At 54.1% G+C, this 274,501-nt stretch overlaps 2 protein-coding genes across 3 annotated transcripts; one reads left to right on the top strand and one right to left on the bottom strand.

The window, feature by feature from the left end:
• The first annotated feature begins 3,375 nt into the window (after positions 1–3,375).
• RASAL1 (RAS protein activator like 1) lies at positions 3,376–118,949 on the top strand. 2 transcript variants are annotated; one of them, XM_044990534.1, is made up of 21 exons: positions 3,376–3,884; positions 22,215–22,271; positions 27,178–27,291; positions 27,952–28,013; positions 31,517–31,646; positions 55,711–55,792; positions 57,219–57,368; positions 61,444–61,532; positions 62,714–62,831; positions 66,519–66,672; positions 70,563–70,627; positions 72,611–72,723; positions 79,652–79,844; positions 89,678–89,815; positions 102,172–102,316; positions 107,351–107,523; positions 108,728–108,865; positions 109,429–109,564; positions 110,202–110,322; positions 113,475–113,551; positions 115,880–118,949. In XM_044990534.1, exons 1-21 carry the CDS (start codon positions 3,820–3,822, stop codon positions 116,017–116,019), a joined length of 2,460 nt encoding a protein of 819 aa, XP_044846469.1. In that variant the 5' UTR covers positions 3,376–3,819; the 3' UTR covers positions 116,020–118,949. The 2 variants fall into 2 exon arrangements, with proteins under 2 accessions (XP_044846469.1, XP_044846471.1); XM_044990536.1 differs by lacking the exon at positions 3,376–3,884 and adding an exon at positions 11,380–11,480.
• A 10,293-nt stretch (positions 118,950–129,242) lies between these two features.
• Positions 129,243–229,715, bottom strand: DTX1 (deltex E3 ubiquitin ligase 1). Its single transcript, XM_044990106.1, has 10 exons — positions 229,534–229,715; positions 226,766–228,155; positions 178,553–179,234; positions 138,944–139,005; positions 138,197–138,358; positions 135,698–135,759; positions 133,580–133,738; positions 133,118–133,279; positions 132,554–132,643; positions 129,243–131,386 (listed from the first exon to the last, which is right to left on the bottom strand). The coding sequence occupies exons 2-10, from the start codon at positions 227,022–227,024 to the stop codon at positions 131,162–131,164; spliced, it is 1,863 nt and encodes a 620-aa protein (XP_044846041.1). The 5' UTR covers positions 227,025–228,155; positions 229,534–229,715; the 3' UTR covers positions 129,243–131,161.
• Positions 229,716–274,501: the final 44,786 nt, after the last annotated feature.

A 274,501-nucleotide genomic window follows, 5' to 3' on the forward strand; every position in this document is an offset into this window, starting at 1 on the left:
CTGACAGAGGCTGAAGGAGGTGTAAGGTCCAAAATTTCAAAGGTAGTTAAGTGCCTAACGCCTATTGATTTCACCTAAATACCTTTGAGAATCAGAGCCTAAATGACTCCAGGTTAGAATCATCTCTGACTTTGGCTCTCTGACTTTAGGAAAGGAATATACAGCAGGAGGGAAGGAAGAAACAAACATCCTGTTTCATGCTTGGGTCCTTAGTCATAATTAATTACAATGTTAATTGCAATGAGCATAAAATGCACTCTGGAAGAGTTGCTTTTGAAAGAAAGATTTGTCAGTTTCTCACATGGCACCTGCTGCCCATTCATAGACTTTGCTCCGTTTTGTTCTGCATCATTGCTGATGCAGGATATCCTTGTGTAAATAGCTGTAATCTCTTCATATCCGGATTGCTGTAGTCACATAGTGGCATACCAATCTAAGGTGCTGTATTACCATGGTAGTGAGCTGAAATGTGCCAAATGCTCCTGGGAAATCACTGGGCTGGGCTACTGACTGACAATGAAAATACATCCACGGCTGACTTCCAGGAATTCAGTAGGGAGACTAAGTTATGTGCGTTTAGTCCAGGCACACACAAAGAACAGCCATATGTTTTTTAGTCTAAAGAACTTCTTTAGGTAGAGAGAGCGCAGTGGGTGCATCTCTCACAGGAACACGACTGCTGTCTCCAAAGACAGAGTTCTTAGCAATTTAAAAGTGCAGGACACAGAAATCCAGGGTGTTGCCAGTTCATAGCTCTACACACTGTAGTACAAGGGGCCAATCCTTATTCAATAGTCAGAGGAGTACTGCTGAGTCAAAAATATACATGGGCCTGATCCCTGCCATCAGACTGCAGCTGAGGTTGTAGGGAGGGACTCTCAGTGGAGCCATGCTGTCAGGGTGGCAAGCCTTTCAGCAGGACCTATCCCCATGGGTTCTGGTGATGTGTGGGGATGGGGGAGTTCCATCCCAAATGCCCCTTGGGATAAGGAAGACACAAGATGGACTCAGTTGTTACAAATACGAAGGGGAGGGAAGATGCTTGTTGAGGCTGCTAGAGACACACAGACCCTCTGATTCTCTCTGGCTCCCAGAATGACCAACACGGATGGTGCTGCTTGGTGGCTCCAGGCATGGTCTCTTGAAGTCTGTTCTGGGTCACAGGAGCAGAGAAGGGGCTTGGGGTAGCCTGCTACACCCCTTGCAATCTCCACAGGCTTCTCTGTCCTCCTTCCTTGAGGAGAAACTCTGCCAGCTTAGCTCCTCAAGGTTTCCTGCCCCCACAGGAAGGGACAATCTGTCCCAGTAGCAATCAGCAATGACAGTGAAATCTATGGGGCAGAGGAGTAGGAGCTTGTTCAGCTCTTCTAGTATTTATTAAGGTCTCCCCAAGACTTGGCAGGGGTTTCCTTAATCAGGGGTTTGCATGGGGGAGGTTTAGGTTGCACAGGGAGGTTTAGATTGAATATTAGGAAAAACGTTTTCACTAGGAGGGTGGTGAAGCACTGGAATGGGTTACCTAGGGAGGTGGTGGAATCTCCTTCCTTAGAGGTTTTTAAGGTCAGGCTTGACAAAGCCCTGGCTGGGATGATTTAGTTGGAGATTGGTCCTGCTCTGAGCAGAGGGTTGGACTAGATACCTCCTGAGGTCCTTTCCAACCCTGATAGTCTATGATTCTATGACAGACAAGATTGATATGAACTTTTGTTGGGCTGGCGTTGGGTTTCTGACCACTGGTGTAATTTGCCACCGTGACCCTTGGCCCTGTATTAATTTGGGCCCACTGGAGCCAGTGGGAGCCTTTCTATTGACTTCAATGGACTTTGGATCGGGCCGTTGAGAGGGTACTTGTAGAAGCTGCCTATTTATCCAGCTTCCATTCCCAGCACACACTCTATATAACATCCCCCGCGTTTTGCAGACCTGATGTGGGGGCAGGAAGAATTCAGGAGATAAAAATCACATTGAGACACAGGGCTGATTCTCTCCCCTGGCCTGCTGCACCTCAGCATGGCTCCACTGACTCCAGTGGAGTTACTCCCCACTTACAGCGGGGTAAGCTGGCGCTGAATCAGGCCGGTAGAGTCCACCTGTCATCACTCGGCTCCAGCACGTGGCAGATGGCAGAGCGGGCTGTGGAGGTGGGCAGAGGAGCTATTCTTCTTGTAGATTTATGAGTATCAGGTGCAGAGGCAAAGCGCAGGGCAGTGAGAGAGCTGCAGCAGAAACACTGGGACGGTGCACACTAAGGGTACTAACCCTCCCACTCCCTCATACACACACCCCTGGACTTCCTCCATCATCATCATGCCCAATCTTGGCTGATCGAGAGCCATCCGGATTGATGTCTAGCTGGGTCCTTAAGGCTGCACATTCCATCTGTATCCATCACTGGCGAGCTTATCTCCCCACCAAAGCTTTTGGTGCCCACACGATCGCTGACTGAGTAGCAGCATTCTTCAGTAAATGTGCCGGGGCTTCCTCCCTCCTAGACCAAATTCCATCCTCAGCAACTCCTGGTTAATGCAGCAAGAGCTTTGCTGGGATGACTCCAGTGTAACCAAGGGCAGAAACTGGACCCTTTTTTTCTTGCAGAGAGGATAGTTTGTGAATAAGGTCTGAGCTGGGGACCTGGGTTCTGTTCCCAGCTCTCCCACTGCTCTGGTGGGTGACCTTGGGCAAGTCATGGCCTCGTCCTGTGCCTCAGTTTCCCCATCTATAAAATCGGGGTATTGATGCTGCACAGAGGGGCTGTGGGGCTTTTTTAGTGTTTATAAAGCAGCCCGAGATCCCTGGGGGGAAGGTGAGATGAAGTGGCATGGAGTTAGGCAGTGCCCAGTGTAATGATGCCCAGGGAGACCCAAGAGGGGATGGGAAGAGCTAACGAGTGTTCGGCTTTGCCAGGCTGGGGTGGCATTTGGGACTTTGTTAATCCCTTTCAAGGGTAATTCGTACAGTGCCAGCTTGTCTCAAACTCTCTGCTGGCTGCCAGCACCCAGGCAAAATGCTGGTGTGATGGCAAGCGCAGTCCCAATGCAAACGGCAGGCCTGGGAGTGGGGCGGGTGAGATGGAGGCGTGCAGCCCAGCGGGCTACCAGCCTGGCTCTGTTCCCCCGCAGCCTTTGGGATACACCAGCCCTGGTTCTATTCATGCCCAGCCTGTGAGCCTCAGACACTTGCCAGGGAAGAGGCTCATTTGCAGGCATGTCAATTCACTGAAGCTGACGTAGGAGGGTGCAGAGGGGGCCAGCTGCCCCGCTCCCTGCTCCCGCCTTTGGCTGGGAAGGGACAGGGAGCAGTTCCCCTTGCTGCCGCTAGGGGGCAGGGGAGCTCCACTCGGCTGGCTTCCGCCTGCTTAGCGGGTGTCGCTCTCCCCGGGCAACCTGTGGCTGCAGACACGAGTCTGGCGCTGTCGGAGCTGGTCCCTCGCCCCGTCTGCCGCGGCTCGTGCGTGGGGCAGCGGAGGGGGCAGCCGGCTTGAGCTGCGCACAGGAGCCGCGTGGGAGCTTTGAACTGAAACTGACACAGCGACGGGCGGCGGCGGCGCTGGCTGGTCGGTTTCACCTGCCTGCCCGGCGTTGCAGGGGCAAGACACGTTTCTACGCGAGACTTGATTTTTGTCTAGAGCCGCTGCTGTGCTGACCAGAGGCCAGCAGGGAGGCAGGAGCAGGGCGCCCCACGGCACCGAGCCCCACCAGCCTCCCCCGGCGGGGGAGAGAGAGACAGAGGAGGCGAGCGAGCGAGCGCCCCGGCTCCGAGCCGATGGTTCCGAGGGACGGCCAGCCCCGCCGCTGAGCACTGGCCCGAGTCGGGCTGGGGATGGCCCGGAACACGTCCCTGCATTTCAGGGTGGTGGAAGGACGGAGCCTGCCTGCCAAGGATGTGTGAGTGGGGTTCCCGGGCTCGTCGGTGGGATGTCCCGTCTGCAGGGCGCTCCGCTGGGTCCCGGCGGTCCGGGCTGAGGCGGGGGCCACGGCCGGTGCTGCTCCGCCTCAGGTGCGGCTCCCGTTGACCGCACCTGGGCTGCTGGGTGAGGCCTCTGGCCCCAGAGAGGCTTGGCTTGGGGTGTAACATAGCTCTCGCCCCTCCCTGAGAGCATCTGGCTGGGGCCCGGACTCCATTTCCATGGGGTGAACTGACCCACTCTCTGGCTGCTGCCCAGTGCTGCCTGGGGGGCGGTGGGGGGCTCCTGGCTAGCAGGAGCAGATGTTAGCTTGGGCAGAGCCAGCCTGTTGGCTCAGGACTCCCCCTTCATGCACTTTGGCCCGGGGGACCCCCGGTACTCCCCAGGCTGCCTCCCAGGGAGGAGAGGAGGAAATGGGCTGGAGGGGACCGGGTGCATGTCCAAATTCGAATTCTGGGCTTGCTCGTTAGTAAGCTCCTGTTCCTTGGTTAATTTTGGCCCGGGTCAGAACCACCCCCCCAGATCCGAAGGTTGACATTTGAACCCCTATTTGAAATTTAAAAATGGCCCGAGTTACTAACGGGGTGACCCTAACCTGCAAGGCCCCGGGTACTAAAACCAGATCTGCATCTGGCAGCTGGTCCCATCTCTAGGCGCGTGTCACTTCCACTGATGTGAGGCTACCACCTCCTGCTGCTAGATTGGAGCTTTGGAGCAGGGCTGGGTGTGGGGAAGGGAAAGTATGACCTGGTCCAGCAGTCTCCCTCCTGAGCTCGAGTTACTGTTATCACTTATCCAGTTACTATTCTGATTGATATCAATCAATAAATAATGGGATTGCAGCTGGCAGGCATCAGCATGGTGATACGTCACAGAGTGGCACTCCCCGGTGCCCCTCGGATCCCAGCCCAGAGGCAGAGCAGGAGGTGGGCTGCGTCCCCAGGCGTCTGCCCAGTGCTTAGCTCCCAGGCTGCATCTTTGGTGTGCAGATGATGCTGACTAGAGGCAGTGATGTCTGGGCTGGCTGGGATTTGGGTTCTGTTCCCAGCACCGCTACTGGGTCATTCTGCTCATGTCACAGCCCTGCTCTGTGCCTCAGTTTCCCCATATGTAAAAGAGAGGTAATGAGACTGCCCTACATCACAGGGAGGCTGCAAGTATGAGGTAAAGTAGGTCTTCAGTGCATGAGCACTTTTCACCAAGCAGTTTCTGCACTGATTAAAGCCCAGCTAGGTCTGTGTGCTAACTCCCCAAATGGTCTCGCCTGGTTCTGAAGCAGCAGTTTAGGACTGGGGGTGTCTCAGGTAGGAGAATGGGCAAGCTCCCTAGTCTGTATCTCACTATCAATTGCACTGACTATTCTTTGTATTCCAAAATCTGCAGGTCTGATAGTCCCCTGCCTGTCCTTTGCATGGCCATTTATTCCCATGTAAATCTAGGTAAACATGCTCCCAGATCATAACTCTCCAGCTATACACTTGAAAGGCTACAGTGACACAACTGCACTGCTGCAGTGCTTCCGTGTAGACACTACCGACACCAACAGGGGGGTTCTCCTGTCACGATAGTAAAGCCACCTTCCCAAGAGGAGGTAGCTAGAGCAATGGAAGAATTCTTCTGTCAACCTAGCGCTATCTGCACAGGGACTTAGGTCAGCTTAACTCTGTCACTCGAGGGTGTGGAATTTTCACTAATTGTCTAGTGTAGCCCAGTCTTAGGCTGCTAACCAGCAGTGGACTTATTCCCCTGGGGGAGGGATAGCTCAGTGGTTTGAGCATTGGCCTGCTAAACCCAGGGTTGTGAGTTCAATCCTTGAGGAGGCCACTTAGGGATCTGGGGCAAAAATTGGTCCTGCTAGTGAAGGCAGGGGGCTGGACTCGATGACCTTTCAAGGTCCCTTCCAGTTCTAGGAGATTGGTATATCTCCAATTATTACCTTATTACCGTTAAATTACCCTCTTGTTTACACTCACGTAAATCTGGAGCTACATCCCTGCTCGATTCTCCATTTCCTAGTGGGTGTTAACACCAGTGGGAAATCAGCAGAGTGGGTACAGAAAGCCATCACATGGGAGCAATTTTGATTTTGTCAATGCTCACAATACTTGATGTTTTTTGATTTTTTGGGGGTGGGGGTCTTCAAGCCCCAGCTTCTGGAGTCATGTGAGAAGACACTTTCATTTAAAAAGAAAAATCAGTTTATATCCTTTATGGTAGTGGAAAAAAAGCTTGTCAACATAGCGACAGTGCAACCTAGCAGCTCAGAAGCAAAAAGCAACTTAGAACCACCCCAAAAAATGTAAGAGGGGTTGTTTGCTTGTTCTCATGATTCTTGGATGCTTGGAGCTGACCATATTGTGCTTCACACCCACAGTTTGCATGGTTCCAGATACCTGGCTAAGGGGCATGGCAATGGGGAGCCAGGGGCTATGCAGCAAAACTGGTGTGAGAAGAGAATTAGCACAGTGACATTTACAAAACCTACCTGTCTATCTGAGGCCTGGTCTACACTTAAGATTGACATAGGGCTGGTCGGCACTAGAAAATGAGGTCCGCTCAGCTCTGTTGCTCAGAGGTGTGAAAAATCCACGGGAGCGTTGTAGTTAAGCTGCACACAGGGAGTCCCCATGCACACAGTGCTAGGACAGGTGAATTCCGTCGATCTCGGTACCGCCTCTCGGGAAGGTGGATTCCCTGTGCCAAAGGGAGAATCTCTTCTGTTGGCATAGGTAGTGTCTAGACTGAGGTGCTGCAGCACTGTCACTGTAGCATTTCAAGTATAGAAAAGCCCCTAGCTATGTTGCTCGGAGGTGTGAAATCCCAAGTGATGCAGCTGTGCCAACTCAGTGTAGCCACAGCCCGGTCGACAGAAGAATGCTACCGCCACTCGGGCAGGCAGTATTCCTACAGCCAAGGAAAACCCCTTCTCTCACTGTAGGCTGCGTCTACACTAGGGGCTTAGTGTGGTGTAGTTATACTGCTGCAGTCCCCACAGTGCAGACAAACCTTTAGGGTTTTATCCTGCGGCCCATCACCGTAGTATCTGAACATTTTCCTCAAAAACTCCATAGCAATAGCCTAGTGATCAATGGTTCCATGTCTATTTGGCAGCCGGTATCAAGTGGAGTGCCCCAAGGGTCGGTGCTGGGGCCGGTTTTGTTCAATATCTTCATTAACGATCTGGAGGATGGTGTGGACTGCACCCTTAGCAAGTTTGCAGATGACACTAAACTGGGAGGAGTGGTTGATACGCTGGAGGGTAGGGCTAGGATACAGAGGGACCTAGACAAATTAGAGGATTGGGCCAAAAGAAATATGATGAGGTTCAACAAGGACAAGTGCAGAGTACTGCACTTAGGACGGAAGAATCCCATGCACTGCTACAGACTAGGGACCGAATGGCTGGGCAGCAGTTCTGCAGAAAAGGACCTAGGGGTTACGGTGGACGAAAAGTTGAATATGAGTCAACAGTGTGCCCTTGTTGCCAAGAAGGCTAATGGCATTTTGGGTTGTATAAGTAGGGGCATTTCCAGCAGATCGAGGGACGTGATCATTCCCCTCTATTCAGCACTGGTGAGGCCTCATCTGGAGTACTGTGTCCAGTTTTGGGCCCCACCCTACAAGAAGGATGTGGATAAATTGGAGAGAGTCCAGCGGAGGGCAACAAAAATGATTAGGGGGCTGGAGCACATGACTTATGAGGAGAGGCTGAGGGAACTGAGATTGTTTAGCTTGCAGAAGAGAAGAATGAGGGGGGATTTGATAGCTGCTTTCAACTACCTGAAAGGGGGTTCCAAAGAGGATGGATCTAGACTGTTCTCAGTGGTAGAAGATGACAAAACAAGGAGTAATGGTCTCAAGTTGCAGAGGGGGAGGTTTAGGTTGGACATTAGGAAAAACTTTTTCACTAGTAGGGTGGTGAAGAACTGGAATGGGTTACCTAGGGAGGTGGTGGAATCTCCTTCCTTAGAGGTTTTTTAAGGTCAGGCTTGACAAAGCCCTGGCTGGGATGATTTAGTTGGGTTTGGTCCTGCTTTGAGCAGGGGGTTGGACTAGATGACCTCCTGAGGTCCCTTCCAACCCTGAGATTCTATGATTCTAAGTTCCTAGTGGACTTTGTGTTCTCTCTGGCCCTTCTCCCTTTATGGGATCACAGCTCTGCTTGCGGTAGGGTTTGGGTGTGTTAGGTTGACTTGTTTCACAAAGTTTTTGTTGGTTCATTGGTAGGGGCTTGTTAGGAAGGAATATCGGTATTGGGGTTTGAAGGCAGAAAGGGGGTCAGTGTTGGGGATTTATTGGGTAAAAGGGGGGTGATAAAGTAGGAATCTTCTGTAATATTTTTGTGACCCCAATGTGTGCCTCGATTTCCCCTATATTTTCCATGGCTACCTGGCAGGTGTTGGGGAGGACTGTTTGTTCTCACATCATGCTAAAGCCTGGTCTACACTAGAAACTATGTCGCTATGGAGTGAGAAAAATCCACACCCCTGTGCGGCATAGTTAAGCCAACCTAAGTTCCTGTGAAGACAGTGACAAAGCCCTGGCTGGGATGATTTAGTTGGGGATTGGTCCTGCTTTGAGCAGGGGTTGGACTAGATACCTCCTGAGGTCCCTTCCAACCCTGATATTCTATGATGGAAGAATTCTTCCTTTGACTTAACTACCAACTCTTGGAAGGTAGATTACCTACGCCAATGGGAGAATCCATCCTGTCTCCATAGGGAGTGTCTACAGTGAAGCGCTACAGCAGTGCAGCTGTGCTGCTGTAGCATTTTAAGTGTAAACAAGCCCTAAGAGACTACGGCCATGCCTACACTACAGAGTTAAGCCGACTTAAGTTATATCGCCGATCATAAACCGCTGTAATTACATTGCTTGTGCATGTTCACACAACGCTCCTTGTGTTGGCAGAGCATGTCCACAGTTGGTGCTCTAGCACCAACAGGGAGAGCAGTGCACCATGGGTAGCTCTCCCTCTGTGCAAATCACCACCTTCTCCTGCTAGGCATTCTGGAAATGGATCACAGTGCATCCCCATGGTGCATTTTTTCCCATACCATAATTCCAAGGACTTCTGACAGTTTTGTGCTGTTTTTCAACTGCCCCCGTGAACTTTGTGCACGCCATCTCTTCCTAAACGCATGATCCTGCACTGCTCTCCAGTTTTGTCATGAGTGTTGTGAACACAACACGGCTGATCCTGCAGTATTTCATGAGCTGTGACTCTGAACAGGAATCCATGGTGCTGCTGTGTGCCATGGAAAGAAACAATTCAAGATCGATGTTGGCATTCACAGAGCAGCTGCACACAGCAAACCATTGCTACTGGGCTCGGGAAACAAGCACCGAGTGGTGGGATCAGATTGTGATGCAGGTCTGGGATGATGAGCAGTAGCTGCAGAACTTTCATATGTGCAAAGCCACTTCCTTGAACTGTGTGCGGAGCTCGCACCCTCCTCCTGCATCCCTGGCACAAGGAAACCAAAATGAGAGCTGCCCCAACAGTGGAAAAATGAGTGGGGATCACCATGTGGAAGCTGGCAACTCCAGACTGCTACTGGTCAGTTGCGAATCGGTTTGGAGTTGGGAAGTCCACCGTGGGGGTTGCGTTCTCGCAAGTGTGCAGGGACATTAATTGCCTCCTGCTATGAAGAACCGTGACTCTTGGAAATATGTGTGAAAGAGGGGATGGCTTTGCAGCAATGGAATTCCCTCACTGCAGCAGGGCAATATCCCAACTTTGACCCCAGACCGTCTTGTGACAGTACATCAACAGAAAGGGGTATTTCTTAATGGCATTGCAGGTGCTTGTGGATCACCCGGATCGTTTCACAGACATCAGTGCGGGATAGTCAGGGAAGGTGCATGATGCACACTTCTTCAGGAATACTGGCCTGTAGAGAAAGCTACATGCAGGGACTTTCTTTCCAGAGCAAAGGATTCCAATGGGGGATGTTGAAATGCCTATAGTGATCCTGGGAGTCTCAGCCTACCCTTACTCCCATGGCTCATGATACCTTACAAGAAGCACTTCAACGATAGTCTGAGCAGGTGCAGAATGCCCACAGAATGTGTGTTCGGCAGATTAAAGGGTCACTGCCTTTTTGGCAGGTTAGACCTCTCATGGTCATAGCTGCCTGCTGTGCTCTGCATAACATTTGTGAAGCCAAGGGCAAAGAGTTTCCCCAGGGGTGGAGCGTGAAGGCAGATTGCGTGGTGGCTGATTTTGAGCAGCCAGACACTAGGGCTATCAGAGGGGCTATGTGGGGTGGAGAGTGGGAGGGACTATTTGAAGCAGCATTTTGACAATGAGCCCCAGCAATGTGTCTTTCTGTAATGAATTAAGCCAGGTAGTCTGCCGCTGTGTTTGACTTTCTGTTCCAGCTACCCTGTGTAGGTCACCAATAAAGAATCACTGTCTTTGTAAAACTCAATTTTTATTAAACAATAAATGTCCCTGGGGTGGAGTGCAAGGGTACTGGAGGAGGCTGGGGATGAGAGGAATGTGTATGGGGAGTTTGGGGAGGGCAAGGAATGCAGTTCTGTATGGGCTGTAGGGAGGGTGGGGGGTCGAACACACATATGTTCCGCCTGCAGCACAGTCAGGGACCTCGGCATCTCTGTTTGGTCCTCCATGAGCTTTATTATCTGCTCCTGACCCTGTCTCCTGTCCTGGCCCTGTCTCCTCTCCTGGCTATCCACTTGGAGTTTATTGTCTCTCTCCATGCCCTGTGATCACTATCAGCCTGATCTGACGATTGCAGAAATTCCTGAAAAATGTCATCCTCACTGCTCCTTGTTCACCTCCTTATCTAACGGAGGCGCTCCGTCAGTGCGTAGGAGCTGGCCCTCAAGGGCACATCTGCAGAAGCAAAAGAAACAACGCACAGAGTCAGTATTGTGTGTGCACTCAGTATTGAATCATAAACATTACGTACACCTCTTTCTCGCTTTCCTTTGGTCAGCACGCAGCACAGCCAGAGCACTAAACATGGTGAGTGCAGCCTGGGCCGGGGGGTGCAAGATGAGACAGGGTCTGGATGGTTTCAGAAGGGGATCAGTACACGCACCTGGGGACACTATTCTGAATACTGGCACCATTTTCCATAGGCAGGGGCGATCAAAGTTGAGATCACACTACTGAGGATAACGAAAGATGCAGGAGATGCTCCCTTGCATATGTGCGGCTTCAGACCAGGTCTGTATGCTGCTCGCCTGTGTGCTGCTTTGGTTCCTGCACAAGTGTGACGGGGTGGACTGGCACCGCACTGGGACTGAGAGAGTTAACCCTTCCCTGCTGGCAGAGGAAGCCCCGCCCCTGAGGCTCTGCTGGGCATGCTCCAACCGGGAGTCAAGCATAAAAGCCTGCGGAACCGCTCAGTCAGGGCTGGCGGCTGGGGAAGGAGGACGCCCAGCAGAAGCTCCAGCCCAGGAGCAGTTGCAACCCTTACAGGAGGGAGCTGAGGAGCCAGGAAGCAGGCCCAGAGACTGGCAGCTGTGGGAACCCCAGGGAGCATCGGGTACTGAGGAACCTGGAGACCCTGATGCCACAAGGACTGCTACGTTTAGAGGACTGGTAGGAAGTGACCCAGGGAAGGGAAGGGAGTGGTATCTCCCGCCCCTCTGAGGGCAGCGTGTTGCGGTAGGATTCCCTGCTGACCCGTGGTGGATCACGCCGTCACTGACAGGGCCCTGGCTCAGAGCCTGGTGAAGGCGGGTGGGCCCGGGCTCCCCTACCAGGGGTCTCTAATCCCCCCACCTTTTGGGGGATGACATAGTTCACCGGCCCCTCTCTCTTGCCTCAAAGGTGGTAGACGAACTCCGGCCGCTGGGCCACGCTATCCCGCAAGGGGAGAAGAATTTAGAGACACTGGCCATTAGGCCACGCTGCCTTAGGAGCGCACTATACAGACTCCAGCCGCTAGGCCGTGCTATCCCACAGGGCGAAGAGAGTGTAGCGGGACTCTGGCCATTGGGCCCCGCTGCTTTAGGAGCACACTATAGGGACTCCGGCCAGTGAGCAGCGCTACCCCATCCGGGGAGGCAGATTTGAGGGACTCTGGCCATTGGGCCATACAGCCCTGACTACCAGGGAGGTAGTAAGACCGATGTAGACGCAGGGAGGCGGGGTTAACCTCGCCCCCCCCCCCACCCGAATCAAAGGGATGATGAGGTAAAGGTTAAGGCCGCCATCCTAGAGCAGACAGGCATCAGTCTGGAGACATACCGGCAGAGGTTGCGTTGAGAGAAATATCCACCAGGAGCCAGGCTGTGGGCAGTAGCCCAGAAGGTCCGCGACCTCTGTTGGAGGTGGCTGGAGCCTGACTGCCGTACTAGTTGCCAGGTGGCCGAGGCTGTGGCGCTGGAGGAGTTCCTCCAGATCCTGCCCACCGGGGGGAAGGTGTGGGTGAAGAGACAGAGGCTACGTCCCTCACCGAAGACTACATGGTGGTAGAGATGGAAGAGTGAGCGGTTCTGGAGACAAGGACTTCGGGAGGGGTGACCGGCACCCAGAAGGAGTGGTGCCTAAGGCCGGCGGGGGAGGTCCCCGTTTGCCCTCTCGGCAGTCGGGGTCTCCAAGAAACCCAAAGACCCAGGGCCCTTCGGGGGCATGCTTGTCCCGGGACCAAGAAGAGCCGTCTGGGGATTCAAGCCTACTGCAAGGCACCCTGTTGGAGGAGGGGAATTGCGATAGATGCTACCAGTGCGGACAGAGGGGGCACTTCAGGAGAGAGTGCCCCTACATGGACTGTAATTATGGACAGATCCTGACGGCGGACCAACGAGCCTGGAAGGAAGGGCCAGCGAAGCTGGTGATCCCAGTGCGAGTGGAGGGAACCCCAACCTTAGCACTGGTAGACTCGGGGTGCAGCCAGACCATCATTCGCACGGGACTGGTAGGGGACTCCCTTCCCACCGGAGCCCCAATACAGTCGCAGTGTATACACGGTGACGTGAAGTCGTACCCCACCGTCTGGGTGCAACTAGAGGTTGCCCAGCAGGAGGCACATTGCTTGGTGGGGGTGGCCCCTAGATTAGCGTACCCCATGGTGTTGGGCCGCGACTGGACGGGTTTCGCCAGTCTTATACCGGGGTGGAGCGGGAAGCCTGAGAAGAGGAAGAGAACCCGCTATGGGAGGCAGGGTTTGTTGGGTCAACCCGGGCCACAAGACCCCTTGGAAGGGACATCGAGGGGGCCCGAAGTAACCAAAGGGAGCCAAGCCCCGACTGATGGTCCAGCAGGGGAAGAGACGAGGTGGCTGAATGTTGAGGGAGATTTCCTAGAGGAACAGAGTGGGGATCCCAGCCTTAGTCGAGCCTGGGAGCAAGCGGTCCGCCAGGATGGAGAGGTCCATCCTCGGCAATATCGGCCCCAAGGCCCCCATTTTGAGATCCACAAAAACTTATTTTATCGAGTGGCACAGGAGCCAGAAACACGAGCCGAGGTGCGCCAATTGTTGGTTCCCCGAAGGTTCCGAAGAGGACTGCTCCACCTGGCCCACGCGGTCCCCTGGGCAGGGCATTTGGGATGAGAAAAGACCTTCCTAAAAGTAGTCCAATGGTTTTTCTGGCCAGGGATACACCGGGAGGTCTGGGATTACTGTGCCTCTTGCCCGGAGTGCCAGAAGGCCGTCCCGAAGGGGGTACCCAGGGCCCTCCTGGTGCCTTTGCCAATGATTGGCACTCCTTTTGAATGGATTGGCCTCGACCTGGTGGGGCCCCTGGAGAAAAGTAGCTCAGGACATAGGTACATCCTGGTCGTAGTAGACTATGCGACTCGGTATCCTGAAGCAGTACCCTTACGAACAACTACGGCCCTCGTTATCACCAATGAGCTATTACAGATATTTTCCCGGGTGGGATTGCCACGAGAGAGATTGACAGACCAGGGACTAAATGTGACCTCCAAGCTGATGGCAGAGCACTGCAGACTGCTGAACATCCGGGCCCTTAAGACCTCCGTCTACTATCCCCAGACGGACAGATTGGTAGAACGCTTTAATGGGTCCTTGAAGGTGATGCTGCGGAAGTTCATGGGGGAGGACCCCCGCCAGTGGGACAAGTACCTGCCAGCACTCCTCTGTGCCATACGTGAAGTACCACAAGCTTCCACTGGGTTCTCCCCATTCAAGCTCCTCTACGGGAGACACCCCTGGGGGATTTTGGACCTCTTGAAAGAAACCTGGGAGGAGCAGGAGACCCAGGTCAAAGGTTAGGTTCAGTATATCCTCCATCTGAGGGAACGGCTTCAGGAACTGGGCACCCGAGCCAGAGAGAACCTATTACAAGCACAACGCAACCAGGAGATCCAGTATAATCGAGGGACGAATAATAATCTGCTGTTACTGCCTCCTCTGAGTCTAAATTATTAGCCAAGTGGCAGGGGCCGTTCGAGGTGGTTTGGCGGGTAGGGCCCGTTGATTATGAAATCCAGCTATCCGAACGACGAAGGGACACCGAAGTATACCATGTGAACCTGCTGAAGGTGTGGAAGGACCGCGAGGGTTTTATGATCGCCCCATGCCCCCCAGAGCCCAAACTAGGGCCCTTAGCCGGCGAGCATGAGGAACCAGGCATGGTAGACATTGGCCAGGAGCTCAACCCTACACAGGAAGAACAGATACGGCAGGTGGTAGCCGCATTCCCCACGGTACCGTCCGCTCAACCAGGGAAGACGACAGTGACCAGCCACCACATCGCCACTATCCCCAGCCAAAAGGTGAGAGAGAACCGCTGCCTGCTCCCTAAGAAAACGTGGGAGACTGTGCAGAAGGAGTTGGAATTGATGTTAACCCCTGGGGGTGGTAGCAGAATCGAAAAGTGAGTGAAGAAGTCCCATAGTGCTGGTCCCCAAGCCAGATGGTTCGGTGAGGTTTTGCATTGACTTTCGCAAAGTGAACGCCATCTCTCGCTTTGATGCCTATCCCAGGCCGTGGGTGGATGAGTTACTGGAGAGTCTAGGAGAGGCAGAATTTATCTGGGGGGAGGGATAACTCAGTGATTTGAGCATTGGCCTGCTAAACTCAGGGTTGTGAGTTCAGTCCTTGAGGGGGCCATTTAGGGAACTGGGGTAAAAATCTGTCTAGGGATTAGTCCTGCCTCAAGCAGGGGGTTGGACTAGATACCTCCTGAGGTCCCTTCCAACCTTGATATTCTATTCTATTCTATTCTATTCTATTCTATTCTATTCTATTCTATCACTACACTGGATTTAACCAAAGGGTACTGGCAGATCCCCCCCGACACCTACCTCCTGAGCGAAGACAGCCTTCCCCATGCCGTTCGGCCTTTTCCAATTTACAGTGATGCCCTTTGGGTTACATGGTGCTGCGGCTACATTCCAGCGGTTACATAAACCAGGTCCTGAGTCCCCACAGTTTGTATGCTGTGGCATACATTGACGACATTGTCGTTTAGAGCTCCAGCTGGGGAGACCATATTCAGGACCCAACCAAGGTACTACAAGCCCTGGGCACCACAGGCCTCACGGCAAATCCGGCCAAGTGCCATTTAGGACAGCAGGAAGTGACTTATTTAGGCTTTGAGGGACTACCCCACCCCTAAATCCAAAAAACAGGTGCGACAGTTCTTAGGGTTGGCGGGGTATTATCGGTGGTTTGTCCCTAATTTCTCAATGCTGGCTGCCCCCTTGATGGACCTAACAAAGAAAACACAGCCCCAGACGGTCCGATGGACAGCGGAATTAGAATACGCTTTTCACGCACTCCGAGAACAACTGACCCAGGAGCCTGTGTAAACTCAACCCGACTTTATGAAGCCCTTCATTCTCCAGACGGGCACGTCTGGAGTGGGTATAGGAGCAGTGCTGTCGCAAGAGATCGAGGGGGGAGACCACCACATTTTGTACCTCAGCTGGAAACTCTTTCCACGTGAGACGCACTACTCTACCATAGGCCCTCGCGGTTAAGTGGACAGTCGACACACTGCGGGACTACTTGCTGGGGAACCACTTCTTCTTAGTGACTGATCACACACCCCTCCGCTGGATCAACAGCATGAGAGAAACGAATGACTGAATTATTTGTGCCTCCTGCCCTATTCCTTTCAATTGCTGCACAAGCCAGGTAAAGCCCACGGAAATGCGGACTTTTTCTCCCGGATGGGAAGAGAAGAGGACGAGGCAGTGGAAACCCCTACCACTGTTCTAAGGGGGAGGGTGTGTGACGGGGTGGACTGGCCCCGCACTGGGACTGAGAGACTCTGCCACTATGGAGCCTCCAGCCGCTAGGCCGCGCTATCCCACCGGGGGAAGAGGGTGTAGAGGGACTCTGGCCATTGGGTCCCGCTGCCTTAGGAGTGCACTATAGGGACTCCGGCCACTGGGCCGTGCTACCCCATGCAGGGAGGTGGATTTGAGGGACTCTGGCCATTGGGCCATACAGCCCTAACTACCGGAGAAGTAGTAAGATCGATGTAGATGCAGGGAGGCGGGGTTAACCTCCCCGCGCCCCCCCCCCTTCTTGAATCAAAGAGGTGACAAGGTACAAAACCCACCACAACAAGTAATTGCCGATTGGCCCGGCAAAGTTTCCTACAACGGGGGAAGAAACAAAGCAGCTTTGCCAAGGAACCTTTGGCAGAGGATTGGTGGGTACCTTCAGGAACGTTTCCTAGAGATCCCTCTGGAGGATTCTCAGGAGATCCCGGTGTGCATTAACAGACTCTTCTGCAGAGCTCCCACTGTGTAACTGCACAGGGGAATGTGAAGGAGATTCAAATAGTAGTACCTAGTGTTAATTTCAATCTCTTCTCCCATGTGTACCACGTAACCAAAAAAACCCACCTCTACCTCATGTAAATCGTGCATTATCAAAGAAAAATGAGTACTTACTGGAGCTCCCGCTCCTGCTTCAGGCACACCAGAGCTGGACTGCTGGGACTGGCTAGACCCCCCGGAGTCACCATGACACCGGATGAGCCTGTTGCACGTCCTCCTCAAAGTGGACCTCCTTGTGGGGCTCTTGGTGGTGCAGGTGTGGTCGCTGCCAAGGATGGTGTACAGCTCCTTGTAGAAGCTGCATGTTTTCGGTGCCAGCCGTGTTAGTCTGTATCAGCAAAAAGAACAGGAGTATTAACAAATTTATTTCGTGCATGGAGTGGAAAATACAGTAGGAAGATAGATATATATATACACAGAGAACATGAAAAAATGGGTGTTGCCATACCAACTGTAATGCGAGTAATCAATTAAGGTGGGCTATTAGCAGCAGGAGGAAAAAAAACTTTTGTAGTGATAATCAGGATGGCCCATTTCAAACAGTTGACAAGAAGGTGTGAGTAACAGTAGGGGAAAAATTAGCATGGGGAAATAGTTTTTACTTTGTGTAATGACCCATCCACTCCCAGTCCTTTTCAAGCCTAATTTAATGGTGTCCAGTCTGCAAATTAATTCCCGTTCTGCAGTTTCTCGTTGGAGTCTGTTTTTTGAAGTTTTTTTGTTGAAGCATTGTGACTTTTAGGTCTGTAATTGAGCAAGGAGATTGAAGTGTTGCCCACCTCTCCACAGGGAAGCTGAGCAAAGAACAAAGGCCTGGGAAGGCATGAGGTAGGGGGATAAGAGAGAGCTGCTGGAGGGAGGTGGGGGCTCTCTTGCCTGGGACCTGACAGAGATCAGACCGAGAGGAACACAGAACCCAATGGGGTTCACTGCAGCTCTGCGCTAATTGGCCTGGGCTGGGCTAATCTAATGACTGCCTAGGTTGGGTTCCAGCTGAGTAATAAACCCGCCTGCTGTGACAGTGCTGTCATTGCAAACGTTTGGGGAGGTGCATTAATCCCTGCAGAGTGGACAAGTCTCTCTCTCAGCTGGACTTGCTGAACAGAGCTCCTGGTGTGCTGAGTCCCAGAGGTTCAGTCAAAGGAGACCGTGAGGATAAGTGAGCCCCTTGGGGTCTGGCACGGTGCGGGGTTCCTCCTAGAGACTGTTCCAAGCCTGGGGATGTAGCACCGATCCTGGGGATGCTTGGGGAGAGGGCCAGTGGTGGCGGGTTATTGGATAGGAAGGGGGTCAGTGTTGTGAGTTTCAGTCTTAAGGTGGAAAGGTCTCTTCAAAAAAAGAAGGATTTGAGGCTTTTTCTAAAAATGGTCAGACTCCGGATTTGCCTGATCTCCAGAAGTTCGTTCCATAGCCGGATCCCCTCAACTGACAGTGCTGTGTCCCCAGCTCTCCTATCATAGAATCATAGAAGATTAGGGTTGGTTGGAAAAGGCCTCAGGAGGTCATCTAGCCCCACCCCCTGCTCCTCTGCTAGAAAAGTACCACTTTAAAAAAGAAAGCTGAGTGTCCCCATCACCTGACTCTGGGAGCAGCAGATTTTCAGAAAAAAACACCCAATATCATGAGACTGGCAATAAAATAATGAGATCTGGCAACCCCATGAGCCTGTGTACAGCCCCACTAAAGCCAAGGGGCTCCCAGAGTTGCAGGGGTTTGCTCACACATGGACTATTGCAGGATCATGCCCTATATTTCACAGACTCAGAGATTCCAAAGCCAGAAGGCACCACTGTGCTCATCTAGTTTGACCTTGCGTATGACACAGGCCATAGAACTTCCCCAAAATAATTCCTGTTTGAACCAGAGCAGATCTTTTAGAAAAATCTCAGTCTTGATTTAACAATTCCCAGTGATGGAGACTCCACCACAACCCCTGGTAAATTGTTTCAGTGGTTAAATACCCTCAGTGTTAAAAATTCACACCTTAGTTGCATCATATATTAACATTAAACAGCTTTGAAACAATATTAGGATGAAAACAAGCCCCCTCCAACACACACAAGAAAGAGTCATGGGTCAGAGTTAAGGAGAGTGAGTTATAATGAAATTGACAACTGTCTAAAATTGGTACATATTCTGAGTTTGATTGTGCACCATGGAAAACATGGCAGCTTAGGTTCAGTAAGTGAGCTGGTCCATCAGCAGCCCTACATTGCCTTGTCAGGTGAGTTCCTCACTGACTACAATTCACCTCCTAATTGAGGCCAATTGTCCCAATGCTGCTTATTTTCTCCTTTTGTGGAATTTGGAAACTCACTGAAAAGATGAATCCTGAGAGAGATAAAGTCCCTTCTTATCTCTGATTGCAGAGCAGAGGGATGTTGTGTGAAAGAAACCAACTCTCAAGAATATATGAACAAACCTAACCCCTTGGGTTAGATCTCAGCCAGCGAGTTCCACGGAGGTTAATGGAGCTATGCTGACCTTATAGCAGCTTTCTCTGGCTGCTGCTGTGTGTTCCCTGTCCAGGCCTGTTTAGAGCAGTGGTTCTCAATCAGGGGTCCGGGGCCTCCGAGCAGGTTTCAGGGGGTCCTCCAAGCAGGGCCAGTGTTAGACTTGCTGTGGCTCAGGCAGACAGCCAAAGCCTCACTGCATGGGGCTAAAGCCTGGGGCCCTGAGCCCCACCACCCGGGGCTGAAGCCAAAGCCTGGGCAATGTAGGGCAGTCAGGGCAGGGCAGTAACTCCCCAGTGTGTCCAAGGGCCTTGCCCCACCTAATTCTCCAGGGATTGTCTTAATTAGGAATGATGACAGGTTTCGGTGGTAGCCATGTTAGGCTGTATCAGCCGAGGAGTGGCATCTTAGAGACTAACAAATGTATCTGGGCATAAGCTTTTGTGGGCTAGAACCCACTTCATCAGATGCATGAAGTGTCTCCCTACTGTTACTCACACTGTCTTGTCAACTGTCTGTAATTGGCCTCTCTTACCACTTCAAAAGTTATTTCTCCTCCCTCGCTGTTAATTAATTGATCTCATTAGACTGACCTAACACTTGGTAAAGCACCCCCATCCTTTCATGTATTCATACCTGCCCCTGTATCTTTTACTTCATAGTGTCCACACTGTCAGATTCAGGCACACTGGCATGGCCACATTAGCAGCTCTTGCAATGGCCACAGAGAGTAGTGCATTGTGGTAGCTATCCCAGCATGCAAGTGGCTGCAACATGCTTTTCAAATGGAGGGGGTGGGGTGGGGTGGAGTGTGACAGGGAGTGTGTTGTGTGTATTTGGGGGGAGAGAAAGTGGGTTTTGGGGGGCTGAGAGCATGTCAACATGCTGTCTTGTAAGTTCAGACAGCAGCAGACCCCCACTCCCCCCCACCCCCCTCACACACATCATTCCACAGTAATGGTTTGCTTTGTCCCGGAGCAGATAAGCACCCAGCTGTCAGAAAGAGCTTTGAAAGGGCATATCCGCATTCCTGCAAAGATTCCAAAACAGTGACAGGAGTGGCCACTTGATTTAAGGGGATTATGGGACGTTTCCAGAGGCCGATCAGAGCGCAGTAATGCAACACCTCGTTCACACTGACGCCCAGGCGTTTCAGCCAAGGCACACCAAGCGTTATGCTTCTCGCCGAGGTGGAGCACCAGAAGCGCTCCAGCTGCAGAGTCCAGGCGCTCTAAGTGTCTTGCCAGTGTGGACGGGTCATGTGTTAGGGCGCCTGGGGCTGCTTTAATGCTCTCTAACTTGCAAGTGTAGCCAAGCCCTTAATCTAAATCTGTTCTGCTGTAGTTTGAACCCATTGTCGCTTGTCCTGCCCTTTGTGACAAGAGAGGGCAAGTTTTCTCCCTCTTTCTTATTGCAGCCTTTCAAGTATCTGAAGACCACTGTCATGTCCCCCCTTAATCTCCTCTTTCCACTGGCAGCACATCGGGGCTGAGGCAGCTTCCTGCCCACCCTCGCTCTGTGCCACTCCCAGAAGAGGGTGGCATGTCCCTGTGGCCCTGGGGGGGGGGGGTGTCTCTGCATGCTGCCCCCACCCCGAGCACTGACTCTGTCGCTCCCATTGGCTGGGAACAGCGGCCAATGGGAGTGGTGGGGGCGGTGCCTGTGGGCAGCGGCACGCCCCCCCCCCCCGCCTAGGAGCTGCTGCCAGAGGGGTGTGCAGTTCATTTTCGGGAGCCGCCCAAGGTAAGTGCCACACCCCCCACACCCTGTCCTGCACCCCAGCCTGGAGCCTGCACCCCGCACCCAAACTCCCTCCCAGAGCCCACACCCCTCCCGCACCCAATCTCCCTCCCAGAGCCTTAGGCAGGTGTGGGGGGGAGGGGGGAGTGGGACTTGGAGCCATTCTGGACACCACCAAAAATTATACAAACCTGCCACCCCTGATTCTGTCTATACAGCGGTGACCAAAATTGGACACAGTGCTCCAGCTGAGGCCTAACCAGCGTCGAGTAGAGTGGTACTATCACCTCCCATGACTTGCAGGCTATGCCTCTGTTAATGCAACCTGAACTTGCATTTGCTTTTTTTGCAACAGCACCACATTGCTGACTCATGCTGAGGGTGTGATCCAGCACAACTCCCAGATCCTTCCCAGCAGTGCTGCTGCCAAACCAGCTATCCCCAGTCTGTATTTGTGCATTTGGTTTCTCTTCCCTAAGTGTAGCACCTTCCATTTGGCTTTGTTGAATTTCATTTTATCTGTAGCCTAGTTCTCCAATTTATCAAGATCACTTTGAATTTTAGTTCCTTGTGATCCAGACATCAGTGAGCGAGCCTGCAGAGAGACCTGCCAGTTAGCCTCACCCTCTGGCTCTCCCACGGTTCCCCACGTTGTCTGCCCTGCTGGATTGCAAGCTCCTGGTGGCATGGCCCGTGCTTTCCCCAGGGCTCTGTTGGCAGGAGCAGGAGCAGTGATCCTTAGCAGCACGGCATGGAGCCCAGTGGGAGGCCGTGTTGCTGTCTCTGGCGGGCCTGGCACCAGAGGATGCAAAGAGCCAAAGCAGTGGCAACTAGGCCATGCAGTGTATCAAGGAGTGGAAAGGGATTTGAGGGGTGGGAAGTGGGGGAAAGGGAGCCTGTGCTTTCACCGGGGCAATGCCAGGGCACTGGGAAGCTGTGCTGATGCACTGCATTGCCTCTTATGGAGCCCAGCAGACCTTAAAGGACCAGGGCACAGGTCAGCTGATGTCCCCTTGGGAGTGCTACCCCACGCCCCGGCCAGGCCCCCCGATGAAGGGAAGCAGCGGTGCCCTTCAGGGTGAACCCCAGGGGTTCCTGGGGATCTTGCTGGTGTGATGGAATGCCCTCTCCCCTCCCCCACCAAGGCAGAGCGTCTGGCTGCCGTGCCAGGCTCTGTTATGCCTGCTACAGGTGCTGTGCACCAGGCTCCCAGCTAGAGCCACCCACTGTATCGAGCTGCCTTCTTCAAATGCTCTGCAAACGTGCTCCCCCTGGTGACCCTGGAGGGTGCCGAGTCCTGCGGGAGGCGCTCTGACATCACAGAAACCAATGCCATGCTTAATACTAATCTGCCTGCTTATTTGGTTTCTCTCCCCAGGTCTGGCACCAGCGACCCCTACTGCATTGTGAAAGTCGACAACGAGGTGGTAGCCAGGTGAGTGTGCGGTGCTGGGGGCCCTGGGGATGGGCCAGGCCAGCACGGTCAAGGAAGGGCATTGGCACTGCCGGGGTTCGATGCTGGGTGATGTGGCCCAGTGCGATACAGACTGGTGTGCAGAGCAAAGCGCTGGTCTCCACTCACTCAGCTGTCTCTGCAGGCGTTGATTTCCTGGGGGGTCTGTACCCTGCTGAGAAGGGCCCAGCCCTTGCTCATGGCTTCAGTGTATTTGGGAACAGGGTTAAAGCCCATTGCATCCCATCTCCACCAGGAGATGGAGCCATATTGGAGCCTGGCCGCCTGCCCACGGCATGGTTACCTTTGCAGTGCCGATGGGGTCTCTGGCTGGCTGCATTGGGGCGGATGTGCTGTTTGTAGGGCTCGCACCCCTGGCCCACCTGCTGCAGGAGGCAGTCTTTAAACTGGAGCCTTACCATGCTCTAGCCTCCCTGGAGTCAGCCAGCCAACGCCTGGGATCACGTGACCTAGCAGGTCCTTAACCACTGGGCGGAGGTCTCCAGCCACAGAGACCTGAGAATCTCATCCACGCCAAGGAGCTTATCAAGGGCTGAGCAGTTACCTGGCCCACCCTGCATCAGGGGAGGAAGCTGCAAGCTCAGCTGTTTGTCCTGCTGCTAGCAGCAGCCTCCGGCCCAGCGCTGGGTCTCCCCCGCTGTGCCCTGAGAAGGGGTGAGTGAAATACTGTCCTGCAGCTCTGGGGATCGGTTGTAATCCAGCCCTTGAGGGGGAAGTGACAGGACCCCAGGACCAAGGAGGGAAGGGTGATCTTGTGGATAAGGCCCAGGGCTGGGACTCAGCAGTTTTGGGTTCTAACCCCGGCTCTGTCGCTGACACACTGGGCAAGTCACTTACGGCAGATTTTCAAAAGTGGTCACATATTTCAGTGTTCGATTCTGGGTGCCCAATTTGTAACACCTGGAGCCTGCTTCTCAGAGGTGCTGGGGCCTGCAGTACCTCCAGCAGTCAGGCCCTGAGTGTGTTAGATCGGGCAGCCAAAAACTAGCTGCAACGTCTGAAAATGCAGGTCTGTGTTGCTCTGTGCCTCAGTTTCCCCACCTGTGGAATGGGGATGATGACACGCCTGCCTCCTGTTCGTTAGCCTTTGCAAGGGGCTTTGAGATTCTGGGATGGGAGGCGCTAGAGCGTGAACAGTGGGGGAGCTCTCTAAGCTCAGCAGGTGCCTTTCTCCCCAGCGTGTCTGGTCAGGCCAGAGAGGACCCCATGAGGGATGATGCGCCCAGCGTCACATTGCACAGAGGAATCAACTCCAGGCCCAACTGTCTCTCCGTGTCCCCCGCCCCAACTCTGCCTGTCCTTGGCTGGCTGCCGAGAGCAGGCTCCCACGCTGCCCTGTTCACCATGACGACTCCTACCCCACACTGCGCCGGCCTGTGGGGTGGAGCCCCTGCTGCTCTCCCACTTGCTGGCTCCAGGAGCCCACCGGCTGGGAAGGGCGACGGGGCTGCAGCCACAGGTGCGCGGCCAGGTGGGGGTGGCAATGCTGTGCCATTGCCTGAGGCCATCGGGTGGTCCCAGTGCTGGCACGGGCGTGGTCGCTTGAACCAGCCCTGGTTATAGCTGCATTTGGTGGTTTCCAGCTGCACACAGCCCCCTGCTTGCTCTCTGGACAGAGGAGACTCTCCCCTCTGATTCCCTGGGGGCTAGGCTCGCTCCCTCTGCCCCTCGGTTCTCCACCCTGCCCCCGTGGTTGCTGTGGTGCTCCAAGTCCCGCAGCAAGTCCCACTGCTCTGGAGCTGGCCAGTGATGAAGTGGTTACTATGGAGAAGTCCATAAATTATTGCCCCTTTCTGGAGAGATGGCAGCCAGCTGGCCGGGTGCTCGCTGGAGGGGAGGGAGGGAGTATCTGGCCAGAGGTGTGGAGGTGGGCGCAGGAGAGCAATACAGGGTCGGGGCCTGGGTCCTCCCAGCTTCATCCATGGTCCCTCACACAGGGCCCAGCACATCTCCCTCCCTCTCTTCTCTTCCACTCTGTCTCTCTCCCCTTCTTCTTAATCACTCCCCTGCCCCTCCCCCAGCTTTCATTTCCTGAGCCGTCCCAGACATGGCCCAGGCTCATCGCCAGCCCTGCTGCCACCGCACTGTTCTCCCCGCTGGGAAGCCACCCCGTGTCCTGCTCATAACGCCAGGGGAGAATGAAAACAACCTCCTGCTCCTTGGAACCGCCACATCCCGGCCAGCACTGGGACTGGTGTCTGCGGGGAAAGCTTGGTCCAGGAATGTCTTTCAGGGGGTGGGGCGCTTGCAAAATCTGGATCCAACCTTTCCAGGCCTTTGGAACTGGGAGTTTGTTCTCAGCCCAGCACCAAGGCTGCGTTCCTCATTCGCTCAGGCACCGTGGAGCTCTCCTGGAAGCACTCTCCATCCATGCACAGCCAGGCAGCTAGCTCCTCTCTTTGCCTGGAACGGACAATTTTGCAGCCTTCAGCTCCGCTCCGTGTGATGAGATTGGGGACTGGGATTTCCATGGCTGTGGGGCTCACCCACTGGAGGCCAGCACAGCATCTCCCCTCTGCAGGGTGCCGCAGTCGGTTTCCCCTGAATCCGATCCCAAGGCTGCAGAATCTCCAGCAGGAGGTCACTGAGCAAGGGAAGCCAAGTCCCCTAATCAGCAGTGAGCTAGATGCCTTCATCTCCTCCTGCGCCCAGGGTCTGAGAGCTCCGATCCGGCAGCAGGAAGAAGTGGTAGGGAAATCAGATGTACTGGGGTAGGTAGCAGAGGGGGTCTGTCTCCGAGATGGCCACCGCTGCACCCTGCTCGAAACCCTCCCCATGTGGCAGCTCCTGGAGCTGGTGAGCTGCAAGCTGCGGCCACAGGGAGAGGCAGCAGCAAACATCTGGGAGCTGAGGGTAAGGGGGGTGCCCTGGAGGTGGGGGTGTGACTCAAGCTGTTGGGGGAGGAGTGGACCTTTAAATTGTACCCACCCCACTATCGGCAGGTACCAGTTGTCGCTGCAGGGCCACCCCTCCCAGGTCCTAGCAGCTCCTAGCAGCTTCCTCTCCTCAGCCAGCTGGGCTCTGCCCTTGGAGCAGCAGCCCTGAGCCCCCCTTGCTCCAGGGATTCACCGCAGGTGTTAGCTCCCCTCCTGTGTGGCTGCCCAGGACCCAGCTTATCTTAGCCCTTCCTCCCAGGACTCCGCCCCGTCCTCCCTCTCAGCTGCCTACTAGCCGCCCTGTGTAGACCCAGGGGCAGCCCAGCCCTCTTCAATTAGCTGGACTGGGCTCCCCTGCTGCTCCCAAGCTCCATCTCTCCGCGGGGACCAGCTCTCTGTGGTCTGGGGGGATCCCTCTTGCAGCTCCCACATGCAGTGTAGCTGAAAGGCTTGAGCACAGCGTTTCCTTTTGCTAGCTGAGAGGCTTTGGAGCGGCTCGGTCTGAATGTGAATCCCCAAGCCCTGGGAAATGAGCTGGGGAGCTGGGAAGTCATGAACTCTAGCCCCAGCTCAGTCACCCACTTGCTGGGTCCCCTTGGGCAAGCTGGTTGATCTCTCTGGGCTAAATTAATTCCTGGCTGTGTTTTCATGAACCACAGCGGATGAGTTTGGCCCTCTGTGCCTCAGTTTCCCCATCTGTAAAATGGGGATAATGATGCTTCCCTGCTGCTGGGGGGCTCAGGAGGGCTGACTGGCATGGCACCTTGATGCTGTAAATTGCTGCAGAGGTGCTGAACTCTGTTATTTTACTCTTACTTTCAGTGGGGTGTGAGCCAACTGCAGCCTCCACCTCGCTGGCTCCCCTTCCCTCCACTGGGGACTGACAGTAGTGGTGAAGCCAGCCAGTGCGGAGGTTTCCTTGGGTATCAGGGTCTTGCCATTGCTCCTCAAAGACATTCCGATGGGTTTGAGGAGAGACTGAGCTGACAGGATTTCTCCTGGGCCCAGGAAACTATTAACTGGGGTGGGGAGGGTGCACAGGCCCTGGCGCTGGTGTGGCAAAGGTGATTTTACAGTCTTCCCTAGCTCACGCCCCCCCCCCCCCGCCGCGCTGGACTGAAGCAGCAGTAAACGCCAGCCCCAGGTCTGGACGTCCCAAGGGGTGTGTGCCACACGCAGTGCCTGCCTTGGGCCAGCAGCCTGCTGCAGAGAAGGAGGCTCTGAGTATACCCCACCGGGAGCATTGCTGTGGGACTGCCAGAACTGGGAGCTGGAGTTTGCTTGAGCCGAGCCTTACCAGCTGTGTGGGTTTGATCTCCGGCAAATATGGCAGGCTTGTGATGCCGCATGGGCTGGGCAGCCTTTGGGTGGCTGTGCCAGGACTGGTGTGTGCGCCTGGCGCTGTACATGTTGGCAGTATCTGGGTGCGTGTGCTCGTGAGTTGGCACTTGTGTGGCTGTGTGTGTTGGTGGGGGCTGTTTGCTGCTGGGGATGTGTGTTGGCAGTAGCTGCGTGACTGATTGTTGGTAACATTTACGTCCCTTTGGCTGTGTGTGTGTGTGTGTGTGTGTGTGTTGGCTGTAGTTCTGTGCGTCAGTGGACGCTGCATGCCTCTGGTAGGGGCTGTGTGTACCTCTGTGCGTTTGGTGAGTCCACGTGCGTGGCACATGCTCTTGATTCTTGGAGCTGTGGGGTCCGGATGGCATCTCTGACTGTCTGGGGTGATCTCTCAGTCCCTGAGCAGGGCCAGAACCTCTGCCTCTCCTTCCACAGCCCTTGGGATAAAGCAGCTAGAGTAAATCTGCCCCAGAGGCCACCCCCAGGGGTAGAGACTGAGCCTGTAGTTCCCACAGTGACGGCTGGGTCCACTCGCTGTGATCCCTCTCACAGCCCCTCTCCACTGCTGCCGGCTCGGCTCCTGATTGCCTCGCGCAGGGGAGTGGTCCCGGCCCCTGGCATTGACTTCACCCGCCCCTGTGCTCTGCTTGCAGGACCGCTACCGTGTGGAAGAACCTGAATCCCTTCTGGGGGGAGGAGTACACCCTGCACCTGCCCATGGGCTTCCACAGTCTCGCCTTCTACGTGCTGGATGAGGACACCGTTGGGTAAGGCGGGTGCTGGGGAGGGCATGGGGGGCTGCTTCTGGGCCTGGAGAGGACCCTGGGTCTGCAGTGGGTCTTACTGAGCCAGGCTCTGCTTGGAACAATGGATCTGCCCCGGGCTCTGGTGCCACACGCTGGCCCATCCGTTCCCTGGGGCTGCCCCTCTGCCAGCCGTGCTGACTCAGCAGCAAACAGGCAGCAGGATTATTAGAGTATTTACTTGCCCTAATTCCCTCACAAATACCCCCTCCCATCCCCCACCCAAGGGCTCCTCCACAGTCAGGGCCTCTGAGCTTGGGGCTGCTGGGCTATCGGCTTGCCTCACGGGTGGCTGTGGGAGGAGCCCGTGGAGGAGGAATTCTCTGCTTCCCAGGGCTGGTTTCTCCAGGACCCTGTGGGCAAGGCACAGGACGGGCTTCAGGAGACGTAGGCTCTCTGATGCTCCCGTGAGGGGCTCCCTACGGTAACTACGGCCGTAGATAGACACCGACAGTCGGTTTCCTTGGTGGAGCTGTGCAGAGCAAAGCACGGAGGGCCCTGAACCGCTGGGGTGATGCGAGGAAGCCCGTTGAGGTGGATTGGCCCCTGGATACCCTGCTCCTTGGCCGTGCAGGGCAGTTAATTCCAGGCACTCTCTGCCCAGACCTGGCTCTTTCCTTGCAGGCACGACGATGTCATTGGCAAAATATCGCTCAGCAAAGAATGGATTTCGTCGTACCCGCGAGGTAGGTGCTGGGGCACTGGGGCTGCCGCGTGTCTTATGAAGGCAGCGCAGCAGGCACCAGACTGGCAACTTATGGGTCATTCTGCAAGGCCTGGGTCTGCCAATTTCAGAAAACCAAAGACCCTCGCGCCCCCGCTCCCTGTCCCGCCCCTTCCCAAGGCCCCGTCCCCGCTCCGTCACTCACTCACTCTCCCCCACCATCACTCACTCGCTGATTTTCACCGGGCTGGGGCCGGGGATTTGAGTGCGGGAGGGAGGGAGCGCTCCGGCTGAGGGTGCACCAGGGGTGGGGCTGGGGATGAGGGGTTTGGGGTGCAGGAGGGGGTGCCAGGCTGGGGCCAAGGGGTGCGGGAGGGGGTGTAGAGTCCAGGCTCTGGCAAGGAGTTTGGGTGTGGGAGAGGGCTCCAAGCTGGGCCAGGGGGTTGGGGCATGGGAAGGGGTTTGGGGTGCGGGCTCCAGGTGGCCCCGTAAATAGCAGCCGCACCAGCGCTGCCCTAGCATTTCCTGGGCCTCAGAGGCTGCTCGATCTGCCAGGAATCCTGGACACATGGCTCGGCCAGCGCACCGAGGACAAAAGTTTTTCCTGTTCTCTGGAATGCGGGGGGAGAGAATTCCCCACAAGTGATACATACACCCCACTGCTCCCCCTGGCTCACTGCTCCCCCAGCGGAGCCCAAATCACAGCAGCTGTAGGGAGAGTGCTGCTGCAGGCCCCCTCCTCCTCTCCCCACTGTTTGCAATGCCCCCCAGCCCCTCTCCTTCGTGCCCCCCAGTCTGGCCACTGGCTGGTGCCTCCATGCCCAACTGCTGCCCGACTCTGCTCGGACCCGTTCCCAGGGAGAGCCGGCCAACTGTAGTCCCATGCTCCTGCGCAGCCCATTCATCCCGGGAGGAGACTGACCAGCCCACAGCCCCTTACCTGCTTGCTGCATGGTCCTGAGATGAGCCCGGCGCAGCAGCCCCCGTGAAGTGGGCTACTGGGCCTGGGGCAGGCAGTGGCAGCTCGCCCTGCCCCCTCCCCTACTGGTGGCTGCATGCGGCCCCTGGGGAGCTGGGCTGGCTCCTCTCTCCGCTTCCCCAGCCAGGGAGCAGTGGGCTGGGTAGGGAGGGGGCTGAAGGCACTTCCTAAAGGCCACAAAACCCACTCTGCAGGGAGCCCCCAGCCACCCTGGTGGCTGCTGCCTGGGGTTAACCCTGCCGGCCCCAGCCTGCAGCTGGGTGCCTTTGCCAGCCCCTCCGCAGGGATCCCCCCCTGCCCGCCAGGCTCACACCACAAAGAGAGCTGCTGCTGCAGGCCTCCTTCACCCCCGCCCCGCCACCAACCGAAGTTTTAATGGCCTGGGCAGCGATGCAGACTGGAGCCGCCAGGGTCCCTTTTCGAGTGAGCATTCCAGTCAAAAACCGGACGCCTGGCAACCCTAGTGAGGCCTGGCTCAGATCCTAGCCTCCCCAGCGAGCAGGGCCCTGGCATGTACCCAACTTAGCTAGTTTGTCACTAGATTTAGTGACTTTTTGGTTTCCCTAACGAGAAAGTAAGTGACCAGTGAGAAATCTAGTGACTTTCACTGCCAATGACAGTGACGTTCAGAGAAAGACGTCACCAATATCATTCACAAGCAGCTCAATAGTGTTAATAAAATCCATTTCACGCTCTTCTTCCTACGTTCTGTTGCACACCCAGCTAATGTCATTGTGTCTCAATGGAGCATGTCCGTGGAAGGAATCACATTCCAGGGCTTCTCGGGCTGAGATCACTATAATCTGCAGGCGAGGAAAATAAGTTTGTGGAGGCTAATTAAACAGTTTGCTAAAGCCAGGCACACTTTGGAGAGAGCACCAGGCCCAGGACGTGTTTTTACCCAGACGTGTTCTTTCTCGCTGCTGCGTAGTACGTCGCACAGCCTGTGATGCAGGGAATGCCGGCTAATGAAGCGGGCTGGGCGGGGGAGGCAGGTTAGCCAGCGAGGGGAGCCGCATGGATGGACAGTGGGGTGGGATAAGACAGAGCCATGTGTCCCAATGGGGTGGGGGGGCACTGTGCCCCCCCTTACTGCCTTACTGCACGATCAAAGGTGGAGCTAGCTTGATTTCAGTTCCCCTTTGCCCCTTCCCCTGGCTTGGCTGGGGCTTAGCTGCCCGGCTGTTTTCAGAAATGAAACCCTGGAAGCAGGGGGAAGGGGTCCGGCTGGTGGACTTTTTGTTTTTTAAATCTACTTACTGGCTCCCTGCAGCATGAGCTCAGGTGAGGCAAATGCTCTCCTCCCCCCGGCTCTGGGCTCTCCCTTCCACTAGCCTGTGGGCGCAAATCCAGGCGGCAAGGAAGGGAGGCTCAGCTGAAATTAACCACCCCCAGCCGTGCTGGGCTGCCGTGTACAGAGCACCCTTCCCGCTGAGCAGAGGGCGCCCTCCTGACAACGACTATGTACTGTTGTAGTTGCTTCTGGTGTGCAACCGAATGTAGACGGAGAGCACGGAATGGGTTTTATTAACACTGTTGGGCTGCTTGTGAATGAGTTTGGGACTGTGCTCGCCTGTGGGCTGGTCTACACTGGGGGGGTGGCGGGGGGGAAATTGATCTAAGATACGCAAATCCAGCTACGTGACTAGCGTAGCTGAAGTCAAAGTATCTTAGATCGATTTACCTCGGGTCCTCACGGCGCGGGATCGATGTGCGCGGCTCCCCGTCGACTCTGCTACTGCCGCTCGCTCCGGTGGAGTTTCGGAGTTGACGGGAGCGTGTTCGGGGATCGATATATCGCATCTAGATGAGACACGATATATCGATCCCCGAAAAATCGATTGCTGGACGTACCCGGTGTGTGTGTGTATGTATGTATATAAAATTCTCTGTTGAATTCTCTGGAAAGTTTGTTTGGTGACATTTTTTACTCCTTTTGAGAGCTTCAACAGCTACATCTAGCAACTTTTCAGGGTTTGTCTGGTGACTTCCTGCTTTGTGGAGTTGGCAGCACCCCCCAGCAGCCCAGAGCAGCAGGGTAACAGCAGATGGAGAGGACAGGCCATCTGGCAGCATTGTCCCAGTGTTGCTGACTCTCCGGCTGTTGTGATTCTCTTGTTGTTTGGCACCCAAGTCCCTGCTCTTGGAGTCACAAAAGACTCTCCACTTGCCTTTTCAAAAGAAAAGTGGTTTTCTAGCCTTTGCTGCTTTGGGGAAAAGGCTGCAAGTGCCATCCAAGGGCACCCAAAAGGCGAGGGAAGAGACCCCCGGCTATTGGGATAGTTTTGTAGATCTCCTGATTTTAAGCCAATCTCGTGATTTTGGGGAGCTGGGGGGCTGACTTGTGATTTTTGACAGTTTGGGGCTGGCCATTCTGCGGATAACACCCCTAAGGTCTCTGCCGTGGCATGGGGTGGGGGCTGCGCAGGGATCACACATGGCCAGCATGGCAGCTGGGCAGCAGGCTGGCCTGCTGCGTCAGCCCCCCGAGGTGGGTGGGGCAGGGAGAGCCAGGCTGCTAGTTACAGACTCCTCCGCCATTGCAGGGATTGACAGCTGGATCAACCTGACACACGTGGACCCCAATGAAGAGGTTCAGGGAGAGATCTGCCTGGAGCTGAAGGTGCTGGAGGAGCCCCAGAAGAGGGCCCTGCACTGCCATGTCATTGAAGCCAGGTAGGAGTAGATGGCTCCTGTCTCTCCCACCCTCCTCTCTATCTTCCTCCATAGTGGTCTCCCCTTTCCTCCCTCCTCAGCCCAGGTGCCTCTCCAAGCCCCAGCAAAGAGCTCTCCCTTCCAGGACGGAGCGACAGTGCCTGAGACAGGCCCAGCTAGTCCCGTCCCTCCAGGCAGGAGGCATGGTGCTGCCGGCCAGCTTGTGGGACCAAGGCTGGGGGCAGGGGCTAAGACGACAGGGGGTTGCCAAGCTCTAGGCCTGCTTCAGTTCCTTTGCTCAGTGCCACAGCCCTTCCCCCTGCTCTGGGTTGCACAACGCCACCCGACAGAGACACCCGCTGTCCTCACTTCATCCTGGGGGCTGGCAGCCTGAGACCTGGCCCGGCACAGGAGTCCAGTAAACCCCAGGCCAGTGCGACTCCTCGTGGCTTTAGGCTGAGTCGAGACATTAACGCATCTGTCTGTCTGATGTCTGTCACCCTGGCATTTGGGCAGTTTGGCATGGTGCCTGGATGGCACGGCGATGGGCGCACATGAGTGCATAGCCATGGATGGGGATTCCCGCAGAGTGATGCGCCTGCATTTGGTGGGCAGTGACCCATTCTGAGGTTATCCCGAACCAGCCACAGTCAGGCGGGGCTTGTTACCCAGCTGGAGGTGGGCAGGCACGTGTCTCACCTCCTGCTAGGGGAGGAGGGGATAGCTCAAGAGGGACTGAGACCGGGGGCAAAGGGAGGTGTGCCCGACACCCATCTGCCATGGTGAGATGTGCCCAACACCCATCTGCCACTGAGCTGCCAGGGTGAGCTCTCCCTGATCAGTGGCCATGGGGACTCACGCCCTCCCTCCCACACATGTGCTCCGTGCCCACTTCTCAGATGCGGAATGGTGCCAGTGGAGGCTGCTGCACTGGCACTGATGGGAGAAAATGGACAGCATGATCCAACCCAAACTTAACAGCACCACCTCCTTCCTCATGGTGGGTCAGTTACTGCAGCTGCTGCTCTGCTCTGTTCTATCTGCATTCAATACAGTGGAATAATTGGGGTTGAAATTCTTTTCCTTCCTCATCTATCTGGCACAATTCCTATAGCAAGAGTAAAGAACTCGAGGTCCTTTTTAGACCCTGCATCCCTTCTGCTGGCAAATATTGATATTCCAGTAGCCCTTAAAGACCCCAGCCGAGATCATAAGAACGGCCCTACTGGGTCAGACCAAAGGTCCATCTAGCCCAGTATCCCGTCCTCTGACAGTGGCCAATGGCAGGTGCCCCAAAGGGAATGAACAGACAGGTTATCATCAATTGATCCATGTCCTGTCACCCAATCCCAGCTTCTGGCCAACAGGCTAGGGACACCATTCCTGCCCATCTTGGCTAATAGCCATTGATGGACCTATCCTCCAGGAATCTATCTGGCTCCCTTGTGAACCCTGTTATAGTCTTGGCCTTCACAATACCCTTGGGCAAGGAATTCCAGAGGTTGACAGTGTGTTGCGGGAAAAAATACTTTCTTGTGTTTGTTTTAAACTTGCTACCTAGTAATTTCATTGGGTGGCCCCTTGTTCTTGTCTTATGAGAAGGAGTAAATAACACTTCCTTATTGACTTTCTCTCTTCCACTCATGATTTTATAGACCTCTATCATAGCCCCCCTTAGTCGCCTCTTTTCCAGGCTGAAAATTCCCCGTCTTAATCATCTCTCTTCATACAGAATATTAGGGTTGGAAGGGACCTCAGGAGGTCATCAAGTCCAACCCCCTGCTCAAAGCAGGACCAATCCCCAGACAGATTTTTTAACCTAGTTCCCTGAATGGCCCCCTCAAGGGTTGAACTCACAACCCTGGGTTTAGCAGGCCAAAGCGCAAACTACTGAGCTATCCCTCCCCCCTGTAATCATTTTTGTTGCCCTTTTCTGAACCTTTTCCAATTCCAATATATCTTTTTTGAAATGGGGCGACCACATCTGCACTCTATTCAAGGTGTGGGCGCACCATGGATTTATAGAGACAAACAAGTCAGTTTCATAAATGTGAAAGAGGAATAAGATCCTCCCCCGATCCTGCTCCCAGCACCAGCTGATTTAGAGCTCAGGAGAGGGGGGCAGTGCCGGTGCATAGTGTAGGCAGGAGTTATGCAGCCTTTCCCAGCACAGCTATGCCAGTGCCCTGGTGTCACCTCCAGAGGTACCAGCATTGTGAGGCACCTCGTGACCACCTGCCCTTGGTGTGAGGAAGTCTTGCCTACGCCTGCCAGAGGTCAGGTCCCCGACTCCACCAGCCTCGAGCAACACAAGCCCACCCCTCTCAGCCTTCATGGGTTCTGCTGTCCCTCCACAGGTTAGCAATAGGCACCCGCCAGCCCTCCCCCGAGCCCTCTGAGTGCCCACCCGGAGTGTCCAGCTTCTGTTCTACTGGCCACTCTCTGTATTCACAGACGCTGCTCCCAAAGGAACAGTGCACCCAGCTTGCCAGCTACACCTGAGATCACAGTTCTGCTCAACTCTCAGCACTTAGATATGTTTCTAGTGTAAACAAGCCAAAGTCTAGCAAACAAAGAGTAGAGATTTCAAATAATTGCAAGTAGACGTAACTGGAAACAAATGGTTACATATAAAATCAACTCACAACATGCATTCTAGAAGCTTGACTTAACGAACTAGATATTCTCCCCAAAGTCCTTCCAGTGTTTTTCAGTGACAGTTCGCTGTGATCTTTCTACCATGAGACAAGTCACACTGTCAGCTTGCTTCCTGGGGGAAAGATTCATAGGGTTACCTCTGCCGTCCCCGCTTCTATATCCAATGACCCATTGTCATTACTTGTGAACAGGCTGCCCCCTGCTGATGGGGTTTCCTGTGTGCGTCTTTCTTGTAGATTTCTGCAAGCTCTTGCTTAGGACCTGGCTCCATATGCAAATAGACCTCTAATGTGAAGCGCCCAGTGCCCAGACAGGGAGTCTGCCCAGCCTGTTAGCCCCTGCCTGAAAGGAACCTCTCCTGTTCATTTGCTTTCACTCCCAGGCTTCGAGAACATAATTGCCAGTATGGACACACCCCTCCTTAAATAGTATCCATGTGGCCATTTTGCAATGATTGCGATGATCAGTGGGATGCTGGCTCATAGTGGAGACCTCACAAGCTGCCCTTTGAATTGTTGTGCCTACACCTGGCCTCAGGGGTCCCTGTGAAACCCCAGGCATTACTTGTGCCCGCTGCCTGTTGGCATCAAGAGGTCTCTGGGTCACACCTACCCCCTTCCATTGACGCGGTGGGGTAAGCCACTGGCTAATCCTTATGTGTCATCTCAGAACCCTCCTGCCTCGACAGTGCATCTGTCACTGCATTTTCTTTGCTCTTAATATGTACAATGTCCATATCATGTTCCCAGAGAGCTGTACTCCAGTTGGTAGGTTTGGTTCTGTGTAGGCATGCCAATGGAGGGTAGTGTGTAGGGCTATTAAACAGATTGACTTAACTGCTTGACTGCCCAAACAATTGCATGACATTCTCTTTCTGTGGCCTGGTCTACACTACGTGTTTAAACCGAATTTAGCAGCGTTAAACCGATTTAACCCTGCACCCGTCCACACAATGAGGCCCTTTATATCGATATAAAGGGCTCTTTAAACCGATTTCTGTACTCCTCCCCGACAAGAGGAGTAGTGTTGAAATCGGTATTGCCATGTCGGATTAGGGTTAGTGTGGCCGCAAATCGACGGTATTGGCCTCCGGGCGGTATCCCACAGTGAACCATTGTGACCGCTCTGGAAAGCAATCTGAACTCGGATGCACTGGCCAGGTAGACAGGAAAAGCCCCGCGAACTTTTGAATTTCATTTCCTGTTTGCCCAGTGTGGAGCTCTGATCAGCACAGGTGACCATGCAGTCCCAAATCCAAAAAGAGCTCCAGCATGGACCGTACGGGAGATACTGGATCTGATCGCTGGATGGGGAGGCAAATCTGTTCTATCAGAGCTCCATTACAGAAGACAAAATGACAAAGCATTTGAAAAAATCTCCAGGCTATGATAGACAGAGGCCACAGCAGGGACTCAGCACAGTGCTGCGTGACAAGCGTAGTGGAAAGCCAAAGAATCAAACGGACACTCATGGAGGGAGGGAGGGGGGACTGAGGACTCAAGCTATCCCACAGTTCCCGCAGTCTCCGAAAAGCATTTGCATTCTTGGTTGAGCTCCCAATGCCTGAAGGGTCAAAAACATTTTCCCGGGTGTTTCAGGGTGTATGTCATCAATTTACACCCTTCCCCACCCCCCGAAAGAAAAGGGGAAAAATCGTTTCTCGCCTTTTTTCAATGTCACCCTATGTCTACTGCATGCTGCTGGTAGATGGGTTGCTGCAGCGCTGAACACCAGCATCCCCTTCCCGGTGGCAGACGGTACAATATGACTGCTATCCATCGTCATCATCAGCCTGTGAGTGCTCCTGGCTGGCCTCGGTGAGGTTGGCCGGGGGTGCCTGGGTAAAAATAGGAATGACTCCCGGTCATTCCTGGCAGACGGTACAGAAGGCTTGGTAACCGTCCTCATCATAGCAACTGGGGGCTGAGCTCCATCACACACCCCCCTTTCATGTCTAAAGAAAAGATTCAATCCTGCCTGGACTATCATAGCAGCTGGAGGCTGCCTCCCCCTCATTTTATCTCACTAAAAGTCAGTGTTTCTTATTCCTGCATTCTTTATTACTTCATCACACAAATGGGGGGACACTGCCACGGTAGCCCAGGAGGGGTGGGGGAGGAGGGAAGCAACGGGTGGGGTTGTTGCAGGGGCACCCCCTAGAATGGCATGCAGCTCATCATTTCTGCGGGATCTCTGGGGCTCTGACACGGAGCAGCTGTGCTCTATGGTTCTCTAGTACACTTGCCCCATATTCTAGGCAGGACTGACTCTATTTTTAGACAAAACATAAAGAAGGGAATGACCTGGGGAGTCATTCCCATTTTTGTCCATGCACCCCCAGCCGACCTCAGCGAGGCCAGCCAGGAGCACCCATGACAGCAGCAGACGGTACAAAAGGATTGATAACCATCATCGCCAATTTCCAAATGCAAACGGTGCAAAATGACTGAACCATCATCTCATTGCCAATTTACAATGGCAGACGGTGCAATAGGGATGGTAAACGTCTCTGCTACCTTGCAAAGGCAAATGAATGCTGCTGTGTAGCACTGCAGTACTGCCTCTGTCAGCAGCATCCAGTACACATACGGTGACAGTGACAAAAGACAAAACAGGCTCCATGGTTGCCATGCTATGGCGTCTTCCAGGGCAATCCAGGTGAAAAAGGGCGCGAAATGATTGTCTGCCGTTGCTTTCACGGAGGAAGGATTGAGTGACGACATTTACCCAGAATAACCCGCGACACTGTTTTTGCCCCATCATGCATTGGGATCTCAACCCAGAATTCCAATGGGCGGGGGAGACTGCAGGAACTATGGGATAGCTACGGGATAGCTACCCACAGTGCAACGCTCCAGAAATCGACGCTAGCCTTGGTACATGGACGCACATCGCTGAATTAATGTGCTTAGTGTGGCCGCGTGCACTCGACTTTATACAATCTGTTTTAAAAAACTGGTTTCTGTAAAATCGGAATAATCCCGTAGTGTAGACATACCCTGAGACAGAGTAATTTTGTTGTGGGGAGGGTTATCAGTTTTTTACTTAAGAAAGCAATAGGAGGCTTTTTGTTGCCTTCACCTGCTTGCATTAGTATTGCTCCCAGGCCTGTGTGAGATGTGTCCATGCACAGTTCAAACCCCTTGTCAAAATCAGGACCAGCCAGAAAAGGTTCTCTCACAGAACTTTCTCTTCCTCACCAAAGATTTTCTGACAGGCTGCCATCCACACCACTTTGTTGGACTTTTGCAAAAAGTCAAAAACTGTGATAGCAGACCCAATGCCACTGAACCCCACCAAGCCTGCAGGAATAATTAGCCAAGCCTATAAAAGTTGAACTTGCTTTTGTTTTTGTGCACAGGCTGGTTAACAACTGAGTCCACTTTCAAGGGATCCAAGCAAATCTGGCCCCCTCCTACCCAATGACTTTGGATACCCTTATTTGACACTTTTACTGAAACCTGCACCCTCAGCGCAATTCTCAAGTGTTAGTCTGTATCCACAGAAACAACAAGGAGTCCGGTGGGACCTTAAAGACTAACAGATTTATTTGGGCATAAGCTTTTGTGGGTAAAAAACCTCACTTCTTCAGAAGCATGGAGTGAAAGTTACAGATGCAGGCATTCTATACTGACACATGGAGAGAAGGGAGTTACCTCACAAGTGGAGAACCAGTGTTGACAGGGCCAATTCGATCAGGGTGGATGTGGTCCACTCCCAATAATAGATGAGGAGGTGTCAATTCCAGGCGAGGCAAAGCTGCTTTTGTAATGAGCCAGCCACTCCCAGTCCCTGTTCAAGCCCAAATTAATGGTGTTAAATTTGCAAGCGAATTTTTGTTGTGCTACTTCTCTTTGAAGTCTGTTTCTGAAGGTTTTTTTGTTCAAGAATAGTTACTTTTAAATCTGTTATAGAATGTCCAGGGAGATTGAAGTGCAGGGCTGCCCAGAGGATTCAGGGGGGCCCCGCTTCGGTGGTAATTCGGGGCGGGGGACCTTCCGCTCCGGGACTCACCACCGAAGTGCCCCAAAGACCTGCGGCAGGGGTCCCCCGCCGCTGAATTACCACCAAAGACCCGGCACTTCGGCGGCGGGTCCCGCTTCGGCAGTAATTCGGCGGCAGGGAGTCCTTCCACCCCAGAGCGGAAGGACCCTCCGCCGCCGAAGACCTGGAGCGGAAGAAGTTCTGGGGGCCCCGGCTTCGCAAGAGTTTTCCAGGGGCCCCAGAGTGAGTGAAGGACCCTGCTTCAGGGGCCCCAAAAAACTCTCGTGGGGGCCTGAGGCAAATTGCCCCACTTGCCCACCCCCCCTCTGGGCGGCCCTGTTGAAGTGTTCATCTACTGGCTTTGTATGTTGCCATTCCTGATGTCTGATTTGTGTCCATTTATTCTTTTACATAGGGACTGTCCGGTTTGGCCAATGTACATGGCAGAGGGGCATTGCTGGCACACGATGGCATATATCACATTGGTAGATGTGCTGGTGAATGAGCCCCTGATGGCATGGCTGCTGTGGTTGGGTCCTCTGATGGTGTCACTAGAGTAGATATGGGCACAGAGAAGGCAACGAGGTTTGATACAGGGATAGGTTCCTGGGTTGGTGTTTCTATGGTGCGGTGTGTAGTTGCTAGTGAGTATTTGCTTCAGGTTTGAGGGCTGTCTGTAAGGGAGGACTGGCCTGCCTCCCAAGGCCTGTGAGAGTGAGGGATCGTTTTCCAGGATAGGTTGTAGATCCTTGATGATGTGCTGGGGAGGTTTTAGCTGGCGGCTGTACGTGATGGCCAGTGGTGTTCTGTTGTTTTCCTTTTTGGGTTTGTCCTGTAGTAGGTGATTTCTGGGTACCCGTCTCACTCTGTCAATCTGTTTCCTCACTTCCCCAGGTGGGTATTTAAGAACGCTTGATAGAGATCCTGTAGGTGTTTGTCTCTGTGTGAGGGATTGGAGCAAATGCAGTTGTATCTTAGGGCTTAGCTGTAGACTATGGATCGCGTGTTGTGGTCTGGATGGAAGCTGGAGGCATGTAGGCAAGTATAGGGGTCAGTAGGTTTCCGGTATAGGGTGGTGTTTATGTGACCATCACTTATCTGCACTGTAGTGTCCAGGAAGTGGATCTCTTGTGTGGACTGGTCCAGGCTGAGGTTGATGGTGGGGTGGAAATTGTTGAAATCCAGGTGGAATTCCTCAAGGGCCTCCTTTCCGTGGGTCCAGATGATGAAGATGTCATCAATGTAACGCAAGTAGAGGAGGGGCGCTAGGGGACGAGAGCTGAGGAAGTGTTGTTCTAAGTCAGCCATAAAAATGTTGGCATACTGTGGGGCCATGCGGGTACCCATAGCAGTGCCACTGATTTGAAGGTATAAGTTGTCCCCAAATCTGAAATGGTTATGGGTGAGAACAAAGTCACAAAGCTCAGCATCAGGATATGCATCAGGAACCGTAACCGCACTAAACTTCTTGTAATCAACACAAAACCTTATGGTCCCATCCTTTTTGGGGCCCATAACAACAGAAGAAGCCCAGAGACTGTTGGCTCCTGTAATTATTCCCATGTCAGCATGCTAGATATCTCCTTACTAATGTGCTCCTGCATTTGACCAGTTGTAAGGAGTGCTCTGCCGAGTGCATGTGGTGGTCCCACAGTGTTAATCTTATGGACCATTTTGTGAGTCAAGTCTGGTCTTCTGGACTCATAGAGTCATAGACTTTAAGGTCACAAGGGACCATTATGATCATCTAGTCTGAGCTCCTGCACAACACAGGCCACAGAATCTCACCCACCTACTCCTGTAACAAACCCCTAACCTATGTCTGAGTTACTGCAGTCCTCAAATCATGGTTTAAAGACCTCAAGGTGCAGAGAATCCTCCAGCAAGTGACCCGTGCCCCATGCCGCAGAGGAAGGCGAAAAACCTCCAGGGCCTCTGCCAATCTGCCCTGGAGGAAAATTCCTTCCTGACCCCAAATATGGCGATCAGCTAAATCCTGAGCATGTGGGCAAGACTCACCAGGCAGCACCCAGGAAATAATTTGCTGTAGTAACTCAGATCCCACCCCATCTAACATCCCATCACAGACCACTGGGCATACTTACCTGCTGATAATCAAAGATCAATTAATTGCCAAAATTAGGCTATCCCCTCATACCATCCCCTCCATAAACTTATCAAGCTTAGTCTTGAAGCCAGATATGTCTTTTGCCCCCACTTCTCCCCTTGGAAGGCTGATCCAGAACTTCACTCCTCTGATGGTTAGAAACCTTCGTCTAATTTCAAGTCTAAACTTCCTAATGTTCAGTTTATATCCATTTGTTCTTGTGTCCACATTGGTACTAAGCTTAAATAATTCCTCTCCCTCCCTGATATTTATCCCTCTGATATATTTATAGAGAGCAATCATATCTCCCCTCAGCCTTCTTTTGGTTAGGCTAAACAAGCCAAGCTCTTTGCGTCTCCTTTCATAAGACAGGTTTTCCATTCCTCGGATCATCCTAGTAGCTCTTCTCTATACCTGTTCCAGTTTGAATTCATCTTTCTTAAACATGGGAGACAAGAACTGCACACAATATTCCAGATGAGGTCTCACCAGTGCCTTGTATAACGGTACTAACACCTCCTTATCTTTACTGGAAATACCTCGCCTGATGCATCCCAAGACCGCATTAGCTTTTTTAATGGCCACATCGCATTGGCGGCTCATTGGACAAGACCTGGTGATGCCTTTGCAGCATGGCCAAAATCTCTGCCTTTTCATTCTTTGCGTAGATCAGTGCTCTGTAGTGAGATGTCTCTGTGGCATTCAGTCATCAAGTCAAACAGCAGATCATGTTTCCAGTGGTGTCACAACTGTGATACCTGTTTCTATGCACAGTCTACAGCACAGCCCTGCTGTAGGGCCTTCATATATTGTAGGTGATATTGTTAACCCTTTCTACCACCTCACAAGGCTCTTCCCATGAGTTCTGCATTTTGTACTTTTTTTTACAGGGAGCAACACCCGTTCCAGAACCCCTACATCAAATGATTGGTCAGGGGTTTGTGATCATACCATTCCTCTGAGCTGTGTGGCTTGTTAAGAGGTTTTGCTGCACCATCACTATCATAAACTGTTACAAACAGGCCACTTAAAATCTATAACATTCAGGGGAGAAATGAAACCTAGATCCCAAATCCCACCCCTCTGTCGCCAGGTGTATTTAAAATAACGTACAGCAGATAACATTTATTACTCTAACACCTTAATAACAAAGTTAATAAGTTTGGCGGTTACCAAGTCCTCCATTAACAAATGATAGCAGCAGGGATAAAAGTGGAGAGAAAGAGAGGAAGCGGGTGGAGGGAAGGTTTCACAATCACCAGACTTCCCAGATCCGGACGTCTCGATGTCCAGGTACAGCTGGGCTCTGGTTCCTCTGGTCGATCTCAGGTGGCTTGACTCAAACCCTTCACCAGGTAAATCTGTCTCCTAGTCTTCTGTGCATCTTCCTGAGATTGAGCAAACTCCCCCGCTGGGCAGAGTGAGTGCGGTGTGCTGCTGCTATGACGGGCAGGGCGAGTGAGTACGTGGAGTTCAAGGGGTTAGTCTGCCTGTGAAGTGGTGGGAGAGACACAGCCGCCCGAGCTCTTCCTGAGCGGCGATCTACGAACGGACAGTGACCGGGCAGCCCACGGACATCCAACGACAGTGCCGCCCATGTGTGCTCCCCTTGCACGCTGCTCTTTGCACCTGGCCCACTTCTTGGGCTGCACACGGCACCAAAGGGGTGGGGTCTCTCTCTCTGTTACTAGGCAGAATAGAGATCATAGGGCAACCAAAGGTTACACAGGGCAACTCATGGGAAGCAAGGGGATGAATGTATCGATAAAGTGGGGTGGGGGGCATTATCCCTACAAGACTTTGAATCTTCCCTAAGCCTTTGCACATATTCAGCCACTGGTTCCCCCTCTGCTTCCCCCTCCCAAGAGTCTCTGACCTTTCTCCCATCTAGGAGGTCAAATGGGGTGAACCCTGTGGGCAAACAACAGATAGGATAACGTTACATCCCAGTCACTGGCCCTGCAGCTTACCTAGATATTGGGGTCAGTTGAGCCTCTCAGCTAAACCGTTTGTTTCTGGGTGATGGAGACAAACCCAAACACCCTCCATAAGTCACTAAATAGCTGGGACATGACATTTGGCCCAGAATCTGATAGGATCTGGTTTGGAAAGCTTGCCCTGCTGAGTATAGGGAATAGTTCCTTGGCAACTGTCTCAGCTTGCACATTAGACAGAGATTGCTTCTGGGTACCTGGGCGCAGAATCCACCACCACTAATATAGATCTTTTTCCTCTGTGCATCGGGCTGGCTCATGGCCTTATGATATCCATGGCAACCCTGAAAAATGCTTCTTTGATCACTGGTAATGGGTGCCCAGGAGCCTTGCAGTGTCCTGCAGCCTTTTCCTGCTCTGACACGAGTCACGCAGTGTGTAGTGTTCTGTTACCTCCTGTGGCCGCTAGGCCAGTAGATGTTTTTCTTTAACCTTTCCTATGTCCCGAGTGATCAGCAAAAGGGCAATTCTGGGCCAATAGCACTAACTCTGCCCCATGCTTATGCCCAATGAATTGGCTGTAGGGCTCCCCAGGACTCCTGTCTTCCTCCACCCCTGCTTCCACCTACGGCTGTCCCTCCTCTCTGGAGGAACCCCCCCCCCCCATTCTCTCTTTCTGGGGCATTCCTGAGGACTCCCTTGTGCTCTCCGGGGAGGTGTCTGCACTCTGGCACTTGCTGGCACTGACCATGGCTGAGGTCAGAGGGGTGACTCCTCCTTCCCCTTCCCGGAGGACACATTGCTGCTGCTAAGGGTGCCTGCAAGTCCAGCTCCCCAGCTGTTCCAGTGCTGGGAACTTACACCCAGCTCTGCCGGTGCCCCTCAACCCTGCCCTGCTGCACCTCCGCTAGCCCAAACTGGGGGGATGCCTGTTGAGCAAAACAGTCTTGTGATGCAGCTGGATGTTCACTGCTCCTCAAGCTGAGACGTGCCCCTTGCCCCAGCCACATCACTCTTTGAAACAGGGCAGGATTTGAATGTAAGGCCAGTGTCCTTTACCTTCTGCCTGCAGCACAGGTCATTTCAAACACAGGGATTGCTAAAGTGACTCAGTAGCTTTATACCCCAGTTCCGGGCCCCTCTCCTTTTTGGTAACAGCCTAGTGGTTATAGCTCAGCATCCAGTACTGCTAAGATTCTCATCCGGGGTATTAAACATTATCTAAGAGCTATTATGCTATTATCATAGGGCTCAAAACACCTTACAAAGGAGGTCGGTATCATTATCCTCATTTTAGAGGTGGGGAAACTGGGGCAGAGAGTGGAGCAGTGATGTGGCCAAAGTCACGCAGGAAGTCTGAATGAGCAGGGAATTCAACCCAGGACTCATGAATCCTGCTGTGCAGGGCCCCTTCTTCTCTGCAGCTTTTAGGCCATGTGGAGAGAAGAACCATGTGCCCCACCAAGAATGGGGAGGAAAGAGTTAATGGTTTGTTTGGGGCTTTTTATTTATTTGGTTTAACTCTCTCACTGGAATCCCATTATCACTGGCAAGATGGTGAGAAGTTCTTGCTGGGAAGTGGCGCTGGGAGGTGTGAGGGCCTGATTTGTGCGGGTGAAGAGATGAGGTGTTGGGAAGAGAAACAAGACAGTTTCACAGAGCAGTGGACCCCCGCCCCTCACACACACAGAAGAGTTAGTAGGGGAAACAAAAGTGGATGGGAACCTGGGGGGCAGTGACCATGAGATGGTCGAGTTCAGGATCCTGACACAAGGAAGAAAGGAGAGCAGTAGAACAGAGACCCTGGACTTCAGAAAAGCAGACTTTGACTCCCTCAGGGAACTGATGGGCGGGATCCCCTGGGAAAATAACATGAGGGGAAAAGGAGTCCAGGAGAGCTGGCTGTATTTTAAAGAATCCTTATTGAGGTTGCAGGAAAAAACCATCCCGATGTGTAGAAAGAATAGTAAGTATGGCAGGCGACCAACTTGGCTTAACAGTGAAATCCTTGCTGATCTTAAACGCAAAAAAGAAGCTTACAAGAAGTGGAAGATTGGACAAATGACCAGGGAGGAGTATAAAAGTATTGCTCAGGCATGCAGGAGTGAAATTAGGAAGGCCAAATCACACTTGGAGTTGCAGCTAGCAAGAGATGTTAAGAGTAACAAGAAGGGTTTCTTCAGGTATGTTAGCAACAAGAAGAAAGTCAAGGAAAGGGTGGGCCCCTCACTGAATGAGGGAGGCAACCTAGTGACAGAGGATGTGGAAAAAGCTAATGTACTCAATGCTTTTTTTGCCTCTGTCTTCACCAAGGTCAGCTCCTAGACTGCTGCACTGGGCAGCACAGTATGGGGAGGAAGTGACCAGCCCTCTGTGGAGAAAGAAGTGGTTCGGGACTATTTAGAAAAACTGGACCAGCACAAGTCCATGGGGCTGGATGCGCTGCATCCAAGGGTGCTAAAGGAGTTGGCGGATGTGATTGCAGAGCTATTGGCCATTATCTTTGAAAACTCATGGTGAACGGGGGAGGTCCCAGATGACTGGAAAAAGGCTAATGTAGTGCCCATCTTTAAAAAAGAGAAGAAGGAAGATCCAGGGAACTACAGGCCAGTCAGCCTCACCTCAGTCCCTGGAAAAATCATGGAGCAGATCCTCAAGGAATCAATTCTGAAGCACTTAGAGGAGAGGAAAGTGATCAGGAACAGTCAGCATGGATTCACCAAGGGCAAGTCATGCCTGACTAACCTAATTGCCTTCTACGGCGAGATAACTGGCTCTGTGGATGAGGGGAAAGCAGTGGATGTGCTATTCCTTGACTTTAGCAAAGCTTTTGATACGGTCTCCCACAGTATTCTTGCCGGCAAGTTAAAGAAGTATAAGTTGGATGAGTGGATTATAAGGTGGATAGAAAGCTGGCTAGATCGTCGGGCTCAACGGGTAGTGATCAACAGCTCCATGTCTAGTTGGCAGCCGGTTTCAAGCGGAGTGCCCCACGGGTTGGTCCTGGGGCCAGTTTTGTTCAATATCTTCATTAATGATCTGGAGGATGGTGTGGACTGCACCCTCAGCAAGTTTGCAGATGACACTAAACTTGGAGGAGTGGTAGATGTGCTGGAGGGTAGGGATAGGATACAGAGGGACCTAGACAAATTAGAGGACTGGGCCAAAAAAAACCTGATGAGGTTCAACAAGGACAAGTGCAGAGTTCTGCACTTAGGACGGAAGAATCCCATTCACTGTTACAGACTAGGGACCGAATGGCTAGGAAGCAGTTCTGCAAAAAAGGACCTAGGGGTTACAGTGGACAAGAAGCTGGATATGAGTCAACAGTGTGCCCTTGTTGCCAAGAAGGCTAATGGCATTTTGGGCTGTATAAGTAGGGGCATTGCCAGCAGATCGAGGGATGTGATCATTCCCCTCTATTCGACATTGGTGAGGCCTCATCTGGAGTATTGTGTCCAGTTTTGGGCCCCACACTACAAGAAGGGATGTGGATAAATTGGAGAGAGTCCAGCAGAGGGCAACAAAAATGATTAGGGGGCTGGAGCACATGACTTATGAGGAGAGGCTGAGGGAACTGGGATTGTTTAGTCTGCAGAAGAGAAGAATGAGGGGGGATTTGATAGCTGCTTTCAACTACCTGAAAGGGGGTTCCAAAGAGGATGGATCTAGACTGTTCTCAGTGGTAGCAGATGACAGAACAAGGAGTAATGGTCTCAAGTTGCAGTGGGGGAGGTTTAGGTTGGATATTAGGAAAAACTTTTTCACTCAGAGAGTGGTGAAGCACTGGAATGGGTTACCTAGGGAGGTGGTGGAATCTCCTTCCTTAGAGGTTGTTAAGGTCAGGCTTGACAAAGCCCTGGCTGGGATGATTTAGTTGGGGTTGGCCCTGCTTTGAGCAGGGGATTGGACTAGATACCTCCTGAGGTCCCTTCCAACCCTGAGATTCTATGATTCTATGACCCCTCTCCCAGCGTGCGCCAGCCCAGAAAAGGGAGGGTGTGACAGTGCAGAGTGTGGGCAGGAGTTACACAAGCTTTGCTGGTGTCCCTCAGTCCTGAGCTCCAGACCTGCCCCTGCTAGTCCAGTCCTGGGCTTCCCACGCAGCCAGCTCTGCCATGCCTCTCAGTCCCAACCCCCAGCCACATGCTGTGCTAGTCTTGGGCATCCCACACAGCTCTCCCGGTGCACCTCAGGCCTGTCAGGCAGTCCCCTGCTTTTCCAGTCCTGGGCTCCCCACATGCTGAGCTCTGCTGATGCCCCATAGTTTCAGCCTCCCTCCCTTCCCCACCGCCTGCTATTCCACTTCAGCTCCCCTACTGTTCCAGTGCTGGAGGGGTGCGGGCTCTGAGAGGGAGTTAGGGTGCTGGGTGTGGGCTCTGGGCTGGGATAGAGGGTTGGGGTGCAGGAGGGGGTGTGGGGTGCTGGGTGTGGGCTCTGGGCTGGGTCAGAGGGTTGGGGTGCAGGAGGGGGTGTGGGGTGCTGGGTGTGGGCTCTGGGTGGGACAGAGGGTTGGGGTGCAGTAGGGGGTGTGGGGCATCGGGCTGGGGATGAGGAGTTTGGGGTGCACCAGGCAGGTTGCCCTGGGGTGGGGAGCTACAGAGGACTCCTCCCCCCAGCCCTCTTCCTGCCGGCAGCAGCGAGCTCCATGGGAGGCGGGACCCCAGCCCCCCTGCACAACATTCACCCAAGCCCCCTCCCCCCCTCCAGCTGCTGCTCAGGAGCTCCAGCCAGGATAATTCCCCCCCACGCCCCCCGGAGTTGCCTGCTGGGGGCAGGGGTGGCTCCCATGCACCTCCTTCCTCCGCAGGGGCAGCAGCCGCCTCAACCTGCCCCCAGCTCCGCTCCCTTGCAGCTGGCAGTGCCGCAGCTGGCGAGAGAGCACAGTGTGGAGCTGCAGGGGGCAGTCGCCCGCTGCCCAGGACAGGCAGGGATGCTCAGGGAGGTGCACGGGGCAGTAGGTGGGGACGCTCCGGGGGAGGTGCGCAAGGGCAGCAGGCGAGGCCAGGGGAGAGACCTGGCCCTGAACATTGGTGGAGCCTGGGCCCTGAATTTGCTAGAGCCTGGGCACCATGGGCCCATACCTCACCGCCCCTGGCTGGAACCTCTGCATGGCTCTGCCCACGCCCCTCCAGCCTGTCCTGCAGCCCCCCCTCGTTATCCCAGAACGAGGCTTGGAAGGACAAGATATTTATGGGTAAAGTTGGAAAAACCATCCATTTCCCCTTCCCCCCTCCCCCTGACAAAAAAAAATAGCTCCAGCACCAATAATCAACATTTGCAGCTAGGCAAAGTAAGAAAAATGCTGCCTGCGAATTTATGAGAGTTTTATTTATGGCTGTTTTTTTAATGGTTCTAAAACTTTCACCTTTCAAATCTCAGTGTCTGCTCTCATTAATACTGATAGTCGGACTCTCCCCAATTTCTTGCAACTGTTCACATTTAAATTGATTAAAAATTAAAAAAGCTTAAAAACATATGTCAAAATTATAAAAAAAAATCACATTCTGCCAAGCCCACCCCTCACTGTGGAGTTGCCTGTTGAGCAAAAACTTCTTTTTTGCAGCTGGATGTTCATTGCTCCCCAAGCTGAGACGCAGCCCACCTCCAAGTGATGACAGTCTTTGAAATAGAATTGTAGGACTGGAAGGGACCTCGACAGGTCATCTAGTCCCGTCCCCTGCACTCATGGCAGGACTAAGCATTATCTAGACCATCCCTGACAGGGGTTTGTCTAACCTGCTCTTAAAAATCCCCAATGATGGAGACTCCACAACCTCCCTGGGCAATTGATTCCAGCGCTTAACCATCCTGACAGGGAGTTTTTCCTAATGTCCAATCTAAACCTCCCTTGCTGCAGTTTAAGCCCATTGCTTCTTGCCCTGTTAGAGGTTAACAAGAACAATTTTTCACCCTCCTCGTAACAACCTTTTATGTGCATGAAAAGTGTTATCGTGTCCCTGCTTCAGTCTTCTCTTCTCCAGACTAAACAAACCCAATTTTTTCAATCTTCCCTCATAGGTCATGTTTTCGAGACCTTTCATCATTTTTGTTGCTCTTCTCTGGGCTTTCTCCAATTTGTCCACATCTTTCCTGAAATGTGGCACCCAGAATTGCAAACAATACTCCAGTTGAGGATTTATCAGCGCAAAGTACAGCAGAAGAATTACTTCTGATGTCTTCCTTACAACACTCCTGCTAATACATCCCAGAATGATGTTTGCTTTTGTAGCAACAGCATTACACTGTTGAATCATATTTAGCTTGTGTCAAGTATCAGAGGGGTAGCCGTGTTAGTCTGGTTCTGTAGAAGCAGCAAAGAATCCTGTGGCACCTTATAGACTAACAGAAGTTTTGCAGCATGAGCTTTCGTGGGTGAATACCCACTTCTTCGGATGCAAGCAGTGGAAATTTCCAGGGACAGGTGTGTATATATAAGCAAGCAAGAAGCAAGCTAGAGATAACGAGGTTAGATCAATCAGGGAGGATGGGGCCCTGTTCCAGCAGCTGAGGTGTGAAAACCAAGGGAGGAGAAACTGGTTCTGTAATTGGCAAGCCATTCACAGTCTTTGTTTAGTCCTAAACTGATGGTGTTAAATTTGCAGATGAACTGGAGCTCAGCAGTTTCTCTTTGAAGTCTGGTCCTAAAGTTTTTTTGTTGTAGGATGGCCACCTTAAAATCTGCTATTGTGTGGCCAGGGAGGTTGAAGTGTTCTCCTACAGGTTTTTGTAGGACGCATCATCAGGGATCTACAACCCATCCTGGACAATGATCCCACACTTTCACAGGCCTTGGGTGGCAGGCCAGTCCTCGCCCACAGACAACCTGCCAACCTGAAGCATATTCTCACCAACAACTGCACACCGCACCATAGTAACCCTAGCTCAGGAACCAACCCATGCAACAAACCTCGATGCCAACTCTGCCCACATATCTACACCAGCAACACCATCACAGGACCTAACCAAATCAGCCACACCATCACCGGTTCATTCACCTGCACGTCCACCAATGTAATATATGCCATCATATGCCAGCAATGCCCCTCTGCTATGTACATTGGCCAAACTGGACAGTCTCTAAGGAAAAGGATAAATGGACACAAATCAGACATTAGGAATGGCAATATACAAAAACCTGTAGGAGAACACTTCAACCTCCCTGGCCACACAATAGCAGATTTTAAGGTGGCCATCCTACAACAAAAAAACTTTAGGACCAGACTTCAAAGAGAAACTGCTGAGCTCCAGTTCATCTGCAAATTTAACACCATCAGCTTAGGACTAAACAAAGACTGTGAATGGCTTGCCAATTACAGAACCAGTTTCTCCTCCCTTGGTTTTCACACCTCAGCTGCTGGAACAGGGCCCCATCCTCCCTGATTGATCTAACCTCGTTATCTCTAGCTTGCTTCTTGCTTGCTTATATATACACACCTGTCCCTGGAAATTTCCACTGCTTGCATCCGAAGAAGTGGGTATTCACCCACGAAAGCTCATGCTGCAAAACTTCTGTTAGTCTATAAGGTGCCACAGGATTCTTTGCTGCTTCATTTAGCTTGTGATCCACTATGACCCCCAGACAGAGGTGAAAGTAAGCCAGTCCGGTCCGGCATACCATCAAGAGCCAATACGCCATGCCGGACCGCATTGACTTCCATGGCGGGGATTGAAAGGGCTCTGGCGGCCAGGCTGGGGCTGGGATTTAAAGGGCTCAGAGCTCCCCGCGGCTGTGGGCAGCCCAGAGCCCTTTGAATCCCGGCCACGGCTCTGGTGGCCGGGTTGGGGACAGGATTTAAAGGGCTCCGGGCTCCCCTCAGTGGCAGGAGCTCTGGGCCCTTTAAATCCCTGCCCCAGCCCCGCAAAGCTCGGGGTTCCCCCCCCGCAGCCGGAGCCCCGGGCCCTTTAATTTGCCCCTGAGCCCTGGGGGGCTCCCAGCCACCTCTTCAGCTGGGAGCCCCTGGTTGATTTAAAGGCCCTGTGTCTCCCAGCCACAGCTCGTTCCCCAGGGCCTTTAAATCTTGAGAGGCCACGCCTCTTCTGGGTGAGGCCACGCCCCCCTCAGGACTCCGGCAGTACCGGTAAGTTACTTTCACCCCTGCCCCCAGATCCCTTTCCCCAGTACTCCTTCCTAGGCAGTCAGTTCCCATTTTGTATGTGTGCAACTGATTGTGTCTTCCTAAGTGGAGTACTTTGCATTTGTTCTTATTGAATTTCCTCCTGTTTACTTCAGACCATTTCTCCAATTTGTGCAGCTCATTTTGAATTTTAATTTTATCCTTCAAAGCACTTGCAACCCCTCCCAGCTTGGTATCGTCTGCAGACTTTTTAAGTGTATGGTCTGTGTACTTTCTCTCTAGTATCTAAAGCATTGATGAAGATATTGAACAGAACCAGAACCGATCCCTGCGGGACCCCACTCGTCATGCCCTTCTAGCTTGACTGTGAACCACTGATGATTACTTTCTGGGAACAGTTTTCCAACCAGTTTTGCACTCACCTTTTAGTAGTTCCAGCTAGGTTGTATTTCCCTAGTTTGTTTCTGCAAAGGTTGTGATGGGTTCCCCACCTTGTCAGGGCACCACCTGATGTACTGGGATCCCACTGAGCCACCCATTCCACCAGCCTTGGCTTCCTCACACTGTCCTGCTCCAGCGCGCGCGCACACAGACACACACACACACACACACACACACCCAGCTGCAGAAAGACACAGACACTGAGATCAGCTCTGTGTGGGAAGATTTAGCTGAGGGATCGCCCAGCACTCCAGTGCACCCCCCTTTGGGGTGGAAACCCAAGATCATATTGTCTTGTGTTGCACAGAGATCTACACAGCTTATGAAATCCACCCCTCCCTCAGTGTGGTTTTTGCCCCTCCCCCCTTTATGAATTACACAAACTGGTTATAGAATAAACAAAACCCGAGTTTGTTATCTACAGAAGGTCGATTTTAAGTGATTAGAAGGGATAGCAAACAGATCAAAGCAGAGTACTGAGCAAATACAATAAACACTAAAGAAATTGGCTACAAGTAGTAATTTCTCACCTTAAATTTTGTTTTAGGCAGGTTGCAGAATTTCTTGAGGACAAACTGCTCTTGCCTGCAGCTTAAAACTCCAGATATTTCTTTCACAGGCCATACCCCTTCTAGCCTGGGTCCAGTTCTTCCCCAGTTCAGTTGTAGGTGTTTCCAGCAGTCATCTTGGGTGGGAATTCACTGAAGAACCAACCTTGATTAACTCACTCCCCAGCCTTAAATAGGATTTACATATGGCGGGAATCCTTTGTTTCCCAGTTTGATCCCAACTCTCTCCTAGTGGAAAAATACCAGCAGTCCAAGATGGTGTCCAGTACCAGGTCACATGATCACATAACCCTGCAGTGTCAAAGTAGCATCCCAGGAAGCTTCTCAGGAATGTGGAGAGATTAGCATCTTCAAAGACCTATTGTCCTTCCTAATGGTCTATTCACTAACCAGCCAGACTGATTGCATTTTGTCTGGTGGGTTTTCCCCAGGTGCAAACACTTTTGCAATTGATACAGAGTTAATATTCTTAATTTCAGATACAGAAATGACACATGCATACAAATAGGATAATCACATTCAGTACATCATAATCTTTCCAATGATATCTCACATGACCCATCTTGCATAAAATACATCTTACTGATGCCATATTCGTATCATAAGCAGATCTCTTTGAAGAATATAGGGCATAATGTCTCAAAGGTCATGCAAGACAGTATCAAAAGCCTTACTAGAGTCAGGATAAACCACATCTACCACTTTCCCCCCCCCCCCCACAAGGCGTGTTACCCTGTCACAGAAAGCTATTGGGATGGTTTGACACAATTTGTTCCTGACAAGTCCATGTTAACTGGTACTTATCACCTTATTAAGTGTTTGCAAATTGATTGCTTGATTATTTGCTCCACATTTTTCCGCATGATTTGAACCCAGGAGTCCCAGCAGGAAAGGGCCAGTATCCTTAACGTGCTGCATCACAGACCTTTTCAAACACAGTTACTGCTAAAGTGACTTGGTATCATAGAATCATAGAATCATAGAATCTCAGGGTTGGAAGGGACCTCAGGAGGTATCTAGTCCAACTCCCTGCTCAAAGCAGGACCAAACCCAACTAAATCATCCCAGCCAGGGCTTTGTCAAGCCTGACCTTAAAAACCTCTAAGGAAGGAGATTCCACTACCTCCCTAGGTAACCCATTCCAGTTCTTCACCACCCTCCTAGTGAAAAAGTTTTTCCTAATATCCAACCTAAACCTCCCCCTCTGCAACTTGAGACCATTACTCCTTGTTCTGTCATCTTCTACCACTGAGAACAGTCTAGATCCATTCTCTTTGGAACCCCCTTTCAGGTAGTTGAAAGCAGCTATCAAATCCCCCCTCATTCTTCTCTTCTGCAGATTAAACAATCCCAGTTCCCTCAGCCTCTCCTCATAAGTCATGTGCTCCAGCTCCCTAATCATTTTTGTTGCCCTCCGCTGGACTCTCTCCAATTTATCCACATCCTTCTTGTAGTGTGGGGCCCAAAACTGGACACAGTACTCCAAATGAGGCCTCACCAGTGCTGAGTAGAGGGGAATGATCACATCCCTTGATCTGCTGGAAATGCCCCTACTTATACAACTCAAAATGCCATTAGCCTTCTTGGCAACAAGGGCACACTGTTGACTCGTATTCAGCTTTTCGTCCACCGAAACCCCTAGGTCCTTTTCTGCAGAACTGCTGCTTAGCCATTCGGTCCCTAGTCTGTAGCAGTGCATGGGATTCTTCCATCCTAAGTGCAGGACTCTGCACTTGTCCTTGTTGAACCTCATCATATTTCTTTTGGCCCAATCCTCTAATTTGTCTAGGTCCCTCTGTATCCTAGCCCTACCCTCCAGCGTATCAACCACTCCTCCCAGTTTCGTGTCATCTGCAAACTTGCTAAGGGTGCAGTCCACACCATCCTCCAGATCGTTAATGAAGATATTGAATAAAACCGGCCCCAGCACCGACCCTTGGGGCACTCCACTTGATACCGGCTGCCAACTAGACATGGAACCATTGATCACTACCCGTTGAGCCCGACCATCTAGCCAGTTTTCTATCCACCTTACCGTCCATTCATCCAGCCCAGACTTCTTTAACTTGCTGGCAAGAATACTGTGGGAGACTGTATCAAAAGCTTTGCTAAAGTCCAGAAATAGCACATCCACTGCTTTCCCCTCATCCACAGAGCCGGTTATCTCATCATAGAAGACAATTAGGTTAGTCAGGCATGACTTGCCCTTGGTGAATCCATGCTGACTGTTCCTGATCACTTTCCCCTCCTTTAAGTGGTTCAGGATTGATTCCTTGAGGACCTGCTCCATGATTTTTCCAGGGACTGAGGTGAGACTGACTGGCCTGTAGTTCCCTGGATCTTCCTTCTTCCCTTTTTTTAAAGGTAGCTTTAGTCTTCAATTCCAGGCCCCTCTCTTTTTTGTTGACAGCCTAGTGATTCCTTATAGCTCAGGCCCCAGCCCCACACCCCTTACATGTAGTGCTAAGATTCCCTGCCAGAGTGTTAATAATGCCTAGTTCTCATCTAGAGCATCTAATCTCAGATCTCAAAGCGCTTTACAAAGGAGAGCAGTATCGTTAGCCCTGTTTTACAGGTGGGGAAACTGAGGCATAGACAAGTGAAATCACTTGTCTGAGGTCAGCAGTGGCAGAGCCAGGAATAGACGCCAGGATTCCTGAGTTCTGGGTCTCAGCACATGGAGCTAGGCACAGGATGGGGATTCCCTCCATGGGGACATGAGTGCAGTCCTGTGGCTCTGGCTACAGCCTCCCTGCTTTGGGGCACAGGCCAGCGTGATCGGTAAGGGAGTGTAGAGGCCCAGCCCCATTGCACCGGAGCCAGCCAGCCAGGAGGCTTGGCAGAGAGCAGCACGATGCAGAGAAGGCATCCTAGCAACCAGCGCAGGCTCCTAGGCAACACTGTGGCCATGGAGAGTGCTCAGGGAGTGGAGATGGGGTGAGCCAATGCGGCAGGCTCCATCTTCCCAGCATTCTTCTGCAGAGGGGCAGGCGAGAGGGGGTGGGTCAGTTCCTCCCCCTTCTTGTGGGGCAGGAGAGCTCCACAGCGGTTCTCCAGGGAACTAGGGGAGCATGTGCTACCTCCATGAGGGCAGGCTATCCCTTCCCGGCCTGCAGTGGCCTGGCATTCCTGAGGCCCACGGAGGGCTGGCTCATGATGAAAGCACCAGGCAGGGCTCTCGGCGGGGCAGTGCGCATCTCCAGGGGGGCGAGACTGGGACTTGTGTCCCTTGGCTCACCCCTTCTGCTGCCTGTGACTTGCCCCAGCCATGGGGCAGTGCCCCCCCCCCCCCCAGAGCAGGGGAGGAGGCTATGCTGCTAATACTGGAGAGTAGCCATGGGAACAGAAAGTGTTGGCTAAGGGACCCCTGGTATGTGTGTGGGGGACAGGTGGAGTAGGGGACAGTGCGAGGGGGGGGGAAGACAGGGTGGGAGGGAAGAAGACTTGGGGGGTGCAGTAAGAGAGCTCTGAGGGGTGGGCTGTATTCCCCTTAAAGGGCCATGTTCACTTTTCCTTCCGCTGTCACTCTCAGCCTTCGCCCACGGCTCCCCAGGGCCTAGGCAGGGGAGCTCTGGCTCTCCTGGCCTTTTCTTTCCCTGCAGGAATGCTCTCTGCTCTCACCTCCATCTCCAGCTGGTAGATCACCCACTTGGGATGTCCCCAAATGCTGAGCCCCTGCCAGGCTGTTCTGGGGCTTCTCTGACTCCATAGGCACTTTCAAGAGCTCCTTCGGTTTTCCCCGCTTCTCCCCATCCCACTCCATAGTTCCACCCTGCAGGAGTGAGATGCAGAGTGGGGCAGCCCTGCAGTTTTCGGGTGCATCCCCGTCCACTCCAGCTCCTGCCGCTGTCTGAGAGGTGATGGAGCAGCAGGATCTCCCAGTGCAAAGCCAGCCTGGGCACCAGCTTGCTGGTGTCCTGCGTGGGGAGGAGAGGGCGCTTACTGTGCCATTTTCCATGCTGCAGGAGTAGGGCAGAGCATGTGGCACTGAGGACTGGGAGAAGGGGGGAGGATTTTGTCGTAAAGCTCCCAGTCAGCGCCTCAGGGTTTAACTTCCGGGCCTTTCAGAGGGTTTATTTTCTCCTGTGTCCTGGCTGTTGTTTGTGTTGCGTTAGTGCGTTGAAGCTGTCCCGGGCACTGGCCAGGCCCCATTGTGTCAGGCGCTGTCCAAAAACAGACCAGCAACAGTCCCTGCCCCAAAAGTCTTTCAATGCCCCCTGGCCACCCTGGGGAGGCCAAGTCAGCCCCTACCACCCCATGCCTCTGTCCTCTCCCCTAGCCATCCATCCTCCTCCTCTTGTCCTCTCCCCCCAGAGACCTGGCCCCGCGGGACATCTCCGGCACCTCGGACCCCTTTGCGCGAGTGTCCTGGGATGGCCACGCTTTGGAGACAGCTGTGAGTAGAAGCAAGCTCTCTGGCCTGGCTGCATGGGGGCAAGGGACGGGACAGGGCTCCTTTTAGTTGCAATGCCAGTGGCACAAGGGGAGGGGCTCTGGGAGGGACAGCCAGACCCCCCACTGCTTTCACTGGGACTGCGGGTGGTTTGCACTGTGTGCTAGTGACAGCTGAGAGAGCGGTGGGAAGCCTGCCTGTGTATCTCCAACCCACCAGTGTAGGATCTGAGCCCTGAATCCATCAGCCAGCCATGAAGGGAGCAGGACACATGTGACTTGGGCTGGGCTGGGGCCTTGGAGCAGAGACAACATGCTGCCCTCCCTGCACACAGCGAGCGCAAGGCAAGGGCTTAGGGCCAGCCCCCGCCCCCAGCTGACACCTGGGCGGGGGGGAAGAGCTCTCTTCCCAGACATATCTGTAGGTCAGGAGAGCTGCCAGGCTGCAGGGGAGTGTGGCCTTCCCCAGCCCCCCTTTAGCTGTGTGAGGTGTTCTGGGGATGGGCAGCCCAGGGCATCCTTGTGCTCTTGCTCCGTCCTTTGCCTCTCAGTGCAGTGGCAAGGCAATCGGCGCACTTCCCCGGGGCCTGCCCAGAGCCCTGTCAGGAGCGGTGCGATTACTAAAGAATGCTGCCGTTCTCGTTTCTAAGGGACGCCTTCTCTGGCAGGAACACACCGGCTCGCCTCACTCTTTTGCTGCTGCAGCAGGTTTGCCCACAGCTGAGTTTACGTGCCCATTTCACACCAGCCAAGTGTTTACCAAACAGCCTTTGGTTTTGTTCCCAACATTGTGTAACGCTGACAGGTCCCAGTCGTCACCATCGAACCTGGGACCTCTGGAGCTAAATGCATGAGCCTCTACCACATAAGCTAAAAGCCATATGACTGTTAGTTAAGGCTGTAGCGCAAACTCATTAATCTCTCTCTAAGTGGCCACTAGATGGGACAGAACACCACACCCAGGAGGTGTGTGGGTTACAATTGCTCTTGGCTTTTGCCGGAGCCCTGTGCAGGGCCGCCCAGAGGATTCAGGGGGCCTGGGGTCTTTGGCCGCGGGGGGCCCCCGCTTTGGCGGTAATTTGGCAACGGGGGGTCCTTCTGCTCCGGGATCTGCCGCCGAAGTGCTCCGAAGACCCGCAGCGGGGGCCCCCTGCCACCAAATTACTGCCGAAGACCCGGGCCCCGTGAGAGTTTTCCGGGCCCCCCGGAGCGAGTGAAGGACCCTGCTCCAGGGCCCCCGAAAAACTCTCGTGGGGGCCCCTGCAGGGCCCGGGGCAAATTGCCCCACTTGCCCCCCCCCCCCCCCCCCCCCCCCCCCCCCCGGGTGGCCCTGGCCCTGTGTCACACCCGTGTTGTCATGCTGGAACAGACCTTCCCCACCTGACTCCCCATTCCTCTCTGACATGCCACCTTTCTCTCTCCCCTTGCAGATCATTAAGAAGACTCGCTTCCCGCACTGGGAGGAGGTGCTGGAGTTTGACCTGGAGGAGGGGGTGCCCGGGAAGGAATCCAAGGGGTCCCGTGTGAGCGTGGAGGTGTGGGACTGGGACATGGTGGGGAAGAACGACTTCCTGGGACGGGTGAGCAGCTCCAGCCGTCTCCTCAGTGCCTCCGGTGTGGGGGCTGGTGGCTCTGGTCGGGGTGGGGGATGACGAGGGATTCGAGGGGGGAAGGCCAATGGCACACAGGCCTGCTGCAGTCTCAGAGCTCCTGCTGGCTTGTAAGGAGTGTGGATCCCTTTCTCAGCTGGTCAGTTTGATGTGGGGGGAGGCAAAACGACCTAGCAGGCTGGTTTCTCAGTTCCTCTGTTGCTGTGCTGGTGGCCGGGGACAGGACGGGGTGTATGTGTGAGGCTGGTTCTAAGCCCCCCTTGCACTTGCTGGATTCTGCCCGGCCTCTGGTGTGAATTAACATTGTCCCAGGGCTGCTCTAGTCATGCTTTGCTTTCCATGCGCCCTCCGCCATGGGCTCTGGGAATAGCTGGAGAGCAGCGCTGAGCCCTGATCTGCCCCTGTGCCCGTGGGCTGAGAGCAGGGCTTGTGTAGGTCACTTACACCAGCAAGAGGGCAGCTGTGGTGCCCTCCCCATGCTCTGTGTAGTCTGCCAGAGTGGCACAAGGGACCTTAGGGTGACTGAGAATCAAGTCCAAGGAGAGGAGGTCAGAGAGAGAGAGGAAAATGCTCATGAATCATTGAGGGTGAAGGTACAGCTTGGAGATATGTGCAGGGTGCGTAACGCTGTGTCCTGACACCAGCCAGAACGAGCCGGCAGCTGAGACCTGAACCTGCTGCTCAGTTCACTTGATCCCCATGTCACGGCAGTTCTGTCTGGCAGGGGAAGCAGAACCTGTCTGATTGCTATTCCACCGGGGGGTAGCGGCTCAGCAAGGCTCGGGCCAGCCTCCTGCCAGAAGAGCCGGGCCAAGCAAGTGGGGAGAGAGGGCTTGTAACGATGCTGCCTTTGGTGGGACACTTCTGAGAGTGTCAGTTCAGGACAAATTGCTGAGAGCAGGGCAGTCACAGCCCCAGGCTGGGGGTCCTTTGCACACCAAGGCAAACCAAACCAGACAGAGAGAGAGGACTTCGGTCTCACCCCACTGGTTAACCACAAGTCACACAAGCAATTCCCAAGACACTCCAGTTTCCCAGTATCACCACCAGTGCCACTCGTCCTGGGGATGAATAGTTATGAAAACCAACACCCCAGTAAAAGGAAAGAGGTTCTCCCGATCCCAAAGGACCAAGCCCCAGACCCAGGTCAATATACAAATCAGATCTTACCCACAAATCACGCTGTTGCCAATCCTTTAGAATCTAAAATCTAAAGGTTTATTCATAGAAGGGAAAAAGATAGAGATGAGAGCTAGAATTGGTTAAATGGAATCAATTACATACAGTAATGGCAAAGTTCTTAGTTCAATCTTGTAGCAGTGATGGAATAAACTGCAGGTTCAAAACAAGTCTCTGGAGTCCATCCACAGCTGGGATGGGTCATTCAGTCCTTTGTTCAGAGCTTCAGTTTGTAGCAAAGTCCCTCCCGAGGCAAGAAGCAGGATTGAAGACAAGATGGAGGAGATGCAGCAGCCTTTTATAGGCTTTCTCTTGTGGGTGGAAACCCGTTGGTTTTCATGTGCAAGATCACAGCAAGATGGAGTTTGGCATCACATGGGCAAGTCACATGTCCATGCATGACTCAGTTCTTTACAGGCCGACGCCATTGTTTACATGTTAGTTTGAACGTTCCCAGGACAGCTCAGATGTGGATTGGCATCTGCCAAAGTCCATTGTCAGTTAAATTTCTTGATTGGGCACTTACTGAGAATAGCCCCTTCTCAAGAAGCCGACCAAATGCTTCACTGAGGCTACTAAGAATCAAAACACATTGATATACAAGTACATAGCCAATATTCATAACTTCAGCTACAAAAATGACACACCCATACAGATAGCATGATCATAATCAGCAAATCGTAACCTTTCCATAGACACCTCACACGACAACCTTTGTACAATATTTGCTGCAAATATATAACAGTGGTTGCACCGCTGATCTATACGGTTAGAGTTTATGTCAATAACATCACAGGGCTTAACAGCTTTGTGAAAGGAAAAGTTTTGCAGCTGTTCTTGGTGCATGTGTTTGCGCTTGTGGGTGCCTCTGCCCTCCTGCCCCCTCTAGTGCCTGGGCCCCCGAAGAGGCTAAGGGATCTATCACAGCTGCCAGGTGCGGGGCTCTAACTGCAGTGTAGACAGACTCCAAGGGGCGTGGAGCAGTTTGCTGATGGCAGCCGCGGTTTCTAGGTATCTGACGGGTGTAAAGCCTGGTGCCAGGCGGGGAGCCCTCGGCCTGTGTCTGGGCTCTACTGTGCGTCTTTCTTGGGTTTAGGTCCCTTCAGCCCCAGGGTCCACTGCAGGGAGATCTGCAAGCCTGACCCAGTAAACAAACCCCATTTTAATTTGGGGGTCCCCTGTTTTGGTGCTGTGGGGCAGGGGGAGTTAGGGTGACCAGACATCCCAATAAAATCAGGACCGTCCCGATATTTAGGTGTTTGTCCCGCATCCCGACCAATCTTCGGTCAGGACACAATTTGTCCCGATATTTCGCTCCGCCGGCAGCACTCAGCTCTTTATTTTTCTCTGACAGTGAATACCCCCCCGCCCCAATGTGTCCTGATATTTTCTCCCTCTCATCTGGTCACCCTAGGGGGAGTATAAGTGGAGGGTGGAATCCATTCAGCCTCCTGCTTCCAGGGCTGGAGCACGCCGGCTCGGCAGAGGGATCCGGGGCTGGAGCACGCCGGCTCGGCAGGGGGGCCCGGGGCTGGAGCACGCCGGCTCGGCAGGGGGCCCGGGGCTGGAGCACGCCGGCTCGGCAGAGGGGCCCGGGGCTGGAGCACGCCGGCTCGGCAGAGGGGCCCGGGGCTGGAGCACGCCGGCTCGGCAGGGGGCCCGGGGCTGGAGCACGCCGGCTCGGCAGAGGGGCCCGGGGCTGGAGCACGCCGGCTCCGCAGCGGGGCCCGGGGCTGGAGCACGCCGGCTCGGCAGGGGGGCCCGGGGCTGGAGCACGCCGGCTCGGCAGAGGGGCCCGAGGCTGGAGCACGCCGGCTCCGCAGAGGGGCCCGGGGCTGGAGCATGCCGGCTCCGCAGAGGGGCCCGGGGCTGGAGCACGCCGGCTCCGCAGGGGGCCCGGGGCTGGAGCACGCCGGCTCGGCAGGGGGGCCCGGGGCTGGAGCACGCCGGCTCGGCAGGGGGGCCCGGGGCTGGAGCACGCCGGCTCGGCAGAGGAGCCCGGGGCTGGAGCACGCCGGCTCCGCAGAGGGGCCCGGGGCTGGAGCACGCCGGCTCCGCAGAGGGGCCCGGGGCTGGAGCACGCCGGCTCCGCAGGGGGCCCGGGGCTGGAGCACGCCGGCTCGGCAGAGGGGCCCGGGGCTGGAGCACGCCAGCTCCGCAGAGGGGCCCGGGGCTGGAGCACGCCGGCTCCGCAGGGGGCCCGGGGCTGGAGCACGCCGGCTCGGCAGAGGGGCCCGGGGCTGGAGCACGCCGGGTCGGCAGAGGGGCCCGGGGCTGGAGCACGCCGGCTCCGCAGGGGGCCCGGGGCTGGAGCACGCCGGCTCGGCAGAGGGGCCCGGGGCTGGAGCACGCCGGCTCCGCAGAGGGGCCCGGGGCTGGAGCACGCCGGCTCCGCAGAGGGGCCCGGGGCTGGAGCACGCCGGCTCCGCAGGGGGCCCGGGGCTGGAGCACGTCGGCTCCGCAGGGGGCCCGGGGCTGGAGCACGCCGGCTCCGCAGAGGGGCCCGGGGCTGGAGCACGCCGGCTCCGCAGGGGGCCCGGGGCTGGAGCACGCCGGGTTGGCAGAGGGGCCCGGGGCTGGAGCACGCCGGCTCCGCAGGGGGCCCGGGGCTGGAGCACGCCGGCTCCCCAGAGGGTGCCGGGGCAGAGCCAATGCAGCGTGAGGCTGGAAGTGCTCTAAGAGTCTGGCAGGGAAACAGCCTGGGGATGAACCACGCTGGCAGCTAATGTGAGGGCTGGAGTTTTCCCGCTCTATCGCCAGGGGCTGGGAGTCGGGAGAATGGGAAGAGGCTCCCCCGACACTGCAGTACTGCCCCCGGCTGTCAGCTCCTGTCCCCTTACTGTCCCTCTCTTCGTGTCCCACACAGGTTGAGTTCTCTCTGGACGCCCTTCAGAGATCCCCTGCCAAAGGCTGGTTCAGGCTCCTGCCCTTCCCCACCGCTGAGGAGGATGCTGGGTAAACAGTTGGCCTTGAGCTAGGGGCCATCATTAACCCCTGGGGGGAAGAGAAGGAGTGACCATGGCTCCTAGTCCCAGCTCTGGGAGAGGAGCGTGGAGCAGTGGTTACACCAGGGCGCTAGGAGTCAGGATTCCCGGGTTCCATTTCCAACATGGGGGGTGATGTGTCTAGTGCTTAGGTCAGGGGGCTGGGGTTCAGGACTCCTGGGTTCTAGTCCCAGCTCTGTCATTGACTTGCATGCGCACCGTGGGCAGGTCAGGCCCTGCTCTGTGCCTCAGTTTCCCCAACTGAAAAATGAGGTTTAGTGATGCTGCCCTTCCTCAAAGGCAGTCAGGAGGGGTTTGTTCATCCACCAGGTCACCCCTTGCCACCTTCCCGTGTGTGCACTCAGCATCTGCGGGGTGCTGAAGACGTTAAGGGGCTGTCTTTAAATGGAGTTAATATGGGCATTTCATTCCCTGCCCCAGTCCCTTTAAATCCCTGCCCCAGTGCCCAGGGTGCTGGGGCGCCAAACCCCCCTGAGCTCTCCCTTCCCTCCCAGCACACCAGCGGGGCCCCTCGTGAGCTCTAAGGTGAGCCCGTGGAGACTGGGGGCTTTGAGTCTGGGAGTGCATCAGGCACAGGAGGCACTGGGGCAGCAGAGGGATCCTCTGTAATGTGCTGCAATAGTCCAGCTCTGGGTGACCTCTCGCCGTCTGGCCATTCATCCTGCCTTGGAATAGGAGCTTGAAAGGCTTGGCCGGATGGATGGGAAGGTCGCTGGAGGCGCTGGTGCCAGCATGATTCACCCACAGAGCCCGTGCCGAGGCAGAGCAGTGGTGGGACAGGACTGTTCCTCCACTGGTGGAAGCACACCAGTGCCACGGGGTGGTGCCGGGCAGGGCACTGACCGCAGTAGTCGCAGCCCAGCCAAGGGAAGGCTGAGGTTTTACCCCGGGCCCCTGGGCTGGAAGGAAAGGAGAGCAGCACAGGGGAAGAGGTTAAGGACAGAGGGAATCAGGCTCATCTTGCGGGTTCTTGGCCCTGGGTTATGGTTGGTACTGGCTGTAGATTCTGGTTGCTGTGCTGGAGGACTGAGCTGGCTAGAACCAGGTTGCAGATACCGGCTCCCCCGTGCTGGTTTGCACTCATTCCACGCACGCTTGCCCACGTGGGTGGTGTCTCGGGTGTCGTTGCAGAGGAAAGCTGGGGGCTCTGAGGCTGAAAGTCCGACTGGCCGAGGACAGGATCCTGCCCTCCATGTACTACCAGCCCCTGATTGAGCTCCTGGTGGAATCCATCCTGTGCCCTGCCGAGGTGGGTACCAGCCTGCCTGGCTCCTTGTGCACGGCCTCCTGACCGTGTCTGCGTCCAAGCCATGTGCGGACAGCACACGCGAGGAGGAGGGTTGGGGGCGAACGGCAGGGCCGGGATGGGGGAGATGGAAGGGAGGAGGGGAAGCAGTGGGCAGCCTCAGTTTACTTTCTAGTTCCCAGGCCCCTCACTCATGCCACCAGGGGGATGGGAACAGTTCCTTGCTGCGGCAGTGTCTGTCCCCCAGCTGTAGGGCTGCCAGCTTTCTAATCGCACAAAACCAAACAGCCCAGTCCCACCCCTTCCCCGAGGCCCTGCCCCCCACTCACTACATTCCCCCTCCCTTGGTGGCTCGCTCTCCCCCACCCCCACTCACTTTCACTGGGCTGGGACAGCGGGGTGGGTTGCGGAAGGGGGTGCGGGCTCTGGGATGGGGCCAGAGATGAGGGGTTCAGCATGCAGGAGGGGGGTCTGGGCTGGGGGGTGGGGCAGAGGGATCCAGAGTGTGGGAGCGGGGTGCGGGTTGAGGCAGGGGGTTGGGGTGTGGGAGAGGGTGAGGGTGAGGGCTCTGGGGTGGGGCCGGGTATGAGGGGTTCAGGATGGGGGGTGCAGGCTCTGGGGTGCAGGAGGGGGCTCCAGGTTTGGGGGGCTCAGGGCTGGGGGTTGAGGTGCAGGAGGGGGGATGGGCTCTGGGTTAGGGGTGTGAGCTCTGGGGTGTGCCGAGGTTTTGGGGTCCACGGGGGGTGCTCAGGGCTGGGGCAGGGGGTTGCGGCTCAGGGTTGGGGTGCAGGCTGACCTCGGGCGGATCCCGGTTAGCAGCGCAGAGGGGCTAAAGCAGGCTGCCTGCCTGTCCTGGCTCTGTGCTGCGTCCCGGAAGCAGCCAGCAGGTCCAGGTCCTACGCAAGGGGTGTGGGGGCAGGAGGCTCCGTGGCGTGTGCTGCCCCCCCAGCTCAGGAGCCAGTGCCCAGGCAGCGTGCGGAGCCTAGGAGCCAGACCTGTTGGCCACTTCTTAGGCGTGGGGCGGTGCCCCAGGACAGGTAGGGGCTAGCCTGCCTTACCGCCTCAGCACCGCTGACTGGGCTTTTAGTGGCCTGGCCGGCGGTGCTGACCAGCGCCGCCAGGGTCCCTTTTCAACCGGACACCTGGTCACCCTCCCCAGCAGTTGTGCCTGACCCCTCTATAGCAGCATGTTCTCCTTAGCCTGCGCTTCATCTCCCGGCCTTACGACGTCCGTCTGGGGCCTGCAACGATCTGTCCCTGGTAGCACTGAGCCACCCGCCAGCGCTGCCCAGGGACCTTTGCAACAGCATCGCCCCAGATGGCTCCGCAGGAGTGGGGTAGCACCCGACAGGCATGTTAATCTGAATGAAGATTCAAGCAGAGAGCAGCTGTTCCTCAGCCTGTATGCGTGTGTGCATGTGCACGTGGACGTGTGGATGTGAGCACGTGCGTGTGTGTATGCGTGTGCACGCAAACTTTTGATGTGTCAATGCTTTGAGGCCACAGTGGCAGGCAGCTGAGGCCCTGCCTGGATGGCTGGTCACCTGCTACATGTCACTGCCTCTGGCCAGGGCCTTTTGGGACCTAGGGGCCATCATGGTGAGCGGGGGGCGGGGTCTGGTCCGTGGGTTGCTATTGACGCTGGGTTGTTAGGACAACAGCACAGGGTAGGTGGCAGAGATGGTGCAGGAGGTTCAATAGCCAGTGGCAGTGAGTCTTGGCTCCCTCCTTTTCCTGTCCTGGCCTCGCCCCCAGCCATGATTTCTCCACCGGGCTGTTCTGATTTCGCTGGCCCCACCAGTGCCCTGGAGAGCAGGGCCGCCCAGAGGATTCCGGGGGCCTGGGGTCTTCGGCGGCGGGGGGGCCCTTCCGTTCCGGGACCCGCCGCCAAAGTGCCCCGAAGACCTGCGGCGGGAGCCCCCCGCCGCCGAATTACCACCGAAGCGGGACCCGCCGCCGAAGCGCAGCCCGGTCTTCGGCGGTAATTCGGCGGTGGGGGGGGGTCCCCGCCGCGGGTCTTGGGGCACTTTGGTGGTGGGTCCCGGAACAGAAGGGGCCCCCCACCGCCGAAGACCGGGCTGCGCTTCGGCGGCGGCGGGTCCCACTTCCCCCCCGGCCCCAGCCCCAGCCCCAGCCCCAGCCTCTGCCTCTGCCTCTGCCTCTTACCCGAGCGCGTCTCCGGCGGGGCCTGAGCTCCGTCCCGCTCAGAGCCGCGTGGTGAGGGGGCGGGGCTGTGAGCTCCACGCCGAGCGGAGGCAGCTGCCCCGCCCCCTCCCCACGCCGCTCTGAGCGGGGCGGGGCTTAGGCCCCGTTGGAGCTCCCAGCCCCGCCCCCTCACCACGCGGCTCTGAGCGGGGCGGGGCTCAGGCCCCGTTGGAGCTCCCAGCCCCGCCCCCTCACCACGCGGCTCGGATCGGGGCGGGGCTCAGGGGCTCGGCCGGAGACTCGGCGCTTGATCCGCTGAGGCTCCAGGAGAGGGGCGGAGGCGGGAGCCTCCGCTCTTCTCTTGGGGGCCCCTGCGGAGCCCGGGGCAAATTGCCCCCTTTGCCCCCCCCTCTGGGCGGCCCTGCTGGAGAGTCACGACACCCCCCTGGTGTTGCAGCAGCCAGTCAGTGCCTGGGGGTGGCTGTGAGCTCTCTGAGATGCCAGTCCCCTCTAGTCTGCTGGTAGTGCGGGCCGTGTGCTGGGGCTTGGAGGCCAGAGCCCTAGGTGCTCCCGGGCCTGGGCTCGCTCTGCCTTGGTGGCTGGGCTCCGGGGCACGCCCAGGATCTGAGTACAGCAGCCAGCTCTCCTGGGGCTGCCAGGGGCTGCAAGCCCAGGCTCAGTGACAAGCCCAGCCCAGCCCTAGGGGCCGTGAAGTACAGGGGTAACAGTGGCACAGCCCCTGGGTGGGCTCCTCAAGCCACTCCCCTGTGTCCTGCCAGCAAGAGGCTTCAGCCCTGGCTCTGGGGCTGCCCACTGGCCAGCCAGCTTCCCGGCTGCCGGGTGCCCTCGCACTGGCCTCGCCTGGCCACTACACTGGGGGTGATGGAGCCTCCTGCTGGCTTGATGCTGGGCTGCCCGGAAGCCAGTAGGATGCATCGGGACCATACACCTCTGTAGCACCCTGGCCTCACCCAGGGCTACCTGGCCATGGGGTGAGATGTGCCCTCTGCCCTGCAAGTCGTGGTAGGCAGGGAGAGCGCTGCTGGGGGCAGGAGGCAGTATCAGGAGGGGCAGGCGTTAGCTGGCAGCAGGCGGGCGCTCGTCCCAGGGGAAGGCGGAGGGGGTGCCAGGAGTAGGAGGAGCCCAGGCTGGGGCTGTAGGCAGGGTCCTGTCCAGGGCCTTGGGGGTAAGGAACTGGCTCTGCTGCAAAGGGGCAGGGAACTGGGGAAGGGGTGGGGTGCTCAGCCGAGCCCGTGGTCCTGCAGGTTCAGCCTGGCCACACGATCGGAATGGCCTGTCAGCTTCCCTCCCTCTGCACCCCACACCTCTCTGAAAGCTTCCTCCTGGGATGGGGGCCAGAGACGGACCCTCCTGGTGTGTGGGGGCACAGCGGGTCTGGGGGGAAGAGAGGATCTCCCTGTGTGGGGCAGAGGGGCCCCACTTGGTGTGGAGCAGAGAGGGCTCCGGTGAGGGAACTCTGGGGGTCTCCCTGGGTGGGGCAGATGCGTGCTGGACAGACAGCATCGCTGCCCTGCTGTGCGGCAGGAGGAGGACGTCAGCCCGCTGGCCTTGCTGGAGGAGATCAGCTCGGTGGAGAGCCGGCAGGACGTGGCCACGAAGCTGGTGAAGATCTTCCTGGGACAGGGCCTGGCGGTGCCCTTCCTGGACTACCTCAACCTGCGGGAGGTGACCAAGACCAGTAAGTGCTGCCCCAAGGCCTGGTGGCGAGAGCCTGGCCCAGTGCCTTCCCCAGGAGCCTGCTCGTCACTGGCAAAGCTCATGGCACTGGGCATTGCTGAGGGAGCTCCCAGAGTGATCTGGGGTGCTCCATATGGAGGGCACCCGCTGCTGCTTGCCTGGTGTTGGGGGGGGTTCTCTTGTGCCACACCTAGACCAGGAAATCTGGAGGGGGGGTAATCGAACACCCATTGAGCCCATTTCCACACCTTGCCTAGCACCCAGGTACCAGTTAGTATCGATACTGAGGTACCTGTGACACTAGTCCCAGTCAGCGATGGTACCCGTGGCCCTAGGTACCAGCTGGCAGTGGTACCTGCCTGCCCCTGTGCATTTCCCTGGGTGCTCATCTCTTGGGCCTCCCTTGGAATCACAAGCAAAAGACCTATCTGAAGTGAGCCCATCCTCCAACACCGAGACAAGATTTTAAATTCAGACTGGCCTCGGGAACCCCAAACGAAGGGGGGCAGGAACTCCCACCCCTCTCTATCCAAAGGGCAGGGCCTGCTTCCCCCTCTCCCTCTCCTGATCTCAAGCCTGCAGTCACATGGCGGCTGGGGGAGTGGTGGGGAGCAGCTACCAAGATCTCCCGCCCCCTTCCAACCGTTCCAGGCCACAGATAGACCTTGCTTCAAACTGGGTTTCCTGTCATAACTCCCTGATTGGCTCCTCTCCTCACCGTAGCATCCTTCTTTTGGTCCTAATGCGCCATTGTGTTTCCATGGAAACCCCAGGCTGCCTGGTTTGGAGGCAGGGGGTGGCAGGAGAATGGGATATGGACCAGAAATGCTCTGATCAAACATGGGTTCTGACACTTGGCAACATTTGGGAGCTGGAAATGGGCAGGTTTGAGGCAGCAGCATAGGAGATAGGTCTCCACATTGAACCTCAACGGGGCAAGGAGCGTGAAGGGTCAATATGTGTGGCAACAAACTCCTCCCCACTCATTAGGAACAGTTGGTGTGAGACAAGCATGGTAGACGGCCCCATGGGACAGTGTGACCTAGTGGATAGAGCACTGGATTGGGAGTCAGGAGACCTGGATTCTGTTCCTGGCTCTGCCACGGACCTGCTGGCTGCCCTGTGCTATGCCTCAGTTTCCCCTCTCACCCTTTGTATGTCTTGTCTATTTACAGTGGGACACAGGGACTCGCTCCCATTCTGTGTCTGTACGGAGCCTAGCACAGAATGGTTCCTAGCTCGGCTAGGGTCTTTAGGCCCCACCATAAAACAAATAAGAATTATGGTGACTTCACCCCCAGATATTTGAAATCTGGTTCCGTGTGTGTAATGATTGTCCTTCCTCTGTAATGGGCTGGACCAAACTCTACATCCCAGCCCTACTGAGCTTTGCGGGGTTTGTGATCTAGATCAGAACTGCATGTCTGGAGCCACCATTGGGTGAAAGTTCCCCTGTCACTTTGTGAACATTCATAGGGAAAAATCTGCAACATCCTGTGACCCTAGCACAAGTGAGCATTGGTACCCATGGCAAGAGGTACCAGGGAGCATGGGTACCACTGGGTATTAGTGCCTAGGTACCCCGGGCCCTGGATACCGGTGGGGATCAGGGTCTAAGGTCCCCGGGGCCCTGGATACCGGTGGGGATCAGGGTCTAAGGTCCCCGGGGCCCTGGATACCGGTGGGGATCAGGGTCTAAGGTCCCTGGATACCGGTGGGGATCAGTGTCTAAGGTCCCTGGATACCGGTGGGGATCAGTGTCTAAGGTCCCCAGGGCCCTGGATACCGGTGGGGATCAGTGTCTAAGGTAACCCTGGCCCTGGATACCGGTGGGGATCAGTGTCTAAGGTACCCCTGGCCCTAAATACTGGTGGGGATCAGTGTCTAAGGTACCCCTGGTCCTAGATACCGGTGGGGATCAGTGTCTAAGGTACCCCTGCCCTGGATACCGGTGGGGATCAGTGTCTAAGGTCCCCGGGGCCCTGGATACCGGTGGGGATCAGTGTCTAAGGTCCCCGGGGCCCTGGATACCGGTGGGGATCAGTGTCTAAGGTAACCCTGGCCCTGGATACCGGTGGGGATCAGTGTCTAAGGTCCCCGGGGCCCTGGATACCGGTGGGGATCAGTGTCTAAGGTCCATAGGGCCCTGGATACCGGTGGGGATCAGTGTCTAAGGTCCCCGGTGCCCTGGATACCGGTGGGGATCAGTGTCTAAGGTCCCCGGGGCCCTGGATACTGGTGGGGATCAGTGTCTAAGGTCCCCGGGGCCCTGGATACCGGTGGGGATCAGTGTCTAAGGTCCCCGGGGCCCTGGATACCGGTGGGGATCAGTGTCTAAGGTCCCCGGTGCCCTGGATACCGGTGGGGATCAGTGTCTAAGGTCCCTGGGGCCCTGGATACCGGTGGGGATAAGTGTCTAAGGTCCCCGGGGCCCTGGATACCGGTGGGGATCAGTGTCTAAGGTCCCCGGGGCCCTGGATACCGGTGGGGATCAGTGTCTAAGGTCCCCGGGGCCCTGGATACCGGTGGGGATCAGTGTCTAAGGTCCCTGGGGCCCTGGATACCGGTGGGGATAAGTGTCTAAGGTCCCCAGGGCCCTGGATACCGGTGGAGATCAGTGTCTAAGGTCCCCAGGCTCTAGTACCAGTGGTATTGGTTCCACCAGGTCTAGCGTGGGAGCTACTCCAAGGCAGTGCTTCTTGTCAGAGCAGATGTGGTGACTGGGGCGTGCCTCTGGCTACCTGCCTGTACCTACAGGAGGAAGCAATCGGGTTGGGCTTGGCCCAGCTCCAGCACCAGTGCAGTGAATTGCTTGGCATCTGCCCAGGACTGAGCTCGCAGCCTGGCTACGTGGCGGGGAGAGAGGCTGTTTAGAGAAACCCTCATGGTGGGAATGGACTAGATTAAAGGCCGAATTCCCAGTCACTCCTTTCCTGCCCTCTAGGCAGGGATAGAGAGGTAGGGGAAGGTGACTTCAAGCTATCCTTGGGCTCCCTGTATTCTGGCGCCTGCCCAGCTCCCAGTGCAACCATGGCAGCCAGTGCATCGCTATAGCACTGGCCACCCTGCTCACAACCCCTCGTAGCCCTTACGCCATCCTACATGGCCAGGGAGGCCACATACACAGGGGAGTTCTCAGGCTTCCTCCCCACTTCACACAATCAGAGTCCAAGGGCCTTAGTGTGGCCGGGGTCTCTTCCCTGGGAGCGGCCTTCCAAGGGAAGAACCAGGGCAGGGTTCTTGTCTCCATTTGCTATCCCCTCGCCTCGTGCTGGCTCTCCAGGGCATTGCACGTGGTGACATGGCTCCATCTCTGCTGGGATCCTCACGCATGTCTCCCCCGCTCTCACCTGAGGGGCAGCCCCCAGTCCTATGCTCCGCCCACCCCGGGCTGGCCCCCTTGACTCCAGAATCCTTCCTGCACATGCAGAGAATAGCTGCTCCATTTCCCCACCATTTCCCCAAGCCATTCAGCTGGCTCCCCACTATTTCAGGATCCAGCATTTGTCTCTCCACCTCCTTCTGCTCCTCACAGCCCCAGCCTCTCTGTCTCTGCTGGTGTGAGCGCCTTCTCCCCCGCAACTCCTGCTGCCTGAAGTAGCCTGCCTGTCTCCACCCCCTCTTCTTCCCGATCTCCCTTGGAAACCCATCTGCTCCCTGCTGCTGGCACCTCAGTCTGTCCCTGTACTGCTGGCCAGAGGGCTGAAGGCTCTGACAACATTTTTGCACCTACCCCCGTGCTGTGTCTAGCTGATGCCATGTGCTGCTCACTGTCTGGTGCTGTTTAGCCCTGCAATGCACCGTGGGATGGAGGCTGTGTGAAAGGCACTGTGAAAATGCAATGTGGCACAGGTCCCAGCTGGGTTATAAATCCATTTTCTTTGCTTCCAGCTGATCCGAACACACTCTTCCGCTCCAACTCCCTGGCCTCCAAATCCATGGAGCAGTTTATGAAGGTGAGTGTGGTGGAGAGTGTCCCAGTGAATTCTGGGAATGCAGGTGTTAGCAACTCTGATCTGTGCCAGACCTCAGCATGCTAAGGGCCCCTCTTCCATCCTCTTCCTGTGCGGCCTGTGAAATAACACCATGAGAAAAGTGACATGCTGGTTCGAACACAGAGCTGGGGGCCAGGAACCCCTGGCTAGTTCAGATTCCAGTTGTGGTGGCCTCAGGCAAATCTCTCTGTGTTCTTGTCTGCTAATATTGATCTGCCAGGGGTGTGCACTGGCCATGAGAAGAGCCCCAGAAGTGCTAAATTTGGGGGTTTGTCTTCACTAGACTCTTGTGTCTCCAGGTAATTGATTGCCATTGAGTTTGGAGTAGTTAACACCTTTGTGAAAACACCCCACACATTTCATCCTGGCTACAAATGTTTGTTCTTTACCTCAAGGATCACAGGGCTTAATGGGCAAAATGTCTAGTGAAGATATACCCTGAAGTGTTTATTAAAGGCTTATCTACACATACAGCTGCACCACTGCAGTGCGTCTGGTGACCGTGATCTCTGCTGAAGGGAGGTCAGCATAATAAACCCATCTCTGCAAGGGGTGGGAGAAGCTGTTTTACCCTGTGGCTACCCTCGGAGGGGTGTAGAGTGCTGATCTCCGTTGAGCACTATAGGGGCCAGGATTTCCTGGTGAGGTAACCATCATGCATCAGTTCTCTCCCTGTAAAGTCCCTCTCTCTGGCAGTGAGAACAAAACTGTTCTCTCCCTCCCCACTGCCATTCACAAAGAGAGCTGTGGCACCCCTTTCAGTGCCACTGTCTGTGCCACGGGAATCCCCTGGCAACCAGCTTTCTCCATCAGAGGATGGGAAGCACCATTCCTTACAGCTCCAAGAGGGGGTGCTAGAGAGTGATATGAGGCTTCAACAATCCCCTGGAAGGCAGGCTAGGGTGAAACCTGGGGCTTGTCCCTTGGGTCGCAAAACCTGTAACAAGTGGCAGTCTCCAATCGCTTCTCCTCATCTCTCCTCTCTGTACTGTTCATCCTTTCTAAATTAGCTGTTACCACTCAAGAAAGAGATCTTGGAGTCACAGTGGATAGTTCCCTGAAAACATCCACTCAATGTGCAGCGGCAGTCAAAAAAAATGAACAGAATGTTGGGAATAATTAAGAAAGGGATAAATAATAAGACAGAAAATATCATATTGCCTCTATATAAATCCATGGTATGGCCACACCTTGAATACTGCGTGCAATTCTGGTCGCTCCATCTCAACAAACATATGTGAGAATTGGAAAAGGTTCAGAGAAGAGCAATTAAAATGATTAGGGGTGTGGAACAGCTTCCACACAGTGAAAGAGAAAAAAGTGGGATCGTTCAGCTTAGAAAAGAGACGATGGGGGAGGGGATATGATAGAGGTCTATAAAATCATGCCTGGTGTGGAGAAATTAAATAAGGACGTGTTATTTGCTCCTTTTCATAACATAAGAATTAGGGGTCACCAAATGAAATTAATAGGCAGCAAGTTTAAAACAAACAAAAGGAAGTGCTACTTCCCACAGCGTACAGTCAACTTGTGGAACTCACTGCCAAAAGCAAAGGCCAAAAGTGCAACTGGATTAAAAAAAGAATGACATAAGTTCCTGGACAAATCCATCAATGGCTATTAGCCAAGATGGTCAGGGTGCAACCCCATGCTCCAGGGGTCCCTAAGCCTGACTGTCAGATGCTGGAATTGGACGACAGGGGATGGATCACTTGATAATTGCCCTGTTCTGTTCACTCCCTCTGAAGCATCTGGAATGCCATTGCCAGAGACAGGATACTGAGCTAGAAGGACTATTAGTCTGACCCAGTCTGGCCTTTCTTTCTTTCTTTCTTTCTTTCTTGTCCCGTTCCCGAGCTCTTCCTTCCTTCATGCTTCCCCCATTCTCTCTCATCCCCTTCCCACTCCCCTCCATCATTCCTCCATTTTCTGCTGTCTCTGCAGGTAGTTGGGATGCCCTATCTCCATGAGGTCCTGAAGCCGATCATAAACCGGATCTTTGAGGAAAAGAAGTACATCGAGTTGGATCCATGTAAGATTGAGCGGAACCGGACCAGGTGAGTGTGAGAGCAGCGGGGATCCATGCCAGGGCCTGCTGGGATAAATCTGGAGTGACTCCAGTGTCTGCAGCAGAGTGGGTCCGTATCCGCGTTGCCAGAGCTGAGACCAGGATCTGCCCATAGCACCATCCGTTCAGGAGGAAACGCCTAATATCACAAACCAGATGCTTTTCCATAGCAAGAACTAGCTGCTCAGAGAGAAACCCCAGTGCACCCTTCCCCAAACAGTACTGATCTCCCAGGAGAGGCAAACTGCTAAAGGTAAATCTCACACATTGAATTGGGTCTGGTCAAGATGAGGACATTGAGGTGCCAGCTGGCACCGGAAGCCTTGGGATGCTGGCAGCATCCTGCCTAGTATAGGACATTCTCTCTTGACTGAGCTGAGTGACTAGATCAAGGCGGCGTTCTGAGAAAGCGAGGGGCCAGGGATGCACACGGTACCTGACTGCAGTACTGGCGATCTCTAGTGTGAGTGCCGCACTCTGAGCAGCCTGATGCTTGATAGCTCCTTCTGGGCTGGGATTTGTGTTAGCAGCGAGCCCTCTGCTCCCTTGCTGAGATGGGAACACAGTGGGCTCGGGCTGCGGTGTATGCCCTCCTTTATCATCTCGCTTCTAGCTGATGCTCTTGTCCCACACACATTCCCACAGGAGTCCCCCGGCCTGGGGCTTGCCAAGCAGCAGATCTGCCGTAGGGATCTATTATTTCAGACGGTGGAGAAAGCTACTGGGGAGAGGCTGTTCTACGTTTGATTTTGACAAACAGGGAGGAACTGGTTGAGAATTTGAAAGTGGAAGGCAGCTCGGGTGAAAGTGATCAGGAAATGGTAGAGTTCATGATTCTAAGGAATGGTAGGAGGGAGACCAGCAAAATAAAGATACTGGATTTCAAGAAGGCGACTTTAGCAAACTCAGGGAGTTGGTCAGTAAGATCCCATGGGAAGCAAGTCTAAGGGGAAAAACAATTGAAAACAGTTGGCAGTTTTTCAGAGAGACATTATTAAGGGCACAAGAGGCAGGGCCGGCTCTAGTTTTTTGCTGCCCCTGAAATTGTGCCGCCCCAAGCACATGCTTGGTTTGCTGGTGCCTAGAGTGGGCCCTGACAAGAGCAAACTATCCCACTGCGTAGGAAAGATAGGAAGTCTGGCGAGAGAGCACCCGGGCTTAACCAGCAGATCTTCAATCATCTAAAAATCAAAACAGAGTCCTACAAAAAGTGGAAACAATGTCAAAGTACAAAGGATGAATATAAACAAATAAGACAAGTATGTAGGGACAAAATTAGAAATGTCAAGGTACAAAACGAGATCAAACTAGCTAGAGACATAATGGGAAATGAAAACATTCCACAAATACATTAGCAGCAAGAGGAAGACCAAGGACAGCGTAGACCCGTTACTCAATGGGGGGCGGAACAATAACAGAAAATGTGGAAATGGCAGAGGTGCTTAATGACTTCTTTGTTTCGGTTTTCACCAAGAAGGTTGCTGGTGATTGGACGTCTAACATAGTGAATACCAGTGAAATTGAGGTAGTATCCGAGGCTAAAATAGAAAAAGAACAAGTTAAACATTACTTAGACAAATTATATGTCTTCAAATCACCAGGGCCTGATGAAATGCATCCTAGAATACTCAAGGAGCTGACTGAGGAGGTAGCTGAGCCATTAGTGATTATCTTTGAGAAGTCATGGAAGACGGGAGAGATTCCAGAGGACTGGAAAAGGGCAAATCTAGTGCCAATCTATAAAAAGGGAAATAAGGACAACTCGGGGAATTACAGACCAGTCAGCTTAACTTCTGTGCCCGGAAAGATAATGGAGCAAATAATTAAGCAATCAATTTGCAAACACCTAGAAGATTATAAGGTGATAAGTAACAGTCAGCATGGATTTGTCAAGAATAAATCGAGTCAAACCAACGTGATAACTTTCTTTGACAGGTAACAAGCCTTGTGGCTAGGGGGGAAGAGGTAGACGTGGTATATCTTGAATTTAGTGAGGCTTTTGATACTATCTTCCATGACCTTCTCATAAAGAAACTAGGGAAATGCAACCTAGATGGAGCTACTATAAGGTGGGTGCCAAACTGATTGGAAAACCTTTCCCAGAGAGTAGTTATCAGTGGTTCACAATCATGCTGGAAGGGCATAACGAGTGGGGTCCCACAGGGATCAGTTCTGGGTCTGGGACTGTTCAATATCTTCATCAATGATTCAGATAATGTCATGGAGAGTCCACTTATAAAGTTTGCAGATGATACCAAGCTGGGAGGGGTTGCAAGTGCTTTGGAGGATAGGATTAAAATTCAAAATGATCTGGACAAACTGGAGAAATGGACTGAAGTAAATAGGATGAAATTCAATAAGGACAAATGCAAAGTGCTCCACTTAGGAAGGAACAATCAGTTGCACACATACAAAATGGGAACTGACTGCCTAGGGAGGAGCACTGTGGAAAGGGATCTGGGGCTCATAGTGAACCACAAGCTAAATATGAGTCAACAGTGTAACACTGTTGCAAAAAAAGCAAACATTCTGGGATGTACCAGTGTGAGTGTTGTAAGCAAGACACGAGAAGTAATTCTTCTGCTCTACTCTGTGCTGATTAGGCCTCAACTGGAGTATTGTGTCCAGTTGTAGGTGCCACATTTCAGGAAAGATGTGGGCAAATTGAAAAAGGTCCGGAGAAAGCAACCAAAATGATTAAAGGTCTAGAAAACATGAGCTATGAGGGAAGATTGAAACAACTGAGTTTGTTTAGACTGGAAAAGAGAAGACTGAGAGGGGACATAACACGTTTCAAGTACACCTCTACCTCAATATAACGCTGACCTCAGGAGCCACAGAATCTTTCTGTGTTATAGGTGAAACCGCGTTATATTGAACTTCCTTTGATCCACCGGAGTGCGCAGCCCCCCCACCCCCGGTGCACTGCTTTACTGCATTATATCCAAATTTGTGTTATATCGGGTCACGTTATATCGAGGTAGAGGTGCACATAAAAGGTTGTTACAAGGAGGAGGGAGAAGAATTGTTCTTCTGAACCTCTGAGGATAGAACAAGAAGCAACGGGCTTAAATTGCAGCAAGGGAGGTTTAGGTTGGACATTAGGAAAAACTTCCTAACAGTCAGGGTGGTTAAGCATTGGAATAAATTTCCCAGGGAGGTTGTGGAATCTCCATCATGGGAGATTTTTAAGAGCAGGTTAGACAAACACCTGGCAGGGATGGCCTAGATAATACTTAGTCCTGCCATGAGTGCAGGGGACTGGACTAGAAGACCTTTTGAAGTCCCTTCCAGATCTATCATTCTATGATCTGTCAAGGGGAGCTGTGATTGGTGCTGCTATGGGGCCTGGCATGTGGGATTGGGGGCCACGTTGCATCGGGTTAGGATAAGCACTGTGGGGGCACTGCCATGGTTGCGTGGCTGGTGGAGGCACCATGGTTGCTCTAGGCCAGGGGTTCCTGCCATAGTCTTAGGCCAAGTATGGACCCCAGAGCAGAGCGAAGGGGCTGGGCTGGCATCGGGCAGCTGTGCTGGAACATGTGAGGGTCCAGCAGCGAGTGAGAGGACGGGGGGAACTCGATGCCTTGGTGCGCGCATGGAGGAGCCGGGTGTAGCTGACAGGAGAGCACAGGTGTGAGCGGTGTCGCTGGCTCGGGTGTGGGTGGGGGGTTGGGCACGTTCCAATTAGAAATGGCAAATCAGGAAAACAGTGACACATGGAAGCTGCTGTAATTCGCGGTTCGTTTTTCCCACTTAACAGTGCTAATTAAAGCAGAGAAAAGTGAGTCTGAGAAGTGATTTATGCCTCTAAAAATAACCCAGTAGCATGTGAATGGTCTCTGGGGGCCATACACACAGGCAGGGCAGCATCCCCCCAGCCAGGGAACTGTGATGGACTCTTGGGTTGCAACTTTGAGGTCACCTCACGCCCCCCTCTTCTGCTGCTATGCTGAGACTGGCGGGGGAAGGAGAAGAAATGAACCCTTTGTCTTCCAGTGCCTGTGGCATGAACTCCCCTTCTCCCGGAGGGCCATCCAGGTGACTCGGGAGGGGCCCATCTCCTCAAAGACCACGTGGCCCAGACAGACCAGAGCAGCTCCCGCCCCTGCGCGCTGGCAGTGGGAGTTCAGCCTTTCTGCGGAGGGGAAGGCTGCTCTGAGCAGGCTGCAGCAGTGCTTGCTGGCATGTGTTGCATTGTCGGGATGCTGCTCTGTCCTGAGAGGAGATGGGTGCTGGGTTCTGCCCAGCCTTCCTTTCATCCCGATCCCCGGGCTGCTGGCTCAGCCCTTCCCAGCTCAGCGGCAGCCTAGAGGCCTGTCTGAAAGGAGCAGGCAGGTCTCAGCCCAGCCACTAGGGGGCAGGGCTCAGCCGTTATCAGTAGCGATCAGCCTCCCCGCAGAGCTGGGCTGGGGGAGTGGGGCCCTGCACCTGCATCTGGTCTTGGTAAACTGCAGTTTCTGCTTTCCAGCCCCATCAGGCTAGCACTGAACTGACTCAGCGCCCGTGCGAGGAGCCTGCCAGGGGCAAGCTGCTGGGGCGTGGGAGGAGCTGGGTCTCTGGAGAGCTGAGTGCATCGCTGGCCTAGCCCAGGGACCACTGCTTCTGGGGAGAGGCGAAGGGCGAGGGGTGCCCCCTTCCTGGGGCGGAGCACAGGGCAGCAGTGGGGGGCAAGGATCTCGCTGGCTGAGCACCTGGCTACTGACTGCAGGATGATCGGGGGTTGGCCCCCCAGCCCTATCCCCAGACATGTCTGTCATGGGGGGAGGACTCACCCAGCCCCGTTGCCATGGGGGGGGCTGGCACAGGAGGGGGGTTATTGTGGGTATTTAGGGTGTGCTAAGCACTGATCAGCTATAAGTAAAGTCGTCCCCTGCCCAGGGGAGTGTCTAAGCCACTCACCCCACAGCACGCTGGGTGGCCTCCAGGACCCCAGAGCCTGTGGAGGGAGCGGCTGCATCTCCACCAGCGAGAGGCACAGGCAGGTCTGTAGATTATTGACTCCCACAATCTGCCCAGTGTGGTGACCCCACCTCAGCAGGGGAACGGAGCCTCTGAGTCCAGCAGAGTCTCCCTGCACCTGAGCCAGTGGGATCCTACAGTGTCCTCACCCCTGCTGCCTTCCCGGATCCCAACCCAAAGGCATCATGCTTGGCTCTCCTGGAACCCACAAGCCAGCCCAGTCCTCCTCCCAGGATTTCCCCTGAAGTCAAGACAGTGACATTCCCAGGAGAGAGACAGCTCATGCTGGTTGCTAAGCAACACCGTGTCAGGGATGCTGGAGCAGAGAGGAGGCTGCTAGTCCTTGATGAATGGTGCACAAGGCCTGTGTCATCAGGGAGTTGCCCCTCCATGGTGATTCTCCATCTCTGTGCTGTGCTGGCCACACCCAGCAGGGTGTTTGTGGGGGGCTGGGGGCTTAGGGGGCTCAGGAACAAAGCCCTTAGGGCATCCAGAGTACGTTCTTGGTGACATCGGTAGGAACGGACTTCAGCCACATGTGCAAGGCACATGCAAATGACAGTCTTATGCCAGTGACACGATGGAGTTACTGAGCTGGGTGTGGGCCAGGGGCAGGAAAGCCCAAAGCTGAATGCCGCGCTGGTGGACTAGATGTACAGACACACAGTGAGAGGCAGCAGGCAGTCCCTGCCCCCCAGACAAGACAGGATTGCCCCAGCTTAGCCAAGAAGGTGCACGGATTTGCCCAAAGTCACAGGAGATCTGCAGTCAGCTGCTGGCTCTGACTCCCAGCCCAGTGCCTTGCTCCCTCTCTCAGGGTCAAAATTGCTTCTGATGATCCATGTGCCAGCCAAGTGGGAGGGGCCAGCTGCACAGTCCTCTGGGGAGAGGAGTTGCTGGGGGTTCCTGCTTTGATCTCTCAAAATGGACCGTGCAAATGAGTGAGGCCCAGGCAAGCCCTTTGAGTTTGAAGGCAGGATTTGCAGCACCCAGCCTTGCTCGAAGCAAAGGGTCACTCTGACCAGGACTGCAGAGTGTAGGCTGCAGGGCTGGGATTGGCTTTGGGAGCTCATTGTGCTCCAAGTGTTCTGCACTAGCAAGACAAAGGCCTCGGAGCTGCTGCATGCTTGAACCTGGCTGCCAGGGAACCCAGTTCTTAGATCCAGCCTGGGTGTGTTTTGTGTCCACAGAATTCCCACTTCCCAGGGCAGTGGGCTGCAGAAGCCTATGGGTTTTTTTTTAAAGAAAAGCCTGAATTTCAGAAGTACCGAGCGCATAGATGGACGCTCCCCCTCCTTCCCCTCCCCCCATTCGCTAGAGCGAGCTGCAAGCACTCAGCACCTCTGGAAACACATTTGTGAGTTTCTAGCTCTTACGGTTGCAAGGAAAACCTTCCAACCAAGAGTACCTGGTGCAGTGCTGCCCTCCTCAGTCTGGAATCTGAGACCCAATTTCTCAGACAGCAACACAGTGCCCCATTCATCCCAATCCGGCGTTAACATTGAAACCTCATAATGGTGACCCAAATGTCAGCTTGTTAACCATTTCACAGCTGATCAGCTTTTTAGCAGAAGCATCCAGCTGATGTGCTTATCCCACCATTGTAAATTGCCTTCCCCATGCTCAACTATCCCCTCCCCCACTTCCCCCTACCTGAGAATTGTGCATCGTCAATCCAAAAATCTGCAAGGTGAAAAAAAGCAAGGGGTGACATTTGATGTGGAATAGCACAGGAGCCCTGCCCTGACTTCAGCAGCCACATCAATATTCCAGTCTGCAAAATCCTCCATTTAAAAGCAACGGACCTAAATCTGACACTGCAGCCTTTCAGCCTGGCCAAGATGCGGAATGTTGATTGTATGCCGACAAAAGCAACAGTGCGAGAGAGCTGGACTGCCCGGAAGAGGCGCACGTGGATCGGTAGCTAAGGTGCATGTCTCTGGGTTTCTCTCCAGGAGGATTTCCTTCAAGGGCTCCCTGTCCGAGGCCCAGGTGCGGGAGAGCAGCCAGGAGCTCCTGAAGGGCTACCTGAGTGACATCATGGAGTCCATCATCGGCTCAGTGGAGAAGTGTCCCGCTATCATGAGGGTGGCCTTCAAGCAGCTGCACAAGCGGGTAGAGGAGCAGTTTCCAGAGGCGGAGCATGAGGTCAGGCAGCGGCACGGGGGGGTGAAGGGGAAAGGGGTCGAATTCATCTGTCGGCAAACGAGGGCTGAGCTACAAACCACCATTCACCCTCACAACATACTGGTTACATGTGTCTTTGTCCACAGGCGCTGACTTTCCAATGTACTGGGGGTGCGTGACCCCCGGCTCTGCCCCAGGCCCCACCCCCACTCCACCCCTTCCCCCAAGTCCCCACCCCTGCCCCACCCCATTCCGCCCCTCCCCCTAGCATGCCATGTCCTCACTCCTCCCCCTCCCCGCAGAGCCTCCTGCACACCATGAAACAGCTGGGGGAGGGACGGGGGAGGACGGGGCAAGCACGTGCCTGGGCGGCAAGCCGTGGGGGAGGCCTGCCAGTTGCTGCGAGGGCGGCAGACAGGCAGCCTTTGGCGGCATGCCTGCGGGAGGTCTGCCGGTCCCGCGGCTTCGGCGGCAATTCAGCAGTGGGTTCGCCGAAGGCGCCGGACCAACAGATCACCCACAGAAATGCCGCCAAATCCACATGACCAGCGGACTTCCCGCAGAAACGCCGCCGAAGGCTGCCTGACTGCCGTGCTTGGGGCGGCAAAAAACACAGAGCCACCCCTGCTCTTCTCTGGACGTTTTCCAGTTTGTTCACATCTTTCCTGAAATGTGGCACCTGGAACTGGACACAATACTCCAACTGAAGTCTAACCAGTGCGGAGTAGAGTGGAAGAAATACTCCTGCTAATACATCCCAGAATGAAGTTCGCTTTTTTTGGAACAGCGTTACAGTGTTGACCCTGATCCACTATAACTAGGGCCCTATCAAATTCACAGTCCATTTTGGTCAATTTCACAGTGATAGGATTTTAAAAATAATAAATTTCATGATTTCAGATATTTAATGTGAAATTTCACCATGTTGTAACTGTAGGGGTCCTGACCTGACTCTGAAGGCAGCAGTGCAGACGTAAGGGCGGCATAGTATGGAATTGTCACCCTTACGTCTGCACTGCTGCTGGTAGGGTGCTGCCTGCAGAGCTGGCACCTGGTCCGCAGCCACTGCTCTCCAGCCACCCAGCTCTGAAGGCAGCGCAGAAGTAAGAGTGGCAATACCCCTACAATAACCTTGCAACCTCCGCCCCACCCCGCCCACCCCATGACCCTCTTTTGGATTGGGACCTTCAGTTTGAGAAACGCTGGTCAGTATAGAATAGGATAAAAGTATACAAAGACCAGATCTCACTGTCCATAGCATGTTTTTCATGGCCATGAATTTGGTAGGGCCAAATTGTAACCCCCAGATCCCTTTCCCCAGTACTCCTTCCTCAGCAGTCATTTCCCATTTTGTATGTGTGCAACTGATTGTTCCTTTCGAAGCAGGGGGGCTGGAACAATTTGTACAGTGGATGCTGAGAGCCATTGAACCAAACTTTAAACCCTGGAAACCACCAGGGTTTAAAGTTTGCAGCACCCCCAGCACCTGTAGTTCCAGCACCTATGCTTCTAAGTGGAATACTTTGCATTTGTCCTTTTTGAATTTCATTCTATTTACTTCAGACCATTTCTCCAGTTTGTCCAGATCATTTTGAATTTTAATCCTGCCCTCCAAAGCACTTGCAACCCTCCCAGCTTGGTATCATCTGCAAACTTTATAAGTGGACTCTCTATGCCATTATCTAAATCATTGATGAAGATATTGAACAGAACCGGACCCAGAACTGATCCCTGTGGGACCCCACTCGATAGGCCCTTCCAGCTTGACTGCGAACCATTGATAACTGCTCTCTGGGAACGGTTTTCCAACCAGTTATGCACCTACCTTATCTAGGTTGTATTTCCCTAGTTTGTTTATGAAAAGGTATTGAGAGACAATATCAAAACATAAAAACATAAGAATGGCCAGACTGGGTCAGACCAAAGGTCCATCTAGCCCAGTATCCTGTCTTCTGATAGTGGCCAACACCAGGTGCCTCAGAGGGAATGAACGGAACAGGTAATAATCAAGTGATCCATCCCTGTCCCCATTCCCAGTTCTTGGCAAACACTGAAGTCAAGATATACGACATCTACTGCTTTCTCCCTATCCACAAGGCTTATTACTTTGTTTGTTCTTAACAAATCCATGCTGACTGTTACTTATCACCTCATTATCTTCTAGATGATTGCAAATTGATTGCTTAATTATTTGCTCATTATCTTTCAGGGTACGGAAGTTACACTGACTGGTCTGTAATTCCCTGGATTGTCCTTATTCCCCGTTTTATAGATGGGCACTAGATTTGCCCTTTTCCAGTCTTCTGGAATCTCTCCTGTCTTCCATAACTTCTCAAAGATAATCGTTAATGGCTCATTTCATCAGGCCCTGGTGTCTTGAAGACATCTAACTTGTCTAAGTAATTTTTGACCTATTCTTTCCCTATTTTAGCCTCTGATCCTACCTCACTTTCACCAGCATTCACGACATTAGATGTCCAATTGCTACTAAACTTTTTGGTGAAAATTGAAACAAAAAGGTTATTTAGCACTTCTGCCATTTCCATATTTTCTATTATAGTTCCCCTTCCCCACCCTCATTGAGTAAAGGCTCTACCCTGTCCTTGGTCTTCCTCTTGCTTCTAATGTATTTGTACGATGTTTTCTGGTTTCCTATTATGTCCCTAGCTAGTTTGATCTCGTTTTGTGCCTGGGCCTTTCTAATTTTGTCCCCACATACTTGTGTTATTTGTTTATATTCATCCTTTGTAATTTGACCGAGTTTCCACTTTTTGTAGGACTCTCCTGGTTAAGCCCGGGTGCTCACTTGCCAGACTTCCTATCTTTCCTACGCAGTGGGATAGTTTGTTCTTGTGCCCCAATAATGCCTCTTTGAAAACCTGACAACTCTCTTGAAACGTTTTTCCCCTTAGACTTGCTTCCCATGGGATCTTACCTACCAACTCCCTGAGTTTGCTAAAGTCGCCTTCTTGAAATCCATGATCCTTCTCATGCTGTTTTCCCTCCTACCATTCCTTAGGGCATGTCTACATTGGCAGAGTGACATCACCGGCAGTTCCAGCGCCGCTCAGAGAGCGCTGAAGGGAAACCGTTGTGTGTTCACACTGACAGCTGCCTGCGCAATAGCGTGTTCACACTTGTGGCACTTGCACTGGTATTCCGAGCAGTGCACTCTGGGCAGCTATCCCTCAGAGCATCTTTTCCTCTTCTGCCACTAAGAGTTGTGGGAACATGGAGGGGGGTCGTGGGGAATCCTGGGTCCAGTCCCAATGCCCTGTGATGCATCACTTCACATCCCAGCAATCCCTGTGCTTCCGTCTGCATTTGGCGCCATCTTTCAATGGTTTGTATTCTGCGCGCCACTGCCTCTTCGGGCTGCAGGAATGGATCCCACACTGCTGACCAGTATGCTGCTCGCTCTCACTAACACATCACGAGGGCAGTGGAATTATTCCTTAAACTACAAAGGCAAGAGGAGTGCGACATTGATCTCGCCACACGTAGTAGCTACGACACTTGTGACATTCACGGAGGTGCTGACCACAATGGAACACTGCTTCTGGGCTCGGGAGACAAGCACTGAGTGGTGGGATCACATCATCATGCACGTCTGGGATGACGAGCAGTGGCCGCAGAACTTTCAGATGAGGAAGAATCCACCTCGCATGTCCTCTTGTCTTTCTGTCTACTCTTTTATCTAACCATTTCCCGCCTTTTTTCAGCTACCGTGAACCAAGCAGCGCAGCTTCCGCCGCAAACTCTGCTCTCCTGCTCTTGCATCGCTAGCTAATTTTTCCATGTTGTCTGTCCTGGGCTCACGTGCAAGCTACAGAAGGCAACAATTCCCCGTTGTTTTTTGGCCATCATGACCTGAGCCGCACAGCTTCCGCTGCAAACTCTGCTCACGCTTCCACCGCAAACTCTGCTCTCCCGGTCTTGCAGCTCTAGCAAGCTTCCCTACTCGGTGAAAGCTACAGAAGACAACCATTTACCGCCTTTTATCGGCCATCTTGAACCGAACAGGCTTCCTACGTTTCACGCTCTTTTCCCAGGATTACCCGTGCAGGCGCCATAGCACAGCAATCATGGAACCCGCTCCGATCTCCGCTGCAGTTTTGACCATTGTAAATACCTCGCGCATTATCCAGTAGTATGTGCAGTACCTGCAAAACTGGGCGAGGAAGCGACGACAGTGCGATTACTATACTGATGAGGACATGGACACAAACGTTCCTAGAAGCACAGCATGTGGCGATTGGGAGATCATGGTGGCATTGGGCCAGGTTAATGCCGATTCTGGGCCCAGGAAACAAGTACAGACTGGTGGGACTGCATAGTGTTGCTGGTTTGGGATGATTCCCAATGGCTGTAAAACTTTCATGGAACTTTGTGGCTTGCTGTCCCCTGCCCTGAAGCGCAAAGACACCAAAATGAGAGCAGCCCTCACAGTTGAGAAGTGAGTGGCCATAGCACTGTGGAAGCTTGCAACACCCGACAGCTACCGGTCAGTCAGGAATCAGGTTGGGGTGGGCAAATCTACTGTAGGGGCTGCAATGCTGCCAGTACCCAGCGCAATCATTGAGCAGCTGCTATCAAGGGCAGTGACTCTGGGAAATGCACAGACCATTGTGGATGGCTTTAATGCGCTGGGGTTCCCTAACTGCGGTAGAGCGATAGATGGAACGCATATCCCCATCTTGGCCCCGGCACACCGGGGCGGCCAGTACATAAACCGCAAGGGGTACTTTTCTATGGTGCTGCAAGCACTGTTGGATCACAAGGGATGTTTCACCAACATCAACGTGGGATGGCCGGGAAACATGCATGATACTCGCATCTTCAGGAACTCTGGTCTCTTTGAACAGCTGCAGGAAGGGACTTTCTTCCCAGACCAGAAAATTACTGTTGGGGATGTTGAAATGCCTATAGTTATCCTCGGGGACCCAGCCTTCCCCTAATACCATGGCTCATGAAGCCGTACACAGGCACCCTGGACAGTAGTAAGAAGCAGTTCAACTATAGGCTGAGCAAGTGCAGAATGGTGGTAGAATGTGCTTTTGGACATTTGAAAGTGCGCTGGCGCAGTTTACTGACTCGATTAGATCTCAGCACAACCAATATTCCAATTGTAATTGCTGCTTGTTGTGTGCTCCACAATATCTGTGAGAGTAAGGGGGAGACATTTATGGCGGGGTGGGAGGTTGAGGCAACTCGCCTGACAGCCAATTTCACACAGCCAGACAACAGGGCTATTAGAAGAGTGCAGCAGGGCGCGCTGTGCATCAGAGAAGCTTTGAAAGCCAGTTTTATGACTGGCCAGGGTACGGTGTGACAGTTGTGTTTGTTTCTCTTGAAGTTACCTGCCTCCTATATATATATAGCTGAAAGGAAATAAAGTCAAAATGGTTTCAAAACTGTTCTATATTAATTGTTTCACAACACATTGAGAGAAATCAGAAAGTAGACTGGGAGACAGGTGGGTATTGGGTTAGGAGGGTGAAGGAGGAGAGAAGGACAAATTCAGAAACCAAATCAAAAGTTCTCATATGCCAGCTTTCTGCTACTTGGGTGATCCTCTGAGGTTGAGGTTGTGGGTCCCTGTAGCCTCTCCCCTCGTGTTCTTGGGCGTCTGGTCGAGGAGCTATGGAACTTGGGGAGGAGGGAGGGCGGTTATACAGGGGCTGCAGTGGCAGTCTGTGGTCTTGCTGCCTTTCCCGCATTAGCTCCACCATACAGTGGAGCATGTCAGTTTGCTCCCCCATGAGCTTGACCATAGCATCCAGCCTGCTCTCATCGCGCGCGCCCCTCCTCTCTTCGTGTTCCTGTAATGCTTTACGGGACTCCGCAATTGTTTGCCTCCACGCATTCAGCTGGGCCCCATCAGGGCGGGAGGACTGCATGAGCTCGGCGAACATGTCGTCCCGAGTTCGTTTTTTCCACCTTCTAATCTGGACCAGCCTCTGGGACGGAGTAGATAGGGGCCGCATTGAAACATTTGCACCTGCGGGAGGATAAAAAGGGAGGGTAGTATTTTAAAAGATACATTTCAGAGAACAAAGGGGACACTTTGGTGTGAGTAAGCCATCACACACAGCCGGGAAACAGAATTCAGCTTACAGGCAGCCTAGGGGCATGCGGGGTTCTGTTTCTTCTATATTCATTTCAATGCTTTCAAACTGCTGGGCCCCCTTTCCCATAGCAAGCAGTGCCTGGTGGGTTTGCCATATAAAAGGAGGGGCTGCGGGCTCTCTGGGATGATCACTGCACACAACACCCCCTCCCCCACCCCCGCACCCACCACGTGGCTCCGGACTGGTCCTGCTTTGAGCAGGGGGTGGTACTAGATGATTTCCTGAGGTCCCTTCCAACCCTAATAATGTATGGTTCTATGATTCTATGAGGCTCTTAGCAGGGATGAGCCCTTTAAACTAAACGCGAACAGCCCAGCACGGCTGGGTTTCCCCCCGCCCCCCACCGCGTGGCTCTGATCAGGCTCTCACTCACCAGAATTACCTTCTCCAGGGTCATGGTTCGGGAGCCCGCCTTGGGAGTGGGGGGAGGCTATTGGATCCAGCATTAAGAATAGTTCCTGGCTAGGGGGGAAAACGGATTCCCCACTTGCCACTTGTGCACTGTCCTCCTCCTCCTCTTCATCCTCCAGTGACTCTTCCTCCTCACTCTGTGCAACTCCCCCCTTGCAGGTGTCCACGGATAGTGGTGGGGTAGTGGTAGCATCACCCCCCATAATTGCATGCAGCTCACGGTAGAAGCGGAATGTATGGGGCTGTGACCCAGAGTGCCCATTCGCTTCCCTGGCTTTCTGGTACACTAGCCTGAGCGCCTTGATTTTCGTACGACACTGCTCTGTGTCCCTGGAGTAGCCTCTTTCCATCATGGCCCTGGAGACTTTAGCGTACGTATTTACATTCCTTTTTTTGGAACTTAGTTCTACCATAACAGACTTGTCTCCCCAACATGCAATGAGATCCAGTACCTCCCGTTCGGACCATGCTGGAGCTCGTCTGCGAATCCGGGACTGCGTGATCTCCTGGGATGGTGGACTCTGCATGGTCGCCTGTGTTGATGGTGACCAAACAGGAAATGAAATTCAAAAGTTCCTGGGGCTTTTCCTGCTCTCCTGGCTAGTGTGTTGGAGTCGAGAGTGTTGTCCAGAGCGGTCACAAGGGAGCATTCTGGGATAGCTCCCGGAGGCCAATAACATCGAATTGTGTCCAAAATACCTTTAACCCAGGATTGCGATCTCGATTTAAGCGCTGCTCCACTTGCTGAGATGGAGTACAGAAATCAGATTAAAGAGCCCTTTAAATCGAAAAAGCCAGTTTGGTCATGTGGATGGAATCATTTTTTTTCTTTTCGAATTAACTCAGCTAATTCCGAAATAACAGACTAGTGTAAACAAGGCCTAAGTGGCTTGGCAGTGTGTACACCTCGGGAGTTACAGCGCAGAAAACTGCTTTACTGTGCAGAACCTTGGCAGTGTAGACAAGGCCTCAGAATCATGAACTCTGCCATTTCATTATCACTTTCACCCAGGCTGCCTTCCACTTTCAAATTCCCAACCAGTTCCTCCCTATTTGTCAAAATCAAATCTAGAACAGCTTCTCCCCAATGGCTTTCTTCACCTTCTGAAATAAAAAATGGTCTCCAGTACATTCCAAGAACTTGTTGAATAATCTGTGCCCTGCTGTGTTGTTTCCCAACAGATGTCTGAGTAGCTGAAGTCCCCCATCACCACCAAGTCGTGTACTTTATATGATTTTGTTAGTTGTTTAAAAAAAGCCTCATCCACCTCTTCTTCCTGGTTACGTGGTCAGTAGTAGACCCTACCATGACATCACCTTTATTTTTTATCCCATCCTTACCAGAGATTTTCAACAAGTCTGTCTCCTATTTTATCTTAACCTCAGCCCGAGTGTATAAGTTTTTAATATATAAGGCAACACCTCCTCCCTTTTCTCCCTGTCTGTCCTTCCTGAGCAAGCTGTATCCTTCTATACCAATATTCCAGTCATTCCAGTCCAGTCTCTGATTCCAGCTATGCCATAGCTGTATTTATTAACTAGCATTTCAAGTTCTTCCTGCTTATTCCCCATACTTCTCATATTAATTTACAGACATAAGATATTGATTTGATTTCCTCCCTATGTTCTTTCTGGTCTTTCCCTTATTCCTGCTATAACGGCCCATGCTCCTCACAGACTCCGACCCTTCTTCCAGGTCTCCATGTTTTGGACTTACTGGTGGGCTTCTGTCACCTGCCCTCGTAGAACCTAGTTTAAAGCCCTTCTCACAAGGTTAGCAAGTCTGTATCTAAATATGCTCTTCCCCTTCCTCGATAGGTAGATCCCATCTCTGTTTATCAGTCCTTCTTCCTGGAACAGCATCCTGTGGTCAAGGAAGCCAAAGCCCTCCTGGCAACACCATCCTTGCAGCCAGGCATTCACCTCCAGGATGCATCTGTCTGTGCCTGGGCCCCTACCCTTGACCGGAAGGATCAAAGAGACCATCACCTGCACCCCCAACTCCTTCACCCTCCTCCCAGAGCCCTGTAGTCACTGATGATCTGCTCAGGGTTGTACCTCGCAGTATCATTAGTGCCCACATGGATGAGTAGCAGGGGGTAGTAGTCAGAGGGCCGGATGATCCTTGACAATCCCTCCGTAATGTCTTGGATACAGGCCCTAGCAGGCAGCGTACCTCCCGGGATGCCACGTCAGGGTGACAGATGGGTACTTCCATCCTCCTCAGAAGAGAGTCTCCAACCACCACTACCCTACATTTCATCATGGGAGTGGTGGTTGCGATCCTCCCAGCCTTGGAGGTACATGGCTTCTCCTCCTCCACCTTTGGGGATGATTCCTCATGGCTTGTTACCAGGGCAGCATAACAGTTCTTCATCATTATGATGAATAGGTTGGGAGCAGGGGTGGAGCACTGCCTGCTGCCAGAAGTAACCAGCAGCCAGTGTCCTCCCCGTGACAGAGCCATATGCTCCTCCCCTAGTGGTGTGACAGCAGTCGTCTGTAGCCAGATAGCATCCTCAGCCTTGGAGGTCTCCATATGAATACTCACAATGAATTCCTCATGGGCATGGATGCTCCTCAGCCTAGTCACCTTGTCCTGTAGCTCTCCCACCTGCTTCCTGAGAGATTCCACCAGCAGGCACCTTTCACGCTGGAAGGTCCCCCCAGCCTGGCTCTCAGAGTGGGAAATGCAGGCCACAGTCTCTGCAAATCCGGACCAGGATCTGGGTAGAGGCATCCATGGCTAGGTTCTCTCTCTGGATACAGGTTCAGGTGGAGGAGACAGGAGCAGTGTTGGCACAGGCGAGGTGGCACTTCCTAACCATTATATTACAACTCCCTTTCAAACTCCCCTGTTCTCTAGCTCCCCTTGGTCGCTCAGCCTCTGGCTTTTAAGACTTCTCTCCTAGGTCAGCCCTACCCCCTCGTTAATCTCACAGGGAAGCGTGATCACAAGGCTGATTGAGGCTGATCAAGGATGATCCAGGGAACAAAGGCTCAAACAGTCCCAGACCCACACTCTCTACTGACCCACTACCCATGGTGAAGGCACCCAGATACTCTAGTAATGGGGCCATATTAAACACACTGGATAGATTTTGTTCTTCAAGTTGCTCCCATAGATTTCGGAGGAGATGCACATGACGTGCTCTCTCTCTCTCAAGGATACTTGACTTATGTTCTTTGTTGTTTTCCTAAATCTAAACCAAAGTCCAACTTAGACTCAAGCCAGCGGTAACTCTGCTCATGGAATGGTTTTTAGGAGGGTGGCTGCTGATGCTGGCGGTTGCAATTCTGATCCTCTCTTAGGATGTGAAGTACATTGCCATCAGTGGGTTCTTATTCCTCCGCTTCTTCGCTCCTGCCATCTTGACACCAAAGCTGTTCAACCTCCGTGACCAGCATGCCGACACCCGGACCAGCCGCACACTTTTGCTACTGGCCAAGGTACCCAGCAGGGTGGAAGGGTGGGGGAGAAGGGGGGAACCTCCTGCTTTGTGCTGTTTGACTGCTTGTCTGATCCCTGTGAGGCATTGCTGTAACATGTCGGAGTGCCTCGACTAGCACCCTCTCTTAGTGGGGAAATCCACAGAGGGCAAAATAAGCCCAAGTCTTGTGGGCAGGGTTCTCAGCTGGTGTGAATCAGCCCTGGTTTCAGTGGAGCTATGCCAGTTTGGAAGATCTGGCCAAGATGTCCCTTGTGTCAAGTTGTGACCTGGTTCCAGCCTCTAAGTACCCTCGTGGAGAGAAGATTCCTGGATCCTTCATGGATTCTAAAGGTTTCTTTAATGTATCAGAGAAAGGAGCAAGAACCAATAGCTGGAAGCTGAAGCCAACTTCACATTAGAAATCAGGCATCACTGTTTAACTGTGAGGGCAATTAACCATTGGAACAAACTGCCAAGGGAAGTGGTGGATCCTCCATCTCTGGCTGTCTTCAAATGCAACCTCGTGGCCTCTCTGGCAGTTGCTTTAGCCAAATCCAACTTACTGGGCTCAGGACAGGGTAACTGGGTGAAATGAAAAGGCCTGTGATCTACAAGAGGGTAGACTCAATCTGATAGTCCCTTCTGGCCCTAAATTCCATGACTCCCTTAAAAGAGGAACTCCGTGTGTCATAGCAAGCCATCAAACCTCACACCGCCAGGTATAATCAACCATCCAGCTGCAGATAAAGGCCTAGCCCAGCGCCCGTTCAGAGCAAAGGAATGGCTATTGTGGCCATTGGATTAGGCCACCAGAGCAGTTATCCAAAGGGCGGGGGCAGGAGGGGGGCAGGATGAGCCCTGCCTGGGTGCATGGGCAGAGAGGGTTTGCTGCAGCTGGTGTATTTCTTAGCATTCTGCAGATGGTTGTTCTGCAGGGAGCCCTGGCCTGTGGGTCTGTACTAGGGCCTGTGCTCAGCAGCCTGACAGCTAGTCGCACTCACTGATCAGCGCACCTGTGGGGAAGGGGCAGCGATTAGATGTGGGGGTGATTTCTTGGTGGAAAGTGTTTTACATCTTTTGGGGCAGACCAGCAGCCAGTGTAAATTGGTGTAGCCCCATTGAGCTCAGTGGAGTGGTGCTGCGCTGGGCCAGCCAAGGAGCTGACCCATTGTTTCTAGTCACCCCATTGAGCTGGAAGAAAGACGTGCTGTGTTTGGGAGGCCCAGGCCCCCTTGCAGTCTGGAGCTGCCCCACCCAGTGTTGTAAGGTCCAGTTGAGTTGACCCTGGAGCTGAGCCGCCAACATGGACAGTGGGCCGAGTGAGTTCACGTGCATCTCAGTCACCCTGCCCTCCGTGAGGCCTCCCAGGAAGGATGCCCTGCCCCAGGCCAGCTCCCTCTTACACACAGTCAAAACCACTCTGGGCTCGGCTGTGATTGGCAGTTCGGTTGCGCCACTGCCACTGCATGCGGGTGGCTCTTCCCCCAGAGTGGGGGCTGGCACCCCCCTGTGCTGGATTGTGGCAGGGTGAGAGGTGGGGCAGGGGATGCTATCCAAGGCCAGACAGGCCCTTTGTGACTTTAGTCTCATCCAGGCCATATTACTTCCCCAACATAACCCCAGACAGATCTTTTTAAACAACGTCCAACCCTGATCTAAAAATCGCAAGTGATGGAGAATCCAACCCTCAATAAATTTTTCCCATGGTCAGTTACCCCAAGGAGTGGGAGTGAATGTTCCAGAGAACGAAGGAAGGTGGCAGCAGGGGTGGGGGAGATGTTGGGAGGGATGGGGGGGTGATGTGAGGGGAAGGAGAGAGGAGAAGAAAAGAAGTGGGGGAGTAGGAGAACATAAGAGTGGCCAGACTGGGTCATACCAAAGGTCCATCTAGCCCAGTATCCTGTCTTCCGACAGTAGCCAATGCCAGGTGCCCCACCTTCTGGCAAACAGAGGCTCGGGACTCCGTTCCTGCCCATCCTGGCTAATAGCCATTGATGGATCTGTCCGCCATGAATTTATCTAGTTCTTTTTTTAACCCTGTTATATAGTCTTGTCCTTCATAACATCCTCTGGCAAGGAGTTCCACAGGTTGACTGTGTGTTGTATGAAGAAATACTTCCTTTTGTTTATTTAAACCTGCTGCCTATTCATTTCATTTGGTGACTCCTAGTTCTTGGGTTATGAGAAGGAGTAAATAACACTTCCTTATTTACTTTCTCCACACCAGTCATGATTTTATAGATCTCTATCATATCCCCCCTGGTCGTCTCTTTTCCAAGCTGAAAAGTCCCAGGCTTATTAATCTCCCCTCATATGGAAGCTTTCCATACCCCTAATCATTTTTGTTGCCCTTTTCTGAACCTTTTCCAATTCCAATATATCTTTTTCGAGATGGGACGACCACATCTGCACACAATATTCAAGAAGTACCATGGATTTATATAGATGCAATATGATATTTTCTGTCTTATTATCTATCCTCTTCTTAATGATTCCCAACATTCTTGTTTGCTTGTTTGACTGCTGCTGCACATTGAGTGGATGTTTTCAGAGAACTATCCACAATGACTCCAAGATCTCTTTCTTGAGTGGTAACAGCTAATTTAGACCCCATCATTTTATATGTATAGTTAGGATTATGTTTCCCAATGTGCATTACTTTGCATTTATCAACATTGAATTTCATCTGCGATTTTGTTGCCCAGTCACCCAGTTTTGAGAGATCCTTTTGTAGTTCTTCGCAGTCTGCCTGGGACATAACTATCTTGAGAAGTTTTGTATCATCTGCAAATTTTGCCACCTCACTGTTTACCCCTTTTTCTGGATCATTTATGAATATGTTAAATAGGACTGGTCCCAGTATAGACCCCTGGAAAACACCACTATTTACCTCTCTCCATTGTCAGAGAAAAACAGAGTTCTCACTCTCAGGTTGGGTGCAGCAAGTCAGATACACTTTATTTTCTCTAGCAATTGCATGGAGGGAGAGAGCTAAACAGGTCTCTCTCCAGGTAAACAATTCCAGCAGCATTTATACCTTTTGTTACATACAATAATGAGCAACAGATGCATTTTGTTTATACATAGGTCATCTTGATATCTTATTTTTCTTACTTCTATTTAGACTATAGTCTACATTCCATACTTATCTAACACAGGGTCGCTACACTTCTCACAGTTCTTTCCCACTCGCCTCACACAATCCTCGCTTCTACAAATCTCGCGTTATTAGGGTTACAACTAGCCTGACTCTTGCTCACAGAGGGGACTGTTTGCATTGAAATCCCCTTCAAATCTCTGTCAGTTCTTGCTCTACTTCCACACACCCCTTTTGTGCTTCTAGCACAACAAACATTCCTAAATCTCTATTTGCATCAAGCCTTAGATTTCAGATTCTACATCAAATGCTTCAACCTTAGGGGTCTCGATTGGATGCAGTGACAATGCATGATTAGCATGGACATGAAAGATATTACTATTATCACAACCTTTACAACAACAACAACATAATCCTAAACCAAATAACAAGAAGTAACATTCCCACAGTAATAACGTGATGGGGTGGTTGTACAGTTTTAGTCACAAAGCACAATACATCATACTTAGTATATAAAGTAGACACTATAAGCTGTACGAAAGGCATACTTTTCAACTTGATATATATTTTGAAGCATATGAATTTGCCCTTGTGATTCAGAGATTCTTTGAACCTCTGGTAACAGTGAAAGCAAATTTTGAAACCGATCAAATACTAAACTAGTCCAATTAAAGGGTATCTGAAACCTAAGGACTACTTGTAAAATTCTATCCACAGGCAAGTAAATAATATGATTGCCTGTAGCAGTAGTGAGATTAAAATGTATATCTCGCAAAGTGGTGGCCTCAGCATACACACAGCTATCATTAGCTTGAAAAAGTAGGTGTCCTGTCAGGGAAGTTCCTTGTCCCATACCTTCCCACCAAACTTTGTGAAACACTGTGACAACTTCCACTTGCTTCAATTTCCTTACACACTAAAGCTGCAGGGTTTCCAAGGGCCAAAATGTCCACTGATTCCCTATTCCAATCCAAATACCAGGTGTTATTCCAGGAGCACTAACAACAAATCGGCTAGGCATTACCAGGTGGTCTAATCTCCCAGCTATCACGGTGAATAAGAGTAGGTTAGATAAATGTCTATCAGGGATGGTCTAGACAGTATTTGGTCCTGTCATGAGGGCAGGGAACTGGACTCGATGACCTCTCGAGGTCCCTTCCAGTCCTATGAATCTATGAATAATCCAGTTCCACATGCATGCTCCCCATGGGCACGGCAGGATTTGGTATGTGGGAGCCCACACCCCTCCTACTGTCCCATATGCTTGGAAGGAGCACTGCGAGTACTTGCACATCCATCCTGAAGATCTCCAAGTACGTCTCCATGGCCACACATCAGATGGCATTCCTGAGGTATCTGTAAGGGCAGTGGGCCATGCCTCATGCTCGAGATCACTCTGAATGGCCATTAGCTGGTCATTCAGGAAATTTTGAATCTCCATGCCAAATCCCACTGCAATGCCTTCCCAGCCTCAGTGATATTCAATACCATCTCTGTCAGCAACTTCTGGGTCATTGAACTAAGGGCAGAATAACATGTCACTCACCAACTCCAGCCTGTACTTAGGTTAGTTGTGCTCTAGAAATAAGGCCTGTGGCTTTTTCTAGCTGCCCTAATTTCTCATCATGTTGTTGGCCCTTAAGAATATTCCAAATTGCTGCTGCACTATTTGCACCATCCCATAAGTGTCCAGCTAAGCCTCTTTTCTTCCTAGAGGAGACTTACATCTGTGCCCTTTGCTGTGCTAGCCAATAGCATTTCCCTTGGAGCAATTTGGATACATGGAAGTGATTTGAACATTGGATAGGGGCAGGGTAAATTTTACAGTCCCTAATGGGGCATTAATTATTGTTTTTCGATGTCCTAGTACATCTCTTTTGGGGGTAGCATTATACCACATCTATTATTTTAAATATTCTCAGGTACTTTAGAGAGGCATTAAAATTAATAGCATAGGAAAGGGTATATTGTAATATGGCACAGGTTAAATTATTAGTTACTAGGAGGGCTTAGTTGGGGGAGTCATAGCTCAGTGATTTGAGCCCTGGCCTACTAAACCCAGGATTATGAGTTCAATCCTTGAGGGGGCCATTTAGGGAACTGGGGTGAAAATCTGTTTGGGGATTGGTCCTGCTTTGAGCAGGGGGTTAGACTAGACACCTCCTGAGGTCCCTTCCAACCCTGATATTCTGTGATCATTTCAGTACAGATAAAATTTCCAGTGGCAGAACACACTCTCTGAGTATGAATCTGGTTATTTACTAATTGGGTAACCAAATCAATAAGGATACCTTCCCCCTGATGTACTACAGACCCCCTGAAATGGCCATTATATCAATCCCATCATAAAACCTTCATTTCAAATTCTTGAAGCTCATTTGTGGTGATGTCATATACTTTTATCTCCTCTGACCAGTCTTTTTCCACTCAACTGTTCACTTATATGGGATATCCTGAACCTTAAAAAATATTTTTTTCCAAACAGTATTTAAATAAATCACTAAAGTGTGAAGGCCTTTGCCATTGGCTTTTGTCAGATATATGGCATTGTCTGTATTTGGATGTATTACAGGGGTAATAGTGTAATGGAGGAGATAGTGGCCTTTGGTATTTGTCATTTAAAATCCAGTTAGGGAGGGCAATACATGCTGAAAGCAGTTAATCAAAAACACAGGGTGCAGCCTGTAAAATAACCCCCCAAATCCAATCAATACCACATTCCCAAGCATGGGTCCCACAGGTTTTTCCTGCCTGTGTATAATTCTTTGTTTCTTCACCAGGGTCAGTTCTTAATGTCTTTTGTAGTTAGGAATCCCTGGAGTTTGGCAATTTCAGCAGAGTGAGTGTTCCTTCTTCTTTCCTGAAGCAATCGTGGCTCAGCATCTTACAGGGGAGAGGTTACCAGCACATCACCCTGTAGTGCTTTGGTTTCTGTAGCAAATACTGAATGCAGGTTAGCTCTGTCAGTGGACAAGGGAGAGGTTACTAGCACGTCACCTTGTCCTTTTTCCCTGCTGTCCAGAAGGCACCGCAGAGCTAGAAGGAGAAATAGGCTGATCATCAGTCGAAGAGTCATCTCCAGGTGGAGGGGTCTTTTTGCAGTGAGAAGCATGGGTCCAGGCAGTCAGTCCTTGGCACTTCATAGTGGTGTTGGTGGTCAGCTGGACTTGGTAAGGGCCTTTCCAGCATGGAGCCAAAGCAGTCTTTCATTGGTGGACCTTTACATAGATCCAGTCTCCTGGTTCCAAGGAGTGGCCAGGCTACTGGGGTCTTTGGGTAGTGCTTCTTTACCTGTGAGAAAAGAAACCTAACACATTTCATTAATGCCTGGCAGTGTTTTGCAGATTTTACAGCTGCTTGGGCAGATTCAAGCCCCTTCTTTTCTTGGTTGTCAGCCAAGTCTTAGCTGTGAGCAGTGTCCTTCAAAGGGGCCAGCGTCTTATCTTTGGACTGAGCTTTTTTGCTTTTTTTTTTTTTAGGTTAACTTGTTCTGTTCTTTTTCCTTCTCCTCTTCTTGGCTTCTTTTAACCTACAAAGGATACAAAGGAAACTTCCACTCTTCACTCATACACTTTTTCCCAACAATGAAAACATACACATTGCCATTATACAGTACTTTAGTCTTCTTATTTAACGTATGCCACATACACCCTTCCAGTAAAATAACTTCATTACAGAGCTTTGGAGCAACACGCCAGGACAAGCACACCCACTTTTGAGGAGTCCACTCGGTACAACCTCGGGTGTCCAATGGCTTCCCACCCTCCCCAGCCCTCAGGCTAGAAATCGGAGGTAGCCAGAAGGATCCCATGTGCAATATGAGGAGTGGGTTAACCTTTCATGTCCTTGCTTCCAAAGACTATTGGTGTGCAAATTTTAACAATTTTTTCATTTAAAAAATCTGGCCAATGAAGTTTCTTTTTCTTACTTAAGCAAATGTATTAGACGTCAGTATATCACATTTTCTTGATATTCTCCAAACACTTTATATTCCAAGTTGAATAAAACAAGTATCTGCATTTTGATTTTACCCTTCTATTTGATTTTGAACTAGATTGTCCTATGAAAATATTAAATATAATAATTCTGGCCACAAGACAAACACCACAAGACAGGACATAAACCACAGAACATAACTCCTGTTGTGCCAGTAAATGCATGGTATGTTGATTGCTTTTCAGCTGGCATCAGTTTTCTCTGATTTCCTGAAAGACAAAAAGAACATAGGGAAAGTTGCCCTTCTGGGCAGTCAGTCATTGCTTAAAATATTTCCTTTATATACAAATACCCTTGTTGATTTCAGGCAAAACAGAGGAATTACCCCATATTTTCTTGTATTTGTTTCATAGGCAGCCCAGCTTTCAGTGGCTTCTACCTTATCAATTAAATAATTTCCATTAATAGAGATGCTTTCTGGCTTGCTTCTGGATCCAAAGCTTAAAGACTCTTACTTAAAAGGGACACAATTGTTTTTACCAGAATTTTGATTGCCTTTTACTTTTAACTCCTGCTTTCAAAACACACAGCGACTTGAAAAAGACAACACAACCTATTGTGGCTCCCTTTGGAGTTCTAATATGATTTTAATTAAGTAGCATGGTGGGTTTGCATTTCTTTTACCCCGATACAATATACACTGCACATGTTCAGGGGAAAATGCACATTCCCTCCACTATTCAATTTCCACAACACTAGCCACATCAATTTCTACACAAGGTGTAACTGTTTCTTTTGTGCTCACAAAATCTCCAGCAAAGTGACAGCTCAACCACACAGAGCCTTGTCCTTCTCTCTTTACCAGAGCTCTTTAGGGTGACCAAATGAGAGGAAGAAAATATCGGGACACATTGTGGGGGTGGGGGAGGGCCCTCCAGCAGAGCAACAAAAAAAAAATGCTGAGTGCTGCCGGCGAAGCAAAATATCGGGACAAATTGCGTCCCGACCGATCTTTGACAAATGCCTAAATATTGGGACGATCCTGATTTTATCAGGATGTCTGGTCACCCTAGAGCTCTTATCTGCTATTTTGTTAACAAAAACAGATCTAAAATCTTTTCCCATTCTCCTGGCTTTGACTGCCCTGCTGCAGCCACAACTTTGGTCTTTATTTAAAAACATTTTAAATCTTGTAAAGCATTAAGTTACCTTAAGGGTTAAATGCTAAATACCAAAATTAAAAACACTAATTTCCTGTGTCTGGCAAAAATATTTCTCTGTTTTACAACTTTAAAACAACACCAATTCATCTCAAACCTATATGCAAAGATTGTACACACCGGCAGTGTTCTTTTAGCAAATTCGACAAACTTATTCATAGTCAAATGATTTCACTTAAATAACCTCTTTGCTTGGATTATTTACAGACATTCCTTCGGAAAAAGGCCCATTTCTTCTTCAGAATGGCTGCAAAGAAACCAGGAATTTATTTAGCATTTTACAAAATTCAACTGCTCGATTTCCTCTAGCAACTACAGAGTTAACTTCTGACTCTTTTTCCTTAAATCACTTGCTTATTTCCCAAAACGACACCCAATCAACTCAGATTTTACCATTCCAATTATTGTTCCAGGAATTTAAATTTCCCATTCCTGTAATTACTTATTCCTTTTCTTTCACTATGCCCTCCAGATTTCCATCCTGTTTTCCAATCTCTCTATCTGTTGCCTGCCCACTTGGGCCCGATCCTGTTTTTCTCACTGAACCATCCCTTCCATGGGCACCAGCTTTGTTCCACTACCAATTTAGCAAGGAGGGCGGGCTTCTCAAATAGCCCCCACCCTTCCTGGTCTCTTCCCTTAAACATTCTTACTCACAAGGCTACGCGAGTCCTCCCTCGTGAGGTTTGCCACCTGGCAAGGCACATGGCCAATTGGAGTCTTAACTATTCAATTTATCTATGTTTTCAGTTGCTCAATTTTTCCTAGGTGTCAGGTACACGTCTCTTCCCTTCTCCCTAACTCCTCTATTGCCCAGTCCTGCTACGACCGGGGGTGGAGCCACTTGCAACCCTTCCCCGTCAACCGGAGTGGAGAGAGGAATACTAAACCCCTCTCTGGTTGAGAGACTGCACCTTTAATCATGCAATTCTTAACATATAATACCAACAGTACCAAGCAAAGCAAACATAAAATAACAAGGGCAAGCAAATAGATGGTGTGTGTTCTGCAGGGCTCCCCTCTTACTCAATTTTCCACCAAAACTGTGACAGATATTTGTTGCCAATCTGCTTAGGATCTCAGGTGATCAGTCTGAGACGGCAGGACAGTTTGGGGGTAAGATACAGGAACACACCATGTGACTGAATTTTAAAGCTTTATTAATAAACTAATAATACAGTGGTGAGTGCGGGAACTGCTTTCATGTCACTAAAAGGAAGAAAGAAGTGTTAATGCTCAAACCCTGACCCACTTTCATACTCACAAACATGCTGCCTGGGCTGGCCATGGCATAGAGAGACAGGGGGCTCTGGGGTCTTTTGGGCGTCCCTTTCAGAGACCTTTGCTCGGTATTCCAGTCCAGGCCGGCTGACTGTGGCTTCTTCAGCGTCCCCAAACCACATCGGCTCCAGGGACATGAAGCTCAGTTCCTCCTTTCACTGTTTCGTCTGTGTTTTCCATCTCTGCAGCCTCTAAACTTTGTTGTTTCCTATGCTTGGCATGGTCTGTGTCGATTCTTACCATTGAACGCAAAGCAGCTTTATCTTTATCTCTGGGTCAAGTTGAATTTCAAATTAACCCGTTCCTTTCCTCAATAGACAAATAGCTCCCACTGTGTGTCAGAGGCTTTTTGGTGATTAAAAAGCTCCTCTGAGATGTATGATCTTATCTAGATTGAAGGTACCTTCTAGTGGGAATTGTTTAGATGGATTATCATGCATGTAAAAAATTCCAGTTTTCTAAATACCTGCAGGTTCTAGGACCATAATGCTTTTAACCAGTTTCCGATCCATGAGAGGACCTTCCCTCTTATCCCATGACAGTTTACTTTGCTTAAGAGCCTTTGGCAAGGGACCTTGTCAAAAGCTTTCTAAAAATCTAAGTACATTATATCCACTGGATCCCCCTTGTCCACATGCTTGTTGACCCCCTCAAAGAATTCTAGTAGATTGGTGAGGCATGATTTCCCTCAAAAACCATGTTGACTCTTCCCCCACAACTTATGTTCATCTGTGTATCTGACAATTTTGTTCTTTACTATAGTTTCAACCAGTTTGCCTGGTACTGAAGTCAGGTTTACCGGCCTGGGTAATTGCAGGGATCACCTCTGGAGCCCTTTTTAAAAATTGGTGTCACATTAGCTATCCTCCACTCATCTGGTACAGAAACTGGTTTAAATGATAGGTTAGTAGTTCTACAATTTCACATCTGAGTTCCTTCAGAACTCTTGGGTGAATACCATCTAGTTTTGGTGACTTGTTACTGTTTAGTTTATTAATTTGTTCCAAAACCTCCTCTAATGACACCTCAATCTAGGACAGTGTTTCAGATTTGTCACCTAAAAAGAATAGCTCAGGTTTGGGAATCTCCCTCACATCCTCAGCTGTGAAGACCAATGCAAAGAATTCATTTAGTTTCTCCACAAAGGTCTTATCACTCTTGAGTGCTCCTTTAGCATCTTGGTCATCCAGTGGCCCCACTGGTTGTTTAGCAGAATTCCTGCTTCTGACCTACTTTAAAAAATTTTTGCTATAACTTTTTGAGTCTTTGGCTAGCTGTTCTTCACAGTCTCTTTTGGCCTTCCTAATTATATTTTTACACTTCATTTGCCAGTGTTTATGCTCCTTCTCACTAGGATTTAACTTCCACTGTTTAACGGCGCCTTTTCGCCTCTCACTGCTTCTTTTACTTTGTTGTTTAGCCACGGTGGCACATTTTTGGTTCTCTTACTATGTTTTTTTAATTTGGGGGATACATTTAAATTGAGCCTCTATTATGGTGTCTTTAAAAAGTTTCCATGCAGCTTGCAAGGATTTCACTTTTGGTGCTGCACCTTTTAATTTCTGTTTAACCAACTTCCTCATTTTTGTGTAGTTCCCCTTTCTGAAATTAAATGCTGCAGTGTTGGGCTGCTGTGGTGTTTTCCCCATCACAGGGATGTTACATTTAATTATATTATGGTCACTATTACAAAGCGGTCCAGCTATATTCATCTCTTGGACCAGATCCTGCGCTCCACTTAGGACTAAATCAAGAATTGTCTGTCCTCTTGTGGATTCTAGGACTGGCTGCTCCAAGAAGCAGTCGTTAAGGTGTCAAGAAACTTTATCTGTGCATCCTGTCCTGAGGTGACATGTACCCAGTCAATATGGGGATAGTTGAAATCCTCCATTATTACTGAGATTTTTATTTTAATAGCCTCTCTAATCTCCCTGAGCATTTCACAGTCACTATCACCATCCTGGTCAGGTGGGCAGTAATATATCCCTATTGCTATATTCTTATTATTAGAGCATGGAATTACTATCCATGGAGATTCTGTGGTACAGTTTGGTTCATTTAAGATTTTTACTTCATTTGATTCTACGCTTTCTTTCACACATAATGCCACTCCCCCACCAGCACGACCTGTTCTGTCCTTCTGATATATTTTGTACCCTGGTATTACTGAGTCCCATTGATTATCCTCATTCCACCAAGTTTCTGTGATGCCTGTTATATCAATATCCTCATTTAATACAAGGCACTCTACTTCACCCATCTTATTATTTAGACTTCTAGCATTGGTGTAGAAGCACTTTAAAAACTTGTCACTTTTTAGCTGTCTGCCATTACATGATGTAATTGAATGGGACTTCTTTCATTTGACGGTTTCTCATCAGATCCTACCTCTCTCTCTCTCTTTCCCGCCTCCAAGCTGCCCAGACCCTCCCTGCGTCCCACCCAAAACCTCCCCTCCTCCCCTTTCCTTTTGCTCTGCTGGGGGTCCAAGGGGAGGCAGGGGGAGGGGTGTGAACATCTCCCCAAATTTTCCACCTCTAAGACAATGCATGCAAGTTCTTTCTGCTAGTCTGTACTACTCAGAGCCAGTGCCAGGCAGGCAGGTCCCTGCCCCAAGGGCAATATACAGGCAAAGGGAAGGCAGCGTAGATGGCATCTGATCATCTCCATTCCTGTAGCCACTGGCCTGGTTTTCCCTGGGATGCTTGTGGCCTGGGATGGTACTGACCCTGTCCAGCAAAGGGTCCAAAACCCCTGGTGGGGCTTGAGCCAGGCTGGAGAGACGTCCTGCAGATCCCATGGCTGCACTGTGACCCCCCTCGCTGCTCCTCTCCCTGGCAGGCAGTGCAGAGCATCGGCAACCTCGGCCTGCAGCTGGGGCATGGCAAGGAGCAGTGGATGGCTCCGCTGCACCCCTTCATCCTTCCCAGCATCGCCCGCGTCAAGGATTTCCTGGACAAGCTCATCGACGTGGACAGCGAGAGCGGTGAGTCCCTGATGCACCAGGGGGCGCCCTCAGGGCCACCCCCTTTCCTGCCCTGGGCTTGCTGCAAGTATTGATGCTGCCGGGTGCAGAGAGGGCAGCGCTCAGCACAAGGAGGCTCTGGCCTGGGTGGTGCCTCTGGGTGCCACCAGCGGGCAAAGGGAGAGCGGTGTGGGGCCCATGCCAACCCATCTCAGGCAGCAAGGAAGTCATGCCACAGTGCAGTGGGCTCAGCTCCCCGAAGCCACATTGCGACCACAGCTGGGCAATCGGGTGCCTGCAGCACCTTTGGGAGCAGACAGGAAGTCCCTCCCATCCCCCAGCCAGAGCCACCAAAGTTGTTAGACTCCTTCTTCCATGGACTCTGTAGGACCCTAAATCCCTTGGTGGAGCTGGGCCCTGAATTCCGAATCCTCTGTCCAATCGGTTTGCAAGCTAAGCTGTGCGTCTGTTGCCATTGGTCGGGTCAGGCACATGGTGGAGTTTCTGCTCTCTGACTGGACAACCGTGGAAACGTTTCTTTGCCTCGAAGCTCGGTCAGTCGAGCGTTTGCTGGAAGTGGGTGCAGTGGGGCTTGCGCACAGTCACTGCACTAGCAGGGCAAAGAGGCGACCATTTCTCACGTGTGACTGGCAGGATGTCACGGCAAGATACGTCAAACTGACACCCAGCTGATCGTCTGGCCCCTCCCATCCGTCAGTCCTGCCTGGCTCTGGGCCAAACCTTGGAAGGGTTCAAGGCTTCCTAGGAGGTGTCTCCAGCCCACACTCAGCTCCAGCACCATTGCCCTTTGGTGTCCCATCCCTGCGCTTCAGTGAGGGAGAGACAGCCCCCATCTCCAGCCAGGGGGAAGGGGGGGTGGTCTGGGCCCCTGGGTGAGGTGTGGGAGTGGGCTGTGTCTTGCAATGTGAAGAGCAGCCATGGCTGGGATCATAGAATAGAATCAGAGAATCTCAGGGTTGGAAGGGACCTCAGGAGGTATCTAGTCCAACCCCCTGCTCAAAGCAGGACCAACCCCAACTAAATCATCCCAGCCAGGGCTTTGTCAAGCCTGACCTTAAAAACCTCTAAGGCAGGAGATTCCACCACCTCCCTGGGTAACCCATTCCAGTGCTTCACCACCCTACTAGTGAAATAGTGTTTCCTAATATCCAACCTAGACCTCCCCCAGCTCAGTGCGCTGACTCGATCCCATGTGACAGCTGCATAATGTAGCCGTCAAAGCGGGTGCGTCTGCCGGGCTCGCTCAGGCTTAGGCAGGGAAAGAGCAGAGAGGGGCTCGGCAGGGCGGCTGGAGCAGAGCTGTGGTGACTGTCAGGGTGTGCAGGGCTCCTGTCCCATGGGGCTGCCCCAGAGAAGGTAGGGCAGGGAGCCCTGCTAGCTGCTGTCCAATCTCTGGAGGGGGACGAGCGCATGCAGGGCACTGGATTGGGAGGGTCCCTCTCTCAGATCCCTCAGTTGTGTAGGAGCCCAGGCCTTTGCTGTCTTCTTGCCGTGCAACCACGGCCTGTGACCTGGAGGAGCCGCTGGCCTGTCCTGGAGCGAGAGTGCTGGCACTGTAGCCCGGACTCTCTCCCACCCTCCAGGCACCAGAACAGAGCCCAGACCCTCTCCCACCCTCGGGAAGGGGGGCTCAGTCTTAGGATTCCATCTCCGTGCTGCCCCACGCAGGGCCCTCGGTCCTGATCCTACCAGGTCGCCCTCCCCTGGGGCAGCCACCACTTCCTGCCCCTTGCACCCCCTCCACCTTGCCCCTGAGGAAGGGGGGACCTGAGTTTCCACCCAGACCCTGCCACGCAAACCTGTGCTGTCAGCAGCGAAAGGCTTGGGCCGAGCAGCGCCAAGCACCTGGGGTGGATGTCAGTGGGAGTGGCCGGGTGCTCAGCACTCCTCAGGATGGAGCCTGGAGTGTGCAGCCCTTGATGGTGTTTCTCACCAGTTCCCTGCTCGTTAGGTGTTTGAAGGGGATTCAAATCTGCAGTTGTTGCCAGGCAGTGAGGAAGGTGATGGCTAGAAATCACCAGCTGTCTCCATGTTTCCTGCCCACACAATGCAGGGTCTGGGGTCCCCAGGGCCATGGGGGGGGGTTAGGGAGCATGCTCCAGGATTGGTGGGCACAGCCTGTCTCTCAGACTGAGCATGGCATGGGGGGCAGGGCGGGGGCTAGAAGGAGAACGCTGTGAGGGACTGATCCAGGATTAAATGAGCATGGAGGCTGGGTTCTCTGCCTGTCCCCGGAGTGGGGGACCCTTGGGTGCCAGGAGACCAGCTGCTTCCTCTTGAGATCAGCTGAGTTACCACGGCCTCGCATGCCACCCCAGCCATCTGGGGCCCTGTCTGTGCTACGAACAGCTCCTGTGTCTTGGGCCCTGGACACAGCGCGATAGCGTTGGGCATGGGGAGGGCATGGGCTGGTCTTGCAGTGGGCGCTGGCACCCACCTTTACCTTGTCGTGGGCACAAGGTGTGACTCAGTTAATTTAGGCACCTCCACACTTTCCCAGCTCCTAGGTCTCCAGGCCACCCGTACCCAGTTCCTAGGGCTCAGGGCATAAACTTCTGTGGGTTTGCGGGGCCTTTTACCAGTGAAAGAGCCTTACGCAGTAACATCCTTATCCTCTATTTATTAGCAGTTACCTAAGCAGAACACACGCACTAAGCGTTCAGTGCTCACCACTCCCCATAATCAGACGAACTTTCCCTAGTGGCCAGCCAGGAGCAGGTTATCTGCGGCTCCACCAGCTTCTGCACGATGGAGTTGGCAGGGTGTTGAGGTCTGGCAGCTCTGATCGTGGGCTGTGCCCTGGAGCTGGTTCCCAAGAAATTCCTTTTGGACCCCAGTTATTATAGTTAAACCTGAGTCCTGCTTAGCTCTCCCGTCACCAGCTGTTGTAAACTAAAGTCCTGCAAAGCAGCATTTTTCACCCAGCCCAGCCCATTACCAAACCACCCCCACCACCGGAGCTTATTTAAATCTTGCAAAATTAACGCTGCACCAGGCAGAAACGATCAAAGGACCAGCCAGATAAACAATAGAGAAGCAGGGACCATGGAGGCAAAACAATAGACGTAGAGATTCCACAGTCACAGCTGGTAGGCGACTCCTTGCCAGACAGATGCTGTCAAACAAACTTTCCCTGAACGTCTTACGAGCTGTTTCGTTCTCTGGTGATGCTGGGCACTATCAGGACAGGGTTCTCCTTACCAGCCCACTATGACGCTGGTTTGATGCAATTTAGATGGAATGTGAGGATGTGACTTTCTGCTGCTTAGCTCCTGGCTGCTGCTGGCCTCACGTAGCTGGGCTCAGCCCGGCCAGGCTCCAAAGCACCCCCAGCGGCAGAGTCCCTGTGGCACAGCTAAGCACAGCTCAGTCCCATCTCCGCGCCAAGGCCGGGTGACACTCGAACCATGCAGGGCGCTGGGCTGGCCGTGGCCTGGCTGGTGCAGAACAGGGAGTTGTGCAGGGCCAGGGGTGAGCACAGCGGGCAGGCGTTGTGGGCAGGGAAGGACGTTAAAGGACCAGAGCCAGCTTATTATCCATCCCGGTACAGCACACCTGGGCCCTCATCCCAGACACACTGGAGTCAGGCCATTAGAGGAGCAGCCCAGGTTCCAGCCTCTCTCACAAGAGTCAGCATGCAGCTCTGAGTCCCGGGAGCTCTCGCCAGCTCTGCCGCTGCCCCTCAATCCCCCGCTGTCCTGGCACACCCATCTCACCCGGGTGTAAGTAGGTGCCCCACAGGTCCCACTCAGTGCCAGATCTGCCTTTGCTCCTTTCCCCTTCTGGCTGAGCCAGGCTGGAACCTTTCCCTAGGGCTCCTGCAGGGGCTCCGGTGTGCCCCTTTCAGCCCCGCGGGGGCAGGTTCGGCTGAGACTGGGAGCGCCCCACTCTGATCTGACTCCCGAAGCGCTGCCTAGGCTGGAAAAGCTTGGCCAGCTCACGGGTTTGTGCACCCCAGGCTTTCTGGGCCTCTTTGGAAGCGGAGCCGCTGGAATCCCCTGCGACTGACTCCCAGGAGAGCCAGCGCCGTGCCAAAGGGCCGGGCAAGGGGTGAGATGGGCTCCGCTCTCCCTGTCTCTGGACCCGCCCTGCCCATGATTACTGACTCAAACGCAGAGCTTTGTGGGGAGTCCTGTGTGGCGGGCTGGGATCAGGCGGGAAATGGCGCCCCCTTCTGGGGAACACTGTGTGTGCTTCAGCCATTGGAGAATGGGCCGTTCCTGCCATTGAGCCTGGCTCTGGGGGGCCCGGGGACCAGGGGCAGCTCTAGGAATTGCGCCACCCCAAGCAGGGCGGCACGCCGCGGGGGGCGCTCTGGCGGTCGCCGGTCCCGCGGCTCCGGTGGACCTCCCGCAGGCACGCCTGCAGATGCTCCACCAAAGCTGCGGGACCAGCGGACCGTCCGCAGGCACGTCTGCGGGAGGTCCACCGGAGCTGCCTGCCGCCCTCCCGCGGCACGCCGCCCCAAGCGCACACTTGGCGCGCTGGGGTCTGGAGCCGGCCCTGCCGGGGACAAGGGGGATCCTGGGACGATTGTGGATCTGAGTGACCAAACTGCCCTGAAGGATTCCTGTGTGTGCCAGGGCAGCCAGTACCCCAGCCCCACGGCTACCTGCGCTCCGGGCCCGCTCTGATTGGTGTCAGTGACTGACGGCAGAAATCTCAGCTCTCTTGGCTGGGGGCCGGGGGTGCTGCAGGGGCAGATCACTCGGCCCCCTGGGAGGGGGTGGGCTGGGGGGCAGCCCATCTCCCTGTGCTTGGCCAGGGATCGCTCTCCTCTGGGATGGGCAGAGAATCCAGCCTCCCCCTCATTTAGCCTGGCTCTGCCCAGAGGGAGCCCAGCATTGCCTGTGGGTCATCGCCCTGGCCTGGGGTGGGAAGGTGATGCAGCCCCTGGCTTCACCAGGCTGCAGGCACCAGAGCGCACCTCTCCCGGGTCCAGGGGGTCGTTGTCAGGCACAACCGGGCCTGGTGCAGGCGCTGGCGTTTCCCCAGGCAGACGGACGGGGTAACCCCACTCTCCTCTCCACCCAGCGGGCAAGGCCCAGCCCCGGACGCTCTTCCACCCCTCGGTCACCATCAAGGAGGGCTACCTGCACAAGCGCAAGGCCGAGGCGCTCCACCTGCTGCCGCGCTTCACCTTCAAGAAACGCTACTTCTGGCTGAGCAGCGAGACCCTCTCCTACGCCAGGTCCCCAGAGGGGCAGGTGTGTCCCCCTGTGCCCTCGAGAACGGAGACCCGGGTGCTGCCACTCGCTAGGGCCAAGCTCCGGGACGGGAGGGTCATGCTAGCGGGAGGCAGGCAGAGCATGGACGGGGTCTCTGCTGTGGAGCTCTGCCGGCGCCCCTCAATCCCAGTCTGCAGCCTCCTACCCCCGCTGCTACACCAGCCCTGGGCTCCCCCCAGCTCTGCCACCGCCCATCAATCCCAGTCTGCCCCCCCCGCCCGCTGCTACACCAGCCCTGGGCTCCCCTTCCCCCAGCGCCCCTCAATCCCAGTCTGCCCCCCCCCCCGCTGCTACACCAGCCCTGGGCTCCCCCCAGCTCTGCCACCGCCCATCAATCCCAGTCTGCCCCCCCCGCCCGCTGCTACACCAGCCCTGGGCTCCCCCTTCCCCCAGCTCTGCCGGTGCCCCCCAATCCAAGTCTGCCCCCCACCCCACTGCTACACCAGCCCTGGGCTCCCCTTCCCCCAGCGCCCCTCAATCCCAGTCTGCCCCCCCGCCCGCTGCTACACCAGCTCTGGGCTCCCCTTCCCCCCGCGCCCCTCAATCCCAGTCTGCCCCCCCCCCCGCTGCTACACCAGCTCTGGGCACCCCCCAGCTCCCCTCAATCCCAGTATGCAGCCTCCTACCCTCGCTGCTACACCAGCCCTGGGCTCCCCTTCCCCCAGCTCTGCCGGCGCCCCTCAATCCCAGTCTGCCCCCCCGCCCCCACCCCCCGCTGCTACACCAGCTTCCTTTTCCCCCAGCTCTGCCAGTGCCCCCCAATCCTACTCTGCACTGCCCCCCTCCCCCTCTGCTGCTACACCAGCCCTGGGCTCCCTTTTCCCCCAGCTCTGCCAGTGCCCCTCAATCCCGCCCCCGCTGCTACACCAGCCCTGGGCTCCCCCCAGCTCTGCCACCGCCCATCAATCCCCCCACCCCCCTGCCCTGCTATACCAGCCCTGGGCTCCTCCTTCCCCCAGCTCTGCCGGCGCCCCTCAATCCCAGTGTGCAACCTCCTACCCCCGCTGCTACACCAGCCCTGGGTTCCCCCCAGCTCTGCCAGCGCCCCTCAATCCCACCTACCCCTTTAACTGCTGTACCAGCCCTGGGTTCCCCCTTCCCCGAGCTCTGCCAGCGCCCCTCAATCCCACCGGCCCTCCACCCGCTCTGCCAGCCCTGAGCCCCCCACTCTTTCTTCGTGCAGGTTCGCTCCTCCATCCCCATCCAGCGGATCTGCGCCGTGGAGAGGGTGGACGAAAACGCCTTCCAGCAGCCACACATGATGCAGATCATAACGCAGGACAAGGAAGGGCAGCTGCGCACCATGTACATCCAGTGCAAGGCGAGTTCCCGCCAGGGAGGGGGCCCAGTGCAGCAGGGCCCTGGCAGCGCGGTCACCAGTCTGCTGAGCCAGCACCACCTGCTGCCCAGTGTGCGCTGAGCGTCCCCTCTGGGCCAGCTCTGCGGGGGACAGGGCCTGGCAGGACCCCCACCTGGGGGCCTTCGTGCTTTAGTTCAACCCATGGTGGCCCCTGGTGCGGCCGCGGTGTCCGTGGGCCCCTGGGATTTGGAGCCCTGGGCAGTACCACCCGGCTGCCAGGCTGGGCTTGTCGGACAGGGGCGGCAGAGGCTCTGTTCCGTTGCTTTAACCGAGGCCATTGCCAAGCTGGCCATGACATGAGTAAAGAAGCGGGGGGGTGAAAATCTGGATGAGTCTCATCCAATCCATGGATCACACTGCAGCCTGGAACAGTCTGTGCTGAGGTGTAGATGGGGAAACTGAGGTACCAAAGGGGGAGGGACTTACCCAAGGTCACCCAGCAGGCCGGAGCCAGGACTAGAACTCGGGGGGTCGGGGCGAAGCGGCACCATCCTCCCTGGCTGAGGCTCCCCTGTCTCCAGCAGAATGTGAACGAGTTGAACCAGTGGCTGTCGGCCATCCGCAAGGCCAGCATCTGCAATGAGCGCATGCTGCCCTCTTGCCACCCGGGTGCCTTCCGGGGCAACCGCTGGACCTGCTGCCTGCAGCCTGACCGCACAGGTAACTGGCCCCTGCCAGCTACAGGGCTGCTGCAAATTCAGCCCACTGGGCTTTGGCAAGGGAAGGGGCTTTTTCGACCCAGAGACCGTTCTGTGCTGCTGCTTCTCCGCTTGGGGATAGGTGGGGCCATCTAAGGGCTGGGAGATCCAGGCCCCCTCCCCCTATAACACCCAGCTCTTACCACCTGCACAGCTCGAGGTACTACACACAGGACAGCGCTAGCCTTACCCCCATTGCACAGATGAGAAACCGAGGTACAGGGCAGGGAAGTGACTGCCCGGGAACCGAACCCAGGTCTCCCAAGCTCCACTCAATCCACTGGCGCAGCACCTGGGCCTGGGGGAGGGTAGCAAAGGCCACACATCAGCCCCAAGCAGCTGTTAACCCAGCGGCCTGGTGGCAGAGCGGCCTGGCGGGAGCCCTGACCTGGCTGGAAGGCTGGATCTCCCTGACCCATGGCCTCGGGGGAGATGGGGGAGAGGGCTTCCCTGGAGGCTGATTGGCTAGTCAGGAGCGACCCGCTCTGCTCCTAGACCCTTGCAGGCAGGGCCCCAGGCCCACCCCATACCTTGCATGGCAGCCCCTCCTGCCAGCGCCTCAGGCCTCGTTGGAACAGTCCTTTCTCTCCTGCCCCCAGTGCGCGGCTGCAGCCGGACTCACTCTGCCATGACCCTGGGGGACTGGAGCGACCCCCTCGACCCGGATGCCGAGACCCAGATGGTGTACGGGCAGCTCTTGCTGGCGAGAGACAAGCTCAGGTCAGTGCAGCTGCGGGGCGAGGGCAGGTAACGCCAGCGCAGGCAGGCTGGGGCAGAGCCATGGCCAGGAGTTGTGCATGGTGGGGGCAGTGGTCACCCTGTGGCCGGCATGGTGCGGGGGACTTGCCATGGAGTAGGGAAGCCATGGAGCCTGGGGCAGGGAGGAGAGCTTGGGCCTGGGAGCTTTTCCCCCGTTCGAAACACATTCCTTGGACACCAGAGCAGGGGCTACTCCATGTCTGGGCAGGATCGGGGCCCCAGGGAGAGGCGCTGAGTTCTAATCCTAGGGCTCAGGGCGTGGCGGGGGGGAGTCGGGGTGGTTCTGAGGGGATGGGGCTGGTTTCAGGTGCCCCCCCTTGCAGGTGCTGTTGGCATTAACTCTGGGCTATTAATTGCCATCCCATTCCCCTTCCCCTCGTCTCTCTGGGGGGAGCCCCTGCCCCGTCTCCCAGGGAGGAGGGTTTTGGTTGCAGCTGGCATTGATCATTAGCCCAGTTATCTCAGCCTGCAGCAGGTGCCACTTTCTTCGGGGATCAGCCCCTGCTCAAACACTTGTCCCCTGCATCCTGTTCCACTCCCAGTAGGGGGCAGCGCCAACCTGACGCCCTCAGAGTAGGGCGTGAGCGGGACTGGAGTGCAGCCTCTGGCTTCAGATGGCCCCTGGCACAGGTGAACAGGGGGGAGGGCTAGCTCAGTGGTTTGAGCTAAACCCACGGTTGTGAGTTCAATCCTTGAGGGGGCCATTTAGGGATCTGGGGCAAAATCAGTACTTGGTCCTGCTAGTGAAGGCAGGGGGCTGGACTCAATGACCTTTCGAGGTCCCTTCCACCTCTAGGAGATGGGTATGTCTCCATTTAAAACAAACAAACAAAAAAAGTCACCTTGCCTGGCTTCCCAGTTCCCACCACCAGAGGTCTCCCCTCCCTAAATTGTTACCCTTGAGAGAGCCCTTATACAGTCAGCAGCTGGAGGAGGGTTACGGGTCTTCCTCCCGTGGCCCAAGGGGCTCCTTGGACTGGGGGGATCCCTGCACCCCACACAGCATCTTGGGATTCCTCTCCAACTGCCCTCTCCCTCTGGGGCTGGGGAGGAAGGTTCCCTCCAGTCCTGACCTGCAGGATGTTGCCCTCCACCGGAGCTCCTACCCATAGCATCAGACGGGGGCATCTGTGCCATTGCAGGGGGGCCTTGTGTACACTAGGGAAATTAGGAGCCGTAACTGCCCATTGGTGCTGGCAGCAAGGTGGGAACCGCAGTGTAGCCAGAGCTCAGGAGCAATCAGTGTCGTGTTGTCTAACCCTGCTTGGAGCAAGTCAGGACGCTTTGGTGGTGGGCACACCTGAGTAGACCCAGACAGGTGTGCTAGGCCTTGCACCTGCTCCTCTCCTGTAGGGTTCTGGAGCACAGAGGCTTCTGTCCTTCGGTAGCTTGCAGGGACCGTCCTTCTGTTCTGTGTTTGCACCTAGCACAGTGGGGTCACTACAGATAACAAGTGCTGCTGTCACAGGTCATGGGTGTTGACATCGTTTCTGGGGGCGCATCCGCCCGGTGTCTCCCTTGCCTGCATGCAGGATCTTGGGCGTTCTCCCGTCGGGGCAGCGTGAGCCGTGACGGGCGTGCTAGTGGGAAATGCTGGTTCTGTCACTGAGCCCACGCGATCTCCCCAGCACGGGGTGTGCAGGCCTCGAGCCTGTGCCCCTGAAGGGATTCCTGGGGGCCCAACGAACCGAGATGCGGTCTCTGCCCCGGAGGGACTGTTAGGGAGTGTGGTAGAGGCTACAGGTAGATCAGGGCCCTGTTGCGCTAGGTGCTGTACAGACACGGGGCCATCAGCACCTCCACAGAAGGTGCGATGGCAGCGCAGGTAGGTCCCAACAGCAGTGAAGACGTGATGCACGGGCTTTGGAAGGGCAGCTGCCCAGCGCAGGCCTGCCAGGACCCTGGCTACGTACCCGGGTTGCTTGCCCACCCTGACGTCCGTGCTGCCGCATCGTCACTGCTGGATTACCGGCTGGACCCGGCCGCACTGCAAGCCCCCTTCGTGTGCACACAGCTGAATCCTGAGTGAGAGCCTGTCCCTGCCCCCAGTGCTGGCAGCTGAACCAGGGGAAAGGGGGGACAACCCCTGGGGAGAGCCGCTTCCATCTCAGTCCAGCCCCGTAAATGGCCCCAAGAGGAGACTAAAAGGCAGGAGAACCCGTCAGCGACCTGGACCCCAGCAGGTTATGTGGGTTCCTGCACACCCTGCCCTAGTAATCTGAGCCTGTAACACCCCAGGGGAGAGGAGAGAGGGAGGGGTCCCACGCTCTGTGCTCTGAACACCCCTTCTCACCTTTGGTTATTCGATCATTATATCAGGAGAGCTCACAGAGCTGGGCTGCGGCCCCATTGCCCTCATGGCTGTTCAGACTGGGTGGGACCGTACGGGCAGGGGGCCATAAGGGCCGGGGTGAGGGGGCCCTTGTGCATGGGGCCATCAGGACTGGGAGCCCCCTGCGCATGGGGCTGTACAGACCGGGGCTGGGGTGGGGGGCATACAGTCCAGGACAGTGGGCTCCCTTGCATGTGGTTCTGTACAGACCCGGGGGCGGGTGCTCACATGTGAGGCTGTACAGACCAGAGCCAGGGCAGGGGGGCCGTACGGACCGGGGTGGGGGGTTCGCTTGCGTGTGAGGCTGTACAGACCAGGGCCAGGATGGGGGGGGCTGTATGGACCAGGGTGGGAGCTCCCTTGCATGTGAGGCTGTATAGACCAGGGCCAGGATGGGAGGGGCTGTATAGACCGGGATGGGGGCTCCCTTGTGTGTGGGTCTGTACAGACCGGAGTGGGGGGCTCCCTGGCACGTGGGGCTGTACGGACCAGAGTGGGGGGCTCCCTGGCACGTGGGGATGTACGGACCGGAGTGGGGGGGCTCCCTGGCACGTGGGGCTGTACGGACCGGAGTGGGGGGCTCCCTGGCACGTGGGGCCGTACGGACCGGAGTGGGGGGGCTCCCTGGCACGTGGGGCCGTACGGACCGGAGTGGGGGGGCTCCCTGGCACGTGGGGCTGTATGGACCGGAGTGGGGGGCTCCCTGGCACGTGGGGCTGTATGGACAGACAGTAGCTGGTGCCCCTGCCCCTAAGAACTCCCGTGTCTCCTCTCTCCGCAGGGAGAAGTACATTGAGTGTTCCGATGTGGGGCTGGCGCCGGAGCAGGAGAGGGGGCCTGGTACTCGTGCCCAGGGAGGTACGGGACTCAGGGACGGGCCGTACAAAACCGAACCCCCTTGCCCCGCCCCCTGCCCTGCTCCTCCTTGTGGCCCCGCCCCTGCCCAGGCCCTTCTCCGAGGCCCCACCTCCTGCCCACTCCATCCCTCCCTCCCTCTGTCGCTCGCTCTCCCAACCCTCGCTCACTCGCTCATTTTCACCAGGCTGGCTCAGGGGGTTGGGGTGTGGGAGGGGGTGCGGGCTCTGGCTGGGGGTGCGGGCTCTGGGGTGGGGCCAGAAATGAGGAGGTCAGGGTGTGGGAGGGGGCTCCGGGCTGAGGCAGTGGGTTGGGATGCAGGAGGGGGTGAGGGCTCTGGGGTGGGGCTGGGGGTGAGGGGTTTGGGGTGCAGGAGGGTGCTCCAGGCTGGGACCCCCAGTGCACTGCAGAGCTGCCACCTCCAATGCCCAGTGCACTGCAGAGCTGCCCTGGGAGTTGTGGGCGGCAGGTCTGCATTATACTAAGGGCCGTGGATGGCAGGTCTGCGCTGCCCTGGGGGCCGGGGGTGGCAGGTCTGCATTGCACTGGGGGCTGGGAGTGGCAGGTCTGCGCTGCCCTGGGGATCTGGGGGGTGGCAGGTCTGCGCTGCCCTGGGGGTCTGGGAGGTGAGTGGGGGGTGGTTGCTGCATTGGGCGAAGGCCGGAGTCTTGCTGTGCTGGGGCTGGCGCTCCGTCACTGCTGCTCCGAGCCATTCTCTGATGGGGAGCTCCCCACACACACACCAGGGCCACCCAGAGGATTCAGGGGGCCTGGGGCAAAGCGGGGGAGCAGATATTAAAAAAGGTGCCACCCGCTGCGGCGCTTGTACTCCCCGGGCGGAGCTCCGAGTCTGCGGCGGCGGCAGCGGCGGGTCCTTCACTTGCTCCGAGTCTGCGGCGGCAGCAGCGGCGGGTCCTTCACTTGCTCCGAGTCTGCGGCGGCGGCAGCGCCAGGGCCTTCACTCGCTCCGAGTCTGCGGCAGCGCCAGGGCCGCCCAGAGGGGGGGGCAAAGGGGGCAATTTGCCCCGGGCCCCGGGCTCCGCAGGGGCCCCCAAGAGAAGAGCGGAGGCTCCCGCCTCCGCCCCTCTCCTGGAGCCTCGGCGCATCAAGCGCCGAGACTCCGGCTGAGCCCCAATCCGAGCCGCGTGGTGAGGGGGCGAGGCTGGGAGCTCCAACGGGGCCTGAGCCCCACCCCGCTCAGAGCGCCGTGGGGAGGGGGCGGGGCAGCTGCCTCCGCTCGGCGTGGAGCTCACAGCCCCGCCCCCTCACCACGGGGCTCTGAGCGGGACGGAGCTCAGGCCCCGCCGGCGACGCGCTCGGTAAGAGGCCGGGGCCGGGTAGAAGCGGGGGCCGGGGCCGGGGCCAGGCGGGAGAAGCGGCGGCCGGGGCCGGGCGGGAACCGGGCGGGGGGGAGAAGCGGGACCCGCCGCCGTCGAAGCGCAGCCCGGTCTTCGGCGGCGGGGGGCCCCTTCTGTTCCGGGACCCGCCGCCGAAGTGCCCCGAAGGCCCGCGGCGGGGACCCCCCCCCCCCGCCACCGAATTACCGCCGAAGACCGGGCGGTGGGTCCCGCTTCGGCGGTAATTCGGCGGCGGGGGGCTCCCGCCGCGGGTCTTCGGGGCACTTTGGTGGCGGGTCTGGGAACGGAAGGGCCCTCCGCCGCCGAAGACCCCGGGCCCCCGGAATCCTCTGGGCGGCCCTGAGCAGCGCCGGGGCCTTCACTCGCTCCGAGTCTGCGGCAGCACTGAAGGACCCGCCGCCAAAGTGCCACCGAAGACCCGGAGCGCCGCCAGGTGAATAAAAATTAAAAAGGCAGCTCTAGCCAGGGAAGAGATTCTCAGCCAGGGCTCGTGGGGCCCTTGTGGGGCCCAGGGCCTGGGGCAAATTGCCCCATTTGCCCCCCGCCCCATTTGCCCCCCCGCCACACACACTGTTTCCCAGCCCACCCAGTGACCATGTCGCAGGCCAAGAGCACTGGGCAGGGGCTCCGTGCAAAGCCGCCCCTGCCCCATATGGAGAGTGGCTGAGCATTGCCTTGTGAGCCCCTCCAACCCTGCCACCATCCGCCTGCTGGCTTCCAGCCCAGCCTCGGCTGGCATGGGGCCAGGTGAGGGCCCACGGGCAGGGCAGGGAGCCGGCTGCGCTAGCTGGCCCAGCCTGGCCTGGTGGAAGTGAGCCTAGCGGGGAGCTGGGCATGGGAGTGAGCATGTGGGGCTGAGCTGAGCCCGGCCAGCCCTGCTCTGTAGGGCCCGCTCCCAGGCCTGTGCCTGCCGAGGGCACTGCGGGCTGCCTGCCCCTCTCCTTCACGACACTCCTCTCCCTCTGTCCTGCAGAGCAAGGCTGTTCCTGCCAGGCCCGCCAGATGGCCGCTGCTGCCCGCCTGCTGAACGTCATAGAAGACCTGGAGCGTGCCCACAGCGCCTTCGAGCGCCGGGAGAAGGAGGAGGCAGACAATGACTCTCACCACCCCTGAGAAGCCTCCTCCCCCTTCCCCACCCCATCCCTCCCTGGCGCCTCGGTTGGACCGTGCCCGCCCGACGATGGTGCGCGGGAGTGGGCCCTGGTGCTGGGAGACACCGGCTCTGGGCTGGGAGTGGCGATGGCAGTGGCCACGTGGCCACCCCACAGCTCAGGCCAGAGGTGGCCTAGCACGTCCTGCTCTCCTGCCTCCCGGCGGCCTGCTGTAGCGCCCAAATCAACCATCAGATGGCGCTTGAAACCCTCCATGAACCACACCGTGACCAGCACCAGCCAACCTCCTTGCTGTCCTTTTCCCTGTGGGACAGAGCCGGGATCCGCAGCCTGGGCAGGTTAGCGATGCCCGTGCCCCAGTGCCATGCTCCTGCAGGCTGTACCTGTCCTTGCCACGCAGGGCCTTCCCGCTGAACCTCAGTCCCTGTGCGCCGCCAGCCCGGGCCTGCTGTCCCGGTGTCCCAGAGGCGCGGGCGGGGTGGCAAACAGCCTGCCCCTGGCTCCCACAGACAGCTCACCCCGCCCCCCGTCTGTGCCTTTCCCACCGCACATTCCAGCCTTCGTGGCCACTGGGCAAGGGGAGGCGCGTCTGTGTCTGTAACTGATGAAGGACTCAAGTGAGCCCCTAGCCATGATCCTTTGAACAAGAGCCGGGCTCTTGGGTGGAATCGCGCGTGGGCCGGCCCGCGGCCCTGCAGCACTCCTGGCTGTGCTGCAGAAAGCTGTCCGGCCTGCATGCCAACCTCCGCCAGCCCGTCTCTCTCCCCCAGTTCCACCTGCGCTGGCCCATGGGCCAGCCACCGTGAACTCGGCTCTCCCCAGCACCTCCTGGTGGTGGCAAATCTAAGCTCTGCCACTGGAGGGTTAAACTCCTCCAGCTCCCCAGGGGACGATGGCTTGTGCCTAGAGCGCAGTGGGTGGGGAGCCCACCTGTGCTGTGCTCGGAGGAGGAACCCAGGGCCCTGCATCTACTGGGTGCTCCTTTAAATCACTCCATCCATGTGTGCACTGCGTGGCTCTCCGCACCGCCCCACTGGGCACCCCACGGCCTGCCCTGCGTGCACAGGGCTGAGCGTAAAACCCAGCTGGGCGCCTCTTTGCTTGTGCCAAAGTCCTGCTCAGGAAGCGAAGGGGGCTACGCCAGGGGCGTCTCGCCCGGATCACCTGCGCACGGTGGAGAAGCCTACATCACTCGGAGTAACTCTGGTAAGAGGCCAGAACAGGGCAAAGAAACCAAGTTGAAGTAGGCTGGATAAACGGACAGATCCTGGAGCAAGGTGAGGTGTGATGGGGCCAGAGGGGGGCGAGTGCGGCTGAAATGTGAGCTCCCGAACCAGCCCCAAGCCCCGATGAATGTGAGACTGGCAGTGTGCCAGCAGAGAGCCCCCCCTCCCTTCTCCAGGGCAAAGCTCTGACCAAGGGGGCAGTGGTCCGCTCAGCTCGCTGCACCCCTGTGGCTGCGTGCACCCCCGCCTGCATGTGCCATTGGGAACAGAGCCAGGGGGCCCCGGCTGGTGCCAAATGGCCAGGCCGTGGTTGTCAAGGCCGGAGGCAGACATCTTGCAGACTGGCTCACTGACTATCCCTGGGCAGGGCGGCTTTGGAGTTAACCTAGGCCAGTGGTTCTCCTTTGCGGACCCCTTTGGAAAGCAGTTGTCTGTTTAGAGCTGAATGCGTTCAGTCAGCTTTCAGTCACAGTCTGTCGCGGCCCCTTTGCCATCGCCCACGGACGCCCAGGGTCCACGGCCCACGGCCCTGGATATATTTGCACACTCCGCTCTGTCTCTTGTGCATCTCTCTGTATGTCACACACACAAACTGTGTTAAAAGACCTGTAATAAAGCTGCCAAGTGAAGCCCTCAAACATTAAGAAGCGCCGGCCGTAGGGAGGCCCAGGCACCCTGAATTCAGCCCCCTGGGCCAGTCGTCCGTTCCAGGCGCACATACGGCTGTTTTCCCCAGGGCCCTGTGCAGAGGAGGGGCCATGCGCACTGAAGCAGCAGCTGGCCAGTCTGGTGTGTGCGCCTCAGCGCTGTGTGTGGTCCCAGCCGTTAGTTCCTGCTCTCCATTCAGCCCCTCTCTGGAGCCGGAATAGTTCCGTCCTGGGCGTTTTCCCGGCACTCATGGCTGTAGAATCAGGGCTTCACAAGCTTTCAGTCATTTCTCTTCAGCTCAGTGGGTCCTGTGCTCCCTGCTTTACAGAAGGCAAACTCACGCCCAAAGGCTAAAGTCAAAGGTGTCCACTAATTTTAGGTGCCCAATATAGGTGCCAACCTCCCCTCTGCCTGGTGGGTGCTGGACCCCCTGGCGCACCTCTTCCCGCCCCCATTCCACCCCCTTCCCCCAAGTCCCTGCCCCTGCCCTGCCTCGTCTCCACCTCCTCCCCTGAGTGCGCCGCCTCCCTGCTCCTTCCCTTCCTCCCAGAAAGTCCTACGCGCCGCCAGACAGCTGCTAGGCAGCGGGGTGGGAAGCGCTGGGAGGAGAGGGGCTGCGGTGCGCTCGGGGGGAAAGGAGGTGAAGAGGGGAGAGCTTTGCTGCCGGTGGGTGTGCAGCACCCACTAATCTTTCCCTGTGGGTGCTGCAGCCCTGGAGCACCCCCGGAGTCGGCGCCTATGGTGCCCAATATGCGAGGCCTAGGACCTCATTTTTCAGAGCACTCGCTACTAGCACACCCGATATGTCCAAAGCCCAGCGCCCACTGACTGCAGTTGCAGCTGTGAGTGCTCAGTACTGCTGCAGCTCCAACCCAGGGGCCAGCCTATGCTCTGAATAAGGCAGGCGGCCTGTGGGAAGAATAGTATGTGATCATGGTAAAGACTGTACCTGATGCCTACACACGGGGCCACAGGCATCCTTAATTCTGGCATTTCCTAACTTTTGAGCACTCAACGTTGGAACCTTAATGTTGTAACGTAGTTTTTTGTGTGTAATTTCCTAACTTTTTAATAAAGCAAACTTCAAAACCAGACATTCCATCATGTGCCATCACACTGACATCCCCATGGCCCCGCAAGGTTGGAGCCTTTAGATCCAACCCAGACGCCTCTGCCACTGGAGTGTTAGCAGTAGTAGGTTGTTAGCCTCTGTAGACCAGCACTACAGGGGGGTGGGATACTGTGCTAGTGGCTTTCACAGCTATTTGCTGAGAGAGGAAGGATGCGATGCAGGAACGAGGTCCCATTCCAGGCACTGAGCAGGGTGCTGTGGTGGGCACAGACTTTTCTGCCCCCTTTTCCCAAGTGTGACCATTTCTGTCCTGTCCCCTCCAACCTGTCCCTGTCTTGGCCTGTCTCTTCTCTACCCCTGACTTCTTGTCCCATTCGCCATGCCTAGCCCGTCCTAGCCTCCATTCCTCGGGCTTCTCGTACCAGTCCAGTTTCCTTGCCCAGCAAGTACCAGTCTCACCCCTCTGGACTCGCTGGCCCAGTCACCTCCCACTCCCATTTCCAGGCTCCATGTCCAGCCAGTCCCAGTTCCCCACATCCCAGCTTCTCGTCCAATCTGTGCCCCCCCCCCCCGCCCACATTTCCCATCGCCGCTGTCAGTCCCAATCTCCCTCCCTGGGATACTTGTGTGTCCTCAGAGTCCCCTTGTCCCTGCCCAGCCACTCCCAGTCTCCCGCCCCTGGCTCCTCATCCAATCGCAGTCTCCATCTACTGCCTCCCAGTCCCAGTCTCCTTCCCCAGGCAGTCCCAGTCTTCCCCCGGCCCCAGCTCTCCCTCTCTGCCAGCCTCCAGGCCCAGGTTTTGCCCCATCCCCCAAGCTCCTGTCCCAAATCTACTCCCTGCTACCCGCTCCCCGGTCCGGCCCTTGTCCCCTTCCTCCTCCGTGTTGCCTGGGCACTGAGAGCCCAGAACAGAGGGGCTCCCGACTCCCAGTTCAGATGCTGAGCGCTGGACCTGGCACGGCCTCCAGCAGCTGAGCTGCAATTGCCAGGAAAGTCCTGCTCAGCCTGGCTGCACTGTGCCCGGTAACCATGGAGCCTTGTGGGCATTTAGCTGCTAAGAATCCTCTACTGAACAGGTGCAAAGTGCAGTTTCTCGAAGGCTCATAAATTGGCCTATTTGGGGTGGGTATTCCTGGGGCTGGCGAAAGGCACATCCCCAGGGCCGGTGCAACCATTTAGGCGGCCTAGGCGGTCACCTAGGGCACTAGGATTTGGGGAGCGGCATTTTCTGCAGCGGCGACCGTGGCAGCCGGATCTTCGGCCACCCCAGTCACCGCCGGCATTTAGGCGGAGGGAGCTGGGGCAGGGGAGCGCGGGGAGGGCCGCCTGCAGCAAGTAAGGGGGGGAGGGCGGCATGCAGGGGAACTCCCCGCCCCAGCTCGCCCCTGCCCCGCCTCCTCCCCAAGCCTAAGCTGATTGGCGCCGCAAACCTGGGAGGCGGGAGAAGTGAAGCATCCACAGCGTGCTCGGGGAGGAGGCGGGGCAGGGGTGAGCTGGGGCGGGGGCGTGCCTCAGGGCGGAGGGTGGGGGGTGGGGAGCTGCCACATGGGGGGCGCCTCAGGGCGGAGGGGGGGAGCTGCTGCAGGAGGGGCACCTCAGGGCGGGGGCTCAGGGATGGGAGAGGGCGCAAGGTGGAAGTTTCCCCTAGGGCGCGAAGCATCCTTGCACCCTGGCCCTGCACATCCCTGACAGCCAGGGCAGCTCCCTGCCAAACGCCTAGTCTCTGCCCCAAAGCACAGGGTGCGAGGGCTTCCCAAAGAAGCGGCTGACAGGATTTTTTAACAAAGGCAGAACAATGGATTCGTCCCTCACTTGCTTCTCAGCATGGCGCAGCTGGTTTGGCTGAGCGTTCCCAGAAACAGTCAGCCTGAGCCACTATGGCCAATGTTAGCCCACACAGGGAACAGCTGGCAAAGCTGTAAGTAACCGAAGACTGGGGCTTGTGTGGGGCAGCCTTGGGCCTAGCCAGCACCGCCAAGACTGGCGTATTGGGTGTGGGCTAGGCTAGCCGGGGGATGGAGACACCCAGGTTTTTGCCTGGTGGGGTTTGAGCACGTTTTGGCCAGGGTCACCACGCTTGGTGCTGAGCCGCATTCTCCTTGGCTGCTGTCAGTGTGAGCTATGGCCAGAGGGAGGGCATGCGCTACCCCCAGCTGGTGCAAAGGGAGCTTCATTTGCATGGGCTGCCTCCCCACAATTCCTCTAGTGACATGTGGGACGTCACCATAACTACACAATAACTGGAATTGAGGGGGGAGTGGGCTCCCAGAGAGGCTTGGGAAAGGAAAAAGCTGGTTAGATAGGGCTGTGTGCAAGGGGGTAAGTGCATTTGTCTCCCTTTTGTGGCAGTGTCTCTGCAGGGGACGCCATGTTGATGCAATGAGGATTTTGTTTGGGGCAGAGTCCAGAAAACAGCAGTGGAGCAGGGTAGGCTCTGGTCTCTGTAGGACCTCTATAGGCCTGACTCACTAACCACGTTGGGTGGTTGGTGGCACCTCCAGGAAAGCAGCTGCTATGGGACCAGAGCCAGCCCTACAGCGAGGCATCTGGACTAATGACGTGAGAGGGGCTTGGTGAGATGGTCCAGGCAAGGGACCTGTGGGACATTCTCAGCAGCAGGTGGGAATACGGTTTGATGCACGACTGCCAAAGTATAGATGTGGCGGCCTTATTCATAGGCCCAGGATTTAAGGATGTGGGCGATGCTGCAGCAATCTGGGCTTCCAGTCTCGTGCCCGGGGTCTCGGTTGCCAGTCCAGTGCCCGGGAGCCTGGCTGCCGCCCCGTGCACCAAGGGGCTCTGGCTGCCGCCGTGCACGCCTGGGGTCTTGGCTGCTGGGTGTGTGTGACAGGGTGGTTTTTTTTAATTTGGGGAGGGTGGGGGAGGATGGCAAGTAGCCCGAACTAGGACAGGGACAGGTTGGAGAGAACTGGGCAGAAGAGTCTGTGCCCACTGGAGCCTGGAACCAAGAGTCTCACCAGTCCTCTGTGGTCTGCAGATATCTGTGAAAGCCACTGGAAAAGTGTCTCATCCCCATCGTGTGCTGGGCCACCTAGAGGCTAACAACCTTCTACTGCTGTCAATTACCCCTTTAGCTCAAGTGCAGAGATCTGTGTGGTGGATCTAAAGGTTCCAACCCTGCTGATGACCCATCTGGGTGGCAATATGATGGAATTTTGGTTTTTAGTTTGCATTTGTTTAAAACCTAGGAAATCACACACAAAAATCTGTTCAAAGAGGGTAATGAAAGTTGCAAAGTCTAAGGCCTTGGCTACACGTGCGAGTTAGAGCCCATTAAAGCAGCCCCAGATGCCCTAGCTCACCCCCGGCCACACTGGCAAGGCACATAGAGCGCTCTGACTCTGCAGCTACAGCACTGCTGGTTCTCCACCTCAGCAAGTGGAATAACGTTTGCTGCGTCCCCGCTGGAACGCCGCAGCACCAGTGTGAACGAGGTGTTGCGTTACTGCGCTGTGCTCAGCCTCCGGAAATGTTCCATAATCCCCGTAAGTCAAGTGGCCACTCGTCGTTGTGCAAACAGCTGCAGGAATGCGGAAATGCCCTTTCAAAGCTCCTTTTCGGAGAAGCCAGCTGCTTATCAGCTCCAAGAGAAAGCAAACATTTACTGTTTGTTTCCAGCGAGTGTGTGTGAGAGAGAGTGCCGTGACACCCACAGCCAGGCCCTGACACACAAACACTAGGAAATACCAGTATTAAACCCCCTTATGCCTGGGCCTTGCGATACAGTCGTGAATGACATGAGCACATACTAGTTTTGCCCATAGGCCCCTGCCCGCCTGAGTGCCCAGGGTGGCCCTGCACGGGGAGGAATCACAGTTGCTAGGGAAGGCGAGTGGTGTCTGTAGGGCCCCTGCCGCACTGGTGTGCAGTGAGGGAGGCAGGGGCTTGCAGGACAAGGAAAGCTGGGTTCCTGGCTAAGGCCAGTGACTGCTGCCCTGCAGAGCTGGACTCCAGTCCTGTCCCTGCCACGGCGTGCGTGCCTGTGTGACTCTGGGCCAGTCACAGCCCGGACGTCCCACGTGAGCACTACGTGTGGCTTCTCATCTGTTTGGATGTCTGACGTGGCTCCCGTGCTCTGCTTCGCAGACGTGCTCAGCACACACAGCTGCAGGCAATGGGCGCTGGGCTTTGCCCCCAGAGCCTGGAATGCTACGAACGCCGAACAGTCAGGGCCTCAGTGTTGCCAGTGGGCATCCAAAAGTAGTGGCTACATTTGACTGGAATCGCTCGGTTTGCCCAGCTGTAAAATGGGGCTAATGGCAGCCCTCAGCTGCTGGGGGACGTGACAATACAGGCACTGCTACCGGGAAACTGTCGCACTAATGCTGCTCGCGGGGGAAAGCCCATGAGGAACCCCACACCTCTGTCTGCGACCAGGGGCTCACCACACGGCACTAAATGAGGCCTGGGCTAGTGAGCCACGTCTGTCCTGGGGCTGGGCAATCTTCCCCTGAGGTTCGAGCGAGCCCAGAGCCCACGGCAGCCCTGGCTGTGCAGACAAGATGGCGTGTTCGCTGTGTTTAGCACATTCCCCTCACCAGCTGCAAGTCTCTGCTCCCAGGGGAGGTGCCGAGCCCTGGGATGCACCAGCAGTAAATAGCTCATAAATCAGCTGGGTTCCCTGTGTGGCCTCTTGGATGTGCACTGCTGGGTGTGCCCTCTGCCTTCCGCTCCCCATCACAAACGGGGCCGCTCGCCCTGGGGCGCGTGTTCCTGTCCCCAGCCTGGCCTTGTCTGTATCCCACAGAGCTCGCAGCCTCTAGCCGGGAGCACAGGGGAAATGCCTGGGGACAAGGCACATTAGAGAGAGAGAGTGTGTGTGTGTGCATGCGCGGGCGCCCCTTTTCTGGCCCCAAACCTCACACTTGCTGCAGCCAATCCTAGCAGGGGTTCCTGACCAAGCAGCCAGCACCTGCCTGCGTGTGCTGCCAGAGACCCCTCGCTGTACCGCAGAGCCCGAGCAGCACAGCACGGATGGGAGACAGCCTGCCATGCCTGCAGGCAGGTGTTCACTGTGCTGCCGCACAGGGGGGGCATTGCCAGGGCAACCAGGGGAAGGCCATCGGCACAGCCTGGCTCCTACATGCAACACCCCTGCAGGGGACTCTGTGCGCATGGCCACGCGGGCCAGGGGTTGCTCTGTGTGTGTTGGGAGGGTGAGGTGTTCCTGGTGGTGAGTGTACAATTCCCTGTGTGCACGTGCATGTGCATATCCCTCAGTGGGCACCCTGGGGCACAGTGCTGCATGCATGTTCCCAGTAGCAGAGTGTGTGGTTTGAGTCTGGGAAACCAATCCAGGTCAGCTGTCCCTCGGAGACTCTCTGCAGCCCTGGGAAGCCCCAGCTCCTCGGCCTGCAGGGGTTGTGAGCCTGCCCAACCTTGCTGGGTGATTAGGCCTTTGCTGCAGCCCCACTCTAGGCCTGTGCAAAGCAAAGCATGAAAGATTGATTCCTTGGCGCGTCACCCTGCAGTGCACAGCGCAGCACTAGAGCAGGGGTGTCTGGCCGCCAGAGGGGCTGGCATCCAGAAACTACTGACCACGCAACACCGGTTTTCTGGCCCCGCTAGCAATGGTGCCTGCAGCATGGTTTGCATGTGCGGCGCTCCCAGCTGCTGCAGGCCCAGGCTCTGCTAGCAGGAAGCCTGCGGGGAAAGGTGTGAAATCCCTGGCTGTAGGGAAAGCCCCAGCGCTCTCAGCCCAGCTGCAGGGTGAGCTGCGGGGGATGGCGTCAGCCTGGGCTCTCCTCTGGGCTGCCCTGGAAGTCTTACTGTTCATGCTGGGAACATTGCGCCAGGCCCTGGCAACACCTGTTCCAGCTGCGGGTACCCTGCTTCCCTGGGAGCTGCAGCTCAGATGCTAATTACAGCTTTAATGACCACCAGCTGGCTTAGTGCGGGCCAGAGCCAGTGCTCAGGGCTGCCTGGAGACAGCCGACTGCACCAACCCCTTTCCTGTTAGTCGGGGCTAAGCCAGAAATCTCTGCCCAGGGGCTTTAACACACAAGCCGGCTGGGCAGCCGGCGGGCGCGATGCCCCAGTGCAAGCCCCAATGGTGGGCAGGGCGAGCGCTGAGTAGCAGCGGTGCTGCAGTGCGCGGGTGCGACGCCTCGTGCTGCGTGATCCGGGGGGTCCCTCCAGGAGCCTGTAACTGACCGGGAGACCTCACACCTCCTATTGCAGGGCCCGTGCTCGGGGCCGCCCGCCCACTGCTTCAGCGAAACTGGTTTCACCCGCGGTGGGGGCACTGTGATCCTGACACGAAGGAGCTCACACTTCGCCCCTTGCTTAAAGGCCTGTCTGCTGGCAAGCTGCTCATTTCGCCTAAAATAACAGCATCCACCTGCAGCCAGTTTGGTCTAAAAATCACACCTATGCCCTAACGAGGCTATACTGGTCAGAAAGCTGTGTGTACCCCAGGCCTAAGTGCTTGTCCCTACTCTAAGGGGGAGAGGGGAAACTGAGGCACAGAGCCAGGCAGTGATATGCCCACAGTCTTCAAGCAGGTTACCTGTAGAGCTGGGCTTAGCATGTATATTTTCAGGCCAGCTCTAGCCACTAGACCTGCATTTGCCGCTCACTGACATCCGCTTGAGCCCCTTGGCTCTAATGGCGTCATTCCGATTTACACTGGTGTAAATCAGAGACGAATGTGACCCAGACTAGGGAGTGACGCACTCCTCTCGGCCCCCCTCCCGCCCACACACGCCAGCGCTGGCAGCAATGAGGAGGCTGCACGCGGCCGCGGCTGGATTCCACATTTATTTAATAAGTTGTAAAGACATCAACACATGCTGAGCATGACAGAGGCGATTCAGACAAAGGAAATTACAAAAGCCCTTAAAGATTCCCAGCGAGGCCCATACAGAGAGCCAGGCCATGGAGCCCAAAGCCTCCAGAGGCCACTATGCCTAGTATGCTCCACCTTGAGCACCTGGGGGCTTTAAGCAGCTCGGCTCAAGGGGGAGCAAGGCATGCTGGGCGTTGTAGTCTCTGCCGGCCATGTCTCTGTATTCAAGGCAGCCAGCTAAAATGGGCTCTATTTTAAGCAAACCAGCTACAGCCCTGACCTCTCAGCAGGTTCCTGCAGCTGGTAGGATTTGGGCTCCCCTGGCTTCAGAGGCACAGCCGCCCAGTCTGGCCACATCTCAGGGGTGCTGCTATCGCCCCATGGCAAAGCAGATGCATTGAGCGAGGCCTTCACTAAAGCGGGCGGCCTGCTCTTGCTGGAGAGCTGGGGAAAGCATCACCAGTCCTAGGGGACAGGAGAGACAGTCTGGGATCGTGGCTGGAGGGTAGGGGATCCCGATGGCCTGCGGAGACCGGGACGCTGCCCTGAGGGGGGAGAGAATCCGTATTGCACAGCTGAGGGGCAGCAACACAGGAGGATGCTAGAGCTGAGCTCTGGGCCAGCTCCCTCTCCTCCCACTCCCACCCCACCCAGGCACGCCAGCCCCATTCATAAATGGGTCATTCATGGGCCTGGGGCAATGCAGTGGAACAGCGTGTTCGTGACGCCTGGGCTGGCTGTACGTGTTGGGTGGGGGGGGGTCTGACAGCCCCCATGTCAGTCTGCTCAACCGCACAGGACAAGGGACTTCTTAGCACTGCCGGAGGGGTAACAGCCAAGGGGCACCACAGCCCAGGGCACAGGTAGGGTTGCCAACTTTGCAGATAACTGAACACCCTTAACCCCGTGCCTGTCCTGCTCCTTCCCTGAGGCCCCCCCCCTTCCCTGAGGCCACGCCCCCACTCATTCCATCCTCCCCCCCGTTGTTTGTCCCCCCCATCGTCGCTCACTCGCTCATTTTCACTGGGCTGGGGTAGGGGGTTGAGGTGCCCCCCGTGGAATGCCAGTGTTCTCCCCCCAGACACAAGAGCTGTAGAAGGCAGGGGAGTGACATCATCGAGGTTCTCCTCTGCCTCCCTCCGCAAAGAGACGCCGGGAAACACCTGAAAAGAAAAACTGAACAGAGGGGAGAAAAACTGAGCCCAGGCTGGAAGGTTGTCTAGCCTGTGAGTAATAACACCTGAGGTTTCAAGCAGCCGGCCACTGCAGCCGGCTTGCAAAAATCCCTGTAATCTGTCTGTGACCATAGTTCGGGTGAGAAATGATTATTTGTAGCCAATTTCTTTAGTAAATCAAGCTTAGGTTGAGTGTTTTGTTTTATTTGCTTTGTTCTGTTTGCTCCCCCTTTAACCACTTAAAATCTGCCATTGATAATCAATACATTTGTTTATTATTAAACCCAGTTTGTGCAATTTCTAACGGGGGGGGGGAGGAGTCGTGCCCATCTCTCTTCATGTTGAGGAAGAGATGGATTTTTATGAGCTTGCGCTGTGCAGCTCTTTCTGTACAGCGCAAGACAGTGTTATCTGGGTTTGTCTCCCCAAAGGAGCCGTGCACGTGAGTGCTGGGGGAGGCCTCGCACAGCGCTGACTTCAGGCTGTGGCTGCAGCTGGGTCGGGCCCTACCCGTGCGCTGCAAGAGGTGGAGAGACGAATTCAGCAAAACCTGGAGAGGGAATCCAGGCTGGTGGAACAGAAGGGGCTCAGTGAAACCCCAGTATTGTGTGCGTGTGTGTGACCTGTTACACCATGTGTGTGTGTGTGTGTGTGTCTAACCGGTTACACCGTGTGTGTGTGTGTGAGTCTAACCTGTTACACCCTCTCCCCCTCAGCTTAATCACAGGAAGGGGACTCACCCCCTGGCCCCCTCGGCCCCGCCCCAGCTGCTGGCCTGCTCCGAGTGACCCAGTCCTCGCCTTACGCCAGGGCTGGTGAGAGGCCTGTGGGCGCCAGAGAAGTGTCCCATGAACCACCCCCGCTTCAGAGGAGCTGCAGCTGCGGCAGGGCTGAGGCCGTTACAGGTTGGCCATGTCCCAGACACCAGGCCTGACAATGGGGCAGGCTCTGTGGGGCGGGCAGGGAATTTCCTAATGGCCTGGGCATTAGGTGTATGTGTGCATGCACATGTGTGTGTGCAAGGTGTGTGCACTGAGCGTGTGTGGGTGTCAGAGATGTTTGCATGTGTGTGTGAGGGAGCGGGTGTGCATGTGGCTACAGTGAGTGCCCGATGTACAGTTTGTGCCTGGGGTGGAGGAGCAGGCCGTGTGCCGGGGGTGTGCGAGTGGCAGGCTGGGGGTGTGCATGCAGCATGTGCCTGTTTGGCTGCTCTCAGGTCCTGCTCTCTGCCTGAGATTCTCATAGTGGGGTGAGAGCTGCTCTCTGGCCTGGCTGAGTCCTGGGTGGGGGCTGGCTGTGGGATTTAGTGCTGCAGGCACGTCAGGGGCTCTGGGGAAAGGGGACACTATGGGGCAGGAGCTATCCAGTGCCCCTGGGGCCCTGCCGGAGCAGAGAAGGGCGCTGGCTCAAACACCCCACCAATGTCCCGCTGGCTGCGACCGATGCTTCACAGTTGAGCCCTGGGTACGTGAAAGGTGAACATGCCACTGCCAGGCACAGGTAAGCAGAGGGCCTGAGCTGATTGCTGCAGGGGCCGGCGGGGCCCATCCCTGCAGCCGGCGCTGCCAGGTGCCCGCTGGCTGCCTCAGGCTGTCGGCTGAGGGGGCAGGACAAGCCAGTTCGTACCATACGGGGCTGACAAGCAGCACCAGGGCGGCCTGTGGCTGTGGCAGGGGATGGCCGAGCTGGGTGTCGTACCCCAGGGGGACTGGCACAACGGCCACTGAGAGCAGGGACTCCTGCTGCATGAGCCCCACCGATGGGGAGGCTGGGGGCCGAGAGACGGGAGCTGGGCATGGCCCACAGCTGTTAGTTATTTGTACAGGAGCCCAAGTCATGTGGGTCTGGGGGAGAGGAGGGGGTTGGGGGGGGTTGGGGTTCCTGCCCATGTGTGGGCACGGGGGGGGGGTCTGCATGGCCTTAGGTACCCTAGCTGCTCACCCCGGTGTGCCGAGCTGGGCCCGCGGGAGAGGCTGGTACGTTGTCCCCTGCCTGGGGGGGCGCCAGCCCTCTGGGCCCTGTCAAGATACTGGTGTCTGAGCCCCTCTCCTCTGCAGACCCTGGGCCTGGCAGCGGGAGGACAGACAGCCACACTGGCCCACGGCTCCTCGACAGCAAGGAAGCACAGGGGCTCTGCCTGCACCCAGTCCTTGGCCATGGACTCACCACCTTCTCCTTCTCCTCGCCTCTCCCTTACACCCCCAGCCGCCCTCCCCTCCCCCAGCCTTCTTCCTCCTCCCCAGGTTTCTGCCTCCTCTCTCCCACCTCTCCCACCCAGCCAGGCAGTCCCCACCCGCCGAAGGAATGGGACACTCCCCCAGCCCCCCACTGCAATGCCGTCACCCCTTTCCCTGGCTGCCGCAGCTACACGCCTCCAGCCAGGGCTGAGCTCCTTGGGCTGCCTTGGGTGCTGTGGGGTGGAAGGGAGTGGGGGGCATTCCAGCCCCTTGGGCAGCCTCGCTGTGTGCACCATGCAGCTTCCATGGCCCGTGTGGGGAGCAGGGGGGACCCCAGCCTCTTCCACCCGCATCCGTTTGCCACTGTGCAGGGAACAGGGAGGTGAAGGGGCCTGTCACATGCCCAGTCCAGAGGGGCGCAGCCCAGCAAGGTGTGAGCTGCTGCTGCTGCTAAGTATCATCTTACCCAGAGCTCAACCGGCCCGGAGCAAAGCGGGGCCGCAGCACTAGCCCCGCCAGGCAGCTGGCGCGCCCCAGCCAAGGTGGCCCCACAGGGCTGGCTGAGATAGGAAGAGACGCCCCAGCTCCTGAACAGCCGCTCGTGTGTCCATACGCCCCAAAGCACCTCCCGCCAGCAAGTGGCCATTGCCCTCGGTGCAGGCCCACCCGACCGCAAGTCACTGCTGGGAGGAGCGCGCTGTGCGGCTGACTGGCCGTGATGCAGTGCACAGAGAACGGGGCCATGGCCGGCTGCTGCTGCACAACCTCTCCGGCTACAGCAGACACTTGCCAGGCGGGAGAGCCCCACCCGGAAGAGCAGGTTTATTTTCCAGCTCAGGGTGTGCTACATACATGGGGAACAAACCCCCGAGAGAGAACCAGGCCCAGGTTTTTAAAGCCATGCATGCAAAGGGCCCGTGCATGCAGGTAGGCAGGCGTGCCAATCTCCACTGGCACCCGGGTACCAGCCGTCCACTGTTTGCACTTGTGGCTTTTAAAATCACGAGTGGCCCTTTGAATCCTGGCTGGTGCCGCCTGAAGGGACCAATCAGGGCATCGGTGGCTCACTGGCAAGAGGTCTGTTGACTGCTGCCGATTGGGTGTTGACTGCTCCACCTCTCTTCTTTAAGGGACAATAAACCACCTGTGCGAGGCTGCGTCAGGCTCTGGCCGTAGCTAGCTGGTGTCTGCAGTGCAGAGTGCCCGGCGGGTCGCTGCACCACTGCCAGTCTTGGAGCCTTCGCTATGGCGGGGAGGGATGGTGCATGCAGGCCTGGCAGCTCAGTAGGGCTGGCTCTGAGCGCTTCCCCTCCCTAAGTCAGCGGAGTAAGAGCCACCTCATTTCCATCCCTGCCCAGCTGTGGGAGCAGCTCTCACTTGTGCATGTCCTGCTCCCTTCCCCCCCACCCCGGCCTTCTCCCTCCCTTTCAGAGTTGCAGCAGTGAGGAGCAATGGCAAATGTGCCACGTGGCTGTGGGGGGAGGTGGCTCACGCAGACGATGCTGGCACAGACTGGACAGGACAGATGGTGGTGCTGTGGCTGGCCAGAAGTTGCCCCCTTGGCTATGTGTGTGTGTTCTAGTAGATACTGTACAAGATTTCCATACAGAGAGCGACACGGGGGGCGTGTGTGTACAGTCAGGTGTGGGCTGGGGTCTCGAACAGGGAAAATATCACAGGTCACAAGAGTATAAAAAAATAATCAGCCCAGCTTTGCGTTGCTTGGTCACTCACGCGGCTCCTGCTGGCCTGCTGCTCGTCGGCCGGCGTGTGCGAGGGGCGCACACATGGCCTCGGTTAAAGGGGGGGCCACCCACCTGGGGGGACGTACGCTTCCGCGGCACCCAGCCAGGTCCGGCATTGCAGTCTGAAGGTTACTGCAGGTCAAGGCAGCAGAAGCAGAGTGAGAGCTGGGAAGGCGGGTGGTTCCTGGGCATGGCGTGGTGGAGGACAGACTCACGGAGACACGCACGAGCGCACGGACGCAGGCAGGGTTTGGCTGCCAAGCAGCACGCTAGCAGAGAGCGGGGGCTTCCTCAGTCCTTCAGGTTGGCTTCCGAGACCCCCTGGGCCATCAGCTCAGCCAGGACATTGTCCAGGTAGTTGGGGTCGGGGTAGCCATGACCAGTGAGGTTGGAACCAAACTCTGTCTTGTGGTGGATCTCGTTCCACACCACCGTGTCGCACTCTCCCGTCGTGCTGGACGTGCCGATGGTGAAGATGAGCCGGCGGCCCCATGCCACAATCAGGAGCTTCAGAACCTGTGGGCCGGAGGGAGGTCACACACCCTGGCACCCTGCGTGGGGTCTGAGCTCCTCTGCCCAGTCTGCAGCTTGTCCTGGGAGGGGAGAGGCTGCCTGCCCCTGATTGATATCGGGGGCTCAGCCCCCTCCGGGCAGCTCTCTAAGCGCAGGACAGGCAGCTCTGCCAGGTCACAGCAGAGCTGGTGCAGGAACCCAGAGAACGATCGGGACTGGAGCTTGGTCTGATCTGGGGTCTGCCCCACCCTCCAGAACACAGGGGCTTCCTAGGAGGCTATTCCTTTCCGCAGAGCACGGGAATATAAGCCCCCCGCAGAATAACCCTCTGTGGCCTGGACACGCCCCAGCCTTGCGTGTCGTTCCCCCAGCATAGGCTCAAACCCGCCTGCAACAGGACGGAGGCAGAGACGGCGTCTGACTACCACAGCCAACAAGCCGCGTGGGAACGGTGGCCCAGGCCTGTGTGCTCACTGACTCGGGCACACGCTCACGGTTCCCGCTCATTTCTTGTGGCCACGTGCGGAATGAATATTGTTCTGTGGAGGGGATGTGTGGTGGGGGTGGGGCCGAGGGGTTCGGAGTGTGGGCGGGGGATCAGAGGGTTGGGGTGCGGGAGTGGTGTGGGCTCTGGGGTGGGACTGGGGATGAGCGGTTTGGGGGTCGAGCTGCCCCAGGGCTGCGGTGGGGAGAGAGGACTCCCCCCAGCCCTCTCTCACCCCAGCAGCTCCGGCCGGGCCGGGCCGGGCCGGGCCGGGGAGGGGGCTCCTCTCCCCACCCTGCACAGCCCCTGACAGGTATTTAGATTAAATACTAAGGCTTTGAGGGTCTGAAGTTTGCAAGGCTGGATTAGCAATGGAGCCTAGGGGAGTTAGGACATCCTGGCATTTGTGCACCCAACTCCCTTCTGCTCCTTTGAAATCGCCAACTCAGATGTACGTCTCCAAGCCCCTGTGCCAGGGCTGGTGCTAGCGACATGCGCTAGTCAGCAAACCCGTTTGCAGCAGAAGAGCTGGGAGCATTGCAGCAGCTGTCACAAGGGGGTGAGTGTCTCTCCCCCTCGCCTCCCCCCGCCAATGCCACCTCCTTGTGGGAAGCTGCAGCCTCCCAGTGAGCCGGCTTTATGGGAGGCAGCCAGGCGCCACGAGCTGGTGGGGGCCGGCCACTCACCTTCCTGCCTTTCTCGTTGTCCGGTAGGTAGCAGTGCCGGGGGAAGCCTCGGGCTGTGAACTTCTTCCCGGGGTTCGGGTGCTCTGGGCCCTGGCAGGGAACAAAGCAGACGCTGGGGAAATCCAACAGCCAGCAGCTGTGCCTGAAACGCGGCACCCCCTGCTCCAGAAGGCAGCACGGCTGCCCAGGCCCGCTGCATTGCTCAGGAGGCACCGGCTGGATGGTCAGCAATGGGGCACAACCTGCAGGCAGCAGGGGTCTGAGCGAGATCCCGCCTGGCAGGGCGTGGCACAACTACGGGGAGGCCAGCGACTGCACCACCTAGGAGTAGGCGGTGGGGCCTGGCCTCGACCCACCACCAAATCCCTGGGGTGTCACACCCTGGGCTGCCTCTGCCCGGCTGCTGGGGGAAGCAGAGGAGGCCCCAGTCTCTCCATCCGTTGCCGTTGGGGCCAGGTGGAGCGGTATGAGAATGGGGCGTGCTTAGCCACGGGGGGGATTCCCAGGGGGAGGCAGCATGCGCCAACTCTTCTGGCTTTCCCCGGAGATTCCTCTGTCCCTCACCTGGATGCCTGTGGGGATGTCGTAGACGATGCGGATGGTTTTGGATTCCGTGTAGCCGGGCAGCGAGTGTGGGATGATGTGGAACTCCATCTTCCCTGGGGGCTGGGTCCCGGTCTTCTCCCCATAGATGGCCTTGCAGGTGGGGCACTGCAGGCTGCCATCCTTGGGGGCAGAGGCACAGGGTGAGGAGGGTCAGCCAGCCAGGCAGAGCATCCTGCTCCAGGGCACAGGCTGCAAACAGGCTACTGGGGGAATCTCCCTTTGCTGCAGGGCTGTTCGGCCCCATGGTGCCGGCTGGGGTGAGGCCCTGGAGGGGCACCAAGGCTGGACCTGACCGACTCTCCGCTGGCTGGGAGGACCCTGTGGGGCCAGGGGCTGGGGCAGGGGATCAGAGGGGGAGGGGAGCACTGCCCTGGGGCTCCCCCAGGCTGAGCCAGCAGGTCCCCCCGGCCCAGCTCTCACCTTGTTGCCGTTGTTGTACATGGCCACCAGGCAGAGGAGGTGGTACATGTGCCCGCACTTGCCCAGCTTGCCCACCAGCTCCGGCTTGGCGCCCCGGTGGCTGAGCAGGCCCTCGTAGCCGGACGAGGCCACCAGCCTCTCCATGCAGATGGTGCAGTCCTGCCGGGGAGCGCGGTGTTACCAGAGCCGGGCTGCTCCCGCCCACCCCCAGCCAGAGCCCAGCAGCCAGTTCCCCCATCACCCTCCTGCCCACGGGCCTCTGGCGCCATTGCAGCCTTTGGGGGGACAGCTTCCCATGGCACCTGCTCCGCCAGCCGGCTCGGCTACCCGGCGCCTGCCTGCCCCACGGCCTGCCCCGCTCCTCTGCCCCCCTGCCCTGCTCCGCCAGCCGGCTCGGCTACCTGGCACCTGCCTGCCCCACGGCCTGCCCCGCTCCTCTGTCCCCCTGCCCTGCTCCGCCAGCCGGCTCGGCTACCCGGCGCCTGCCTGCCCCACGGCCTGCCCCGCTCCTCTGCCCCCCTGCCCTGCTCCGCCAGCCGGCTCGGCTACCCGGCGCCTGCCTGCCCCACGGCCTGCCCCGCTCCTCTGCCCCCCTGCCCTGCTCCGCCAGCCGGCTCGGCTACCTGACGCCTGCCTGCCCCACGGCCTGCCCCGCTCCTCTGCCCCCCTGCCCTGCTCCGCCAGCCGGCTCGGCTACCCGGCGCCTGCCTGCCCCACGGCCTGCCCCGCTCCTCTGCCCCCCTGCCCCGCTCCGCCAGCCGGCTCGGCTACCTGACGCCTGCCTGCCCCACGGCCTGCCCCGCTCCTCTGCCCCCCTGCCCTGCTCCGCCAGCCGGCTCGGCTACCCGGCGCCTGCCTGCCCCACGGCCTGCCCCGCTCCTCTGTCCCCCTGCCCCGCTCCGCCAGCCGGCTCGGCTACCCGACGCCTGCCTGCCCCACGGCCTGTCCCGCTCCTCTGCCCCCCTGCCCTGCTCCGCCAGCCAGCTCGGCTACCCGGCGCCTGCCTGCCCCACGGCCTGCCCCGCTCCTCTGCCCCCCTGCCCCGCTCCGCCAGCCGGCTCAGCTCTGCCCCCGCCCACCCAGGCCCCAGTGCCCCCTCGGCCCTGCCCCCGCCCACACTGCCCCCAGCGCCCCCTCAGCTCCACTGCCCCGACCCCCCTGCCCCCTCAGCCCCACTGCCCTGCCCCCCCTGCCCCCACTATTCCCTCGGCCCTGCCCACACTGCCCCTTCGGCCCTGCCCCAGCCCTCCCAGCCCCCAGTACCCCCTCAGCCCCAACTCTGCCCCCACTGCCCCCTTGGCCCCTCTGCCCACACCCCCTACCTCCACTGCCCCCTTGGGCCCTCTGCCACAACCCTGCCCCCACTGCCCTGTTGGCCTCTCTCCCTCCACCCCCAGCCTCTGCCCTTCACTTCTCCCATTGACCTCTCTCCCTGTCACTGGGATCACCCCGCTCCCGGCCCGGAGACTGGCCTGTCTGAGCGTAGCAGGCACTGGCTGCACCAGGGCCAGGGCTAGATGCATGGGGCAGTTAACCCCTTTGGCCCGTCCCTTTCAGTCGCTTCGGTGCCACTGCAGAACTGGTGCAGCAGCAGCGAGTGCTTGAAACCTGGGGCCCCAAGGAGCTGGAAACTGGGCCAGGGCTCTGCAGCAAGCTCCTGGAGCCAGGCTAGCAAAGGGAGACACGCAGCAAAGCTCCCAGTGAGCTCAGGCTCCCACGCCAGCTCAGAGCACCCACCGCAACCTCCATCCCCCCCCCCAGGGCCAGGGGGAGTGTGGAGAAGGGAGGGCCTAGGGGGAGTCGGGGGGGTCTCCAGGGGGTATTTTGGGAAAGGAGTGCTGCCAGGCTGCTGTCCTGGGGGGCAGAGTTAAGGGGGTGGCAGAGGTGAGGTGTGTGCCTGTGGGTGGAGGAACTGCTGGGGTCCCCACTGCTGTAGTTTTACACCAGGTGTGTTGTGTGTCACTGTGTCCCCAAGAGTTCACCATGTATTCACAGGCCGCCGCGCGGCTGCCACTCAGACCGGCCTAGTCATCCATGCAGAGCCCCGGCCCTGGGTACTGTCCGATCCCAGCCGCCCCAGGGCAGGGCCACTGGTGAGAACCGTGTGCAGGTGCTCACCTCGTCCGGCGGGCTCTTCACCTTCTGGATGTACCGGCGCACCACATCCTCGGGGTTCTTGCCTGCCCCAGGAGAGAAGCAGAGGCTCAGATTGCGCCCTCATGGCCCACAGCGTCCCAGGGCCACCCACTCAGCTGGGCCACGCAGCCCCTTGCTCCATGGCTAAGGAGGGGCGGGTGGGGGCAGGATCGGACAGACACAGAAATTGCCTTGGCTGGAGCGGGTGGGATCTCTGGGTCAGGGCTGGAGGAGGTTAAACCCACCCCTGGGAGTTCAGAAAGAGCCTTTCATCAGCTTGGGGAGCTCCATTCCTGGAAGCCACAGGAGCAAGTGAGCATGAAGAGGGAATCCTGCTGCCCCCTAGCACAGGGGTCCCTGCAGCTCAGGGCTGAGGGGCCCAGCTCAGAGGCAGAATCAGGATGAAATTCCCCGGCCAGGCTAGCACAGAGCTCCACACTCCGGCTCTTTGGAGCTGGGATCCCCAGGGACTAGGCTGCCGTGGTTTGGGTCACACCACGTCCACTGAACCACGGGGCTCCCTCCCAAACACAGCATCCAAAGTGGCTAAACCAGGGCAAACTACTGCCGACCCTTTGGGACCCAGCCCCCTCACCCCAAGCTTGCTCGGCACAGGCGAGGGTCTGGCCTGTCACGGTGCCCCCCAAGACTGGGACTGTGTGTGGGGAGGGGGCAGTGCAGCCTGCACGCCTCTGCCAATACACTGCACATTTGGCACTTGGTGCGTGTGACTGGGCACCCAGTCACATGGTATTGATGACCTAAGCTTTATAAACAGCCGCTGGGCAGGAGCATGTTCTCTCAATGAGACGATGGGGAGCTCGGCCAAGGCCGTGTGTCTCAGGGACGCGATGGGAACAATGGGCTCGACTGCTCGCTGCTCCTCTCTGGCCCTTGCAGGAGGCCCCTTGTGCACTCTGCAAATCTCTTCTGATGCCCACACGTTAGGGAGGCTAGAACTCCACCAGTTCTAGAAGCACTGAGTCTGGGCCTCAGCAGCCATGGAGCTTCCTGCAGCCGGGGCAGGAACGTGCAGGTGGAGCTGATCTCGCCCATGCTGGTACCTCCAGGTACCTCCCCCAGCGGCAGGAAGCTCTGCAGCTGCAGCACAGAAGTGAGGGTGGCAATCCCGGGACCCCCCACAACAGCTTTGTGGTTCCACAGGACCCCCTTTGGGTCAGGACCGCCACAGTACAACACTGACATTTCAGATGTGAAAATGTGAAATTGACCAATTAAAAAACCCTCTGGCTGTGAAATTGATCAAAATGGACTGTGAATTTGGTAGGACCCTAAAATAATCCTTCCCTCCTGCCCCCCTCTGTCTGTCTTGTCTATTTAGATTGGAAGCTCTTTGGGACAGGGACATTATATCCGTGCACACCTAGCACGGGGTCCTGAGCTCTGCTGGGCGAACCGATTCCACGGCCCCATTGCAGCTGCTTGCAGGTAAGAACAGTCTTAGGTTCACAGAGCTCAAGACCAGACGGGATCATTAGATCATCTCGTCTGACCCCCTGCAGCTCACAGGCCATTCCCCCGGATTCAGCCCTTTAGCCTTTGATTGGCTAAAGCACCCCCCCCAGTCGTGAGCTGTAGAGCTCACACGCTGGAGGATCCACCACTTCCCTTGGCAGTTGGTTCCAGTGGTTACTCACCCTCACTGTCAAATACTCGTGTCTAAGCTGCATTTATTTGGCTTGAACTTCCAGCCATAGGTTCTTGTTCCGCCTTTCTCTGCTAGTGTAAAGAGCCCTTTAGCAGCTGGTCTTTTCCCTCTCACGCACTGTCACCTCTCAGCTAAGCAGATCCCCTCCTTAACTCTCACTGCCAGGCGTTTTCTGCAGCCCCTGCCTCATTCAGCGCTGGTGACAATAACCGAAAAGCAACCCCATTAGCACCCCCTTCGGGGTGCCGGGTCTCCCTTGTGCTGTACATTAGCAGTGAGGATGACTTGGGGACGCACCAAACCCTTCCTGTGTATGACATCCTCTGTCGCCTAGTATGTGTTAAACGGCCCATGAGTAGCGTACCAGATGGCACAATAATTCCAGGGCTCTGGGGCATCAGGGAGAAGGGGCCTGGGCATCACCCTGGGCCAGAGTGGGTGATTTCAGTAGATGGGCATAACACCTCTGGAGAGCTGAGTTTGAATCTGGCTGAGGCATGAAAATGCATTTGAGGGTCTTGGGCCAGGATGTAGGGGATGTTTGTCTATATTAGAAAAATCACTGGGCAGTTTGGCAGAGAAGCAGGGGCCTGGGGGTCAGGAGTGAGGCTCGGGGGTGGGGGGTGATGTACTCCAGGCTGTGCTGTGCCTTGCTGTGACCATCGGCCTCTCTATGTCACTTACTGAAGCCTGGTGATGAAAGGAGGAGGCAGGCTTTGTTACAGGCCCAGGGCCGTGCTCCCAGCTAGATCCCAGCACTGGAGGCCAGTGCGTGTGGCTCTGGGGGCTGGAGAGAGGGTACTGGCTCTTACTCTTTTTGAGGTGCTTCTTCTTGGTTTTCCTGCAGATGCCATTGATCCCGGGCACCGGCTTGATGTCGCTCTTGCTCACGGGCGGAGGGTGCAGGATGGGCTTCGGGGCCCGCGTCAGACATACAGGCAGCCCAGCAGCACACATCAAAATGCCTGTCATACCTGTGTCACAGAGAGATGGTAAGGCCAAGCACAGACACTTCGGGGGCTGGGCGATTATCTCCCCACTGAGTGGCAACAATCACAGCATGGGACAGGATCCCCTACAGTCTGTCAGACTGAGCTCAAATGCTGGGATGGTCCCTTCGCTTTGAAGTGAGATGGGTAGGTTGTACCAGCCAACCATCCATCCATCCATCCACCCATCCATCCAGCATAACCAACTAACCACCCATCCATCCATCCATTTGGCATACCCAACCAACCACCCACCCAACCAACCACCCATCCATCCATCCGGCATACCCAACCAACCAACCATCTATCCATCCATCTGGCATACCCAACCAACCACCCACCCAACCAACCACCCATCCATCCATCCGGCATACCCAACCAACCATCTATCCATCCATCTGGCATACCCAACCAACCAACCATCCATCCATCCATCCATCCGGCATACCCAACCATCCATCCATCCATCCATCCACACTCACCAGGATAAATAAGTACCATCTCACTGGGCAGTGTTATACCCAGGAGTGGACAGCTGCCCAGAGCTGGGGGAATTTCAGCTGCTCTTACCTGCCAGGGCAGGATGGACTGGTCCGGTTCCATTCAGATTCTTAACCGGGAGGGCGGGAACCCTGAAGCAGAGACAAGAGAAGTGAAGCAGAAAGCACATTTAGTTGTTGGAAGGTAGTGCCCAGAAGGCTAAGCCACACCCTCCGAAACCACTGCTCCAGGAGAGGGAGAGGGGTGCAGAGGTGAAGTTAGTCATGTTGCTCCGCAGACCATTGTACCTTTCCAGGGGTGATGCCAGAATCCCTTCCAAGAGAGTGCAGAAATCCAGCCCAGGATCTAAAGGCGACCACTCCTGCATTCAGAGTATTAGCTAATGGAGCATAACCCACAGCCAGACCAGCAGAGAGCCCCTCGCTCTGTCAGACCCTCGGAACGAGGATCCCTGACCCAGATCCTGTGTCCCCATTGGTGCCCTTGTTACATCAAGGCTGGCAGCAGACTCAGGATGCGGGGGAGTCTATCTCATAGCACAGGATACAAATGATTCCCCCTGAACTCAGTGGGGGTCCCACCAGCTCCTGCAGTGGACGCTGGGCATCCCAGGCCAGCAGAGAACAGCGGCAGGCCCCTCTGGCTGATGGAGACAGGTGAGGAGGGGCTTCGGGGGAAGCTGCGCTGGCTGGCGGGTTTGCCTGCACCTGAGGCTAGGGATCTGGTGGGAGTGGGCCTGAGAGAGAGACTGCAGGACGAATCGAAGGGAAAAGCAATCAGCCCCCCAGGGAATGCTCGAGGGGCATCCTTGTTCTAGAGCCCTCAGCATGGGGCTGGTGGAGCCCCTAACCTGTTGTGTACAGCTCCTGCCAGGGAGCCCTGGGCTCTGCTTCTGGCTCTGGTGCTGACTCACTGGGCAGCCTTGGGCCAATGCCCTCCCCTGCCTCAGTTTCCCCATTGCACACTGAGGATAATAAGCCTCCCTCTCTCTCCTTGGGTGAGGCATACTGAGTCCCGCAGGCGAGAAGGGACCAAGCCATTACACGACAGCCAGAGCATGTCCATTCTGCCCTAGGAGCCAGGCTCCCTCCCATCCCCACCCCCCACTGATCTCCTTCCACCTACAGCACTCTGTTCTGCTTTTCAGGCCGAACATCCCCGAGACACCTGCTCCCCCCGCCCCGCTCCTTCCCCTGGATCAAAGGTTGGGGCTGTGGGCCAGGAGTCCTGGGGGAGGGGAGCCCCGGGGGGCCGGGTTGTGCCGGCCGTGCCCTCCGGCTACTGCCAGCAGCAGGCAGGCATGGTGCCCAGCCCAGTCAGTGAGGCCAGGCGCGCTGGTAATGAAGAGCCCAGCCCCCGGGGGTGATGAGAGCTTTCCCAGACATTTGTTCAATTAAGCCCTGTGCTCAATCATATTAATTAGTGCTCAGGCTCTTGGGGCTGGGCCAAAATGTCAGCAAGGCTGATCCTGCTCCCTGTGGAGTAAAGCTGCTGGATTGCTTCGGCGGGAGCCTTGCAGAGAGGCTAGGAGTCTCCTCCACCTGGGGGCGGGGGCAGGGGACCAGGACCCCCTCACTGTATTGCAATGCCCCAGGGAGAGAGGGGAGGATTCAGAGCCCCTACCCCAGTGATTCTCCAACCTTTCCATACCACCGCCCCGGGCCGGGAACAGCCAGCACCAGCGAGGGCTCCAGGACAGCTGAGCCCAGCGCCAGCTGTTTCACAGCAGAGCGCCTACCAGCAGCTTCAGCTGTGAGCACTCTGGAGCCATGAAACTGACAGGAATGACAGCAAGGGGTGAAGTTCGGCAGTGTCTACACAGACACCCCGCGCCTCCGGTGGAGCTGGAGTTCTGACGTCAGAGTAGCAGGCCGCTTCCTTTGGCAGAAGCAGCTTTCTGGTGCAGACACCGACATAACTGGTGACAGGAATCAGAGATGGCAAAGCGCGGGCCCGTGGATTCCATCTCCGGGGGGCGGGGGAGAGCAGGGCGGGTGTGACCCCTCCGGGGTGTTCTCCAGTGCTTTGTCCTACTCAGTTTGAAGCGACCCAGATGAGGGAGCTTTCCCCACCACCAGTGTGCCCGTCTGGGACACCTGCCTGTGCATGTGTCCTTGCAGCACGCACGCGCCAGGCAGCGAATGCATGGGTGTAGCAGTCCAGTCGTCTGAGACCCTTTGTGTACATTCTCAGTGTGTGTGCGTGTGCTCGGCGCGTGTGTGCGTGTGCTCGGAGCGTGTGCACATGACTAGGAACACTCCTGACGGGCTCCCATCTGCCCATGCTCTGCGGACTGATTAACTCTGTGTTGACTGCTGGGCCAGTGAGCCGAGAGCACACGATGGCAGGATGCCAGCGCATCACTGGCTCTGTTCCAAAGCTGCAGTGCTCTGCAGCAGCAGCAGGGATGGTCCCTGCCTTCCCAAACCTGTGTGCCACTCTCCTGGCCTGGCCTGGCCTGGCCTCCCTCACACGGGTTTCCCCTTAAGAGAACCACGAGCTGTGTACCAGTACCAGTGGGTGCCAGGTTGCGGTGGCGAATTCAGCCCCTGGCTATTTAGTGGGTATGGCCGTGGTTGGGGATTGGGAGGGTGGATTTAGTGCTGGAATTTTCCTGGCACTGAGAGCCAGGCAGCTGATGTGCAGGCCTCTCCCACCTGACTCTGCTAGTGCTCCCCAGTCCTGTGCTACAGCCCAGTCCCTCCCCACAGCTCCAGTCCTGCCCCTCCAACGCCTCTACCCTGCCCTGCGACACCTTCCGTACTTCCAGCCCTGTCAGTGCTCCCCTAGCTGACCTGCAGCTCCACCAGTGTCCCTCCAGACCGACCTGAGACCCTGCTGTTCCGGTCCCAGACCTCTCCACCGTCTCCCTTTTGTCAGTCTCCAGCCGCCTGGCAAGGGGGAGAGAGGCAGGCACAAGGGGCATGGGGCTCTGAGCTGCAGAGTCCGGGGGGTGGGGAGGCAGTAATGATGTCCTGGGGGTGTCCCTTCCAGGGTTTGGAACAAGCTAAGAGCCCAGGGATCCAGCCCAGGTTACACTGGGCCAGGTGTTTTGGGGCCAAGTTCCTGGCTGGCCCGGCTCTATTGCCTGTGTTGGATTGACACCAGCAGAAGGTTGGACCTGGGGAGTTCAGTGCCTGGGGGTGATGCCTCGGCTCTGCAGACAGGATCAGTGCAGCTGATTGTTATCCACTACAGCAGGAAGTCTCCATTTGCATTCGTAACCCTGCTGCCCATTGGAACTGGCAGCAACACGGGCCAGGTTCAGTATCTGGGGGGTTCTCTTCAACAATGCAACACAAACCCAGCCCGAGCCCCCACCCAGTGACCTGGGACAATTACACACCACCCCTGGGCGCCTCGGAGAGGCAATACTTCCCCTCTCGCAAGCACAGAGTCTGAGTGCAGAAAAGAAACTTTTAATAAAAGGAGAGAAGTCACCAGCATTAATCTGGGGAAACACTGCAAACCGGGTTCATAAGCATAACCCATGAGCAAAAGACCCACCCCCAAGTAAGTTGGGCAGTGTCCTTTTCCGTCAGATTCTTAACTCCAGCAACCAAAAGTCCCGTTAAAGTCCCCTTCTCTGCACCCCACTCACGGTTGCTGCCCTTGGTCAGTGCAGACCCAGGGTGCATCTGCAGATCTCACCTTCTGCCTTGAGTGAAAGGGAGTAAGAAGGCACTTTACTCACTCTACTGCCCAAGCACTTGATCAGAACTCCTCTTTCCCAGGCACCTGATTGCCACATCTCTCTACCAAAGCAGTGGCACCTTATAGACTAACAGACGTATTGGAGCATGAGCTTTCGTGGGTGAATCCCCACTTCGTCGGATGCATGGCTCCCTGCCAGTAACCCTACCAGCTGATCCATGGTCTGCTCTTCTTTGCCAATTGATGAGCACACCCCCCTACCAGCTGATCACAGTACCTTTCTGCCAGCTATCCTACCAGTCAAACACTGCACCTTGCTACTAGCTGTCCTGCCAACCCCTGACAAATCTACCAGGAAGTCTTCAGGGCCCATCAACCCATGTCTCCACCCTAGCGAGTGCTGTTTTGTTGAGGGTGAGTCCCTCCATCAGGATATGACAATTACAGTTCTGCTGCCTTTGATTCACACAACAAGGATAACAATCCTTTATTACTCCTGCCCCAATAACAAGCAGATTGGGAGATACAACACCAAACAAAAGTGATCATTTGGACAAGCAATCCCATCATGCTGAGCACCTAGGCAGGGTGGTCGTGCCCATGCAAACAAGATCAGCTCCTGAAGTCCTCTTCCACAGCTCATCACTAGATGTCAGGGAAGAGCTCATTCTAGACCCTGCTTACACATTTTAGGGGTTCTCCCGTACCCAGTCCTCTGGGGAGTCCTCACACCTCTGGAGATTGGACGACATGCCCAAGTGATGGCCCCACCGCTGCCCACCACCGCTGTGGGTGGGACGGGGATGTGACACAGCCAGCATGCGGTGGCCTTGCCAGCTCGTGCTGTGACACCTGTGTAGGAGGGAGGGGGATTTTACAGAGAACTGGGTATCTCCCCCCACCCCCCCGCACGTGGACAGTGCTGTCTCCCATTTTCCCAGTCAGGGCCAATGGGATGCACTAAAGCAGCCAAGCATAGTAGTTATTGCCCTGGGGTTGGCCAGAGAGCAACAGCCACTCTTCAACCTGCCAGAGCTTTGCACCATGTTCCTGCTCTTCAGAGATTTTCTCCTGCCTCAGCTGGGCCTCCTGCTGTGAGCGGGGGGAGGGGGAGCTCACTTTCACAGCAGGGAGCCCCTTGCTCCTCAAAGCTGGAGGCAGCTGTGAAATTCCAAGCACGTCATTTTCACTGCTGGTCGGCTCCCTGCTGCGAAACTGCACAGCCACAGGCTCACAGCTCGGGCTGTCACCCCGGGGTGGGTGGGTGGCTCCAGCTGTGAGCCCTGTGCAGCAGTCAGAGCCTCACAGTGTGCTGCTCCAGTCCGTGCAAGCGCTCACAGGAGGACACCAACACCCCATTGAATTACTGGCCAGGCTGTAGGTTGACCTAACTTAGGTTGACCTAATTTTGTAGTCTAGACAAGCTCTAGGACTGCTGTGGAGAGAGGGGCTTGAGCAAAGGACCAGGATGCAAAGAACCCTGATCTACTGGAGAGGAGGGCAGGGTTAAAATCCAGGTCTGGATCTAAATCTGCCACTGACGCACATGCCCAGCACGGGTTCACCCTGCCACAGAGAGAAACATGTACCCTCCAAGGCAGGGGTTCTCAGCCAGGGGTTTGGGGCCCCCAGGGGGGCCACAAGCAGGTTTCAGGGGGGTCCGCCAAGCAGGGCCAGTGTTAGACTCACTGGGGCCCAGGTCAGAAAGCCGAAGCCCCACTCATGGGGCTGAACCCTAGGGCACTGAGCCAAGCACCTGGGGCTGAAGCTGAAGCCTGGGGAATTTAGCTTCATGGGAGCCCCTGTGATGTGGGCCCCAGGCAATAACTTCAGCCCTGGCTTTATATGCAGAAAATATATCCTGTGGCACAGGTGGGCTGTGGCGTTTTTATAGCATGTTGGGGGCTTCAGAAAGGAAAAGATTGAGAACCCTTCTCCAAGGCACCTATCAGCCCTTCCACTCCCCATCACTAGCTATACCCAGGCCCAATTCGAATGGAGATCTGCCACTGGAGAATGGAGTCCTTAGCACCTACTTTACTCTGCATAATCTGTCCTGTCCTGTCCTCTGTGGTCTTTCTAGGCCCCTACCACAGTGGTACCTAATACCAGACACAGTTCAGTTTAAGGTGATGATAGACTTAAGGATGTTTCTTCTCTCCCCATCTTCCACTTTTGTTGCTGCCAATGTTTTTAGGGACATCATCACCTGGGGAACATTAACCCAAGAGGTGGGTTCATGGTGTGAGTGACCAGGCTGGGGTTCCATCTGATCCCTGCTGGTAAGAGGTTCTGCAGCCATGGCCCTGCGGCTGAGGGCCCCCCTGTCTGAACCTGCGTTTCTCCTGCTGCTATTTACTTCAGACCATTTCTCCAGTTTGTCCAGATCATTTTGAATTTTAATCCTATCCTTCAAAGCACTTGCAACTCCTCCCAGCTTGGTATCATCCGCAAACTTTATAAGTGTACTCTCTGCCATTATCTAAATCACTGATGAAGATATTGAACAGAACCGGACCCAGAACTGACCCCTGTGGGACCCCAATCATTATGCCCTTCCAGCATGATTGTGAACCACTGCTAACTACTCTCTGGGAAAGGTTTTCTAACCAGTTTTGCACCCACCTTATAGTAGCTCCACCTAGGTTGCATTTCCCTAGTTTTATGAGAAGGTCATGCAAGACAGTATCAAAAGCCTTACTAAAGTCAAGATATACCATGTCTACCGCTTCCCCCCTAGCCACAAGGCTTGTTACCTGTCAAAGAAAGCTATCAGGTTGGTTTGACACAATTTGTTCTTGACAAATCCATGCTGACTGTTACTTTATCATTTTATTATCTTCTAGGTGTTTGCAAATTGGTTGCTTAATTATTTGCTCCATTATCTTTCTGGGTAAAGAAGCTAAGCTGACTGGTCTGTAATTCCCCGAGTTGTCCTTATTTCCCTTTTTATAGATTGGCACTAGATTTTCCCTTTTCCAGTCCTCTGGAATCTCTCCCGTCTTCCATGACTTCTCAAAGATAATCACTAATGGCTCAGATATCTCCTCAGTCAGCTTCTTGAGTATTCTAGGATGCATTTCATCAACGTCTGGTGACTTGAAGACATCTAACTTGTCTAAGTAATTTTTAACTTCCTCTTTTCCTATTTTAGCCTCTTCTGATCCTACTTCATTTTCACTGGCATTCACTATGTTAGATGTCCAATCACCACCACCCCTCTTGGTGAAAACCGAAACAAAGAAGTCATTAAGCACCTTTGCCATTTCCATATTTTCTGTTATTGTCTTTCCCCCCTCATTGACTATCAGGCCTACTCTGTCCTTGGTCTTCCTCTTGCTTCTAATGTATTTGTAGAATGTTTTCTTGTTACCTTTTATGTCTCTAGCTAGTTTGATCTCTATACCCTCTTTGCTCGTTGCCAGGGCAGCATATCGGTTTTCCATCACCGTGGTGAGTAGTTTGGGAGTAGGGGTGGAGAATTGCCTTCTGACAGAAGTAACCAGCAGCCAGTGTCCTCCCTGTGACAGAGCCATATCCTCCTCCCCGGTGGTGTGACAGCAGTCCTCTGTAGTTAGATAGCCTCCTCCGCCTTGGATGTCTCCACATGAATACTCTCGAGGAATTCCTCGTGGGCACGGTTGCTCCTCACCCAAGCCATCTCCTCCTGTAGCTCTCCCATCTGCTTCCTGAGAGATTCCACCAGCAGGCACCTTTCACACTGGATGGTCCCCCAGCCTGGCTTTCTGAGAGTGGGAAATGCAGGCCACAGTCTCTGGAAATCCACAGCAGGATCTGGGCAGAGGCATCCATGGCTAGGTTCTCTGTCTGGATACAGGTGCAGGTGGAGGCAATAGGAGCAGCGTTGGCACTGGCGATGTGGCCTTTCTAACCAGAGTGATTATTTTACATCTCCCTCCCACAAACTCCTTCTCAAACTCCCCTGTTTGCGGTCCCCTGTTCGCTAGTTCCCCTTGGTCGCTTAGCCTCTGGCTTTTAAGGCTTTCTCTCCTAGGTCAGCCCTATGTTGCATTGGCCTTTATTGCTCATGAGCGGAGCTGCTGTATGCTGTGACAGCCACAGCTCCCATGGGGCAGGCACTGCAACCCTAGGTACTGGCCCATCCTGAAGGTGATGCGCGCATGGATCATGGTGGCATCGCCTTTTTCTGGGAGTCTCTGTCAGCAACCTATGGGCCCAGGAATGGTGAGGATTCAGGCCCAAGTCCTGGGCTTTGCACCATCATGATGATTCATGGTGTGGTGCCTTCAAGTGAAGGCGAGGTGAGAGTCTGGGTAAGTTCCTTGAAGTGTTGCTTCCCCTCCCCCCACACACACTTCTTAGCTGTTCTACACAGACTGAGCTCTTCATCCAGCTGATTATTTCTGGGGCATCTTGAAGCCTGCAGATGCTGCCCAGGTGAAGGAGATATGTAGCCGAGTACCCTGATTGCACTGACCCCATGGTAATTCCCCCTCTCTCTGAGCTCTCTCCCACAGGTGTTAAAGAGGTGGGGTCTGAATACTCCATAGCGTGAGGATCTGGATGAGGATGTACAGGTGTCCATTCTGCCCCTCTGGGACCTACAGGAATGACTGGATCAAGTACAATGCTCCCAGTTTGCTCCTGGCAGGTTCCTTATGCATGAGCTCAGGAACTGCTGGGCAATGACATCAGAGACTGCGGAGAGCTCTAGCAGCAACAGTATAGTTAGTGGTTTGTTCCATGGCCAGAGTCACAGGGACCACATCCATCAGCTCCTGCAGGGCTGTCGTGGGGCAGCACCCGGCTGTGACTGAGAAGGAGCCATGACACTGGGTGGTGCTGCTGCGTGCCACTGCCTTCTCAATGGTGCTGAGCAAAGGGCGGGGGAAAGCTGGGGGGTAGCTGGAGAGCTCCCTGGTATCAAGGCCAGGGTTTCTCAGCACTGGCTGCGCTACTGCACTCTTTAGGGTGACTACGGCTACAGTATTGCCAAGAGCTCTGCACTGGGTTTCCAACTAGTAAGAGGGGGCAATTTCACAGCTGGGGGGGGGCAGAAATTCTGTACCACCACTAGGGGGCCTGTTTGGATTGATTGACCCAAATTCCAGTCATCTTCGTATGGCTGATGTAGATGTTTTCCCACTCAGATGGTTAAACCAGATAACTGCGTCAGGAGTAGCAAGTGTAGTGCTGTGATACGTCCTTCGTATTTGTGAATCGGGAATTGAGTCGTTCCATGTTCATGGTCTGTTCTAGTGACCACAGTCGCACACTGCAGAGTCTTTAATTTTCCATTTGTGCAGCAGGTATCCACATCTGCCATGGTTTGTGTGGATGCGGTTTAGGGTTGTTCATGAGCTTCGCAGGAGATTGAAGCTGGGGTCCTTCTGTGTTGCGTCTTTCACAAGGTGTTTGTTTGTGACTTCTTGTGAACTCCATTTGGCTTTCCAGGCTTCCTCAGGGTTGAAGCTGCAATGATGAAGGTTAAATGCGTGGGTCCAAAGCAGTGATGAGGGATGTTGCTGAGGTCCCGGTAGGTGGGGAGACGTTTGTTTTCCATGATTCGCTGGAATTCCCAAAGGGTTGCGGCATCGTGGCCAATGGATGGGGGAGCAATGTGCGACAGCTGCAGCAGGCAGGCAAGGTGTTGGGGTCACCTGGAGAGTTCCAGAGCTGCACCACATTGCAGTGTTCACTTGGATATCAACAAGTCAGGTGTGGCTATTTCTGGTCCATCCCGGTGCACAGTACCTGGCTACAGAGTACACAAGGGCCATCGCTGATGTCCGTAGCTCCCCAGATTGTGCTTGCCAGTTTCTGGACCAGGTTGGCTCTTGTGGAAGAGCCTTCACACAGCCCGCTCTGTTAAGTGAGAAATCATGACTAATGCCATCAACCCGGTGACCGAACATCGATCAACCATCTCCCAGTCTTCAGAACAACAACGCAAGCCACCGTAACAGCCCTCGTCAGGTTCTGAAACAAGGATCCTCCAACTCCAGTTCCAGTAAGGCTGATTGACAAAGTGGTACTCTGTGTGTCTGTCTCGCTGTCCTGTACCCCAGGAACCCTCAAAACAGCCCTGCAGGAAGCTGCGTAAGTGCCAATATCCCCATTCTGCAGGTGGGGGGATGTGAGGCTCACATGTTGGTACATTAGTGCCTAAAGATACAGATGGGCACCGAATGGGATTTTCAAAAGCATTAAAACCAATGGGTGTTAGGTGCTTTTGAAAATTCCACTGGACACTGATCTGCATCTTTAGGCACCTGAATACCTTTGAAAATCTGTTCCTAAGTGTCACCCAGAGGCTCCTTAGCAAAGGGTCCCCTATTCTTTGCAAACAACTCTCACCTCACACCTGACAAATTCACTCCACCAAGCACACATCTTATAGGACATTTATCTGCAAAGAATAACAGGTGAGGTGTCTACAGAAAGCTCATAGCTTGTTAAATGTTGTACACCTTGCAGGATGTAAGTAGGGGTAATATTTATGGAATAATGTATTTATACTGAAAGCAGGCTTTAGGAACTAGCACTAACAATTAGTCACCAGGGGATAATGTGTCCCAGGGATGGCTCTTTGGTCAGGGAGGAGTTGGCACCCTGTCCTGTTTCGCTGTGATGCAATGCAACGCTCCATTGTTTAGCTTTGTGCAATAACATACATTCAATAGGAAACCATCAGAAGCAACTGCATAAAATCCAAACTTCTTACACGTAAAATGGAACTTTACAACAAGACAGGGATTTGCCCTGTCTGTGATAGGCACAAAAGACTGTCTCAGAGACGGGATCCATTCACCGAGAAAACCCCGTGTGGAGCTGGGATGTTTCCATAAACATTTGGATCGTGGGGTAGGGGCAGGGGGTCTCCGTGCGCTGCCCGCGCCCCAAGTGCAACCCCTGGGGTGCGGGCAGGGGGTCTCCGTGCACTGCCCACGTCCCGAGCACAAACGCCGCAGCTCCCATTGGCCGGGAACTGCAGCCAATGGGAGCTGCGGGGGTAGAGCCTGCCTCAGCCCCACTGCGCTGTCGACCAGGAGCCACCCGAGGTAAGCGGGGTCTGGGGGCTCCGCACGCTGCCCCTCTGCACGCCGCTTCCAGAGCAGCCAGCACGTCCCTGTGGCTTCTATGGTGGGGGCAGTGGGCTCCGTGCACTGCCCCGCCTTCAGGCACTGCCCCCGCAGCTCCCATTGGCTGCAGTTCCCAGCCAATGGGAGCTGCGGAGTTTGTGCTCGGGATGCGGGCAGTGTGCGGAGCCCCCCTGCCTGCACCCAGGGGCCGCAGAGACGTGCTGGCCACTTCCGGGAGCGGCACGGGGCCAGGGAGGCAGGGAGACTGGCTAAGCCCTGCTGTGCTGCCAGACTTTTAGCAACCTAAAATCTCCCAGTTTGGCTTCAGTAGCCTCCAGGAGATAGAGGCTGATTCTGAGAGACTCCCGTTGAAACCGGGAGGGTAGCAGCAGCCCTAGAAACTCCAGGGTAGGGCTCTCCTGCTCTTCCCTTTTAGAGCCCACATCCCATCGGGGCAAGGCTACTGTAAATCTCATCGTACCTGTCAAAAGGAGGGAGGGGGTGCTGGTAAAATATTTCTCCTTCATGGTCCCCAAACTGACCAATTATAACAAGCCACTCAGCGCACTTCTGTTTCATGGACAACAGAAACTCCTGTGCACCGTGGCAGCTATTAAACGCACTTAGCAAATCCATACACACAACACATCCTCCTACATCAAGGGACCCTGTTGCTTAAGCTACAAGAGAATCTTGTTTGACAATGAACAGTATAGGGTCTATGACATGCAGTCAAGCAATCCTGATTCCATCCTGTAAACAGACACACTAAAACCAATTTATACAATTTTCTAATACTAAAAATACCAGTCAAAATGTTCAGATGTGACTAGTGATTTTGGGGGATGGGCTGGTTGAAAACTACTTTTCAGTAGAAAATTGGGAGTTTTCGATTAAAATGTTTCCATGAAAAGTATTTGATTTCCATGAAAATTCTGATTTTTCATCAAAAAGCCAAATGCCCTAAAACCAAAATATTTCAGTTCGGAAATGCTGCTTCGGTGCCTCATGGGAATTGTAGTTCAGTTGCCTCATGTCCCCATTCTCCTTTATGGGCCAGACTCCCGAGCTGGACTACATCTCCCATAATGCATCATGGCCAGGACTCCCCACGATACAACTGCCTCCCCTGACCAAGAGGGGAGACTGGTGCATCATGGGAAATGTAGTCTGACTGAGGCACTCATTCTATAGAGAAGAATGGGAGCATGCCACAGCAGAACTACAGCTCCCATGAGGCACCATTTCTGATTTGAAATATTTTTGGTAAAAAAAACAAAATTTTCCAGAGGTAGAAGAAAACATTTTCCAACCAGACCTAATTTTGGGTGCCTCAGTTTTTGGACGCCCAAATGGAAATGCCCTAAAGCAATCTTATTTTGACAAAGTGAAGACCCCCCAGTCTCTGAAAATCTGGTGTCAAAAGATATCTTAGGCTGTGCCTCCAATATCACTTTTGAAAATCTTGGCCACCAACTTTGGTTCTGGGTTCTAGAGTTTCTACATTGTTTTAAAGGGAAGGCCACCTATTTCTAGCTCAGGGAAGGGTTATTTCTACAGGGGGGAGGTAGGGGTTTCTGGAGCAGGACTTTCCTCATAACATTTTATTTTATTATATTTTTTAACATTTGAGGGCAACCAATTATTTTGTTTGTCTGGATTGACACATTCCCCTGCTGGACCCCAGCCACCAATCCTGATCGATAGCACCCCCTGCTGTTTCACTCTGTGACTTCTGAGAAGTTCAGCCAATGCACATCTCTCCTTAGCGTCAATGCCCTCTGTTACTCCAGATTGGGAGTGCTGGTCACAGCTCTGCCAATGCACCACAATCCTGACCTGCAGCACCACCTGCTAATCCAGCCTTTGCCCAGCACACAGGTCTGCAGATGCCCCTTGTTCCTAACCCACCCAGACCCCTGGATTTCCAGTCCTGGACCACAAGGAGCTCTGCCGGTTTTCTCTCCTCCAAGACCTTCTGCAACATGATTCATTCTGGAAGGATGGAGTCAAACCGTTCAGAGACAGAACAGGTTCCAAACTGTCCCAACACAGCCTGGGACCTGGCCTTTGGTTTGCACCTTTCTGCAGTGTGGCCGGAATGATAAACAGGGCTAGATAAGAGAAGTTTTGTCACCCTGCACCCCACATTACCAGGTGACTGTTCAAAATGTGCAGCCATCAGAAGACACTTAAGCTAGACCAGATGCCGCATTTTCTACTCTTCTCCCCCGAACATGATCCAGGCATTTGAACTTCTCTCTCACTATGCCCCTGGACATTCTGCCTGGCTCCCTCACTGCCTACTCCTCTCATTCCCCTGGATCTCCCTCTCCCACTTGTGGCTCTGGTCCCTCTGCCTCCTTTTCCATAGCAGCATCCCCCCAAGAGAGGTAGCCAGATTGACTCTTGCCCCATGTTTCCAGTTATCACAAAAGTGTGAATGCAAGAAATCAGAAAAAAAAAACCAGCAACGTGACTCATGGGGAGCCTGCGTCAGACCACACTGACACAGTAAAGACACAAATGTGAAAGAAGCAGTCGGACCAAATTTACAATGTAAGCACAGTGGACTGCTAGAGAGTGGGTGTCCAAAGAACCTTAATAGGACTCCAGGTTCAGAAAGCTGTGGAAGATGTGGCAAGACACCAAGCCACTTCTGGCAACCAAAGAGGCAGAATGTAGGAGATGTCACAAACTGGGACATCCTGCAGTAATATTCAGGTCCCTACAAGTAGTAGAAATAATCTGAGAGAGAGTGCTATCACTGGATGACAATGAGTCCATATGTCTAGGGACTATATCCTCAACAGAATAGACAACACATTGATACACAAGCGTGAATCTAGATGGTCAAAACCTTAAAGTTAACACTGATTCTGGAGCAGCAGTCACTGCAATTCCAAAAAAAGATGATATGATCCCGGGATGGAGCTCTGCAAAGACCAAGTAACATATTATGTGGCACTAGTGACACTACATTGGATGTTTGTGGCCAGTTCATTGGGAAACTGGAGAAAGGATCGAAAGTTCTTCAACACATAATATATTCAATACAAGGTCCTGACAACTCCCCTACTAGTGTTGCCATCAGGAAAAGGACTATGTCTGCTAGAGAAACTGGAATGGCATTAATGGCAAAAAGCAAACAGTACAGGAGATGTATCCACACATCCTCCCAGGGCTAGGAGTACAAAATAAAACTGCTGCCATCAGCAACTGCCTTTGCTCTCATAGCCCCACGCCACATCTCTATACCCTTGCTAGAGATATAGGAGTTATTTTCCAGACAGAACTCACTGACTGGTTCATGGGGAAGGTTGTAGCACTGAAGCCCAGTGGCAAAACTCCACATTTATGTGGACCTTATGCAGCTTAATACAAGTGTGTGCAGAGAAAGAAATTATCAGAGGCCAAAGTGTTCTCAAAATTAGATGCGAAAGCAGGCTTCTAGCAAATCCCTCTTGCTAAAGAATCTATGCCTTTATCTATATTCATCATCGCATTTGGAAGGCACTGTTTCAATCAGCTTCCATTCAACATATCTTCAGCACCAGAACATTTCCAAAAGAGAATCTCTCAGATCATGCCAGGATTGCCAGGTGTCCTTTGCTATGCAGATAATGTGTTGGTATATAGCAGAGATAAAAAGGAACATGATGAGCAACTACCTGACATTTTGGGATGTTTCCAACAAGCTGGCCTCCCTCGGAATGAGAAATGTGAATTGGAAAAGGAGCAGATAAAATTCGTAGGACACATAATTAGGAAATAGATTCAGACAAACTGAAGGCATTACTCACCGTAACGGAACCCAAGATGTTTCTGCTATAAGATTTCTAGGGGTGCCAAATAATTTTGGGAAATTCTTACTAAATGTAGTTCAACTAGCAACACCCTTAAGAGCTCTCCTTGATGGTCAGTCAGTATGTGGATCTGGGGGAGCACACAACAGAACACATTTAATATTATAAAAGGACTACTAGTGTCTCCATATGTTTTGGCACAATACTCAGTCAACTATCCAACAACAGCTGCAGCTGATACATCGTCATATGGTTTAGGAGCAGCGCTCACACAAAAGCAGCCAGAAAGAGACCAGAGATCTGGTGCATTCATACCGAGAAGCTGCACAGTGGTATAATCAAATAGAAAAGGAAGCTTTAGTAGTTACTTGGGCCTGCAAAAGATTCCGTGCATTTGTATTGGGCTTGAAATTTAACACAGAAACAGAGCACAAGACCTTAGTGGCATTATTGTGATCAAAACCACTGAATGACTTTCCACCTCGGACTCAAAGATTTTGACTATGATTGATATGATTTTCTTTCAAAACTGAGCACACATCAGGGAAAGCACTTATAGCAGCAGACACTCTATTCAGAGCCTCAATTAAACAGCTAACAATGGAAGAGGGAAAGACTTTAGAAAAAGATGTCAGCAATATGCCAGCTGACTTCAGCAAATTAGAGATGAACAACTAAAGGATGAGACTTGCTAGAATTTACTCAACTTTGCCAAAGAGGATGGGGTTGAAGGAGTCAACTTCCAATAGACCTACTACCATGCTGGCAGGACCTCAAGGCAGGTCTACACCACAGCTTAAATCAATCTAATGTATGTTGCTCAGGGATGTGGGAAAACACCCTCCTGAGCGATGCAAGTTACAGCTACCTAAGTGCTGTACACAGTAATGCTATGATGGTGGCATAGCTCAGTGGTTTGAGCATTAGCCTACTGAACCCAGGTTTGTGAGTTCAATCCTTAAGGGAGGGATTTAGTTGAGGATTGGCTCTGCTTTGAGAAGGGGGTTAGACTAGATGACCTTCTGAGGTCCCTTCCAACCCTGATATTCTATGATTCTTAGGCACAAGTCATCCAACTCTAGTCAATATTTTCTAGACGTGGAGTTCCTCAAGTTCTCATATCTGATAATGGGCCTCAATTCACCTCTGAAATATTCCTAGGGTTTGCACAGGACTCTGATTTTGAACATTGTACATTGATTTGAACAATGGGCCCACATTACCCTCAGAGCAACAGGGAGGTGGAGAGAGCAGTACAGACTTTGCAAAAATCAGTGACCATATGAGGCACTTGTGGTATATTGGTCAACCCCACTGGCCTCTGGACTACCTCCAGCAGAAGTCTGAGGGGAAGAGGACTAAGGACTAAGCTGTGGCATTGATACAGCTTAAACCAAAATGGACCGACTTGAATGAATTTTGAAAACAGGTTGTTGAAATAAAAATTTGGCAGCAACAAAATGTCAATGTTCAGCACAGAACAAAGGCACTACCTGAGCTGAGACAAGCAAACAAAGTTTGGCTCCGAAGCACCCAGACAGCTGGAACTGTTCTGAACTCAGCAGAAGCTTCCAGAGCCGACCTAGTGACTCCAAAAGAACTTCTCCAGTGGAATCAGGTTCATCTTCAATATTTCCCAACACACCAAAGAGGGGATATGAGACCTGAAGGTGCTCTAGCAGGCTGAGAGCCGCTTCCACAGGGAGCTCTGCATGTAAATGCAACAGAAGTGAGAAGATGGGCTGGAGCCTGGTCAGACCCCCCTCAGAGACCTGATCCTTACTGCTCAGTGCTATGTAGATGGAATTGGGAAGGGGACACGGTGCTGTACATAGTTTTAAGGAATCTGCCATTTATTTTGAATGGTTCAGTGTATATACGTGGGATCATAATTTAAAACATAATCTTTTATTGTAAAGAAAGGGAGACGTGGAGTGGTTATGCAGTTCCTAGGCCTCCACATTACCAGAGAGGGCCAGGATGTGTTGCAGGGGGAGCTTAATAAACACAGGATCAGGCATTTCTCTCATGATGGCTTCCGGCATGGAGCTTCCTGTCTACATCCTCACACTACAGTTCTACCCTCGCTCTCCTAGGTCTGTCTCCGCTGGTGTCAATGGAGGAGTTACTTCTGATTTACACCAGTTTGGCCCCAAACAAAACAGACAGCTAGCTCAGAACCCTGCTTGCATAGCTGGCACCAGACTTGCTGCACCATTACCTCTGCACAAAGGCATCAGAGAGGGATGCCACCATCATCCTGCATCTCTTGGCCTGGGTCCATTTGCGGCATGAAGGTCACATGATGGAAACATTAGTGTTTTCTATTTGATCTCCTGACACGGGCTTCATCCTGGGAATTGCTGAGCCCCCACAGCTCCCACTGGTGTCAATGGGCAGCATCTCCATTGCCCTGCACCTCGCACCGCCATTCACACCAGTGCCAAGCTGGTATGAAATGTAGCTATTCTGATCTGGTAACTTCACATCCCCTTGCCCTGGTGTAGATGACTGCACCAGGTGGAGAACTGGGCCCAATGCGTCTTGAAAGCCCCCAGCGCCAGGCAGGATCAGACCCTACAAGAGGAAGCATCATTCTCAGTAGCATCCAATAGGTGTGTTGTTTTAGCAACTAGTGCTTCACTGGTGCCGAGGTGAGCTCGTACCATCCATCCCAGGGAGTGGCTGTGTTGTGCCAGGCCAGTGCCTGCCATTCAAACTCCTGCGCATGCAGGGAGGGGGATGGAGACGGAGGAGCTAGAAACTTCACTCTGAACTGCCTGGCTTCAAACAATTCTTGCTGTAGCAGGCGACAGTTTAGGGGCCTGAGCATCAGATCTGAAACACTTATGGCCAGATGCACTGATAGGCACCTGCTGCCTTGTGCCACGCCAGTGATACAAACCTGGCATCACTGGCCCATTAAACTGGGTTCATGGCTATTTTGCATCAGTGCAGCGGTGCAGAGCAGACAGAGTGTACTAGCCAATTTGGCCACCAGACTCCCCAGCCCCCAGGTTCAGTCAGGTTGACTCAGCCTTTGAGGGCCAAATTTCTGTCAATAGGAAAAGAGGCAGGAGGGAATTCTTCATTGTTCACAATGGGATCTGCTAGCTCTGAAAATCAAGCTATTTATGTTTTGTGTGTGTGGTTCTTGCAGTCGAGGGCTTAAAAGCCAGAATCCTGCCTGCTCTGCTTAATGGTAAGGGTTTGCCCCAGTGTCCTAAGCTGAAATTTCCCCATTGGCTGCTGTCCTCCACCCCAGAGGTGGTTGCAATTCATTGGTGCTTTACATCTGAGAGGCACTTTGAGAGGTGCTGCATTCAGTGATATGAACTGTGAGTGGGAATCTTTTAATGCCGCCTCTGGCCCTAATTTCCCTCTCACCAGTGTAAATCAGGAGCAACTGCACTGAGTCTGATGCAATTACACCAGTGAGAAGACAATCCTTGCTCTGCCACAAATTACCCGTGTGACCTTGGGTGAGTCACTTGGCCTTTCCTTCTCCATCTGTACAATGGGAATAATCGCATTTCCCTACCTCACAGGGGTGCTGTGAAGATAACCACAGTAAAGACGGTGAGGTGCTCAGCTACTCTGGTGTTGGGGGCCAGATGAGAGAGAGAGAGAGATTAGATTAGATGCCTTCTGTAATCAATGGGTGAGACTGACTTTGGATAGTTGATGTCAGTGGGAGCAAAATTAGGCCCATGCTGAGTGGTTCTGACCATTTCACTCACTGCACCTATCTCCGCAGAACCCCACACGTGCACACAGGTGGTAGCTGCAATACAGAAGCTGAAATGTACAAGTGAGACCCCACAGCCGCAGCCCCGGGTACATTCCACCCCTGGCATATGGGGCTAGTGCCTGTGCTGCTGTGTTCAGAGGAGCTCTGCAGGCATAGCAAAGGGGTGGCCAAGAGCCACTAATAGGCAAACACGCACGTATATAAATAGCCCACTCCTGCCTAATGCTAAACCCCTAAAGTACCAAAGCAGCGTTAACCCTTAGGTCACTGGCATTTTCCACAATGCTGGCTAAATGAATGCTTTGGTGGCAGCATCTAAGCATAGGTATCAGTGCCTAAGGGGTTAACAGCAGCCCAGGGAGCCCTCGGCCTTATCCCAGATTAACTCCCGGCAGTGCTGGGATTAGAGTCCAGGAGAGACGTCCTATTACCCCCTTGACTGGCTCCGGGCCCAGGGCCCCTCACCCGGAGCTACGGCCTGTCGGCTCCCTGGGCCGGGAAGCTGGAGCACTCCCGGGCGGACGGGGAAGGGGCTGTGCACTCTGCCCCAGGCTCTCCGCTGGCGCTGTTTGTCTGTCTGCCAAACGGCCTTGAGCCCCTCACCGCAGCTGGGCTATGGGAGCTATGAGACAAAGCACAGCCCGGGGGGAGGGGGGGGGGATGACTCCTGCCCCGGACTGCGGCATCACTGAACCTGGCTTGGCCTCCTGAGCTGTGCTGCTTTCCTACAAGGGCCACATCAATACAGCTGTTCCCACCCCCCTTCTCCAACGCGGCCCACTCCCCGTGTCACCGGTGACAGCCAGCCACGGGCCAGCGGCCAGGACGCAGGGAGCCCGGACCCAGCCCCATGCCCCCAGGCTTGCCCTAAACAAGAGAAACATGGGCCCAGAGCGGAGAGGACCCGCTCCCATTGCTCTGCAGTCACGGACAAGTCTCCTCTTCATTCCACTCAGACCCAGGGGGAGCAAATTCCAGTGGGACAGAGGGTCTGGGCCTGCTCTGGCCGCAGTCCAGGGCCAAACTTTCCCATGAAAGGAGCGGGAGCCAGCTTGTAAAGCAGAGGTGTGACTCTCCACCTGCCTCCCTGTCCCTCCCAGCCTCGGGCTGCCAGTGCCAGCTCACTCACCCAGCTACCAGCTTGAGCTTCATGGCTCTGACCCAGCGTGGGTCACTCCAGAGACGGCGAGCGCAGCACCGCGGGAGGGCAGCCTGCTTGGTGTTCGCCCCGGTGGAGTGCAGAGCAGGTGTCTTTATACAGGGCCTTAATCCCCTTCTGGAAGGGGCAGAACGGCCCCTCCCCTGCCAATGACCTCACAGTCTGTGAACCAGCTGCCATTGCCATTGATAAATCAGAGCTTAGGGGAGATTACAGAGTCCTGGCTTGGTTTAAGGTGGAGTCGCTCCTTGCAGTGGATCTCTCTCAAATGAGAGAAGGGGAATTATATGGGGACTAGGCTCCCAGTGTGTGTCTGTCTGTTAGTCTGCCCCTGCTTATATAAAGATTTAGAGACTGGTACAGAGCAGACCCGGTTCAAAGTAGAGGGGAAACCACGGAGACAAAGGCCAGATCCTCAGGCGATGTACACTGGCGTAGTCCCACTGCAGTCCATGGAGTTAGGTTAATTGACACCAGCTGGGGATCTGGTCCTGAACCCAAACTCTTTTTTAAAGAAACCTCTATTAACAGGACATTATAGCTGCACAGCTAAGCACTCAGAAAATAGCCCTGCTAAGGCTGCATGGGTAACCTTAACTCTGCCCCCATGCGTATATGCATCATCACAATACAGTCATGATCATAGCCTACTATTCAAACAATACAAGAGCATCCTTTTTTCCCTCATAGCCTTAGACACCCCTCTGTAACACCCAGATCTGAGTACGGCACACCGAATCCTGCCCTAGTCACTATTTGCCGTGTGAGAGAAAAGACTACCCGAGGTCATATTTTATATGTGACCATGAACGATCAGGACTACACATTTTGTTGTGTGTTGTAAACTCTCCGGGAGTAGAGACTGTATGTTCCATTATGTCTGCACAGAGGGTAACGAATCATTAGCTGTCCGAAATCCTCCCTGAGGCAGAGTTAAGGCTGCCCAGGGCTGCCTCGTGCCCTTCCAGACTGCAGAGTGGCTAACCGTAAACGTCTGACCCAGGACACCAGGGTAAGGCACAGAGCTTCCATAGTTGCAAAGGAAGTGAAAGACATTGCCCGAATTCCCTTTTCTCCCCACCAGCACTCTAGCTATTACTGCCTGGGGGAGGAGATGTGGGGTTCCTCTATTTGCATGGAGGCCTGGATGAAGACACAGAACGCCTTCCGCTCCTGCTCCAGGGGAAAGGGGGGCCTGCATCCCACAGGAAGGGCATCCCCAAGTGAACGCCTGGAATCTCAACGCCCCCAAGGAGTGAACACTCAGGGCCAGGTCATAGTCACGAGCACAATGGAAACAAAGAAGCCCCAAGCCCTCGTCCATGGCAGCTGGGTGCAGGACTCAGAGACTTTTGCCTCTAGCTCGCCTAGGCCAGCACTCTCTGAAAATGAGCTGATGACTGCACGTAGGTTCTGTGCAATGGGTGTACTGGGTGTCAGGCCAGCCCTGGGGCACATGGCTCCCTCCCACAAACCCCCCAGCACAGCTGGCACTCACTGGCCCCTTGCTGGCAGTGCCAGCTGAGAAGCTGAGGCTTGAATGGCTCCTGGAGAGAGAGCTGCCCTCCCACCCCTAGAGGGGGGTCTCTCCGGGTCACTGTCAAGCCATCCTGCTGGGAAGCTTACCCTGCTGCTACCCACTCTGGGGCTCCACAGGGTTTGCTCTGTGGGGCTGTCACTCCAGCCCCTCCCACAGGCACGAAGGTGACAAGAGACATTAGACACATTTCTCCTGGCTGGATCAACCAGGAGCTGGGCGTTCCTACCTGTCCATCTGGAGCTGTGGGCTGCACCGTCTCTGCAGATCAGAACGCTACCACAACCCAGCTCTGATCAGTTCCCAGCACTAGGGAAGCGAAAGCGCAGTGTCACCGAGAGGAAGGAAGCTCGTACCAGGTGGCAGCCTCGGCCGGGCACAGACAGCTTGGCATAGCAGCCCCAGCTCCTCTGCATTTTGCTGCGATGGTTTACTTGCAGTTCAGCAGTGCCCTGAAAATCCCTCCCTCTTTCGCCAGCTCTCACTTGCTCTGATTGCTATGAGCTGTATCCAAGTAGGACATACAAGCTCTATTGTGCCCAGCGCAGTGCAAACACCCAGCAAAACGCAAGGTCCCTGCCTCGGAAAGATGACTGTCTACAGTGTGTGTTTGTGGGGTGGGGGACAAGCAGGGCAGGGGCAGAGCTGGGAATGGAGTCCAGGTAATGCCTTAACCACTAGACCATGCTGCCTTTTAAACTACCTGTTCTTGCTCACTCTCCTGTTTGGTGGTGGTCTCGCATCCCACGTCTTCACAGGCCTCCCTCTTCAGCTGAGCAGCAGCGAATTTCCCAGGCAATCACACTGGGCAAGCTGCTGTTTCCAACCCTGCTCTTTTCCCACACACCATAAGCCTTTTGCATGAGATGAGCCAGGACCCTGATCCTGTTACACTCTCCTGTGAAACTGACCTGACACTGCGAGCAGCCCCACGGACATCAACGGGGCGAGGGGTGGCTAAGTGAGCATCACTGTTTGCTCAATTGCCTTTGGCTGCTGGTCATTGCTAGAGCGATGGGGTGGAACTGAAAGATCGGTGCAGAGCTGGGACGGGGCTGCAACACTGAAAGAGCTCGAGGCAGCGCAGGTCAGGACTGAGATGCCGTGTCAGTGGCCAGCACTAGAATAACAGGGAGATTGCAGAACTGTGCGGCAGTGCAAAAACAGCAACAAGCACCGCAAGAAATGGCGCCGAGCTGGACATGGGTGAGCTCCCCTCTGGAATACTGTGTACCAGGCTGGTCACCTGTGGGCAAGAAAGTTGGATTCAAGCTGCAACAGGTGCAGAGATGGGCTGCTAGGCTGCCCAGGGGACGGAGGGCCCATCTCAGGAGAGGAGACTGGAGAGCTTGGCTTGTTCAGCCCAGCAGAGAGAAGGCTGCAAGGGGCTCTGGTTGCTCTCTCTGAATGCACTGGGAGGTAAATCCCAAGGCGGAAGAGCTATTGGAGCTAAAGGACAATGCTGGCTAAAGAACAAATGAGGATAGACTGGCCATGGGTAAACTGAGGCTGGAAATGAGAAGAATGTTTCTACCATCAGAGGAGAGTGGTTCTGGAACAGCCTTCCACTAGGAGCAGGTGGGCAAACAACCAAACTAGTCTGGGCTCGAGCTCAGGAAGTGTACGAATGGGATGATATGACGGAGCTGCCTATGATAGCAGGGGCTGGACTCAATGACCCAAGAGGTCCTTTCAAGTCCTAGGTCCTTTGTTCCTAAGCCTGGAACAGCAGGAATGCTGCGGGTAGGGAACAAAATGCATTAGGATCAGGAGAGACAGGGATTCTATGGCTCAGGCTAGAGCCGAACTGCAATACCGGGGCGTGCGGGGGGCTGCAGGTCAGAAGTGCGGTGCATTGGCATAGCTGTGTGCGGGACCCGGGACTGGAACAACTCTGGCCTGGGCTGCGGTGATGACAGAGCTGGCGTGGGACACTTGCCTACCTTCTGGCACGCTGTCTTGCTGTGGCTTTCGCTCACCAGAGTCATTCCGCTTTTCTCAGTACGAAACCAGTGAAAAGTTTTCATCAAATATCTTGTTACAAATAGTGCAAATAGGTCAGGCTGGTTTCCTGTGAGAACACCTGGGGGGAGTGATGACGGAAAAACAGCCCTGCCCCCTGCCCCTGGGAAGTTTCTCAGCATTGTAAATGCATCACCTAGCGCTGGATGTTTTCTTTAAAAAGCTGCTGGGGGGTGTGTGAGTGCGTGAGTGTGATCTTGATCTGTGTGTGTATGAGAGAGTGAAATCCCCCGGACAGGGTTTGTGTGGTGTGGGCTGTGTAGGTGTGTGCATGTCCGTGTATGAGATCCACATGACTGAGTGTAAGTGTGCATATCTCTTCCACTGGGGCTGCTCCTCACCAGCTGTGAGGCTTGCCCCGAGCTGGTGCTTCCTGCATAGAGCAGGTGAGATTCCCGTGGCCGTGTGTGTGTGTATGCGTGTGCACGTGCATGGGGGGGAGTAAGGTCCCCAGCAGTGTGTGCACGTGCACATGTGCACAGGGTGAGCGTTTGTGAGATCCCCCAGCAGTGTCGTTGTACATGTCTATATGTGAGAGATCTCAGAAGAAGAGTGTGTATCTGTGTGTGTGAGATCCCCGTAGAAGTGTGTGTGTGCACATGTATATACACCTACCTGGAAACACTGTCTCTGACCCCTCCCTGATGACTAACCTCTGCAGCACATGGGGGCTCCAAGCTGGTCAGAGATGCTACCTTGGAGACAGCCCTGTCCCAGGCCTCCCTTTGAGAAGCCCAGATGTGAAGGTGTTTGCGAGCCAGAGAGGGGTTCTCAGGGCCCGCGGGAGGCTGGGTGCCGAAGCTGCTCTGTTTTCATTGCAGGAGGTGGGTGAGCGAGAGGGGAAGTGCATTTTCTCACGTCAGCTCTCGAACTCGTGGGTGGACCAGGGGACCACAGGCAGAGTGCGATGTTAGTTTGCATCCCTCCCCAGCTAACCGCAGCTGAACGGCCTCTGTGCACCACTTCCTGCACTGCCGAGCAGCTGGCGCCCAGACGCTGGAGCAGTGAGAGACAGAGATCAAAAGAGGAGGAGAAATTCAAGGCAGATTTCAGTAGCGGCTGCCTCAGAGCCAGACCTCACGCCCTTCCCCCAGTTATCAGCTCTCCTGAGTGGCCAAGGCATGAATGGAGGACAAGTGTGTCCATCCTAAACGAGGGTCACAGGGAAAAGGCTCGTTCCTCTCTCCGATTCACTGTCAGCCCTTTGCTAAGGACATACCGAGAATCTCTGGACTGCGAAAGCCCTCCAGGCTGGGGGGATGCAGGCAGCTGCAGCCATGCAGTAGCCACCTGGTTGGTGACAGATCAGGGTCTCCTGAGAGTAGAAGAGAGGTGAGGTGATGGGTTGGGCGTGGGAACCAGAGAGGCTCAAAGATTTTCTCACCGACAAGCAGATGTTCCCACGTGCAAAGCAAAAGCGAAGATGACAAATACCGAGCTCCCACCACAGCTGCACTGCTGACTCAGATCGAGCCTCCAGCTCAGTTTCCCTCCTGCCTCCACTCCAGACGTTCTCAAGCGCTTCTCCATCAGCTCCCTTTCAGAGGTGGTTTCTCAGACTCCAGGGAGGGACCCAACCTGTAGAAGTCAGATCTAGACCTTCATTTTGAATGCCCCGACATTTGAGTCTGGGGTGAGGAGGATTTGGGAGTTGGGTTTGGCCCATTATAGGCAGCAGCTGCAAAATTTAGATCCCGGGTTTAGATTGTGACATCCCATCTCCCACCTTAGGGGTCAGGTTGGATCATCCTTTGCTTTCAGCCCAACTCTGAAATTCACAGTATAGTGTCTATTGCACAAGCGACACCCTCATCTCTATTTACAATGGATAAGGCCAAGGGCTACTCGCCATGACACCAACTTTTCTGCTCCCCCAAGGCCCCATCCCAGCATTCTACTAACTGGAATTCATAGAAATCAGACCCAGAAGGGACATCCAATGCAGCAGCTGCTGCTGCTACTGGCTTCTCCTCCATGCTGTCCCCAGGTATGTGGTCTTGTCTCTCTGCTCATGTCTCAATGACCTTTCCCGACTGCTCCATTTTCTAATTGCTCTTGTGGCTTGAAGGTACGTGATCGAACCAGGGCCGCCCAGAGGATTCAGGGGGGCTGGGGCAAAGCGGGGGAGCTGCAGCGCTTGTACTCACCTGGCGGCGGTCCGGGTCTTTGGCAGCGGGGGGCCCTTCAGTCGCTCTGCGTCTTCGGCAGCACTGAAGGGTCCCCCGCCACCAAAATGCCAGCCGAAGACCTGGACCGCTGCCGGGCCAGGGCTCGCAGGGCCCCTGTGGGGCCCGGGGAAAATTGCCCCACTTACCACCCCCCCTGGCAGCCCTGGATCTAACCTGTATTTCTTTGATCCATTGTTGGGCAACCTTGACTAAGTCTTCACCATTCTTTGTATTCTCTCTTAACTCTATGCACAGAGCTATTACAATACCCTCAGCCTTCCTTTCCTCTGGGAGTTCAGCCCCTTTAGCCCTTCCTGTCATGTTGGACCTTTCAACACACTGATCCTGATCACTTTTCTTTGCATCCTCTCGTTTATCTCTATCCAGTTAGCTGCCCAGCAATGCACAGAGTGGACCAGATCCTCAGTGGCTGCAAAAGAGCTACAGCGACAGAGCTATACAGATTTGCACCGGCTGAGGATATGACCCAGCAGGGTAGTGGGCTCCTCTGCAGTCTTCCATGCAGCTCTTTTCTGCATAATCTCCTGCTGATCTTTTCCTTTTTCATTGCAGCCAGACACTGCAAATCTGTATTTAATCGCTCCCCTACTATCCCCTTCCAAATCCCTTTCTGCACTGCCACTGCCCTGGCACCACTAACCCAGCTCCTCTTGTTCTTCCTCCATCACAGCAGTGACCAGTGGCTCAGCTGGGATCCGGGCCCGCGCTGGGCTAGAAGCTATCCGAACACAAGGAAAAGGCAATCCTTGCCCTGAGACGTTTACAGGGCAGGAGGAGAACGAGAGGGGAAGTCATTTGCTCAAGGACACAGAGCAGGTGTGGCAGGCTGGAATTAGAGTCCAGGTCCCCAGACTGCCACGTCAGTGCCCTACCCACTGCCTCTCGGTTACAGAGCATTGCATTCTCCTATATTAAAGCCCCTTTGCTCAGCCCTTTAAATCTCCTCTCCTCCTGCCCTCTCACTCTTCCTGTCCTTGTGGCACTGGTGATGCCTCCTCTTCACCTGCAACACACAATGTACTGCCTGTGCTGGACCATTTATAAAGATATTGCACACCAGCCAGCCCAGCACTGACCCCAGAGGGAACCCATTCCTGCTGCCAGCCATTGGGATTCTGCGGACGCCAGGGAGCTGGCTGTTTGCTATTTGTGAGCCGATTCCTCCCTCATGCAGGGCTCTAGCGCTCAAAACATTCAACTCAAATCAAAATCCATGAGATCTGGGCATCTCCCACGTCTGCCATCTTTGTGGCTTGATGGTAGGAAGCCTGAGTGTGTTCATAGATTATAAAGCCAGAAAGCACCATTGTGATCAACTAGTCTGATCTCCCGTCTAACTAACTCAGGAGGTCTGTTCTCAGGGAAACCAGGCTATTACTCACTAAAGTATTGGCACCCGTATGCGTTACTTAGTAATTCTCTTCTGATTAGATCCAGTCAGCATGGATTCACCAAGGGCAAGTCATGCCTGACTAACCTAATTGCCTTCTATGACGAAATAACTGGCTCTGTGGATGAGGGGAAAGCAGTGGACGTGTTATTCCTCGACTTTAGCAAAGATTTTGATACGGTCTCCCACAGTATTCTTGCCAGCAAGTTAAAGAAGTCTGGATTGGATGAGTGGATTATAAGGTGGATAGAAAGCTGGCTAGATCGTCGGGCTCAACGGGTAGTGATCAATGGCTCCATGTCTAGTTGGCAGCCGGTATCAAGCGGAGTGCCCCAAGGGTTGGTCCTGGGGCCGGTTTTGTTCAATATCTTCATTAATGATCTGGAGGATGGTGTGGACTGCACCCTCAGCAAGTTTGCAGATGACACTAAACTAGGAGGAGTGGTAGATACGCTGGAGGGTAGGGATAGGATACAGAGTGACCTAGACAAATTAGAGGACTGGGTCAAGAGAAATCTGATGAGGTTCAACAAGGACAAATGCAGAGTCCTGCACTTAGGATGGAAGAATCCCATCTACTGCTACAGAATAGGGACCAAATGGCTAGGCAGCAGTTCTGCAGAAAAGGACCTAGGGGTTACATTGGACGAGAAGCTGGATATGAGTCGACAGTGTGCCCTTGTTGCCAGGAAGGCTAATGGCATTTTGGGCTGTATAAGTAGGCGCATTGCCAGCAGATCGAGAGACATGATCATTCCCCTCTATTCGACATTGGTGAGGCCTCATCTGGTGTACTGTGTCCAGTTTTGGGCCCCACACTACAAGAAGGATGTGGAAAAATTGGAAAGAGTCCAGCGGAGGGCAACAAAAATGATTAGGGGCCTGGAGCACATGACTTACGAGGAGAGGCTGAGGGAACTGGGATTATATAGTCTGCAGAAGAGAAGAATGAGAGGGGATTTGATAGCTGCTTTCAACTACCTGAAAGGGGGTTCCAAAGAGGATGGATCCAGACTGTTCTCAGTGGTGGCAGATGACAGAACAAGGAGTAATGGTCTCAAGTTGCAGTGGGGGAGGTCTAGGTTGGATATTAGGAAACACTATTTCACCAGGAGGGTGGTGAAGAACTGGAATGGGTTACCTAGGGAGGTAGTGGAATCTCCTTCCTTAGAGGTTTTTAAGGTCAAGCTTGACAAAGCCCTGGCTGGGATGATTTAGTTGGGGACTGGTCCTGCTTTGAGCAGGGGGTGGGACTAGATCACCTCCTGAGGTCCCTTCTGTTGGTGCCACTAGGCCTGAGTAAACCAAAGTTGTGACTTTGGGCCTGAAGTGAACCAAAGTTCTTACATGCTGTGAACTTTAACCAGCCTAAGATGCTAACAGACTGCAAGCAAAATGTGTAACTGTCAGCAATCTCAGCCTGCAAATGTAGGAGTTTGAAACAGCAGAAGTGGCGGGGAGGAGGGGGAGAGGGGGGAGGAAAATCTGTATGCGTTTGTTCTGTCAAGGCCAGAGATAAGCTTGTGGATGAGAACCTTTTCTAACACGCTGAAATGTAATGCCTAATGTAGCTGCTGCTGGGAAGGGAGGGGTGAGGGGGAAAACCGAACAAAAGGCTTACACAAACAAGGGGGGTATAAATGCTGGGACCCCGCCTGCGCGCGGGTGTGCAGGATTTGAGAATGCTTTTCTCCCTGGCACCTTTCTTTGGGCTCAAATAAACCTGGTTTTGCTTCTCCACCCTGGTGTGATAATTAGTGCGACGCACACCGGGCAACGAACCGCTGTTGCTCCGCCTCGGGCTCTTTGAGCCGGCAACAGTTTTGGCGTCCCTGGGTGGGCTCGAGGCAAAATTGTGCCTTGCCCGGACTCCTCCAATGGCCGGTGGATGATGGTCACAGCCGATGCCCAGCGCGCACCGGTGCTTTTACCGGGGGCCTCGGCAGAGACGCGTCAGGCTGACCTTGGAGGACACAACGGTGCAACGCGCTCAGATAGTGGAGAAGCAGCTGCGGGCGACGGTGAGGAACCGGTCCTGCGGATAAGGTAGGAACAGTCCAGTGGTGTGGACTTTTGCCTGAGGCTGGGGACGCCCAGCCGTTGTAATTCCCACTAGACGAGAGAGTGTCCTATAGTGGGTCAAGGGCAAGCCCATGGTATGGGGCAAGGACAGGGTAAGGTTAGTAGAGCAAGGTGTACGCCCCTAGAATGCATTCTAGCAAATTGGAAGGTATTTGGTTTGGATCCAATGACTAAGAGTAAACTGAAAAGATTTTATACAGTAGACTGGCCTCAGTATCAGTTAGAGAGCCAGGAAAGGTGGCCACCAGAAGGATCACTTAATTACAACATGATCCTTCAATTACTTCTGTTTTGTCAGCGAATGGGTAGCTTCTGAAGCTGTTTGTATGTAGAGCTCTTGTAAAAATCCCTCATCATATGCCCCAGAGCTGCACTGGGAGGAGAACTGTCCGTGGGAATGTCTGTCTCTGCTGGGCTCATGCCATCTGAACTTATTGACTGTGCAGCAAGATAAAATGCATCGTGGTAATAGGAAACAATGGCCTTGGTGTGTGTGTGTGTGTGTATACCAGTGTGAGTGTTCGTTACTGGAAGACGCCCAGACTGCCCTGTGAAGCGAATGCTAATGATCAGGAGTAGTCTAACGCAAGCCCGGTAACTAGTGGATCTTTAGGAGATCCGACCCACGGTGGGCTGACTCAGCCTGGCATCGTCCGGCGAGGAAGCTGCCTGGGTCTAGGAATGTGTGAACCCATCTTCCCTCCCCCCCTTCCTTTCCGTGTGGGCTACTGACAGTCTGATCATCTCACTGGATGCAATCAGAGTATGCGGCGCTGTGTCTCCCAGAGACTAGCCGACGCTCTTTGCTGAAAGGAGGTGTAGGAGAGTCAGTCATCCTCGTTAATCTCTCCTGTGTGAGTGTCCTGTAGGGAGAGATCCTTAGTTTATGAGCTGCTAGCGCGCGGACAGGGCACCCTCTCTGTGTATGTAAGTGGAAAGTGGGTAAGGGACAGTCTAAAAATTCTACCTCACCCCCTAAGGGTACCCCAGCATAGTACATGTACGTACATTATGGTCCTAAAACCTGCAGGTATTTAGAGAATTGGAATCTTCACATGCGTGAAAATCCATCTAAACAGTGCCCATTAGAGGGTATCTTTAATCTAGATAAGATCATATATCTCAGAGGAGCTTTTAATCACAAAGAAAAGCCTCTGACACAGTGTGAGCAATTTGTCTAGGAACGGGTTAATTTGAAACTCGGCTAACCCCAGAGATAAAGAGAGAGCTGCTCTGCGTACAAGGTCAAGAACCAGCACACAGACTATGCTAAGTAAAACTGCTTTCAGCTCCAGCTGGTTGTGGAAAATAGAGACAGAGGCAAACCAAAGGCAGTACAAGTTACAAAACTGAGATTGCATTTGCAAAGCTTAATTCTCCAGTGAGATCCAACAGTGTGCTTCTGCAACCCTGTAGCTGGTATGGCTCGGTGACACTGGAAAAGCCATAGGGCAGCTGACCTGAACTGGAATCTCTGAAAGAGACGCCGCAGGAGAGTCCAGGGTGTAAAAGAACAGCCATCCCAAGAGCGGAAGCATGTTGGAAATTCTGGACAAGCTGTATACAGGATAATCTCCCGTCCACCTATTTCCCTTCTCTGAACATTATACACAGACGTGGCCAGTCTGGATATGTGTAAGTATTAAAGTGGCTTAAGGCTTGGGGCATTCATATTTTTCCTGAGTGATGTGGGAGTGTTCCCAATACTCTCCATTGTTGTTTTATTATTTTTAATGAAGCTTTAAAATTTGATTATATGCAGTGTCAGTTTGATCACCTGACATGAGGAATAATTGGTAACAGAAATTTGTCACAGTTTGGTGAGCAATAGAGAATGGGGGAGCCCTGCAGAATTTACACCATCTATCTGTTTTACCCTTGTTATTTTATGTTTGCTTTGTTTGGTATTGTTTGGTATTATATGATAAGGATTGTATGGTTAAAGGTGAGCCCTAATAGAATAAGGAAACACTATCTGGTTTTGGTGCACTATCTGGTTCTGGTTCTATTCTGTTTAACCGGTTACTGTTGTTTTTCTGCTCTGTTCATTTGGGCGTTAGGTGTGTGGGCGGAACTGAACTTCTCGTTCGTAATTCCTCAGGGTGGAAGCCATGTGTGCGATGAAGCTCTGAGGTTGTATTGAGATCTTTCTGTCCCGCCCCCCCTGTAATGGACAATGTAATAGAAGTGGAAAAATCTGGCTTAGACTGTAATTTTCTCTGCTCTCTGTGTAATCTTCTTTTCTGTTTAAGTGTCAGTAGACAAATGGGTGGGTCTCTGGGTAGACCCCCTTTAGGAGTTTGGATTGTGTGTTAAGTAAATGGCCTTTACCCAATGGCCATGTATTTTTGCCAGGTGGCAAGCCTTACTAGGGAGGACTCGAGTAGTTTTGGAGTAAAAATGTTTTAGGGAAAAGACCAGAAGGGTGGGGGCTAGTTGTGAAGCCCACCCTCCTAGCTAAACTGGTAGTGGAATAAGTTTGTGTCCAGGATAGGGACGATTCAGCGAGAAAAGCAGGATCGGGCCCAGGCGGGCAGGCAACAGAGAGATTGGAAAACAGGTTGGAAACTTTTGAGGGTGTAGTGAAAAGAAGGAGTAAGTGAGTATAAGCATGGAAATTTCAAATACTCAGGAGGATATTTGAAATGGTGATTTGAATTGGTAAGTGGCTGCTGAAGGAAAAAGCAAGTGATTTAAGGGAAGAGCAAGTGATTTTTAAGGGAAAGTGAAAAGTTAACTCTTTAGTTGCTGGAGGGAACAGAAGTTGAACTTTGTAAAAATGCTAAAGAGAAAAGTTTTTGGTGTCTTTGAAATGTTTGTAAATAAATTCAGGCAAAGAAAATATGGGGTAATTCTCCTAAATTAACAAGAGTATTTGTATATTTTAAGTAATGATTGACTGCCCAGAAGAGGTAGACTTTTGTTTTGTCTTTCAGATAATCAAAGAAAACTAATGCCAGCTGAACAGCATTCAACATATCATGCATTTACTGACAGAGTAACAATTATGTTTTGTGTTCTATGTTCTGTCTTGTGGTGTTTGTCTTGTGGCCAGAATTGTTGTGTTTAATATTTTTATGGGATGGTCTAATTTAAAATCAAGTGGCAGTGTTAAATTGAAATGCAGATACTTGTTTTGTTTTACTTAGAATACAAAGTGTTTGGATATATCAGAAAAATGTGATATACTAAAGTCTAATACATTTTCTTAAGTAAGAGAAAGAAACTTTATTAGCCAAATCTTTTAATTTAGAATGGTTATTAAAATTTGCATACTAACAGTCTTTAAAAGCAAGGACATGGAAAGTTAACCCACTCCCCATATTGTACATGGGATCCTTCTGGCTACCTCAGACTTCTAGCCAGAGGGCTGGGGATGGTGGAAAGCTATTGGACTAGAGGTTATATTAAGTGAACTCATCAAAGTGGGTGTGCTTGTCCTGGCTTGTTGTTCTAAAGCTCTGTAATAAGGTTATTTTAGTGAAAGGGTATATGTGGCATACATTAAATAAAACTAATGTACTGTGTATGTGTTTATTGTTAACAAAAGGTGTATAAGTAAAAGTTTCCTTTATAGGTTAAAGAAAAAAAATGGGAAAAGGAAAAAGAATGAGTTAACTGAAAAAAAAAGAATAGTTAACATGCTAAAAATAAACTGGCCAAGATTTGTGCTGAGACAAACTTAAAGTGGCCAGATGCCCTTCCTTTGGCACTAATAAGTATAAGAACCATTACTTGGCTAAAAACCAGAAAAAGGGGGGACTTAAATTTGCCCATGCAACTATAACATTTGTAAAATCTGCAAAGACACTAATGCAATGTGTTAGGTTTTTTTCTCACAGGTAAAAAAGAAACAACCCAAAGATCCTAGCAGCCCTACCACTCCTAGGAACCAGAAGACTGGGTCTACATAAAGATCCATCAACAAAAGACTGCCTTGGCTCCACGCTGGAAAGGCCCTTTCCAAGTCCTGCTGTCTACCAACACTGCTGTGAAGTGCCAAAGACTGACTGCTTGGACCCAGGATTCTCACTGCAAAAAGACCCCTCCACATCAGAAGAATTTTCCTATTGATGATTAGCCTATTCTTTCTTCTAGTTCTACTGTGCTTCTGGACAGCAGGGAAAAAGGACAAGGTGACGTACTGGCAACCTCTCCCTTGTCCACTGACAGACCAACTGTGCCTTTAGACTTTTCTAGAAAAAGCACAGCTATTACAGGGTGATATGTGCTGGCAACCTCTCCCCTGTAGGATGCTAAACCACAATTGTTTTGGGAAAGAAGAAGAAACACTCACTCCACTGACATTGCCAAAGTCCAGGAATTCCTGACTAAAAGGACATTGAGAACTGACCCTGGTGAAGAAACAAAGAATTGTACACTGGCAAGGAAGAAATTTATGGGACCCATGATTGGGAATGTGGTATTAATTGGATTTTGGGGTTTAATCTACAGGCTGTGCCCTGTGTTTTGGATAAATCCTTCAGTATGTATTGCCCTCCCTAATTGGATTTTAAATGACATTGCCCTTATCCAGTTTTCAAATCACTTCTGCATACCCAGATTGCTCACAAGGGGCTGCCATTAGATTAGCACAACAGAGGGCCTGGGTTATTTCCTCTGGAAAGAAAGAGAATTGAGCAGATCCCTGTGGGCTAGGGCCAATATCTTAAAAGACAAGAACATGATAAGAAATTGGGCCAACTAGAAAAGGCTACTAGCCTTATTCTTGAAACTCAGCTATCTTAAGTACAGGCTGGAGTTGGTAAGTTACATGTCATTTCAGCCCTTAGTTCTATGACCCAGAAGTTACTGACAGAGATGGTATTGAATATCACTGAGGCTGGGAAGGTATTGCAGTGGGATCTAGACCAGACTTGGCCCACTGCCCTTACAGATGCATCAGGAGTACCATCTGATCTGTGGTCATGGAGACATACTTGGACACTTTCTGGGTGGAAGTGTGGACATTCACAGTGCTCCTTCCAAGCATATGGACCGATTAGGGTGGGTGTGGGCTCCCACATACCGAATCCTGCTGGGTCCATGGGGAGGATGCATGTGGGACTACATTATTCACCAAGACATCTGGGAAATTAAACCACTTGGTATACCTACCTGATTTATAGTCAGTGCCCCAATCCCTTAGTTGTTAAATGAACATTCCACTCTTTTGTCCATGCATTCATTCCTGGGTTGGGGGTAACTAAGCTCAAAAGAGCAGTTGTACATATATCTGTAAAGCTTCATTGTTTTTTGTTTTTAAAGTTTGAGAAAACTCGCCAAAAGTTTGTTGAGTATTCTCAAAGGGGGGAATTGTTGGTGCCACTAGGCCTGAGTAAACCAAAGTTGTGACTTTGGGCCTGGAGTGAACCAAAGTTCTTACATGCTGTGAACTTTAACCAGCCTAAGATGCTAACAGACTGCAAGCAAAATGTGTAACTGTCAGCAATCTCAGCCTGCAAATGTAGGAGTTTGAAACAGCAGAAGCGGCGGGGAGGAGGGGGAGAGGGGGGAGGAAAATCTGTATGCGTTTGTTCTGTCAAGGCCAGAGATAAGCTTGTGGATGAGAACCTTTTCTAACACGCTGAAATGTAATGCCTAATGTAGCTGCTTCTGGGAAGGGAGGGGTGAGGGGGAAAACCGAACAAAAGGCTTACACAAACAAGGGGGGTATAAATGCTGGGATCCCGCCTGCGCGCGGGTGTGCAGGATTTGAGAATGCTTTTCTCCCTGGCACCTTTCTTTGGGCTCAAATAAACCTGGTTTTGCTTCTCCACCCTGGTGTGATAATTAGTGCGACGCACACCAGGCAACGAACCGCTGTTGCTCCGCCTCGGGCTCTTTGAGCCGGCAACACTTCCAACCCTGATATTCCATGATTCTATGATTTGTTCCCACCTAACCGTCAGCTACATTCTGGGTTGTATCCTCCTCCACCCTGGCAAAGGCACGTTAGTACTGGTGAGAAGTGAAGTGTTGGGAGCCGCTTGGAGACCACAACTCTTTGTTTATGTGCAGAACAGATAGAGCACAATGAAAACTCCTCCCCTGCCACACTGCCTGCATGCCCGGACTCTGACCTGGAAGGGTGACCATTCCTCCTCCATGCTGCATTCAGTCCTTGCCTCCTATGCTGACATCCCCACCCAGGGTGAGCGAATTGCAGCCTGGGTGATGTCAGAACTGGACTTAGACCTGCCAGTTCATTTCACACAGGCCACCAGCTGACATGGACTGGGCTCGAGCCAGAAATCTCTATGGGCCATTTCCAGTCTCTGGACCCATCTCCTCCCCATCTCCTTTCCCCGTTTGAAGGCTGCTCTCATTTCCCCCCGAGGCCTGGGGAGCGTTTTGGATATGAGGTGGCAGAAACAGAGGGCTGAAGAAGGTGGAATAGTCTGAATTTCCCATTCAGGGAGTGTTGCTGGATTGCATCCATCTGCTTGGGATCGATGGGCCAGATCCTCAGCTGATGTAAATCAGCAGCTCCACTGAGTCAATGAGGCTATGCTGAGCCCAGGAGGGCTTCCACTATAAAACATACATGTTCTTTTCTTGTAGTGGTACCACACCTGTTGGCAATGAGTTATTGGGGTGAACTAACGAACCCTTTCTGCCCCCAGAAACCCCTGTGCCAGCACTGGACCAACCGCACTGGAGGGCTAATCTTCCCCAGGCTGCCCATCCGAGTACCGGGTCTCTCCAGCTCTGCAATTTTCCATCACATCCCTCCCCACCTCCATGCTGAGAGGCTCCCAGTGGGGTATGAATATATACACAGCCCTTGGGTGTTAGTGAGGTGGGGCTGGGGACTGCGTCTGCCTCACTCATGGCCTTGGATTAACTGAGGTTTTACAGTTAATCCAATCGGGTTTATCTCCTGACATCATTCGCCAGGTCGCTCCCGGGGACTGAAAACAGGCACTGGTTTGCCTGAGGGTGCCAGGGCCGAAAAGCAGAGCTAAGGAGGGAAGGAGGGGAGAGAGACACCTCTGGAATGGGAAGAGCTCAGGAAGTGGAAGGAAAAGAAAGTCCCCAGAGGACGAGGCATGCAAGAGGCTTGTCAAGTGAATGCTGCAGAATTAAAGGGAAGCCAAGGCAGCGAGGGCTGCTGAAGGGACCACGCGGGAGGGAGCGGAACACGGGGCCTGTAGGATTGACCTAGGGGGACACGCACCTGGCAGGCCTGCTGAGGACCTAGTTTAGACTCATCTGCAGCTCCCTCATCCCCAGGGGGCCAGCTCCTCAGCTGTGTAAATCAGCACCGCTCCACTGACTTCAGTGGAGTTCTACCAATTGGCACCAGCTGAGGAGCCGGCCCTCTCTGCTTAATTCACAGGGGGCAGGCCAGGAAAGAGCCTCGAGTTAGATATAACGACGTAGAAAGCTTCTTCCATTGGGAAAAGTCCCCAGGGAACCCGCCTTGCCCTCAGCGAGCTTTCCTGGGGTACCAAAGAGCAGAACATGCTCCACCACCTCGGAGTGATTCGGTGTTGACAGGGCTTCGAGGGATCTCAGAGAGTTGCCTGGTTCATCACGGACAGAGGCTACGAGAGTCAGGCTAGGACAGCTTGTTCCAACACATTTCTCAGGCTGATTGGAGAAGGGCTGGGGGTGGCTCTGCTGCTCAGTGTGCAAAGCAGGGAGGGGGAAGTCGTGTCTGAGTCAGGCTGGCTCTGCTTTCGTCAGGTGTTACTGAGGGGCAGTTCTTGAGTCTGTGTGATCCAGTGGATCAGACTAACTGACCACGATGGTCCTGGGATGAATGTGCTAGCCCAGCTGACTGCCTATTGTATCACTGAATATCAGGGCTGGAAGGGACCTCAGGAGGTATCTAGTCCAACCCCCTGCTCAAAGCAGGACCAATCCCCAGACAGATTTTTGCCCCAGATCCCTAAATGGCCCCCTCAAGGATTGAACTCACAACGCTGGGTTTAGCAGGCCAATGCTCAAACCACTGAGCTAGCCCTCCCCCCGTATGGGTTCTGGGGCAGCTCCTCAACTCATGGGACTCAGCACAGCTCCATTATTTCAGCACATCTGGGCCAAGTTACACGAGTTGAGGATCTGACCCTAGCTAGCAAAGATATTTCTCAGGCATCTACCAGCCTGGTATCTAAGCCCAGATATTGACTAGGGATGGACCCAGAATAGTGATGAAGCCCAGTCCAATATGAAGAATAATATTCTAGCTTTTTATAGCACCTTTCATTCATAGATCTCAAACCACTCTACAAAGAAGGTCAATATCATTTACAGATGGGGAAACTGAGGCTCTGAGAGGTGAAATGACTTGTCCAGGGTCACCCAGCAGGCCAATGGCAGAGCCAAGAAGAGAACCCAGGTCTCCCGAGTCCCAGGCTAGTGGTCTACCCTGCCCAGTGAAGCTGATCCCTGATTGGCAATAGCAGCACTACCCAACCCAAGAGCTCTACAGTCTGACAGCAAACCCAGATAAACCCACAGGATTAACGTCCAACCGGACATGGACACAGAGCCATGCCCCTGTCTCATGGCATGGTTGCAAGGAACATCAGAGCCTGAGAAGAACAGGGATGGTCCCTGCTGGGCTCTGCAAGCCCACTGGAAGCACTGCTCAGAATTGGCTGCATCGCGCCTCCCAGCACAGAGAGCAGGGACTGAGCCCCCCCCCCAAAGCTCTGGATTATTTTGACTGGGTCTACAGCCCTGGGCAAGGCACCCCCCTCTGAGCCTTGCTGCTAGTGTTACTGGGGCTCCCTCGCTGCATCCCTCCTCTCCCTCCATCCCCATCCCTCCCTTCCCTCCCCATCCCTGCCCTCCATCCCCAGGCCTTCCTTCTATCCATCCATTCATCCATCCCCATCCCGCCTCCATCTCTCCCTTCCCATCCCTCTCCTCCTTCCCCATCTCTCTCCTCCATCCATCACCTCTATCCCTCCAGCCCAGTCCTCATCCCTCCTTCCCATCCACTCACTCTATCCATCTGTCTATCTAGCTACAGTCCATTGAGCTGCTGCGGGGGTTGATGGGCCCTAGCACTGCAAATTAAGGATGCACTAAATCAGATCGTGGGGGTGGGGGACTAGGGATGGAGGAGGAACGAGACTGGGAGATTGAGAGCGAGAAGCAGGACCTGACACTTAGCAATGCCGGGAGAATCCCCTTGTGTTTACAGCCCACTGCACCTGGGCCCGGTTGCCACAGCAACAAGACCACACAACTTTCAGCGCACAGAGCCGACCCCTCAGGCAGCCCGACCCCCAGTGTCAGTCAGACCCCGCCCCCCGGCTCTTCAGCTCTGCATGGAGGCTCCGGGGCGGGCGGTTGCAAGCAGGGGCGGCTCTAGCTTTTTTGCTGTGCAGCCTTCGGCGGCTTGCCAGCAGGAGGTCCCCGGTCCCGCAGATTTGGCAGCTTGCCTGCGGGAGGTCCGCCAGTCCCGCGCCTTTGGTGTACCCGCCGCCAAATTGCCGCCGACGAATGCAGGACTGGTGGACCTCCTGCAGACAAGCCGCTGAAGGCTGCCTGACTGCCACCCTCACAGGGACTGGCAGGGCGCCCCCACGGCTTGCCGCCCCAGACATGCGCTTGGAGCGCTGGTGCCTGGAGCCGCCGCTGGTTGCATGGCCCAGGCTCTGCAAGGCTGCACGGCAGGGCACGGCGCCTGACATCCTCCTTGGAACAACAGCCCTTTCTGTCTCCCCTGGGCCCGGGCCAGCACCTGCCAGTTCAGGGCTGCTCAGAAATACCAACTGCTGGGTCCAGCACAGCCTGTCCCTGCTCTCACCAGCCACCGGCCCCGGAGCCGGGTCTGTGGTCAGCGCTCCACGTGGCTGGCCACGCGGGGCTGCGCACCCTGCGGAGGTGGGACGAGCTGCTGGGCTGGAGCAGATCTGCAACGACCCCTTTGACTGAGCTAATGGGGCCCAAGAGGGACCCCACACAGTCCACTTAGGCACAGGATGGTTACCACGCCCACGGGCCTAGGAGCTCCAAAGGACCGGACTGTGTATGTTACTGGGAAGAAGGACACGGAGGAGAGGGGAACAGACGGATCTTGATGGGGCCAGGGTGACTTCAACTAGGTTATATTCCTGTCAAGTTCCAGGACTGCCCCATTCCCTTCCCATCCCACTCTGGTGCCAGCCACCCTGGCCCTCCTCTTGTGGTCTGTTACTGGTTCCATGTGGAAAGCCATCCCATGAATTCATCCTGGCTTTCCCCACTGGAAGTAGGGGAGGGGTGTAGCACCGTGTGTGGGCCCCCGGGGAGCTGCGTGGAGCTAGTCAGGAATGTCAGGCTCTCTGACAATGAACACACCTAAAGAACAATGCAGAGCCCCCTCCAGGAAATACCAAGTGACACAGGCCCCTCGTTGGACAGGATGGAAGCCTGGAAAAGGGTGACACGTGATCACATAGAACAGTGTCTGCACAAGTCCACAGTCATGGCCATGGAACTGCTCTCTCACTATATTTGATCTGTAAGGCACAGAATCCCCATGTCACCTTCAGGAATGGCGGGGTTCCCCCCAGGGCAGGGCTAGATGTCATTGGTGGAGCAGAGGAGGGTTATCAAGATTGACAGAACATGAAAACTGAATCCCACCAGGGAGGGGTGTTCCTTCCATGCCAGGTTTGGACTCCGCTAGCCAAGTAGCATAGTGGACACCAGGCATCTGGTTCTCCTCTCACTTACACTGGCTTGACCCCAGTGTTACGCCATTGACTTCAGTGAAGTCACTCCTGATTTACCCAGGCATAAGAGAGAAGAGAATCAGGCCCCATGTTTGAAAGAACAGAAACTGAATTCCATCATCTACTCAGGAGGGTGCGTCTGCTCCAGATGAGAGCTGAGGGTCTCTGAGTGCAACAGGGCAGAGGATGCCAGACTACATAAACATGCAGGCCATATATCACCATAGGCACTATGGCTCAGGGACCATTTTAACAGCCCTATAATGTGACCTGGCTCCACATCTGCCCTTCAGTAGCTACCCCCACTGCCTCGCCACTGAAGCCACAAGAGGTATGGATCCTTACCCTGGTGGGATGGAGGCCCTGGTACTCAGTATTGCAACCCGCTGCGTGCCAGGCCTGTTCAGGTTGTTCTGCCCAGGAAGCTGGGTGCCAGTGGGAGCGCTCTGGCTTCGGGAGAAGGTGGTCACTTGCATGCCGCTAGGGGACCGGACCTGCTCCATCTTAGCTGTCCCCCCAGTTGGCATGGTGCCCGCAGACCACAATGCTGTGCCGTTGAAAGTGTTGCTCTGCCTAACAGTCAGAGTCCCATTGCTGTTCCCCACATACACCTTCCTCCGCTGCGAGGCCAGGATGGCATTGGAGGCTGCCCTGGTGCTATTGACCAGAAGGCACTGCTGGCAGGAACACGGCTGCCCGGAGTTGGTGCCCACAGGCCAGGACTGGGACTTGGGGATGGAGCCCATGGTGAGTGGGTACGCCAGGTCCATGCGGCGCCGGAGTCGGCGCTTCCGCTGCGTCTGCCGGTTCATCTGTGACATGCTATTGAAGTAGATCAGGTAGCAGAAGCCCAGAGAGGAGAGGTCCAGCCACGGGTGCTGCTTCTCATAGGCATTCTGGATGGTGATGCAAATATCCATGTCATAGGGGGTCCAGGAGTTGTTGTCGTTCTCCCACTCCCACACGATCCCCTTCCCAGGGGCCGAGGAGGGGTCATAGAAGTTCCTCCTCACTGGGCGCATGGTCCCTGGGGGAAAGAAGAACACAGAAAAGGGATGCTGAGTTCCTCTGCATGGGTCAGACACACCAGCTCGTGTGAAGAACGGAGCCCTCCGAGGTGAGCCTGGCCAATCCAGGTCAGCCTGGGAGACCTCTCCAGGTGAGACTGGGATGGTCCTTCAAGTCCTGGCTTTCCTAACACTTGAGCAGAGCTTGTTCCCAGCTATCACCCTGGGCTTTTTACACCCATCAGGGCCAGATCCTCAGCTGGTGTAAATCAGCGCTGATTTCAGTGCAGCAATACCAATTTACACCTGCTGAGATTCTGGCCCTCTAGAATTATTGGAAGGAAAACCCACTTATATTATTACAAACAGCTCTACCCTGAGCCCAATCCGCCCTCGCCCCGGGGTAGGCATGGGGTTACCCTGGCTTTACTCCAAGCTGATGCCAGGGTAATTCCACTGGAACCCAGAGTTGCACTGGAGTAACAGAGCAGCAAGTCAGCACCTGGGCATCAAGGTCAGCACAGGGAGTGGCAGAACACGGTTCCCCCATCCCCGTGGGGCTCAGCCCTGATTTGGGGGGCCCACCCATGGAACAGGTAGGGGGTTCAGTCTCAATGGGCCATTCAGTGCTTGGTTCAGCCGCCAACCAGGAGCCAGTTAGTGTTAACTAGTGACAGTGGGTTTTGTGGGTTCAACACCTGAGCCCTAGGAAATGGTCTGAACAAACTCACTCCACACAAGCTATGGAACACCAGCACTTCGACTCAGCTAGAGTCGGTGACCTATCTGTGAAAGGTTCCATTTCCCCATTACCAACCGCACAAGCCACAGAAGGCCCCCACATATTGCACAAGCCATTGGCCACGGAGCCCCCCCACACACACACACACCACATCAGGCTCCAACATGATCAAAAAATGTACACCTGGTTTCCAGTCTGAATGTGTCTGGCTTCAACTTCCAGCCATGGGACCATGTTAGACCATTCTCTGCTAGAGTGGAGAGCCCATTAGTAAATACTGGTTTCCCATGTAGGTACTTATAGACCAGGGGTCTCAAACATGCGGCCCGCGGGCCGCATGCGGCCCACGGAGCTCTTCCCTGCGGCCCGCGGAGCTCCCCAGGAGAGCTCCGCAGGGGCCCCCAAGAGAAAAGCAGAGGCTCCCGCCTGAGCGCCGAGTCTCCGTCCGAGCGCCTGAGCCCCGCCCCGATCCGAGCCGCGTGGGGAGGGGGCGGGGCTGGGAGCTCTGGGCTGAGCGCTGCGCTCGGCGTGGAGCTCCCAGCCCCGCCCCCTCACCACGCGGCTCTGAGCGGGACCGCCGGAGACGCGCTCGGGTAAGGGGGGGGGGAAAGCGGGACCCGCCGGGGCCGGGCCCGGGCCGGGCCGGGCCGGGGGGTGGGGGAGGGAAGCGGGACCCGCCGGGGCCGGGCTGGGGGGGGGGAAGGGAAGCGCTCAGGGCTGGGGCAGAGGATTAGGGTGCGGGGGGATGAGGGGTTCATGATGTGGGGGCGCTCAGGGCTGGGGCAGAGGATTAGGGTGTGGGGGGATGAGGGCTCTGGCTGGGGCAGAGGATTAGGGTGCAGGGTCCTAGTGCCTGCCCTCCGCCAGTACTGGCAAGGCAGGCTTCCCTTACCCTGAGCCTCTCCAACCCCAAACCCTCAGCCCCAGCCAGAGCCCTCATTCCCCCCGCACCCTAATCCTCAGCCCCAGCCCTGAGCACCCCCACATCATGAACCCCTCATCCCCCTGCACCCTAATCCTCAGCCCCAGCCAGAGCCCTCATCCCCCCACACCCTAATCCTCTGCCCCAGCCCTGAGCGCCCCCACATCATGAACCCCTCATCCACAGCCCAACCCTCTGCCCCAGCCCTGAGCGCCCCCACATCATGAACCCCTCATCCCCCCGCACCCTAATCCTCTGCCCCAGCCCTGAGCGCCCCCACATCATGAACCCCTCATCCACAGCCCTCACCCCACACTCCAAACCTCTTCCCTAGCCCTGAGCCCCCTCGCATCATGAACCCCTCATCCACAGCCCTCACCCCACAGCCCAACCCTCTTCCCTAGCCCTGAGCCCCCTCGCATCATGAACCTCTCATCCACAGCCCTCACCCCACAGCCCAACCCTCTTCCCTAGCCCTGAGCCCCCTCGCATCATGAACCCCTCATCCACAGCCCTCACCCCACAGCCCAACCCTCTTCCCTAGCCCTGAGCCCCCTCCTGCATCATGTACCCCTCGCCCTCAGCCCTCACCCCTGCACTCCCTCCTATCCCCAAACTCCGTCCCAAAGCCTGCACCCCCACCCCCTGCCGCAGCCTGGAGCCTGCATCGAGCACAGAGCCTGCATCCAGACCCCCTCCCCCACCCAAACTCCCTCCCAGAGCCTTAGGCAGTAAATCTAAGTGCGTGTTTTGTCCTTTGAGTGAGGTGCATTACTGAGTGTATATATTTATTAAAACTGCGCGCGCTTAGGGGAGGAGGTGGAGAAGAGACAGGGCAGGGGCGGGGCCTCATGGAAGGGGTGGATTGGGGGTGGGGCCAGGGGCAGCAAGGGGGCGTGTCAGTGATGCGGCCCTCGGGCCAATGCACTAGTCCTCATGCGGCCCTCGGGGTCATTTGAGTTTGAGACCCCTGTTATAGACTGTGACCACGTCACCCCTGAACCTTCTCTTTGGGTACGTCTACACTGCAATAAAAGACCCGTGGCATGGCCACAACTGGCCCAGGTCAGCTCACTTGGGCTTGGGGGTCTCCAGCTGCAGGGCTAAAAATTGCTGTGTAGACGTTTGGGCTCGGTCTAGAGCCCAACCTCTGAGACCCCATGAGTGGGGAGGGTCTCAGAGCCCATGCTTTTTACTGACCCTTCTCCAATTTATCAACATCCGCCTTGAACTGTGGGCACCAGAACTGGACACGGGATTCCAGCAGTAGTCACACCGGTGCCAAATACAGAGGTGAAATAACCTCTCTGCTCCTATTTGAGATGCCCTTGTTCATACATTCCAGAACTGTGTTGGCTCTTTTGGGCACAGTGTTGCACCCGGAGCTCACATTCAGCTGATTAGCCACCACGACCCCCAAATCTGTTTTAGAGTCACTGCGCCCCAGGATAGAGTTCCCCACCCAGTAAGTACAGCTGACATTCTTTGTTCCTAGGTGTATACGTTTACACAGAGCCATATGAAAATACATACTGTTTGCTTGCACCATTTATCAAGAAATCCAGAACGCTCTGAATCAGCGACCTGTCCTCTTCATTATTTTCCGCTCCCTCAATTTTTGTGGGAAAGGACAGTAACTAGGGAACTGTCGCCTCAGTGTGAAACAAGGCAGCGCACCTGAGACTCTGGGCTCACACCCGTGCTGCCGCTCACGCTGCCACGTCTCCATTGCTATTTTTAGCTGAGCTAGCTAGATTAGAGCTAGCGCGGGTGTGTCAGCCCTGGCTGCCATCACACCTTCGACCGCAGTGTAGACAGACTACGTGGTGCCCTGAATCCCCTTTGGCAGGATACCCATGGCTATCACTTGGCTTCATTGGAAACCCAAGTGAGCTGCTGTGAACACAGGAATCTGGTGACTGTATTAATATCAAGGATTGTCTACACTGGGATTTCAGCCACTGGCGTAGCTGCACCTGTGCCAACCCTCATGTAGGCACGCTACACCAGCACACCATGATTCAAATTGGAGCAGGCTGCCCCACCTTCAACCATGTCTACACTAGCTGGTTGTACCAATGCAGCTCCACCAGTGGCTGAAATCCCTGGGCAGATGTGGCCTTAAGTGAAAGGAAATCAGCCAGGTCAAAAGAATAATGGACACAAATCTGACATCAGGAATCATAACATTCAAAAACCAGTAGGAGAACACTTCAACCTCTCTGGCCACTCAGTAACAGACTTAAAAGTGGCAATTTTGCAACAGAAAAGCTTCAAAAACAGACTCCAACGAGAAACTGTTGAACTGGAATTAATTTGCAAACTAGATACCATTAATTTGGGCTTGAATAGAGGCTGGGAATGGCTGGGTCATTACACAAATTGCCTCTATTTCCCCATGTTAAGTATCCTCACACCTTCTTGTCAACTGTCCGAAATGGGCCATCTTGATTATCACTACAAAAGTTTTTTTTCTCCTGCTGATAACAGCTCATCTTAATTAATTAGCCTCTTAGAGTTGGTATGGCAGCTTCCACCTTTTCATGTTCTGTATGTGTATATATCTCCTTACTATATGTTCCAGTCTATGCATCCGAAGAAGTGAGCTGTAGCCCACGAAAGCTTATGCTCAAATAAATTTGTTAGTCTCTCAGGTGCCACAAGTCCTCCTGTTCATTTAGCCAGATCAATGTTTCTAGCACCCTTACTACTCCACCCTGCACCCACATTTTCTGGTCTCCTTCTCTCCCCCCCCCCCAACCCCCCATCTTCAAAGGAGACTGAAAGAGAGAGAGAGATTATGGAAAATGAGAGCGAGAGCGAGAGCTAACTGGCTGCTCTGTCTAGGTAGGACCACATGGGAGGGAGCAGTGATGGATGAAGAGGGCAGGATGTGGAGGCTGGCAGTGAAAAGCTGCTGCAATGCAGCTCATTTGGATGTGGCACAGCTGGTACAAAAGGGTCACAGAGCTCTGCAGCTGCTGCAGGCGAGTGCCAGTACTTTCTGCAGGCTCCCATGCAGCAGGCAACAGTGCGCCCCAAGTTGTTGGGGAGTTACAATGAGCAGGGTTCAGGGCACTGGGAGTCTTGGCTGGGGGGCTGGATTGTTTTGCTACAGAGGAGACTGTGTGGATCATTGGCTGGAGGGGAAGACGAGTCTTTCGACATGAACTGAAGAGACAGCTTGGGAGGAGAGTTCAGGTTCCTCCTTGGCCAGGAGGTCTCAGCATAGACCAGCCTGAACCAAACCCCAGATCCAAAGAGGCCCCAGCTTTGGGGAGAGCTGAGACCTAACTGAGGACACAGATCTGAAGGCTGCACCAGTGCTTGGTCCCTTCTCTAGTTATAAAGCACTTACCACGCAGTGAATGATCAGAGTGCTTGGCTAGCTGGAATCTCCTAGCCCCGGCCCTCCTTTTCCAGCTGGGGTGCACTGCGCCTTGTCTGGGGTGCGCTGCGCCTTGTCTGGGGTGCGCTGCGCCTTGTCCGGGGGGCACTGCGCCTTGTTTGGGGTACGCTGCGCCTTGTCCGGGGGGCACTGCGCCTTGTCCGGGGGGCACTGCGCCTTGTCCAGGGTGCAGAGAGAGGGGTAGCGAGAAGCAGACGTCCATTCAGATAGAATTATTGATGCTATTGCACTGGCTAGCTTGGACTGGGCCTCTGAAGGGGCCGAGAGGGGTGGAGAACTGGGCTTGCCAGAGGTTATTCCAGCAGCAGCACTTCACACGTGGGAACATACAGCCTGTTCCAGAAGTGGGTTTTGCAAGCCCTTCCAGCGGAGGGATAACTGACAATGAGAAAGGCGGAGCTGAGGGCAGGGAGGCAACCTGATTGGTTTCAATCGCTGGCCCTGCCCACGCTGGCAGCTAGCCAATAAATCCACTGGCTAATCCTGCAATCTGGTGGCGCCACCTGCTCTTAAGGGTCCTGACACTCCCCAGTATAAAATTCTGTTCCCAGTTGCTAAGACCTTTGCCAAACTCCAGCTTCACTGGATTTCCCATGCCAGGGCTCTGCCTTAGGCTGATTTTTTAGGGTTGGTTTTGGCAAAAATGGCTCAGCTGTTTCTGAGAACGAGATTAAGGGGAAATACGTTATTTTGCCCATGTTAAAAAAAGTTCTTACAACCGTTTGGTTGAGAAGCTGTCGTGCTCCCATGCACATACACTCAACAGAAACTTGTTAGAGTTTGGCAGCTAAATTCTCTGCAGAGCGCATCTGCACTGAGCATGCTCCAGCCCCACGGAACTCCTCGTGCAGACTGCACATGCACCATCCCTACAGAGCATGCTCCAGGTCAGGCCCCCAGGGAGGAGCAGAACTTTCCAGATGCAATTGCTCCTCCTGGCTGCTCAAGGCAGCTGTCACCTCTCGATGGTCACCCTGCTGGCATGCAGGCAGCGTGACTGAGGGGCAGCCTGATCTGAATGCAGCTAGGGACAGGAGTTGGAGCTGTGGCAGGGCTGGAGAGGAACAGATTTTGACAAGGAGCCTGGTGGGCAGCGACTGGGAACTGGGCCGTGGGAGGGAGCTAAAGATCAGGTGAGGAGTGAGGTTGGTGTGGGGGAAGAGACTGGGACAGGCTGGATGAGGAAACTGGGGCCAGGGGCCAGTGCGACGGTAGCAGGGGAAGGCTAAGCTCCGACAAGGAGCTGGTGGAGGGGAAAGGTGAAGGAGGCTGGAACTCCCTGTGCAGGGAGATTTAGAATGGGGGCTGGAGCACTGGGGGCAGACTGGGAGTCAGAGACTAGGGGGAGTAGAACTGGATGAGGAGCTCGACGAGGGGAGAGACTGGGACAGGGGACTCTAAAACTCAGAGTCCGAGCTTGAGCTGAGACTTCCAGGGCTGCCAGGTCCCTCAGGTGGGTATATCTCCCCTGCAAGTGTACCCAGCTGGGGTTCTCAAGGCTTCCAAACTCCCTGCTGCAGTTCTGGGAGCAGGGAGCTGGTTAGGTCTGGGGCTGCCCCAGAGGCATGGACCCTGGAGGCTCAGGTTCTCCAGCAACCCCCCAAAACACAAAAGTTTGTCAGCTCAGAGCTGTTTCTGCAAAACATTTTGGGTTTGAGGAATCAGCATTTTCCAATGAAACCATTTCATCAGAAAATTCCCAACCAGCTCTGCTCAGAAGCTCCTGCTCTCAGCAACGGAACTGGGGAGAATTGGACAGGTGCTGCAGGAGCCCCAGTCCAGTGGTACCACCACCGTTGTAAGCTGTGCTGCATGTGATGCACCAACATGATGTCAGAACCATAGAGCCATCGGGCTAGAAGGGCCCGCAAGGGTCAGCTAGTCTCACCCCTGCCAAGATGCAGGAGTTGTTGGGTCTAAACCATCCCAGACAGATGGCTCCAGCTTCCTTTGGAAAACCTCCAGGGAAGGAGCTTCCATGACCTCCCTGCCCAACTGTTCTTACAGGTAGGGAGATTTTCCTGAGATTTAATCTAAATCTGCTCTGCTGTAGTTGGAACCCATGGCCGCTTGTCCTGCCCTCTGTGGGAACAGGGAACAACTGCAGCCTTTCAAATATTTGAAAACCGATACCATGTCCCCCCTTCATCTCCTCTTTTCGAAACTGAACATACCCAGTTCCTTCCGCCTTTGCTCATATGGCTGCATTCCAGCCCACTGAGTATCTTTGTCACTCACCTCTGGATCCTCTCTAGTTTCTGCACATTTGATCAGTATTCTCTCTATTCCTACGTCCAGGTCATTAACAAAGATGTTAAACAACACCAGAACAGACCCTGTGGAACCCCACTGAGAACTCCCTCCAATTTGACATCATTCCATGAATAGTCACTCTTTGTTTGCAATTGTTTACCAATTATGTATCCACTTAATGGTAGTTCTGCGGAGCCAGCATTTCTCCAGCTTACTTATCAGAATGTCATCAAAAGCCTTGCTGAAGTCCGGGTATATGATGTTCACTGCATTCCCCCTATCCACCAACCAGTTACCCTGTCGAAAAAAGGACATCAGGCTGGTTTGGCATAATTTGTCCTTGGTAAATCCATGCTGGCTGCTAGTGATCACCCCTTCATCCTCCAGGTATTCACAAATTGCTCAGGGAAGCGGAACCCGTCATGCCAGCAAAAGAACTCTTGCCAGTATAAGCAGCATCCATACTAGGAGGGTTTGCTGTATGGCTATGCCAGGATAAGTGCACCAGAGACTCAGCTCAAGCCTGAATGTCCCTTCAGTTTTCAACCCATTAGACTCTCCCTTCCAGGCCTTGCCCAAGAGCCTACAGCCTCTCTGTAGAGAGGAAGGATGGTTGAAGGTTACGTTACTAGCCTAACACGTAGGAGATGTGGTGGGAAGTCCCTGCTCTGCCACAGACTGCTGCTGTGACCTCAGGCAAGTCAGGTAGGCCCAGAACCTCAAAGGTCTTTGATTACAGTGGGAGCTAGCATCAGGGACCAAGACATGGGCAGTCACGCCTTGTGGTCAGAGCAGGCGTCGGGGCTGGGAAACAGGACTGAGGGTCAGAACGAGACTCAGAAGCCAGATGCTAGGGCCAAGGGTCAAGTTGGACTCCGAGCCAGGGATCGGGGCCAGGAGTCAGGGAAAGCAGGAAGAAAGTTGCAGTCAAGGCTGGAAGAGGGCAGGGCCAGATGCTAACACAGCTGAAGGTGAACGCTTTGAGCAACCACCAAACTGCTGCTGCTGCTGCTGGCTTAAGAGTTGGTCTGCGGACTCTTCCAGCCAGCCAGGCGGTGTAGCCAGCTAGGCACCCTACTGCAGGCAGCTGCCTTCGTTAGCTTGGCTGGGCGCTAAGCTAGCACATACGCTGACTAGCTGTGAGGCCTCATTCTGCACTAACTTGGAGGAGCAGGGCCTTAGTCTCTCAGCCTTAGGTCCCTGTGTATAAAAATGGAGCTAACACAAGGCTGTTGGGAAACGTAAATGTACTAACAAGATGACAGGGATGAGAAACTGCCAAATTGGTGCCAATGCCCCTTCTCCAGGTATGCGCTAAACCCACCCAAGTCCCTCCCCAGAGGAGCCCTGAAATGGTCACATCTCTCGTGCGTAACCAACGGGGGTCAGCTTTCAGCCTAGGAGTGAGAGCCGGCTGCCAGCCTCCTGAACAAGCTGTTTCCCAGACACACACTTTGTTAAATCCTCTTCTTGGCTCTGTTGTAGCTGTAACTTTGGCAATGTGTTTCCCTTTAAAAGAAAGTGTCAGCATGCTCTGAAACAACAATAAAAATCTGCTCTGTAAGCAAATGTTATTAAAAATAAAGCAATCTCCCAGTTCCAGCCTGCACAAATGGCATCAGGACAGTGGAATGGGAGCATGCTGTAAAACATCCCTGTTTTCTTTCTTGTCAAGCAGAGTCACTGAGCTAATTTCTGATCTGTTTCAGAGTAGCAGCCGTGTTAGTCTGTATCCGCAAAAAGAACAGGAGTACTTGTGGCACCTTAGAGACGAACAAATTTATTTTAGCATGTGCATCCGAAGAAGTGAGCTGCAGCTCACGAAAGCTCATGCTAAAATAAATTTGTTAGTCTTTAAGGTGCCACAAGTACTCCTGTTCTTTTTGCAATTTCTGATCTGTTACACTGAGGGAAATCGGGAGTAACATGGCCCTTACTGGGTCAGGTCCTCACTATGCCACACCTCTGCTTGCTGCAGCTGAGGTGGGGAGAGAGGGTAAAAGTGGCTTTAATACAGTTCTGCTCCCCATGATCCCTAGAGCTGCGGGGAGGCAGCACAGTCCCCAGTGCAATCTAGAGCAGCCTCAGGGCTGCTCTAAGTTCTACCAACCAAGGGGTTGTTGGGACAAGCCATACACACCCTTTGCTGTGGGCTGTGAAGGTGGGTGGTGTAGGCCCCTGGATATCCCCAGTTACACCAGCTTCCCAGTTCCTTTGCATGATGTAGTGGCACAACATGCTGGGGCGGGGTTCAGGATTTCAGATCTCAGTTACAATGGTGTAAATCCAGAGTAACTCCATTGGGCCAGACTCTGCTGGCATGAAAACCCTAGTAAATCTGGAGTAACTGTTGCCAGATTCTCATCCCAATTCATCATCTTCATGGCAGATTCCAGAAGGATGTGGTCTCCTTGCAAATTGAGCGCCCTGCAGATTGGTCTCTGGCAAGCAGCCTGCAGTGGTCTGGTTCAGTTCTATCATTCAGGAAATCTTCTCTGGCCATCAAAGCTTTTGACACCCACATGATTGCCGGCCATATAGCAGCATTCCTTGGTATATACACTTTGAAATTCATTTGGCTTCCATTCTAATATGTCCATGCCAAGAAAGCCACTGAAAGCACAGCTTTTTGAGAAAATGGCTGAATTTCATATGCCATGAGCAGCACTTTTTTTTTTAAACAGACTTCCACCAGTCCATTGATTCAGTCCATTGAGCGAATTTGTCGGATCTGATGAGGTGTTTCGGCCAGTGTCATGGATAGACGTGCTCGACAGTGGAACAGAAAGCTGCGTTTGCCTCAGTGGCAGATACATGGCACGGTTTCCTATCTCCACAGGTGTTCAGCAAGGCTGTGTTCTGTCACCATGGTTGTTCAGGATTTGCACTGATTGGCTAATGGATAAAGGCAGCTGTCGCTGGCGTTGGGCTGAACACCATTCGGCTCCGAGATCTCGAATCTCTGCAGCTGATGGCCAGGTTGGTGTGGCAAGAAGCAGTGTGCATTGGTCTGGTTATTAATCCGGACAACATGGAGTCTCTGGCCATTACCATTAAGCAGCCTCAGGTTCCAGATTACAGCCAGCTCAGTGTTAACCAGTCCAGACAGGACAGCAAGCAGGTGGCAACGGTCCAGTATTTGGGAGATGCTCAAGAGCTGTGGTTGCCCCTCCAGCAGCAGCTGCTGCTACATTTGGGTCCCTCCGAGGCCTCGGTGGGGACGTGGGGACATCAAGCTTGCTACAAAGCTGTGGATCTAGAGAACCACAGTTATACAGCTCTGATCCCAATTACACTGTTGTAAATCCTGAATAATGCCAACGGGCCGGACTGTGCTCTCAGCGATGCAGGAGTAAAATGTGTTGGCTTCACGGGGTCAGATTTCCACCAGATGGTGGGAAAGTCTCAGGAACCCCATGGACGTCAGTGTGACAAAGCTGGTGTAACTGAGCGCAGAATCTGGCCCAGCATCTCTGCTCTGAACTGTAACTTTCCCCTTTCCCTGCTGTTGTGCAAGACCCAAAGGGCTCTGTGGCTGGGAGGGCGAGGGAGGGGGGTGCGCTCATGGAGACAGCTGTGACCTCCGGTGGAATCTGCTAACTGGTTGGCTGGAGATGTGGAATGGGAAGTGAGCTAAGAGGCAGGATGACATCACCGGGGAAGAGCCCGACAGAGGGTAGAGGTCACCCCCTCCTCAGTGCCTGTACAAATCCACAGAGGAAGAGCCCCAGCACACCGGGCTGTCACAAGGCTTCCTGCCCGTCCGAGGGGAAAACAATGATTGGATCGGACAGGCTGGATGGCCATCAAAACCGAGCAGCGTGACTGGGGCCCAGCCGAAAGGGAATCGCTATTGGCGGAGCAGCGTGTGTGTGTGGGGGGGGGGGGGCGGTTTGATAGGAGAGGCTAGAACTGAACCAGTTGTAACCAGCTCCTGCCATGGGTGACTCTAAGTAAGTTAGTGCCAACACCCTGCCAGAGCCCCAGGCTGGCACATGGGTGTTATCCTGTTGTGCTGCCTAGACAGGACCTTCTGACTGCGCCTGTGTGGCCGGTTCGGTTGGTCCTGCTGCCCATGATCAGCACAGTGACATGCCAGTGGGCAGCTCTTCGCTCCTGTGCAGAGCGGGTAACCTGGCAGCATTTTCACACCCACTTTTGCCCAGATATAAATGACTCCAAAAGGGGAGAGACAATGGAGAATCAGGCCCTTTAACTGCTCAGATTTTCCCAAAATGCACTGGTGCACACAAGGCAAGGTAGCATGGTAGGGTGGGACTCGCCAACTCTACTTAGAATCATAGAATCTCAGGGTTGGAAGGGACCTCAGGAGGTATCTAGTCCAACCCCCTGCTCAAAGCAGGACCAATCCCCAACTAAATCATCCCAGCCAGGGCTTTGTCAAGCTGGGCTGTAAAAACCTCTAAGGATGAAGATTCCATCACCTCCCTAGGGAACCCAACCCAGTGCTTCACCACCCTCCTAGTGAAAAAGTGTTTCCTAATATCCAACCTAGACCTCCCCCACTGCAACTTGAGACCATTGCTCCTTGTTCTGTCATCTGCCACCACTGAGAACAGCCTAGCTCAGTCCGTCCTCTTTGGAACCTTCCTTCAGGTAGTTGAAGGCTGCTATCAAATCCTCCCTCACTCTTCTCTTCTGCAGACTAAACAATCCCAGTTCCCTCAGCCTCTCCTCAGAACTCATTTGCCCCAGCCCCCTAATCCTTTTTATTGCCCTCCGCTGGACTCTCTCCAATTTTTCCACATCCTTTCTGTAGTGGAGGGCCCAAAACTGGACACAATACTCCAGATCTGGCTTCACCACTGCCGAATAGAGGGGAATGATCACTTCCCTCGATCTGCTGGCAACGCTCCTACTAATGCAGCCCAATATGCCATTAGCCTTCTTGGCAACAAGGGCACACTGTTGACTCATATCCAGCTTCTCGTCCACTGTAACCTCCAGGTCATTTTCTGCAGAATTGCCACTTAGCCAGTCGGTCCCCAGCCTGTAGCAGTGCTTGGGATTCTTCTGTCCTAAGTGGAGGACTCTGCACTTGTCCTTGTTGAACCTCATCAGAATTCTTTTGGCTCAATCCCCCGATTTGTCTAGGTCACTCTGGATCCTATCTCTACCCTCCAGCGTATCTACCTCTCCCTCCGGCTTAGGGCATGGCTACACTTGCAAATGTAGAGAGCTTTGAGTTAAACCAGCCTTCACAGAGCGCAGTAGGGAAAGCGCTGCCGTCTGTCCACACTGACAGCTGCAAGCGCACTGGCATGGCCACATTTGCAGCATTTGCAGTGGCATTGGGAGCAGTGCATTATGGGCAACTCTCCCAGCATGCAAGTGGCTGCAACGTGCTTTTCAAATGGGGGGTGGTGGAGTGTGACAGGGAGTGTGTTGTGTGTATGTGGGAGGAGAGAGAGTAGGTTTTTGGGGGCTGAGAGCATGTCAGCATGCTGTCTTGTAAGTTCAGACAGCAGCAGACCCCCCCTCTCCGCCCTGCCTCTCTCTCTCACACACAGCATTCCACACTAATGGTTTGCTTTGACATCCGCATTCCTGCAGCGATTCCAAAACAATGACAAGAGTGGCCACTTGACTTAGGGGATTATGGGATGTTTCCGGAGGCCGATCAGAGCGCAGTAAAGCAACACCTCGTTCACACTGATGTCTGGGCGTTTCACCCGAGGCGCACCAAGCGTTATGCTTCTCACCGAAGTGGATTACCAGGAGCGCTCTAGCCACGGAGTCAGAGCGCTCTAAGTGCCTTGCCAGTGTGGACGGGTCATGAGTTAGGGCGCCCAGGGCTGCTTTAATGTGCTCTAACTCGCAGGTGTAGCCAAGCCTCTAGTGTCATCCACAGACTTGCTGAGGGTGCAATTCATCCCATTATCCAGATCATTGATAAAGATGTTGAACAAAACCGGCCCCAGGACTGACCCTTGGGGCACTCCGCTTGATACCGGCTGCCAACTAGACATGGAGCCATTGATCACTACCCATCGAGCCCGACACTCTAGCCAGCTTTCTATCCACCACGTTTGTGTGGCTAGAAATGCCATTGTGCAGACACAGCATGACCGTGTGGGCTGCAGCCAGGCCTGAGGAGAATGTCACAACCAGAACGTGGCTATAACTACAAGGCCTAAGCGACCAGTGTTTTGGGGACTCAGCTCAGGATCCATTCCAGGGTGGCTGGCCATTGCAGTTTACTCGCCCCGCATGAGGACTCCCTGTTGGTCAAGCCTGTTAGCCACATGCAAAGTGGCAGAGAAGGGGAGACTTGCTTCCTGGATCAGACTAGTTCTTTGCACTCCTGATCCAGGTTTATTTCACTTTTGCCCTCCACCAGAGCAGCCCGCCCAGCCTTCATGCATTCAGCACATAAAGAGGCTGGACTTGTGGCCTGGATGTCGCAACCTCGGTGCAGTGAGGGTCTGTGCAGTGACAACAGGAGCCCTGGGAGCCCTGTGTGAACTTGTATTTTGGCACCCCCCCACCACCATCACCCCTAGCCCCCATGGGCTCTCTGGGCTTCTCATCTCCCTCCCACCCCATCAGCTCTGGGCCCCACTGCCTCCCTCCGTGTTTAATTTGTGTTGAAAGAGGTATCAGAGCTCAGCCCTGGCAGGGCAGCCTGATACCAGCTGCCAGGCGCCCAGCTCTGAAGGCCACGCCACCGCCAGCAGCAGGGTGGCCTGGGATATGGTGTGTGGTCACCCTGACTTCTGTGCGGCTGCTGTGGCTTGTGGTGCCTGGTGCTCAGCATGTGGCCCAACGCACACAGGGCACCGTTTCCGATTTTGGGGTGTGGCAGGAAACTATAACCGTGATTCCAGGGGCTACTTGGGCACCTGAAACTCCAGGGTTTTTTCCAGTTAGGAATTAGCTGAGGACAGGAGCACTGTACCTAATTGTTTTATAAAGAAAGAAAATATATACAGACGCCAGTTATAGCCACGTTTATATGTACATTTTGAACAATCAGGCGATAATATGGCAAAATAGTCCCAGTCCCAAACCTTGAGGTATCAGTTCTGAAGCTTTTACACAGATCTCAGAAACACACGTTTGAGACTTTGTACACTATCTTTAGTAGAGTTAAAAATAAAAATAAAATCTGCTTCAAATCTGCTGACTTTCTCTAACAGACACACTCTGTGTTACTGCCATTATCTACTCTATTTTAGTCAATGCTTTTTCACTCCACTAAAAACATACTTAATTTTAACATATGTGATTAAGGGTTTTTTTCTCTTTTATTAAGAAAGGGAATTTAGTTTTCAAATTATTTTGGCATTTATGTTTACTGATCACAATCATGTATGTGACTCACTAACATTCGACTCCATCATTGCTATTAGTATCATACTTGGAAATGCATTTATTTTCATGCAAATTTTAAGTTATTTTACAGATATAACTAAAAATACAATTTGAAAATAAGTGACCTTCATCTGCCCAGAGTCTAAAGTTATGTGTTTAGCTAATGTTTTTAAACTGGCACTGCTAAGGTTAGTACAAGCTAAAGTTACATTCTAGAAGGATACTAGTATTTGATTGTACCACTTTAAGTAATGAATGACAAAGCACAATATAATAATAAAAGCATTAATGATAATTATTCCAGCCAGGACAAGTTAGACATTTTAGAACTCACTATTCAAAGAATTAAATGTAAGCATAAGAGAGAGAGAGAGAGAGTGTATGTGTGCACCCTGGGGAAGTGTGAGACAGACACTGTGTGTGTGTGTGTCTGTGTGTGTGTGTGTGTCTGTGTATGAGAGAGAGAGTGTTTACGTGCGTGCTGGGGAAGTCTGAGACAGACACAGAGAGAGAGTGTCTCTGTGTGTGTGTGACAGAGAGAGAGAGAGTGTGTGTATGTGTGCACACTGGGGAAGTGTGAGACAGACACAGTGTATGTGTGTGTGTGTGAGAGAGAGAGAGAGAGAGAGAGAGAGAGAGAGTGTGTGTATGTGTGCACACTGGGGAAGTGTGAGACAGACACAGTGTATGTGTGTGTGTGTGAGAGAGAGAGAGAGAGAGTGTATGTGTGCATGCTGGGGAAGTGTGAGAATGACACAGTGTGTGTGTGTGTGTGTGTGTGTGTGTGTGTGTGTGTGTGTGTGTGTGAGAGAGAGAGAGAGAGAGAAAGAGAGAGAGAGTGTATGTGTGCGTGCTAGGGAAGTGTGTGACAGACACTGTGTGTGTGTGTGTGTGTGTGTGTGTGTGTGTGTGTGTGAGACAGACAGACAGACAGAGTATTTGAGAGACTGTGTGTACGGGGGGAGTGTGCGAGAGACAGCCCGCTGCCCTTTTCAGCAGAGCAGCACTCCCCAGTCTGAAGGCTTGTTCAGCCAGCACCAGCAGCCAGCAGCTCTGTCCCACCCCGACCCCTGTCCCCCCACCCCAGCTCAGCAGAGATGGGGTACATGAGCGGGGAGAGGGGGACATACCCCACTCTGCACAGCAAACAGGAAGCTCCTGGGAGCAGCTGGCGGGGGTGGCTCGAAGCCAGGGGGCAGGAGCAGCTGCAGCAGAGCAGTGGGCGAGGGGCATCCCGGCTCCAGAGGTGCCCTGGGCCTTCGCCCCGTTTGCCCGCACCGAAGGCCGGCCCTAGGGGCACCCGCAATGCCTATGATTGGGAAGCATGGAAATGAGGGTCACCAGCTCCTGCAATGGGAAGCGTGGGCCTCCCCAGCACTTGAGAATGGGCATCATGAGTGGAGTCTCCCAGGACTTGGGAATGGGACCCATGAGAGGATCCCTGAGGCCTAGGAATGGGATTTCACAGGTCCCCCCCACATCCCACACGCCAGGATCAGTGGAGCAATGAACACAAATCCCCTTATTATTCCCCAGGCCTCACAGGTGAATCAAGAGGCCACCACTGCAATAGCCTGCAGCCGCCAGCAGCACAGCGCTGTGGCACAGCTGATGCAATTAGCATCCTTCATGCAATTAGCTGGCAACGCGGCCATGACGCAGCACACGAAGGAACATGTCTCTGATTCGCACGGCGCAGACCCACTGGAGAGGGCTCTAATTGCACATGCGAAAAGGGGGATCCCTCCCCAATCAAACATCAGGCTGCAGGGCAGAGCGCCTCTGCACCAGGCCGGGAGCCCTGCCTGCCTGGCAGCAGGGAGCTGAGATGGAATGCTGCAGACCCCTACCAAAAAGTCTGTGCAGGCCAGCTCACAACAGCCCCCACTGCATCCCTTCCTTTGTCTTTACTCCTCCCTTGCGCCTGCCTCTGTCTCCGAGGCTGACACTGCAAATGTAAGAGCAACCCGTGTGTGCAATAAATAATTATGTCTGAAGCGTTGTTAGCTAGGCATCCCTCCCCGGAGACTCATGAAGCTAAACAGCTGTACATTAGCGGTTGCTGTGGTGTTTATTTCCAACGGGGCTGGCTTGGCTCTCATTCTGGCTCTCTGCCCTGCAAAAGGACTGCAGCAGCCTGAGCTGGGACTCCCAGCCAGGCACAAAAAACCTGGGTTCAGTGTGTATAAGGGGAGTGGGTTTGATCCTGCAGTCCTTACTCAGGCAAAGCTGCCACAGAAGCCAGTGGGGACTTAGCCACAGCAAGGAGTGCAGGATTGTAGATCTGTCTCATCCTGACTGTAGGTGTCAACTAGTGATGGGCAAACCAGACCAGGTTTGGAGAGTCCGTTTGGATAATAAGCACCCAGAAGGTCAAAACTCCTTTACTGTAGGCACTTGACTGGAAGGCTCCCACCAGGACATCAAATACCTCTGGAGTAGTAGGACAAGCCCATGGTTGCAGGGGTGCTAGAACAATTTTATAGTGGCGGTGCTGGTGATGGAAACCATGTATTTGGATTGTTACCTACTACTTCGAGCCAGAGGGTGCAGCAATACCCCCAGCCCCCCTAGTTCTAGCAACACTGCATGGCTGTGACTATGCTACGCCCGATGGCTACTAAGTACTCAACAGCAACACCATGGATAGAACACAGAACCTCCTACTTCAACAGCTCCTAACACCTGAGCTAAGGAATCTCTGGGAGAGGGAGAGGGACTATGACCCACAGTCATGCACTGCAGAGCCCATGCAGTAGAGGGCAGTGGTGCAAACATACGCTAGCTCCATTTTTTCCAATAGCCAAAGGATGTGCTAGCCCAACACTGAAATGCAGCCACCTCTGGAGTGGAATGGGCCACCTGTTCTGCCCCAGCAGGCTTTTAATAGGGAAAGTGACCAATTAATTCTCAGCTGAGTCTACAGGGGAAATATGAGATTGGCATAAATATGCTACCTGGGTTGAACTTTAGCCAGTTGGAATTTAACACATGGGCGCTGGCGTGAATTGCCAGGAAATCTTTAATGAACACAAGAGGTCAAGGAGGATATTAGATCTGGCTCCTCCAGCAGCACACTGCCCCCGGTCCCCCTGGATCAATACAGACGCAGAACCATGATTGCATCTGAGTCACTCACTATGGCACCGGGGCTTTTCATGCAGGGCCCTCACCCCAGTCCTGACCAGACCACAGCCCATATCACACAGCTGCAGGCCTGCAGCTGATAGGCTCTTAGATGAAGGTTGGCCATGGTCCTAATCTAGCTGAACTGGTCCAACAATCCCTAGCACAGCGTGTCCTAAAACCTGACAGCCAAACAGCTCCCCAGTGCCAGCACCCCCAGAGCCTGCGCAGCCAGAGCTCCTTGTACATGTGTGGGATTTCTACAAGTTGGCCTAGAGTCTCGCTACACCCCATGGCCGGTGGTCCCTCTGCCCAGAGAGTGGGAGTCAGGTAAAAGCTGGATCCTTCCCAGAGCCTGGGCCAAGGCAGGACTTTGGGTGAGTTACTCGGGGCTGGCTTGATGCACATGCTCTGGGGCCCTGTTCCACTCAGCTGAGTTACTCACTGTAGCTGGTGAGGTTACTGCATCTATTGCAGGAGCACTGTGGGGGGCTCTCTGTTTCCTGATGGGCCCTTTAAATTCCCAGACACCAGCTGCACCAGGCCTTTCTGCCAATGTCTTTCAAACCAAAGTGCTGTTAAACTCAATGGAGCATGCATCGAAAACTGGAGGACAGGCCTTGCACCAACAAATCAGCGTGAGGATGGGAGGTGGCAAATATCAGCCTCTTCCACTTGGGAGGGCTCCCCAGAAATTCTCTTCCCCTGGCTCACAAGAGGCTAAAAGGTCTGCAGCAACTGGAGTTGAACTCAACAAGAACTCAGCAAACTCCAGGGCCTGTGGACGCAGAAGGGCCTGATGGAGTCTGAGCCAACAGAGCACAAGAGCAGGCACTAGGGCAGGGGTGGGCAAACTACGCGGTCTGGATCCGGCCTGCCAGCCCTTTTAATCCAGCCCTGGAGCTCCCGCTGGGGAGCGGGGTTGGGGGCCTGCCCCGCTCTAGCACTCCAGCCGGGGAGCAGGGTCGGGGGCCGCTCCACACAGCTCCCAGAAGCAACAGCATGGCCCCCCTCCAGCTCCTACACATAGGGGCTGCCAGGGGGCTCCGCTCCGCACACTGCCCCTGCCCCATGCGTCGTGCCCCGCAGCTCCCATTGGCTGGGAACTGCAGCCATTGGAAGAGCTGGAGGAGGATGCAGGATTGGGACAGCAGGTTCATGTTAAGGGGAGTTGGCAGAGCAGCATGGGGGAGAAACCCCAGAAGAGGGGCTTTAAGCAGAGATCATAGAATCATCATAGAATCATAGAACTGGAAGGGACCTCGAGAGGTCATCTAATCCAGTCCCCTGCACTCATGGCAGAACTAAGAATTATCTAGAAGCACTTTCAGAAGTGCTGTGCCGAGTCTTCATTTATTCACTCTAATTTAAGGTTTTGCATGCCAGTAATACATTTTAACTGTTTTAGAAGGTCTCTTTCTATAAGTTTATAATATATAACTAAACTATTGTTCTATGTAAAGTAAAGGAGGTTTTAAAAATGTTTAAGAAGCTTCATTTAAAATTAAATTAAAATGCAGAGCCCCCCGGACCAGTGGCCAGGCCCCGGGCAGTGTGAGTGCCACTGAAAATCAGCTCATGTGCCATAGGCTGCCTACCCCTGATCTAGACCATCCCTGACAGGTGTTTGTCCAACCTGCTCTTAAAAATCTTCAATGATGGAGAATCTACAACCTCCCTAGGCAATTTATTCCAGTGCTTAGCCACCCTGACAGTTATGTCCATTCTAAACCACCCTTGCTGCAATTTAAGCCCATTGCTTCTTGTCCTATCCTCAGAGGTTACAGAGCACAATTCCTCTCCCTCCTCCTTGTAACCAGGGCCGGCTTTATGCCTATTCCACCAATTCCCCCGAATTGGGCCCCGCGCCCAGTGAGAATCCCTTCCCTGGCTAGAGGCACCTTTTTAATTTTTACTCACCTGGAGGTGCTCCGGGTCTTCAGCGGCACTTTGGCGGAGGGTCCTTCGCTTGCTCTGGGTCTTCGGCGGCACTTTGGCAGCGGGTCCTTCAGTGCCGCCGAAGACCTGGAGCGAGTGAAGGACCCAACGCCGAAGTGCCGCCGAAGACTCAGAGCACCGCCCGGTGAGTACAAGCCCCATGTGTTTTTTTACGTGTTTTTTGTTTTTTTTAAGTCATCCCTGCCGGGGCCCCGTCAAAACTGTTAGAATTGGGCCCTGCATTTCCTAAAGCCAGCCCTGCTTGCAACAACCTTTTATGTACTTGAAACATAAATGCCTGGAGCCTAGCACTGAATGAACATGGTCCTGTACGGTGCCTAGGAGCTTGGCTGGGTCTCTAGGTGCTACTGGAATCTAAAAATACCAAGTGCCTGGATCCTTTCCAGCCACGGCGCGATTCTGAACTACCGCAGTGGCACAATGGCTGCCGTGGGGAGGAAAGGTAAATCACAGTCCCACTGCCAGAGAAGAAGCAGGATGTGGGTAATACAGACGCTGCTGGGGACCGGAGTGAACTGGCAGCTCTCTGTGCTAAGGACGAGCAGCGAGAGCAGCACTGCGGATATCGCGACCACACCATGAGCGTCATCACCTTGCTGAGCTTTACTGATGGAGATGCTCCCTCCCCCTAGTGTTCTGGAACGGGGGATCTGGGAGAAAGGGGCCAGTACTTTGCACAGGGTGCAGGAAGTTCTTTAACCCGTGGGCTGCAGTCAGGATTGTGTGAAAACTATCACCCAGGTTAGGATGGGATGGCGAGTCCCTCCCCCGCCAGGACTCCCCAAGAGAGGAGGGTGGGATATGACCCGAGGTTGGGGGGGCAGGGGGGGAGGTGACGAAGCGCTGCTCCTTGCTCTGACTGTGCTGAATATTTGCTTGTAAAGCACTGTGGGCTTCTGCCCTTGAGCAGCTTTGTGCCTTCAAGGAAGTGGCTGAACATTAGACCTGCCTGGTCCGACTGGGGAGTCTTTCCATCACCATGCGTGATACCGCAGCCAGTGCTTCTCATGGTCCCTGGCCTGCAGCTCTAGCCAGAGAGCCAGCCAGCCCAGCCTTGCCTATGCCCTGACAGCCCGCTGCACACTCTCCTGGCATGGGGACTTAGCAAGGGCAACCGGCCAGCCCCCTGTCCTGCGGGGAGCACAAAGAAGCCCAGAAACTTGCAGGGCCTGAAGCTTAAGTAGAAACAAAAAGCTCAAACATCCCTAATCTCCTTGCATGGTACCTCGGCCACAGCACAACCCCACCCCACAGTCTGAAAGCAAAATCATCCAGGGCACAGACGCGGCCTCTTTTTACCATCTCCCTTCTTCACCCACCTCCTCTCCCATGCCAGCCGGCTGGTACAGCAGTGACACCAGCATTAGACAGACAGACGGACGGACAGATAGTATCTGGTCTGCTTGTACTGACGTCAATGGAATTTATCAGGGGATACATTTCATCCATGGAAACTGGAGAGAAAATAGATCTATTCTGTCATCCAGTCCATCCCGTCAGGTTGCCAGTGTGGGATTGTTCCCTGCAGTAGATTTTCCATTGCTTAGTCTAGTCTAGTTTGTTATGTTCCCAGTGACGGGATTCTCTCTGTTTTCCTTTGGGAGATCAATGCATCTCCCTCTCAGGATGTTTTTGCTGACAGCCATCCCGGAGACGCAATGCACTTTCCCAGGTAAGGACTGGATCTGGAGTCACGAGGATCGGATTCTGTTCTATTCTCCACCCTACCACTGGCCTGGGGCGCCTCACTCCGCTCTCTGTACCTCTGTTCCCACTCTGGTGAGCTCTTCAGGGCCGGGCTGCCTCCCTCTGTGTCTGTGCAGTGTCCAGCACAATGGGGCCCACAGCTCAGCTGCAGCCTTCAGGAGCTACTGGAATATAAATAATCAAGTGGGCCCATTTTAGCTTTCAGCCCAGGACTCCTAGTAACACCCCCTTGCTCCATCGCCAGTAATTCCTCTCCCTCCTGCAGTTCATGTCTCCCTTCTACGGCACTTAGCCAAGCCGCACACACTTCCCTTTGGAACTCTCCTCTCTAGCCCCTGGTCATTTCTGTCACTTTCCTCTGAGTACCCTTCAGTCTGTCGATACCTTTCTGGAAAGCTGGGGTTGCTCTAGCACTGGAGAAAGAGGGTCAGTTGCTGCCTGGTTTCACGGTATCAGCCTGCAAAACTTTTACCAGTCACATCACACTGCAAACTCGTACCTAACGTGCTGCCTGCTATCACCCCTCGGTCTCTTCAGCATCACGGCTCCCCCTCCCATCCAATAGTGAGGTTCCAGACTGCTCCTCCCCAGAGCTCTCAGCCACATCTTCTCAAGGTGAACATCTCTCGTTGCTTCCTGTCCGTATTTCTGTATTTTTGTATCGTTCCTCCCCTCCCCTCTTCACAAAAGCGCCTCATTTCATATCACCTGCCGGTGCTCTTTGTATCCTCTTCTGGATCACTGATGAACCAGATGAGACCCCACCATCAATCCCTGGGGTGCCCCACAATACCTCGCCTCCCTGAATCCACTACGCTGCCAAGCCATCATCTCCCTTGTCAGTGCTTGTCAGCGATTGCAGGTCACTGGTGCCCATTAGTGTGATCCGCCACTCGAGTGGATTGGCCATTGCAGGTATCAAAGTGAAGGAGACTGTTGTCTGTCTGACCTCTGCCTCAACTCGGTTCCTGTCTGCTGCCCTCCTGGATGCCACATCCTTTTATCTTCCTTTGTTTTCCACCTCTCCCATTTGGTCTACACTGGGGGAATCAATCTAAGCTATGCAACTTCAGCCACGTGAATAAGGTAGCTGAAGTGGACGTACTTAGATCTGCTCACCGCGGTGTCTTCGCTGCGGCGAATCGACGGCTGCCGCTCGCTCCCCCGTCGACTCCACCTGCGCCTCTCGCCCTGGTGGAGTACACGGGAGAGCGCTCGGGGGTCGATTTATTGTGTCTAGACTAAACACGATAAATCAACCCCCGCTGGATCGATCGCTGCCCGCCGATCCGGCGGGCACTATAGACATACCCTCAGCCTGCTCTGTCTCTCTCGCCAGTCATTGTCTGGCTTAGCTCATCAGTGACTTCAGCTGCCGTTCAGGCCCCTCCATCTTTCCCTCCAGCTCAGAGACCAGTTTGCATTCCATGCACATGTGGCCTTTCTCACCTTCCTTCAGAAGCAGGGGCACTATGTGTGCCCCACATCAGACGCCTTCGTCACAGCAGCTTTTGCTTCTCACGCCAGGACGTCTCTTCCCTCGTGCAGCCTGGTCACACCCCGCTGCCCTGTGGGCCAAGGAGTCCTGGCTCGGCAGCCTCCGGCACGTTGCCAGGCTGCCTTTCCCAATGCGATTCTGGCCAAAGCAAGGCACCTGCCTGATTCTCAAAGTGCCAAGCACCCAGCAGTCCCCGCTCCTGAGAGCCAGGTGGATTTAGGAGCCTAACTTTAGACCCTGTTTCTGGGAATTCAGGGCCCCATCTTTCGCAGCCACTGCCTCAGTTTCCCATTCAGCAGCTACCTAACTCCCTCCATGTGGATCCATCCATCCACCCAACCCCATGTACACACTTCTGTCCCCATGCTTCACACCCATCATCTGTCAATCTGCCTAGCTAACCGCCTCAAGCATTCATAAAAAGGAACAGAACAATCTTTCTCCCCCGTCCCTCCATGGCCTGCAGGTGCAAGCTGCTGGCCTGCTCTATGTAGAGAAATTGCACTGGTTTAACCATCCCTGTCTCGCTCTCCTCCTCTGCTCTCTCATTCACCCTCTCCTCTTCCTTTCCACCATTTCTCTTCCTCTGCCTCTTCTTCTCCCATGCAATCAGCCTCCTTCCGCCCTAGCTTCCACCTCCTTCCCCCCAACCAGAACAAACGATAAAGATCCTCTGGCTGTTCACAGCAGACACAGTAACAATCCCTCTCCTAAATGACAAGGCAGCTGGAGCAGAAAGGTTAAAGAAAGGCCAGGGTGCTGGAATCCCGCTGGACACAACCTGCTCTTGCGGCAGTAATGAAAATGATGCCAATTTAGTATTACTTGCCTCTTGCTAGAATTGTTTTCATCTACATATAAACAGAGGAAATGAAATACACGTGCAGCTCCCCTAACTGTCCTGGCACCAGCAGGCTCGCAGCCACCGACGCCCGCACTGGCTTAGCTGCCATTTCGCTCACTGGCCTTACTTGCTCTAAAGTGAATTTGGCGCTGGTGGAAGGGGCTGAGTTGACAGCCCTGGAGGGAGAAATCCTGTTTGCATCTGCCCAGCAGGGCCTTGGAGGGACCCCCCTGCCTTGGAGGGACCTGCAGACCCCTCCTACTGCCTTGGGGAGGCAGGAATTCACCCAGAAATCGCTCCCAATGCCTGTATCAGTGACAGGCACTCAGCTTGATCAGCAAACACACAGCCTCAGTGACTCACGGCATCAGCCCCTCTGACACTGATCAGGGCCCTCCTTCCCTCTAGACTCTGCCTGATCCGCTGTGCCCCAGCCCAGAGCTCAGACCCTCTGGCTGTGTGTCCCTGCAGCAGCTGCCACACATGCTCTCCTGGTGCCACATGGCTCCTTCTCCAGCCCCAGGAAGCAGGATTGCCAGCCCCATGTTGGCAGCAGTCGGGGGTGCACATTTACAAGTCTCTACCAAGAGACTGGCCTAGACCTGCTCAGATGGGCACATTTCCCCTGTGATCAGCACTGTCACGAGATTTCCCAGGAGGGGCTGCGAGTGGTCTCTGCCATAGGCTAAGGACTCCCAGTTGTCACAGCTGGATATAGGGATGGAAAGTTCTGTAGCAGGTAGAATATTGTGTTCTAAGGCCACTGGAGGTGAAACTGCTCCGCTGAGGCGAGGTGCTTCTCAGAGTGAGAACAGCTGCCTTCTTCTGAGCAGGGGCGGCTCTAGGCACCAGCAAAGCAAGCACCTGCTTGGGGCAGCCCATTTGCAGGGGCGGCAGGGATCCAGCATGGGAGCTGAGAACCAACAGGGGGCCCTGGGAGCTGTAGTTCCTTGGTTAACTCCCTGCCTATAGAGCCAGCCCTGGAGCAGGGACAGAACTACATTTCCCAGCATGCCCTTGGCCACTACCAACTGGAAAGGAAGGAGGGGGACCTCATGCGGCAGCTTGCTGTGAGTGGAGAGTTGCACTGTGGAGGGCAGGGAGACCATATTTTAACATTCAAAAAACAGGACATTCCAGGGGGAGGGAAGCCCCACCCTGCCACCATCCACTCCCTCCGACTGCCCCCCCCCAGAAACCCCAACTCATCCAACCCACCCCCGCTCCCTGTCCCCTGATCACCCCCTCCCAGGACCCCACCCCCTATCTAAGCACCGCTGGTCCTTGTCCCTTGATTGCCCCCTCCCGGAACCCCTGCCCCTAACTGCCCCTTGGGACCCCACCCCCTATCTGAGCCTCCCTTCTCCTTGTCCCCAACTGCCCCCTCCTGTGACCCCCACAACTTCCCCTCTAGGACCCCACCCCCTACCTGTCCCCTGACAAACCCCCTGGGACTCCCATGCCTGTCCAACCGCTGCCTGTCCCCTGACTGCCCCCCTGACCCATCTAACCCCCCCTTCTCCCTGCCCCTGACTGCCCCCCCAAACCTCTGCCCCATCCAACCCCCCCCTGCTCCCTGTCCCTTGACTGCCCCCTGGGAATCCCCTACCCCTTCTCCAACCCCCCCCCCCTCCAGCCACCTTACCGTGCCACTCAGACCAGCGTGTCAGGCTCCATGCAGCGCCAGACACACTGCTGCATACATGCTGCCGTGCTCCCCCGCAGAGCCCACAGCCCCCCTCCCCTACCTGCCTTCCAGATTTGAACACCTCAAAATTCAGGAGTGCTCAAGCTCAGTTTGGGCAGCTGTTACTTCATTTCTCCTAAATCAAATATACTGATCCACTGTAACTTGCTGTAGAAAAAGTAGGATAAAATTGATCAAGAAATGCTTCCCAGTGGTTATTAGGACTGGAATTGCTATTTTCAACAGCCGTTGCCTTTTTTTTTTGTTTGTTTGTTTAAAAGGAAGACAGTGATATTGCATTGGCAAATTCCCCATAGAAAGAAAGAGTGGAACAAAAGAATAATAAAGGCACCTCAACTTTTCCTCATTTATGGAGGACAGCCTTATAATATGCATCCAGATACCCTCCAATCACACAAGCTGAAAATTGTTCCACTTTACTGCAGCTCTGTAACCATATGGGAACCAATCCTGTCTGTGTTCTGTGCACATCCAAAATTCCTGCTGAATGAGCCACCCTGGGAGCGAGTTACCAGTGACCCAGGGCTGTGGCAGAAGGAGGGTGCAGGTGGTGGGGGGGAGCCCAGGGCTGGAGCAGCAGGAGGTGTGGGGGGGAAAGGGGGAGCCCAGGGCTGGGGCAGCAGCAGGGTGGGGGGAGGGCACTGGTGGGGGGGAAGGGGGAGAGCCCAGGGCTGGGGCAGCAGGGGGGTGCGGGAGGGGAGCCCAGGGCTGGGAGGGGGGGCAGCCAAAATTTTTTTTGCTTGGGGCAGCAAAAAACCTCGAGCCGGCCCTGCCCAGCCAGCCCTGCTCATTAAGCAGCTGCAGCTGAGGAGGGGACAGGTGTCCCTAGGAAGAGCCAGGCTGTCAGGTTGGAGGAGCTGGTGCAGCAGGGAGTCGCCTGCAACAGGGGCAGTGAGCAGCTGTGGCGGGAGACACAGCAAGGCAGATCCTGCAGGAGTGACAGAGAGGCACAGCGGGAAATCCCTGGGGAGCTGCCACCAGGGTGGGCTGAGGAATGGTTTGGGGACGGGGTTGCTTCCTAGGTTTGGAAAATCAACCTGTGTCTGCAAGGAGGGGCTGGGTGTGGTAGTGGGTCTCTCAAGGGCTGGGTTACGGAAGGGAGGCTGCTCCTGTTTGCTCCTCTCCCTGCCAGTCGGGGCACTGAGAGCAGTGCCAGCTTTCACAGCACTGATGCTGATGTGTGGGGTGGGGTGGGGCTCCATGCTGCTCGCTGTCCAAGCACACAGAACAGTCCTTACCCCAAGAGCTGACGGCCTAAAGAGACAGGCCAGGTGACGGTAGAGAGGGCAAGTGACTTCCCCCAGATCACAGAGCAGCAGAGCAAAAAGCAGAATCCAGATCTCCAGGGTCCCAGCCTAGTGCCATGATTCAAAGAGCTATGGGCCAGATCCCCAAAGGAATGTAGATGCCTAACTCCCATCGAAATCGCCTAACTTTGAGGATCTGGGCTCATGTCCTTTACCAGGCAGCAGCTGCAGGCTGCCTTCTGGTCAAGCCAAAGATGGGTCTGCAGCACACACTTTCCAAGCATGTTACAATCAGATCGGGGCAGAGTCCTGTGGGCCCCTCTCCTCCCCCAGGCAGAGAAAGCTGGCTACCCAGGCTGTGTGCAAGCCCTTTGCTCAGCCCTCAAAAGGAAAGATTCCCCAAGACATTTTGACACCGTTTGCCCAGCCCTATTAATTACTAGAATAACCGTTATTAATCCTCTGGCTTCAGAGCAGCAGCACCAGCCTGGCAGAGGGGAGGGAATTAAATTAAATTAGGCACCAGATCATATGCTGAGGCAGCACTTCTGGTCTCCGGCAGGAGGAAGGCTCTGGATGCATGGCTCACATCATCTCATGCAAAGGGAAAGCAGCTCTGCAGGCAGGCTGTGATATTCTCAACGGCCCAGCTGCAGCGTTCCAACCACGTCAGCCGCCACAGACATAAAGAGCTCGTGGATGGAATTCTGCCAGTGACAAAGCAGGGAGCAGTGTGCACGCTCCGTTCACTGCTGAACAGTGCATGAAAGTAACAGAGCGACGTTCCATTATTTTCGCTTGGTTATACTGAATAACAAGACCCAGGAGCCACCAGCACGGAGACACGGCTGCAACCCTTCTGCTATATCACAGCACAGCACCCGTGAACCCCCAGCACTGAGACAACATTGCATCCCCTCTGGTATATCACAGCACAGCACCCGGGAACCACAGACACCCAGCACTGAGACACAACTGCATCCCCTCTGCTAAATCACAGCACGGCACTTGAGAACTCCCAGCATTGAGACAAAATGGCATCCCATCCCATCTGCTATATCACAGCACCTGGGAATCCCCCGCACTGAGACACAACTGCAGCCCCTCTGCTATATCACAACACAGCACCCGGGAAACACACACACACACACACACCCAGCACTGAGACACGACTGCAGCCCCTCTGCTATATCACAACACAGCATCTGTGAATCGCCAGCATCTGGACATGACAGTGTCATCTCTGTTATACTAATGCCCAGCACCCAGAAGCCTGTCTCGACTGCCACGTAGTGCCAAACGTGGTGTATAATCACACCATTCCTACCTACAAGTCACTGATGGTGCTTGTCACCTGGCCTTCCATTCCCAGCTCCTTGTGACAACAAAGGACGGCCCAGTGGTTCAGGCACTACCCAGGCCTTGGCAGGCCCTGCTCCGCCACACGCTGCCCGTGAGAGTTTGTCTCACAGCACAGTCCTGCCTCGAGGGGCTGATGTAACATATGTTAAAGACTGGGCAGTGCTCAGATACTATGGTGATGAGGGTCACAGATACAGCCATGCTGAACACAGCCTCTTGGTCTCTACCTGCCAGAGCAAAGGACCCGCCGCTGAATTGCTGCCGAAGAGCGGAGCGGCGCGACTGCGCTGCCGCAGCTTTTTTTTTTTTTTTTGCCGCTTGGGGTGGCAGAAAACCTGGAGCCGGCCCTGCTACCTGCAACTCAAATATGCTCAGCTACACCTGTTGCTGACCTGTTATCTGCAGTGGGTCATTTTCCTACAGTAGATAAACCCAGAAGATCTTAACCCAAAGCATCTTTAGTAAAGGCCTCATTAACACGCTCCAGGATTAACATACCAGGTCAAGACTCAAAAGAAAAGTCTCCTGCAGTTGCATAGAAACACCCGGTTTGGAGATTCATCCGTTTAAAATGCTGAACTAAATTCTCATGGAGCTTGAACTGCCTTTTTCCTTCCTTGAGACAGACCAAGTTAGGCAAATATCACCCCTGGGCCAGGTGGGAGCAGATTCAGGCTCAAAACAAGGTTACCTAACTGTACTCAGACTTTTCCAACCAGACATGGAATAAAGCCGTCTTTTCAAAGGTACTGAGCACCCACAAACTCAGCTGATGTCCATGGGATCTGTGGGCATTCAGCACCTCTGAAAAGCAGGCCCATTCTTGTTAATTATTATCGGTATTTCAATCCTGTAAACATGGCCTACCTTCTTCGTCCCTACATGTAAACATTTACACTGAGCCATAGTCAAATGCATATTGTTTGTTTGCCCCTAGTTTACCAAGCGATCCAGATGGCTCTAAATCAGACCTGTCCTCTTCATTACTTCACCCTCCCAATTTTTGTGTCGCCTGCAAACTTTATCAGTGGTGATTTTATGTTTTCTTCCAGGTCATTGATAAAAGTGTCAAACAGTGCAGGGCCAAGAAACGATTCCTGTGGGACCCCACTGAAAACAGATCCACTTAACGACAATTCTCCGTTTCCAAATACATTCTCAGACCCATCAGTTAGCCAGTTTTTAATCCATTGAAAGTTTGCCATGTTCATTTTATAGCATTCTAGTTTTTTAATCAAAATGTTGTGCAGTAGCAAATCAAATGCCTTATAGAAGTCTAAGTACATTCCATCAACACTATTACCTTTATCAACATCTGAAAACCAGCTAGTGATTTTTGGGGCATCCAAAAACAATCACTAGTTGCACAGTTTTTAAAATCAGTCTTTTTCCCCCCTGCCAGCTCATTCACACTGCTTTGGCCAGCGAAGGTCCTGTGGTATCTTCCTGCTTTCTCCTTCGTGGTCCCATGTTCCTACAACCTTTCCTAGGCTCTTTAACACCAAGTAGCAGCCAGAGGAGGTCACGTTAGAGACATGAGGTGCCTCCCACTGTTCCTCTCCCACCAAGAGCTGAGGATGCTGCCGTTGCCAGTCCTGGGGAGTGAGGGGTGAGACCAGGATCCAGACTCAGACCCATTTCATCCTGCGGATGGAGACGTGAAGAGAGGTGGAGGTTCGAGATCAATGCTGCGTGACTGTCTCTTCCCAGACTTGGCTTTCCATCTCAAGCCCTGGCCTCCATGCCACTAGGGAGACAAACACATTTGTCTGAAGAAAGAATTTTCCCCACCCCTGATCTAGATGGACTGAGGCCAGAGCTTTCTGTGCTTCACCCACATCTCTGTCGCAGGTGGGTGGGTGAGCAATGCTCTCGCCAGCTCCAGGGCTCCCCATCAAATCAAACCCTCTGTGGGCATGACTGGTGGGTTAGCAATGTCCTGTGCGGGAAATTCTTGGGTCCTTTATGTCCTTCTAGTTGGCTGCCCATGCAGGGCTCTGTCACTGGTGGGGAGTGATGCCCTGTTCATGATGTCTGGGTTCCCCTGTCACTGGGGAATCTCTTTCCATCTAATCAAGGGCGGGGCATTCTCGCCCCAAAGATTTGATCCCATTGTATTTTGGAAGGACACTATGCTTTCTCCAAGTCAGCAGTTGGTCTGGTGCCCAACCAACTTCCTTTAGAGAGATCTCCACCCAGCAGCCCCCTCCTGCACGGAGGTCAGTGGCTGATGGGAAGATCCACAGACAATTGGATAGAAATTGTGGCTCTCTGAATACAGACTCAGTGAAGTGGGGATCCTAACCCACAGAAGAAATGTATGAATAGGGGGAACCCAGCCTGGAAACTCGCCAGCTTTCATTTCTCACCAGCTTCAGGTCAGAATTGCAGCCCCAGCCATTCCGTGGCTCAGCAATGGGCTTACTTGGAACACGTGTCAGGCTCAAGCTGATTCAGAGTTTGTGGCTCCACCTGGAAATCTCTCTGCTGATCTTCAGCCAATCTTCTACCCAGCTTTGGCTAGCCCCCCTCTTTAGTGCCCTGCACCTGAGCTGGACTGTGGGCTGTGTCTTGGGAGGAAATGTCCAATACCCATTCCTGCAGTGCAGGACAGCAGGGCCTGGGCTATGTGCATTGAGACCGGGGGCTAGCAAAGCCTGCACTGGGCCACGCAGGCAGAGCACTAGCCAGTTGGTTCATTGCCTTGGCAGAATGAAGAGGATCAGCTGACTATTGGTGCCCAACTTCACTGAAATGGAGGAAGCTGGTGCCAGTCAGAGGTCACTTGAGGCCTGGGGACCTTGGCATGGGCTGGCACCTGGTCTGGCAGCATCACAGTCTTCCTGGGCCCACAGGAATGGAGTCTGGGTGCAGCCTGGGAGGAGATGAACCAGATCCGAATTTCTGTGCCCACCTGGAATGGACTCTGGTAGACATCTAATTTTAAATCCCATTTGTACTGTGTTCTGTATTCAGCTAATAAAAGGGCGTAATCCATCTCTGCAGGCGGAGCTGGGAAGCTATTGATTTCTCTACACGGCTGCCACCACTAAGTAAACCGCTATTAATTACACGTGCATCCCACAGGCTGCTAGAGTCAGACGGCTTTTTCTTTGCCTTTGTCAGACAACAGAGACCTTCAGCCAGCAGAGCCAGGTCGGAAGAGCTGATTGGAACCAGCACAAACAGCAGCTGCTCCAGTAAATACTCCAAGGGTGGGGCTCACTTCCAGGGCCCATGACATTCTGCCCCTAGAACCTATGTCTGACTGGTCTCGCTGATCCCAACAACTGGTCACTTCACCTCTCAGGGCAGTCTCACCTGACATCCCCATGTGTTGCTGCCATGGGAACAGATGCCAGCATTGGCAGCCAAGTAGCAATGGGACCAATTATGACAATCAAGCACTGGCTGGCCTGGGCTGGGGAAGGATTGTGCCTAACTGCAGTGCAAGAAGAGCCTGGTTGATGTTAGAGGGGTGTTGCATGTGCATCTATCCATCCAGCTTTGCTGATAGGTGCAGCGGGGTTAGACCCAGGCTTGTTCCCTACTCCCTTTAAGCTGGTTAGCACTCATGGGTGTGCTGCACTGCACACCATTATTTTAATTGCAGCTCACTTTCCATAGGCAAGATGGCAGAGAGGAGAGGATCTGAGCAGGGTGGGTGTGGTTGGGAGTCCCATGCTGCTGAGAAGACACTGGGGAAAAGAGCAGACAGAAATGATCTAATGAGAAAAGGGGAGCAGAAAGTGGGAGAGTGAAATGCAAACAGAGTTTGGAAGGGGGGACCAGAATTTGAAAGGAAAATAGATACAGTAGATAACTTCTCCCTAGGGTACCTGCCTGAGCTGACGTGCTTTTGCCATCTCTTCTAGCTATCACACCGATCACAGGACTCCCTCTGGGTAGACAACACAGGGGGTTGGGTTTATTTCCCACCTGACTTTCCCATGAATACAGCCTGGGTTTAAATGCCAGGAATAAAGGTTCATGAATTGAAAGTATCTTTGTAAATCCTCCAATCCTTAATTTTTTGCATCAGTCTTCACGGCTGAGGATGTGAGGGAAATTCCAAAACCTGAGCCATTCTTTTTAGGTGACAATCTGAGGAACTGTCCCAGATTGAGATGTCAATAGAGGAGTTTTTGGAACAAATTGATAAATTAAATAGTAATAAGTCACCAGGACTAGACGGTATTCACCCGAGTTCGGAAGGAACTCAACTGTGAAATTACAGAACTACTAACTGTGATATGTAACCTGTCATTTAAATCAGCTCCTGTACCAAATGAGTGGAGGATAGCTAATGTGACGCCAATTTTTTAAAAAGGCTCCAGAGGTGATTCTGGCAATTACAGGCTTTTAAGACTAACTTCAGTACCAGGCAAATTGGTTGAAACTATAGTAAAGAACAGGATTATCAGACATATAGATGAACATGATTTGTCAGGGAAGAGTTTTTGTAAATCATGTCTCGCAAATCTACTAGAATTCTTTGAGGGGGTCACCAAGCATGTGGACAAAGGGGATATGGTGTATTTAGATTTTCAGACAGCCTTTGACAAGGTCCCTCACCAAAGGCTCTTAAGCAAAGTAAGCTGTCATGGGATAAGAGGGAAGGTCCTCTCATGGAATGGTAACTGGTTAAAAGACAGGAAACAAAGGGTAGGAATAAATGATCAGTTTTCAGAATGGAGAGAGGTAAATGGTGTCCCCCAGGGGTCTGTTCTGGGCCCAGTCCTATTCAACATATTCATAAATGATCTGGAAAAAAGGGTAAACAGGGAGGTGACAAAATTTGTAGATGATACAAAACTTCTCAAGATAGTTAAGTCCAAAGCAGACTGCAAAGAGCTACAAAAGGATCTCACAAAACTAAGTGGCTGGGTAACAAAATGGCAGATGAAATCCAATGTTGATAAATGCAAAGCGATGCACATTGGAAAACATAATCCCAACTATACATATAAAGTGATGGGGTCTAAATTAGGTTACCACTCAAGAAAGATCTTGGAGTCATTGTGGATAGTTCTCTGAAAACATCCACTCAATGTGCAGCACAGTCAAAAAAGCAGCAGTGACTGAAAAAGATCAGGGGGCCATGGTGGATAATCAGCTGAACTTGACCTCCCAGTGCAACACTGTGGCCAAAAGAGCGAGTGCAATCCTGGGATACATGAACAGGGGAATCTTGAGTGCAAGTAGAGGGGTTAATTTATGTCTATTTTGGGCACTGGTGCAACCGCTGCTGGAATCCTGTGTCCAGCTCTGGTGCCCACAGCTCAAGAAGGATGTTGCTAAGTCAGAGAGAGTTCAGAGATGAGCCAGGAGAATGACTAAAGGATTGGAAAACACGACATAGTGATAGACTCAATGGGCTCAATCTATTTTTGACTTGCTCACAGTCTGTAAGTACCTACATGGGGAATAAATGTTTGATAAGGGGCTGTTCAGTCTAGCAGAAAAGCTCGAACACAATCCAATGGCTGGAGGCTGAAGCTAGAAAAATTCATATTAGAAATAAAGTGTAAATGTTTAACGGTGAGGGAAATTAACCCTTGGAACAACTTATAAGGGTCGTGGCGGCTTCTCCCATCACTGACCATTTTAACTCAGGATTGGATGTTTTTCAAGACACTTTGCTCCAGGAATTATTTTGGCTAAGTTCTGTGGCCTGTGTTATCCAGAGGGTCAGACTAGATGATCACAGTGGTCTCTTCTGGCCTTGGAATCTGTGAAACCTCAGTCCTGAGCAACAGCATCCCCTGCTATTTTCATAGGTGCTGGAACTAGGGGTGCTGGGGTGCTGCGGCACCCCCTGGCATGAAGTGGTTTCCATTACATACAGAGTTTGCAGTTTGGTTCAATGGCTCTCAGCACCCCCACGGCCCTCCCAGCTCCATCCTCCCCACCCCCACACACAAAGTCCTCAGTCCTGATCGGACCTGCTGCTCCTGGGTCCCATGCACACAGCTCTGCCTGTGCTTTCCACTCTTACCAGACGCCCCCACCAGCTCTCCTACTTGAGTCTAAGTTTCCCTTCCACTCTCCCTGAGACACACACGGGTGAGCCCTGCTGATGCTCCTCAATGCAACACCCCTCCCCCCTTACCCTACTCCAGGAGCTCTCAGCCCTCAGTGGTAGGTTTGTGCTTTGAACATACCCACACCACCCAAGTCCTTTTCACTTGTGACACAGGACAGGATTTGAACCAGGCAGCCTAAGGTGAACAACAGCCAAGCCCCCTTCCCTTCCGCCACAGAGAGTCTGTGCTGGCTCTGCTTTCCCCCACCGGTGCCCCAGGACAGGAGGAGATGGGAATCCCATCCACCCAACGGAGCTCCATCTTGCAGCAAGCTGCCTATGTCCCTGCAGGTCTCTGATTCCATCTCCTCACTACTGACTCAGCTCCACTGAGGCGAACGAGCTCGTCTCTCTTTGCACTCGGAGGACTGATCGAGAGACACATTAGAGGGACGTGTACGTGGGCTGGTCAGTTCCTGTGAGACTGGGATCCGCAGCTCCAGTGCTGCCACCTCTTTGCTTCTTCCCAGCTGACTCTTCTTCCATTTGTATCTTTGAACATTGCTTCTCCTTGGCTGGGATTCCCAGCTCCTCCTGCAGGTGGACTCCATCCCAACAGGGAGCCCCCGCTGCAATCAGTGGAAGTGAGGAGCCTCAATACCTTGGAGGATCTGGGCCTTAGACTGGGAGCTCCTTGGCAAGGGACCATCTTATTGTTCTGTCTGTACAGCACACAGCATGGTGGGGTCCTGCTCCAGGACTGGGCTCCCAGGCACTATATGAAATACTAATCATATGGGTCTTCCTGCTGCATGCCTTAAAGGCACTGGTCACCAGAGCAGGATGAACCTCGGTAGCCACTAGATACACCCGCTTCTGGGCAGAATCTAGAAGGCCCCACCGACAAGAAACTAACTCACTACAGCTGGAGATGGTTCCTATGGCACATGGCACTGAGTGGGTTTCTGGGTCTCATTGTTCCTCTGCTATGCTCCCTTCTGGGGACTGCACTAACTGCACTCAAAGGCAATGGAAGATCTGACCCCAGATCTGCCTGTGCAACGCCAGCAACATCAATGGGATGGGTGAGTATATCTCAGTGGGGTCCACCGCTGAGGTGCTCAGGACACTGCCCCATTCAGAACAACGAGACCGTGCAATCGAAATAAAACCTCTGTGCAACCTCATCACAATTCACAGCTGCTCATGCAACAGAGTCACTCTTCCAGACCAAGGATCCAAGCAGTGACAGCTGCTCTGCTGCCCTCCTAGCTGTGGGCAGTAAAAAAGCAGGAGCAGGACTTTACGGAATAGCCTGGCAGCCACAGCAGGACACTCAAGAGCATTTGCGAATGGCTCCTTAATTCAAGATCACAGGCAAGACAAGGCACAAGGAAATCCAGACCTGGGGCTGCTGCTGGTGTTACTAGAGAAGGCAGTTCCCAGGGTCTGACAGCTCAAGCTGCCCATTCCAGGGTGCTGACCAGGCCAATGAGCTGTGGATCCCTGTATCTGCATCTGGGATTGGGTCTCAGTCAACTTCCTGGGAACACGAATGGAGCCAGAATAACATAGGGGGAGGAGGGGCTTTTCAAAAGTATCTAAATGATTTAGGAGCCAAAATACCAGTTTCGAAATGATCGAGGCCGAAGAAAAGACTGACCAGACCACATCAGAACGTGGCCAGTCACACAACAGCAGCAGCCACGAGGGGGAATCCCAGCTAGCTGCACAGATCAAAGTGGCACCATGCAGAGTAGCATGGAAGGCGGAAGCCACCTACAGAATCTCTATCAAGCGTTCTTAAAACTACAGTACCCACCTGGTGAAGTGAAGAAACAGACTGACAGAGCCAGAAGGGACTCAGAAGTCACCTACTACAGGACAGGCCCAACAAAGAAAGTAACAGTACGCCCCTAGCATCACCTACTGCTCCCAACTAAACCCTTTCCAGTGCATCATCAAGGATCTACAACCTATCCTCACTCTCAGAGACCTTGGGAAACAGGCCAGTCCTCACTTACAGACAGCCCCCACCCCCAACCTGAAGCAAATACTCACCAGTAACTACATATCACACAACAAAAACATGCATCCGACAAAGTGGGTATTCACCCACGAAAGCTCATGCTCCAATACGTCTGTTAGTCTATAAGGTGCCACAGGACTCTTTGCTGCTTTTACAGATCCAGACTAACATGGCTACCCCTCTGATACTTGACAACAAAAACACTAACCCAGGAACCTATCCCTGCAACAAACCCCATTGCCAACTCTGTCTACATATCTATTCAAAAGATACTGTCATAGGCCATACCATGAGAGACTTGTTCATAGAACATCAGGGTTGGAAGGGACCTCAGGAGGTATCTAGTCCAACCCTCTGCTCAAAGCAGGGCCAATCCCCAGACAGATTTTTGCCCCAGATCCCTAAATGGCCCCCTCAAGGATTGAACTCACAACCCCGGGTTTAGCAGGCTAATGCTCAAACCACTGAGCTACACCACCCCTACACTTTTGTTCACCTGCACATCTACCAATGTGATATATGCCATCATGTGCCAGCAATGCCCCTCTGCCATGTACATTAGCCAAACCAGACAGTCTCTACGCAAAAGAATAAATGGACACAAATCAGACATCAAGAATTATAACATTCAAAAACCAGTCAGAGAACACTTCAACCTCCCTGGACACTCAATAACAGACTTAAACGTGGCAATTCTTCAACAACAAAACTTCAAAAACAGACTCCAATGAGAAACTGCAGAACTGGAATTAATTTGCAAACTGGAAACCATCAAATTAGGCCTGAATAAAGACTGGGAGTGGATGGGTCACTACAGAAACTAAAAACTAATTCACCCTACAGTTACTCACACCTTCTTGTCAACTGTTTGAAATGGGCCACCCTGATTACCACAACAAAGGTGATTTTTCCTCCTGTTGATAATAGCCCACTTAAATTGAATTGTCTCATTAGAACTGACCCCCCACTTGGTAAGGCAACTGACCCCCCATCTTTTCATGTGCTGTGTATTTATACCTCCCTACTGTATTTTCCACTCCATGCATCCAATGAAGTGGGTTTTAGCCCACGAAAGCTCATGCTCAAATAAATGTGTTGGTCTCTAAGGTGCCACAAGGACCCCTCGTTGTTTTTGCTGATACAGACTAACATGGCTACCACTCTGAAACCTGAGTATTTGCTGCATCTCATTCCTGCAGGGCATTTGGCAACACACACAGCTGGATCGATGTGGGTGCAGGGCACTCGAGCAGGGCTGGGGCGGGGGGGAGGAGAGCTCGATTGATGGGGGTGCAGGGCACTTGAGCAGGGCTGAGGGAGAGGTGGCTATCAAGTCACCAGTCACCTCCCCCTTTGCTCCTGGAGGTGGAGGTGAAGTAAGGATGGGCTGGTTCACCCACCCACCCCCGACTCTGCCACTAGGGCCAGGTGGGGGCCACCCCCACTGAAAAGGCCCAGCAAGGGGGCGAGCCCTCAAATGTCCTGTGGTCTGTGCGTGACCCAGAGAACACGGGCTGTGTTGTCAGTACGGCTGCAGAGCACCACCCGGTAGGGTGGAGGAGCCACACCTCCATGGGACGAAGCCGAGACCCCAGCTCTCCCCCGATCCGGGCCCCTGCAGAGCCTTCAGCCAGGAGCACAGGGCAGTGGGGCACGGGAAGGCAATGAGCTGGGATCACTAAATCGACTGGAGTTTCTAAGGAAGACTCCCCTTTGCTAGCAGGCAGAGGCGCTTGCCCTGTGATTATTCCTGACAGCGGGTGGGAGGGGCATAGGCCTTTCACTGGAGCTGCTGAGTTGGTACCTCCTGGAAGGCAGGTCTCCAGCGAGCACATGGAGACCGGGGGACCCCGCCTGGCTCTGGGAATTGCAAGCAATTCTTCAAGGGACATGGAAACCCAGCTGATGCCAAAAGCCATTTGCTAGTCTGCCCCGGGGCTGGTGTCTACGTCCTGCTGCCTGAGGAAGAGAGACTGGCATTTGGCTCCCCCGGGGATTTACTAGCCAGATCCAATACCATGAGAGAGGGAGACTGGGGTTTGCTCTCGATAGGTCCTGCAATGCTTACAGGGCTGCTGGCTTGGTCCCCTTTGCACTAGTCTCCAGGGCTGAATTCAGGCTCCGTGGTTCCGATGCAGGATCTGCCCCATTACACTCTGATGCCTTCCCGCAGTCTGTCATGCCAGCACCTCATGTGGGCCCCGTGCGATGCTAGACGCTGATCCCAGGCAGACGTCCGTAGCCCACGGGTGAGAGACGGCTCTGGAGATGGGTTGGCCAGAGATGCTCAGGAGCACAGGAGCAACCAGGGCATGAGGATGCCAGAAAGGCTGGGGAGCCTAGGGCATGGTGGCGAGCCTCGCCAAGGGAATGTGCCTGTGGGTTCCAGGGGCACACGGGGGCTGTGGCCAGGAATGGATGGCTGGGCGTTGCATGGGCATGACAAGAGCTGGCATTGCTGGAGTCCTTGGGCAGGGGGCTGGGCGTTTTGGGGACGTGGCAGGAGCTGCAGGCAAGGCTGAGAGTCCGGCAGAAGCCATGTCCTGGCTGTGGATTGAAGGGGCACACGAGGCTCTGTGGCTACAGGTGCATGTGGGGCTTTGGCTTCACTCCAGCTAGGGACTAGGATAACACTGACAAACTCCTTACACGTGTGACCGGACTCAGGATTTGAACAGGAGAAGTGGCCCCCACTGCTCCTAAGAAAAGGGCTGTATCAGCAGTGCCGAGCTGGTAGCCCCCAGCCCGCAGGCTCTGCACAACCCCCGCCTGCTGTTTGACTGCAACAGCCTTTGCTTTGCCACACATCCGCTCATGGCACTGACCCCAACCGGAGGCAGGTGGGACCGTTGTGCCAAGGGAACCTGGGGTTAGAGGTGAGCACTGCTCTGCCGCTGAGCCAACAGCCAGCTGCTCCTTCCCTAGCCAAACTGCAGATAAGTGGGAGGGGGCTTTCCACGCCTGCCCCCAGTTACTGGGAGCACTGGAACCTGCAGGGAGAGGAGATTGGGTCAGGTCGTAGCAAAGGCCTCGTCGGCCCTGCACGTGCCATGGGGACTCTCGGGGAAGGGATGTGCCTGGGGGGCGCTGGAGCTCCGGAGACCCAGGGCAGACGGAGAAGCACTCACAGATAAATGGGCTGGGCTAGCTGCCCCCTCTGGAGCTGGGAGAAGTGAAATGGTGCCCCCGCGGGACAGCAGTGCTGGCGTGGTGGAAACACCCTGAGGTACCACAGCGGGTGGTACACACGCCCCGCCAGGGAAGGGGAGCTGGATAATCCAGCCAGGGAGGCTTGCTGGGCCCCGCACCAGACTGCCCACTTTGTCGGCAGCACCCGCTGATTCTGGGCCCAATGGGGCCAGCTTGTGCCTTGCAGGTTGGCAACCCTGTTTCCCCCCAGGCAGACGTCCTGCCGCTGGGGAGCCCCGGTTTGGGTTCCACAGGTGCAAGATAAAGGGAGCTCCTAGTGTAATTTACCTGCAGAGTCTGTAAATATGATGTGTGTGCTTGGCTGACATCTCTGATACCCTGAGAGAGAGAGAGAGCGTGTGTGTGTGTGTGCGCGCACATACACACCTGAGATCCCATGCATCCTGAGTGTGTGTGTGAGAGAGGGAGTGAGAGAGATCCCCAGGGTATTTTGTATGTGTGTAAGCAAGATCCTCGTGGTAATCTGTGTGTGTGTGAGAGAGAGAGAGAGAGAGTTCACGTGCACAGATGTGGGAATCCCATGGTACTCTGTCAGCACCTGTGTGTGTGTTAGACAGAGATCCCCACAGAGTGTGTGTCGGGGGCAGGAAGCAGGCGAACTACCCACCAGTCCACACCCTACATCACCTCTCTGGGTCGGGCCACGCCAGGCCATCGGGGCTGGCGCTGGGTCCCCCGCACCTCGTGGCTGTTCTGAAACCAGGCCAGGCCATCGCAGATGTATTTTTTCCCCTTTCCTGCAAACAGGCGGGTGTGGGAAAGCAGGTGCAGCGTATGCTGAGCAGAGAGGCAGCCACGCGTAAACCACACCGCATGGGGCGGGAGGCCTGAGTATGGCTCGCAGTCAGTGGGGTGTGGGGTGGGGGGCATTTGCAGACAAGGCTTGCATCTCCTGGAAACCCAAAGAAGCCTTCGATCTTTAAAGCCACAGCTCCCTTCCTGTCCATCTCTTCCTCTGCACCTTCTGTTCTTGGCTCCCCCACCCCCCTCATCCTCCTCTTCCCCCTCTAGTGTCCAGGAGTTGGGTAGTATCCCTTCAAATAGCTGTGAGCCCTCTAGGGAGCTTCCTTCCATCTCCCCTTCCCCACCCCCTGGCGCCATGCAATGGCGCTGGGGTTTGGGCGTTAGCCACCCAGTAGCAGTGAGCTGCAATGCAGACCTGAACGCATCGCCCCGTGGGCAATGTGGGGGGCATGAGATGCCAGTAAGGGATGGCAGAGTTATGGGGGATCCCAGTACACAGCCCACTACACAGCCAGCGCTGCAATGGGCCCGCTCTGGGGGCTGCATTGCTAAGGGATGCCACTGGCTGGAGGTGGCATCTGGCCCAGCTCCCAGTGAAAACGGGTGTGAAACGGGCAGTAAAACTATTGGTGCAAGATTCCACCAAATCCAACAACCCCCATCACGACTCCACACTGGCTGGGTCCGACTCCTCCTCTCAGGGCTCAGACACCGTTGCCTCTCCACATGCACACAGAGCGGCCCCCACCTTGACAGCCCCAAGCTCTGAGCCCCTTCTGAGCACAGCACAGCTCCTCTAGTTCCCAGGAACACACGGCTTCCCCCACCACTGCTGAACATGCTTCTCCTGCTGGAACCAGCACTGAGGGAAAACCCTACGCATGGAGCCAGCAGGAGAATGAAGCAGCCTTTAGAGCAGTTGGCATCTGTGCTTTGCAAGACCTAGCACAGCAAGGGTGTTGGCATAATGGGGGCACCACCACCACCACGGCACATTCCTGAGTGGGATTTTGGAACAGCCAGGTTCTGCCAGGAGCCTGGTGCGGCTGGACTGTGGGAGTTTGCTTGGTGAATGCTGCTGCAGGGCAGATGTGCCCGGGAAAGCAGCAAGGTCCATGCCTCACTAGGGAGTCTCTGGGCCTTGATCCGAGCAACCCGCAACCCTATTTGCAGGTCTCTGGGACTTCCTAGAACCTGACTGGGACACCCCAGTAACAACCACAACACACCGAAGCTCAGCTCTCAAGAGCCATGGCAGATTCAGACAATCAGAGCTTGTCCTGGCCCTGCCTCCACCTCTAGGGAGCCATATGGGCTCAGAACCTCTCGGTGCTGGAGAAAGGAGGAGCATTCAGCAACGTGCTCTGCCCTGCTGGGGCTTGAACTTGCAGCCCTTGGACCTGAAAGCAGCAGCTGCATTTCCATTGGCCATTAGTGCTATTGCAGCAACACTTCTACCACAGCTGATGGCCTTGGCCTTGCAACAAGCTGCACCAGTTTGCCAAGTGAAAGAAATGGCCAGGGGCAGCCCCAGTAGTGGAGGGGACTTGGCACTTCCCATCCCCAGCACCCCTTTGTTCTCCAGGCCCAGGTTCCCTCCCCCCCGTAACAATTGCTCTTCAGGTTATTTCCTGTTTGCCATTGTTGTTTTACACACACAGCTATGGGTGCTGCTGTTCAAACCAAACCCACATGCTGAGGCGCCATGCGAGGCTAAGCCATGCTGAGCCCTGTGCATGCCCATCGCACGGCTATGTACAGCTTTCCAGAGTGCCACCAAGCCCAGGCCGCTGGGGAAGAGAGGGGGCCAGGGGAATAACTGAGGGGCCTGTGATTTAGTACCAAGCCTGAGGCCCCATTGTGCTAAGCACTGCACAGACACACCCTGAGAGACAGGCCTGTCCTGCAGCGTTTCTAGCCAAACTCGACCAAAGAAAGGATCTCTATCTCCATTTCCCTGCTGGAGAGCTGATGGGCACAGAGATGAAGTGACTTGCCCAAGGGAACTGTGGCAAAGCCAGGAACTAAATCCAGATCCAGAGCTAGCCACAAGACCACCCTTCTTCACTCTGGATCTTTTTCACACATCGAATTTCCATCCCCATGGTGCTTTTACAATTGGTCATGTTCTGATTGGAAGAAAGTAAAAAATGCCTAACTTCCCTCAGAACGGACATGTCTGAAAAATTCCAGGCTGCAAAGCTGGTTTCCAGCTGCCCAGCCATCGCCATGGCTGGCTTGCTAGGCAGAGAGCCGGCCTGTCAGGGAGCCAACCACCCTCATCCCAGGAGAACTGAGAAGGCAGGTAGCCTGCCCACCTGCCAGGCAGGCAGTGCAGGGAGCTGGCTAGCTGGCTAGCTCGTGAAGCCCGTGATCCCTAGGAGCTGGGCAGTTTCGACAGCCTGGAGAATTCCCACAGAAAATTTCAGTTCTGTCAGCTGATCCGCCAGGAAATCTTCCATCAGCTGTGCCTTGCTGATGCCAGGAAGTTTTCGGCATCTGTTTGAATCTATGTCTACTGGCAGTACTGAGTATTGTTCTATCATTACCATAGTTGGAGTTGGTCCTGCTTTGAGCAGGGGGTTGGACTAGATACTTCCTGAGGTCCCTTCCAACCCTGAGATTCTATGAGTCTATGATTGCTTGATGTGTCGTGAGAGAGCTCGGAGCATTGGACGGGCGCCTGCAAATGATACTTTATAAAGCCAAACCATTCAGGCAGTACCTAGATCTATCTTTGGTGTTGATACATGTGTATCTGTCTAAGGCGTAAGGCACCCTGTCTGTAGATGTCAGATATGTCTATACATAAATGGGTCAGTCCAAAGCACATTGTTGGGTATCAAATTGGGCTAATACAGAGCTGTGGTCTCTGGGAGGAGCAGGGGTGAAGGATTTGGGGGTGATTGGCTCTGGGGAGGTGATTCCCTGCATATGGGCATATAACACAGGAATTGCCAAACTGGATCAGTCCAGGGGTCCACCTAGGCCAGCACCCTGTCTCAGCCTGACAAGCACCAGCTGCTTCAGAGGAAAGGTACAAGGAACCCCCTACTGGACAATTATGGAATAACCCTTCTCAGAGGGGAAGTTTCTGCCTGACCCCATCAGTTTGTGGTTGGCTCATGCCCTGAAGCATGAGAGTTTGTGTCCTTCCTAATAACAGAAGTTTTACCCCTTCTCATGTAACTGAGATGTCCTCATTAGCCATAGAAATATCCAATCCTTTTCTGAATCCTACTAAGCTCAACAGCCTCTTGTGGCAATGAGTTCTCCAGGTCAGTTAGATGTTGTGTAAAATGTAGTTCCAGGTATTAGTTGTAAGCTGGAGTTCTTGTGTATCGGTTAGGTTATATTCCTATAGAGGCTTTGCTTTACCGTGGGTCAATCTCAGAGTACATGACTGGATGTTTTATTTCTGTTAAGGGTATTTGTTCTTGTTGTGGTTTTGATCCTTGTGCAGAGGCCAGTATCTGGACAGGCTCTGCAATAAATATATTGTGGTACAGCAGGGCCAGAGGGCAGCAGGATAGTAATCGATGGGAGGTATATAAGCCCCAGGATCACCAGAGCATTATTCCCTGTGGACTAAGGAAAGGTTACTACAGGTTAATTAAAGCACCTGAAGCCAATTAAGCCCCCCCTTCCCCAAGACCTAATAAACACCCCTGCTTTGATCACACAGGAGGAGGAGGGATGGAGAGAGAGCTGACTGTAGTTTGGAGGTGACCAATCAGAGGACCTGGGAAGGGAAACCCTGCCCGAGCAGGGCAGTGGGACTCCCCCAGCCCAGAGGACTGAGAGAACCCCAGCCCAAGGGGAGAGAGGGTAAGAAGCCTGTGAAGCTGAAGGGACTGGGACTGGGACTGGGACTGGAGTAGGGGGTGGACCTGGGTCCCTTCCCTGCTCCCTTTCTCCCCCTCTCCAGGGCACTAGCAGAGCCCAAGAATAGGGGCAGGGACAATGCCCTGATCCCAGGGAAAAACACGGGACCCACCACAATAGCGTTGGCCATTTGCCACAGGATGTAATTAACAACAACAGCTTTGTACATTTACATATTGCAGCAGTGCCTGGGAGCCCCAGTCACAGACCAGGACCCTGTGTGCTAGGTGCTGTACAAAAGCTGGTGCGCACAAATCTATAGACTAACAACACGCCACAAGTCTGCCCTGCACAAGCAGTGGGAGGCTAATTGGGGAGAGCGTCGTGTGGGCTCCCCACAATGTTAGAAGATATGCAAGAGAGGTTGCTGAGTCAGGGCACAGACACGGGACAATCTAACATGCCCCCTAAGAGCCATGTGGTGTATTGTAATCAGATGAATGTTGCCTGCCATGCCACCATGTTCTGGGTACATCCAGCTGAAATGCACCTGCTTTGCTGCTGAAAGTTACAGATGCACCAAGCTTTGAACCCATCTGCCCTGCTCCCTAATGTTCCAGCTAATGCCAGGTACATGCCTGTAGCCTGGGAGCACCTGCCAACAGCCAGGTCACCAGCCATTCTGGATCCATCTGTGCCCAAGGTACCCACTGTGCTGCTGGGCACCAGCCATGCTGGCCAGCATGTCGGGCCATCCCAGTGGAAAACATCTACAGTCACAGGCGCAGGTGGAAGGCACGGGCTGTGCTGGCCAGCAGACTGGGCACCTAGGCAGAATGCACCCTCTGCACTGATAACAGGTCGGGCTGTGTGACGGGGGGCTCTGCTCACCGCAGGCGGTGCCTCCTCCTGGCCGTTCTGGGGATTAGCTCTGTACAGTCAATGCCCCTTCCTGTGGTTTCACTCCATCTCTGCGTCTCTCCCTCTTTGGCTGCAGCCCCTCCCTCGCACCAGGAGCTGCTGCCCTGACCCTGTCACTCCAACAGTGGCTCAGGCAGTCTTCCTATTCACTGCCCCCAAGCAGTACCACTCGGCAGCGGCTGGCATGGGAACCCAGGCCTGCCCTCTGTGCTGGGTGCCAGTCCAGGGCCGGCAGGAACAGCTGAGGTGTGCATCTCTGTACTGCTCTCAGCCCGCTCCCTCCTACTGGGCTGCTGCTTCTACCTCAGGGAGGGGGACTGCAGGCTCCCTCCCTGCTGCACTGTTCCCAGCCTCTCGGCTTTGGAGAAGCCAGGCCTGTTCCCTGGCAGGGGAGCTGCCTTCGAATAAGCTTCCTCCAGCTTCATTCTGCCCTTTTTGCAGCGTAATTGGCTGAATGGGCCCATGTGGCCTAATTGAGCCCTCTCAGGGCCAGCGTGGGGAGGATGCCCCATCACAGGCTGGCAATAGGAAGCTGCCCAGGCAGTAAGGAGCAGCAGCGAGAGGAGGGTGGAGGAGAGGGGGCTGGGAGGAGTGATCACATCAATACAGCTGCTAGTGACATCTCTAACGCCCGGTCCCCTCCCGGTCAGAGCTCTGCACAGAGCTGCAATGGAACAGCAAACCACACGTCACACAGAAACCACAAAGAGCACAAGCCCAGTGCACAGAGCTGGCGTGATGTGTCCCCGCCCTCTGTAACCTCAGCCATGGCACAGAGTACAGCGAGCAGGGGACCCTCCCTGCCCCTGCTGAAACAGGGCACCCTGGAGCCAGGGGCCTGCAGGTGGCATTGGCACCTTTTGGGGGAGTCTGGAGACAGGCACATCTCTGTATTTCACCCTCCTTCCTGTCCATGCCAGGTACTGCTCCCCATGCCGGACACCACCGCAAGCTGCCCTGCAGACAGCCCTCTTCCCTCCAGTCCCAGCCTACCCTAAAAGAGAGCCCCAGGAAGGGGGGCCACACAGGCTACCTGCAGGCAGCAGATCCCCAGCTGTGCAGGGCTCCCATCCCCACCCCGCTCCCCCACCTCTCCGTGGCTTCCCATTCTCAGGACAGTCCCTCCTTACAGACCCACATTCCCCTCCAGGTTATCCCCATGAAGAGCCAGCGGCAGGACCCATAGCATGGCCCATCTCCGATGCCCTTTCCGGGGCTGGGTGTCATCATCCCCATTCTATAGGAAACTGAGGCACACATTGAGGAAGGGACTTGCCCCAAGCCACACAGCAGGCTGGTGTCAGAGTCAGAAATAGTGCCCTGGGTTTTTGCTCCCCTGTCCCAACCAGCTCACCAGCCTCTGTGGAGGAACTGGAAGGAACTGATTCCACCTCATTTTAAGCAACCTGAGCCGATCCTGGGGGTCTCCCTCATTTGGGGTTTTGGCCCACAGCAGGATCTGCATTTTGCTGCCTCCCTTCCAGATAGCTGAGCCCCTCTGTGCACCCTTCCTTCTAATGCCCTTTCTCACCCCCTGCGGGCTGGCCTCCCACCACAGCACTCCCCCTCTCCGAAAACACCGCAAGCCCCATGCCACAGTTAGGCCAGCCGGAGACACCAGAGCTCAGGGCAGCCACCTCCCACCGCTCCCCGAGGTCACTGGGGCCCACCTCCCCCATGCCAAAGTGATGGGAGTCCGGGAGTGACACCACCCCCCAACCAAACCTCAGTCCCCACATGGCAGCCAGGGTGTCTCATGGGATGCAGTATTTGCATTCCCAGACTGTGGGGGATGATCGAGAAGGGGGGACATCTCCCAGCAGCCCTGGGGGGGGGGGAGGAGAGAGGAAATGAGCTCGCATGAGACCTTTCTAGGGTGGCAATGAGAATTGATGACGATGAGAAGCAGAACCGAGCCAGGCAGACAGAGACGGACACGTGGCAGGCAGAGAGAGAGTGACCGGATGTCCCGATTTTATAGGGACTGTCCTAATTTTGGGGTCTTTCTCTTATAAAGGCTCCTATTACCCCCCCACCCCATCCCGATTTTTCACACTTGCTGTCTGGTCACCCTAGGCAGAGACAGGCAGACAGCTACGGACACCAATTGGAGGGCTGGCTGGATGCAATGTACCAGCTGGACAGGCGGACGGACGGAATGCAGATATTGTTGGCAGTGGTGTTGTAGTTGTTTTGGTCCCAAGATACTAGAGAGACTCGGTGGGTGAGGTAATAGCTAAACAATCTGTCCCCTTCCCTGTTTTTGGCTGTGACGCTCCAAGTTCCTTTCCCAGCCCCCGAGGAAGAGCTCTGTGACGTGGGTCCAGTAAAAGATGTGCTCTCCTCCACCTGGCCTCGATAAACATTAGTTGTGGTTAATCCACATCTCTCTCTACATGCACAAGTGTGTATATCCCTTTTGGGCCACTTCACTGTCTCCAGAGCCACGGCTGAGGCTAGCACCAGGTGCACTCTGCTCTCCTGGCTGAATGGCGGCCGTGCCATGAGGGATCAGATCAGCCCCATGCCCGTCTTTACCAGGCAAAGAGGTGTGCAACTCCTACACCCAACCCAAGCAGAAACTGAGGGTCTTGATGAGCCCTGAAGCCCAACCCCACCGGCAGCTCCCGTCACCCCAAGATCTTAGCACACCCCAGGCCAGCCCTCGCCCCGGCCTCTCCCTACCTGTGTCCTGGCGGAACTGGTGCATGGACTGCAGGTCAATGATATACGGAGCCAGCTGGGGATCCACCTGCCCCAGGACCACGCTGCCCCGGGCGTCCTCCTTCAGCACATTCTCAATGTGGTGGCAGACGGCCGCTGTGTAGGGCCGCCAGCGCCCGTGCTCATTCAGCCACTCCCACACCACCACGCGGGCCAGATTCTGCGGTGGGAAGCCCAGCCCGTTCACCGAGATCAACACCCCCGAGCTCGGCCGCAACATGGTGCCAGGTCAGCAGGCAGCAGCCTGAGCAGGGCAGGCAGCAGAGGGGTTGGAGACAGGGAAGTCAGCAGGAGGGCGTCCTCCCAGGCCCCTTGCCCTCTGAGGGTGGTTCTCTGGGCCTGACTGGCTCGACCTCTGGCTTCAGAGTCCTTCAGAAAGCAGCATGGATGAGGAACGAGCAGTATCCCTGCAACGTGCTGGCCCCCGGAGGAACGATCCCAGTTGCACGGAGGCTGCCTATTCTCTTAACTACACATGCCAGGCTGGAGCGAGCATCTTGGCCACACCCAATCCCTGGTGCTCCAAAGTCCTGGTGTGGCTGCTGGGAGCAGGAGGAAAATGACCCAGCCCCTGCGGCCCCTCTGTTCACATCCAAATAGGAGACCCCGGGGAAAATGCAGGGTCCCACCCTTGATTCTGTCCTGTGCTCCCCTCCTCCCTGCTTGACTCTGGTTACACTCGGCTCTCAGGTGCGTGCCTCCATAGCCCCGCTGCCCTGCGGAAGGCTCTCAACCTCAGCAGCATGAGTAATGAGGCCTCCGCAGAGCCCAGACCAGCCAGCTCAAGCCCAGCGTCTCGTCTCGGTCTCGGGAATCTCCTGTCTCCAGTCCCTCGGGGAGGCGGTGCAGGGCCACACAATCCATGCCGGGGTGATCAGTCTCCAGCTACCCCCAATTCCAACAGACTGCCTCCCTCAGCCCCCAAAGGCCTCAGGCTCCCTGCCCTGCCAGGCCCTTCCTCTCCTCCCAGCTGGGCTGCTTGGACGGGATCACAGCTCCCTGCCCATGGCTCACAGCTGGGGCTCGCTGCAGGTGACTCCTCTGAAACCTGTCCCTGGGGAGGGCATCCCCCCCCAGCCGGAATTGCACATTCTGTGCCTGCTGGGGATGGCTCTGGTGTCTTTAGCGGGGGTGAGGGGAGCCTGGCAGAGAGGAGGGGGTAGGGTGGGGCTGCGTGCCGGGGCTCACACGGAGCTGCTGCTGCAGAAGGGGAAACCCCCTCCCCTCCTTCTTGCTTCCTGCTGCTCAGTCTCTGTCATGGACGACTCCACAGCACCTTGCCAGGTCTCATCTCTGTAGCAAGGGGAGAAATTGGCCCGTCTGCTGCCGGAGGACGGGTGGGGGATGCAGCCTGAAAGGGGAGAGCATCAATCAGTGCTGGGGCTCTCTGTCTGGGAGAGCAGACTCCCATCCCCCGCCCCCCTCTGTAGATCCACCTCCCAGCCCAAGGACTGACCCCATGCTCATTCTCCCTCCTCATCCCCCTCATCCATCCAGCTAGCATATCTGCCAGGCTGGCCCCCTGTGAGAGCTCAGTGATCCCTCTCCGCTGGCTCCGTGAGGACCAGAGCCCCATCTATGTCCATTTCACTCATCAGCGGAGAAATCCCATCGTCCAGAGACCCATCGGGGCCATCCAGCCCGTCCCTCCGATGCAGGATCGTCCCTGATGCCTTATGTCCCTTTAAGGTGGAGGTGGGGGTGCAGGGATTGGTGTGATAAAGAAGAGGGATTCTGTTATAGGCTTAAAGAGCACTGCAGGCCCCTCACCCCTTCCTCGCCCGCTGGCAGGCACTGCAGTCCCTGTGGCCAATGTGCCAAGCCACGGCACGGATTCTGCCGGAGCGTGGCTGAATGGGGTCTCCCCTCCTCCCGCCATGCAAACAAACACCACAGCCCCTCAGACAGCAAGCGCCTGGCACATCTCCTCGGGTCAAACCTGCCTCCGCCCAGCTCTCATTTACCGTCTTCACTGCAGGCGCAGCTCCCCAGCAGGGATTCAGCCACTCGCCCCAGCTCCTACACCTCCCTGGCTTTGTTTGGGTCTGCATTCCCGGCTCGTCTCCCCACCACAAACGAGGTCACCGGCAAAGCCTGCAGCACCCCCCACCCCCCGAGCATGCCAGCAACTGTGATTTGGGGCACGACGGGCACTTGCATGTCCCTCCTCACCCCGTACGTGTGTGAGGGGACGCAGCAGCCGATTCGGGTCCCTGGGGTGTTGTGACACCCGAAGGGATCCCCACCCCCAAGGATCGAAGCGGCAGGTCCCCAACACTCATTGTCCCACCCCAAGCAACGGAAGGAGCAGGGGGCTTACAGCAGAGCCACCAAGCGAGCTGGGCAGCGTCTCGCCCGGCCCTGCCCGTCCGAGCGGCACACTGGGGCCAGGGCTGAGGTGCCCTTTACCCGGGGGCGGGGGGCAGGTGGTTCCGTTTTCTCCTCCTTTATAGCAAGGCTCTGGGCACAACTATCAGGGGAGTCAAGAAGGTCCCTTAAACCTGCCCCCCCCAAACAGCCCCCACGAGGCCCCATGGGACGTTTTCCCTGCAGCCTGGGCCCATCTGCCAGCCCAGCTCCCGTCGCCCCCTCCCCAGCTCCCTGCTGCAAACCCAGCCCGCTGCCATGGCTGCTGGCTCTCCCGGCACCCCGCGGCGGCTGGCTCGCTCGCTCGCTGCCTGCTCGCCCCCCTCTCGGGGATCCATGTTTACCCGCCGCCCCAGACCCACCTGGTGGCCGCGCTCCGGCTCCGGCTCGGGCTCGGGCTCAGCTCTGCCGCTGCGGCCGCCGCCGCTCCGGGGCCGGGGCTGGAGGAGGAGGGGACTGGCTGGCTGCGGCAGCGAGCGCAAACCCGGGGGCGCCCCGGCTCCCAGCCCTCGCCAAAACAACAAGCCGAGCCGCGGGAGGAGGCTGCGCACAGCGGATCCGGAGCATCCCTGACGGGAGCCCCGCCTGGCCGCCGCGCCGCGCCGGGGCGAGGCTGGGGGGCTAGGGGCGGCCGCCCGCCGGCCAGGGCTGCCTCCCTCGGGGGCCGGGGAGGAGGAGGGGCCCTCGCCGTAGGGAACTGGCTGGGGGTCCCTCGGCTCGGCCGTGCGCCCGGGGGGTGAGCGCGCACTGCCTGCCCGGATTTGGGGAGGCGGGGTGACTTTAAACCAGCGTTGCCCCTCCGAGGTTTTGGGCTGGCCCAGGGGATCATCTCAGCACAGCAGGTACCGTTGCCCCCATTTTACAGCTGAGGAAACTGAGGCACAGAGCGGGAGGAGGACTCGCCCAAAAGACTCAGTGGCAGAGTTGGGAATAAAACTCTGATGTTCTGGCTCCCACTTTCTAATGCTGTTAGTCCATGCTGCCTCCACTACCCACTGCACCCTATGCCATAGTGGCAATCTGGGTTGGGCAGGGAGCCCCATGCACCAGGGCCCCAGACCCCACCAGTATTCTGGAAAGCAGGCCTAGCCCCACTAATATATGAGCCACGGATGCAAACAGAATTTTGCTAATTAGGGGACCCAGGTTACCTGTCCAGCCACCCCAAATTTGAGTGGCATTACAACCTGGCACATGGGGTTGCAACACCACTCAAATTTGGCCTCGCTGCCCCTCCATCACGCCATGCCTATTGGGGGGCTTTATGTCCCCCGAGACTCCCAAGTATAGGGGGCTCTGCACCTGGACCTCAGCTGAACGTTGCCTCCTCCCCACTGAAATCTGAAATGGTGTCCCTGCCTGTACCCTGACAGCCTATCCTTGCTGCCCGCCTATAGCCACCGTGTGTGCATTGGCTAGAATGACAGACAATTGATCTGTTTCCCCTGGATGCCCCAAGGGTGCTGTATGATTACTATGGAGAGCGATATCTATCTATCTGTCTATCTAGGCTTTCATACTGTGCTCAGTTCCAAAGTGTACTATCAATGTTGCCAACTCCAATCCATTCCAAATTCATGAGTCAGATGCAAAAAAACAAAAATGAGATTTTAAAAAATAATGATGAATTTGAGGTTCTTTTTCTTTGCCTTTTAGTTTTGGAGCCTTTAGGGGTTACATTTCAAGCTTTTCTCTGAGGCCATGAAGGCTGGAAATTTACTTTTAAAAAAAAGTGAGGGCTGAGATTCTCACTTAATCACCTGACTCCAGGAGCTGGGGTTTTAAGGAAACCACAGATATCATGGGACATGTGATAATGTCACAATCATAATAATAACATTCCACGGTTTCCAGGATTAGTAGGAGAACGAGATAAAATGAGAACTCTGGAAACAGCAGTAGCAGCCTCTGAGAGGAAGATTAAAGCCCAGCAACGTTACTGTAGCAACTAAAGGCCCAGACAGGCCCTGTCCTGGAGAGCTCACAATGGGAGTCAATTAGACAGACAAAGAGAGGGAGGGGAAACAAAGTCACAAAGAATTGTCTCCCTCACTACAGTGGGGGCCACCTACTGGAAATCAGTTTAATGATGATGATGTTTAAGTTGAGCAACCAAAAACAAAGGCCCCCAGAGTGAGATGCCACATTTGAACATGTGGATCCATGCAAATCTTTATTTATCTGCAAAACATATGGTGTCAAACCTGGGTTCACATTTTGTGCCAGGATCAAGATTTGTTCTTATTTCACACCTCCTAAGTGGCACAGCTCCCCTCTAGTACATGCTGGGCATGGACTTGTTCCCACTCTGTGCTGGCACAAGGGCTAGCTGAGGAAAGACTGGGGGTCGGAAGGGGGACACTGCGTAGAGGAAATGCCTAGTGCAAAGCCTGGCCCCCAGTGGGAATGATGGATATTCAGTACAGCAGCCAGACAGGGCCTGCTGCACAGCAGCACCAAGGGATGAGGGATCAGAGGGGGTGGGGGGAGCCAGAAGGAAGTTAGCATCCAGGCAGGGCAGACAGGAGCTTGCTTGGCAAGGCTGTGTCTGAAGGCAGCCCACCCAGTGGGTTCAGGGTTACAGAGCTTTGCAGGTGTTGAGCTTACAGTGCAAATCAACCTTCCCTGTGCAAAGCTCAGTCAACAAGGCAGCAGCCTCAGCTACCCCAGGGAGGCTCCTGTCTTTGCAATGGGGAGGGGGGGGGGTTCCCTTCTGTTTTCCCACTGAGCAGAGGCTAAGAGTCCTGTTCTGTTCCCAGGTGTCAATCAGGAGCAGCTCCACTGGGACTGATGGAGACGCACCTGGGTAATAGCGGCGTGAGTGCAAGGGGAATCGGGCCATTCCCCCCACCCCCACCCCCGGTGGCTTTGGAGAAGGATGGCTGAGAAGGACGGTAAATTTCATTTCTGCTTTCAATGGTGGGAACGAGAACTCCTGCTCAACATCCCTTCCACTGCCCTCTGCTCCTCCAGCAAAGCCGGGAGACCCCTGCTTGGCATTGCTGATAGCCCGGAGCAAAAACCACCAGCAGGAAAGATGGTAACAAACTAACAAACAAAAACCTTTTCTTCTGCACAGCCATACGCAGGAAAGGAAAAGGGCAAAAGCACAGTTACAAAAGTCCTTTGCAGGTCACTTTTAATGGTGGGCACTGGCCTATTGAGACCTGTAAGAAAGAAAGAACCCTGCACTAAATGACACCTCCCTTGGGTTGGATTGTTAGAGATTCTGAGTTACTCCATCAAGTCCCATTGATGCCACTGGAATTGTGCTCAGTGAATTGGGCCAATATTGTCTTGTGGTGCCTTCTTTTGCCCACTCCTGGCAGTGTGGGCCCTGCTATCCGCTCTGGGATTGTGATCTGGCGCATGGGGTCACAACCTCACTGAGGTGTGGTCCGGCTCCCTCTCCATCAATGTCGCTCACTCAAATTTGGTCTGGCCGCTCCTCTGTCATGACAGCGGGTGGGCCGGGCCAAACCTGAGTGGCACTGTAACCCCGGGCACCAGGTCACAACACCTGGAGCAGGCAGCCGGTAGCAGTCACCACTGCAGGGCGAGTGCAGGGCGAGCTCATTCTCCACCCCCTTCCCATGGCCTCCTCTTCACCCGGGGCTGGGCTATGGGCTGTGGGTGGGGTGGAAGGTGATGTTGCGAGTGGGCAGTGCCCCCTCGGCTGGGCAAGGAGGAGGAGGCAGTGAAGGGGGAGAAAGCCACTGGCCTATTATTTTGCCTCCTCCCCCCACCTATTTGTCCCTTGGGTGGGCCTCCAAAAAAGACAAAATGCAGCAGGCAAATCACCTCAGTAAAAACTTTGGGACCCACTGGTCTGGTGCACAGCTTGGGGGCTGGTGGGCGGAAGTGGGACGTGCTCCTGGGAGGAACAGCGAAGGGATTTGTGGTTTCTGAGCCTTCGGTGGAAGAGCGGTGCCAGGGATCTGCCAATACAGGGTGCTGAAAACTGCTCTATCACCCCCATACCGTGGAGTCAGACACAGGCCCAGCTGTGCCCAGGTCATGCAGGCTGGAGTCACCAGGTTGGGGGGAGGGTTGGTTTGCACCCCTTAGAGTTCACTCAGTTTCCAAACCCTCTTCCCCCAGCTCCACTTCCTCTCATGGGCTCCCCTCCCCATGTCCTTTGGAGGGGGACAGAGGCTGCTCACTTGCAACCCAGCCTCCGGGCCAGCAGGCGCAGCCCATCCCCCAGCCAGCCAGTCTCTGGGCTGAGTGGACTGGCACCACCCCCGTCCCTGTAAAGCCCATTCAGCAGTGAATGTCTGGGTACAGGGGTTACATGGGGTACATTATGTCACACCCAAGCCACCCACCCACCCAAGCCAGCTGATCACAGCGGCAGCTGGGAAGGGAGCCGCTGAGTCTGAGCCCCGTAAAGGGCCAGCTGGCCAGCTCCCTCCATCCCAACACCAGGGCTGAGAGCGGGGGCTGAAGAACCTCTGAAGCTGCAGGAGGAGTGGGGTAGGGGGAGGAAAGCTGTGGGGCCTGGGCAAAGGGCAGATATGCCAGGCAGGACTGTCCAAGGCCAGCTGTCCCTTTACGGGGCTCAGACTCAGCGGCTCCCTTCCCAGCTGCCGCTGTGATCAGCTGGCTTGGGTGGGTGGGTGCACAAAGGGCTGGGCAAGGGCAGCTGGCATGGGGGGTCCACACCCCCAAAGGCTCCTGTGGTAGGCCCGGGAGACAGCCAGCCCACAGGCGCTTGGCCTCAGCGGGAGGCTGGAACTGAGGATCCCGGCTACAGGAGGAGATGCAGGAGGGAGACCCAGGGGAAAGGGACCCAGGAGAGAAGGGCTCTAGGGTTCCCTCTGGCAGGGGAAGGGAACCATAGGGAAGCTGCAGGAATGGAGCTTGCCCTGTGGTGGGCCCTGTGGGCTGGTGTTCCTGGGCAGGAGCCAGGAGCTGGGCAGAAGCCAAAGGGACTAAACGCTCAAGTCTGGGATGAGCAGGTGGCTTAAGCTGCCCGTGGGGTGTGAGTTCTGCAAGGGAAAGCTGGGATGCCACTCCCCTGACCGACGAGAGGAGCAGAAGGGGAGCCACCGGGAGAGGACGTGGTATGGATGAATAGTGCTGTGCTGGCCACTGGTGATTTGGGACATTAGCACCCCAAAAGGGGCAAGAGGGAACCCTAGAGCCAAGCGCCTGTGGTCAGTCACTGGGCAGGAGAGCTGGGTCTCGAGAAGAGGGGAACCACCACTGGGCTGGAGCAGCCGGCAGCACCAGACAAGGAGAGCTGCTATGCTATCTCCCACCACAAGGAGGCATCCTGGCAACGTGGCCACCCTTCCTGGGGACACAGAATTAATACATTAGTGCTGGGGCTTGGGGGGGAGCTAGAAGCTCCATGGGGCAGCAGCTGGAGCCCCCGCAGTGGGGCAGGATCACCTGGGAGAGACTGTGATGGGTCACGCCTCTGAGCTCAGCCCTGCCAAGGAGACACACCTGCAGAACCTGCTGCAGCTGGAGGAGGTGAGCTCAGAGAGGAGCGGATGAGCAGCAGGCTCAGGCCACAGGCGCTGAAAGCTGCTGCACCTCTGGAGTAGCTGAGGGAAAACAGCTGACAAGCCTCCGCTGCCCACAAACACCTTGGAAAGGGGAAAAGGGCTTTGAAGCCTCCTGAGCGTGACCCTGCCAAGCAAGGCCCTGCCTGTCACAGTCAGCACCACCCCCGCCCCCCGCCCCCCAACACCGTATGATCTTCCGTGGCTTTGGGGTCTGGCCCATGATCCCGAGGGCTGCGACTCTGACTCAAGCCTTTTGACCTGTTGGGCTGACAATCCTGAAAACATCCCCCATGGGCATGAGGGAAATGGTCTTGCCTTGATGTCCCACCATCTTGGACCAGCCCCCAATGAATGAACTTCTTGTTCCACGCATGGACGTGATTCTCTAGACGTGGGGTGGGGAACCTTTTTTCTATCATGGGCCATTGACCCACAGAAAAAAAAATCAATCGCAGGCCACACACAGGTAAAAAAGCAACTTAATGTAGAAGTTTTTTTTAGCGAGAGAAATATAAAACATTCAGCTCACCCACCTGGGGGGCATGGGGGCTCAGGGTCCCCCCCCCCCGAGCAGGGTGAGCCAACGCTCATGGCTCCAGCCCCCCAGAGGGGGCTCTGAGACTTGCCGTGGATGGGATGAAATTAAGCAACTAGAGCAGATCCGGCCCGCAGGCCAGGTTCCCCACCCCTCCTCTAGGGGGACAGGAGTCCAGGGGCCTGCAAGGGCTAAAGATAACTCTTGCCTCACGTGTAATGGCCTAAACCAGGGGTAGTCAATTATTTGTTATCAGGGTCCAAATTTCATAGAATATCAGGGTTGGAAGGGACCTCAGGAGATATCTAGTCCAGCCCCCTGCTCAAAGCAGGGCCAAGCCCCAGACAGATTTTTGCCCCAGTTCCCTAAATGGCCCCCTCAAGGATTGAGCTCTCAACCCTGGGTTTAACAGGCCAATGCGCCAACCACTGAGCTATCCCTGTTAGATGGGGGTGGGATCTGAGGCCAGGTCTACACTTTGGGGGGGAGGGAGTGTCAACCTAAGATACACAACTTATCAGCATATCTTAGGTCGATTTACCTGGCCTGCAGCTCCCCTCTTGACTCTGCTTCCGCCTCTCGCTGTGGTGGAGTTCCGGAGTCGACGGCAAAGCGATCGGGGATCAATTTTATCGTGTCTACGCTAGACGCAATAAATTGATCCCTGATAGATCAATCACTACCTGCCGATCCGGCAGGTAGTGTAAACATACCCTGAGTTTCTACAGAGAATTCTTTCCTAGGTGTCTGGCTGGTAAGTCTTGCGACTCTTGCCCACGTGCTCAGGGTTTAGCTGATCACCATATTTGGGGTCGGGAAGGAATTTTCCTCCAGGGCAGATTGGCAGAGGCCCTGGGAGTTTTTCACCTTCCTCTGCAGCGTGGGGCAGGGGTCACTTGCTGGAGGATTCTCTGCACCTTGAAGTCTTTAAACCACGATTTGAGGACTTCAGTGGCTCAGACATAGGTTAGGGGTTTGATACAGGAGTGGGTGGGTGAGATTCTGTGGCCTGCGTTGTGCAGGAGGTCAGACTAGATGATCATAATGGTCCCTTCTGACCTTAAAGTCTATGATTCTATGAAGGGGAAGGGGAGAGATTCTCCAGTGTGAGGGAGCCAGTGTGTCAAGCTGGGGCTGAGCTGCAACAGGGCTTTAGGATAATTCTGGCAACTCTTGGTTATCTCCCTAGAGGGCAACAGGAGCTCAGGGATGGAAAGTCACAAGGGCACGGGAGAAAGGCCATAAGTTGTCCCGCAGGGAGGTGGAGCCGAGGTATGTTCCTAGCAGTGAGAGCACGCCAGCTCTCTCTAGAACGGCTGATAGCAAGAGAAGGGCTGCGGCCTGAAGCCTAGCTCGATCCCTCACTTCCGCTCCGTCATTCCTGTTCGACCTCTTCAAAGGCTTGGGTCAGGGTGACCAGACAGCAAATGTGAAAAATGGGAACGGGCTGGGGGATAATAGACGCCTGTATAAGAAAAAGACCCAAAAATCAGGACTGTCCCTATAAAATCGGGACATCTGGTCACCCTAGCTTGGGTGTAATGAGTTGTGAAGCCTCAGCCCAGTTTCTAGTGGCTGAGCGCCAGCATCCCACCCAGTGCTCACCTTGTTAGCTGACCCCGTTGTGAAGCCAGGGCAAGCCTTAGAGACAATCGAGTGAGACTCGAGCCAGACCTCTCCAGGGCAGTGAGGGGTGGGGGAAGCTTGCCCTGTGCTACTTGTTCTATGGATAAACAGCAGCCGTCAGCTTACTTAGACTGTGAGCTTCTGGGGCAGGGACAGTCTTTGTTCTGTGTTTGTACAGCTCCTAGCACAGCGGGGCTCCTAGGTCCTAGGGTATATAAATAACACATCAGAATAAATCACATGCTCCCATAGGGTGACCACACAGCAAGTGTGAAAAATCTGGACATGAGGCGGGGGGTAATAGGAGCCTATATAAGAAAAAGGCCCAAATATCAGGACTGTCCCTATAAAATCGGGACATCTGGTCACCCTACCTCTTCACCCAGGTCAGTTGAACTTGTTCAGTGGTGAGTTTCATTCTCCTGCCTGTGGTAAGCCGAGTGGGATTTGCACAAAGACTGCCCGGATGCTGGGCAGTGGCACAATCCAGCCTCATCTTATGGTCCCAGGCTCGGGCAGAGTGAGCCAAGGGCCCCTCCTGTGCTAGGATGGTGGGCACCCGCCCTGTCTGATCAAGGCGGGCTACCAACCTGGACATGGAGAGCTCAGCAGGCCCCACTCACTCAGGCTGGGGAGGGCTGAAAGCAGCGGACCCCACTGTGTGGGAGCATGAGGCCCTCGCCCCAACGCAGGGCAGAGAGTTTGGGTATCACGTGGGGTCTCCAGCTCGCTGGGGAGCCTACCCTGTGTTTGCCCCGCTGGGGCAGCTGGGGAGACTTGGCTGGTTACAGCCTCCTGTGCTCCCAGCAGTGTTGATATTGGGGCCCTGTGTTTATAGATCTGCCTTTGTGTGTGTCTTGATGACGGGAGGTGCGCCAGGGCCTTGGGGGCCTGCGGATGCATTTGTAGGTCTGTTTGGGTTTAGAATTCCACCAGGACCCCCGACAAACGTACAGCTGAGCATCAGATCTGTGCTTTGAAATGTCGGCTCCCATGCAGGAAATGGCATCTGGTGTTTCAGCATTTTCCATAGGAAGGGCCCTATTTTAATTTGCTTTCTGCCTAAAGTGCAGTTCTCTCTCTCTCGGTGGTCAGGGCTACAATGTTGGCACGCAATTACCCGCTTGGAGGCAGCCAGGACACCTGGGTTAACAGCCCAACCCTGGCATACACAAAACTGCCAGTCCTGGGCACGTGACTGGCCACCCTGTGGGCAGGATCCCACCCAGAAGATAGTACCAACAGCAGCACAGCACCCCGACTCAGAAAAAAGAGCACCAGCTACACAAGGTCACCCACCATTACCTCATGCAGCTTGGGTTCTAGAGCATCTCCCCTCAAATGCCCCCCAGACCCAGGCCTGCTTAGCTTCTGAGAGCAGACAAGGCCATAGCCCTGGTGGCACAGCCACAGGCTGGTGTCAGAGGATGGTGAAGCTGGCAGGTCAGGGTCTCAATGGCACCCAGGAGTGAATCCTGCCGAGTCCTACCCGGGTCACCCACAGGCTTGGGGCCCTTAGAGCTACAGCCCAGCCCTCTGGCACTTGAGCTAGCAGAGTAACTGATAACACTGGCAGGTTGTTATCCTCTATGGGCACCAGCCACTGCAAGAAGATGAGATACACACATTGCTGAGGAGTTTCACCGATATCTGCAAACAGCAGAGGAACGGTGACTCAGGAATCCTGAGGTCAATTCCAGGCTCTGAAAGGGAATGTGCCCTAGTGGTCACAGGCCCTGCTGCTCCTTGCCCCCTCCAACCCATCCTAATCCCCCCTTACCCTCTCCAGTTCAGCTGCTCCCTGTCTACCCCCTCTCTCTTCCCCTGGCTCCTGTATTCTCCTGCCCCCTTTCCCTGGTTCTTGGCTCCTTGCCCCTCTGCATTCCAATCAAGCTACTTCCTTCTTGCCCATGCAGCTTGGTGCTTGGACAGTCCTGCTCAGTCTGTGGGGCCCTGGGATGGAATGGCCCCAGGGCATGCACAGTCCGCTCAGCACTAGCAACTCCGAGGGGTTGGAGCATGCTCAGTGCAGATGGAATCTTTGGAGAATTTAGCTGCCAAAGTCTAAATAGCCTCCATTGATCACGTACAAACTGAGATTTTTTCAGAGGTTTATCGCTTGGCTAAATTTGAGTAGATTATTACAGGGATGGGAAAAAAGCACATCCCTGACAGCAGGTCAATCTCAGGCCCAAATTTCTAGTCTCTGCCCCCAAAGCATGTGAAATGGCTGTAAGAATGTCCTAACATGGGGAATCAGTGTATTTTCCCTAATTTCATGCTCGTAAACGGCTGGACCGTTTTTGCTGAGACTTTCCAGAACAATTCAGCCTGAGGCAGACACTTAGCACAGGTCATTACAGCCAAGCAGTTCAAGTCTGGCAAAGATATAAGCAACTGAAAACAGGGTCTTACAGTGGGAGTAACCTTAACTGTAGGCAGTGCTCCCAGACCCACCTACGATACCACTGCAGGGGCTCCTGTGCATCTTTCTGCTCTGGGGCTGCCTACTGCCCCCTGGAGTTAGTTGCTTGTAGTAGCAGCAGTAGCTGAAACCCTTGTGCTCAGCTCCAGTGTTTGTCTGCGTCTGTTTATTTCCACTGTCACAAACCAATCCATTAGAGAACCTTGCTTTGGAAATCTACCAGGAGACCCAGCAAAGAATCTGGGCAAGTTCTTTCCTGGTGTAACTGTCATGACTTCATTGGAGATGCAGCTGAAGAGAATTTATCCCTCTGCTCCTACATCATCATCATCATAATGTGTTTTGTCCTCCAGCTCTGTTAATATATTTTGCTTTTGTGATTCTTTGCAATCTGGGCTGAGAATAATGAGGAGTCCGGTGGCACCTTAAAGACTAACAGATTTATTTGGGCATAAACTTTCATGGGTAAAAACCCCACTTCTTCAGTAGCATCAGCTCCCAGACTGCTGCACTAGGCAACACTGTAAGTGGGGAGGTGAGCAGCCCTCAGTGGTGAAAGAACAGGTTAAGGACTATTTAGAAAAGCTGGATGTGCACAAGTCCATGGGTCCAGATCTAATGCATCTGAGGGTGCTGAGGGAGCTGGCTGATGTGATTGCACGGCCACTGGCCATTACCTTTGAAAATTCATGGCGATTGGGGGAGGTCCCGGACAATTAGAAAAAGGCAAATATAATGCCCGTATTTTAAAAAGGAAAGAAAGAGAACCCGGGGAACCAGGGGTGGCTCCAGGCACCAGCACGCCAAGCGCATGCCTGGGGCGGCAAGCCACGGGGGGCGCTCTGCCAGTCCCAGCAAGGGCGGCAGGTAGGCTGCCTTCGGCGGTGTTATATCCTTGGGGCAGCCGGTGTAGGAAGCAATCACTTGAGGCCAGAGAGCAGGCATTCGCTTCTGTAATGTCATTTGCAATACCAAAAAGCTCAAAACGCTCAGTATACACATGCCACTGCTCTGTATTCTCATCAAAAGGCTCCAGGGGCCTGGTCAGAGAAGCCATGATTTTTAGTTTCACTTTCACAGTCAGTGCAAACAAGCAGCTTTTTTTGTTTGTTTGTTCTTTACCTTAACTTCTACTTCCTTCTGTTACTGGAGCAGCACCGAGTCTCACCCTCGTCGCCAGTGTTATATCCTTGGGGCAGCCGGTGTAGGAAACAATCACTTGAGGCCAGAGAGCAGGCAGCTAACCAAAACCTCCATTTTATTTACAGATATACAGAGAGCTTCTCAGCCGGTTGAAACCGGCTGAGCTAACCCATAATAATCTAACTCAGTTGCCATAGCAACAAAAACCATGACAACCAAATACACAACAGGCGGCATGCCTGCGGAGGGTCCACTGGTCCCGTGGCTTCGGCGGACCTCCCGCAGGCAAGCCGCCAAAGGCAGCCGGCCTGCCGTGCTTGGGGCGGCAAAATACCTAGAGCCGCCCCTGCGGGGAACTACAGACCAGTCAGCCTCACTTCAGTCCCCGGCAAAATCATAGAGCAGGTCCTCAAGGAATCCATTTTGAAGCACTTGGAGGAGAGGAAGGTGATCAGGAACAGTCAACATGGATTCATCAAGGGCAAGTCACGTCTGACCAACCTGATTGCCTTCTATGATGAGATAACTGGCTCTGTGGATATGGGGAAAGTGGTGGATGTGATATATCTTGACTTTAGCAAAGCTTTTGATATGGTCTCCCACAGTATTCTTGCCAGTAAATTAAAAAGTCTGTATTGGATGAATGGACTATATGGTGGATAGAAAGCTGGCTAGATCGTCGGCTCAACGGGTAGTGATCAATGGCTTGATGTCTAGTTGGCAGCTGGGATCAAGTGGAGTGCCCCAGGGGTCGGTCCTGGGGCTGGTTTTGTTCAACATCTTTATTAATGATGTGGATGATGGGATGGACTGCACCCTCAGCAAGTTTGTGGATGACACTAAGCTGGGGGGAGAGGTAGATACCCTGGAGGGTAGGGATAGAGTCCAGAGTGACCTAGACAAATTGGAGGATTGGGCCAAAAGAAATCTGATGAGGTTCAACAAGGACAAGTGCAGAGTCCTGCACTTAAGAAGAAAGAATCCCATGCACCGCTACAGGCTCGGGACTGACTGGCTAAACAGCAGTTCTGCAGAAAAGGACCTAGGGGTTACAGTGGATGAGAAGCTGGATATGAGTCAGCAGTGTGCCCTTGTTGCCAAGAAGGCCAACGGCATATTGGGCTGTATTAGTAGGAGCATTGCCAGCAGATCGAGGGAAGTGATTATTCCCCTCTATTTGGTACTGGTGAGGCCTCATCTGGAGTATTGCATCCAGTTTTGGTCGTCCCCCACACTACAGCAGGGATGTGGACAAATTGGAGAGAGTCCAGCGGAGGGCAATGAAAATGATCAGGGGGCTGGGGCACATGACTTATGAGGAGAGGCTGAGGGTACTGAGGTTATTTAGTCTGCAGAAGAGAAGAGTGAGGGGGGATTTGATCGCTGCTTTCAACTTCCTTAAAGGGGGGTTCCAAAGAGGATGGAGTTCGGCTGTTCTCAGTGGTGGCATCTGACAGAACAAGGAGTAATGGTCTTAAGTTGCAGTGGGGGAGGTCTAGGTTGGATATTAGGAAACACTATTTCACTAGGAGGGTGGTGAAGCACTGGAATGGGTTACCTAGGGAGGTGGTGGAATCTCTATCCTTAGAGGTTTTTAAGGTCAGGCTTGACAAAGCCCTGGCTGGGATGATTTAGTTGGTGTTGGTCCTGCTTTGAGCAGGGGGTTGGACTAGATGACCTCCTGAGGTCTCTTCCAACCCTAATATCCTATGATTCTAAGTCCGTTTCTAACAGTAACGTTGCTTTGATCTGGTTATCAGTTGTACTGCAAATAACTTGTCTGATTAGTCTGTTCAAATTCACATGACAGTTTTATTACGTAGCACTTTAACGTAATGCTCAGTGGTCTCACTAGGCAGCTGCTTTCCTTTAAAGAAAATGTACCTTCCCTAACTGACATTCTTGCACGGCTCAAAGTGTCCTTAAAATCTGTACATGGCTCCATCGAGCCACGGAATGTATGACAGTGCCCTTTGGGTCTCCCGCGTGGAGCAGTGTGGAGGATTCCACCTCCCCCAATTTCTCTCCAATCCCATTTGCTTGCAGGAGAATTTGGAAGACCCGAGGCCCTGGATTGGGCCAGGATGTTGTACTGGCACCACTTTCATGAGGCCGCCTTGTTCTCCAGATTCTAAGCTGTCCTTTAAAAATAAAAGGCCGTCTCTATGTGCTGTGGTTGTTGAACTAGATCCCATTTTCAAGGCTGTGTGTAACCATCTGTGCTGTCCCAAATCCAGACATCTGCACAATCTGCTGGGAGCAGCATCTTGGGAGAGTGGGGCTTATTTTGTGGGCAGAACTTAGAAGAGCAGCGCGGTTTTTTTTTTCCAATTTGACCCCTAGGAAGGAAAGCGAGCCCCTCCCCCAATTCCTTTCCACACAGGGCTTCCCGGGCATTCCACTTATGCCAAAGATTTCATTATCACCTTGTTATTAGGCTGGCTCCTTCCTGGTATGAGCCCTGGACAGCTCACTGCTTGGGACAGTCCCAAGAGTCTCAGCCTGTCACCTCCCCTCTGGCCTCTCCCAGAACAGTAAAGCAAGGGTCAGGCTCCCAGATGTGTGTGTTTTGTGACCTCCCTGGGCAATGGCCAAGACATTCCCTTTTGCTGTTCGGGGCTGGCTCTTCTGCTCCGGGCACTGGTTCAGTCTGGACATATGCCCCAGAACGTCCAAAGGGACCTCAGCGTCACGGGAGGTGCTGAGTGCTTCAGTGAGGTCACAGAGCAAGCTGCTCTCTAGGGACCCCCATACACCACCTGCAGGCCCCAGACAATCATGGGAGCATCTGCCAGCGGCTAGCAAAATGGTGCGGAAAGAGCAGCCCTTGAGAGCTGCCAGCAACTCCAGCTGACTCTCCCAGGAACAGTGCAGGAATGCTGCGGACTCTCTCTCTCTCCAGCCCCAGCGTCTCCCACAAAGAGGTGCTGTAGCCCAGAAGTTCACAGGTTTTTCACAGGGTGGGGCACATCTTTACAGAGAATAGGTGACGGGTGCCTCCCCTCTGGTCTTGCTCACCATGTCTAAACTCTGGTGGCCACGGCTGCAGTTGCTTCCAGGGAAAAGCTACATTGGGAATATCTTTGTGTACGTTTTGCTTCCTTTAATGCTGCTGTAGCAGCTGGAAGCAAGGAGGAGAGCCAGCCCCATGTGACCGGCCAACTCTGCGCAGACCACCAGCGAGCACTCGACGGACCACCACTAAGGAGCCGCCCCTGCTGGGAGCAGTTTAGTAGCAACAGCTGTGGGGAGAGTTCATGGCTGTTCAGATCCCAAACTCTGCCAGTAGGAATGGCAGGAGGGAATGGTGCAGGACTGGCAGCAAAGGGAGTTCAAAGATACTCCAGTCTGAGCCCCTCTCAGCAGAGAGTGTGTAAGGAATCACACTGGAGTCCTGGCGGAGGAGGGAGCTCCCAGCTATTTCAGTCCCAGCCTCTCCCAGCAGGAGGCACCACAGGGAGTGGTACAGGAGCGCTGGCGCTGTGGAAGCCTGCAGCTCCTGCAGTCCCAGCCTCCCCCAGCAGGAGGCACCGTAGACATTGGGATAGGAGCACTGGTGCTGTGCCAGACTGCAGCTACTGCAGTCCCAGCCTCCCCCAGCAGGAGGCACCATAGACATTGGGATAGGAGCACTGGAGCTGTGCCAGACTGCAGCTACTGCAGTCCCAGCCTCCCCCAGCAGGAGGCACTGTAGACATTGGGATAGGAGCACTGGTGCTGTGCCAGACTGCAGCTCCTGCAGTCCCAGCCTCCCCCAGCAGGAGGCACCGTAGACATTGGGATAGGAGCACTGGTGCTGTGCCAGACTGCAGCTACTGCAGTCCCAGCCTCCCCCAGCAGGAGGCACCGTAGACATTGGGATAGGAGCACTGGTGCTGTGCCAGACTGCAGCTACTGCAGTCCCAGCCTCCCCCAGCAGGAGGCACCGTAGACATTGGGATAGGAGCACTGGTGCTGTGCCAGACTCCAGCTACTGCAGTCCCAGCCTCCCCCAGCAGGAGGCACCGTAGACATTGGGATAGGAGCACTGGAGCTGTGCCAGACTGCAGCTACTGCAGTCCCAGCCTGTGCTAGCTCTCCCGTGCTGCTGACGTGCAGCCTTCCCTGGGGGGCAGCGAAATGAACCGAAGGTTGGGAGCGCGGCTGAGTTAGACACTGGTCTGTTGTAGCCAAAGGCACCAATAACCTTTTGTTTTGAAGGGCTGGCAAACCTTCCAGCCTCATGTCCCAGCGATGGCTCCGAACCGCTTTTTCCATGAGCTAGAGTGGAGTTCTCTGGCTGCAGAGAGCTTTTTCCCTCCGTTGCTTTTCTCACTCATTAGTACTGTTCACAGATCTTAATTGCTATTGGGTATCTGCTCCCCAATGGGAAAGCGATGCTTTCCATACATCTGCCTGTGCTGCACACAGGTTTTTCGGCTCAGATCACATTTATTTGAACATATGAGACAGCGAAGAAACTCTTGTGATATTTCAAATACAGAATCTGGACACTATATTGGGCCAAACTCTCGCCTGGTGTAATTGGGGGGGATGCACCAATGTTCCGCAGCAGAGAACTTAGCTGTTATTTTTCAGTGGAGGTGTTAAACCAGATGGCTTCGTTGCTTGCAGTCATTAACGACCCCACCACAATTTTCACAAGCATCAGGCTATTAACACCAGCATGCTGGCCAAATCTCAGTTTATGCAATTAGATTCTGCCGCCTTTCAAATCCCCTGCCCCTGGAGTTTCACTTAAATATGGATTTTGTTTTCACTCCCTGCTGTAAACAGTTGTGTGGTGCTGCTGAAAGCTGCTAAACAACTGCAGTGTTCCACCCCAGAAGTGGCTGCAATTTTAAATAACAAATTGCACAGCACTGTGACCGTCTCAAAGAAAACACCACAGACCAGGTCCTCATGATTAATTGGACTGTGGTGCCTAGAGGCCTCAGGCATGATTCGGGCTCCACTGAACTCCAAATTGCAGCTGGCTGCAATAGCCCCTAAGAGGGTCTCCAGTAGCTGGGAATTGCTTGGTGGCGATGGTGCTCTGGTCATGCCCTGTCTCCTCCAGCTATGCCCCCTCCACTGGAGGCCAGAGGAATGGTATAGAGCTGGCTATGCTGGTTCTATGCCATGCAGGAAACCCCAGAGATCTGAGCTAGAGCCATACAAAACAGCCTTCCTGGGGGCCAGGATCTGGATGAAAACAGGACTGTCTGTGGAACATGGGGCTTCCCAATAGACGTTGCACCATGGAGGTGCCCGTGGGTTGGACTGGTGGGATGGGGGAATGGAGCATGCCAGTCTGCAGTACCTTCTAGGCGAGCTGCCGGAGAGCTGGCTGAGTGGAAGGGCCCCCCAGCAGTCCCTGATAGATGGCTGGCAGCTTTAGGGGAATGAGGAGGAGGAAATGGAGGCCTGTCGTGGGTTGAATCGAGGCCTGTGCCTAGTGGACATGTGTTGGCATCCGAAAACCCAAAGCACCATTTAGTTTGACTGAAGCCTGCTCAAGAGTCTTGTTGCTGGAATAGCAGATCAGGCAGGGGCTGAGCAGGGTGTGGGGAGCCAACGCCCTGGGCTGCAGGCAGCACTGCAGGGCCTGGCTAGATCTCCAGGGGACACTGCTCCTAGCTGCATGACGTTATCAGCACCACTTTTAGGAGGAGAAAAACTTGGCTCATCCAGTTTTTAGTGCAAACCACTACATTTGGAACCCTCCTGAGGGCTCGTGGCAGGCAGGGGAAAGCTGTGTCCTGCCCACAGGGCAGGGTGATGGAGAGCAGCGATTCACCAGCATTGTACTGCGCTGTGCCATGATAGCTGCAGCACCAGCTCCAGTGGGGCCCAGTCCCCAGTCAGGGGAGAAGAAGGTATCAGCAGAGGCAGCCTGAGGTGCTCAGCTCAGAGGAGCGCGGAGCTCCGGTAATAGCATCCCCCACCTGTGGATTGGTGACGTGCCGCTCTCGTGATAAATACCTTTTCCCATTAAAAATCGATAGGGACAGCTCTCCAGGTGGTGTGCATTGGTGTCTCTCCTTTGAAATCAACAGATGCCGCTTCATGCCTGTAAAAGTTTCTCATCAGTTCTTTATGGCAGGGATGGGGAACCTTTTCTCTATCACTGGCCATTGACCCACAGACAAAATCAATCGTGGGCCACCCACAAGTAAAAAGCAACTTAATTTAGCGGGGTTTCAGAGAGAGAAATATAAAACATTCAACACAGGCTCAGGGCTTCCCCCCGCAGCGGGGCAAACCAACGCTTGCGGCTCCAGTCCGGTGGGGGACGCCGAGATTCAGGGCTTCCCGCCCGCGACGGGGCAAGCCAGCGCTCACAGGTCCAGCCCCATGGTGGGGGGGGGGCCAAGATTTGCCACGGGGCAGATGAAATTAAGCAATGGGCTGGATCCGGCCCACGCGCCGTAGGTTCCCCACCCCTGCTTTATGGGATTGAGTCTGGACGCCTGTTAGCACCGTTGCTGTTCGTTACAAAGGTCAAGATGGGTCAGCTCAGACCATCCAGTCCCCTATCCCAGACAGAGCACCACTGGATCAGCCCCCTGGCCCACCCAGCCCCTTAGCCAACCTCCTGCCACACTGAGTCACAGCATTGGTCTGTTGGACAAGACTGGCCCCCATTGTCCTTAATCTCATTTTGGGCCCTGCCAGGGCAGACCCTTGCTCCACCTGGCAGAGCTGCAGGAGAAGCACAAAGCTCCCTGCCCACTACACCCAGTGACCATCCCAGGGATGCCCCCCTAGATGGGCAGCAGGAGGTGACATCTTCTCCCAGATGTCTGCCAGATTCTCCAGCCTCAGTTCCAGGGCTCAGCATTGCCAAGGCCACTGGGTTAAATGGGGGGATCAGCTGGCCTAGGGGGGCACGGAGGGGAGGGTTGGTCTGGGTAGGATTGCCCCCTGGGGACTGGGGTACAGCAAGGAGGCACAAAGGAAAATTGGAAACAGGGGCAGCTCTAGACATTTCACCGCCCCAAGCAGGGCGGCACGCCGCGGGAGGCGCTCTGCCGGTTGCCGGTCTCGCGGCTCCAGTGGACCTCCCGCAGGCGTGCCTGCAGGAGGTCCACCGGAGCCGCCTGCCACCCTCCCGGTGACCGGCAGAGCGCCCCCCCGTGGCATGCTGCCCCAAGCACGCGCTTGGCGTGCTGGGGTCTGGAGCCGCCCCTGATTGGAAAGGGGCTGTGACACTGCACCCCATATTCTTCATAGTGATATTATGATATGATTATAGCATCATTATGATGTATTCTAAGCAAGACGGGTCATGTGAGGTGTCATTGGAAAGGTTATGATTTGCTGAATATGATTATCCTATTTATATGTGTCGTTTCTGTATCTGAAGTTATGAATATTGACTATGTATCTGTATTTCAAATGGAGTTACACCAGGGTAACGCCCACTAGACAAGATGCTTTCAGTCTAGATAGCAGATGGGGAATGGTCTGTTCAGGGCAATGAGCCATTAGGAAAAAACAATAGGTCTTAGGAGAAGCTCATCCCCCACCTGGAGAGCCCTCCTGAGAACCTTAGGCCCTGTCTACACTGGCAAGTTTCTGCGCTGTAACTCCTGAGGTTACACGCTGCCAAGGACTAGTCTCCTCTGGCAATGCTGAAGTGCTGCCGCGACAATGCTTTAACGTGCCTTGTGGGAGAGAGCTCTCAGCGCACTAGAAACCCCACCCCCACGAGGGGCACAGCTCCCAGCGCTGCGGCACTGTCTACACTGGCACTTTACAGCGCCGAAACTTGCTGCGTTTTGGGGGGGGGGGGTTCACACCGCTGAGCGAGAAAGTTGCAGCGCTGTAAATTGCCAGTGTAGACAAGCCCTCAGTGCGCAGAAACTGCGCGGTTGCAGCGCTTTTAAAAAACCACCCCAGCAAGAGGCATACAGCTTTCTGTGTCAGGGCTACAGACACCCTGGTCAATTACAGTGCTGCGATCGGCCTCCACGAGGTGTCCCACAATGCCTGTTCTCACCTCTCTGGTCATCGGTTTCAACTCCACTGCCCTGCCCTCAGGTGACCAACCATCATCCCCACCCCTTATTTTCCTTGGGAATTTTGAAAGTCCCCTTCCTGTTTGCTTGGTGACGTGTGCAGTGGTCTCAGCACCTCTTTCCAGGTGGCCATGCCTGCTCCACGCACCAGGCGATCCCCCGCTTGGAGCAATGCTGAGCTGCTGGACCTCATCGGCATCCAGGGAGAGAAGGCTGTCCAGTCCCAGCTGCGCCCCAGCCATAGGAATTATGATGCATGACAGAAAGGGGCCATGACCGGGACTCACTGCAGTGCAGGGTCAAAGTGAAGGAGCTGTGGAACGCCTACCACAAGGCGCGGGAGGCAAAACGCCACTCCGGTGCTGTGCCCACGAGCTGCCGGTTCTACAAAGAGCTGGACGTGATACTTGGTGGCGACCCCACCTCCACTGCGAAGACCCCTCTGGATACTTCGTTGGCTCACATGCCAGTCGAGAGTGGACCGAGCCAGGAGGAGGAAATCTTGGACGAGGATGTGGACGGGGAGAGGGACCCAGAGGCAGAGGATGACTCATAGGTCAGAGATGCAGGCAGCCAAAGCTCTTTTCTACCCCGGAGGAAGCTGGCCAGTCACAGCAGTCGGATCTTGGCAAAGCGCAAACAGGAGAGGAGGCCCCTGGTAAGTGGATCTGATTTGGGGAATTGCTGAAGCGAGTTGTTGGGGGCAGGAGGGTTGCAGAAAGCAGGCTTGTCTCCCACCACATGCCTAGTCTGAGCGGCAGAACAGGGTGCTGATTGACTCCCTCACTTCACGGGAATCTGCCTCCGAGATCTCCAGGAAACGCTCCTGGAGATACTGGGCAATCCGCTGCTGCAGGTTCTTCGGCAGAGCTGCTTTGGTTCTTGCCCCATTAACGGTAACGCTCCCGCGCCCCTGTGCCGTCACGGGGTGGGGTGGGGGACGGGCCATTGCTGCACACAGGCGAGCCGCATAGGGGCCAGGGTAGAAGCTGCAGTCTTGGAGAAGACCCTCCCTTGATTCCCTGCTCACCCTCAGCAGCGAGATCTTCCATAATGATCCGTCCTGTGGAAAGTGTGGGGACAGGAATGATTATCAGGTCCCCGCTACAGTGCTGGCTCTCCCCAAGAGCAACGTGCCCAGTGTACAGCAGGGTCCGGGAAGAGTGATTTCCCCTGCCCCTGTGGCTACTCACCATTTTGGGGGGCTTGTGGCTCACGTGTGCTTGCCTGGGGCCAGCCAGTTAGTGACAGGTGTGTGAGCACTGGCTGTGTTTTAAAGCACTGAATCAGTGTTGTCTGTGTTGCAAACAATCCTGCTACTGTACAATGTTGCGTGTAAACTTCACAGGGATGACCTGGGGAGCCCAGCCTCCGGCTTTGTTATCGGTGGCTGAATGGCTGCGCAGAATTAGGAAGCGGCCAAGAAGAACTAAGGAGGACTTTCTGCGGGAGGTCATGATGCACTCCGCCGCCGAGAAACAGGAATTGAAGGAGTGGTGGGACAGCAAGAAGAGGGACCGAAAGGAGAACATGGCACGCTAGAATGGAGCCACGGAGCAGCTCTTAAATGTTATGGAGCACCAAACAGACATACTCCAGGCGCTACTAGCTCTGCAAACCAAGCAGCTCCGTGCCCGCCCCCCCCCCCTGCAGCCGCTGTCACAAAACTCTTTCCTATGCGCCCCCCAGACACCGCCAACACACTTATCAACCTCCTGGCTCCAGTCTATACCTGCGGCATTCCACTCCTCCCGCCTCACAGGCCAGCACTGTGGACTCCCACTGCACTCAACACCCATCCCTCTGCAGCTTGGCCCTGCTGAAGTACAGCACCCGCTGCATTGTACTCCAAAGGAGAAGGCTGGATATGATCCCTGGACATACACAAATCTTTATCCGTCCCGGGACCCCACCTCCTCCTGGGACCTTCCCCATCCCCCTCACTGCTGATAGGTTTTTTGTTTGACTCTCTCCTGCGGTTGTTGTTTTTTAATAAAAGAATTGTGTGGTTTTGAAAGCAATCTTTATTTTATGAACTGAAAGCAAACAGAGCCCTGTGAAGCAACAGACAATTATGTTAAACCTTCATAGTGCATCGTCTGCACCAATCACAATCACCTCCTAGCATTACAAGCACTGCAATCCCAAGCATAGCAACAAATATTAGTGGCTTTCAGATTCAAATTTGTTCCTCAAGGCATCCCTGATCCTTATGGCCCCGCGCTGGGCCCCTCTAATAGCCCTGGTCTCTGGCTGTTCAAACTCAGCCTCCAAGCACTGAGCCGCTGTGGTCCAGCCCTGAGTGAATCCTTCACCCTTCCCTTCACAAATATGGAGCGTACAGCACACAGCTATAAGCACAGGAATATTGTCATCGGCCAGGTCCAGCTTCCCATAGAGGTAGCACCAGCGGGCCTTTAAACAGCCAGAAGCACACTCAATGGTTATTCGGCACTTGCTCAGCCTGTTGTTGAACAGCTCCTTGCTCCTGTCAAGTTGCCCCAAGTATGGCTTCACAAGCTACGGCATTAAGGGGTAGGCAATGTCTGCTGGTATCATAAGGGACATTTCGACTTCCCCTACGGTGATCTTCTGGTCAGGGAAGAAAGTCCCTGCTTGCAGCTTCCTGAACAGGCCAGTGTTCTGAAAGATGTGGGCATCATGCACCTTTCCGGACCAGCCTGTGTTAATGTCTGTGAAACACCCACAGTGATCCACAAGCGCCCGGAGAACCATTGAGAAATACCCCTTCTGGTATTCTTAATGTACTTGGCGGCTAGGTGGTCTGGCACCAGAATTGGAATATGCATACCATCTATTAGGGAAGCCCATTTGTGCAAAACCATCCACAATGTCATCCACATTGCCCAGAGCCATGGTCCTTTGGACCAGGATGCGATTAATGGCCCTGCACAGTTCCGTCAACATGAATCCAACGGTCGACTTTCCCACTCCAATTGGTTAGCGACCGATCGGTAGCAGTCTGGAGTAGCCAGCTCCCACAGTGCAATCGCCACGTGGTTCTCCAGTGACAGGGCAGCTCTCATTCTCGTGTCCTTGCACCACAGGACTGGTGCAAGCTCATCACACGGTCCCATGAAAGTGGTTTTCCTCATCGAAAGTTCTGCAGCCACTGCTCATCATCCCAGACGTGCATCATGATGTGATCCCACCACTCAGTGCTTGTTTCCCGAGCCCAAAAGCGGCGTTCCACTGTGGTCAGCACCTCTGTGAATGCCACAAGCAATTTTGAGTCGTAGCTACTATGTGTGGTGAGATCAATGTCACACTCCTCTTGCCTTTGTTGTTTAAGGAATAACTCCACCGCTACTTGTGACGTGTTGGTCAGAGCGAGCAGCATACTGGTCAGCAGTTCGGGATCCATTCCTGCAGCCTGAAGAGGCAGGACGCACAGTACACAAACGGTTGAAAGATGGCGCCAAATGTGGACGGAAGCACAGGGTTTGCTGGGATGTGAAGCAATGCATCACGGGGCATTGGGACAGGACCCATGATGCCCCGTGACCCCCTCCGCCTTCCCACAAGTCTTAGCAGCAGAAGAGGAAGAGATGCTCTGTGGGATAGCTGCCCAGAGTGCACTGCTCGGAATACCACTGCAAGTGCCACAAGTGTGAACACACTATTGCTCAGGCAGCTGACAGTGTGAACACACAACAGCGGTTTCCCTTCAGCGCTCTCTGAGCGGCGCTGTAACTCCCGGCACTGTAACTGCCAGTGTAGACGTGCCCTTATAGACAGCCTACCTGTGAGTAGGGTTGCCAACCTTCCCGGTTTCGCCGGGACTCTCATGGAATTGGGCTCTATTTCCCAGAGGCTTCTGAAGCCAAACCAGGAGATCTGAGACCACTAAAAGTCCAGCAGTGCAGCAGGGCTAAGGCAGGCTCCCTACCTGCCCTGGCTCTGTGCTGCTCCCGGAAGTGACCGGCACTTCCCTGTGGCCCCTGGGGAGAGGCCAGGGGGTCTCCACATGCTGCCAACTCCGCAGCTCCCATTGCCCGAGAACTGCAGCCAATGGGAGCTGCGGGGGCAGTTCCTGTAGGCAGGGGCAGCATATGGAGCCCCCTATCCCCTCCAGGAGCTGCAGGGACATGCCGGCCACTTCCAGGAGTGGTGCAGGGCCACGGAAGGCAGGAAGCTGCCTTAGCCCCACTGCACTGCTGACAGGGAGCTGCCCAAGGTAAGCAACATCTGGCCGGAGCCCACACCCCTCACCCCCTCCCACACCCCAACCCCCAGCCCTGAGCCCTCCCAGAGCCAGTACCCCAAACCACCTCCCATACCCCAACCCCCTGCCCCAGCCCTGAGTCCCCTCCTGGAGCCAGCACCCCAAATCCCCTCCCACACACCAACCCCCAGGCCCAGCCCTGAGCCCCCTCCCAGAGCCAGCACCCCAAACCCCCTGCTGCACCCCAACCCCCAGGCCCAGCTGTGAGCCCTCTCCCGCACCCCAACCCCCTGCCCCAGCCCTGAGCCCCCTCCTGGAGCCAGCACCCCAAATCCCCTCCCACACACCAACCCCCAGGCCCAGCCCTGAGTCCCTTCCCAGAGCCAGTACCCCAAACCCCCTGCTGCACCCCAACCCCCGTCCCAGCTGTGAGACCCCTTCAGCACCCCAACCCCCTGTCCCAGCTGTGAGCCCTCTCCCGCACCCCAATCCCCGTCCCAGCTGTGAGACCCCTTCAGCACCCCAACCCCCTGTCCCAGCTGTGAGCCCTCTCCCGCACCCCAATCCCCGTCCCAGCTGTGAGCCCTCTCCCGCACCCCAACCCCCCGTCCCAGCTGTGAGCCCTCTCCCGCACCCCAACCCCCCGTCCCAGCTGTGAGCCCTCTCCCGCATCCCAATCCCCCGTCCCAGCTGTGAGCCCTCTCCCGCACCCCAACCCCCCGTCCCAGCTGTGAGCCCTCTCCCGCATCCCAATCCCCTGGCCCAGGCCTGAGCCCCCTCCAGCACCCAAACTCCTTCCCAGAGCTTGCACCCGCACCCCCTCCTGCACCTCAGTCCCCTGCCCCAGGCTCAGCCTCGAGCCCCCTCCCACATTCCAAACCCCACGGCCCCAGACCAGAGCCCACACCCCCTCCTGCACCCCAACCCTCTGCCCCAGCCTGGTGAAAGTGAGTGAGGGTGGGGGAGAGTGAGCAATGGAGGGAGGGGGCGGGGCCTCGGGGAAGAGGTGGGGCAGGGAAATGGTGTTTGGGTTTGTGTGATTAGACAGTTGGCAATCCTACCTGTGAGTGATGGCTGCTATGACTCTACACGGACATGTGACCAGGCCACATGATGCTGGACTCCATCTTGGGATGTCAGTATTTTTCCACAAATTGGTCTGTGAACCAGGCTTTGGAACAAAGGGTTCCTGCCATATGCAAAAGCTGTATAAGGCGGGGAGTGACATGATTGATGGTTCTTCACTCCCCACACAAGAGGGCTCCTGGAAACACCTGAGGAACAAAGACTGAACTGGGGGAAGTGCTGGACCCAGGCTAAAGGGATTTCTAGCCTGTGAATGAGACACCTGGGGATTCCAAGCTGTAAGCCAGTGCAGTTTGCCCCTTAAGAATCTGCAGCCGGCTCGTATCATCTCTTAGGGTGAGAATCTGCTAATTCATACCCAATCTATCTGGTATATTAAGCTTAGTTTGCGTTTTTTGTTTATTTGCTAGTTAATCTGCTTTGATCTGTTTGCTATCACTTATAATCACTGAAAATCTATCTTCTGTAGTAAATAAACTTGTTTTATTTTAATCTAAACCCGTGAGCTTTGACTGGAGAGCTTGGGGAGAATATTTGCTTGGTTACCACACGTGTGCATTGTTCTCTTCACATTCAGGGAGAGGCAGACCGGGTATTAAGCCCATATACTAGCCAGACTTCACCAGGGCAGGACAGTACAGGCTGGGAAGCTGGTGGTTAGAGAGCCTGTGTGTAACTGCAGCTGGGTGTGTCCCTACCTGTGTGAATGCTGGTGAAAGTGCAGACTGGAGGGCGTTGCAGCTTGTCACAGCAGTGCAGTGTGAGAGGGAGCCCAGGGTGGTTCAAAAGGTCGCTTTTCTCACCTTTGCCCTTGTGAACTGAAGCACAGCATCAGAGAGATCCAATGACTGGCCAGTGGCATTTTCAAGCAATAAAATAACAAGTGATGTGAGTCTCTCGTTGGCCATCATCAATCAAAGATATGTTTTAATGAGCCTCAGCTCCGAACATTCCCCATGTGTCAGCGTCTGTACAATTGTTTGAGCATTTTCCTGTCTGCCGGCAGCTTACTAAGGTCAATCAGAACCCCCCAGGTCTTTTCGTGATGCTTCATTTGTCTGAATCTTTCTTCGATGGACACTTGAGCCGTGTCAACGAGCAAGCAAAAAACCTCCCTCTTGAATTTTTCTTCTGAGCTTCCCATCACCTCATCTCTGTCTGGTAACCAAACTGTCGCCGCTTCCAGTGAATACGAGTTCCCTTGAAGACAGGCTCAACTCCTATGTTTTCCGCCATTTCTTTGGCAGCAGTGATGGCATCTTCAGATCCATTGTCCCTGTTGGCCACAGCAAAATCAAGGCAGCTTCCCCTCACAGTAGCAGTGGTCATGATGTCCATTGACTGAGTTTGTAATGCCTTGCTAACAACGTTTATTTGGAACAGGATATCGGGCCAAACCACAACTGACACCAGGCATTTGAAGTCAGTGATCTGGTTTGCCAGGCTTTGTGCCACGTGTCAGATTCTCGCCTCGGCTTTACTCGACTGCGCTATAAACCTCAGTCACTTGCATACCTCACATCTCCCCACAAGCCCAGCACCTCAGGCAGTCACCTGGGTCCCCTGCTCTAAACCCAGCCCTGCGGGTAACAATCCAGAATAGTACAGAACTGGTCCCAGTGACTGAGCCCAGCAATGAAGAAGCAGTGATGTGTCTGGGATTCCCGGGTGCCATGTTCTGATATAGCAGAGGGGATACAGACGTGTCTCAGCGCTAGAGGTTTCCAGATGCTGTGCTATGATGTAGCAGAAGGGATGCGGTCGTGTCTCAGTGCTGGGGGTTTCCGGAGGTTGTGCTGTGATATAGAAGAGGAGATGCAGTCATGTCTCTGTGCTGGGGGTTCCCATATGCTGTGATATAACAAAGGGGATGCCATCCTGTCTCAGTGATAGGGGGTTCTGGGTGCCGTACTGTAATATAGCACATGGGATGCAGTCATTCTCAGTGCTTGAGGTTCCTGGTGCTGTGCTGTGATATAGCACCGAGTCTCAGTGCTGGGGGTTTCATAAGAACGGTCATATTGGGTCAGACCAAAGTCCATCTAGCCCAGTATCCTGTCTACTGACAGTGGCCAATGCCAGGTGCCCCAGAGGGAATGAACAGAACAGGTAATTATCAAGTGATCCATCCCCTGTTGCCTATTCCTAGCTTCTGGCAAACAGAGGCTAGGGACACCATCCCTGCCCATCCTGGCTAATAGCCATTGATGGACCCATCCTCCATGAATCTATCTAGTTCTTTTTTGAACCCTGTTATAGTCTTGGCCTCCACAGCATCCTCTGGCAAGGAGTTCCCCAGGTTGACTGTGCATTGTGAGAAAAAATACTTCCTTTTGTTTGTTTAAACCTGCTCCCTGTTAATTTCATTTGGTGACCCCTAGTTCTTGTGTTATGAGAAGGAGTTGTTATTTACTTTCTCCACACCAGTCATGATTTTATAGACCTCAATCATATCTCCCCTTAGTCGTCTCTTTTCCAAGCTGACAAGTCCTAGTCTTACTAATATCTCCTCATATGGAAGCCGTCCCATGCCCTTTTCTGAACTTTTTCCAATTCCAATATATCTTTTTTGAGATGGGGTGACCACATCTGCATGCAGTATTCAAGATGTGGGTGTACCAAGGATTTATATAGAGGCAATGTATTTTCTGTCTTATTATTGTGGCAGAGCTCTGACCTTGCCCCCGTGGGTCCTGCACTTCTAGGCGGTTTATGCTGCCTCAGTGGCTCACTGCGACCCTCCACGTAGCCCATCTCTCTCTAGGGCCAGGGTTCCAGTCTATTGAGCCCTTTTCATCATAGGCCAGCAAGGAGGTTGGTGAGAGAACTCCCACAGTCTCTGTTGTCCCTGGGGGCTTATTTCAGAACAGTTTAGCCTCCTGTCCTGACAGGGGCCTGACTTCCCCTCCCAGGAGCTGTTCCTGTAGTGGTGGGTTGTGGGGAACCCGGGCCCGCCCTCTACTCCGGTTCCGGCCCAGGGACCCTAACGGTAGCAGCTGTTGGCAGCCAACCTTTCACTGCCAGAGTTGCTACATTTCCCTGGGCCACTTCCCCACAGCTCTCCTGCTTCTCCCTTCTTCACCCTTACCCTTAACGATGGTTTGAGGGTGTCTTCAGTAACCAGCCCTTCAGCTGCACTTCCTCTCCTCTGGCTCCCTGGCTCTCTTCTGCCTGACTGGAGTGAGCCCTTTTTATAGTATCAGCTGGGCCTGAATTAGAGTCAGGTGGTCACATTAACTGAATGGCCTCACCTGACTCTTTGCAGGTTAATTAGAGTCATGTGTTCTCATTAGCCTGGAGCAGCCCCTGCTCTGGTCAGTCAGGGAACAGAAAACTGTTAATCCAGTGGCCAGTATATCTGCCTTCTGCTTTTATTAATAATAGGAGATATACCTATCTCCTAGAGCTGGAAGGGACCTTGAAAGGTCATTGAGTCCAGCCCCCTTGCAGGATAAAGTACTGATTTTGCCCCAAATCCCTAAATGGCCCCCTCAGGGGTTGAACTCACAACCCTTGATTTAGTAGGCCAATGCTCAAACAACTGAGCTATCCCTCACCTCTATTCTGCTGTGCTCAACTGGCCTGGGTCTAGCACATTGTCTATCCCTGTCTTAATGATTCCCAACATTCTGTTTGCTTTTTTGCCTGCTGCTGCACATTGAGTGGATGTTTTCAGAGAACTATCCACAATGACTCCAAGATCTCTTTCTTGAGTGGTAACAGCTAATTTAGACCCTGGCCGCAGCAGGTCCCCTGAGCACCTGCATGGTGCTAAATTGGCTGCTGCATGGCCGTGCAGCTTAGAGGGAACTTAGGTGCTGGGAGTTCCCAGATGCCATGGTGTGAGTTAGCAGAAGGGATACAGTTGTGTCTCAGGGCTGGGGTTCTAGGTGCTGTGATGTGAGATAGCAGAGAGGATGCAGTCATTTCTCAGTGCTGGGGATTCACACGTCCTATGAAAGAGCAGAGGGGATTCAGTCATATCTCAGTACTTGAGTTGCTGATTGCTTTGATTTAGCAGAGGGGATGCAGTCGTGTCTTGGTGTTGGGGGTGATATAGCAGAGGTGCAGTTGAAGGGTGGGTGGATGGGTACAGAACTGGAATAGCAGAGGATGCTGTAAGTCAGGACAGAGGTGCTTTAGCAGAGTTTAGTGGGAGAGGAAGTGATCCACACATGAGCTGGTCTGTTTGCTGATGACATGGCATTGCTGAGCCTTTGCGAGAGGAAAGTTTAGATTTTCAGGCAGCTTGCAAATTAAAGACCACTGCCACCCGCCCCAGAGAAGGAGCCCTGCATCCAAGTCACAACAAAGGAGGCTTTGTGATCCTGCTGCCAATGTCTGAGGCTTCCACACAGCACCCCTCATATCACCACACAGCCTTTATTCCTGCTGCTCGGGACAAGCAGCATGACGGGACCTGCCCTGACTGGGGCTGCACCTCACCCCATCCCAGCACAAATGGTGATGGCATTTTGAAAGTCAAAAACCATGGGGAATAATGTTGATGAAATCCTTCAAATTTGCAAAATGTCTGAACTCTCCCCTCCCCCGTCCCCGGTGTTTTTAGCTGGCACTCAAGCCAGCTGGCTGGTCACACTTTTGAATTAAGGGGGAGAACATTTTTGTCCACCAATTGTTTTCCTTTTGTTCAACCAGCCGAAAATATATTTTGTTTCCAAAAAATAAAATTAAGTGGGAGAGTGGAGAGCGAGAATAGAACTGGTGGGGGGACAAAGGCTATTTCAGACCGACTCCCCGTTGTGAAAATCTGAGCCTAATCGTTAGGCTGCCATTCTTGGGCCTCCTCTTGCTACAAGCCCCCGCCCCCGGCAGCCTGCTCTCTGGGCTGTGCAGGGGCTTGTTCCGGATTCCCATAGCTCAGGTTCCCCAGAAGAGAACACTGCCTGGAGGGGGGAGAGGGAGTGGGAAGGGTGGTACAGGTGGGGGTGCTGGAAGGGGAGGGGGATCTGGGGGGTAACGTTGGGGTTCTGGAATGGGGAGGGGAGCTGGAGGGTGTGTGTGAACTGGGAGGGTTATTTGGGGGGTGCTGGAAGGGATACCTGGGGCAGGGGCACTCCCTGGAAGTGGGGAGTAGTGTCACTCCCTGTCATGGTGGCAGGGCGGCTGGCACAAGCCTAGGCCCCAGTGCAAGCCATCACTCAGTGCCTTGGCCTCCCTGCCAGACCCCTTCCCCAGGGCTGGGAGTTAGGGGCCCTGGGTGGGTGGGATCCAGCAGCTGTGGCTTGCAGGGGAATGGACCAATCAGCTGCAGATGCAGGGGCAGGACCAATTGGGAAGCAAGCCAATCGGGGCTCTTTCTGAGCTGCAGCGTCTGCTCTGCAAAAATCCAGGACATTTCCTCTTCTTTGAAAAATCCACCTGGACAGAGGACACAGGGTCAAAAAAGAGACAATGTCCAGGAAAACCGGGACGACTAGGCTTGTTCGAAGGGTATAGCAAACCAACGGATCTGTAGTGGGAGGTGTCGGGTTGCCAATTTTGGTTGGACGTATTCCTGGAGATTTCAGCACATGACTTAACCTTTAATTCCTGGAGACTCCAGGGCAATCCTGGAGGGCAACCCAAGGGAGGTGGGGAAGTGTACACAGTGCTTCACTTGTAATGAAAAAGGTGCCAGGGCTCAAGCAATTTTGTACATTCATAACTGATGCAGCAAGCCCAGAGGTGCCAGGGCTCGGAACTGCCGGGCCCAGAGGTGCTGGTGCTTGGAACTGCCAGGCCCTGACACAAATTATGCACTGAGTGCAAGGTGTTCAGTTCACTTTGGGTGAGATTTTCAAACTCGCCTAAGTCTGTTAGGAGCACACTGGGACTTAGGCTTGTTTGAAAAGTCCATCCGTGGTGACTCCCCAGGGCATATTTCTTGGTGACTTGACTGCTCAAATGTGCCTCATTCCAAGTCTCCTGTGATGTGAGCCACATAAATGTGTTGTCCCCTTGCTCTTGGGGCTGAAAATGGCTTACATCAGAAGCAAAGACATGAGGTTGTGGGCTGAGTGATTCCCACTTGTAGTTGGCAAAACCAGTTTCTCCTCCATTGGTTTTCACACCTCAACTGCTAGAACAGGGCCTCATCCTCCCTGACTGAACTAACCTCGTTATCTCTAACTTGCTTCTTGCTTGCATATATATACCTGCCCCTGGAAATTTCCACTGCTTGCATCCGACGAAGTGGGTATTCACCCACGAAAGCTCATGCTCCAAAACGTCTGTTAGTCTATAAGGTGCCACAGGATTCTTTGCTGCTTTTACAGATCCAGACTAACACGGCTATCCCTCTGATACTTGATCAGAGCTAGCATGGGTGTGTTATGTGAGTCAGAAATGACATTCCAGCTCCAGTGTAGACATGCCCGTAGGCACTGGTTGGTGCTGATTCTGCAATGAGCTGAGCACCTTCTAGGAGCTGCTGAGCTGAGAGTACTTGGCATCAGATTTCAGCAGCTCCAGCTTCCCCTCTAGGACTCGTAGGCTATCTGGGCAGCCCCTCTAACTGTGGGGAGCTGGCCGGTGCGTCCCCAGGCACACTGCCTTCCCCTGCACGGGACATAGGCCAGACTGGCTTGGGAGCACATCAGTTCCCCACTAGTGCCTGTTCTGCAGGACCTGGCCTTGTCTCACCAGGCACTGGGTCTGTCTGTTAGGACCACCCCCTCCCAGGGCCTCAGTTCCACTCACTGCTAGGTCTGGCGCCTCCTGCTGGTCATTCTGGGGAATAGCTCACCGGCTTGCACGCCATCACTTCATTTCTCTTTGCTGGTCTGCAGCCCCTCTCTCACTCCAGGAGCTGCTGCTGCCCCATGGTGACTCGGCACTCTGGCCAGGTCACTGTACACATTTCCCCTTCTGGGGCACCAAAATCTTCCCTCAGCAGCCAGTCCTAGGCAGCCTTCCCCAGCCATCACTGCCTATTCAATCCTATTCAATTTATTCATAAATGATCTGGAGAAAGGGGTAAACAGTGAGGTGGCAAAGTTTGCAGATGATACTAAACTACTCAAGATAGTTAAGACCAAAGCAGATTGTGAAGAACTTCAAAAAGATCTCACAAAACTAAGTGATTGGACAACAAAATGGCAAATGAAATTTAATGTGGATAAATGTAAAGTAATGCACATTGGAAAAAATAACCCCAACTATACATACAACATGATGGGGGCTAATTTAGCTACAACGAGTCAGGAAAAAGATCTTGGAGTTATCGTGGATAGTTCTCTGAAGATGTCCACGCAGTGTGCAGAGGCGGTCAAAAAAGCAAACAGGATGTTAGGAATCATTAAAAAGGGGATAGAGAATAAGACTGAGAATATATTATTGCCCTTATATAAATCCATGGTATGCCCACATCTCGAATACTGTGTACAGATGTGGTCTCCTCACCTCAAAAAAGATATTCTAGCACTAGAAAAGGTTCAGAAAAGAGCAACTAAAATGATTAGGGGTTTAGAGAGGGTCCCATATGAGGAAAGATTAAAGAGGCTAGGACTCTTCAGCTTGGAAAAGAGAAGACTAAGGGGGGACATGATAGAGGTATATAAAATCATGAGTGATGTTGAGAAAGTGGATAAGGAAAAGTTATTTACTTATTCCCATAATACAAGAACTAGGGGTCACCAAATGAAATTAATAGGCAGCAGGTTTAAAACAAATAAAAGGAAGTTCTTCTTCACGCAGCGCACAGTCAACTTGTGGAACTCCTTACCTGAGGAGGTTGTGAAGGCTAGGACTAAAACAATGTTTAAAAGGGGACTGGATAAATTCATGGTGGCTAAGTCCATAAATGGCTTTTAGCCAGGATGGGTAAGAATGGTGTCCCTAGCCTCTGTTTGTCAGAGGGTGGAGATGGATGGCAGGAGAGAGATCACTTGATCATTGCCTGTTAGGTTCACTCCCTCAGGGGCACCTGGCATTGGCCACTGTCGGTAGACAGATACTGGGCTAGATGGACCTTTGGTCTGACCCGGTACGGCCGTTCTTATGTTCTTATGTTCTTATGCCTCATCGTGCCACCACTCAGCCAGTGGCTGGCAGCAGAACCCAGGCATGTCCCCTGCTCAGCAGCCAAGGTCTGTACCCTCTAGACCTCACTGCCTTTCCCTGAGCCCCCTCCTACCTTCCAGGCCTCCCCCTTCTGGGTTTGCTAGCCCAAACCCTGAGCCCCTCCTCCTTCTCCCAGGCAGTAACTGCAAACTACCTCCCGCAGGCCCCTTCTACTGCCAATTTCCTGCCTTAACAGCCTCAACCCAGCTCCTTCCTCAACTGGGCTCCCTCACTGGCCAGGGGATTACTTAGCCAGAGTCCCCTCAGCTGCGGCCTGGCCCTGGAGGGTTAATTAGCCTCCTTCTTTGTCTTCATTAACCCTTTCAGGGCAAGTATGGAGTGAACATCCATCCCAGGCCACTGAAATCCTGCCGCAAGTTGCCTACCTAGGGTTGGCTGACATCTGTAGTTTCTCTAATGCACAGTCTGCCCCTAGAGATGTGGGAGCCCTGAGACTGGCAGGACACTGAGGCCTCCCCAGTCACTGAGAACATTCATGGAGATATTTCTCAAGGCATTTTTGAACTTGACGTTCTTTTTGTGGAGTGGGGAAGGAGAGAAAACTGCTGGGTTGTTTCTCCCAGGGACAAGTAGTTGGAAAGTGCACACACACGCCCAATCAGAGACTGTTGGCTTGTTTATCTAAATCCCTAAATAGATGCATTTGCATTTTCCGGCATGAAGTCTATAAATGAGTCCCTGATCTGAAATGGAAATCAGTCTCTGGAGGTTTGAGCCCCCTAGAGCTGATCCCCGACCTCTTCAGAGGCTGCTACTGCTGTGTCCAGAGCTCTCTTCTGCCTACTCATCCTGGAAACCACCGACAATTATTATCATTGTCACCAGCCCTTGTGATTTTATCATAAGTCCCATGATATTTGGTGTTTTTCTTGAAGCCCCAGCTCCTGGAATCCTGTGATTACATGAGAATCTCAGGTTTCAGAGTAGCAGCCGTGTTAGTCTGTTACGCTGAAATAAATTTCTTAGTCTCTAAGGTGCCACAAGTACTCCTGTTCTTTTTATGAGAATCTCAGTTCTCTCTCTCTCTCACACTCTCTTTCTAACTCAAGGAAATTTCTAGCCCTTGTGGTTGCAGAGAAAAGCTTGGAAATGTGACCAGCTCGCAGAGGGTCAGTGAGAAGGGCTCTATGCCATATTTGTGCCCCACTGCTCCCAATCCCAGATCTGGCCATGAGCCCTAGGGCTGCTGTAAAGTACCCCCAGTTTCAATAGTCCTTCTCAAGGGGCTCTCCAGGCAGCCAGGGACTGCTGGATCTTCTCACTCTTTTACATACTCTGTTAAAGAGCAGCCTTGCCTGGTGCCAGCATGGAGCCAGCCCAGCTGATTGCAGTTAGGGTTTCCATTGGCAGAGACTGTCAGCCGGTCAGAGACTGTCCAAGAGCAGCCAAGAAAGAACTGAAGTGAAGTTTCCATGAGGGAGTGCAGTGTGTGCGCCTCCCGTGCCAGCCTGTGCAGCGATGAGCACAACCCAGCACATGCCTCCAGCATGGAGCTGAGCCTAGAACATCAAAGGAGCAACGCCACCGAAAGCCAAAGCATAACAGTCACATGGTGCCAGACTAGCATGGCCAACAGGCCCCCACCCCCCTTTTTCCTCACTTGGCACTCCTGCAGCTCCAAGTATCTTCTCACCCCTTATCTGGACGGTTCAGCTGAGGAACCTCAAAGTGCATCATTTCTCAGCTGGCCTGAAGGGGGTGTTGGTAGCTTGCCTGAAGAGCTGCACATGCTTGTGTGGTTTCTGTACTGCTCAGTTTCCACTCCTTGCCCAGAGGGACTTGCAGGCTGTTCCTAACCCTGTAAGGCCCTTTAGTGGCTGCGGGTGTCCAACCCAGTTGCAGTCACTGTCTCTCCCAGGGAAAGGTCTCTGCTCCCAGAGAAGAGTCAAGGCACACCCCTGACCCCTCCTGTTCTGGGTTTGAAACTCCTGCCCACAGCTGGGCTGGCTCCACAGCACTGTCATCCAGCCAGGAGTGCAGGAAGCATGTGCTGGGGGCCCTGGAAATGGAGCCTAGGGAAACGGTTCCTTTCTTCCTTACATGGACCTGGAATAGGGCTGTGTAAATCAGAGACACCCTTGTTCCAAGCCATGTATGGAAATGCTGCTCTCCCCTCGCTCCTCATTTTCCTGCTCAGTGAGAGGAAGAGGCGAGTGTGCTGGGCAGGTCGCCCCATGCCCCATCCTGCAATGGGACAGCGTGTGGCTCAGATTATGCTCCCTCTTCCTGCCACCACAGCATGCAGCTCGGCTGAGCATCCTCGGCTGCTTTCCAGGTCCCAGGCTCTAGTGGGGAGAGGTGGGAAGGGATCTGAACTAGGGCTCAAGGGCGCCAATTAGGTAGGGTGCCCCCCCCCCATGTTTCATACAGGAGGTGGGCTTCCAGGTGGAGCATTAGTGTGGAGTGAGTTCTGCAGAGAGGTGCTTCTCCCAGCCTGTGTCCCTGGGGCAGGGAGTCCCTGTTTTGTTTACAGACAGAGGCAGGGCGATTAAGATAAGAAAAGGCTGGTAATTAAATTAAGGATCTGGAAGTCATTAGATGAACCTGTAAAACAGGAATCCCTGGGGGTGGGGGGTTGAAAAGAGCATGCAGGGGACTCAGAGGAAATGCAGCCAAGCCTTCCGAGCCACGGTTACATTCAGAAGAGAGGAAGATATGAGGGGCATAAATGAAAAGAAGGGGCCAAAACCCAGGGAAGGGATAGCAATGGTATAGAGAAGTTCCCACGCTACCTCTGTACTTATGTGGTCCCATCACTGTAGTATCTGAGCACCTCATATCACAGCCCCTGCCCTCGGTGAGGCAGAGCAGGGCTGTTATCCCCATTATACAGATGGGGCACTGAGACACACGCAGACTAACAGCCAGATTTTCAAAGGTATTTAGGCATCTAGTGGGATTTTCAAAAGCGCCTCGAAGGTCAGGTGCTTTGTAAACCCCACTAGATGCCTAGCTGCATCTTTGGGTGCCTAAAAACCTGTGAGACTCTGCCCCTCAGGCACTGACCTGAGGTCATACAGGAAGTCGGGGGGGGGTGAAACCCAGGTCTCTGAGGGCTAGCTCCCTATTCACTGGACCAGCCTTTCTCTCTTAAAAAAGCCCGCCCCTGAAAGACAAAAGTTTTGCCGGGGCAAGTGTCAGTATAAACGGCTCCTTGTCAGCAGGAGCGCTCTCCTGTGGCCAACGCGAACCCCGCTCATAGGGGTGGAAGTATTTTGTTGGCAAAAGTGCTGACAAACAGTGTTTACACTGCCCGACTTTCAGCGACATGGCTGTGTCAACGCGGCCATGTCGCTAAAAGCTGCGTAGTGTAGACAAAGCCTTATTCCCTGTACCCAGAAGAAGTAACTGTTAACCTGGCTCAAGGAGGAGCTGACCTAGCCAGTGAGTTTATTTCTTGATCTAGTTGTTCTGTTCAAACCCAGTTAAAGTAAACGAGTCTGGCAGGGAATTCGGTGATTAAACTACTGCCCTAACGCAGGCTGTCAATGACAAGCACTTTTTCAAAAGGAGAGATTAGGCTTCAGGTTGCCACAGGTAGCCTGGCTTTTCGTCTTTCTCTATACAGCACACACCAAGCTCCCTGCCATGCACAGGAGCATCTATCTGGCAATTCAGCGACACCTGCTGCGTGTTCAGTTCCCTTGGGGAATGTTATTAGTGCTTTAAGGGGAAAAGGGAGAGGGTGTCACGCAGGGGCGGCTCTAGACATTTCGCCGCCCCAAGCAGGGCGGCATGCCGCAGGAGGCGCTCTGCCGGTCGCCGGTCCTGCGGCTCCGGTGGTCCTCCCGCAGGCATGCCTGCGGAGGGTCCGCTGGTCCCGCGGCTCCACCGAAGCCGCGGGACCAGCGGACCCTCCACAGGCACGCCTGCGGGAGGTCCACCAGAGCCGCCTACTGCCCTCCCGGCGACCGGCAGAGCGCCCCCCGCAGCATGCCGCACCAAGCACGCGCTTGGCATGCTGGGGTCTGGAGCTGCCCCTGGTGTCACGGGGGAGGCAGCAGCAGGGTGAGTGACTATAATGGGGTTCGAAAAAGAACTAGATAAATTCATGGAGGATGGGTCCATCAATGGCTATTAGCCAGGATGGGCAGGGATGGTGTCCCTAGCCTCTGTTTGCCAGAAGCTGGGAATGGGCGACAGGAGATGGATCACTTGATGATTCCCTGTTCTGTTCATTCCCTCTGGGGCACCTCGCACTGGCCACTGTCAGAAGACAGGATCCTGGGCTAGATGGACCTTTGGTCTGACCCAGTCTGTCTGTTCTTATGTGAGGAGGCGAGCGGCGAGCCAGCTGCTCGGTGTCCCGGTTGTTTCCAGCATAGGTGGGGGAGGAGAAAGGCCAAGACATGATGCTGCTGCCCTTGGTTTATACTGCGGCCCATGTGCCTGGCAGACCCTAGCCCAGGCATGTCCTGGTGTGCTTTGCTGAGTCACAGGGATCACACAGTCCCCAAGTCACTGCATCAAGCAGTTCCCATTGTGTGGTGCTTACATAGTTGGGTCATACAGTCAACAGGGCAGGGACCCTTTGTATGTCACTAGCAAACACAGCATATTTCAGTAACAACCATACAGCCCAATATTATAACTTTAACACACTAATGATATACATATTTGGACAGAACAACGGGGTTCACTAGATCATGGCCTTTCATATGATACTTTACATGGCATGCTTTGTATGAAATACCACCCCCCATATGAATATGGGGGTTACAAAGTGTCATTCTGAGGGATTGTGTGTCACACCTACATGGGGAACAAATATTTAACAATGGGCTCTTCAGTCTAACAGAGGATGGTCTAACATGAGCCAATGGCTGGCATTTGAAGCTAGACAAATTCATACTGGAAATAAGGCGTACCGTTTTAACAGGCAAGCAATTAACCCTTGGAACAATTTACCAAGAGTCGTGGTGGATTCTCCATCACTGGCAATTTGTAAATGAATATTGGGTGTTTTTCTAAAAGCTCTGCTCTGGGAGTTATTGTGGGGCTGGTCTCTAGATGATCACAATGGGTCCTTCTGGCCTTGGAATCTGTGATTCTGTGACTCCAGGACACTTGGTAAGCAGAGAGAGACCAGCCTCTAAAGCCCCTTCTGAAGCTGAATAACATTATTACATTATTTTTACAAATGGGAAAGTCAGGCACAGATCAGTGATCTGCCCAGATCTCTGAGAAGGTCAGCGGAAAATGCAGTAATAACTCCCAGTCCCCTGCTGTCACCCTAGACACCTCTCCCTTCTGGATGGCTTTAAAATGTTTGGATGCATGAAGATTCCCATTTGGAAGGACCAAAAATGCCCCATGAGACAGGCTACTAAAGGCTGATTCTAAGGGGTGGGGGAAGGGAGGTACCAGAAATCTCCCCCAAAAGACAGTCCTTGCAAGGTTCTCAGCACAGTTTGGACAGGAGTGTCAGGGAGCGCAGATTATCAGTGCTATTAAATGGCTGTCCAGTCTTGGTCACGGCCCCACTGTACTGTGCTTGTCCCTGCTCTAAGGAGCTTACAATCTTAGCAGCATCCAGACTCATGGATTCTTATCCAAGCCACACTCCTACACCAAAGCTGTAGAACCAGGGATGGGAGAATTTGGAAATCCCCAGCACTACAGGCCTGAGACCAATGGCAGTAGAAGGAAACCTGGTAAATTGCTAAATGCCTGAAAATCTGATAAATGTGCATGGGCAACTTAATTCAGTAGTGGGTTACAAAGCATCAGAGAGCTCACTTCTGCCTCCAGCTCTTAATTGACTTAGAAGAGGATGAGGGTAACTTGTGGATTCCTGTGCCCACCTGGAATGGCCTTGGCTGCAGCCCCTGGGTGGAGAAGAATTGGCCTGGATTCCTGTGCTAGCTGGAATGGGCTCTGGGTGCAGTCTCTAGTGCAGCCAGGAGGGGATGGTCATGTATATTGATCCTCACTACAGACATGGCAGAATCCAGAGCTCCTGATGGCTGGTATGTGCTGCTCAGTGTAGACATGGGTGGGTTTAAGCTATTTTGGCAATGGAGTCACAGGAAATTGTGGGCTGGCAAGGCCAAGAGGTTTGTCGTGGAGGCCTGAGAGCCCTGTCCAAGCTGTGATCCCAATCCTGACCCCTCAATGGAGTAAGGAGAGCCTTCCATCTGAACACCGGGAGGAATCCTTGGGCTTGCAGCAGCAAACTCTCCCCCATCTGTTCTTGCTTCAATCTGCAGCCCATAATCTGCTGGGCACGTTGCTTCCCCCATCTTCCTTCCCATTCCCATCTCCCTCCCAGAGCCATGGAGAGGATTCAAAGAAGTGAGAGAGCAATCACCTAGCATCCTGCCTGCCAGGGAGAGGCAAAGCTCTCTGGGAAGAGAGAGAGTAGTGATGCCCCAGTTCCATATTAAGTGGGATTGCAAGTCCAGTCCCCAGCATTTCCTTTTGATTATTATATAAACAGGCTTAAAATAAAAGCATTTAGTTTCTTTGCAGTGACATTTAGCACTGGGAGTAATTGCTCTGTTTGTGGTTTGAGGGATGCATGTTATTTTCAGCATATTCCTGTGATGTTTCCCCCTGGGGTGCCACCTGGAACTGGGGTACCACTGAGCCCCCTGACCCACCAGCCTGGGCTCCCTCTCACACTGCACTGCTGTGACAAGCTGCAATACCCTCCAGCCTGCACTTTCACCAGCTTACATACAGGTAGGGACACATACAGACTCTCTGACCAGCCCCTGCATAGGAAGGCTACAGCTAAGGCAACTCCCAGCTCCCCTGGTGCGCACACCCTCTGGAGTATAAACCCCAAATCATATCATCTTGTGCTGCACAGGGAACTGTACAGCGTAAGCTGATGAAGTTTGCCTCCTCCCTCAATGTGGAGAGGAATATACAACAGACTTTGCCCCTGAGCTATAATTCCCAGACACCTCACTCCAACTCACTGGTTTAGATAAAGCAAAAACAAGTTTATTAACTACAAAGGATAGATTTTCAGTGATTGTAAGTGATAGCCAACAGATCAAAGCAGATTACCTAGTAAATAAACAAAAAACACAAACTAAGCTTAGTATACCAGATAGATTGGATCTGAATGAGCAGATTCTCACCCTAAGAGATGATACGAGCCAGCTGCAGATTCTTAAGGGGCAAACTGCACTTGCTTATAGCTTGGAATCTCCAGGTGTCTCATTCACAGGCTAGAAATTCCTTTAGCCTGGGTCCAGCACTTCCCCCAGTTCAGTCTTTGTTCCTCAGGTGTTTCCAGGAGTCTTCTTGGATGGGGAGTGAAGAACACCAGATGATGTCATTCCCTCCCTTATTCAGCTTTTGCATATGGCAGGAACCCTTTTGTTTCAAAGCTTGGTTCACAGACCAGTCTGTGGAAAAATACTGACATTCCAAGATGGAATCCAGCATCATGTGGACTTGTAGAGTCATAGAAGCCATCACCATTATCTTTGAAAACTCATGGCAATTGGAGGAGGTCCCGGACGATTGGAAAAAGGCAAATAAAGTGCCCATCTTTAAAAAGGGGAAGAAGGAGAATCTGGGGAACTACGGACCGATCAGCCTTACCTCAGTCCCTGGAAAAATCATGGAGCAGGTCCTCAAGGAATCATTTTGAAGCATTTGGAGGAGAGGAAGGTGATCAGGAACAGTCAACCTGGATTCACCAAGGGCAAGTCATGCCTGACCAACCTGATTGTCTTCTATGATGAGATAACTGGCTCTGTGGATATGGGGAAAGCGGTGGATGTGATATATCTTGACTTTAGCAAAGCTTTTGATACGGTCTCCCACAATATTCTTGCCAGCAAGTTAAAAAAGTATGGACTGGATGAATGGACTATAAGGTGGATAGAAAGCTGGCTAGATTGTCGGGCTCAACGGGTAGTGATCAACTGCTCAATGTCTAGTTGGCAGCCGGTATCAAACGGAGTGACCCAGGTCCTGGGGCCGGTTTTGTTCAACATCTTAATTAATGATCTGTATGATGGGATGGATTGCACCCTCAGCAAGTTTGCGGATGACACTAAGATATGGGGAGAGGTAGATACACTGGAGGGAGGGATAGAGTCCAGAGTGACTTAGACAAATTGGAGGATTGGGCCAAAAGAAATCTGATGAGATTCAACAAGGACCAGTGCAGAGTCCTGCACTTAGGATGGAAGAATCCCATGCACTGCTACAGGCTGGAGACCTACTGGTTAAGTGGCAGTTCTGCAGAAAAGGACCTGGGGATTACAGTGGATGAGAAGCTGGATATGAGTCGACAGTGTGCCCTTGTTGCCAAGAAGGTTAACGGCACATTGGGCTGCATTAATAGGAGCATTGCCAGCAGATCGAAGGAAGTGATTATTCCCCTCTATTCAGCACTGGTGAGGCCACATCTGGAGTATTGCATCCAGTTTTGGGGCCCCATTACAGAAAGGTTGTGAACAAATTGGAGAAAGTCCAGTGGAGGGCAACAAAAAGGATTAGTGTGCTGGGGCACATGAGTTATGAGGAGAGGTTGAGGGAACTGGGATTATTTAGTCTGAAGAAGAGAAGAATGAGGAGGGATTTGATAACAGCCTTCAACTACCTGAAAGGGGGTTCCAAAGATGTGGAGCTAGGCTGTTCTCAGTGGTACCAGATGACAGAACCAGGAGTAATGGTCTCAAGTTGCAGTGGGAGAGGTCTAGGTTGGATACTAGGAAACACTATTTCACTAGTAGGGTGGTGAAGCACTGGAATGGGTTCCCTAGGGAGGTGGTGGAATCTCCTTCCTTAGAGGTTTTTGAGGTCAGGCTTGACAAAGCTCTGGCTGGGATGATTTAGTTGGGGTTGGTCCTGCTTTGAGCAGGGGGTTGGACTAGATACCTCTTGAGGTCTCTTCCAACCCTGATATTCTATGATTACTCACAGGCTGTTTGGAGTGTTCTCAGGAAGGCTCATCACAAGGTGGAAGATAAGCTTCTCCTAAGACCTATTGTTTTTTCCTAATGGCCCCTATTCCCGAATAGGCCCTTCCCCACCCACTATCGAGACATGGGGTTCTCAAACGTCATTGCACCCCAACCCCCTTCTGACAACAAAAATTACTATATGACCCCAGGAGGGCCATATAGAACCCTGAATCCATCCAAGCCCCACCACCCTGAGCGGGGAGGGAGGGGTGGGGTGGGAAGAACCAAAGGACTTCAGCTCCGGGAAGGGGAGAAGGTGGGGGGCCTGTAACCTGAACCCTGCCACCCAGGGCTGATGGGCTTTGGCTTCAGCACCGAGTGGTGGGAATCCAGTCCTGAGCCCCAGCAAGTCAAACACCAGCCCTTGCGACCCCATTAAAATGGGGTCCCAACCCACTTTGGGATCCCAACCCAGTTTGAGAACTGCTGATCTAGACTGAAAACATTTTGTCTAGTGGGTGTAACCAAGGTGTAACTACATTTAAAATACAGATACATAGTCAATATTCAAAACTTCAGATACAAAAATGATATATGCATACAAATAGGATGATCATAATCAGCAAATCATAACTTTTCCAATGACACCTATATGACTTATTTTGAATAAAATACATCATAATTATGTCATTATCATATCACAATAATATCATTATGAAGACTATGGGGATTACTGCCAGAGGGTTAGTCATGGATTAATGCGGAGGCAGTATGCCTAATGCCCTCTTTAGGTTTTGGTTATACAACTCTCAATGTTACCAAACATTGTAGTGTCACCCACAGGAGTTTTTACAAAGTTCTGTGTTTCTTTTCTCGGGTTGCCTGAAAACATTCTTGTGAGTAGCATTGTTAACATAATGCAGATATCAATATATTGTAGAGTGTAGGTGTCTTAGCATTTAGCCATCAATGCAATGAGGTGGTGTGCCTCAGTTTCCCCTGCCACACAGCAGACTAGGTTTGTTATGCTTTTTCTCCTGTGCCAAGCTCTAAGCCTGTTTACAGGTATTGGCTGAGAAGCAGTATCCTTATAGGACTTCCTTGATACCACTCCTAGCATGTTCAAAAGCTTTTTCCAACAATCCTGCCTGTTATACCTTTTCAAAGGATTTACCATCAGCACCAAATTCTTTGTCATAACCAACAAACTGTGTATAATGAGACTTAATAGTACCAGCAAATTCATGACAGGGAGGCGTTTCCAAGTATCTTTATCACACCATGCCTTCTGTTTTGACAGTCTGGTTTGTTTGATATTCATGTGTTTTTTAACTGCTCCCTGAACCATAGCATGTGTTCAGATACCGGTCTTTCTTCCCCTGTAGTGTTTTTCCCAGTGTCCCCTTCAGTAAAAGTTCTCAGTTTATGTAAGTCTTTGGGGCTTTGGCGTGGAAAGGATGTGCGAGGACCTTGTCTGTTACTGGCTGGCGCCATGTGGAGCTGCATTTGCTCTCCCGGGTTATGCCATGCAAAAAAATCCTCCACCACCCCTGCCCTCTTGGGTTTTCCGTGTGATTCGCACTGCCAGCATTGGGACTTTTCCCCACCCCCATTTCTTAGATGGCTGTGATCCTCCATTAGCTTTTCCGTAGCTGTTTGCTGCTACTTAACCGCCTGGGAAATTGTTTCCTCCTCCCCTTTCTCAGGTAGGTCATTAGCACTTTCACTGACACTCAAATTTTTAGTAGGATTCCCATCCTGTCTTAAAGAGAAGCTAGTTTCCATAAGTACATCCGCATTGAGCGCTGTAGATTTGCCCCTCATGCCTTTCTGCACAAGGATGGGTTGCAGAAAGCTGGGGACTGCCACACCCAGTACCAGCTTCCCTACCACACAGCCACACCAATGACACCCAGCCCCGATGCTGAGCTCAGTCTCCATAGCCCAGTCCTTCCTTGCTTCTAGGCCAAGACTGCCCATGGAGAGAGAGCGCTCTCTCTATAAGGGGAGCACCTCTTGTGACGAAGTGGGACTGGTCGCACTGGGGGCTGGGTACAGTTCCTAAGTATCTAGCAGCAAATGCCTGACACTCTGTCTCCTAGCAACTGATGGCCCGGCCCCTCCCTGCAAAGGTGCTGGCTTAAAGGTGTTGGAGACAAAGGGGTCAGGTGACCTCCTAGCCTGGAAAAGAAGCTGAGCAGAGAGGAGGGGCCGGCGGGGGGGGCTGGGCAGACTGGAGTTGGCTGAAGAACTGAGGGGAGCAGGGAGACCGAGCTCTGATCCCCGGGGGGGGAAGGGGGCTGTGAGGCCCCCAAGATGGACCTAACCGGGGGAGTCTGGTTATCTGTGCCTGCAAGACCTGTGTTGGACTGTGTTCCTGTTGTCTAAATAAACCTTCTGCTTTACTGGCTGGCTGAGAGTCCTGGTGAATCGGCAGGGAGACCGGGGGTGCAGGGCCTGGCTCCCCCACACTCCGTGACAACTGGTGGTAGCGGTGGGATCGACTGCACCCCGCGGACGGCGCTTCCTGCAGTAAGTGACTGGGGAGCAGTAAAACGAAGGGGCGATTCACCCCTGGGCGAATGTGACCAGAGAGAAGGACTTTGCAGTAACAGGGTTCCCCGGGGGATCACAGCAAGCGATCCCAGGGGTGGAGGAGGCTGCAGCTCGACCCTGGCAAAGAGGTGGTGACCTGAAGGACTGGCACACTAGGGGTCCCCCTGGAACCTGTGGGGAGCGGCGAGCACCCCGGCCTGCGAGCGGCCAGCAGGAAGATGTATGCCACGCAGCGCAAGTGTGAGCTGGTGGAGCAGTGAAAGCAGAGGGTGCTGCGCTGTGGGAAGCTCACCAAGGCCCAGCTCATTGCCCGGCTGGAGGAGGGAGATCGCAGGAATGAACCGGTCCCTGTCTCTGAGGGAAGCAGCCGGGCAGATGCAGCGCAGGCACCAGTGTCTGGACCCGCTGGGAGTGGTCAGCCGGCCACTGAGGGCTCCTCGAGACCCCCCACCCCTAGGCCTAGGGGGAGGGGGAGGAGGAGCCCAGCTACCGAGGGCTCCGTGACCCCCCCGGCCAGCAGAGGATCGTCCCGGCGACGCTCGGCCTCCGTGGAGCGCAGGCGGCTGGACTTGGAGAGAGAGATACAACTGAAAGAGATGGAGGAGCGTAAGGAGCTGAGGGCATATGAGGAAAGACAAAGGCAACGCGAATTCGAGGAAAGGGAGAAGGAGAAGCAACGCGAATACGAGGACAGGGAGAAGCAGCGCAAACATGAGCTGGCCATGGCCCAGCTGAAAAGCAGGGAGGCCCAGGCTGCGGTGAGTGAGGGGGGGCCCAAGCCTACAAAGAGCTTCGATAAGAACTTCCTGGCCCGGCGTAAGGAGGGGGAGGACATAGACACCTTCCTGACGGCCTTTGAGAATGCCTGCGAGCTGCACCAGGTTGACCCCGCAGACAGGATCCGGTGCCTCACCCCCTTACTGGACCCCACCGCCGTGGAGGTGTACAGCCGAATGAAAGGGGCGGAGGCGCGGGACTACAACCTGTTCAAAGAGGCCCTACTCCGCGAGTTTGGGCTGACCCCGGAGATGTACCGGAAGAGGTTCCGGAGTCAACGTAAGACCCGGGAGGGCACATACCTGCAACTGGTCAACCGGGCGCAGGGGTACGCCCGCAAGTGGACGGCTGGGGCCCAAACTAGAGAGGACCTGCTTGACCTATTCGTACTGGAGCACCTGTATGAGCAGTGCCCATCCGACCTGAAGCTGTGGTTGATGGACCAAAAGCCGGAGAACCCGCAGCACGCAGGCCAGCTGGCCAACCAATACATGGACAGTCGGGCAAGGGATAACAGGG

This window comes from Mauremys mutica, chromosome 16, assembly GCF_020497125.1.
Source record: "Mauremys mutica isolate MM-2020 ecotype Southern chromosome 16, ASM2049712v1, whole genome shotgun sequence".
Lineage (NCBI taxonomy): Eukaryota > Metazoa > Chordata > Testudines > Geoemydidae > Mauremys > Mauremys mutica.

Excerpts from the sequence above, each read along its gene's own strand:
- RASAL1 (XM_044990534.1), top strand. The coding sequence starts at position 3,820 with ATGGCCCGGAACACGTCCCTGCATTTCAGGGTGGTGGAAGGACGGAGC. Across the intron at positions 31,647-55,710 it reads TGCCATGTCATTGAAGCCAG|AGACCTGGCCCCGCGGGACA; the intron begins GTAGGAGTAGAT and ends CTCTCCCCCCAG. Across the intron at positions 61,533-62,713 it reads ACCGCTGAGGAGGATGCTGG|AGGAAAGCTGGGGGCTCTGA; the intron begins GTAAACAGTTGG and ends GTGTCGTTGCAG.
- DTX1 (XM_044990106.1), bottom strand. The coding sequence starts at position 227,024 with ATGTTGCGGCCGAGCTCGGGGGTGTTGATCTCGGTGAACGGGCTGGGC. Across the intron at positions 135,760-138,196 it reads GAAGAAGCACCTCAAAAAGA|GCAAGAACCCCGAGGATGTG; the intron begins GTAAGAGCCAGT and ends CTCCTGGGGCAG. Across the intron at positions 132,644-133,117 it reads ACATCCCCACAGGCATCCAG|GGCCCAGAGCACCCGAACCC; the intron begins GTGAGGGACAGA and ends GTTCCCTGCCAG.